We start from the raw sequence: 265079 nt of genomic DNA on the forward strand, positions 1-265079 counted from the left end.
TGCCTTCCAAAGAGTCGAGGGAATAGAAGCAGGAAAATTGTGTGTGTGTTTATTTCTTCTTTTTTAGAGATTCTTTCTATTTTTGTAAGGAACTGACGACTGGGTGAGTGCTAGTGTGGCTTGAGGTGAATTTACGGGCAGCTTCTTTGCAAACTTTTGCCAAACCAACTTGGAGCAGCACTGGGGTAGAGAGTCAGCCTTCCGCTGATGCCTGCCTAGGCGTGGCTGGGCTGGGGGCCTCAGCTGCTGTTACTGGCCCTGCTTCTTTCCTGGTCTTGTAGGCCGCCAGCCAGAGAAGGTAAGGGCTTCAACCAACATCGCCCTCTGCCTTCCAAAGAGTCGAGGAGACCGCAGCAGGAAAATTGTGTGTGTGTTTATTTCTTCTTTTTTTAGAGGTGCTTTCTATTTTTGTAAGGAACCGACGCCTGGGTGAGTGCTAGTGTGGCGTGAGTTACATTTACAGGCATCTTCTTTGCAAAATTTTGCCAAACCAACTTGGACCAGCACTGGGGTAGAGAGTCAGCCTTCAGCTGATGGCTGCCTGGGCTGGGCTGGGCTGGTCTGGGGGCCTCAGCTGCTGTTACTGGGCATGCTTCTTTCCTGGACTTGTAGGCCACCAGCCGGAGAAGGTAAGGGCCTCAACCAACATCGCCCTCTGCCTTTCAAAGAGTCGAGGAGACCCCAGCAGGAAAATTGTGTGTGTGTTTATTTCTTCTTTTTTAGAGGTGCTTTCTATTTTTGTAAGGAACCGACGCCTGGGTGAGTGCTAGTGTGGCGTGAGTTAAATTTACAGGCATCTTCTTTGCAAACTTTTGCCAAACCAATTTGGGGCAGCAGTGGGGTAGAGAGTCAGCCTTAAGCTGATGCCTGCCTGGGCTGGGCTGGGGGCCTCAGCTGCTGTTACTGGGCCTGCTTCTTTCCTGGACTTGTAGGCCGCCAGCCCGAGAAGGTAAGGCCTCAACCAACATCGCCCTCTGCCTTCCAAAGAGTCGAGGAGACCCCAGCAGGAAAATTGTGTGTGTGTTTATTTCCATCTTTCTTTCCGAGTTTTTTTTTAAAGTTTTGTAAGGAACGGATGCTTGGGTGAGTGAGTGCAAGTGTGGCTTGGCCTGAATTTACAGACACTTTCTTTGCAAACATGAGTAGGCAAGTGGGTATTTCAAAAGTGGGTGCATGGAGCCGCTCGTTGCTTTTCCAAGCTGGCAGCTGTGGCTCCTGAGCTTGAGGCAAAAAGAAGGGCAGAAGCACACTGCAGAGGACAGCGTTCAGCCTTGCAAGAGGGCAGTGGACGTCGGAGGAGCCGACACAGCACAAGAGGCTCGGAATCGGCGCACTCTTCGCCTACGGCCATACCACCCTGAATGCGCCCGATCTCGTCCGATCTCGGAAGCTAAGCAGGGTCGGGCCTGGTTAGTACTTGGATGGGAGACCGCCTGGGAATACCAGGTGCTGTAGGCATTTTGCTACTCTGTGCCCGATAGGCGGCGTTCGTCTTCCCCGTCTTGAACTACATTTTTCCTCCATTCCGCTTTTAATTTTAACAAACACGGCGCGTGAAAAAGGCACAGGGGCAGACAGCAGCCCTCGCTCCAATGCAGAGCCCCGTCAGAGGCGGACACGTTGTCGCCAAACTAACTTGGAGCAGCAGGAGACTGAAGCCAGGGCAGCAGCTCGCCGCCTCGGGTGGGTGGATGCAGCCAGAAAGGGCCACTCGTGTCCCTGGCAAAGCACCTCCAGCGTCTCCCCGTTTTCTCTCCAGTGGACGCGCAAGGCCCCCTACAGCTAGGGGAGGCAAGTGGATGGGCCTCATCTGCATATGTGGGCTCTAGAGGAAGAGTGCACCCTGGGAGACAAGGGGACACTTGGAGCGGGAAGTGCTCACGGGGGAGAAGTGCCTACAAGAGGCAGGAAGGGAGGGAGGCCACATCATGCCTCTCCATAGCCAGGCCTCTGGATGATGGGGCAGAAGCGGCCGTCACCCTAAGCTTCCTAGAAGTCCCAGCTGGGCCCCATGCTACCTAATATCTCGCCTGATCGAGCCTGGTCGAGCACTGGTCGAGCCTTCAGCCAAGGGACACAGGAGCCAAGGGGTCTGGCCTCGAGCCTTCAACCGAGGGACCCAGGAGCCCAGGGTCTGGCCTCAGTGCTTCCCAAGTCGGCCTTCAGCTGAAGCCTGCCTGGGCTGGGAGCCTCAGCTGCTGTTCCTGGGTGTGCTTCTTTCCTGCATGTGAAGGCCACCAGCGGCGAAGGTTGCCCTCCGCCTTCCAAGGAGTCGAGGGGATAGAAGCAGGAAAATTGTGTGTGTGTTTATTTCTTCTTTTTTAGAGATTCTTTCTATTTTTGTAAGGAACTGACGCCTGGGTGAGTGCTAGTGTGGCTTGAGGTGAATTTACGGGCAGCTTCTTTGCAAACTTTTGCCAAACCAACTTGGAGCAGCACTGGGGTAGAGAGTCAGCATTCCGCTGATGCCTGCCTAGGCGTGGCTGGGCTGGGGGCCTCAGCTGCTGTTACTGGGCCTGCTTCTTTCCTGGTCTTGTAGGCCGCCAGCCAGAGAAGGTAAGGGCTTCAACCAACATCGCCCTCTGCCTTCCAAAGAGTCGAGGAGACCGCAGCAGGAAAATTGTGTGTGTGTTTATTTCTTCTTTTTTAGAGGTGCTTTCTATTTTTGTAAGGAACCGACGCCTGGGTGAGTGCTAGTGTGGCGTGAGTTAAATTTACAGGCATCTTCTTTGCAAACTTTTGCCAAACCAATTTGGGGCAGCAGTGGGGTAGAGAGTCAGCCTTAAGCTGATGCCTGCCTAGGCGTGGCTGGGCTGGGGGCCTCAGCTGCTGTTACTGGGCCTGCTTCTTTCCTGGTCTTGTAGGCCGCCAGCCAGAGAAGGTAAGGGCTTCAACCAACATCGCCCTCTGCCTTCCAAAGAGTCGAGGAGACCGCAGCAGGAAAATTGTGTGTGTGTTTATTTCTTCTTTTTTTAGAGGTGCTTTCTATTTTTGTAAGGAACCGACGCCTGGGTGAGTGCTAGTGTGGCGTGAGTTACATTTACAGGCATCTTCTTTGCAAAATTTTGCCAAACCAACTTGGACCAGCACTGGGGTAGAGAGTCAGCCTTCAGCTGATGGCTGCCTGGGCTGGGCTGGGCTGGTCTGGGGGCCTCAGCTGCTGTTACTGGGCATGCTTCTTTCCTGGACTTGTAGGCCACCAGCCGGAGAAGGTAAGGGCCTCAACCAACATCGCCCTCTGCCTTTCAAAGAGTCGAGGAGACCCCAGCAGGAAAATTGTGTGTGTGTTTATTTCTTCTTTTTTAGAGGTGCTTTCTATTTTTGTAAGGAACCGACGCCTGGGTGAGTGCTAGTGTGGCGTGAGTTAAATTTACAGGCATCTTCTTTGCAAACTTTTGCCAAACCAATTTGGGGCAGCAGTGGGGTAGAGAGTCAGCCTTAAGCTGATGCCTGCCTGGGCTGGGCTGGGCTGGGGGCCTCAGCTGCTGTTACTGGGCCTGCTTCTTTCCTGGACTTGTAGGCCGCCAGCCCGAGAAGGTAAGGCCTCAACCAACATCGCCCTCTGCCTTCCAAAGAGTCGAGGGGATAGAAGCAGGAAAATTGTGTGTGTGTTTATTTCTTCTTTTTTAGAGATTCTTTCTATTTTTGTAAGGAACTGACGACTGGGTGAGTGCTAGTGTGGCTTGAGGTGAATTTACGGGCAGCTTCTTTGCAAACTTTTGCCAAACCAACTTGGAGCAGCACTGGGGTAGAGAGTCAGCCTTCCGCTGATGCCTGCCTAGGCGTGGCTGGGCTGGGGGCCTCAGCTGCTGTTACTGGGCCTGCTTCTTTCCTGGTCTTGTAGGCCGCCAGCCAGAGAAGGTAAGGGCTTCAACCAACATCGCCCTCTGCCTTCCAAAGAGTCGAGGAGACCGCAGCAGGAAAATTGTGTGTGTGTTTATTTCTTCTTTTTTAGAGGTGCTTTCTATTTTTGTAAGGAACCGACGCCTGGGTGAGTGCTAGTGTGGCGTGAGTTAAATTTACAGGCATCTTCTTTGCAAACTTTTGCCAAACCAATTTGGGGCAGCAGTGGGGTAGAGAGTCAGCCTTAAGCTGATGCCTGCCTGGGCTGGGCTGGGCTGGGGGCCTCAGCTGCTGTTACTGGGCCTGCTTCTTTCCTGGACTTGTAGGCCGCCAGCCCGAGAAGGTAAGGCCTCAACCAACATCGCCCTCTGCCTTCCAAAGAGTCGAGGGAATAGAAGCAGGAAAATTGTGTGTGTGTTTATTTCTTCTTTTTTAGAGATTCTTTCTATTTTTGTAAGGAACTGACGACTGGGTGAGTGCTAGTGTGGCTTGAGGTGAATTTACGGGCAGCTTCTTTGCAAACTTTTGCCAAACCAACTTGGAGCAGCACTGGGGTAGAGAGTCAGCCTTCCGCTGATGCCTGCCTAGGCGTGGCTGGGCTGGGGGCCTCAGCTGCTGTTACTGGCCCTGCTTCTTTCCTGGTCTTGTAGGCCGCCAGCCAGAGAAGGTAAGGGCTTCAACCAACATCGCCCTCTGCCTTCCAAAGAGTCGAGGAGACCGCAGCAGGAAAATTGTGTGTGTGTTTATTTCTTCTTTTTTTAGAGGTGCTTTCTATTTTTGTAAGGAACCGACGCCTGGGTGAGTGCTAGTGTGGCGTGAGTTACATTTACAGGCATCTTCTTTGCAAAATTTTGCCAAACCAACTTGGACCAGCACTGGGGTAGAGAGTCAGCCTTCAGCTGATGGCTGCCTGGGCTGGGCTGGGCTGGTCTGGGGGCCTCAGCTGCTGTTACTGGGCATGCTTCTTTCCTGGACTTGTAGGCCACCAGCCGGAGAAGGTAAGGGCCTCAACCAACATCGCCCTCTGCCTTTCAAAGAGTCGAGGAGACCCCAGCAGGAAAATTGTGTGTGTGTTTATTTCTTCTTTTTTAGAGGTGCTTTCTATTTTTGTAAGGAACCGACGCCTGGGTGAGTGCTAGTGTGGCGTGAGTTAAATTTACAGGCATCTTCTTTGCAAACTTTTGCCAAACCAATTTGGGGCAGCAGTGGGGTAGAGAGTCAGCCTTAAGCTGATGCCTGCCTGGGCTGGGCTGGGGGCCTCAGCTGCTGTTACTGGGCCTGCTTCTTTCCTGGACTTGTAGGCCGCCAGCCCGAGAAGGTAAGGCCTCAACCAACATCGCCCTCTGCCTTCCAAAGAGTCGAGGAGACCCCAGCAGGAAAATTGTGTGTGTGTTTATTTCCATCTTTCTTTCCGAGTTTTTTTTTAAAGTTTTGTAAGGAACGGATGCTTGGGTGAGTGAGTGCAAGTGTGGCTTGGCCTGAATTTACAGACACTTTCTTTGCAAACATGAGTAGGCAAGTGGGTATTTCAAAAGTGGGTGCATGGAGCCGCTCGTTGCTTTTCCAAGCTGGCAGCTGTGGCTCCTGAGCTTGAGGCAAAAAGAAGGGCAGAAGCACACTGCAGAGGACAGCGTTCAGCCTTGCAAGAGGGCAGTGGACGTCGGAGGAGCCGACACAGCACAAGAGGCTCGGAATCGGCGCACTCTTCGCCTACGGCCATACCACCCTGAATGCGCCCGATCTCGTCCGATCTCGGAAGCTAAGCAGGGTCGGGCCTGGTTAGTACTTGGATGGGAGACCGCCTGGGAATACCAGGTGCTGTAGGCATTTTGCTACTCTGTGCCCGATAGGCGGCGTTCGTCTTCCCCGTCTTGAACTACATTTTTCCTCCATTCCGCTTTTAATTTTAACAAACACGGCGCGTGAAAAAGGCACAGGGGCAGACAGCAGCCCTCGCTCCAATGCAGAGCCCCGTCAGAGGCGGACACGTTGTCGCCAAACTAACTTGGAGCAGCAGGAGACTGAAGCCAGGGCAGCAGCTCGCCGCCTCGGGTGGGTGGATGCAGCCAGAAAGGGCCACTCGTGTCCCTGGCAAAGCACCTCCAGCGTCTCCCCGTTTTCTCTCCAGTGGACGCGCAAGGCCCCCTACAGCTAGGGGAGGCAAGTGGATGGGCCTCATCTGCATATGTGGGCTCTAGAGGAAGAGTGCACCCTGGGAGACAAGGGGACACTTGGAGCGGGAAGTGCTCACGGGGGAGAAGTGCCTACAAGAGGCAGGAAGGGAGGGAGGCCACATCATGCCTCTCCATAGCCAGGCCTCTGGATGATGGGGCAGAAGCGGCCGTCACCCTAAGCTTCCTAGAAGTCCCAGCTGGGCCCCATGCTACCTAATATCTCGCCTGATCGAGCCTGGTCGAGCACTGGTCGAGCCTTCAGCCAAGGGACACAGGAGCCAAGGGGTCTGGCCTCGAGCCTTCAACCGAGGGACCCAGGAGCCCAGGGTCTGGCCTCAGTGCTTCCCAAGTCGGCCTTCAGCTGAAGCCTGCCTGGGCTGGGAGCCTCAGCTGCTGTTCCTGGGTGTGCTTCTTTCCTGCATGTGAAGGCCACCAGCGGCGAAGGTTGCCCTCCGCCTTCCAAGGAGTCGAGGGGATAGAAGCAGGAAAATTGTGTGTGTGTTTATTTCTTCTTTTTTAGAGATTCTTTCTATTTTTGTAAGGAACTGACGCCTGGGTGAGTGCTAGTGTGGCTTGAGGTGAATTTACGGGCAGCTTCTTTGCAAACTTTTGCCAAACCAACTTGGAGCAGCACTGGGATAGAGAGTCAGCCTTCCGCTGATGCCTGCCTAGGCGTGGCTGGGCTGGGGGCCTCAGCTGCTGTTACTGGGCCTGCTTCTTTCCTGGTCTTGTAGGCCGCCAGCCAGAGAAGGTAAGGGCTTCAACCAACATCGCCCTCTGCCTTCCAAAGAGTCGAGGAGACCGCAGCAGGAAAATTGTGTGTGTGTTTATTTCTTCTTTTTTAGAGGTGCTTTCTATTTTTGTAAGGAACCGACGCCTGGGTGAGTGCTAGTGTGGCGTGAGTTAAATTTACAGGCATCTTCTTTGCAAACTTTTGCCAAACCAATTTGGGGCAGCAGTGGGGTAGAGAGTCAGCCTTAAGCTGATGCCTGCCTAGGCGTGGCTGGGCTGGGGGCCTCAGCTGCTGTTACTGGGCCTGCTTCTTTCCTGGTCTTGTAGGCCGCCAGCCAGAGAAGGTAAGGGCTTCAACCAACATCGCCCTCTGCCTTCCAAAGAGTCGAGGAGACCGCAGCAGGAAAATTGTGTGTGTGTTTATTTCTTCTTTTTTTAGAGGTGCTTTCTATTTTTGTAAGGAACCGACGCCTGGGTGAGTGCTAGTGTGGCGTGAGTTACATTTACAGGCATCTTCTTTGCAAAATTTTGCCAAACCAACTTGGACCAGCACTGGGGTAGAGAGTCAGCCTTCAGCTGATGGCTGCCTGGGCTGGGCTGGGCTGGTCTGGGGGCCTCAGCTGCTGTTACTGGGCATGCTTCTTTCCTGGACTTGTAGGCCACCAGCCGGAGAAGGTAAGGGCCTCAACCAACATCGCCCTCTGCCTTTCAAAGAGTCGAGGAGACCCCAGCAGGAAAATTGTGTGTGTGTTTATTTCTTCTTTTTTAGAGGTGCTTTCTATTTTTGTAAGGAACCGACGCCTGGGTGAGTGCTAGTGTGGCGTGAGTTAAATTTACAGGCATCTTCTTTGCAAACTTTTGCCAAACCAATTTGGGGCAGCAGTGGGGTAGAGAGTCAGCCTTAAGCTGATGCCTGCCTGGGCTGGGCTGGGCTGGGGGCCTCAGCTGCTGTTACTGGGCCTGCTTCTTTCCTGGACTTGTAGGCCGCCAGCCCGAGAAGGTAAGGCCTCAACCAACATCGCCCTCTGCCTTCCAAAGAGTCGAGGGGATAGAAGCAGGAAAATTGTGTGTGTGTTTATTTCTTCTTTTTTAGAGATTCTTTCTATTTTTGTAAGGAACTGACGACTGGGTGAGTGCTAGTGTGGCTTGAGGTGAATTTACGGGCAGCTTCTTTGCAAACTTTTGCCAAACCAACTTGGAGCAGCACTGGGGTAGAGAGTCAGCCTTCCGCTGATGCCTGCCTAGGCGTGGCTGGGCTGGGGGCCTCAGCTGCTGTTACTGGGCCTGCTTCTTTCCTGGTCTTGTAGGCCGCCAGCCAGAGAAGGTAAGGGCTTCAACCAACATCGCCCTCTGCCTTCCAAAGAGTCGAGGAGACCGCAGCAGGAAAATTGTGTGTGTGTTTATTTCTTCTTTTTTAGAGGTGCTTTCTATTTTTGTAAGGAACCGACGCCTGGGTGAGTGCTAGTGTGGCGTGAGTTAAATTTACAGGCATCTTCTTTGCAAACTTTTGCCAAACCAATTTGGGGCAGCAGTGGGGTAGAGAGTCAGCCTTAAGCTGATGCCTGCCTGGGCTGGGCTGGGCTGGGGGCCTCAGCTGCTGTTACTGGGCCTGCTTCTTTCCTGGACTTGTAGGCCGCCAGCCCGAGAAGGTAAGGCCTCAACCAACATCGCCCTCTGCCTTCCAAAGAGTCGAGGGAATAGAAGCAGGAAAATTGTGTGTGTGTTTATTTCTTCTTTTTTAGAGATTCTTTCTATTTTTGTAAGGAACTGACGACTGGGTGAGTGCTAGTGTGGCTTGAGGTGAATTTACGGGCAGCTTCTTTGCAAACTTTTGCCAAACCAACTTGGAGCAGCACTGGGGTAGAGAGTCAGCCTTCCGCTGATGCCTGCCTAGGCGTGGCTGGGCTGGGGGCCTCAGCTGCTGTTACTGGCCCTGCTTCTTTCCTGGTCTTGTAGGCCGCCAGCCAGAGAAGGTAAGGGCTTCAACCAACATCGCCCTCTGCCTTCCAAAGAGTCGAGGAGACCGCAGCAGGAAAATTGTGTGTGTGTTTATTTCTTCTTTTTTTAGAGGTGCTTTCTATTTTTGTAAGGAACCGACGCCTGGGTGAGTGCTAGTGTGGCGTGAGTTACATTTACAGGCATCTTCTTTGCAAAATTTTGCCAAACCAACTTGGACCAGCACTGGGGTAGAGAGTCAGCCTTCAGCTGATGGCTGCCTGGGCTGGGCTGGGCTGGTCTGGGGGCCTCAGCTGCTGTTACTGGGCATGCTTCTTTCCTGGACTTGTAGGCCACCAGCCGGAGAAGGTAAGGGCCTCAACCAACATCGCCCTCTGCCTTTCAAAGAGTCGAGGAGACCCCAGCAGGAAAATTGTGTGTGTGTTTATTTCTTCTTTTTTAGAGGTGCTTTCTATTTTTGTAAGGAACCGACGCCTGGGTGAGTGCTAGTGTGGCGTGAGTTAAATTTACAGGCATCTTCTTTGCAAACTTTTGCCAAACCAATTTGGGGCAGCAGTGGGGTAGAGAGTCAGCCTTAAGCTGATGCCTGCCTGGGCTGGGCTGGGGGCCTCAGCTGCTGTTACTGGGCCTGCTTCTTTCCTGGACTTGTAGGCCGCCAGCCCGAGAAGGTAAGGCCTCAACCAACATCGCCCTCTGCCTTCCAAAGAGTCGAGGAGACCCCAGCAGGAAAATTGTGTGTGTGTTTATTTCCATCTTTCTTTCCGAGTTTTTTTTTAAAGTTTTGTAAGGAACGGATGCTTGGGTGAGTGAGTGCAAGTGTGGCTTGGCCTGAATTTACAGACACTTTCTTTGCAAACATGAGTAGGCAAGTGGGTATTTCAAAAGTGGGTGCATGGAGCCGCTCGTTGCTTTTCCAAGCTGGCAGCTGTGGCTCCTGAGCTTGAGGCAAAAAGAAGGGCAGAAGCACACTGCAGAGGACAGCGTTCAGCCTTGCAAGAGGGCAGTGGACGTCGGAGGAGCCGACACAGCACAAGAGGCTCGGAATCGGCGCACTCTTCGCCTACGGCCATACCACCCTGAATGCGCCCGATCTCGTCCGATCTCGGAAGCTAAGCAGGGTCGGGCCTGGTTAGTACTTGGATGGGAGACCGCCTGGGAATACCAGGTGCTGTAGGCATTTTGCTACTCTGTGCCCGATAGGCGGCGTTCGTCTTCCCCGTCTTGAACTACATTTTTCCTCCATTCCGCTTTTAATTTTAACAAACACGGCGCGTGAAAAAGGCACAGGGGCAGACAGCAGCCCTCGCTCCAATGCAGAGCCCCGTCAGAGGCGGACACGTTGTCGCCAAACTAACTTGGAGCAGCAGGAGACTGAAGCCAGGGCAGCAGCTCGCCGCCTCGGGTGGGTGGATGCAGCCAGAAAGGGCCACTCGTGTCCCTGGCAAAGCACCTCCAGCGTCTCCCCGTTTTCTCTCCAGTGGACGCGCAAGGCCCCCTACAGCTAGGGGAGGCAAGTGGATGGGCCTCATCTGCATATGTGGGCTCTAGAGGAAGAGTGCACCCTGGGAGACAAGGGGACACCTGGAGCGGGAAGTGCTCACGGGGGAGAAGTGCCTACAAGAGGCAGGAAGGGAGGGAGGCCACATCATGCCTCTCCATAGCCAGGCCTCTGGATGATGGGGCAGAAGCGGCCGTCACCCTAAGCTTCCTAGAAGTCCCAGCTGGGCCCCATGCTACCTAATATCTCGCCTGATCGAGCCTGGTCGAGCACTGGTCGAGCCTTCAGCCAAGGGACACAGGAGCCAAGGGGTCTGGCCTCGAGCCTTCAACCGAGGGACCCAGGAGCCCAGGGTCTGGCCTCAGTGCTTCCCAAGTCGGCCTTCAGCTGAAGCCTGCCTGGGCTGGGAGCCTCAGCTGCTGTTCCTGGGTGTGCTTCTTTCCTGCATGTGAAGGCCACCAGCGGCGAAGGTTGCCCTCCGCCTTCCAAGGAGTCGAGGGGATAGAAGCAGGAAAATTGTGTGTGTGTTTATTTCTTCTTTTTTAGAGATTCTTTCTATTTTTGTAAGGAACTGACGCCTGGGTGAGTGCTAGTGTGGCTTGAGGTGAATTTACGGGCAGCTTCTTTGCAAACTTTTGCCAAACCAACTTGGAGCAGCACTGGGGTAGAGAGTCAGCCTTCCGCTGATGCCTGCCTAGGCGTGGCTGGGCTGGGGGCCTCAGCTGCTGTTACTGGGCCTGCTTCTTTCCTGGTCTTGTAGGCCGCCAGCCAGAGAAGGTAAGGGCTTCAACCAACATCGCCCTCTGCCTTCCAAAGAGTCGAGGAGACCGCAGCAGGAAAATTGTGTGTGTGTTTATTTCTTCTTTTTTAGAGGTGCTTTCTATTTTTGTAAGGAACCGACGCCTGGGTGAGTGCTAGTGTGGCGTGAGTTAAATTTACAGGCATCTTCTTTGCAAACTTTTGCCAAACCAATTTGGGGCAGCAGTGGGGTAGAGAGTCAGCCTTAAGCTGATGCCTGCCTAGGCGTGGCTGGGCTGGGGGCCTCAGCTGCTGTTACTGGGCCTGCTTCTTTCCTGGTCTTGTAGGCCGCCAGCCAGAGAAGGTAAGGGCTTCAACCAACATCGCCCTCTGCCTTCCAAAGAGTCGAGGAGACCGCAGCAGGAAAATTGTGTGTGTGTTTATTTCTTCTTTTTTTAGAGGTGCTTTCTATTTTTGTAAGGAACCGACGCCTGGGTGAGTGCTAGTGTGGCGTGAGTTACATTTACAGGCATCTTCTTTGCAAAATTTTGCCAAACCAACTTGGACCAGCACTGGGGTAGAGAGTCAGCCTTCAGCTGATGGCTGCCTGGGCTGGGCTGGGCTGGTCTGGGGGCCTCAGCTGCTGTTACTGGGCATGCTTCTTTCCTGGACTTGTAGGCCACCAGCCGGAGAAGGTAAGGGCCTCAACCAACATCGCCCTCTGCCTTTCAAAGAGTCGAGGAGACCCCAGCAGGAAAATTGTGTGTGTGTTTATTTCTTCTTTTTTAGAGGTGCTTTCTATTTTTGTAAGGAACCGACGCCTGGGTGAGTGCTAGTGTGGCGTGAGTTAAATTTACAGGCATCTTCTTTGCAAACTTTTGCCAAACCAATTTGGGGCAGCAGTGGGGTAGAGAGTCAGCCTTAAGCTGATGCCTGCCTGGGCTGGGCTGGGCTGGGGGCCTCAGCTGCTGTTACTGGGCCTGCTTCTTTCCTGGACTTGTAGGCCGCCAGCCCGAGAAGGTAAGGCCTCAACCAACATCGCCCTCTGCCTTCCAAAGAGTCGAGGGGATAGAAGCAGGAAAATTGTGTGTGTGTTTATTTCTTCTTTTTTAGAGATTCTTTCTATTTTTGTAAGGAACTGACGACTGGGTGAGTGCTAGTGTGGCTTGAGGTGAATTTACGGGCAGCTTCTTTGCAAACTTTTGCCAAACCAACTTGGAGCAGCACTGGGGTAGAGAGTCAGCCTTCCGCTGATGCCTGCCTAGGCGTGGCTGGGCTGGGGGCCTCAGCTGCTGTTACTGGGCCTGCTTCTTTCCTGGTCTTGTAGGCCGCCAGCCAGAGAAGGTAAGGGCTTCAACCAACATCGCCCTCTGCCTTCCAAAGAGTCGAGGAGACCGCAGCAGGAAAATTGTGTGTGTGTTTATTTCTTCTTTTTTAGAGGTGCTTTCTATTTTTGTAAGGAACCGACGCCTGGGTGAGTGCTAGTGTGGCGTGAGTTAAATTTACAGGCATCTTCTTTGCAAACTTTTGCCAAACCAATTTGGGGCAGCAGTGGGGTAGAGAGTCAGCCTTAAGCTGATGCCTGCCTGGGCTGGGCTGGGCTGGGGGCCTCAGCTGCTGTTACTGGGCCTGCTTCTTTCCTGGACTTGTAGGCCGCCAGCCCGAGAAGGTAAGGCCTCAACCAACATCGCCCTCTGCCTTCCAAAGAGTCGAGGGAATAGAAGCAGGAAAATTGTGTGTGTGTTTATTTCTTCTTTTTTAGAGATTCTTTCTATTTTTGTAAGGAACTGACGACTGGGTGAGTGCTAGTGTGGCTTGAGGTGAATTTACGGGCAGCTTCTTTGCAAACTTTTGCCAAACCAACTTGGAGCAGCACTGGGGTAGAGAGTCAGCCTTCCGCTGATGCCTGCCTAGGCGTGGCTGGGCTGGGGGCCTCAGCTGCTGTTACTGGCCCTGCTTCTTTCCTGGTCTTGTAGGCCGCCAGCCAGAGAAGGTAAGGGCTTCAACCAACATCGCCCTCTGCCTTCCAAAGAGTCGAGGAGACCGCAGCAGGAAAATTGTGTGTGTGTTTATTTCTTCTTTTTTTAGAGGTGCTTTCTATTTTTGTAAGGAACCGACGCCTGGGTGAGTGCTAGTGTGGCGTGAGTTACATTTACAGGCATCTTCTTTGCAAAATTTTGCCAAACCAACTTGGACCAGCACTGGGGTAGAGAGTCAGCCTTCAGCTGATGGCTGCCTGGGCTGGGCTGGTCTGGGGGCCTCAGCTGCTGTTACTGGGCATGCTTCTTTCCTGGACTTGTAGGCCACCAGCCGGAGAAGGTAAGGGCCTCAACCAACATCGCCCTCTGCCTTTCAAAGAGTCGAGGAGACCCCAGCAGGAAAATTGTGTGTGTGTTTATTTCTTCTTTTTTAGAGGTGCTTTCTATTTTTGTAAGGAACCGACGCCTGGGTGAGTGCTAGTGTGGCGTGAGTTAAATTTACAGGCATCTTCTTTGCAAACTTTTGCCAAACCAATTTGGGGCAGCAGTGGGGTAGAGAGTCAGCCTTAAGCTGATGCCTGCCTGGGCTGGGCTGGGGGCCTCAGCTGCTGTTACTGGGCCTGCTTCTTTCCTGGACTTGTAGGCCGCCAGCCCGAGAAGGTAAGGCCTCAACCAACATCGCCCTCTGCCTTCCAAAGAGTCGAGGAGACCCCAGCAGGAAAATTGTGTGTGTGTTTATTTCCATCTTTCTTTCCGAGTTTTTTTTTAAAGTTTTGTAAGGAACGGATGCTTGGGTGAGTGAGTGCAAGTGTGGCTTGGCCTGAATTTACAGACACTTTCTTTGCAAACATGAGTAGGCAAGTGGGTATTTCAAAAGTGGGTGCATGGAGCCGCTCGTTGCTTTTCCAAGCTGGCAGCTGTGGCTCCTGAGCTTGAGGCAAAAAGAAGGGCAGAAGCACACTGCAGAGGACAGCGTTCAGCCTTGCAAGAGGGCAGTGGACGTCGGAGGAGCCGACACAGCACAAGAGGCTCGGAATCGGCGCACTCTTCGCCTACGGCCATACCACCCTGAATGCGCCCGATCTCGTCCGATCTCGGAAGCTAAGCAGGGTCGGGCCTGGTTAGTACTTGGATGGGAGACCGCCTGGGAATACCAGGTGCTGTAGGCATTTTGCTACTCTGTGCCCGATAGGCGGCGTTCGTCTTCCCCGTCTTGAACTACATTTTTCCTCCATTCCGCTTTTAATTTTAACAAACACGGCGCGTGAAAAAGGCACAGGGGCAGACAGCAGCCCTCGCTCCAATGCAGAGCCCCGTCAGAGGCGGACACGTTGTCGCCAAACTAACTTGGAGCAGCAGGAGACTGAAGCCAGGGCAGCAGCTCGCCGCCTCGGGTGGGTGGATGCAGCCAGAAAGGGCCACTCGTGTCCCTGGCAAAGCACCTCCAGCGTCTCCCCGTTTTCTCTCCAGTGGACGCGCAAGGCCCCCTACAGCTAGGGGAGGCAAGTGGATGGGCCTCATCTGCATATGTGGGCTCTAGAGGAAGAGTGCACCCTGGGAGACAAGGGGACACTTGGAGCGGGAAGTGCTCACGGGGGAGAAGTGCCTACAAGAGGCAGGAAGGGAGGGAGGCCACATCATGCCTCTCCATAGCCAGGCCTCTGGATGATGGGGCAGAAGCGGCCGTCACCCTAAGCTTCCTAGAAGTCCCAGCTGGGCCCCATGCTACCTAATATCTCGCCTGATCGAGCCTGGTCGAGCACTGGTCGAGCCTTCAGCCAAGGGACACAGGAGCCAAGGGGTCTGGCCTCGAGCCTTCAACCGAGGGACCCAGGAGCCCAGGGTCTGGCCTCAGTGCTTCCCAAGTCGGCCTTCAGCTGAAGCCTGCCTGGGCTGGGAGCCTCAGCTGCTGTTCCTGGGTGTGCTTCTTTCCTGCATGTGAAGGCCACCAGCGGCGAAGGTTGCCCTCCGCCTTCCAAGGAGTCGAGGGGATAGAAGCAGGAAAATTGTGTGTGTGTTTATTTCTTCTTTTTTAGAGATTCTTTCTATTTTTGTAAGGAACTGACGCCTGGGTGAGTGCTAGTGTGGCTTGAGGTGAATTTACGGGCAGCTTCTTTGCAAACTTTTGCCAAACCAACTTGGAGCAGCACTGGGGTAGAGAGTCAGCATTCCGCTGATGCCTGCCTAGGCGTGGCTGGGCTGGGGGCCTCAGCTGCTGTTACTGGGCCTGCTTCTTTCCTGGTCTTGTAGGCCGCCAGCCAGAGAAGGTAAGGGCTTCAACCAACATCGCCCTCTGCCTTCCAAAGAGTCGAGGAGACCGCAGCAGGAAAATTGTGTGTGTGTTTATTTCTTCTTTTTTAGAGGTGCTTTCTATTTTTGTAAGGAACCGACGCCTGGGTGAGTGCTAGTGTGGCGTGAGTTAAATTTACAGGCATCTTCTTTGCAAACTTTTGCCAAACCAATTTGGGGCAGCAGTGGGGTAGAGAGTCAGCCTTAAGCTGATGCCTGCCTAGGCGTGGCTGGGCTGGGGGCCTCAGCTGCTGTTACTGGGCCTGCTTCTTTCCTGGTCTTGTAGGCCGCCAGCCAGAGAAGGTAAGGGCTTCAACCAACATCGCCCTCTGCCTTCCAAAGAGTCGAGGAGACCGCAGCAGGAAAATTGTGTGTGTGTTTATTTCTTCTTTTTTTAGAGGTGCTTTCTATTTTTGTAAGGAACCGACGCCTGGGTGAGTGCTAGTGTGGCGTGAGTTACATTTACAGGCATCTTCTTTGCAAAATTTTGCCAAACCAACTTGGACCAGCACTGGGGTAGAGAGTCAGCCTTCAGCTGATGGCTGCCTGGGCTGGGCTGGGCTGGTCTGGGGGCCTCAGCTGCTGTTACTGGGCATGCTTCTTTCCTGGACTTGTAGGCCACCAGCCGGAGAAGGTAAGGGCCTCAACCAACATCGCCCTCTGCCTTTCAAAGAGTCGAGGAGACCCCAGCAGGAAAATTGTGTGTGTGTTTATTTCTTCTTTTTTAGAGGTGCTTTCTATTTTTGTAAGGAACCGACGCCTGGGTGAGTGCTAGTGTGGCGTGAGTTAAATTTACAGGCATCTTCTTTGCAAACTTTTGCCAAACCAATTTGGGGCAGCAGTGGGGTAGAGAGTCAGCCTTAAGCTGATGCCTGCCTGGGCTGGGCTGGGCTGGGGGCCTCAGCTGCTGTTACTGGGCCTGCTTCTTTCCTGGACTTGTAGGCCGCCAGCCCGAGAAGGTAAGGCCTCAACCAACATCGCCCTCTGCCTTCCAAAGAGTCGAGGGGATAGAAGCAGGAAAATTGTGTGTGTGTTTATTTCTTCTTTTTTAGAGATTCTTTCTATTTTTGTAAGGAACTGACGACTGGGTGAGTGCTAGTGTGGCTTGAGGTGAATTTACGGGCAGCTTCTTTGCAAACTTTTGCCAAACCAACTTGGAGCAGCACTGGGGTAGAGAGTCAGCCTTCCGCTGATGCCTGCCTAGGCGTGGCTGGGCTGGGGGCCTCAGCTGCTGTTACTGGGCCTGCTTCTTTCCTGGTCTTGTAGGCCGCCAGCCAGAGAAGGTAAGGGCTTCAACCAACATCGCCCTCTGCCTTCCAAAGAGTCGAGGAGACCGCAGCAGGAAAATTGTGTGTGTGTTTATTTCTTCTTTTTTAGAGGTGCTTTCTATTTTTGTAAGGAACCGACGCCTGGGTGAGTGCTAGTGTGGCGTGAGTTAAATTTACAGGCATCTTCTTTGCAAACTTTTGCCAAACCAATTTGGGGCAGCAGTGGGGTAGAGAGTCAGCCTTAAGCTGATGCCTGCCTGGGCTGGGCTGGGCTGGGGGCCTCAGCTGCTGTTACTGGGCCTGCTTCTTTCCTGGACTTGTAGGCCGCCAGCCCGAGAAGGTAAGGCCTCAACCAACATCGCCCTCTGCCTTCCAAAGAGTCGAGGGAATAGAAGCAGGAAAATTGTGTGTGTGTTTATTTCTTCTTTTTTAGAGATTCTTTCTATTTTTGTAAGGAACTGACGACTGGGTGAGTGCTAGTGTGGCTTGAGGTGAATTTACGGGCAGCTTCTTTGCAAACTTTTGCCAAACCAACTTGGAGCAGCACTGGGGTAGAGAGTCAGCCTTCCGCTGATGCCTGCCTAGGCGTGGCTGGGCTGGGGGCCTCAGCTGCTGTTACTGGCCCTGCTTCTTTCCTGGTCTTGTAGGCCGCCAGCCAGAGAAGGTAAGGGCTTCAACCAACATCGCCCTCTGCCTTCCAAAGAGTCGAGGAGACCGCAGCAGGAAAATTGTGTGTGTGTTTATTTCTTCTTTTTTTAGAGGTGCTTTCTATTTTTGTAAGGAACCGACGCCTGGGTGAGTGCTAGTGTGGCGTGAGTTACATTTACAGGCATCTTCTTTGCAAAATTTTGCCAAACCAACTTGGACCAGCACTGGGGTAGAGAGTCAGCCTTCAGCTGATGGCTGCCTGGGCTGGGCTGGGCTGGTCTGGGGGCCTCAGCTGCTGTTACTGGGCATGCTTCTTTCCTGGACTTGTAGGCCACCAGCCGGAGAAGGTAAGGGCCTCAACCAACATCGCCCTCTGCCTTTCAAAGAGTCGAGGAGACCCCAGCAGGAAAATTGTGTGTGTGTTTATTTCTTCTTTTTTAGAGGTGCTTTCTATTTTTGTAAGGAACCGACGCCTGGGTGAGTGCTAGTGTGGCGTGAGTTAAATTTACAGGCATCTTCTTTGCAAACTTTTGCCAAACCAATTTGGGGCAGCAGTGGGGTAGAGAGTCAGCCTTAAGCTGATGCCTGCCTGGGCTGGGCTGGGGGCCTCAGCTGCTGTTACTGGGCCTGCTTCTTTCCTGGACTTGTAGGCCGCCAGCCCGAGAAGGTAAGGCCTCAACCAACATCGCCCTCTGCCTTCCAAAGAGTCGAGGAGACCCCAGCAGGAAAATTGTGTGTGTGTTTATTTCCATCTTTCTTTCCGAGTTTTTTTTTAAAGTTTTGTAAGGAACGGATGCTTGGGTGAGTGAGTGCAAGTGTGGCTTGGCCTGAATTTACAGACACTTTCTTTGCAAACATGAGTAGGCAAGTGGGTATTTCAAAAGTGGGTGCATGGAGCCGCTCGTTGCTTTTCCAAGCTGGCAGCTGTGGCTCCTGAGCTTGAGGCAAAAAGAAGGGCAGAAGCACACTGCAGAGGACAGCGTTCAGCCTTGCAAGAGGGCAGTGGACGTCGGAGGAGCCGACACAGCACAAGAGGCTCGGAATCGGCGCACTCTTCGCCTACGGCCATACCACCCTGAATGCGCCCGATCTCGTCCGATCTCGGAAGCTAAGCAGGGTCGGGCCTGGTTAGTACTTGGATGGGAGACCGCCTGGGAATACCAGGTGCTGTAGGCATTTTGCTACTCTGTGCCCGATAGGCGGCGTTCGTCTTCCCCGTCTTGAACTACATTTTTCCTCCATTCCGCTTTTAATTTTAACAAACACGGCGCGTGAAAAAGGCACAGGGGCAGACAGCAGCCCTCGCTCCAATGCAGAGCCCCGTCAGAGGCGGACACGTTGTCGCCAAACTAACTTGGAGCAGCAGGAGACTGAAGCCAGGGCAGCAGCTCGCCGCCTCGGGTGGGTGGATGCAGCCAGAAAGGGCCACTCGTGTCCCTGGCAAAGCACCTCCAGCGTCTCCCCGTTTTCTCTCCAGTGGACGCGCAAGGCCCCCTACAGCTAGGGGAGGCAAGTGGATGGGCCTCATCTGCATATGTGGGCTCTAGAGGAAGAGTGCACCCTGGGAGACAAGGGGACACTTGGAGCGGGAAGTGCTCACGGGGGAGAAGTGCCTACAAGAGGCAGGAAGGGAGGGAGGCCACATCATGCCTCTCCATAGCCAGGCCTCTGGATGATGGGGCAGAAGCGGCCGTCACCCTAAGCTTCCTAGAAGTCCCAGCTGGGCCCCATGCTACCTAATATCTCGCCTGATCGAGCCTGGTCGAGCACTGGTCGAGCCTTCAGCCAAGGGACACAGGAGCCAAGGGGTCTGGCCTCGAGCCTTCAACCGAGGGACCCAGGAGCCCAGGGTCTGGCCTCAGTGCTTCCCAAGTCGGCCTTCAGCTGAAGCCTGCCTGGGCTGGGAGCCTCAGCTGCTGTTCCTGGGTGTGCTTCTTTCCTGCATGTGAAGGCCACCAGCGGCGAAGGTTGCCCTCCGCCTTCCAAGGAGTCGAGGGGATAGAAGCAGGAAAATTGTGTGTGTGTTTATTTCTTCTTTTTTAGAGATTCTTTCTATTTTTGTAAGGAACTGACGCCTGGGTGAGTGCTAGTGTGGCTTGAGGTGAATTTACGGGCAGCTTCTTTGCAAACTTTTGCCAAACCAACTTGGAGCAGCACTGGGGTAGAGAGTCAGCCTTCCGCTGATGCCTGCCTAGGCGTGGCTGGGCTGGGGGCCTCAGCTGCTGTTACTGGGCCTGCTTCTTTCCTGGTCTTGTAGGCCGCCAGCCAGAGAAGGTAAGGGCTTCAACCAACATCGCCCTCTGCCTTCCAAAGAGTCGAGGAGACCGCAGCAGGAAAATTGTGTGTGTGTTTATTTCTTCTTTTTTAGAGGTGCTTTCTATTTTTGTAAGGAACCGACGCCTGGGTGAGTGCTAGTGTGGCGTGAGTTAAATTTACAGGCATCTTCTTTGCAAACTTTTGCCAAACCAATTTGGGGCAGCAGTGGGGTAGAGAGTCAGCCTTAAGCTGATGCCTGCCTGGGCTGGGCTGGGCTGGGGGCCTCAGCTGCTGTTACTGGGCCTGCTTCTTTCCTGGACTTGTAGGCCGCCAGCCCGAGAAGGTAAGGCCTCAACCAACATCGCCCTCTGCCTTCCAAAGAGTCGAGGGAATAGAAGCAGGAAAATTGTGTGTGTGTTTATTTCTTCTTTTTTAGAGATTCTTTCTATTTTTGTAAGGAACTGACGACTGGGTGAGTGCTAGTGTGGCTTGAGGTGAATTTACGGGCAGCTTCTTTGCAAACTTTTGCCAAACCAACTTGGAGCAGCACTGGGGTAGAGAGTCAGCCTTCCGCTGATGCCTGCCTAGGCGTGGCTGGGCTGGGGGCCTCAGCTGCTGTTACTGGGCCTGCTTCTTTCCTGGTCTTGTAGGCCGCCAGCCAGAGAAGGTAAGGGCTTCAACCAACATCGCCCTCTGCCTTCCAAAGAGTCGAGGAGACCGCAGCAGGAAAATTGTGTGTGTGTTTATTTCTTCTTTTTTTAGAGGTGCTTTCTATTTTTGTAAGGAACCGACGCCTGGGTGAGTGCTAGTGTGGCGTGAGTTACATTTACAGGCATCTTCTTTGCAAAATTTTGCCAAACCAACTTGGACCAGCACTGGGGTAGAGAGTCAGCCTTCAGCTGATGGCTGCCTGGGCTGGGCTGGGCTGGTCTGGGGGCCTCAGCTGCTGTTACTGGGCATGCTTCTTTCCTGGACTTGTAGGCCACCAGCCGGAGAAGGTAAGGGCCTCAACCAACATCGCCCTCTGCCTTTCAAAGAGTCGAGGAGACCCCAGCAGGAAAATTGTGTGTGTGTTTATTTCTTCTTTTTTAGAGGTGCTTTCTATTTTTGTAAGGAACCGACGCCTGGGTGAGTGCTAGTGTGGCGTGAGTTAAATTTACAGGCATCTTCTTTGCAAACTTTTGCCAAACCAATTTGGGGCAGCAGTGGGGTAGAGAGTCAGCCTTAAGCTGATGCCTGCCTGGGCTGGGCTGGGGGCCTCAGCTGCTGTTACTGGGCCTGCTTCTTTCCTGGACTTGTAGGCCGCCAGCCCGAGAAGGTAAGGCCTCAACCAACATCGCCCTCTGCCTTCCAAAGAGTCGAGGAGACCCCAGCAGGAAAATTGTGTGTGTGTTTATTTCCATCTTTCTTTCCGAGTTTTTTTTTAAAGTTTTGTAAGGAACGGATGCTTGGGTGAGTGAGTGCAAGTGTGGCTTGGCCTGAATTTACAGACACTTTCTTTGCAAACATGAGTAGGCAAGTGGGTATTTCAAAAGTGGGTGCATGGAGCCGCTCGTTGCTTTTCCAAGCTGGCAGCTGTGGCTCCTGAGCTTGAGGCAAAAAGAAGGGCAGAAGCACACTGCAGAGGACAGCGTTCAGCCTTGCAAGAGGGCAGTGGACGTCGGAGGAGCCGACACAGCACAAGAGGCTCGGAATCGGCGCACTCTTCGCCTACGGCCATACCACCCTGAATGCGCCCGATCTCGTCCGATCTCGGAAGCTAAGCAGGGTCGGGCCTGGTTAGTACTTGGATGGGAGACCGCCTGGGAATACCAGGTGCTGTAGGCATTTTGCTACTCTGTGCCCGATAGGCGGCGTTCGTCTTCCCCGTCTTGAACTACATTTTTCCTCCATTCCGCTTTTAATTTTAACAAACACGGCGCGTGAAAAAGGCACAGGGGCAGACAGCAGCCCTCGCTCCAATGCAGAGCCCCGTCAGAGGCGGACACGTTGTCGCCAAACTAACTTGGAGCAGCAGGAGACTGAAGCCAGGGCAGCAGCTCGCCGCCTCGGGTGGGTGGATGCAGCCAGAAAGGGCCACTCGTGTCCCTGGCAAAGCACCTCCAGCGTCTCCCCGTTTTCTCTCCAGTGGACGCGCAAGGCCCCCTACAGCTAGGGGAGGCAAGTGGATGGGCCTCATCTGCATATGTGGGCTCTAGAGGAAGAGTGCACCCTGGGAGACAAGGGGACACTTGGAGCGGGAAGTGCTCACGGGGGAGAAGTGCCTACAAGAGGCAGGAAGGGAGGGAGGCCACATCATGCCTCTCCATAGCCAGGCCTCTGGATGATGGGGCAGAAGCGGCCGTCACCCTAAGCTTCCTAGAAGTCCCAGCTGGGCCCCATGCTACCTAATATCTCGCCTGATCGAGCCTGGTCGAGCACTGGTCGAGCCTTCAGCCAAGGGACACAGGAGCCAAGGGGTCTGGCCTCGAGCCTTCAACCGAGGGACCCAGGAGCCCAGGGTCTGGCCTCAGTGCTTCCCAAGTCGGCCTTCAGCTGAAGCCTGCCTGGGCTGGGAGCCTCAGCTGCTGTTCCTGGGTGTGCTTCTTTCCTGCATGTGAAGGCCACCAGCGGCGAAGGTTGCCCTCCGCCTTCCAAGGAGTCGAGGGGATAGAAGCAGGAAAATTGTGTGTGTGTTTATTTCTTCTTTTTTAGAGATTCTTTCTATTTTTGTAAGGAACTGACGCCTGGGTGAGTGCTAGTGTGGCTTGAGGTGAATTTACGGGCAGCTTCTTTGCAAACTTTTGCCAAACCAACTTGGAGCAGCACTGGGGTAGAGAGTCAGCCTTCCGCTGATGCCTGCCTAGGCGTGGCTGGGCTGGGGGCCTCAGCTGCTGTTACTGGGCCTGCTTCTTTCCTGGTCTTGTAGGCCGCCAGCCAGAGAAGGTAAGGGCTTCAACCAACATCGCCCTCTGCCTTCCAAAGAGTCGAGGAGACCGCAGCAGGAAAATTGTGTGTGTGTTTATTTCTTCTTTTTTAGAGGTGCTTTCTATTTTTGTAAGGAACCGACGCCTGGGTGAGTGCTAGTGTGGCGTGAGTTAAATTTACAGGCATCTTCTTTGCAAACTTTTGCCAAACCAATTTGGGGCAGCAGTGGGGTAGAGAGTCAGCCTTAAGCTGATGCCTGCCTGGGCTGGGCTGGGCTGGGGGCCTCAGCTGCTGTTACTGGGCCTGCTTCTTTCCTGGACTTGTAGGCCGCCAGCCCGAGAAGGTAAGGCCTCAACCAACATCGCCCTCTGCCTTCCAAAGAGTCGAGGGAATAGAAGCAGGAAAATTGTGTGTGTGTTTATTTCTTCTTTTTTAGAGATTCTTTCTATTTTTGTAAGGAACTGACGACTGGGTGAGTGCTAGTGTGGCTTGAGGTGAATTTACGGGCAGCTTCTTTGCAAACTTTTGCCAAACCAACTTGGAGCAGCACTGGGGTAGAGAGTCAGCCTTCCGCTGATGCCTGCCTAGGCGTGGCTGGGCTGGGGGCCTCAGCTGCTGTTACTGGGCCTGCTTCTTTCCTGGTCTTGTAGGCCGCCAGCCAGAGAAGGTAAGGGCTTCAACCAACATCGCCCTCTGCCTTCCAAAGAGTCGAGGAGACCGCAGCAGGAAAATTGTGTGTGTGTTTATTTCTTCTTTTTTTAGAGGTGCTTTCTATTTTTGTAAGGAACCGACGCCTGGGTGAGTGCTAGTGTGGCGTGAGTTACATTTACAGGCATCTTCTTTGCAAAATTTTGCCAAACCAACTTGGACCAGCACTGGGGTAGAGAGTCAGCCTTCAGCTGATGGCTGCCTGGGCTGGGCTGGGCTGGTCTGGGGGCCTCAGCTGCTGTTACTGGGCATGCTTCTTTCCTGGACTTGTAGGCCACCAGCCGGAGAAGGTAAGGGCCTCAACCAACATCGCCCTCTGCCTTTCAAAGAGTCGAGGAGACCCCAGCAGGAAAATTGTGTGTGTGTTTATTTCTTCTTTTTTAGAGGTGCTTTCTATTTTTGTAAGGAACCGACGCCTGGGTGAGTGCTAGTGTGGCGTGAGTTAAATTTACAGGCATCTTCTTTGCAAACTTTTGCCAAACCAATTTGGGGCAGCAGTGGGGTAGAGAGTCAGCCTTAAGCTGATGCCTGCCTGGGCTGGGCTGGGGGCCTCAGCTGCTGTTACTGGGCCTGCTTCTTTCCTGGACTTGTAGGCCGCCAGCCCGAGAAGGTAAGGCCTCAACCAACATCGCCCTCTGCCTTCCAAAGAGTCGAGGAGACCCCAGCAGGAAAATTGTGTGTGTGTTTATTTCCATCTTTCTTTCCGAGTTTTTTTTTAAAGTTTTGTAAGGAACGGATGCTTGGGTGAGTGAGTGCAAGTGTGGCTTGGCCTGAATTTACAGACACTTTCTTTGCAAACATGAGTAGGCAAGTGGGTATTTCAAAAGTGGGTGCATGGAGCCGCTCGTTGCTTTTCCAAGCTGGCAGCTGTGGCTCCTGAGCTTGAGGCAAAAAGAAGGGCAGAAGCACACTGCAGAGGACAGCGTTCAGCCTTGCAAGAGGGCAGTGGACGTCGGAGGAGCCGACACAGCACAAGAGGCTCGGAATCGGCGCACTCTTCGCCTACGGCCATACCACCCTGAATGCGCCCGATCTCGTCCGATCTCGGAAGCTAAGCAGGGTCGGGCCTGGTTAGTACTTGGATGGGAGACCGCCTGGGAATACCAGGTGCTGTAGGCATTTTGCTACTCTGTGCCCGATAGGCGGCGTTCGTCTTCCCCGTCTTGAACTACATTTTTCCTCCATTCCGCTTTTAATTTTAACAAACACGGCGCGTGAAAAAGGCACAGGGGCAGACAGCAGCCCTCGCTCCAATGCAGATCCCCGTCAGAGGCGGACACGTTGTCGCCAAACTAACTTGGAGCAGCAGGAGACTGAAGCCAGGGCAGCAGCTCGCCGCCTCGGGTGGGTGGATGCAGCCAGAAAGGGCCACTCGTGTCCCTGGCAAAGCACCTCCAGCGTCTCCCCGTTTTCTCTCCAGTGGACGCGCAAGGCCCCCTACAGCTAGGGGAGGCAAGTGGATGGGCCTCATCTGCATATGTGGGCTCTAGAGGAAGAGTGCACCCTGGGAGACAAGGGGACACTTGGAGCGGGAAGTGCTCACGGGGGAGAAGTGCCTACAAGAGGCAGGAAGGGAGGGAGGCCACATCATGCCTCTCCATAGCCAGGCCTCTGGATGATGGGGCAGAAGCGGCCGTCACCCTAAGCTTCCTAGAAGTCCCAGCTGGGCCCCATGCTACCTAATATCTCGCCTGATCGAGCCTGGTCGAGCACTGGTCGAGCCTTCAGCCAAGGGACACAGGAGCCAAGGGGTCTGGCCTCGAGCCTTCAACCGAGGGACCCAGGAGCCCAGGGTCTGGCCTCAGTGCTTCCCAAGTCGGCCTTCAGCTGAAGCCTGCCTGGGCTGGGAGCCTCAGCTGCTGTTCCTGGGTGTGCTTCTTTCCTGCATGTGAAGGCCACCAGCGGCGAAGGTTGCCCTCCGCCTTCCAAGGAGTCGAGGGGATAGAAGCAGGAAAATTGTGTGTGTGTTTATTTCTTCTTTTTTAGAGATTCTTTCTATTTTTGTAAGGAACTGACGCCTGGGTGAGTGCTAGTGTGGCTTGAGGTGAATTTACGGGCAGCTTCTTTGCAAACTTTTGCCAAACCAACTTGGAGCAGCACTGGGGTAGAGAGTCAGCCTTCCGCTGATGCCTGCCTAGGCGTGGCTGGGCTGGGGGCCTCAGCTGCTGTTACTGGGCCTGCTTCTTTCCTGGTCTTGTAGGCCGCCAGCCAGAGAAGGTAAGGGCTTCAACCAACATCGCCCTCTGCCTTCCAAAGAGTCGAGGAGACCGCAGCAGGAAAATTGTGTGTGTGTTTATTTCTTCTTTTTTAGAGGTGCTTTCTATTTTTGTAAGGAACCGACGCCTGGGTGAGTGCTAGTGTGGCGTGAGTTAAATTTACAGGCATCTTCTTTGCAAACTTTTGCCAAACCAATTTGGGGCAGCAGTGGGGTAGAGAGTCAGCCTTAAGCTGATGCCTGCCTGGGCTGGGCTGGGCTGGGGGCCTCAGCTGCTGTTACTGGGCCTGCTTCTTTCCTGGACTTGTAGGCCGCCAGCCCGAGAAGGTAAGGCCTCAACCAACATCGCCCTCTGCCTTCCAAAGAGTCGAGGGAATAGAAGCAGGAAAATTGTGTGTGTGTTTATTTCTTCTTTTTTAGAGATTCTTTCTATTTTTGTAAGGAACTGACGACTGGGTGAGTGCTAGTGTGGCTTGAGGTGAATTTACGGGCAGCTTCTTTGCAAACTTTTGCCAAACCAACTTGGAGCAGCACTGGGGTAGAGAGTCAGCCTTCCGCTGATGCCTGCCTAGGCGTGGCTGGGCTGGGGGCCTCAGCTGCTGTTACTGGCCCTGCTTCTTTCCTGGTCTTGTAGGCCGCCAGCCAGAGAAGGTAAGGGCTTCAACCAACATCGCCCTCTGCCTTCCAAAGAGTCGAGGAGACCGCAGCAGGAAAATTGTGTGTGTGTTTATTTCTTCTTTTTTTAGAGGTGCTTTCTATTTTTGTAAGGAACCGACGCCTGGGTGAGTGCTAGTGTGGCGTGAGTTACATTTACAGGCATCTTCTTTGCAAAATTTTGCCAAACCAACTTGGACCAGCACTGGGGTAGAGAGTCAGCCTTCAGCTGATGGCTGCCTGGGCTGGGCTGGGCTGGTCTGGGGGCCTCAGCTGCTGTTACTGGGCATGCTTCTTTCCTGGACTTGTAGGCCACCAGCCGGAGAAGGTAAGGGCCTCAACCAACATCGCCCTCTGCCTTTCAAAGAGTCGAGGAGACCCCAGCAGGAAAATTGTGTGTGTGTTTATTTCTTCTTTTTTAGAGGTGCTTTCTATTTTTGTAAGGAACCGACGCCTGGGTGAGTGCTAGTGTGGCGTGAGTTAAATTTACAGGCATCTTCTTTGCAAACTTTTGCCAAACCAATTTGGGGCAGCAGTGGGGTAGAGAGTCAGCCTTAAGCTGATGCCTGCCTGGGCTGGGCTGGGGGCCTCAGCTGCTGTTACTGGGCCTGCTTCTTTCCTGGACTTGTAGGCCGCCAGCCCGAGAAGGTAAGGCCTCAACCAACATCGCCCTCTGCCTTCCAAAGAGTCGAGGAGACCCCAGCAGGAAAATTGTGTGTGTGTTTATTTCCATCTTTCTTTCCGAGTTTTTTTTTAAAGTTTTGTAAGGAACGGATGCTTGGGTGAGTGAGTGCAAGTGTGGCTTGGCCTGAATTTACAGACACTTTCTTTGCAAACATGAGTAGGCAAGTGGGTATTTCAAAAGTGGGTGCATGGAGCCGCTCGTTGCTTTTCCAAGCTGGCAGCTGTGGCTCCTGAGCTTGAGGCAAAAAGAAGGGCAGAAGCACACTGCAGAGGACAGCGTTCAGCCTTGCAAGAGGGCAGTGGACGTCGGAGGAGCCGACACAGCACAAGAGGCTCGGAATCGGCGCACTCTTCGACTACGGCCATACCACCCTGAATGCGCCCGATCTCGTCCGATCTCGGAAGCTAAGCAGGGTCGGGCCTGGTTAGTACTTGGATGGGAGACCGCCTGGGAATACCAGGTGCTGTAGGCATTTTGCTACTCTGTGCCCGATAGGCGGCGTTCGTCTTCCCCGTCTTGAACTACATTTTTCCTCCATTCCGCTTTTAATTTTAACAAACACGGCGCGTGAAAAAGGCACAGGGGCAGACAGCAGCCCTCGCTCCAATGCAGAGCCCCGTCAGAGGCGGACACGTTGTCGCCAAACTAACTTGGAGCAGCAGGAGACTGAAGCCAGGGCAGCAGCTCGCCGCCTCGGGTGGGTGGATGCAGCCAGAAAGGGCCACTCGTGTCCCTGGCAAAGCACCTCCAGCGTCTCCCCGTTTTCTCTCCAGTGGACGCGCAAGGCCCCCTACAGCTAGGGGAGGCAAGTGGATGGGCCTCATCTGCATATGTGGGCTCTAGAGGAAGAGTGCACCCTGGGAGACAAGGGGACACTTGGAGCGGGAAGTGCTCACGGGGGAGAAGTGCCTACAAGAGGCAGGAAGGGAGGGAGGCCACATCATGCCTCTCCATAGCCAGGCCTCTGGATGATGGGGCAGAAGCGGCCGTCACCCTAAGCTTCCTAGAAGTCCCAGCTGGGCCCCATGCTACCTAATATCTCGCCTGATCGAGCCTGGTCGAGCACTGGTCGAGCCTTCAGCCAAGGGACACAGGAGCCAAGGGGTCTGGCCTCGAGCCTTCAACCGAGGGACCCAGGAGCCCAGGGTCTGGCCTCAGTGCTTCCCAAGTCGGCCTTCAGCTGAAGCCTGCCTGGGCTGGGAGCCTCAGCTGCTGTTCCTGGGTGTGCTTCTTTCCTGCATGTGAAGGCCACCAGCGGCGAAGGTTGCCCTCCGCCTTCCAAGGAGTCGAGGGGATAGAAGCAGGAAAATTGTGTGTGTGTTTATTTCTTCTTTTTTAGAGATTCTTTCTATTTTTGTAAGGAACTGACGCCTGGGTGAGTGCTAGTGTGGCTTGAGGTGAATTTACGGGCAGCTTCTTTGCAAACTTTTGCCAAACCAACTTGGAGCAGCACTGGGGTAGAGAGTCAGCCTTCCGCTGATGCCTGCCTAGGCGTGGCTGGGCTGGGGGCCTCAGCTGCTGTTACTGGGCCTGCTTCTTTCCTGGTCTTGTAGGCCGCCAGCCAGAGAAGGTAAGGGCTTCAACCAACATCGCCCTCTGCCTTCCAAAGAGTCGAGGAGACCGCAGCAGGAAAATTGTGTGTGTGTTTATTTCTTCTTTTTTAGAGGTGCTTTCTATTTTTGTAAGGAACCGACGCCTGGGTGAGTGCTAGTGTGGCGTGAGTTAAATTTACAGGCATCTTCTTTGCAAACTTTTGCCAAACCAATTTGGGGCAGCAGTGGGGTAGAGAGTCAGCCTTAAGCTGATGCCTGCCTAGGCGTGGCTGGGCTGGGGGCCTCAGCTGCTGTTACTGGGCCTGCTTCTTTCCTGGTCTTGTAGGCCGCCAGCCAGAGAAGGTAAGGGCTTCAACCAACATCGCCCTCTGCCTTCCAAAGAGTCGAGGAGACCGCAGCAGGAAAATTGTGTGTGTGTTTATTTCTTCTTTTTTTAGAGGTGCTTTCTATTTTTGTAAGGAACCGACGCCTGGGTGAGTGCTAGTGTGGCGTGAGTTACATTTACAGGCATCTTCTTTGCAAAATTTTGCCAAACCAACTTGGACCAGCACTGGGGTAGAGAGTCAGCCTTCAGCTGATGGCTGCCTGGGCTGGGCTGGGCTGGTCTGGGGGCCTCAGCTGCTGTTACTGGGCATGCTTCTTTCCTGGACTTGTAGGCCACCAGCCGGAGAAGGTAAGGGCCTCAACCAACATCGCCCTCTGCCTTTCAAAGAGTCGAGGAGACCCCAGCAGGAAAATTGTGTGTGTGTTTATTTCTTCTTTTTTAGAGGTGCTTTCTATTTTTGTAAGGAACCGACGCCTGGGTGAGTGCTAGTGTGGCGTGAGTTAAATTTACAGGCATCTTCTTTGCAAACTTTTGCCAAACCAATTTGGGGCAGCAGTGGGGTAGAGAGTCAGCCTTAAGCTGATGCCTGCCTGGGCTGGGCTGGGCTGGGGGCCTCAGCTGCTGTTACTGGGCCTGCTTCTTTCCTGGACTTGTAGGCCGCCAGCCCGAGAAGGTAAGGCCTCAACCAACATCGCCCTCTGCCTTCCAAAGAGTCGAGGGGATAGAAGCAGGAAAATTGTGTGTGTGTTTATTTCTTCTTTTTTAGAGATTCTTTCTATTTTTGTAAGGAACTGACGACTGGGTGAGTGCTAGTGTGGCTTGAGGTGAATTTACGGGCAGCTTCTTTGCAAACTTTTGCCAAACCAACTTGGAGCAGCACTGGGGTAGAGAGTCAGCCTTCCGCTGATGCCTGCCTAGGCGTGGCTGGGCTGGGGGCCTCAGCTGCTGTTACTGGGCCTGCTTCTTTCCTGGTCTTGTAGGCCGCCAGCCAGAGAAGGTAAGGGCTTCAACCAACATCGCCCTCTGCCTTCCAAAGAGTCGAGGAGACCGCAGCAGGAAAATTGTGTGTGTGTTTATTTCTTCTTTTTTAGAGGTGCTTTCTATTTTTGTAAGGAACCGACGCCTGGGTGAGTGCTAGTGTGGCGTGAGTTAAATTTACAGGCATCTTCTTTGCAAACTTTTGCCAAACCAATTTGGGGCAGCAGTGGGGTAGAGAGTCAGCCTTAAGCTGATGCCTGCCTGGGCTGGGCTGGGCTGGGGGCCTCAGCTGCTGTTACTGGGCCTGCTTCTTTCCTGGACTTGTAGGCCGCCAGCCCGAGAAGGTAAGGCCTCAACCAACATCGCCCTCTGCCTTCCAAAGAGTCGAGGGAATAGAAGCAGGAAAATTGTGTGTGTGTTTATTTCTTCTTTTTTAGAGATTCTTTCTATTTTTGTAAGGAACTGACGACTGGGTGAGTGCTAGTGTGGCTTGAGGTGAATTTACGGGCAGCTTCTTTGCAAACTTTTGCCAAACCAACTTGGAGCAGCACTGGGGTAGAGAGTCAGCCTTCCGCTGATGCCTGCCTAGGCGTGGCTGGGCTGGGGGCCTCAGCTGCTGTTACTGGCCCTGCTTCTTTCCTGGTCTTGTAGGCCGCCAGCCAGAGAAGGTAAGGGCTTCAACCAACATCGCCCTCTGCCTTCCAAAGAGTCGAGGAGACCGCAGCAGGAAAATTGTGTGTGTGTTTATTTCTTCTTTTTTTAGAGGTGCTTTCTATTTTTGTAAGGAACCGACGCCTGGGTGAGTGCTAGTGTGGCGTGAGTTACATTTACAGGCATCTTCTTTGCAAAATTTTGCCAAACCAACTTGGACCAGCACTGGGGTAGAGAGTCAGCCTTCAGCTGATGGCTGCCTGGGCTGGGCTGGGCTGGTCTGGGGGCCTCAGCTGCTGTTACTGGGCATGCTTCTTTCCTGGACTTGTAGGCCACCAGCCGGAGAAGGTAAGGGCCTCAACCAACATCGCCCTCTGCCTTTCAAAGAGTCGAGGAGACCCCAGCAGGAAAATTGTGTGTGTGTTTATTTCTTCTTTTTTAGAGGTGCTTTCTATTTTTGTAAGGAACCGACGCCTGGGTGAGTGCTAGTGTGGCGTGAGTTAAATTTACAGGCATCTTCTTTGCAAACTTTTGCCAAACCAATTTGGGGCAGCAGTGGGGTAGAGAGTCAGCCTTAAACTGATGCCTGCCTGGGCTGGGCTGGGGGCCTCAGCTGCTGTTACTGGGCCTGCTTCTTTCCTGGACTTGTAGGCCGCCAGCCCGAGAAGGTAAGGCCTCAACCAACATCGCCCTCTGCCTTCCAAAGAGTCGAGGAGACCCCAGCAGGAAAATTGTGTGTGTGTTTATTTCCATCTTTCTTTCCGAGTTTTTTTTTAAAGTTTTGTAAGGAACGGATGCTTGGGTGAGTGAGTGCAAGTGTGGCTTGGCCTGAATTTACAGACACTTTCTTTGCAAACATGAGTAGGCAAGTGGGTATTTCAAAAGTGGGTGCATGGAGCCGCTCGTTGCTTTTCCAAGCTGGCAGCTGTGGCTCCTGAGCTTGAGGCAAAAAGAAGGGCAGAAGCACACTGCAGAGGACAGCGTTCAGCCTTGCAAGAGGGCAGTGGACGTCGGAGGAGCCGACACAGCACAAGAGGCTCGGAATCGGCGCACTCTTCGCCTACGGCCATACCACCCTGAATGCGCCCGATCTCGTCCGATCTCGGAAGCTAAGCAGGGTCGGGCCTGGTTAGTACTTGGATGGGAGACCGCCTGGGAATACCAGGTGCTGTAGGCATTTTGCTACTCTGTGCCCGATAGGCGGCGTTCGTCTTCCCCGTCTTGAACTACATTTTTCCTCCATTCCGCTTTTAATTTTAACAAACACGGCGCGTGAAAAAGGCACAGGGGCAGACAGCAGCCCTCGCTCCAATGCAGAGCCCCGTCAGAGGCGGACACGTTGTCGCCAAACTAACTTGGAGCAGCAGGAGACTGAAGCCAGGGCAGCAGCTCGCCGCCTCGGGTGGGTGGATGCAGCCAGAAAGGGCCACTCGTGTCCCTGGCAAAGCACCTCCAGCGTCTCCCCGTTTTCTCTCCAGTGGACGCGCAAGGCCCCCTACAGCTAGGGGAGGCAAGTGGATGGGCCTCATCTGCATATGTGGGCTCTAGAGGAAGAGTGCACCCTGGGAGACAAGGGGACACCTGGAGCGGGAAGTGCTCACGGGGGAGAAGTGCCTACAAGAGGCAGGAAGGGAGGGAGGCCACATCATGCCTCTCCATAGCCAGGCCTCTGGATGATGGGGCAGAAGCGGCCGTCACCCTAAGCTTCCTAGAAGTCCCAGCTGGGCCCCATGCTACCTAATATCTCGCCTGATCGAGCCTGGTCGAGCACTGGTCGAGCCTTCAGCCAAGGGACACAGGAGCCAAGGGGTCTGGCCTCGAGCCTTCAACCGAGGGACCCAGGAGCCCAGGGTCTGGCCTCAGTGCTTCCCAAGTCGGCCTTCAGCTGAAGCCTGCCTGGGCTGGGAGCCTCAGCTGCTGTTCCTGGGTGTGCTTCTTTCCTGCATGTGAAGGCCACCAGCGGCGAAGGTTGCCCTCCGCCTTCCAAGGAGTCGAGGGGATAGAAGCAGGAAAATTGTGTGTGTGTTTATTTCTTCTTTTTTAGAGATTCTTTCTATTTTTGTAAGGAACTGACGCCTGGGTGAGTGCTAGTGTGGCTTGAGGTGAATTTACGGGCAGCTTCTTTGCAAACTTTTGCCAAACCAACTTGGAGCAGCACTGGGGTAGAGAGTCAGCCTTCCGCTGATGCCTGCCTAGGCGTGGCTGGGCTGGGGGCCTCAGCTGCTGTTACTGGGCCTGCTTCTTTCCTGGTCTTGTAGGCCGCCAGCCAGAGAAGGTAAGGGCTTCAACCAACATCGCCCTCTGCCTTCCAAAGAGTCGAGGAGACCGCAGCAGGAAAATTGTGTGTGTGTTTATTTCTTCTTTTTTAGAGGTGCTTTCTATTTTTGTAAGGAACCGACGCCTGGGTGAGTGCTAGTGTGGCGTGAGTTAAATTTACAGGCATCTTCTTTGCAAACTTTTGCCAAACCAATTTGGGGCAGCAGTGGGGTAGAGAGTCAGCCTTAAGCTGATGCCTGCCTAGGCGTGGCTGGGCTGGGGGCCTCAGCTGCTGTTACTGGGCCTGCTTCTTTCCTGGTCTTGTAGGCCGCCAGCCAGAGAAGGTAAGGGCTTCAACCAACATCGCCCTCTGCCTTCCAAAGAGTCGAGGAGACCGCAGCAGGAAAATTGTGTGTGTGTTTATTTCTTCTTTTTTTAGAGGTGCTTTCTATTTTTGTAAGGAACCGACGCCTGGGTGAGTGCTAGTGTGGCGTGAGTTACATTTACAGGCATCTTCTTTGCAAAATTTTGCCAAACCAACTTGGACCAGCACTGGGGTAGAGAGTCAGCCTTCAGCTGATGGCTGCCTGGGCTGGGCTGGGCTGGTCTGGGGGCCTCAGCTGCTGTTACTGGGCATGCTTCTTTCCTGGACTTGTAGGCCACCAGCCGGAGAAGGTAAGGGCCTCAACCAACATCGCCCTCTGCCTTTCAAAGAGTCGAGGAGACCCCAGCAGGAAAATTGTGTGTGTGTTTATTTCTTCTTTTTTAGAGGTGCTTTCTATTTTTGTAAGGAACCGACGCCTGGGTGAGTGCTAGTGTGGCGTGAGTTAAATTTACAGGCATCTTCTTTGCAAACTTTTGCCAAACCAATTTGGGGCAGCAGTGGGGTAGAGAGTCAGCCTTAAGCTGATGCCTGCCTGGGCTGGGCTGGGCTGGGGGCCTCAGCTGCTGTTACTGGGCCTGCTTCTTTCCTGGACTTGTAGGCCGCCAGCCCGAGAAGGTAAGGCCTCAACCAACATCGCCCTCTGCCTTCCAAAGAGTCGAGGGGATAGAAGCAGGAAAATTGTGTGTGTGTTTATTTCTTCTTTTTTAGAGATTCTTTCTATTTTTGTAAGGAACTGACGACTGGGTGAGTGCTAGTGTGGCTTGAGGTGAATTTACGGGCAGCTTCTTTGCAAACTTTTGCCAAACCAACTTGGAGCAGCACTGGGGTAGAGAGTCAGCCTTCCGCTGATGCCTGCCTAGGCGTGGCTGGGCTGGGGGCCTCAGCTGCTGTTACTGGGCCTGCTTCTTTCCTGGTCTTGTAGGCCGCCAGCCAGAGAAGGTAAGGGCTTCAACCAACATCGCCCTCTGCCTTCCAAAGAGTCGAGGAGACCGCAGCAGGAAAATTGTGTGTGTGTTTATTTCTTCTTTTTTAGAGGTGCTTTCTATTTTTGTAAGGAACCGACGCCTGGGTGAGTGCTAGTGTGGCGTGAGTTAAATTTACAGGCATCTTCTTTGCAAACTTTTGCCAAACCAATTTGGGGCAGCAGTGGGGTAGAGAGTCAGCCTTAAGCTGATGCCTGCCTGGGCTGGGCTGGGCTGGGGGCCTCAGCTGCTGTTACTGGGCCTGCTTCTTTCCTGGACTTGTAGGCCGCCAGCCCGAGAAGGTAAGGCCTCAACCAACATCGCCCTCTGCCTTCCAAAGAGTCGAGGGAATAGAAGCAGGAAAATTGTGTGTGTGTTTATTTCTTCTTTTTTAGAGATTCTTTCTATTTTTGTAAGGAACTGACGACTGGGTGAGTGCTAGTGTGGCTTGAGGTGAATTTACGGGCAGCTTCTTTGCAAACTTTTGCCAAACCAACTTGGAGCAGCACTGGGGTAGAGAGTCAGCCTTCCGCTGATGCCTGCCTAGGCGTGGCTGGGCTGGGGGCCTCAGCTGCTGTTACTGGCCCTGCTTCTTTCCTGGTCTTGTAGGCCGCCAGCCAGAGAAGGTAAGGGCTTCAACCAACATCGCCCTCTGCCTTCCAAAGAGTCGAGGAGACCGCAGCAGGAAAATTGTGTGTGTGTTTATTTCTTCTTTTTTTAGAGGTGCTTTCTATTTTTGTAAGGAACCGACGCCTGGGTGAGTGCTAGTGTGGCGTGAGTTACATTTACAGGCATCTTCTTTGCAAAATTTTGCCAAACCAACTTGGACCAGCACTGGGGTAGAGAGTCAGCCTTCAGCTGATGGCTGCCTGGGCTGGGCTGGGCTGGTCTGGGGGCCTCAGCTGCTGTTACTGGGCATGCTTCTTTCCTGGACTTGTAGGCCACCAGCCGGAGAAGGTAAGGGCCTCAACCAACATCGCCCTCTGCCTTTCAAAGAGTCGAGGAGACCCCAGCAGGAAAATTGTGTGTGTGTTTATTTCTTCTTTTTTAGAGGTGCTTTCTATTTTTGTAAGGAACCGACGCCTGGGTGAGTGCTAGTGTGGCGTGAGTTAAATTTACAGGCATCTTCTTTGCAAACTTTTGCCAAACCAATTTGGGGCAGCAGTGGGGTAGAGAGTCAGCCTTAAGCTGATGCCTGCCTGGGCTGGGCTGGGGGCCTCAGCTGCTGTTACTGGGCCTGCTTCTTTCCTGGACTTGTAGGCCGCCAGCCCGAGAAGGTAAGGCCTCAACCAACATCGCCCTCTGCCTTCCAAAGAGTCGAGGAGACCCCAGCAGGAAAATTGTGTGTGTGTTTATTTCCATCTTTCTTTCCGAGTTTTTTTTTAAAGTTTTGTAAGGAACGGATGCTTGGGTGAGTGAGTGCAAGTGTGGCTTGGCCTGAATTTACAGACACTTTCTTTGCAAACATGAGTAGGCAAGTGGGTATTTCAAAAGTGGGTGCATGGAGCCGCTCGTTGCTTTTCCAAGCTGGCAGCTGTGGCTCCTGAGCTTGAGGCAAAAAGAAGGGCAGAAGCACACTGCAGAGGACAGCGTTCAGCCTTGCAAGAGGGCAGTGGACGTCGGAGGAGCCGACACAGCACAAGAGGCTCGGAATCGGCGCACTCTTCGCCTACGGCCATACCACCCTGAATGCGCCCGATCTCGTCCGATCTCGGAAGCTAAGCAGGGTCGGGCCTGGTTAGTACTTGGATGGGAGACCGCCTGGGAATACCAGGTGCTGTAGGCATTTTGCTACTCTGTGCCCGATAGGCGGCGTTCGTCTTCCCCGTCTTGAACTACATTTTTCCTCCATTCCGCTTTTAATTTTAACAAACACGGCGCGTGAAAAAGGCACAGGGGCAGACAGCAGCCCTCGCTCCAATGCAGAGCCCCGTCAGAGGCGGACACGTTGTCGCCAAACTAACTTGGAGCAGCAGGAGACTGAAGCCAGGGCAGCAGCTCGCCGCCTCGGGTGGGTGGATGCAGCCAGAAAGGGCCACTCGTGTCCCTGGCAAAGCACCTCCAGCGTCTCCCCGTTTTCTCTCCAGTGGACGCGCAAGGCCCCCTACAGCTAGGGGAGGCAAGTGGATGGGCCTCATCTGCATATGTGGGCTCTAGAGGAAGAGTGCACCCTGGGAGACAAGGGGACACTTGGAGCGGGAAGTGCTCACGGGGGAGAAGTGCCTACAAGAGGCAGGAAGGGAGGGAGGCCACATCATGCCTCTCCATAGCCAGGCCTCTGGATGATGGGGCAGAAGCGGCCGTCACCCTAAGCTTCCTAGAAGTCCCAGCTGGGCCCCATGCTACCTAATATCTCGCCTGATCGAGCCTGGTCGAGCACTGGTCGAGCCTTCAGCCAAGGGACACAGGAGCCAAGGGGTCTGGCCTCGAGCCTTCAACCGAGGGACCCAGGAGCCCAGGGTCTGGCCTCAGTGCTTCCCAAGTCGGCCTTCAGCTGAAGCCTGCCTGGGCTGGGAGCCTCAGCTGCTGTTCCTGGGTGTGCTTCTTTCCTGCATGTGAAGGCCACCAGCGGCGAAGGTTGCCCTCCGCCTTCCAAGGAGTCGAGGGGATAGAAGCAGGAAAATTGTGTGTGTGTTTATTTCTTCTTTTTTAGAGATTCTTTCTATTTTTGTAAGGAACTGACGCCTGGGTGAGTGCTAGTGTGGCTTGAGGTGAATTTACGGGCAGCTTCTTTGCAAACTTTTGCCAAACCAACTTGGAGCAGCACTGGGGTAGAGAGTCAGCCTTCCGCTGATGCCTGCCTAGGCGTGGCTGGGCTGGGGGCCTCAGCTGCTGTTACTGGGCCTGCTTCTTTCCTGGTCTTGTAGGCCGCCAGCCAGAGAAGGTAAGGGCTTCAACCAACATCGCCCTCTGCCTTCCAAAGAGTCGAGGAGACCGCAGCAGGAAAATTGTGTGTGTGTTTATTTCTTCTTTTTTAGAGGTGCTTTCTATTTTTGTAAGGAACCGACGCCTGGGTGAGTGCTAGTGTGGCGTGAGTTAAATTTACAGGCATCTTCTTTGCAAACTTTTGCCAAACCAATTTGGGGCAGCAGTGGGGTAGAGAGTCAGCCTTAAGCTGATGCCTGCCTAGGCGTGGCTGGGCTGGGGGCCTCAGCTGCTGTTACTGGGCCTGCTTCTTTCCTGGTCTTGTAGGCCGCCAGCCAGAGAAGGTAAGGGCTTCAACCAACATCGCCCTCTGCCTTCCAAAGAGTCGAGGAGACCGCAGCAGGAAAATTGTGTGTGTGTTTATTTCTTCTTTTTTTAGAGGTGCTTTCTATTTTTGTAAGGAACCGACGCCTGGGTGAGTGCTAGTGTGGCGTGAGTTACATTTACAGGCATCTTCTTTGCAAAATTTTGCCAAACCAACTTGGACCAGCACTGGGGTAGAGAGTCAGCCTTCAGCTGATGGCTGCCTGGGCTGGGCTGGGCTGGTCTGGGGGCCTCAGCTGCTGTTACTGGGCATGCTTCTTTCCTGGACTTGTAGGCCACCAGCCGGAGAAGGTAAGGGCCTCAACCAACATCGCCCTCTGCCTTTCAAAGAGTCGAGGAGACCCCAGCAGGAAAATTGTGTGTGTGTTTATTTCTTCTTTTTTAGAGGTGCTTTCTATTTTTGTAAGGAACCGACGCCTGGGTGAGTGCTAGTGTGGCGTGAGTTAAATTTACAGGCATCTTCTTTGCAAACTTTTGCCAAACCAATTTGGGGCAGCAGTGGGGTAGAGAGTCAGCCTTAAGCTGATGCCTGCCTGGGCTGGGCTGGGGGCCTCAGCTGCTGTTACTGGGCCTGCTTCTTTCCTGGACTTGTAGGCCGCCAGCCCGAGAAGGTAAGGCCTCAACCAACATCGCCCTCTGCCTTCCAAAGAGTCGAGGAGACCCCAGCAGGAAAATTGTGTGTGTGTTTATTTCCATCTTTCTTTCCGAGTTTTTTTTTAAAGTTTTGTAAGGAACGGATGCTTGGGTGAGTGAGTGCAAGTGTGGCTTGGCCTGAATTTACAGACACTTTCTTTGCAAACATGAGTAGGCAAGTGGGTATTTCAAAAGTGGGTGCATGGAGCCGCTCGTTGCTTTTCCAAGCTGGCAGCTGTGGCTCCTGAGCTTGAGGCAAAAAGAAGGGCAGAAGCACACTGCAGAGGACAGCGTTCAGCCTTGCAAGAGGGCAGTGGACGTCGGAGGAGCCGACACAGCACAAGAGGCTCGGAATCGGCGCACTCTTCGCCTACGGCCATACCACCCTGAATGCGCCCGATCTCGTCCGATCTCGGAAGCTAAGCAGGGTCGGGCCTGGTTAGTACTTGGATGGGAGACCGCCTGGGAATACCAGGTGCTGTAGGCATTTTGCTACTCTGTGCCCGATAGGCGGCGTTCGTCTTCCCCGTCTTGAACTACATTTTTCCTCCATTCCGCTTTTAATTTTAACAAACACGGCGCGTGAAAAAGGCACAGGGGCAGACAGCAGCCCTCGCTCCAATGCAGAGCCCCGTCAGAGGCGGACACGTTGTCGCCAAACTAACTTGGAGCAGCAGGAGACTGAAGCCAGGGCAGCAGCTCGCCGCCTCGGGTGGGTGGATGCAGCCAGAAAGGGCCACTCGTGTCCCTGGCAAAGCACCTCCAGCGTCTCCCCGTTTTCTCTCCAGTGGACGCGCAAGGCCCCCTACAGCTAGGGGAGGCAAGTGGATGGGCCTCATCTGCATATGTGGGCTCTAGAGGAAGAGTGCACCCTGGGAGACAAGGGGACACCTGGAGCGGGAAGTGCTCACGGGGGAGAAGTGCCTACAAGAGGCAGGAAGGGAGGGAGGCCACATCATGCCTCTCCATAGCCAGGCCTCTGGATGATGGGGCAGAAGCGGCCGTCACCCTAAGCTTCCTAGAAGTCCCAGCTGGGCCCCATGCTACCTAATATCTCGCCTGATCGAGCCTGGTCGAGCACTGGTCGAGCCTTCAGCCAAGGGACACAGGAGCCAAGGGGTCTGGCCTCGAGCCTTCAACCGAGGGACCCAGGAGCCCAGGGTCTGGCCTCAGTGCTTCCCAAGTCGGCCTTCAGCTGAAGCCTGCCTGGGCTGGGAGCCTCAGCTGCTGTTCCTGGGTGTGCTTCTTTCCTGCATGTGAAGGCCACCAGCGGCGAAGGTTGCCCTCCGCCTTCCAAGGAGTCGAGGGGATAGAAGCAGGAAAATTGTGTGTGTGTTTATTTCTTCTTTTTTAGAGATTCTTTCTATTTTTGTAAGGAACTGACGCCTGGGTGAGTGCTAGTGTGGCTTGAGGTGAATTTACGGGCAGCTTCTTTGCAAACTTTTGCCAAACCAACTTGGAGCAGCACTGGGGTAGAGAGTCAGCCTTCCGCTGATGCCTGCCTAGGCGTGGCTGGGCTGGGGGCCTCAGCTGCTGTTACTGGGCCTGCTTCTTTCCTGGTCTTGTAGGCCGCCAGCCAGAGAAGGTAAGGGCTTCAACCAACATCGCCCTCTGCCTTCCAAAGAGTCGAGGAGACCGCAGCAGGAAAATTGTGTGTGTGTTTATTTCTTCTTTTTTAGAGGTGCTTTCTATTTTTGTAAGGAACCGACGCCTGGGTGAGTGCTAGTGTGGCGTGAGTTAAATTTACAGGCATCTTCTTTGCAAACTTTTGCCAAACCAATTTGGGGCAGCAGTGGGGTAGAGAGTCAGCCTTAAGCTGATGCCTGCCTAGGCGTGGCTGGGCTGGGGGCCTCAGCTGCTGTTACTGGGCCTGCTTCTTTCCTGGTCTTGTAGGCCGCCAGCCAGAGAAGGTAAGGGCTTCAACCAACATCGCCCTCTGCCTTCCAAAGAGTCGAGGAGACCGCAGCAGGAAAATTGTGTGTGTGTTTATTTCTTCTTTTTTTAGAGGTGCTTTCTATTTTTGTAAGGAACCGACGCCTGGGTGAGTGCTAGTGTGGCGTGAGTTACATTTACAGGCATCTTCTTTGCAAAATTTTGCCAAACCAACTTGGACCAGCACTGGGGTAGAGAGTCAGCCTTCAGCTGATGGCTGCCTGGGCTGGGCTGGGCTGGTCTGGGGGCCTCAGCTGCTGTTACTGGGCATGCTTCTTTCCTGGACTTGTAGGCCACCAGCCGGAGAAGGTAAGGGCCTCAACCAACATCGCCCTCTGCCTTTCAAAGAGTCGAGGAGACCCCAGCAGGAAAATTGTGTGTGTGTTTATTTCTTCTTTTTTAGAGGTGCTTTCTATTTTTGTAAGGAACCGACGCCTGGGTGAGTGCTAGTGTGGCGTGAGTTAAATTTACAGGCATCTTCTTTGCAAACTTTTGCCAAACCAATTTGGGGCAGCAGTGGGGTAGAGAGTCAGCCTTAAGCTGATGCCTGCCTGGGCTGGGCTGGGCTGGGGGCCTCAGCTGCTGTTACTGGGCCTGCTTCTTTCCTGGACTTGTAGGCCGCCAGCCCGAGAAGGTAAGGCCTCAACCAACATCGCCCTCTGCCTTCCAAAGAGTCGAGGGGATAGAAGCAGGAAAATTGTGTGTGTGTTTATTTCTTCTTTTTTAGAGATTCTTTCTATTTTTGTAAGGAACTGACGACTGGGTGAGTGCTAGTGTGGCTTGAGGTGAATTTACGGGCAGCTTCTTTGCAAACTTTTGCCAAACCAACTTGGAGCAGCACTGGGGTAGAGAGTCAGCCTTCCGCTGATGCCTGCCTAGGCGTGGCTGGGCTGGGGGCCTCAGCTGCTGTTACTGGGCCTGCTTCTTTCCTGGTCTTGTAGGCCGCCAGCCAGAGAAGGTAAGGGCTTCAACCAACATCGCCCTCTGCCTTCCAAAGAGTCGAGGAGACCGCAGCAGGAAAATTGTGTGTGTGTTTATTTCTTCTTTTTTAGAGGTGCTTTCTATTTTTGTAAGGAACCGACGCCTGGGTGAGTGCTAGTGTGGCGTGAGTTAAATTTACAGGCATCTTCTTTGCAAACTTTTGCCAAACCAATTTGGGGCAGCAGTGGGGTAGAGAGTCAGCCTTAAGCTGATGCCTGCCTGGGCTGGGCTGGGCTGGGGGCCTCAGCTGCTGTTACTGGGCCTGCTTCTTTCCTGGACTTGTAGGCCGCCAGCCCGAGAAGGTAAGGCCTCAACCAACATCGCCCTCTGCCTTCCAAAGAGTCGAGGGAATAGAAGCAGGAAAATTGTGTGTGTGTTTATTTCTTCTTTTTTAGAGATTCTTTCTATTTTTGTAAGGAACTGACGACTGGGTGAGTGCTAGTGTGGCTTGAGGTGAATTTACGGGCAGCTTCTTTGCAAACTTTTGCCAAACCAACTTGGAGCAGCACTGGGGTAGAGAGTCAGCCTTCCGCTGATGCCTGCCTAGGCGTGGCTGGGCTGGGGGCCTCAGCTGCTGTTACTGGCCCTGCTTCTTTCCTGGTCTTGTAGGCCGCCAGCCAGAGAAGGTAAGGGCTTCAACCAACATCGCCCTCTGCCTTCCAAAGAGTCGAGGAGACCGCAGCAGGAAAATTGTGTGTGTGTTTATTTCTTCTTTTTTTAGAGGTGCTTTCTATTTTTGTAAGGAACCGACGCCTGGGTGAGTGCTAGTGTGGCGTGAGTTACATTTACAGGCATCTTCTTTGCAAAATTTTGCCAAACCAACTTGGACCAGCACTGGGGTAGAGAGTCAGCCTTCAGCTGATGGCTGCCTGGGCTGGGCTGGGCTGGTCTGGGGGCCTCAGCTGCTGTTACTGGGCATGCTTCTTTCCTGGACTTGTAGGCCACCAGCCGGAGAAGGTAAGGGCCTCAACCAACATCGCCCTCTGCCTTTCAAAGAGTCGAGGAGACCCCAGCAGGAAAATTGTGTGTGTGTTTATTTCTTCTTTTTTAGAGGTGCTTTCTATTTTTGTAAGGAACCGACGCCTGGGTGAGTGCTAGTGTGGCGTGAGTTAAATTTACAGGCATCTTCTTTGCAAACTTTTGCCAAACCAATTTGGGGCAGCAGTGGGGTAGAGAGTCAGCCTTAAGCTGATGCCTGCCTGGGCTGGGCTGGGGGCCTCAGCTGCTGTTACTGGGCCTGCTTCTTTCCTGGACTTGTAGGCCGCCAGCCCGAGAAGGTAAGGCCTCAACCAACATCGCCCTCTGCCTTCCAAAGAGTCGAGGAGACCCCAGCAGGAAAATTGTGTGTGTGTTTATTTCCATCTTTCTTTCCGAGTTTTTTTTTAAAGTTTTGTAAGGAACGGATGCTTGGGTGAGTGAGTGCAAGTGTGGCTTGGCCTGAATTTACAGACACTTTCTTTGCAAACATGAGTAGGCAAGTGGGTATTTCAAAAGTGGGTGCATGGAGCCGCTCGTTGCTTTTCCAAGCTGGCAGCTGTGGCTCCTGAGCTTGAGGCAAAAAGAAGGGCAGAAGCACACTGCAGAGGACAGCGTTCAGCCTTGCAAGAGGGCAGTGGACGTCGGAGGAGCCGACACAGCACAAGAGGCTCGGAATCGGCGCACTCTTCGCCTACGGCCATACCACCCTGAATGCGCCCGATCTCGTCCGATCTCGGAAGCTAAGCAGGGTCGGGCCTGGTTAGTACTTGGATGGGAGACCGCCTGGGAATACCAGGTGCTGTAGGCATTTTGCTACTCTGTGCCCGATAGGCGGCGTTCGTCTTCCCCGTCTTGAACTACATTTTTCCTCCATTCCGCTTTTAATTTTAACAAACACGGCGCGTGAAAAAGGCACAGGGGCAGACAGCAGCCCTCGCTCCAATGCAGAGCCCCGTCAGAGGCGGACACGTTGTCGCCAAACTAACTTGGAGCAGCAGGAGACTGAAGCCAGGGCAGCAGCTCGCCGCCTCGGGTGGGTGGATGCAGCCAGAAAGGGCCACTCGTGTCCCTGGCAAAGCACCTCCAGCGTCTCCCCGTTTTCTCTCCAGTGGACGCGCAAGGCCCCCTACAGCTAGGGGAGGCAAGTGGATGGGCCTCATCTGCATATGTGGGCTCTAGAGGAAGAGTGCACCCTGGGAGACAAGGGGACACTTGGAGCGGGAAGTGCTCACGGGGGAGAAGTGCCTACAAGAGGCAGGAAGGGAGGGAGGCCACATCATGCCTCTCCATAGCCAGGCCTCTGGATGATGGGGCAGAAGCGGCCGTCACCCTAAGCTTCCTAGAAGTCCCAGCTGGGCCCCATGCTACCTAATATCTCGCCTGATCGAGCCTGGTCGAGCACTGGTCGAGCCTTCAGCCAAGGGACACAGGAGCCAAGGGGTCTGGCCTCGAGCCTTCAACCGAGGGACCCAGGAGCCCAGGGTCTGGCCTCAGTGCTTCCCAAGTCGGCCTTCAGCTGAAGCTGGGTGTGCTTCTTTCCTGCATGTGAAGGCCACCAGCGGCGAAGGTTGCCCTCCGCCTTCCAAGGAGTCGAGGGGATAGAAGCAGGAAAATTGTGTGTGTGTTTATTTCTTCTTTTTTAGAGATTCTTTCTATTTTTGTAAGGAACTGACGCCTGGGTGAGTGCTAGTGTGGCTTGAGGTGAATTTACGGGCAGCTTCTTTGCAAACTTTTGCCAAACCAACTTGGAGCAGCACTGGGGTAGAGAGTCAGCATTCCGCTGATGCCTGCCTAGGCGTGGCTGGGCTGGGGGCCTCAGCTGCTGTTACTGGGCCTGCTTCTTTCCTGGTCTTGTAGGCCGCCAGCCAGAGAAGGTAAGGGCTTCAACCAACATCGCCCTCTGCCTTCCAAAGAGTCGAGGAGACCGCAGCAGGAAAATTGTGTGTGTGTTTATTTCTTCTTTTTTAGAGGTGCTTTCTATTTTTGTAAGGAACCGACGCCTGGGTGAGTGCTAGTGTGGCGTGAGTTAAATTTACAGGCATCTTCTTTGCAAACTTTTGCCAAACCAATTTGGGGCAGCAGTGGGGTAGAGAGTCAGCCTTAAGCTGATGCCTGCCTAGGCGTGGCTGGGCTGGGGGCCTCAGCTGCTGTTACTGGGCCTGCTTCTTTCCTGGTCTTGTAGGCCGCCAGCCAGAGAAGGTAAGGGCTTCAACCAACATCGCCCTCTGCCTTCCAAAGAGTCGAGGAGACCGCAGCAGGAAAATTGTGTGTGTGTTTATTTCTTCTTTTTTTAGAGGTGCTTTCTATTTTTGTAAGGAACCGACGCCTGGGTGAGTGCTAGTGTGGCGTGAGTTACATTTACAGGCATCTTCTTTGCAAAATTTTGCCAAACCAACTTGGACCAGCACTGGGGTAGAGAGTCAGCCTTCAGCTGATGGCTGCCTGGGCTGGGCTGGGCTGGTCTGGGGGCCTCAGCTGCTGTTACTGGGCATGCTTCTTTCCTGGACTTGTAGGCCACCAGCCGGAGAAGGTAAGGGCCTCAACCAACATCGCCCTCTGCCTTTCAAAGAGTCGAGGAGACCCCAGCAGGAAAATTGTGTGTGTGTTTATTTCTTCTTTTTTAGAGGTGCTTTCTATTTTTGTAAGGAACCGACGCCTGGGTGAGTGCTAGTGTGGCGTGAGTTAAATTTACAGGCATCTTCTTTGCAAACTTTTGCCAAACCAATTTGGGGCAGCAGTGGGGTAGAGAGTCAGCCTTAAGCTGATGCCTGCCTGGGCTGGGCTGGGCTGGGGGCCTCAGCTGCTGTTACTGGGCCTGCTTCTTTCCTGGACTTGTAGGCCGCCAGCCCGAGAAGGTAAGGCCTCAACCAACATCGCCCTCTGCCTTCCAAAGAGTCGAGGGGATAGAAGCAGGAAAATTGTGTGTGTGTTTATTTCTTCTTTTTTAGAGATTCTTTCTATTTTTGTAAGGAACTGACGACTGGGTGAGTGCTAGTGTGGCTTGAGGTGAATTTACGGGCAGCTTCTTTGCAAACTTTTGCCAAACCAACTTGGAGCAGCACTGGGGTAGAGAGTCAGCCTTCCGCTGATGCCTGCCTAGGCGTGGCTGGGCTGGGGGCCTCAGCTGCTGTTACTGGGCCTGCTTCTTTCCTGGTCTTGTAGGCCGCCAGCCAGAGAAGGTAAGGGCTTCAACCAACATCGCCCTCTGCCTTCCAAAGAGTCGAGGAGACCGCAGCAGGAAAATTGTGTGTGTGTTTATTTCTTCTTTTTTAGAGGTGCTTTCTATTTTTGTAAGGAACCGACGCCTGGGTGAGTGCTAGTGTGGCGTGAGTTAAATTTACAGGCATCTTCTTTGCAAACTTTTGCCAAACCAATTTGGGGCAGCAGTGGGGTAGAGAGTCAGCCTTAAGCTGATGCCTGCCTGGGCTGGGCTGGGCTGGGGGCCTCAGCTGCTGTTACTGGGCCTGCTTCTTTCCTGGACTTGTAGGCCGCCAGCCCGAGAAGGTAAGGCCTCAACCAACATCGCCCTCTGCCTTCCAAAGAGTCGAGGGAATAGAAGCAGGAAAATTGTGTGTGTGTTTATTTCTTCTTTTTTAGAGATTCTTTCTATTTTTGTAAGGAACTGACGACTGGGTGAGTGCTAGTGTGGCTTGAGGTGAATTTACGGGCAGCTTCTTTGCAAACTTTTGCCAAACCAACTTGGAGCAGCACTGGGGTAGAGAGTCAGCCTTCCGCTGATGCCTGCCTAGGCGTGGCTGGGCTGGGGGCCTCAGCTGCTGTTACTGGCCCTGCTTCTTTCCTGGTCTTGTAGGCCGCCAGCCAGAGAAGGTAAGGGCTTCAACCAACATCGCCCTCTGCCTTCCAAAGAGTCGAGGAGACCGCAGCAGGAAAATTGTGTGTGTGTTTATTTCTTCTTTTTTTAGAGGTGCTTTCTATTTTTGTAAGGAACCGACGCCTGGGTGAGTGCTAGTGTGGCGTGAGTTACATTTACAGGCATCTTCTTTGCAAAATTTTGCCAAACCAACTTGGACCAGCACTGGGGTAGAGAGTCAGCCTTCAGCTGATGGCTGCCTGGGCTGGGCTGGGCTGGTCTGGGGGCCTCAGCTGCTGTTACTGGGCATGCTTCTTTCCTGGACTTGTAGGCCACCAGCCGGAGAAGGTAAGGGCCTCAACCAACATCGCCCTCTGCCTTTCAAAGAGTCGAGGAGACCCCAGCAGGAAAATTGTGTGTGTGTTTATTTCTTCTTTTTTAGAGGTGCTTTCTATTTTTGTAAGGAACCGACGCCTGGGTGAGTGCTAGTGTGGCGTGAGTTAAATTTACAGGCATCTTCTTTGCAAACTTTTGCCAAACCAATTTGGGGCAGCAGTGGGGTAGAGAGTCAGCCTTAAGCTGATGCCTGCCTGGGCTGGGCTGGGGGCCTCAGCTGCTGTTACTGGGCCTGCTTCTTTCCTGGACTTGTAGGCCGCCAGCCCGAGAAGGTAAGGCCTCAACCAACATCGCCCTCTGCCTTCCAAAGAGTCGAGGAGACCCCAGCAGGAAAATTGTGTGTGTGTTTATTTCCATCTTTCTTTCCGAGTTTTTTTTTAAAGTTTTGTAAGGAACGGATGCTTGGGTGAGTGAGTGCAAGTGTGGCTTGGCCTGAATTTACAGACACTTTCTTTGCAAACATGAGTAGGCAAGTGGGTATTTCAAAAGTGGGTGCATGGAGCCGCTCGTTGCTTTTCCAAGCTGGCAGCTGTGGCTCCTGAGCTTGAGGCAAAAAGAAGGGCAGAAGCACACTGCAGAGGACAGCGTTCAGCCTTGCAAGAGGGCAGTGGACGTCGGAGGAGCCGACACAGCACAAGAGGCTCGGAATCGGCGCACTCTTCGCCTACGGCCATACCACCCTGAATGCGCCCGATCTCGTCCGATCTCGGAAGCTAAGCAGGGTCGGGCCTGGTTAGTACTTGGATGGGAGACCGCCTGGGAATACCAGGTGCTGTAGGCATTTTGCTACTCTGTGCCCGATAGGCGGCGTTCGTCTTCCCCGTCTTGAACTACATTTTTCCTCCATTCCGCTTTTAATTTTAACAAACACGGCGCGTGAAAAAGGCACAGGGGCAGACAGCAGCCCTCGCTCCAATGCAGAGCCCCGTCAGAGGCGGACACGTTGTCGCCAAACTAACTTGGAGCAGCAGGAGACTGAAGCCAGGGCAGCAGCTCGCCGCCTCGGGTGGGTGGATGCAGCCAGAAAGGGCCACTCGTGTCCCTGGCAAAGCACCTCCAGCGTCTCCCCGTTTTCTCTCCAGTGGACGCGCAAGGCCCCCTACAGCTAGGGGAGGCAAGTGGATGGGCCTCATCTGCATATGTGGGCTCTAGAGGAAGAGTGCACCCTGGGAGACAAGGGGACACTTGGAGCGGGAAGTGCTCACGGGGGAGAAGTGCCTACAAGAGGCAGGAAGGGAGGGAGGCCACATCATGCCTCTCCATAGCCAGGCCTCTGGATGATGGGGCAGAAGCGGCCGTCACCCTAAGCTTCCTAGAAGTCCCAGCTGGGCCCCATGCTACCTAATATCTCGCCTGATCGAGCCTGGTCGAGCACTGGTCGAGCCTTCAGCCAAGGGACACAGGAGCCAAGGGGTCTGGCCTCGAGCCTTCAACCGAGGGACCCAGGAGCCCAGGGTCTGGCCTCAGTGCTTCCCAAGTCGGCCTTCAGCTGAAGCCTGCCTGGGCTGGGAGCCTCAGCTGCTGTTCCTGGGTGTGCTTCTTTCCTGCATGTGAAGGCCACCAGCGGCGAAGGTTGCCCTCCGCCTTCCAAGGAGTCGAGGGGATAGAAGCAGGAAAATTGTGTGTGTGTTTATTTCTTCTTTTTTAGAGATTCTTTCTATTTTTGTAAGGAACTGACGCCTGGGTGAGTGCTAGTGTGGCTTGAGGTGAATTTACGGGCAGCTTCTTTGCAAACTTTTGCCAAACCAACTTGGAGCAGCACTGGGGTAGAGAGTCAGCCTTCCGCTGATGCCTGCCTAGGCGTGGCTGGGCTGGGGGCCTCAGCTGCTGTTACTGGGCCTGCTTCTTTCCTGGTCTTGTAGGCCGCCAGCCAGAGAAGGTAAGGGCTTCAACCAACATCGCCCTCTGCCTTCCAAAGAGTCGAGGAGACCGCAGCAGGAAAATTGTGTGTGTGTTTATTTCTTCTTTTTTAGAGGTGCTTTCTATTTTTGTAAGGAACCGACGCCTGGGTGAGTGCTAGTGTGGCGTGAGTTAAATTTACAGGCATCTTCTTTGCAAACTTTTGCCAAACCAATTTGGGGCAGCAGTGGGGTAGAGAGTCAGCCTTAAGCTGATGCCTGCCTGGGCTGGGCTGGGCTGGGGGCCTCAGCTGCTGTTACTGGGCCTGCTTCTTTCCTGGACTTGTAGGCCGCCAGCCCGAGAAGGTAAGGCCTCAACCAACATCGCCCTCTGCCTTCCAAAGAGTCGAGGGAATAGAAGCAGGAAAATTGTGTGTGTGTTTATTTCTTCTTTTTTAGAGATTCTTTCTATTTTTGTAAGGAACTGACGACTGGGTGAGTGCTAGTGTGGCTTGAGGTGAATTTACGGGCAGCTTCTTTGCAAACTTTTGCCAAACCAACTTGGAGCAGCACTGGGGTAGAGAGTCAGCCTTCCGCTGATGCCTGCCTAGGCGTGGCTGGGCTGGGGGCCTCAGCTGCTGTTACTGGGCCTGCTTCTTTCCTGGTCTTGTAGGCCGCCAGCCAGAGAAGGTAAGGGCTTCAACCAACATCGCCCTCTGCCTTCCAAAGAGTCGAGGAGACCGCAGCAGGAAAATTGTGTGTGTGTTTATTTCTTCTTTTTTTAGAGGTGCTTTCTATTTTTGTAAGGAACCGACGCCTGGGTGAGTGCTAGTGTGGCGTGAGTTACATTTACAGGCATCTTCTTTGCAAAATTTTGCCAAACCAACTTGGACCAGCACTGGGGTAGAGAGTCAGCCTTCAGCTGATGGCTGCCTGGGCTGGGCTGGGCTGGTCTGGGGGCCTCAGCTGCTGTTACTGGGCATGCTTCTTTCCTGGACTTGTAGGCCACCAGCCGGAGAAGGTAAGGGCCTCAACCAACATCGCCCTCTGCCTTTCAAAGAGTCGAGGAGACCCCAGCAGGAAAATTGTGTGTGTGTTTATTTCTTCTTTTTTAGAGGTGCTTTCTATTTTTGTAAGGAACCGACGCCTGGGTGAGTGCTAGTGTGGCGTGAGTTAAATTTACAGGCATCTTCTTTGCAAACTTTTGCCAAACCAATTTGGGGCAGCAGTGGGGTAGAGAGTCAGCCTTAAGCTGATGCCTGCCTAGGCGTGGCTGGGCTGGGGGCCTCAGCTGCTGTTACTGGGCCTGCTTCTTTCCTGGTCTTGTAGGCCGCCAGCCAGAGAAGGTAAGGGCTTCAACCAACATCGCCCTCTGCCTTCCAAAGAGTCGAGGAGACCGCAGCAGGAAAATTGTGTGTGTGTTTATTTCTTCTTTTTTTAGAGGTGCTTTCTATTTTTGTAAGGAACCGACGCCTGGGTGAGTGCTAGTGTGGCGTGAGTTACATTTACAGGCATCTTCTTTGCAAAATTTTGCCAAACCAACTTGGACCAGCACTGGGGTAGAGAGTCAGCCTTCAGCTGATGGCTGCCTGGGCTGGGCTGGGCTGGTCTGGGGGCCTCAGCTGCTGTTACTGGGCATGCTTCTTTCCTGGACTTGTAGGCCACCAGCCGGAGAAGGTAAGGGCCTCAACCAACATCGCCCTCTGCCTTTCAAAGAGTCGAGGAGACCCCAGCAGGAAAATTGTGTGTGTGTTTATTTCTTCTTTTTTAGAGGTGCTTTCTATTTTTGTAAGGAACCGACGCCTGGGTGAGTGCTAGTGTGGCGTGAGTTAAATTTACAGGCATCTTCTTTGCAAACTTTTGCCAAACCAATTTGGGGCAGCAGTGGGGTAGAGAGTCAGCCTTAAGCTGATGCCTGCCTGGGCTGGGCTGGGCTGGGGGCCTCAGCTGCTGTTACTGGGCCTGCTTCTTTCCTGGACTTGTAGGCCGCCAGCCCGAGAAGGTAAGGCCTCAACCAACATCGCCCTCTGCCTTCCAAAGAGTCGAGGGGATAGAAGCAGGAAAATTGTGTGTGTGTTTATTTCTTCTTTTTTAGAGATTCTTTCTATTTTTGTAAGGAACTGACGACTGGGTGAGTGCTAGTGTGGCTTGAGGTGAATTTACGGGCAGCTTCTTTGCAAACTTTTGCCAAACCAACTTGGAGCAGCACTGGGGTAGAGAGTCAGCCTTCCGCTGATGCCTGCCTAGGCGTGGCTGGGCTGGGGGCCTCAGCTGCTGTTACTGGGCCTGCTTCTTTCCTGGTCTTGTAGGCCGCCAGCCAGAGAAGGTAAGGGCTTCAACCAACATCGCCCTCTGCCTTCCAAAGAGTCGAGGAGACCGCAGCAGGAAAATTGTGTGTGTGTTTATTTCTTCTTTTTTAGAGGTGCTTTCTATTTTTGTAAGGAACCGACGCCTGGGTGAGTGCTAGTGTGGCGTGAGTTAAATTTACAGGCATCTTCTTTGCAAACTTTTGCCAAACCAATTTGGGGCAGCAGTGGGGTAGAGAGTCAGCCTTAAGCTGATGCCTGCCTGGGCTGGGCTGGGCTGGGGGCCTCAGCTGCTGTTACTGGGCCTGCTTCTTTCCTGGACTTGTAGGCCGCCAGCCCGAGAAGGTAAGGCCTCAACCAACATCGCCCTCTGCCTTCCAAAGAGTCGAGGGAATAGAAGCAGGAAAATTGTGTGTGTGTTTATTTCTTCTTTTTTAGAGATTCTTTCTATTTTTGTAAGGAACTGACGACTGGGTGAGTGCTAGTGTGGCTTGAGGTGAATTTACGGGCAGCTTCTTTGCAAACTTTTGCCAAACCAACTTGGAGCAGCACTGGGGTAGAGAGTCAGCCTTCCGCTGATGCCTGCCTAGGCGTGGCTGGGCTGGGGGCCTCAGCTGCTGTTACTGGCCCTGCTTCTTTCCTGGTCTTGTAGGCCGCCAGCCAGAGAAGGTAAGGGCTTCAACCAACATCGCCCTCTGCCTTCCAAAGAGTCGAGGAGACCGCAGCAGGAAAATTGTGTGTGTGTTTATTTCTTCTTTTTTTAGAGGTGCTTTCTATTTTTGTAAGGAACCGACGCCTGGGTGAGTGCTAGTGTGGCGTGAGTTACATTTACAGGCATCTTCTTTGCAAAATTTTGCCAAACCAACTTGGACCAGCACTGGGGTAGAGAGTCAGCCTTCAGCTGATGGCTGCCTGGGCTGGGCTGGGCTGGTCTGGGGGCCTCAGCTGCTGTTACTGGGCATGCTTCTTTCCTGGACTTGTAGGCCACCAGCCGGAGAAGGTAAGGGCCTCAACCAACATCGCCCTCTGCCTTTCAAAGAGTCGAGGAGACCCCAGCAGGAAAATTGTGTGTGTGTTTATTTCTTCTTTTTTAGAGGTGCTTTCTATTTTTGTAAGGAACCGACGCCTGGGTGAGTGCTAGTGTGGCGTGAGTTAAATTTACAGGCATCTTCTTTGCAAACTTTTGCCAAACCAATTTGGGGCAGCAGTGGGGTAGAGAGTCAGCCTTAAGCTGATGCCTGCCTGGGCTGGGCTGGGGGCCTCAGCTGCTGTTACTGGGCCTGCTTCTTTCCTGGACTTGTAGGCCGCCAGCCCGAGAAGGTAAGGCCTCAACCAACATCGCCCTCTGCCTTCCAAAGAGTCGAGGAGACCCCAGCAGGAAAATTGTGTGTGTGTTTATTTCCATCTTTCTTTCCGAGTTTTTTTTTAAAGTTTTGTAAGGAACGGATGCTTGGGTGAGTGAGTGCAAGTGTGGCTTGGCCTGAATTTACAGACACTTTCTTTGCAAACATGAGTAGGCAAGTGGGTATTTCAAAAGTGGGTGCATGGAGCCGCTCGTTGCTTTTCCAAGCTGGCAGCTGTGGCTCCTGAGCTTGAGGCAAAAAGAAGGGCAGAAGCACACTGCAGAGGACAGCGTTCAGCCTTGCAAGAGGGCAGTGGACGTCGGAGGAGCCGACACAGCACAAGAGGCTCGGAATCGGCGCACTCTTCGCCTACGGCCATACCACCCTGAATGCGCCCGATCTCGTCCGATCTCGGAAGCTAAGCAGGGTCGGGCCTGGTTAGTACTTGGATGGGAGACCGCCTGGGAATACCAGGTGCTGTAGGCATTTTGCTACTCTGTGCCCGATAGGCGGCGTTCGTCTTCCCCGTCTTGAACTACATTTTTCCTCCATTCCGCTTTTAATTTTAACAAACACGGCGCGTGAAAAAGGCACAGGGGCAGACAGCAGCCCTCGCTCCAATGCAGAGCCCCGTCAGAGGCGGACACGTTGTCGCCAAACTAACTTGGAGCAGCAGGAGACTGAAGCCAGGGCAGCAGCTCGCCGCCTCGGGTGGGTGGATGCAGCCAGAAAGGGCCACTCGTGTCCCTGGCAAAGCACCTCCAGCGTCTCCCCGTTTTCTCTCCAGTGGACGCGCAAGGCCCCCTACAGCTAGGGGAGGCAAGTGGATGGGCCTCATCTGCATATGTGGGCTCTAGAGGAAGAGTGCACCCTGGGAGACAAGGGGACACTTGGAGCGGGAAGTGCTCACGGGGGAGAAGTGCCTACAAGAGGCAGGAAGGGAGGGAGGCCACATCATGCCTCTCCATAGCCAGGCCTCTGGATGATGGGGCAGAAGCGGCCGTCACCCTAAGCTTCCTAGAAGTCCCAGCTGGGCCCCATGCTACCTAATATCTCGCCTGATCGAGCCTGGTCGAGCACTGGTCGAGCCTTCAGCCAAGGGACACAGGAGCCAAGGGGTCTGGCCTCGAGCCTTCAACCGAGGGACCCAGGAGCCCAGGGTCTGGCCTCAGTGCTTCCCAAGTCGGCCTTCAGCTGAAGCCTGCCTGGGCTGGGAGCCTCAGCTGCTGTTCCTGGGTGTGCTTCTTTCCTGCATGTGAAGGCCACCAGCGGCGAAGGTTGCCCTCCGCCTTCCAAGGAGTCGAGGGGATAGAAGCAGGAAAATTGTGTGTGTGTTTATTTCTTCTTTTTTAGAGATTCTTTCTATTTTTGTAAGGAACTGACGCCTGGGTGAGTGCTAGTGTGGCTTGAGGTGAATTTACGGGCAGCTTCTTTGCAAACTTTTGCCAAACCAACTTGGAGCAGCACTGGGGTAGAGAGTCAGCATTCCGCTGATGCCTGCCTAGGCGTGGCTGGGCTGGGGGCCTCAGCTGCTGTTACTGGGCCTGCTTCTTTCCTGGTCTTGTAGGCCGCCAGCCAGAGAAGGTAAGGGCTTCAACCAACATCGCCCTCTGCCTTCCAAAGAGTCGAGGAGACCGCAGCAGGAAAATTGTGTGTGTGTTTATTTCTTCTTTTTTAGAGGTGCTTTCTATTTTTGTAAGGAACCGACGCCTGGGTGAGTGCTAGTGTGGCGTGAGTTAAATTTACAGGCATCTTCTTTGCAAACTTTTGCCAAACCAATTTGGGGCAGCAGTGGGGTAGAGAGTCAGCCTTAAGCTGATGCCTGCCTAGGCGTGGCTGGGCTGGGGGCCTCAGCTGCTGTTACTGGGCCTGCTTCTTTCCTGGTCTTGTAGGCCGCCAGCCAGAGAAGGTAAGGGCTTCAACCAACATCGCCCTCTGCCTTCCAAAGAGTCGAGGAGACCGCAGCAGGAAAATTGTGTGTGTGTTTATTTCTTCTTTTTTTAGAGGTGCTTTCTATTTTTGTAAGGAACCGACGCCTGGGTGAGTGCTAGTGTGGCGTGAGTTACATTTACAGGCATCTTCTTTGCAAAATTTTGCCAAACCAACTTGGACCAGCACTGGGGTAGAGAGTCAGCCTTCAGCTGATGGCTGCCTGGGCTGGGCTGGGCTGGTCTGGGGGCCTCAGCTGCTGTTACTGGGCATGCTTCTTTCCTGGACTTGTAGGCCACCAGCCGGAGAAGGTAAGGGCCTCAACCAACATCGCCCTCTGCCTTTCAAAGAGTCGAGGAGACCCCAGCAGGAAAATTGTGTGTGTGTTTATTTCTTCTTTTTTAGAGGTGCTTTCTATTTTTGTAAGGAACCGACGCCTGGGTGAGTGCTAGTGTGGCGTGAGTTAAATTTACAGGCATCTTCTTTGCAAACTTTTGCCAAACCAATTTGGGGCAGCAGTGGGGTAGAGAGTCAGCCTTAAGCTGATGCCTGCCTGGGCTGGGCTGGGCTGGGGGCCTCAGCTGCTGTTACTGGGCCTGCTTCTTTCCTGGACTTGTAGGCCGCCAGCCCGAGAAGGTAAGGCCTCAACCAACATCGCCCTCTGCCTTCCAAAGAGTCGAGGGGATAGAAGCAGGAAAATTGTGTGTGTGTTTATTTCTTCTTTTTTAGAGATTCTTTCTATTTTTGTAAGGAACTGACGACTGGGTGAGTGCTAGTGTGGCTTGAGGTGAATTTACGGGCAGCTTCTTTGCAAACTTTTGCCAAACCAACTTGGAGCAGCACTGGGGTAGAGAGTCAGCCTTCCGCTGATGCCTGCCTAGGCGTGGCTGGGCTGGGGGCCTCAGCTGCTGTTACTGGGCCTGCTTCTTTCCTGGTCTTGTAGGCCGCCAGCCAGAGAAGGTAAGGGCTTCAACCAACATCGCCCTCTGCCTTCCAAAGAGTCGAGGAGACCGCAGCAGGAAAATTGTGTGTGTGTTTATTTCTTCTTTTTTAGAGGTGCTTTCTATTTTTGTAAGGAACCGACGCCTGGGTGAGTGCTAGTGTGGCGTGAGTTAAATTTACAGGCATCTTCTTTGCAAACTTTTGCCAAACCAATTTGGGGCAGCAGTGGGGTAGAGAGTCAGCCTTAAGCTGATGCCTGCCTGGGCTGGGCTGGGCTGGGGGCCTCAGCTGCTGTTACTGGGCCTGCTTCTTTCCTGGACTTGTAGGCCGCCAGCCCGAGAAGGTAAGGCCTCAACCAACATCGCCCTCTGCCTTCCAAAGAGTCGAGGGAATAGAAGCAGGAAAATTGTGTGTGTGTTTATTTCTTCTTTTTTAGAGATTCTTTCTATTTTTGTAAGGAACTGACGACTGGGTGAGTGCTAGTGTGGCTTGAGGTGAATTTACGGGCAGCTTCTTTGCAAACTTTTGCCAAACCAACTTGGAGCAGCACTGGGGTAGAGAGTCAGCCTTCCGCTGATGCCTGCCTAGGCGTGGCTGGGCTGGGGGCCTCAGCTGCTGTTACTGGCCCTGCTTCTTTCCTGGTCTTGTAGGCCGCCAGCCAGAGAAGGTAAGGGCTTCAACCAACATCGCCCTCTGCCTTCCAAAGAGTCGAGGAGACCGCAGCAGGAAAATTGTGTGTGTGTTTATTTCTTCTTTTTTTAGAGGTGCTTTCTATTTTTGTAAGGAACCGACGCCTGGGTGAGTGCTAGTGTGGCGTGAGTTACATTTACAGGCATCTTCTTTGCAAAATTTTGCCAAACCAACTTGGACCAGCACTGGGGTAGAGAGTCAGCCTTCAGCTGATGGCTGCCTGGGCTGGGCTGGGCTGGTCTGGGGGCCTCAGCTGCTGTTACTGGGCATGCTTCTTTCCTGGACTTGTAGGCCACCAGCCGGAGAAGGTAAGGGCCTCAACCAACATCGCCCTCTGCCTTTCAAAGAGTCGAGGAGACCCCAGCAGGAAAATTGTGTGTGTGTTTATTTCTTCTTTTTTAGAGGTGCTTTCTATTTTTGTAAGGAACCGACGCCTGGGTGAGTGCTAGTGTGGCGTGAGTTAAATTTACAGGCATCTTCTTTGCAAACTTTTGCCAAACCAATTTGGGGCAGCAGTGGGGTAGAGAGTCAGCCTTAAGCTGATGCCTGCCTGGGCTGGGCTGGGGGCCTCAGCTGCTGTTACTGGGCCTGCTTCTTTCCTGGACTTGTAGGCCGCCAGCCCGAGAAGGTAAGGCCTCAACCAACATCGCCCTCTGCCTTCCAAAGAGTCGAGGAGACCCCAGCAGGAAAATTGTGTGTGTGTTTATTTCCATCTTTCTTTCCGAGTTTTTTTTTAAAGTTTTGTAAGGAACGGATGCTTGGGTGAGTGAGTGCAAGTGTGGCTTGGCCTGAATTTACAGACACTTTCTTTGCAAACATGAGTAGGCAAGTGGGTATTTCAAAAGTGGGTGCATGGAGCCGCTCGTTGCTTTTCCAAGCTGGCAGCTGTGGCTCCTGAGCTTGAGGCAAAAAGAAGGGCAGAAGCACACTGCAGAGGACAGCGTTCAGCCTTGCAAGAGGGCAGTGGACGTCGGAGGAGCCGACACAGCACAAGAGGCTCGGAATCGGCGCACTCTTCGCCTACGGCCATACCACCCTGAATGCGCCCGATCTCGTCCGATCTCGGAAGCTAAGCAGGGTCGGGCCTGGTTAGTACTTGGATGGGAGACCGCCTGGGAATACCAGGTGCTGTAGGCATTTTGCTACTCTGTGCCCGATAGGCGGCGTTCGTCTTCCCCGTCTTGAACTACATTTTTCCTCCATTCCGCTTTTAATTTTAACAAACACGGCGCGTGAAAAAGGCACAGGGGCAGACAGCAGCCCTCGCTCCAATGCAGAGCCCCGTCAGAGGCGGACACGTTGTCGCCAAACTAACTTGGAGCAGCAGGAGACTGAAGCCAGGGCAGCAGCTCGCCGCCTCGGGTGGGTGGATGCAGCCAGAAAGGGCCACTCGTGTCCCTGGCAAAGCACCTCCAGCGTCTCCCCGTTTTCTCTCCAGTGGACGCGCAAGGCCCCCTACAGCTAGGGGAGGCAAGTGGATGGGCCTCATCTGCATATGTGGGCTCTAGAGGAAGAGTGCACCCTGGGAGACAAGGGGACACTTGGAGCGGGAAGTGCTCACGGGGGAGAAGTGCCTACAAGAGGCAGGAAGGGAGGGAGGCCACATCATGCCTCTCCATAGCCAGGCCTCTGGATGATGGGGCAGAAGCGGCCGTCACCCTAAGCTTCCTAGAAGTCCCAGCTGGGCCCCATGCTACCTAATATCTCGCCTGATCGAGCCTGGTCGAGCACTGGTCGAGCCTTCAGCCAAGGGACACAGGAGCCAAGGGGTCTGGCCTCGAGCCTTCAACCGAGGGACCCAGGAGCCCAGGGTCTGGCCTCAGTGCTTCCCAAGTCGGCCTTCAGCTGAAGCCTGCCTGGGCTGGGAGCCTCAGCTGCTGTTCCTGGGTGTGCTTCTTTCCTGCATGTGAAGGCCACCAGCGGCGAAGGTTGCCCTCCGCCTTCCAAGGAGTCGAGGGGATAGAAGCAGGAAAATTGTGTGTGTGTTTATTTCTTCTTTTTTAGAGATTCTTTCTATTTTTGTAAGGAACTGACGCCTGGGTGAGTGCTAGTGTGGCTTGAGGTGAATTTACGGGCAGCTTCTTTGCAAACTTTTGCCAAACCAACTTGGAGCAGCACTGGGGTAGAGAGTCAGCCTTCCGCTGATGCCTGCCTAGGCGTGGCTGGGCTGGGGGCCTCAGCTGCTGTTACTGGGCCTGCTTCTTTCCTGGTCTTGTAGGCCGCCAGCCAGAGAAGGTAAGGGCTTCAACCAACATCGCCCTCTGCCTTCCAAAGAGTCGAGGAGACCGCAGCAGGAAAATTGTGTGTGTGTTTATTTCTTCTTTTTTAGAGGTGCTTTCTATTTTTGTAAGGAACCGACGCCTGGGTGAGTGCTAGTGTGGCGTGAGTTAAATTTACAGGCATCTTCTTTGCAAACTTTTGCCAAACCAATTTGGGGCAGCAGTGGGGTAGAGAGTCAGCCTTAAGCTGATGCCTGCCTGGGCTGGGCTGGGCTGGGGGCCTCAGCTGCTGTTACTGGGCCTGCTTCTTTCCTGGACTTGTAGGCCGCCAGCCCGAGAAGGTAAGGCCTCAACCAACATCGCCCTCTGCCTTCCAAAGAGTCGAGGGAATAGAAGCAGGAAAATTGTGTGTGTGTTTATTTCTTCTTTTTTAGAGATTCTTTCTATTTTTGTAAGGAACTGACGACTGGGTGAGTGCTAGTGTGGCTTGAGGTGAATTTACGGGCAGCTTCTTTGCAAACTTTTGCCAAACCAACTTGGAGCAGCACTGGGGTAGAGAGTCAGCCTTCCGCTGATGCCTGCCTAGGCGTGGCTGGGCTGGGGGCCTCAGCTGCTGTTACTGGGCCTGCTTCTTTCCTGGTCTTGTAGGCCGCCAGCCAGAGAAGGTAAGGGCTTCAACCAACATCGCCCTCTGCCTTCCAAAGAGTCGAGGAGACCGCAGCAGGAAAATTGTGTGTGTGTTTATTTCTTCTTTTTTTAGAGGTGCTTTCTATTTTTGTAAGGAACCGACGCCTGGGTGAGTGCTAGTGTGGCGTGAGTTACATTTACAGGCATCTTCTTTGCAAAATTTTGCCAAACCAACTTGGACCAGCACTGGGGTAGAGAGTCAGCCTTCAGCTGATGGCTGCCTGGGCTGGGCTGGGCTGGTCTGGGGGCCTCAGCTGCTGTTACTGGGCATGCTTCTTTCCTGGACTTGTAGGCCACCAGCCGGAGAAGGTAAGGGCCTCAACCAACATCGCCCTCTGCCTTTCAAAGAGTCGAGGAGACCCCAGCAGGAAAATTGTGTGTGTGTTTATTTCTTCTTTTTTAGAGGTGCTTTCTATTTTTGTAAGGAACCGACGCCTGGGTGAGTGCTAGTGTGGCGTGAGTTAAATTTACAGGCATCTTCTTTGCAAACTTTTGCCAAACCAATTTGGGGCAGCAGTGGGGTAGAGAGTCAGCCTTAAGCTGATGCCTGCCTGGGCTGGGCTGGGGGCCTCAGCTGCTGTTACTGGGCCTGCTTCTTTCCTGGACTTGTAGGCCGCCAGCCCGAGAAGGTAAGGCCTCAACCAACATCGCCCTCTGCCTTCCAAAGAGTCGAGGAGACCCCAGCAGGAAAATTGTGTGTGTGTTTATTTCCATCTTTCTTTCCGAGTTTTTTTTTAAAGTTTTGTAAGGAACGGATGCTTGGGTGAGTGAGTGCAAGTGTGGCTTGGCCTGAATTTACAGACACTTTCTTTGCAAACATGAGTAGGCAAGTGGGTATTTCAAAAGTGGGTGCATGGAGCCGCTCGTTGCTTTTCCAAGCTGGCAGCTGTGGCTCCTGAGCTTGAGGCAAAAAGAAGGGCAGAAGCACACTGCAGAGGACAGCGTTCAGCCTTGCAAGAGGGCAGTGGACGTCGGAGGAGCCGACACAGCACAAGAGGCTCGGAATCGGCGCACTCTTCGCCTACGGCCATACCACCCTGAATGCGCCCGATCTCGTCCGATCTCGGAAGCTAAGCAGGGTCGGGCCTGGTTAGTACTTGGATGGGAGACCGCCTGGGAATACCAGGTGCTGTAGGCATTTTGCTACTCTGTGCCCGATAGGCGGCGTTCGTCTTCCCCGTCTTGAACTACATTTTTCCTCCATTCCGCTTTTAATTTTAACAAACACGGCGCGTGAAAAAGGCACAGGGGCAGACAGCAGCCCTCGCTCCAATGCAGAGCCCCGTCAGAGGCGGACACGTTGTCGCCAAACTAACTTGGAGCAGCAGGAGACTGAAGCCAGGGCAGCAGCTCGCCGCCTCGGGTGGGTGGATGCAGCCAGAAAGGGCCACTCGTGTCCCTGGCAAAGCACCTCCAGCGTCTCCCCGTTTTCTCTCCAGTGGACGCGCAAGGCCCCCTACAGCTAGGGGAGGCAAGTGGATGGGCCTCATCTGCATATGTGGGCTCTAGAGGAAGAGTGCACCTTGGGAGACAAGGGGACACTTGGAGCGGGAAGTGCTCACGGGGGAGAAGTGCCTACAAGAGGCAGGAAGGGAGGGAGGCCACATCATGCCTCTCCATAGCCAGGCCTCTGGATGATGGGGCAGAAGCGGCCGTCACCCTAAGCTTCCTAGAAGTCCCAGCTGGGCCCCATGCTACCTAATATCTCGCCTGATCGAGCCTGGTCGAGCACTGGTCGAGCCTTCAGCCAAGGGACACAGGAGCCAAGGGGTCTGGCCTCGAGCCTTCAACCGAGGGACCCAGGAGCCCAGGGTCTGGCCTCAGTGCTTCCCAAGTCGGCCTTCAGCTGAAGCCTGCCTGGGCTGGGAGCCTCAGCTGCTGTTCCTGGGTGTGCTTCTTTACTGCATGTGAAGGCCACCAGCGGCGAAGGTTGCCCTCCGCCTTCCAAGGAGTCGAGGGGATAGAAGCAGGAAAATTGTGTGTGTGTTTATTTCTTCTTTTTTAGAGATTCTTTCTATTTTTGTAAGGAACTGACGCCTGGGTGAGTGCTAGTGTGGCTTGAGGTGAATTTACGGGCAGCTTCTTTGCAAACTTTTGCCAAACCAACTTGGAGCAGCACTGGGGTAGAGAGTCAGCCTTCCGCTGATGCCTGCCTAGGCGTGGCTGGGCTGGGGGCCTCAGCTGCTGTTACTGGGCCTGCTTCTTTCCTGGTCTTGTAGGCCGCCAGCCAGAGAAGGTAAGGGCTTCAACCAACATCGCCCTCTGCCTTCCAAAGAGTCGAGGAGACCGCAGCAGGAAAATTGTGTGTGTGTTTATTTCTTCTTTTTTAGAGGTGCTTTCTATTTTTGTAAGGAACCGACGCCTGGGTGAGTGCTAGTGTGGCGTGAGTTAAATTTACAGGCATCTTCTTTGCAAACTTTTGCCAAACCAATTTGGGGCAGCAGTGGGGTAGAGAGTCAGCCTTAAGCTGATGCCTGCCTAGGCGTGGCTGGGCTGGGGGCCTCAGCTGCTGTTACTGGGCCTGCTTCTTTCCTGGTCTTGTAGGCCGCCAGCCAGAGAAGGTAAGGGCTTCAACCAACATCGCCCTCTGCCTTCCAAAGAGTCGAGGAGACCGCAGCAGGAAAATTGTGTGTGTGTTTATTTCTTCTTTTTTTAGAGGTGCTTTCTATTTTTGTAAGGAACCGACGCCTGGGTGAGTGCTAGTGTGGCGTGAGTTACATTTACAGGCATCTTCTTTGCAAAATTTTGCCAAACCAACTTGGACCAGCACTGGGGTAGAGAGTCAGCCTTCAGCTGATGGCTGCCTGGGCTGGGCTGGGCTGGTCTGGGGGCCTCAGCTGCTGTTACTGGGCATGCTTCTTTCCTGGACTTGTAGGCCACCAGCCGGAGAAGGTAAGGGCCTCAACCAACATCGCCCTCTGCCTTTCAAAGAGTCGAGGAGACCCCAGCAGGAAAATTGTGTGTGTGTTTATTTCTTCTTTTTTAGAGGTGCTTTCTATTTTTGTAAGGAACCGACGCCTGGGTGAGTGCTAGTGTGGCGTGAGTTAAATTTACAGGCATCTTCTTTGCAAACTTTTGCCAAACCAATTTGGGGCAGCAGTGGGGTAGAGAGTCAGCCTTAAGCTGATGCCTGCCTGGGCTGGGCTGGGCTGGGGGCCTCAGCTGCTGTTACTGGGCCTGCTTCTTTCCTGGACTTGTAGGCCGCCAGCCCGAGAAGGTAAGGCCTCAACCAACATCGCCCTCTGCCTTCCAAAGAGTCGAGGGGATAGAAGCAGGAAAATTGTGTGTGTGTTTATTTCTTCTTTTTTAGAGATTCTTTCTATTTTTGTAAGGAACTGACGACTGGGTGAGTGCTAGTGTGGCTTGAGGTGAATTTACGGGCAGCTTCTTTGCAAACTTTTGCCAAACCAACTTGGAGCAGCACTGGGGTAGAGAGTCAGCCTTCCGCTGATGCCTGCCTAGGCGTGGCTGGGCTGGGGGCCTCAGCTGCTGTTACTGGGCCTGCTTCTTTCCTGGTCTTGTAGGCCGCCAGCCAGAGAAGGTAAGGGCTTCAACCAACATCGCCCTCTGCCTTCCAAAGAGTCGAGGAGACCGCAGCAGGAAAATTGTGTGTGTGTTTATTTCTTCTTTTTTAGAGGTGCTTTCTATTTTTGTAAGGAACCGACGCCTGGGTGAGTGCTAGTGTGGCGTGAGTTAAATTTACAGGCATCTTCTTTGCAAACTTTTGCCAAACCAATTTGGGGCAGCAGTGGGGTAGAGAGTCAGCCTTAAGCTGATGCCTGCCTGGGCTGGGCTGGGCTGGGGGCCTCAGCTGCTGTTACTGGGCCTGCTTCTTTCCTGGACTTGTAGGCCGCCAGCCCGAGAAGGTAAGGCCTCAACCAACATCGCCCTCTGCCTTCCAAAGAGTCGAGGGAATAGAAGCAGGAAAATTGTGTGTGTGTTTATTTCTTCTTTTTTAGAGATTCTTTCTATTTTTGTAAGGAACTGACGACTGGGTGAGTGCTAGTGTGGCTTGAGGTGAATTTACGGGCAGCTTCTTTGCAAACTTTTGCCAAACCAACTTGGAGCAGCACTGGGGTAGAGAGTCAGCCTTCCGCTGATGCCTGCCTAGGCGTGGCTGGGCTGGGGGCCTCAGCTGCTGTTACTGGCCCTGCTTCTTTCCTGGTCTTGTAGGCCGCCAGCCAGAGAAGGTAAGGGCTTCAACCAACATCGCCCTCTGCCTTCCAAAGAGTCGAGGAGACCGCAGCAGGAAAATTGTGTGTGTGTTTATTTCTTCTTTTTTTAGAGGTGCTTTCTATTTTTGTAAGGAACCGACGCCTGGGTGAGTGCTAGTGTGGCGTGAGTTACATTTACAGGCATCTTCTTTGCAAAATTTTGCCAAACCAACTTGGACCAGCACTGGGGTAGAGAGTCAGCCTTCAGCTGATGGCTGCCTGGGCTGGGCTGGGCTGGTCTGGGGGCCTCAGCTGCTGTTACTGGGCATGCTTCTTTCCTGGACTTGTAGGCCACCAGCCGGAGAAGGTAAGGGCCTCAACCAACATCGCCCTCTGCCTTTCAAAGAGTCGAGGAGACCCCAGCAGGAAAATTGTGTGTGTGTTTATTTCTTCTTTTTTAGAGGTGCTTTCTATTTTTGTAAGGAACCGACGCCTGGGTGAGTGCTAGTGTGGCGTGAGTTAAATTTACAGGCATCTTCTTTGCAAACTTTTGCCAAACCAATTTGGGGCAGCAGTGGGGTAGAGAGTCAGCCTTAAGCTGATGCCTGCCTGGGCTGGGCTGGGGGCCTCAGCTGCTGTTACTGGGCCTGCTTCTTTCCTGGACTTGTAGGCCGCCAGCCCGAGAAGGTAAGGCCTCAACCAACATCGCCCTCTGCCTTCCAAAGAGTCGAGGAGACCCCAGCAGGAAAATTGTGTGTGTGTTTATTTCCATCTTTCTTTCCGAGTTTTTTTTTAAAGTTTTGTAAGGAACGGATGCTTGGGTGAGTGAGTGCAAGTGTGGCTTGGCCTGAATTTACAGACACTTTCTTTGCAAACATGAGTAGGCAAGTGGGTATTTCAAAAGTGGGTGCATGGAGCCGCTCGTTGCTTTTCCAAGCTGGCAGCTGTGGCTCCTGAGCTTGAGGCAAAAAGAAGGGCAGAAGCACACTGCAGAGGACAGCGTTCAGCCTTGCAAGAGGGCAGTGGACGTCGGAGGAGCCGACACAGCACAAGAGGCTCGGAATCGGCGCACTCTTCGCCTACGGCCATACCACCCTGAATGCGCCCGATCTCGTCCGATCTCGGAAGCTAAGCAGGGTCGGGCCTGGTTAGTACTTGGATGGGAGACCGCCTGGGAATACCAGGTGCTGTAGGCATTTTGCTACTCTGTGCCCGATAGGCGGCGTTCGTCTTCCCCGTCTTGAACTACATTTTTCCTCCATTCCGCTTTTAATTTTAACAAACACGGCGCGTGAAAAAGGCACAGGGGCAGACAGCAGCCCTCGCTCCAATGCAGAGCCCCGTCAGAGGCGGACACGTTGTCGCCAAACTAACTTGGAGCAGCAGGAGACTGAAGCCAGGGCAGCAGCTCGCCGCCTCGGGTGGGTGGATGCAGCCAGAAAGGGCCACTCGTGTCCCTGGCAAAGCACCTCCAGCGTCTCCCCGTTTTCTCTCCAGTGGACGCGCAAGGCCCCCTACAGCTAGGGGAGGCAAGTGGATGGGCCTCATCTGCATATGTGGGCTCTAGAGGAAGAGTGCACCCTGGGAGACAAGGGGACACTTGGAGCGGGAAGTGCTCACGGGGGAGAAGTGCCTACAAGAGGCAGGAAGGGAGGGAGGCCACATCATGCCTCTCCATAGCCAGGCCTCTGGATGATGGGGCAGAAGCGGCCGTCACCCTAAGCTTCCTAGAAGTCCCAGCTGGGCCCCATGCTACCTAATATCTCGCCTGATCGAGCCTGGTCGAGCACTGGTCGAGCCTTCAGCCAAGGGACACAGGAGCCAAGGGGTCTGGCCTCGAGCCTTCAACCGAGGGACCCAGGAGCCCAGGGTCTGGCCTCAGTGCTTCCCAAGTCGGCCTTCAGCTGAAGCCTGCCTGGGCTGGGAGCCTCAGCTGCTGTTCCTGGGTGTGCTTCTTTCCTGCATGTGAAGGCCACCAGCGGCGAAGGTTGCCCTCCGCCTTCCAAGGAGTCGAGGGGATAGAAGCAGGAAAATTGTGTGTGTGTTTATTTCTTCTTTTTTAGAGATTCTTTCTATTTTTGTAAGGAACTGACGCCTGGGTGAGTGCTAGTGTGGCTTGAGGTGAATTTACGGGCAGCTTCTTTGCAAACTTTTGCCAAACCAACTTGGAGCAGCACTGGGGTAGAGAGTCAGCATTCCGCTGATGCCTGCCTAGGCGTGGCTGGGCTGGGGGCCTCAGCTGCTGTTACTGGGCCTGCTTCTTTCCTGGTCTTGTAGGCCGCCAGCCAGAGAAGGTAAGGGCTTCAACCAACATCGCCCTCTGCCTTCCAAAGAGTCGAGGAGACCGCAGCAGGAAAATTGTGTGTGTGTTTATTTCTTCTTTTTTAGAGGTGCTTTCTATTTTTGTAAGGAACCGACGCCTGGGTGAGTGCTAGTGTGGCGTGAGTTAAATTTACAGGCATCTTCTTTGCAAACTTTTGCCAAACCAATTTGGGGCAGCAGTGGGGTAGAGAGTCAGCCTTAAGCTGATGCCTGCCTAGGCGTGGCTGGGCTGGGGGCCTCAGCTGCTGTTACTGGGCCTGCTTCTTTCCTGGTCTTGTAGGCCGCCAGCCAGAGAAGGTAAGGGCTTCAACCAACATCGCCCTCTGCCTTCCAAAGAGTCGAGGAGACCGCAGCAGGAAAATTGTGTGTGTGTTTATTTCTTCTTTTTTTAGAGGTGCTTTCTATTTTTGTAAGGAACCGACGCCTGGGTGAGTGCTAGTGTGGCGTGAGTTACATTTACAGGCATCTTCTTTGCAAAATTTTGCCAAACCAACTTGGACCAGCACTGGGGTAGAGAGTCAGCCTTCAGCTGATGGCTGCCTGGGCTGGGCTGGGCTGGTCTGGGGGCCTCAGCTGCTGTTACTGGGCATGCTTCTTTCCTGGACTTGTAGGCCACCAGCCGGAGAAGGTAAGGGCCTCAACCAACATCGCCCTCTGCCTTTCAAAGAGTCGAGGAGACCCCAGCAGGAAAATTGTGTGTGTGTTTATTTCTTCTTTTTTAGAGGTGCTTTCTATTTTTGTAAGGAACCGACGCCTGGGTGAGTGCTAGTGTGGCGTGAGTTAAATTTACAGGCATCTTCTTTGCAAACTTTTGCCAAACCAATTTGGGGCAGCAGTGGGGTAGAGAGTCAGCCTTAAGCTGATGCCTGCCTGGGCTGGGCTGGGCTGGGGGCCTCAGCTGCTGTTACTGGGCCTGCTTCTTTCCTGGACTTGTAGGCCGCCAGCCCGAGAAGGTAAGGCCTCAACCAACATCGCCCTCTGCCTTCCAAAGAGTCGAGGGGATAGAAGCAGGAAAATTGTGTGTGTGTTTATTTCTTCTTTTTTAGAGATTCTTTCTATTTTTGTAAGGAACTGACGACTGGGTGAGTGCTAGTGTGGCTTGAGGTGAATTTACGGGCAGCTTCTTTGCAAACTTTTGCCAAACCAACTTGGAGCAGCACTGGGGTAGAGAGTCAGCCTTCCGCTGATGCCTGCCTAGGCGTGGCTGGGCTGGGGGCCTCAGCTGCTGTTACTGGGCCTGCTTCTTTCCTGGTCTTGTAGGCCGCCAGCCAGAGAAGGTAAGGGCTTCAACCAACATCGCCCTCTGCCTTCCAAAGAGTCGAGGAGACCGCAGCAGGAAAATTGTGTGTGTGTTTATTTCTTCTTTTTTTAGAGGTGCTTTCTATTTTTGTAAGGAACCGACGCCTGGGTGAGTGCTAGTGTGGCGTGAGTTACATTTACAGGCATCTTCTTTGCAAAATTTTGCCAAACCAACTTGGACCAGCACTGGGGTAGAGAGTCAGCCTTCAGCTGATGGCTGCCTGGGCTGGGCTGGGCTGGTCTGGGGGCCTCAGCTGCTGTTACTGGGCATGCTTCTTTCCTGGACTTGTAGGCCACCAGCCGGAGAAGGTAAGGGCCTCAACCAACATCGCCCTCTGCCTTTCAAAGAGTCGAGGAGACCCCAGCAGGAAAATTGTGTGTGTGTTTATTTCTTCTTTTTTAGAGGTGCTTTCTATTTTTGTAAGGAACCGACGCCTGGGTGAGTGCTAGTGTGGCGTGAGTTAAATTTACAGGCATCTTCTTTGCAAACTTTTGCCAAACCAATTTGGGGCAGCAGTGGGGTAGAGAGTCAGCCTTAAGCTGATGCCTGCCTGGGCTGGGCTGGGGGCCTCAGCTGCTGTTACTGGGCCTGCTTCTTTCCTGGACTTGTAGGCCGCCAGCCCGAGAAGGTAAGGCCTCAACCAACATCGCCCTCTGCCTTCCAAAGAGTCGAGGAGACCCCAGCAGGAAAATTGTGTGTGTGTTTATTTCCATCTTTCTTTCCGAGTTTTTTTTTAAAGTTTTGTAAGGAACGGATGCTTGGGTGAGTGAGTGCAAGTGTGGCTTGGCCTGAATTTACAGACACTTTCTTTGCAAACATGAGTAGGCAAGTGGGTATTTCAAAAGTGGGTGCATGGAGCCGCTCGTTGCTTTTCCAAGCTGGCAGCTGTGGCTCCTGAGCTTGAGGCAAAAAGAAGGGCAGAAGCACACTGCAGAGGACAGCGTTCAGCCTTGCAAGAGGGCAGTGGACGTCGGAGGAGCCGACACAGCACAAGAGGCTCGGAATCGGCGCACTCTTCGCCTACGGCCATACCACCCTGAATGCGCCCGATCTCGTCCGATCTCGGAAGCTAAGCAGGGTCGGGCCTGGTTAGTACTTGGATGGGAGACCGCCTGGGAATACCAGGTGCTGTAGGCATTTTGCTACTCTGTGCCCGATAGGCGGCGTTCGTCTTCCCCGTCTTGAACTACATTTTTCCTCCATTCCGCTTTTAATTTTAACAAACACGGCGCGTGAAAAAGGCACAGGGGCAGACAGCAGCCCTCGCTCCAATGCAGAGCCCCGTCAGAGGCGGACACGTTGTCGCCAAACTAACTTGGAGCAGCAGGAGACTGAAGCCAGGGCAGCAGCTCGCCGCCTCGGGTGGGTGGATGCAGCCAGAAAGGGCCACTCGTGTCCCTGGCAAAGCACCTCCAGCGTCTCCCCGTTTTCTCTCCAGTGGACGCGCAAGGCCCCCTACAGCTAGGGGAGGCAAGTGGATGGGCCTCATCTGCATATGTGGGCTCTAGAGGAAGAGTGCACCCTGGGAGACAAGGGGACACTTGGAGCGGGAAGTGCTCACGGGGGAGAAGTGCCTACAAGAGGCAGGAAGGGAGGGAGGCCACATCATGCCTCTCCATAGCCAGGCCTCTGGATGATGGGGCAGAAGCGGCCGTCACCCTAAGCTTCCTAGAAGTCCCAGCTGGGCCCCATGCTACCTAATATCTCGCCTGATCGAGCCTGGTCGAGCACTGGTCGAGCCTTCAGCCAAGGGACACAGGAGCCAAGGGGTCTGGCCTCGAGCCTTCAACCGAGGGACCCAGGAGCCCAGGGTCTGGCCTCAGTGCTTCCCAAGTCGGCCTTCAGCTGAAGCCTGCCTGGGCTGGGAGCCTCAGCTGCTGTTCCTGGGTGTGCTTCTTTCCTGCATGTGAAGGCCACCAGCGGCGAAGGTTGCCCTCCGCCTTCCAAGGAGTCGAGGGGATAGAAGCAGGAAAATTGTGTGTGTGTTTATTTCTTCTTTTTTAGAGATTCTTTCTATTTTTGTAAGGAACTGACGCCTGGGTGAGTGCTAGTGTGGCTTGAGGTGAATTTACGGGCAGCTTCTTTGCAAACTTTTGCCAAACCAACTTGGAGCAGCACTGGGGTAGAGAGTCAGCATTCCGCTGATGCCTGCCTAGGCGTGGCTGGGCTGGGGGCCTCAGCTGCTGTTACTGGGCCTGCTTCTTTCCTGGTCTTGTAGGCCGCCAGCCAGAGAAGGTAAGGGCTTCAACCAACATCGCCCTCTGCCTTCCAAAGAGTCGAGGAGACCGCAGCAGGAAAATTGTGTGTGTGTTTATTTCTTCTTTTTTAGAGGTGCTTTCTATTTTTGTAAGGAACCGACGCCTGGGTGAGTGCTAGTGTGGCGTGAGTTAAATTTACAGGCATCTTCTTTGCAAACTTTTGCCAAACCAATTTGGGGCAGCAGTGGGGTAGAGAGTCAGCCTTAAGCTGATGCCTGCCTAGGCGTGGCTGGGCTGGGGGCCTCAGCTGCTGTTACTGGGCCTGCTTCTTTCCTGGTCTTGTAGGCCGCCAGCCAGAGAAGGTAAGGGCTTCAACCAACATCGCCCTCTGCCTTCCAAAGAGTCGAGGAGACCGCAGCAGGAAAATTGTGTGTGTGTTTATTTCTTCTTTTTTAGAGGTGCTTTCTATTTTTGTAAGGAACCGACGCCTGGGTGAGTGCTAGTGTGGCGTGAGTTAAATTTACAGGCATCTTCTTTGCAAACTTTTGCCAAACCAATTTGGGGCAGCAGTGGGGTAGAGAGTCAGCCTTAAGCTGATGCCTGCCTGGGCTGGGCTGGGCTGGGGGCCTCAGCTGCTGTTACTGGGCCTGCTTCTTTCCTGGACTTGTAGGCCGCCAGCCCGAGAAGGTAAGGCCTCAACCAACATCGCCCTCTGCCTTCCAAAGAGTCGAGGGAATAGAAGCAGGAAAATTGTGTGTGTGTTTATTTCTTCTTTTTTAGAGATTCTTTCTATTTTTGTAAGGAACTGACGACTGGGTGAGTGCTAGTGTGGCTTGAGGTGAATTTACGGGCAGCTTCTTTGCAAACTTTTGCCAAACCAACTTGGAGCAGCACTGGGGTAGAGAGTCAGCCTTCCGCTGATGCCTGCCTAGGCGTGGCTGGGCTGGGGGCCTCAGCTGCTGTTACTGGCCCTGCTTCTTTCCTGGTCTTGTAGGCCGCCAGCCAGAGAAGGTAAGGGCTTCAACCAACATCGCCCTCTGCCTTCCAAAGAGTCGAGGAGACCGCAGCAGGAAAATTGTGTGTGTGTTTATTTCTTCTTTTTTTAGAGGTGCTTTCTATTTTTGTAAGGAACCGACGCCTGGGTGAGTGCTAGTGTGGCGTGAGTTACATTTACAGGCATCTTCTTTGCAAAATTTTGCCAAACCAACTTGGACCAGCACTGGGGTAGAGAGTCAGCCTTCAGCTGATGGCTGCCTGGGCTGGGCTGGGCTGGTCTGGGGGCCTCAGCTGCTGTTACTGGGCATGCTTCTTTCCTGGACTTGTAGGCCACCAGCCGGAGAAGGTAAGGGCCTCAACCAACATCGCCCTCTGCCTTTCAAAGAGTCGAGGAGACCCCAGCAGGAAAATTGTGTGTGTGTTTATTTCTTCTTTTTTAGAGGTGCTTTCTATTTTTGTAAGGAACCGACGCCTGGGTGAGTGCTAGTGTGGCGTGAGTTAAATTTACAGGCATCTTCTTTGCAAACTTTTGCCAAACCAATTTGGGGCAGCAGTGGGGTAGAGAGTCAGCCTTAAGCTGATGCCTGCCTGGGCTGGGCTGGGGGCCTCAGCTGCTGTTACTGGGCCTGCTTCTTTCCTGGACTTGTAGGCCGCCAGCCCGAGAAGGTAAGGCCTCAACCAACATCGCCCTCTGCCTTCCAAAGAGTCGAGGAGACCCCAGCAGGAAAATTGTGTGTGTGTTTATTTCCATCTTTCTTTCCGAGTTTTTTTTTAAAGTTTTGTAAGGAACGGATGCTTGGGTGAGTGAGTGCAAGTGTGGCTTGGCCTGAATTTACAGACACTTTCTTTGCAAACATGAGTAGGCAAGTGGGTATTTCAAAAGTGGGTGCATGGAGCCGCTCGTTGCTTTTCCAAGCTGGCAGCTGTGGCTCCTGAGCTTGAGGCAAAAAGAAGGGCAGAAGCACACTGCAGAGGACAGCGTTCAGCCTTGCAAGAGGGCAGTGGACGTTGGAGGAGCCGACACAGCACAAGAGGCTCGGAATCGGCGCACTCTTCGCCTACGGCCATACCACCCTGAATGCGCCCGATCTCGTCCGATCTCGGAAGCTAAGCAGGGTCGGGCCTGGTTAGTACTTGGATGGGAGACCGCCTGGGAATACCAGGTGCTGTAGGCATTTTGCTACTCTGTGCCCGATAGGCGGCGTTCGTCTTCCCCGTCTTGAACTACATTTTTCCTCCATTCCGCTTTTAATTTTAACAAACACGGCGCGTGAAAAAGGCACAGGGGCAGACAGCAGCCCTCGCTCCAATGCAGAGCCCCGTCAGAGGCGGACACGTTGTCGCCAAACTAACTTGGAGCAGCAGGAGACTGAAGCCAGGGCAGCAGCTCGCCGCCTCGGGTGGGTGGATGCAGCCAGAAAGGGCCACTCGTGTCCCTGGCAAAGCACCTCCAGCGTCTCCCCGTTTTCTCTCCAGTGGACGCGCAAGGCCCCCTACAGCTAGGGGAGGCAAGTGGATGGGCCTCATCTGCATATGTGGGCTCTAGAGGAAGAGTGCACCCTGGGAGACAAGGGGACACTTGGAGCGGGAAGTGCTCACGGGGGAGAAGTGCCTACAAGAGGCAGGAAGGGAGGGAGGCCACATCATGCCTCTCCATAGCCAGGCCTCTGGATGATGGGGCAGAAGCGGCCGTCACCCTAAGCTTCCTAGAAGTCCCAGCTGGGCCCCATGCTACCTAATATCTCGCCTGATCGAGCCTGGTCGAGCACTGGTCGAGCCTTCAGCCAAGGGACACAGGAGCCAAGGGGTCTGGCCTCGAGCCTTCAACCGAGGGACCCAGGAGCCCAGGGTCTGGCCTCAGTGCTTCCCAAGTCGGCCTTCAGCTGAAGCCTGCCTGGGCTGGGAGCCTCAGCTGCTGTTCCTGGGTGTGCTTCTTTCCTGCATGTGAAGGCCACCAGCGGCGAAGGTTGCCCTCCGCCTTCCAAGGAGTCGAGGGGATAGAAGCAGGAAAATTGTGTGTGTGTTTATTTCTTCTTTTTTAGAGATTCTTTCTATTTTTGTAAGGAACTGACGCCTGGGTGAGTGCTAGTGTGGCTTGAGGTGAATTTACGGGCAGCTTCTTTGCAAACTTTTGCCAAACCAACTTGGAGCAGCACTGGGGTAGAGAGTCAGCATTCCGCTGATGCCTGCCTAGGCGTGGCTGGGCTGGGGGCCTCAGCTGCTGTTACTGGGCCTGCTTCTTTCCTGGTCTTGTAGGCCGCCAGCCAGAGAAGGTAAGGGCTTCAACCAACATCGCCCTCTGCCTTCCAAAGAGTCGAGGAGACCGCAGCAGGAAAATTGTGTGTGTGTTTATTTCTTCTTTTTTAGAGGTGCTTTCTATTTTTGTAAGGAACCGACGCCTGGGTGAGTGCTAGTGTGGCGTGAGTTAAATTTACAGGCATCTTCTTTGCAAACTTTTGCCAAACCAATTTGGGGCAGCAGTGGGGTAGAGAGTCAGCCTTAAGCTGATGCCTGCCTAGGCGTGGCTGGGCTGGGGGCCTCAGCTGCTGTTACTGGGCCTGCTTCTTTCCTGGTCTTGTAGGCCGCCAGCCAGAGAAGGTAAGGGCTTCAACCAACATCGCCCTCTGCCTTCCAAAGAGTCGAGGAGACCGCAGCAGGAAAATTGTGTGTGTGTTTATTTCTTCTTTTTTTAGAGGTGCTTTCTATTTTTGTAAGGAACCGACGCCTGGGTGAGTGCTAGTGTGGCGTGAGTTACATTTACAGGCATCTTCTTTGCAAAATTTTGCCAAACCAACTTGGACCAGCACTGGGGTAGAGAGTCAGCCTTCAGCTGATGGCTGCCTGGGCTGGGCTGGGCTGGTCTGGGGGCCTCAGCTGCTGTTACTGGGCATGCTTCTTTCCTGGACTTGTAGGCCACCAGCCGGAGAAGGTAAGGGCCTCAACCAACATCGCCCTCTGCCTTTCAAAGAGTCGAGGAGACCCCAGCAGGAAAATTGTGTGTGTGTTTATTTCTTCTTTTTTAGAGGTGCTTTCTATTTTTGTAAGGAACCGACGCCTGGGTGAGTGCTAGTGTGGCGTGAGTTAAATTTACAGGCATCTTCTTTGCAAACTTTTGCCAAACCAATTTGGGGCAGCAGTGGGGTAGAGAGTCAGCCTTAAGCTGATGCCTGCCTGGGCTGGGCTGGGCTGGGGGCCTCAGCTGCTGTTACTGGGCCTGCTTCTTTCCTGGACTTGTAGGCCGCCAGCCCGAGAAGGTAAGGCCTCAACCAACATCGCCCTCTGCCTTCCAAAGAGTCGAGGGGATAGAAGCAGGAAAATTGTGTGTGTGTTTATTTCTTCTTTTTTAGAGATTCTTTCTATTTTTGTAAGGAACTGACGACTGGGTGAGTGCTAGTGTGGCTTGAGGTGAATTTACGGGCAGCTTCTTTGCAAACTTTTGCCAAACCAACTTGGAGCAGCACTGGGGTAGAGAGTCAGCCTTCCGCTGATGCCTGCCTAGGCGTGGCTGGGCTGGGGGCCTCAGCTGCTGTTACTGGGCCTGCTTCTTTCCTGGTCTTGTAGGCCGCCAGCCAGAGAAGGTAAGGGCTTCAACCAACATCGCCCTCTGCCTTCCAAAGAGTCGAGGAGACCGCAGCAGGAAAATTGTGTGTGTGTTTATTTCTTCTTTTTTAGAGGTGCTTTCTATTTTTGTAAGGAACCGACGCCTGGGTGAGTGCTAGTGTGGCGTGAGTTAAATTTACAGGCATCTTCTTTGCAAACTTTTGCCAAACCAATTTGGGGCAGCAGTGGGGTAGAGAGTCAGCCTTAAGCTGATGCCTGCCTGGGCTGGGCTGGGCTGGGGGCCTCAGCTGCTGTTACTGGGCCTGCTTCTTTCCTGGACTTGTAGGCCGCCAGCCCGAGAAGGTAAGGCCTCAACCAACATCGCCCTCTGCCTTCCAAAGAGTCGAGGGAATAGAAGCAGGAAAATTGTGTGTGTGTTTATTTCTTCTTTTTTAGAGATTCTTTCTATTTTTGTAAGGAACTGACGACTGGGTGAGTGCTAGTGTGGCTTGAGGTGAATTTACGGGCAGCTTCTTTGCAAACTTTTGCCAAACCAACTTGGAGCAGCACTGGGGTAGAGAGTCAGCCTTCCGCTGATGCCTGCCTAGGCGTGGCTGGGCTGGGGGCCTCAGCTGCTGTTACTGGCCCTGCTTCTTTCCTGGTCTTGTAGGCCGCCAGCCAGAGAAGGTAAGGGCTTCAACCAACATCGCCCTCTGCCTTCCAAAGAGTCGAGGAGACCGCAGCAGGAAAATTGTGTGTGTGTTTATTTCTTCTTTTTTTAGAGGTGCTTTCTATTTTTGTAAGGAACCGACGCCTGGGTGAGTGCTAGTGTGGCGTGAGTTACATTTACAGGCATCTTCTTTGCAAAATTTTGCCAAACCAACTTGGACCAGCACTGGGGTAGAGAGTCAGCCTTCAGCTGATGGCTGCCTGGGCTGGGCTGGGCTGGTCTGGGGGCCTCAGCTGCTGTTACTGGGCATGCTTCTTTCCTGGACTTGTAGGCCACCAGCCGGAGAAGGTAAGGGCCTCAACCAACATCGCCCTCTGCCTTTCAAAGAGTCGAGGAGACCCCAGCAGGAAAATTGTGTGTGTGTTTATTTCTTCTTTTTTAGAGGTGCTTTCTATTTTTGTAAGGAACCGACGCCTGGGTGAGTGCTAGTGTGGCGTGAGTTAAATTTACAGGCATCTTCTTTGCAAACTTTTGCCAAACCAATTTGGGGCAGCAGTGGGGTAGAGAGTCAGCCTTAAGCTGATGCCTGCCTGGGCTGGGCTGGGGGCCTCAGCTGCTGTTACTGGGCCTGCTTCTTTCCTGGACTTGTAGGCCGCCAGCCCGAGAAGGTAAGGCCTCAACCAACATCGCCCTCTGCCTTCCAAAGAGTCGAGGAGACCCCAGCAGGAAAATTGTGTGTGTGTTTATTTCCATCTTTCTTTCCGAGTTTTTTTTTAAAGTTTTGTAAGGAACGGATGCTTGGGTGAGTGAGTGCAAGTGTGGCTTGGCCTGAATTTACAGACACTTTCTTTGCAAACATGAGTAGGCAAGTGGGTATTTCAAAAGTGGGTGCATGGAGCCGCTCGTTGCTTTTCCAAGCTGGCAGCTGTGGCTCCTGAGCTTGAGGCAAAAAGAAGGGCAGAAGCACACTGCAGAGGACAGCGTTCAGCCTTGCAAGAGGGCAGTGGACGTCGGAGGAGCCGACACAGCACAAGAGGCTCGGAATCGGCGCACTCTTCGCCTACGGCCATACCACCCTGAATGCGCCCGATCTCGTCCGATCTCGGAAGCTAAGCAGGGTCGGGCCTGGTTAGTACTTGGATGGGAGACCGCCTGGGAATACCAGGTGCTGTAGGCATTTTGCTACTCTGTGCCCGATAGGCGGCGTTCGTCTTCCCCGTCTTGAACTACATTTTTCCTCCATTCCGCTTTTAATTTTAACAAACACGGCGCGTGAAAAAGGCACAGGGGCAGACAGCAGCCCTCGCTCCAATGCAGAGCCCCGTCAGAGGCGGACACGTTGTCGCCAAACTAACTTGGAGCAGCAGGAGACTGAAGCCAGGGCAGCAGCTCGCCGCCTCGGGTGGGTGGATGCAGCCAGAAAGGGCCACTCGTGTCCCTGGCAAAGCACCTCCAGCGTCTCCCCGTTTTCTCTCCAGTGGACGCGCAAGGCCCCCTACAGCTAGGGGAGGCAAGTGGATGGGCCTCATCTGCATATGTGGGCTCTAGAGGAAGAGTGCACCCTGGGAGACAAGGGGACACTTGGAGCGGGAAGTGCTCACGGGGGAGAAGTGCCTACAAGAGGCAGGAAGGGAGGGAGGCCACATCATGCCTCTCCATAGCCAGGCCTCTGGATGATGGGGCAGAAGCGGCCGTCACCCTAAGCTTCCTAGAAGTCCCAGCTGGGCCCCATGCTACCTAATATCTCGCCTGATCGAGCCTGGTCGAGCACTGGTCGAGCCTTCAGCCAAGGGACACAGGAGCCAAGGGGTCTGGCCTCGAGCCTTCAACCGAGGGACCCAGGAGCCCAGGGTCTGGCCTCAGTGCTTCCCAAGTCGGCCTTCAGCTGAAGCCTGCCTGGGCTGGGAGCCTCAGCTGCTGTTCCTGGGTGTGCTTCTTTCCTGCATGTGAAGGCCACCAGCGGCGAAGGTTGCCCTCCGCCTTCCAAGGAGTCGAGGGGATAGAAGCAGGAAAATTGTGTGTGTGTTTATTTCTTCTTTTTTAGAGATTCTTTCTATTTTTGTAAGGAACTGACGCCTGGGTGAGTGCTAGTGTGGCTTGAGGTGAATTTACGGGCAGCTTCTTTGCAAACTTTTGCCAAACCAACTTGGAGCAGCACTGGGGTAGAGAGTCAGCATTCCGCTGATGCCTGCCTAGGCGTGGCTGGGCTGGGGGCCTCAGCTGCTGTTACTGGGCCTGCTTCTTTCCTGGTCTTGTAGGCCGCCAGCCAGAGAAGGTAAGGGCTTCAACCAACATCGCCCTCTGCCTTCCAAAGAGTCGAGGAGACCGCAGCAGGAAAATTGTGTGTGTGTTTATTTCTTCTTTTTTAGAGGTGCTTTCTATTTTTGTAAGGAACCGACGCCTGGGTGAGTGCTAGTGTGGCGTGAGTTAAATTTACAGGCATCTTCTTTGCAAACTTTTGCCAAACCAATTTGGGGCAGCAGTGGGGTAGAGAGTCAGCCTTAAGCTGATGCCTGCCTAGGCGTGGCTGGGCTGGGGGCCTCAGCTGCTGTTACTGGGCCTGCTTCTTTCCTGGTCTTGTAGGCCGCCAGCCAGAGAAGGTAAGGGCTTCAACCAACATCGCCCTCTGCCTTCCAAAGAGTCGAGGAGACCGCAGCAGGAAAATTGTGTGTGTGTTTATTTCTTCTTTTTTTAGAGGTGCTTTCTATTTTTGTAAGGAACCGACGCCTGGGTGAGTGCTAGTGTGGCGTGAGTTACATTTACAGGCATCTTCTTTGCAAAATTTTGCCAAACCAACTTGGACCAGCACTGGGGTAGAGAGTCAGCCTTCAGCTGATGGCTGCCTGGGCTGGGCTGGGCTGGTCTGGGGGCCTCAGCTGCTGTTACTGGGCATGCTTCTTTCCTGGACTTGTAGGCCACCAGCCGGAGAAGGTAAGGGCCTCAACCAACATCGCCCTCTGCCTTTCAAAGAGTCGAGGAGACCCCAGCAGGAAAATTGTGTGTGTGTTTATTTCTTCTTTTTTAGAGGTGCTTTCTATTTTTGTAAGGAACCGACGCCTGGGTGAGTGCTAGTGTGGCGTGAGTTAAATTTACAGGCATCTTCTTTGCAAACTTTTGCCAAACCAATTTGGGGCAGCAGTGGGGTAGAGAGTCAGCCTTAAGCTGATGCCTGCCTGGGCTGGGCTGGGCTGGGGGCCTCAGCTGCTGTTACTGGGCCTGCTTCTTTCCTGGACTTGTAGGCCGCCAGCCCGAGAAGGTAAGGCCTCAACCAACATCGCCCTCTGCCTTCCAAAGAGTCGAGGGGATAGAAGCAGGAAAATTGTGTGTGTGTTTATTTCTTCTTTTTTAGAGATTCTTTCTATTTTTGTAAGGAACTGACGACTGGGTGAGTGCTAGTGTGGCTTGAGGTGAATTTACGGGCAGCTTCTTTGCAAACTTTTGCCAAACCAACTTGGAGCAGCACTGGGGTAGAGAGTCAGCCTTCCGCTGATGCCTGCCTAGGCGTGGCTGGGCTGGGGGCCTCAGCTGCTGTTACTGGGCCTGCTTCTTTCCTGGTCTTGTAGGCCGCCAGCCAGAGAAGGTAAGGGCTTCAACCAACATCGCCCTCTGCCTTCCAAAGAGTCGAGGAGACCGCAGCAGGAAAATTGTGTGTGTGTTTATTTCTTCTTTTTTAGAGGTGCTTTCTATTTTTGTAAGGAACCGACGCCTGGGTGAGTGCTAGTGTGGCGTGAGTTAAATTTACAGGCATCTTCTTTGCAAACTTTTGCCAAACCAATTTGGGGCAGCAGTGGGGTAGAGAGTCAGCCTTAAGCTGATGCCTGCCTGGGCTGGGCTGGGCTGGGGGCCTCAGCTGCTGTTACTGGGCCTGCTTCTTTCCTGGACTTGTAGGCCGCCAGCCCGAGAAGGTAAGGCCTCAACCAACATCGCCCTCTGCCTTCCAAAGAGTCGAGGGAATAGAAGCAGGAAAATTGTGTGTGTGTTTATTTCTTCTTTTTTAGAGATTCTTTCTATTTTTGTAAGGAACTGACGACTGGGTGAGTGCTAGTGTGGCTTGAGGTGAATTTACGGGCAGCTTCTTTGCAAACTTTTGCCAAACCAACTTGGAGCAGCACTGGGGTAGAGAGTCAGCCTTCCGCTGATGCCTGCCTAGGCGTGGCTGGGCTGGGGGCCTCAGCTGCTGTTACTGGCCCTGCTTCTTTCCTGGTCTTGTAGGCCGCCAGCCAGAGAAGGTAAGGGCTTCAACCAACATCGCCCTCTGCCTTCCAAAGAGTCGAGGAGACCGCAGCAGGAAAATTGTGTGTGTGTTTATTTCTTCTTTTTTTAGAGGTGCTTTCTATTTTTGTAAGGAACCGACGCCTGGGTGAGTGCTAGTGTGGCGTGAGTTACATTTACAGGCATCTTCTTTGCAAAATTTTGCCAAACCAACTTGGACCAGCACTGGGGTAGAGAGTCAGCCTTCAGCTGATGGCTGCCTGGGCTGGGCTGGGCTGGTCTGGGGGCCTCAGCTGCTGTTACTGGGCATGCTTCTTTCCTGGACTTGTAGGCCACCAGCCGGAGAAGGTAAGGGCCTCAACCAACATCGCCCTCTGCCTTTCAAAGAGTCGAGGAGACCCCAGCAGGAAAATTGTGTGTGTGTTTATTTCTTCTTTTTTAGAGGTGCTTTCTATTTTTGTAAGGAACCGACGCCTGGGTGAGTGCTAGTGTGGCGTGAGTTAAATTTACAGGCATCTTCTTTGCAAACTTTTGCCAAACCAATTTGGGGCAGCAGTGGGGTAGAGAGTCAGCCTTAAGCTGATGCCTGCCTGGGCTGGGCTGGGGGCCTCAGCTGCTGTTACTGGGCCTGCTTCTTTCCTGGACTTGTAGGCCGCCAGCCCGAGAAGGTAAGGCCTCAACCAACATCGCCCTCTGCCTTCCAAAGAGTCGAGGAGACCCCAGCAGGAAAATTGTGTGTGTGTTTATTTCCATCTTTCTTTCCGAGTTTTTTTTTAAAGTTTTGTAAGGAACGGATGCTTGGGTGAGTGAGTGCAAGTGTGGCTTGGCCTGAATTTACAGACACTTTCTTTGCAAACATGAGTAGGCAAGTGGGTATTTCAAAAGTGGGTGCATGGAGCCGCTCGTTGCTTTTCCAAGCTGGCAGCTGTGGCTCCTGAGCTTGAGGCAAAAAGAAGGGCAGAAGCACACTGCAGAGGACAGCGTTCAGCCTTGCAAGAGGGCAGTGGACGTCGGAGGAGCCGACACAGCACAAGAGGCTCGGAATCGGCGCACTCTTCGCCTACGGCCATACCACCCTGAATGCGCCCGATCTCGTCCGATCTCGGAAGCTAAGCAGGGTCGGGCCTGGTTAGTACTTGGATGGGAGACCGCCTGGGAATACCAGGTGCTGTAGGCATTTTGCTACTCTGTGCCCGATAGGCGGCGTTCGTCTTCCCCGTCTTGAACTACATTTTTCCTCCATTCCGCTTTTAATTTTAACAAACACGGCGCGTGAAAAAGGCACAGGGGCAGACAGCAGCCCTCGCTCCAATGCAGAGCCCCGTCAGAGGCGGACACGTTGTCGCCAAACTAACTTGGAGCAGCAGGAGACTGAAGCCAGGGCAGCAGCTCGCCGCCTCGGGTGGGTGGATGCAGCCAGAAAGGGCCACTCGTGTCCCTGGCAAAGCACCTCCAGCGTCTCCCCGTTTTCTCTCCAGTGGACGCGCAAGGCCCCCTACAGCTAGGGGAGGCAAGTGGATGGGCCTCATCTGCATATGTGGGCTCTAGAGGAAGAGTGCACCCTGGGAGACAAGGGGACACTTGGAGCGGGAAGTGCTCACGGGGGAGAAGTGCCTACAAGAGGCAGGAAGGGAGGGAGGCCACATCATGCCTCTCCATAGCCAGGCCTCTGGATGATGGGGCAGAAGCGGCCGTCACCCTAAGCTTCCTAGAAGTCCCAGCTGGGCCCCATGCTACCTAATATCTCGCCTGATCGAGCCTGGTCGAGCACTGGTCGAGCCTTCAGCCAAGGGACACAGGAGCCAAGGGGTCTGGCCTCGAGCCTTCAACCGAGGGACCCAGGAGCCCAGGGTCTGGCCTCAGTGCTTCCCAAGTCGGCCTTCAGCTGAAGCCTGCCTGGGCTGGGAGCCTCAGCTGCTGTTCCTGGGTGTGCTTCTTTCCTGCATGTGAAGGCCACCAGCGGCGAAGGTTGCCCTCCGCCTTCCAAGGAGTCGAGGGGATAGAAGCAGGAAAATTGTGTGTGTGTTTATTTCTTCTTTTTTAGAGATTCTTTCTATTTTTGTAAGGAACTGACGCCTGGGTGAGTGCTAGTGTGGCTTGAGGTGAATTTACGGGCAGCTTCTTTGCAAACTTTTGCCAAACCAACTTGGAGCAGCACTGGGGTAGAGAGTCAGCATTCCGCTGATGCCTGCCTAGGCGTGGCTGGGCTGGGGGCCTCAGCTGCTGTTACTGGGCCTGCTTCTTTCCTGGTCTTGTAGGCCGCCAGCCAGAGAAGGTAAGGGCTTCAACCAACATCGCCCTCTGCCTTCCAAAGAGTCGAGGAGACCGCAGCAGGAAAATTGTGTGTGTGTTTATTTCTTCTTTTTTAGAGGTGCTTTCTATTTTTGTAAGGAACCGACGCCTGGGTGAGTGCTAGTGTGGCGTGAGTTAAATTTACAGGCATCTTCTTTGCAAACTTTTGCCAAACCAATTTGGGGCAGCAGTGGGGTAGAGAGTCAGCCTTAAGCTGATGCCTGCCTAGGCGTGGCTGGGCTGGGGGCCTCAGCTGCTGTTACTGGGCCTGCTTCTTTCCTGGTCTTGTAGGCCGCCAGCCAGAGAAGGTAAGGGCTTCAACCAACATCGCCCTCTGCCTTCCAAAGAGTCGAGGAGACCGCAGCAGGAAAATTGTGTGTGTGTTTATTTCTTCTTTTTTAGAGGTGCTTTCTATTTTTGTAAGGAACCGACGCCTGGGTGAGTGCTAGTGTGGCGTGAGTTAAATTTACAGGCATCTTCTTTGCAAACTTTTGCCAAACCAATTTGGGGCAGCAGTGGGGTAGAGAGTCAGCCTTAAGCTGATGCCTGCCTGGGCTGGGCTGGGCTGGGGGCCTCAGCTGCTGTTACTGGGCCTGCTTCTTTCCTGGACTTGTAGGCCGCCAGCCCGAGAAGGTAAGGCCTCAACCAACATCGCCCTCTGCCTTCCAAAGAGTCGAGGGAATAGAAGCAGGAAAATTGTGTGTGTGTTTATTTCTTCTTTTTTAGAGATTCTTTCTATTTTTGTAAGGAACTGACGACTGGGTGAGTGCTAGTGTGGCTTGAGGTGAATTTACGGGCAGCTTCTTTGCAAACTTTTGCCAAACCAACTTGGAGCAGCACTGGGGTAGAGAGTCAGCCTTCCGCTGATGCCTGCCTAGGCGTGGCTGGGCTGGGGGCCTCAGCTGCTGTTACTGGCCCTGCTTCTTTCCTGGTCTTGTAGGCCGCCAGCCAGAGAAGGTAAGGGCTTCAACCAACATCGCCCTCTGCCTTCCAAAGAGTCGAGGAGACCGCAGCAGGAAAATTGTGTGTGTGTTTATTTCTTCTTTTTTTAGAGGTGCTTTCTATTTTTGTAAGGAACCGACGCCTGGGTGAGTGCTAGTGTGGCGTGAGTTACATTTACAGGCATCTTCTTTGCAAAATTTTGCCAAACCAACTTGGACCAGCACTGGGGTAGAGAGTCAGCCTTCAGCTGATGGCTGCCTGGGCTGGGCTGGGCTGGTCTGGGGGCCTCAGCTGCTGTTACTGGGCATGCTTCTTTCCTGGACTTGTAGGCCACCAGCCGGAGAAGGTAAGGGCCTCAACCAACATCGCCCTCTGCCTTTCAAAGAGTCGAGGAGACCCCAGCAGGAAAATTGTGTGTGTGTTTATTTCTTCTTTTTTAGAGGTGCTTTCTATTTTTGTAAGGAACCGACGCCTGGGTGAGTGCTAGTGTGGCGTGAGTTAAATTTACAGGCATCTTCTTTGCAAACTTTTGCCAAACCAATTTGGGGCAGCAGTGGGGTAGAGAGTCAGCCTTAAGCTGATGCCTGCCTGGGCTGGGCTGGGGGCCTCAGCTGCTGTTACTGGGCCTGCTTCTTTCCTGGACTTGTAGGCCGCCAGCCCGAGAAGGTAAGGCCTCAACCAACATCGCCCTCTGCCTTCCAAAGAGTCGAGGAGACCCCAGCAGGAAAATTGTGTGTGTGTTTATTTCCATCTTTCTTTCCGAGTTTTTTTTTAAAGTTTTGTAAGGAACGGATGCTTGGGTGAGTGAGTGCAAGTGTGGCTTGGCCTGAATTTACAGACACTTTCTTTGCAAACATGAGTAGGCAAGTGGGTATTTCAAAAGTGGGTGCATGGAGCCGCTCGTTGCTTTTCCAAGCTGGCAGCTGTGGCTCCTGAGCTTGAGGCAAAAAGAAGGGCAGAAGCACACTGCAGAGGACAGCGTTCAGCCTTGCAAGAGGGCAGTGGACGTTGGAGGAGCCGACACAGCACAAGAGGCTCGGAATCGGCGCACTCTTCGCCTACGGCCATACCACCCTGAATGCGCCCGATCTCGTCCGATCTCGGAAGCTAAGCAGGGTCGGGCCTGGTTAGTACTTGGATGGGAGACCGCCTGGGAATACCAGGTGCTGTAGGCATTTTGCTACTCTGTGCCCGATAGGCGGCGTTCGTCTTCCCCGTCTTGAACTACATTTTTCCTCCATTCCGCTTTTAATTTTAACAAACACGGCGCGTGAAAAAGGCACAGGGGCAGACAGCAGCCCTCGCTCCAATGCAGAGCCCCGTCAGAGGCGGACACGTTGTCGCCAAACTAACTTGGAGCAGCAGGAGACTGAAGCCAGGGCAGCAGCTCGCCGCCTCGGGTGGGTGGATGCAGCCAGAAAGGGCCACTCGTGTCCCTGGCAAAGCACCTCCAGCGTCTCCCCGTTTTCTCTCCAGTGGACGCGCAAGGCCCCCTACAGCTAGGGGAGGCAAGTGGATGGGCCTCATCTGCATATGTGGGCTCTAGAGGAAGAGTGCACCCTGGGAGACAAGGGGACACTTGGAGCGGGAAGTGCTCACGGGGGAGAAGTGCCTACAAGAGGCAGGAAGGGAGGGAGGCCACATCATGCCTCTCCATAGCCAGGCCTCTGGATGATGGGGCAGAAGCGGCCGTCACCCTAAGCTTCCTAGAAGTCCCAGCTGGGCCCCATGCTACCTAATATCTCGCCTGATCGAGCCTGGTCGAGCACTGGTCGAGCCTTCAGCCAAGGGACACAGGAGCCAAGGGGTCTGGCCTCGAGCCTTCAACCGAGGGACCCAGGAGCCCAGGGTCTGGCCTCAGTGCTTCCCAAGTCGGCCTTCAGCTGAAGCCTGCCTGGGCTGGGAGCCTCAGCTGCTGTTCCTGGGTGTGCTTCTTTCCTGCATGTGAAGGCCACCAGCGGCGAAGGTTGCCCTCCGCCTTCCAAGGAGTCGAGGGGATAGAAGCAGGAAAATTGTGTGTGTGTTTATTTCTTCTTTTTTAGAGATTCTTTCTATTTTTGTAAGGAACTGACGCCTGGGTGAGTGCTAGTGTGGCTTGAGGTGAATTTACGGGCAGCTTCTTTGCAAACTTTTGCCAAACCAACTTGGAGCAGCACTGGGGTAGAGAGTCAGCATTCCGCTGATGCCTGCCTAGGCGTGGCTGGGCTGGGGGCCTCAGCTGCTGTTACTGGGCCTGCTTCTTTCCTGGTCTTGTAGGCCGCCAGCCAGAGAAGGTAAGGGCTTCAACCAACATCGCCCTCTGCCTTCCAAAGAGTCGAGGAGACCGCAGCAGGAAAATTGTGTGTGTGTTTATTTCTTCTTTTTTAGAGGTGCTTTCTATTTTTGTAAGGAACCGACGCCTGGGTGAGTGCTAGTGTGGCGTGAGTTAAATTTACAGGCATCTTCTTTGCAAACTTTTGCCAAACCAATTTGGGGCAGCAGTGGGGTAGAGAGTCAGCCTTAAGCTGATGCCTGCCTAGGCGTGGCTGGGCTGGGGGCCTCAGCTGCTGTTACTGGGCCTGCTTCTTTCCTGGTCTTGTAGGCCGCCAGCCAGAGAAGGTAAGGGCTTCAACCAACATCGCCCTCTGCCTTCCAAAGAGTCGAGGAGACCGCAGCAGGAAAATTGTGTGTGTGTTTATTTCTTCTTTTTTTAGAGGTGCTTTCTATTTTTGTAAGGAACCGACGCCTGGGTGAGTGCTAGTGTGGCGTGAGTTACATTTACAGGCATCTTCTTTGCAAAATTTTGCCAAACCAACTTGGACCAGCACTGGGGTAGAGAGTCAGCCTTCAGCTGATGGCTGCCTGGGCTGGGCTGGGCTGGTCTGGGGGCCTCAGCTGCTGTTACTGGGCATGCTTCTTTCCTGGACTTGTAGGCCACCAGCCGGAGAAGGTAAGGGCCTCAACCAACATCGCCCTCTGCCTTTCAAAGAGTCGAGGAGACCCCAGCAGGAAAATTGTGTGTGTGTTTATTTCTTCTTTTTTAGAGGTGCTTTCTATTTTTGTAAGGAACCGACGCCTGGGTGAGTGCTAGTGTGGCGTGAGTTAAATTTACAGGCATCTTCTTTGCAAACTTTTGCCAAACCAATTTGGGGCAGCAGTGGGGTAGAGAGTCAGCCTTAAGCTGATGCCTGCCTGGGCTGGGCTGGGCTGGGGGCCTCAGCTGCTGTTACTGGGCCTGCTTCTTTCCTGGACTTGTAGGCCGCCAGCCCGAGAAGGTAAGGCCTCAACCAACATCGCCCTCTGCCTTCCAAAGAGTCGAGGGGATAGAAGCAGGAAAATTGTGTGTGTGTTTATTTCTTCTTTTTTAGAGATTCTTTCTATTTTTGTAAGGAACTGACGACTGGGTGAGTGCTAGTGTGGCTTGAGGTGAATTTACGGGCAGCTTCTTTGCAAACTTTTGCCAAACCAACTTGGAGCAGCACTGGGGTAGAGAGTCAGCCTTCCGCTGATGCCTGCCTAGGCGTGGCTGGGCTGGGGGCCTCAGCTGCTGTTACTGGGCCTGCTTCTTTCCTGGTCTTGTAGGCCGCCAGCCAGAGAAGGTAAGGGCTTCAACCAACATCGCCCTCTGCCTTCCAAAGAGTCGAGGAGACCGCAGCAGGAAAATTGTGTGTGTGTTTATTTCTTCTTTTTTAGAGGTGCTTTCTATTTTTGTAAGGAACCGACGCCTGGGTGAGTGCTAGTGTGGCGTGAGTTAAATTTACAGGCATCTTCTTTGCAAACTTTTGCCAAACCAATTTGGGGCAGCAGTGGGGTAGAGAGTCAGCCTTAAGCTGATGCCTGCCTGGGCTGGGCTGGGCTGGGGGCCTCAGCTGCTGTTACTGGGCCTGCTTCTTTCCTGGACTTGTAGGCCGCCAGCCCGAGAAGGTAAGGCCTCAACCAACATCGCCCTCTGCCTTCCAAAGAGTCGAGGGAATAGAAGCAGGAAAATTGTGTGTGTGTTTATTTCTTCTTTTTTAGAGATTCTTTCTATTTTTGTAAGGAACTGACGACTGGGTGAGTGCTAGTGTGGCTTGAGGTGAATTTACGGGCAGCTTCTTTGCAAACTTTTGCCAAACCAACTTGGAGCAGCACTGGGGTAGAGAGTCAGCCTTCCGCTGATGCCTGCCTAGGCGTGGCTGGGCTGGGGGCCTCAGCTGCTGTTACTGGCCCTGCTTCTTTCCTGGTCTTGTAGGCCGCCAGCCAGAGAAGGTAAGGGCTTCAACCAACATCGCCCTCTGCCTTCCAAAGAGTCGAGGAGACCGCAGCAGGAAAATTGTGTGTGTGTTTATTTCTTCTTTTTTTAGAGGTGCTTTCTATTTTTGTAAGGAACCGACGCCTGGGTGAGTGCTAGTGTGGCGTGAGTTACATTTACAGGCATCTTCTTTGCAAAATTTTGCCAAACCAACTTGGACCAGCACTGGGGTAGAGAGTCAGCCTTCAGCTGATGGCTGCCTGGGCTGGGCTGGGCTGGTCTGGGGGCCTCAGCTGCTGTTACTGGGCATGCTTCTTTCCTGGACTTGTAGGCCACCAGCCGGAGAAGGTAAGGGCCTCAACCAACATCGCCCTCTGCCTTTCAAAGAGTCGAGGAGACCCCAGCAGGAAAATTGTGTGTGTGTTTATTTCTTCTTTTTTAGAGGTGCTTTCTATTTTTGTAAGGAACCGACGCCTGGGTGAGTGCTAGTGTGGCGTGAGTTAAATTTACAGGCATCTTCTTTGCAAACTTTTGCCAAACCAATTTGGGGCAGCAGTGGGGTAGAGAGTCAGCCTTAAGCTGATGCCTGCCTGGGCTGGGCTGGGGGCCTCAGCTGCTGTTACTGGGCCTGCTTCTTTCCTGGACTTGTAGGCCGCCAGCCCGAGAAGGTAAGGCCTCAACCAACATCGCCCTCTGCCTTCCAAAGAGTCGAGGAGACCCCAGCAGGAAAATTGTGTGTGTGTTTATTTCCATCTTTCTTTCCGAGTTTTTTTTTAAAGTTTTGTAAGGAACGGATGCTTGGGTGAGTGAGTGCAAGTGTGGCTTGGCCTGAATTTACAGACACTTTCTTTGCAAACATGAGTAGGCAAGTGGGTATTTCAAAAGTGGGTGCATGGAGCCGCTCGTTGCTTTTCCAAGCTGGCAGCTGTGGCTCCTGAGCTTGAGGCAAAAAGAAGGGCAGAAGCACACTGCAGAGGACAGCGTTCAGCCTTGCAAGAGGGCAGTGGACGTCGGAGGAGCCGACACAGCACAAGAGGCTCGGAATCGGCGCACTCTTCGCCTACGGCCATACCACCCTGAATGCGCCCGATCTCGTCCGATCTCGGAAGCTAAGCAGGGTCGGGCCTGGTTAGTACTTGGATGGGAGACCGCCTGGGAATACCAGGTGCTGTAGGCATTTTGCTACTCTGTGCCCGATAGGCGGCGTTCGTCTTCCCCGTCTTGAACTACATTTTTCCTCCATTCCGCTTTTAATTTTAACAAACACGGCGCGTGAAAAAGGCACAGGGGCAGACAGCAGCCCTCGCTCCAATGCAGAGCCCCGTCAGAGGCGGACACGTTGTCGCCAAACTAACTTGGAGCAGCAGGAGACTGAAGCCAGGGCAGCAGCTCGCCGCCTCGGGTGGGTGGATGCAGCCAGAAAGGGCCACTCGTGTCCCTGGCAAAGCACCTCCAGCGTCTCCCCGTTTTCTCTCCAGTGGACGCGCAAGGCCCCCTACAGCTAGGGGAGGCAAGTGGATGGGCCTCATCTGCATATGTGGGCTCTAGAGGAAGAGTGCACCCTGGGAGACAAGGGGACACTTGGAGCGGGAAGTGCTCACGGGGGAGAAGTGCCTACAAGAGGCAGGAAGGGAGGGAGGCCACATCATGCCTCTCCATAGCCAGGCCTCTGGATGATGGGGCAGAAGCGGCCGTCACCCTAAGCTTCCTAGAAGTCCCAGCTGGGCCCCATGCTACCTAATATCTCGCCTGATCGAGCCTGGTCGAGCACTGGTCGAGCCTTCAGCCAAGGGACACAGGAGCCAAGGGGTCTGGCCTCGAGCCTTCAACCGAGGGACCCAGGAGCCCAAGGTCTGGCCTCAGTGCTTCCCAAGTCGGCCTTCAGCTGAAGCCTGCCTGGGCTGGGAGCCTCAGCTGCTGTTCCTGGGTGTGCTTCTTTCCTGCATGTGAAGGCCACCAGCGGCGAAGGTTGCCCTCCGCCTTCCAAGGAGTCGAGGGGATAGAAGCAGGAAAATTGTGTGTGTGTTTATTTCTTCTTTTTTAGAGATTCTTTCTATTTTTGTAAGGAACTGACGCCTGGGTGAGTGCTAGTGTGGCTTGAGGTGAATTTACGGGCAGCTTCTTTGCAAACTTTTGCCAAACCAACTTGGAGCAGCACTGGGGTAGAGAGTCAGCCTTCCGCTGATGCCTGCCTAGGCGTGGCTGGGCTGGGGGCCTCAGCTGCTGTTACTGGGCCTGCTTCTTTCCTGGTCTTGTAGGCCGCCAGCCAGAGAAGGTAAGGGCTTCAACCAACATCGCCCTCTGCCTTCCAAAGAGTCGAGGAGACCGCAGCAGGAAAATTGTGTGTGTGTTTATTTCTTCTTTTTTAGAGGTGCTTTCTATTTTTGTAAGGAACCGACGCCTGGGTGAGTGCTAGTGTGGCGTGAGTTAAATTTACAGGCATCTTCTTTGCAAACTTTTGCCAAACCAATTTGGGGCAGCAGTGGGGTAGAGAGTCAGCCTTAAGCTGATGCCTGCCTGGGCTGGGCTGGGCTGGGGGCCTCAGCTGCTGTTACTGGGCCTGCTTCTTTCCTGGACTTGTAGGCCGCCAGCCCGAGAAGGTAAGGCCTCAACCAACATCGCCCTCTGCCTTCCAAAGAGTCGAGGGAATAGAAGCAGGAAAATTGTGTGTGTGTTTATTTCTTCTTTTTTAGAGATTCTTTCTATTTTTGTAAGGAACTGACGACTGGGTGAGTGCTAGTGTGGCTTGAGGTGAATTTACGGGCAGCTTCTTTGCAAACTTTTGCCAAACCAACTTGGAGCAGCACTGGGGTAGAGAGTCAGCCTTCCGCTGATGCCTGCCTAGGCGTGGCTGGGCTGGGGGCCTCAGCTGCTGTTACTGGGCCTGCTTCTTTCCTGGTCTTGTAGGCCGCCAGCCAGAGAAGGTAAGGGCTTCAACCAACATCGCCCTCTGCCTTCCAAAGAGTCGAGGAGACCGCAGCAGGAAAATTGTGTGTGTGTTTATTTCTTCTTTTTTTAGAGGTGCTTTCTATTTTTGTAAGGAACCGACGCCTGGGTGAGTGCTAGTGTGGCGTGAGTTACATTTACAGGCATCTTCTTTGCAAAATTTTGCCAAACCAACTTGGACCAGCACTGGGGTAGAGAGTCAGCCTTCAGCTGATGGCTGCCTGGGCTGGGCTGGGCTGGTCTGGGGGCCTCAGCTGCTGTTACTGGGCATGCTTCTTTCCTGGACTTGTAGGCCACCAGCCGGAGAAGGTAAGGGCCTCAACCAACATCGCCCTCTGCCTTTCAAAGAGTCGAGGAGACCCCAGCAGGAAAATTGTGTGTGTGTTTATTTCTTCTTTTTTAGAGGTGCTTTCTATTTTTGTAAGGAACCGACGCCTGGGTGAGTGCTAGTGTGGCGTGAGTTAAATTTACAGGCATCTTCTTTGCAAACTTTTGCCAAACCAATTTGGGGCAGCAGTGGGGTAGAGAGTCAGCCTTAAGCTGATGCCTGCCTGGGCTGGGCTGGGGGCCTCAGCTGCTGTTACTGGGCCTGCTTCTTTCCTGGACTTGTAGGCCGCCAGCCCGAGAAGGTAAGGCCTCAACCAACATCGCCCTCTGCCTTCCAAAGAGTCGAGGAGACCCCAGCAGGAAAATTGTGTGTGTGTTTATTTCCATCTTTCTTTCCGAGTTTTTTTTTAAAGTTTTGTAAGGAACGGATGCTTGGGTGAGTGAGTGCAAGTGTGGCTTGGCCTGAATTTACAGACACTTTCTTTGCAAACATGAGTAGGCAAGTGGGTATTTCAAAAGTGGGTGCATGGAGCCGCTCGTTGCTTTTCCAAGCTGGCAGCTGTGGCTCCTGAGCTTGAGGCAAAAAGAAGGGCAGAAGCACACTGCAGAGGACAGCGTTCAGCCTTGCAAGAGGGCAGTGGACGTCGGAGGAGCCGACACAGCACAAGAGGCTCGGAATCGGCGCACTCTTCGCCTACGGCCATACCACCCTGAATGCGCCCGATCTCGTCCGATCTCGGAAGCTAAGCAGGGTCGGGCCTGGTTAGTACTTGGATGGGAGACCGCCTGGGAATACCAGGTGCTGTAGGCATTTTGCTACTCTGTGCCCGATAGGCGGCGTTCGTCTTCCCCGTCTTGAACTACATTTTTCCTCCATTCCGCTTTTAATTTTAACAAACACGGCGCGTGAAAAAGGCACAGGGGCAGACAGCAGCCCTCGCTCCAATGCAGAGCCCCGTCAGAGGCGGACACGTTGTCGCCAAACTAACTTGGAGCAGCAGGAGACTGAAGCCAGGGCAGCAGCTCGCCGCCTCGGGTGGGTGGATGCAGCCAGAAAGGGCCACTCGTGTCCCTGGCAAAGCACCTCCAGCGTCTCCCCGTTTTCTCTCCAGTGGACGCGCAAGGCCCCCTACAGCTAGGGGAGGCAAGTGGATGGGCCTCATCTGCATATGTGGGCTCTAGAGGAAGAGTGCACCCTGGGAGACAAGGGGACACTTGGAGCGGGAAGTGCTCACGGGGGAGAAGTGCCTACAAGAGGCAGGAAGGGAGGGAGGCCACATCATGCCTCTCCATAGCCAGGCCTCTGGATGATGGGGCAGAAGCGGCCGTCACCCTAAGCTTCCTAGAAGTCCCAGCTGGGCCCCATGCTACCTAATATCTCGCCTGATCGAGCCTGGTCGAGCACTGGTCGAGCCTTCAGCCAAGGGACACAGGAGCCAAGGGGTCTGGCCTCGAGCCTTCAACCGAGGGACCCAGGAGCCCAGGGTCTGGCCTCAGTGCTTCCCAAGTCGGCCTTCAGCTGAAGCCTGCCTGGGCTGGGAGCCTCAGCTGCTGTTCCTGGGTGTGCTTCTTTCCTGCATGTGAAGGCCACCAGCGGCGAAGGTTGCCCTCCGCCTTCCAAGGAGTCGAGGGGATAGAAGCAGGAAAATTGTGTGTGTGTTTATTTCTTCTTTTTTAGAGATTCTTTCTATTTTTCTAAGGAACTGACGCCTGGGTGAGTGCTAGTGTGGCTTGAGGTGAATTTACGGGCAGCTTCTTTGCAAACTTTTGCCAAACCAACTTGGAGCAGCACTGGGGTAGAGAGTCAGCCTTCCGCTGATGCCTGCCTAGGCGTGGCTGGGCTGGGGGCCTCAGCTGCTGTTACTGGGCCTGCTTCTTTCCTGGTCTTGTAGGCCGCCAGCCAGAGAAGGTAAGGGCTTCAACCAACATCGCCCTCTGCCTTCCAAAGAGTCGAGGAGACCGCAGCAGGAAAATTGTGTGTGTGTTTATTTCTTCTTTTTTAGAGGTGCTTTCTATTTTTGTAAGGAACCGACGCCTGGGTGAGTGCTAGTGTGGCGTGAGTTAAATTTACAGGCATCTTCTTTGCAAACTTTTGCCAAACCAATTTGGGGCAGCAGTGGGGTAGAGAGTCAGCCTTAAGCTGATGCCTGCCTAGGCGTGGCTGGGCTGGGGGCCTCAGCTGCTGTTACTGGGCCTGCTTCTTTCCTGGTCTTGTAGGCCGCCAGCCAGAGAAGGTAAGGGCTTCAACCAACATCGCCCTCTGCCTTCCAAAGAGTCGAGGAGACCGCAGCAGGAAAATTGTGTGTGTGTTTATTTCTTCTTTTTTTAGAGGTGCTTTCTATTTTTGTAAGGAACCGACGCCTGGGTGAGTGCTAGTGTGGCGTGAGTTACATTTACAGGCATCTTCTTTGCAAAATTTTGCCAAACCAACTTGGACCAGCACTGGGGTAGAGAGTCAGCCTTCAGCTGATGGCTGCCTGGGCTGGGCTGGGCTGGTCTGGGGGCCTCAGCTGCTGTTACTGGGCATGCTTCTTTCCTGGACTTGTAGGCCACCAGCCGGAGAAGGTAAGGGCCTCAACCAACATCGCCCTCTGCCTTTCAAAGAGTCGAGGAGACCCCAGCAGGAAAATTGTGTGTGTGTTTATTTCTTCTTTTTTAGAGGTGCTTTCTATTTTTGTAAGGAACCGACGCCTGGGTGAGTGCTAGTGTGGCGTGAGTTAAATTTACAGGCATCTTCTTTGCAAACTTTTGCCAAACCAATTTGGGGCAGCAGTGGGGTAGAGAGTCAGCCTTAAGCTGATGCCTGCCTGGGCTGGGCTGGGCTGGGGGCCTCAGCTGCTGTTACTGGGCCTGCTTCTTTCCTGGACTTGTAGGCCGCCAGCCCGAGAAGGTAAGGCCTCAACCAACATCGCCCTCTGCCTTCCAAAGAGTCGAGGGGATAGAAGCAGGAAAATTGTGTGTGTGTTTATTTCTTCTTTTTTAGAGATTCTTTCTATTTTTGTAAGGAACTGACGACTGGGTGAGTGCTAGTGTGGCTTGAGGTGAATTTACGGGCAGCTTCTTTGCAAACTTTTGCCAAACCAACTTGGAGCAGCACTGGGGTAGAGAGTCAGCCTTCCGCTGATGCCTGCCTAGGCGTGGCTGGGCTGGGGGCCTCAGCTGCTGTTACTGGGCCTGCTTCTTTCCTGGTCTTGTAGGCCGCCAGCCAGAGAAGGTAAGGGCTTCAACCAACATCGCCCTCTGCCTTCCAAAGAGTCGAGGAGACCGCAGCAGGAAAATTGTGTGTGTGTTTATTTCTTCTTTTTTAGAGGTGCTTTCTATTTTTGTAAGGAACCGACGCCTGGGTGAGTGCTAGTGTGGCGTGAGTTAAATTTACAGGCATCTTCTTTGCAAACTTTTGCCAAACCAATTTGGGGCAGCAGTGGGGTAGAGAGTCAGCCTTAAGCTGATGCCTGCCTGGGCTGGGCTGGGCTGGGGGCCTCAGCTGCTGTTACTGGCCCTGCTTCTTTCCTGGACTTGTAGGCCGCCAGCCCGAGAAGGTAAGGCCTCAACCAACATCGCCCTCTGCCTTCCAAAGAGTCGAGGGAATAGAAGCAGGAAAATTGTGTGTGTGTTTATTTCTTCTTTTTTAGAGATTCTTTCTATTTTTGTAAGGAACTGACGACTGGGTGAGTGCTAGTGTGGCTTGAGGTGAATTTACGGGCAGCTTCTTTGCAAACTTTTGCCAAACCAACTTGGAGCAGCACTGGGGTAGAGAGTCAGCCTTCCGCTGATGCCTGCCTAGGCGTGGCTGGGCTGGGGGCCTCAGCTGCTGTTACTGGCCCTGCTTCTTTCCTGGTCTTGTAGGCCGCCAGCCAGAGAAGGTAAGGGCTTCAACCAACATCGCCCTCTGCCTTCCAAAGAGTCGAGGAGACCGCAGCAGGAAAATTGTGTGTGTGTTTATTTCTTCTTTTTTTAGAGGTGCTTTCTATTTTTGTAAGGAACCGACGCCTGGGTGAGTGCTAGTGTGGCGTGAGTTACATTTACAGGCATCTTCTTTGCAAAATTTTGCCAAACCAACTTGGACCAGCACTGGGGTAGAGAGTCAGCCTTCAGCTGATGGCTGCCTGGGCTGGGCTGGGCTGGTCTGGGGGCCTCAGCTGCTGTTACTGGGCATGCTTCTTTCCTGGACTTGTAGGCCACCAGCCGGAGAAGGTAAGGGCCTCAACCAACATCGCCCTCTGCCTTTCAAAGAGTCGAGGAGACCCCAGCAGGAAAATTGTGTGTGTGTTTATTTCTTCTTTTTTAGAGGTGCTTTCTATTTTTGTAAGGAACCGACGCCTGGGTGAGTGCTAGTGTGGCGTGAGTTAAATTTACAGGCATCTTCTTTGCAAACTTTTGCCAAACCAATTTGGGGCAGCAGTGGGGTAGAGAGTCAGCCTTAAGCTGATGCCTGCCTGGGCTGGGCTGGGGGCCTCAGCTGCTGTTACTGGGCCTGCTTCTTTCCTGGACTTGTAGGCCGCCAGCCCGAGAAGGTAAGGCCTCAACCAACATCGCCCTCTGCCTTCCAAAGAGTCGAGGAGACCCCAGCAGGAAAATTGTGTGTGTGTTTATTTCCATCTTTCTTTCCGAGTTTTTTTTTAAAGTTTTGTAAGGAACGGATGCTTGGGTGAGTGAGTGCAAGTGTGGCTTGGCCTGAATTTACAGACACTTTCTTTGCAAACATGAGTAGGCAAGTGGGTATTTCAAAAGTGGGTGCATGGAGCCGCTCGTTGCTTTTCCAAGCTGGCAGCTGTGGCTCCTGAGCTTGAGGCAAAAAGAAGGGCAGAAGCACACTGCAGAGGACAGCGTTCAGCCTTGCAAGAGGGCAGTGGACGTCGGAGGAGCCGACACAGCACAAGAGGCTCGGAATCGGCGCACTCTTCGCCTACGGCCATACCACCCTGAATGCGCCCGATCTCGTCCGATCTCGGAAGCTAAGCAGGGTCGGGCCTGGTTAGTACTTGGATGGGAGACCGCCTGGGAATACCAGGTGCTGTAGGCATTTTGCTACTCTGTGCCCGATAGGCGGCGTTCGTCTTCCCCGTCTTGAACTACATTTTTCCTCCATTCCGCTTTTAATTTTAACAAACACGGCGCGTGAAAAAGGCACAGGGGCAGACAGCAGCCCTCGCTCCAATGCAGAGCCCCGTCAGAGGCGGACACGTTGTCGCCAAACTAACTTGGAGCAGCAGGAGACTGAAGCCAGGGCAGCAGCTCGCCGCCTCGGGTGGGTGGATGCAGCCAGAAAGGGCCACTCGTGTCCCTGGCAAAGCACCTCCAGCGTCTCCCCGTTTTCTCTCCAGTGGACGCGCAAGGCCCCCTACAGCTAGGGGAGGCAAGTGGATGGGCCTCATCTGCATATGTGGGCTCTAGAGGAAGAGTGCACCCTGGGAGACAAGGGGACACTTGGAGCGGGAAGTGCTCACGGGGGAGAAGTGCCTACAAGAGGCAGGAAGGGAGGGAGGCCACATCATGCCTCTCCATAGCCAGGCCTCTGGATGATGGGGCAGAAGCGGCCGTCACCCTAAGCTTCCTAGAAGTCCCAGCTGGGCCCCATGCTACCTAATATCTCGCCTGATCGAGCCTGGTCGAGCACTGGTCGAGCCTTCAGCCAAGGGACACAGGAGCCAAGGGGTCTGGCCTCGAGCCTTCAACCGAGGGACCCAGGAGCCCAGGGTCTGGCCTCAGTGCTTCCCAAGTCGGCCTTCAGCTGAAGCCTGCCTGGGCTGGGAGCCTCAGCTGCTGTTCCTGGGTGTGCTTCTTTCCTGCATGTGAAGGCCACCAGCGGCGAAGGTTGCCCTCCGCCTTCCAAGGAGTCGAGGGGATAGAAGCAGGAAAATTGTGTGTGTGTTTATTTCTTCTTTTTTAGAGATTCTTTCTATTTTTGTAAGGAACTGACGCCTGGGTGAGTGCTAGTGTGGCTTGAGGTGAATTTACGGGCAGCTTCTTTGCAAACTTTTGCCAAACCAACTTGGAGCAGCACTGGGGTAGAGAGTCAGCCTTCCGCTGATGCCTGCCTAGGCGTGGCTGGGCTGGGGGCCTCAGCTGCTGTTACTGGGCCTGCTTCTTTCCTGGTCTTGTAGGCCGCCAGCCAGAGAAGGTAAGGGCTTCAACCAACATCGCCCTCTGCCTTCCAAAGAGTCGAGGAGACCGCAGCAGGAAAATTGTGTGTGTGTTTATTTCTTCTTTTTTAGAGGTGCTTTCTATTTTTGTAAGGAACCGACGCCTGGGTGAGTGCTAGTGTGGCGTGAGTTAAATTTACAGGCATCTTCTTTGCAAACTTTTGCCAAACCAATTTGGGGCAGCAGTGGGGTAGAGAGTCAGCCTTAAGCTGATGCCTGCCTAGGCGTGGCTGGGCTGGGGGCCTCAGCTGCTGTTACTGGGCCTGCTTCTTTCCTGGTCTTGTAGGCCGCCAGCCAGAGAAGGTAAGGGCTTCAACCAACATCGCCCTCTGCCTTCCAAAGAGTCGAGGAGACCGCAGCAGGAAAATTGTGTGTGTGTTTATTTCTTCTTTTTTTAGAGGTGCTTTCTATTTTTGTAAGGAACCGACGCCTGGGTGAGTGCTAGTGTGGCGTGAGTTACATTTACAGGCATCTTCTTTGCAAAATTTTGCCAAACCAACTTGGACCAGCACTGGGGTAGAGAGTCAGCCTTCAGCTGATGGCTGCCTGGGCTGGGCTGGGCTGGTCTGGGGGCCTCAGCTGCTGTTACTGGGCATGCTTCTTTCCTGGACTTGTAGGCCACCAGCCGGAGAAGGTAAGGGCCTCAACCAACATCGCCCTCTGCCTTTCAAAGAGTCGAGGAGACCCCAGCAGGAAAATTGTGTGTGTGTTTATTTCTTCTTTTTTAGAGGTGCTTTCTATTTTTGTAAGGAACCGACGCCTGGGTGAGTGCTAGTGTGGCGTGAGTTAAATTTACAGGCATCTTCTTTGCAAACTTTTGCCAAACCAATTTGGGGCAGCAGTGGGGTAGAGAGTCAGCCTTAAGCTGATGCCTGCCTGGGCTGGGCTGGGCTGGGGGCCTCAGCTGCTGTTACTGGGCCTGCTTCTTTCCTGGACTTGTAGGCCGCCAGCCCGAGAAGGTAAGGCCTCAACCAACATCGCCCTCTGCCTTCCAAAGAGTCGAGGGGATAGAAGCAGGAAAATTGTGTGTGTGTTTATTTCTTCTTTTTTAGAGATTCTTTCTATTTTTGTAAGGAACTGACGACTGGGTGAGTGCTAGTGTGGCTTGAGGTGAATTTACGGGCAGCTTCTTTGCAAACTTTTGCCAAACCAACTTGGAGCAGCACTGGGGTAGAGAGTCAGCCTTCCGCTGATGCCTGCCTAGGCGTGGCTGGGCTGGGGGCCTCAGCTGCTGTTACTGGGCCTGCTTCTTTCCTGGTCTTGTAGGCCGCCAGCCAGAGAAGGTAAGGGCTTCAACCAACATCGCCCTCTGCCTTCCAAAGAGTCGAGGAGACCGCAGCAGGAAAATTGTGTGTGTGTTTATTTCTTCTTTTTTAGAGGTGCTTTCTATTTTTGTAAGGAACCGACGCCTGGGTGAGTGCTAGTGTGGCGTGAGTTAAATTTACAGGCATCTTCTTTGCAAACTTTTGCCAAACCAATTTGGGGCAGCAGTGGGGTAGAGAGTCAGCCTTAAGCTGATGCCTGCCTGGGCTGGGCTGGGCTGGGGGCCTCAGCTGCTGTTACTGGCCCTGCTTCTTTCCTGGACTTGTAGGCCGCCAGCCCGAGAAGGTAAGGCCTCAACCAACATCGCCCTCTGCCTTCCAAAGAGTCGAGGGAATAGAAGCAGGAAAATTGTGTGTGTGTTTATTTCTTCTTTTTTAGAGATTCTTTCTATTTTTGTAAGGAACTGACGACTGGGTGAGTGCTAGTGTGGCTTGAGGTGAATTTACGGGCAGCTTCTTTGCAAACTTTTGCCAAACCAACTTGGAGCAGCACTGGGGTAGAGAGTCAGCCTTCCGCTGATGCCTGCCTAGGCGTGGCTGGGCTGGGGGCCTCAGCTGCTGTTACTGGCCCTGCTTCTTTCCTGGTCTTGTAGGCCGCCAGCCAGAGAAGGTAAGGGCTTCAACCAACATCGCCCTCTGCCTTCCAAAGAGTCGAGGAGACCGCAGCAGGAAAATTGTGTGTGTGTTTATTTCTTCTTTTTTTAGAGGTGCTTTCTATTTTTGTAAGGAACCGACGCCTGGGTGAGTGCTAGTGTGGCGTGAGTTACATTTACAGGCATCTTCTTTGCAAAATTTTGCCAAACCAACTTGGACCAGCACTGGGGTAGAGAGTCAGCCTTCAGCTGATGGCTGCCTGGGCTGGGCTGGGCTGGTCTGGGGGCCTCAGCTGCTGTTACTGGGCATGCTTCTTTCCTGGACTTGTAGGCCACCAGCCGGAGAAGGTAAGGGCCTCAACCAACATCGCCCTCTGCCTTTCAAAGAGTCGAGGAGACCCCAGCAGGAAAATTGTGTGTGTGTTTATTTCTTCTTTTTTAGAGGTGCTTTCTATTTTTGTAAGGAACCGACGCCTGGGTGAGTGCTAGTGTGGCGTGAGTTAAATTTACAGGCATCTTCTTTGCAAACTTTTGCCAAACCAATTTGGGGCAGCAGTGGGGTAGAGAGTCAGCCTTAAGCTGATGCCTGCCTGGGCTGGGCTGGGGGCCTCAGCTGCTGTTACTGGGCCTGCTTCTTTCCTGGACTTGTAGGCCGCCAGCCCGAGAAGGTAAGGCCTCAACCAACATCGCCCTCTGCCTTCCAAAGAGTCGAGGAGACCCCAGCAGGAAAATTGTGTGTGTGTTTATTTCCATCTTTCTTTCCGAGTTTTTTTTTAAAGTTTTGTAAGGAACGGATGCTTGGGTGAGTGAGTGCAAGTGTGGCTTGGCCTGAATTTACAGACACTTTCTTTGCAAACATGAGTAGGCAAGTGGGTATTTCAAAAGTGGGTGCATGGAGCCGCTCGTTGCTTTTCCAAGCTGGCAGCTGTGGCTCCTGAGCTTGAGGCAAAAAGAAGGGCAGAAGCACACTGCAGAGGACAGCGTTCAGCCTTGCAAGAGGGCAGTGGACGTCGGAGGAGCCGACACAGCACAAGAGGCTCGGAATCGGCGCACTCTTCGCCTACGGCCATACCACCCTGAATGCGCCCGATCTCGTCCGATCTCGGAAGCTAAGCAGGGTCGGGCCTGGTTAGTACTTGGATGGGAGACCGCCTGGGAATACCAGGTGCTGTAGGCATTTTGCTACTCTGTGCCCGATAGGCGGCGTTCGTCTTCCCCGTCTTGAACTACATTTTTCCTCCATTCCGCTTTTAATTTTAACAAACACGGCGCGTGAAAAAGGCACAGGGGCAGACAGCAGCCCTCGCTCCAATGCAGAGCCCCGTCAGAGGCGGACACGTTGTCGCCAAACTAACTTGGAGCAGCAGGAGACTGAAGCCAGGGCAGCAGCTCGCCGCCTCGGGTGGGTGGATGCAGCCAGAAAGGGCCACTCGTGTCCCTGGCAAAGCACCTCCAGCGTCTCCCCGTTTTCTCTCCAGTGGACGCGCAAGGCCCCCTACAGCTAGGGGAGGCAAGTGGATGGGCCTCATCTGCATATGTGGGCTCTAGAGGAAGAGTGCACCCTGGGAGACAAGGGGACACTTGGAGCGGGAAGTGCTCACGGGGGAGAAGTGCCTACAAGAGGCAGGAAGGGAGGGAGGCCACATCATGCCTCTCCATAGCCAGGCCTCTGGATGATGGGGCAGAAGCGGCCGTCACCCTAAGCTTCCTAGAAGTCCCAGCTGGGCCCCATGCTACCTAATATCTCGCCTGATCGAGCCTGGTCGAGCACTGGTCGAGCCTTCAGCCAAGGGACACAGGAGCCAAGGGGTCTGGCCTCGAGCCTTCAACCGAGGGACCCAGGAGCCCAGGGTCTGGCCTCAGTGCTTCCCAAGTCGGCCTTCAGCTGAAGCCTGCCTGGGCTGGGAGCCTCAGCTGCTGTTCCTGGGTGTGCTTCTTTCCTGCATGTGAAGGCCACCAGCGGCGAAGGTTGCCCTCCGCCTTCCAAGGAGTCGAGGGGATAGAAGCAGGAAAATTGTGTGTGTGTTTATTTCTTCTTTTTTAGAGATTCTTTCTATTTTTGTAAGGAACTGACGCCTGGGTGAGTGCTAGTGTGGCTTGAGGTGAATTTACGGGCAGCTTCTTTGCAAACTTTTGCCAAACCAACTTGGAGCAGCACTGGGGTAGAGAGTCAGCATTCCGCTGATGCCTGCCTAGGCGTGGCTGGGCTGGGGGCCTCAGCTGCTGTTACTGGGCCTGCTTCTTTCCTGGTCTTGTAGGCCGCCAGCCAGAGAAGGTAAGGGCTTCAACCAACATCGCCCTCTGCCTTCCAAAGAGTCGAGGAGACCGCAGCAGGAAAATTGTGTGTGTGTTTATTTCTTCTTTTTTAGAGGTGCTTTCTATTTTTGTAAGGAACCGACGCCTGGGTGAGTGCTAGTGTGGCGTGAGTTAAATTTACAGGCATCTTCTTTGCAAACTTTTGCCAAACCAATTTGGGGCAGCAGTGGGGTAGAGAGTCAGCCTTAAGCTGATGCCTGCCTAGGCGTGGCTGGGCTGGGGGCCTCAGCTGCTGTTACTGGGCCTGCTTCTTTCCTGGTCTTGTAGGCCGCCAGCCAGAGAAGGTAAGGGCTTCAACCAACATCGCCCTCTGCCTTCCAAAGAGTCGAGGAGACCGCAGCAGGAAAATTGTGTGTGTGTTTATTTCTTCTTTTTTTAGAGGTGCTTTCTATTTTTGTAAGGAACCGACGCCTGGGTGAGTGCTAGTGTGGCGTGAGTTACATTTACAGGCATCTTCTTTGCAAAATTTTGCCAAACCAACTTGGACCAGCACTGGGGTAGAGAGTCAGCCTTCAGCTGATGGCTGCCTGGGCTGGGCTGGGCTGGTCTGGGGGCCTCAGCTGCTGTTACTGGGCATGCTTCTTTCCTGGACTTGTAGGCCACCAGCCGGAGAAGGTAAGGGCCTCAACCAACATCGCCCTCTGCCTTTCAAAGAGTCGAGGAGACCCCAGCAGGAAAATTGTGTGTGTGTTTATTTCTTCTTTTTTAGAGGTGCTTTCTATTTTTGTAAGGAACCGACGCCTGGGTGAGTGCTAGTGTGGCGTGAGTTAAATTTACAGGCATCTTCTTTGCAAACTTTTGCCAAACCAATTTGGGGCAGCAGTGGGGTAGAGAGTCAGCCTTAAGCTGATGCCTGCCTGGGCTGGGCTGGGCTGGGGGCCTCAGCTGCTGTTACTGGGCCTGCTTCTTTCCTGGACTTGTAGGCCGCCAGCCCGAGAAGGTACGGCCTCAACCAACATCGCCCTCTGCCTTCCAAAGAGTCGAGGGGATAGAAGCAGGAAAATTGTGTGTGTGTTTATTTCTTCTTTTTTAGAGATTCTTTCTATTTTTGTAAGGAACTGACGACTGGGTGAGTGCTAGTGTGGCTTGAGGTGAATTTACGGGCAGCTTCTTTGCAAACTTTTGCCAAACCAACTTGGAGCAGCACTGGGGTAGAGAGTCAGCCTTCCGCTGATGCCTGCCTAGGCGTGGCTGGGCTGGGGGCCTCAGCTGCTGTTACTGGGCCTGCTTCTTTCCTGGTCTTGTAGGCCGCCAGCCAGAGAAGGTAAGGGCTTCAACCAACATCGCCCTCTGCCTTCCAAAGAGTCGAGGAGACCGCAGCAGGAAAATTGTGTGTGTGTTTATTTCTTCTTTTTTAGAGGTGCTTTCTATTTTTGTAAGGAACCGACGCCTGGGTGAGTGCTAGTGTGGCGTGAGTTAAATTTACAGGCATCTTCTTTGCAAACTTTTGCCAAACCAATTTGGGGCAGCAGTGGGGTAGAGAGTCAGCCTTAAGCTGATGCCTGCCTGGGCTGGGCTGGGCTGGGGGCCTCAGCTGCTGTTACTGGGCCTGCTTCTTTCCTGGACTTGTAGGCCGCCAGCCCGAGAAGGTAAGGCCTCAACCAACATCGCCCTCTGCCTTCCAAAGAGTCGAGGGAATAGAAGCAGGAAAATTGTGTGTGTGTTTATTTCTTCTTTTTTAGAGATTCTTTCTATTTTTGTAAGGAACTGACGACTGGGTGAGTGCTAGTGTGGCTTGAGGTGAATTTACGGGCAGCTTCTTTGCAAACTTTTGCCAAACCAACTTGGAGCAGCACTGGGGTAGAGAGTCAGCCTTCCGCTGATGCCTGCCTAGGCGTGGCTGGGCTGGGGGCCTCAGCTGCTGTTACTGGCCCTGCTTCTTTCCTGGTCTTGTAGGCCGCCAGCCAGAGAAGGTAAGGGCTTCAACCAACATCGCCCTCTGCCTTCCAAAGAGTCGAGGAGACCGCAGCAGGAAAATTGTGTGTGTGTTTATTTCTTCTTTTTTTAGAGGTGCTTTCTATTTTTGTAAGGAACCGACGCCTGGGTGAGTGCTAGTGTGGCGTGAGTTACATTTACAGGCATCTTCTTTGCAAAATTTTGCCAAACCAACTTGGACCAGCACTGGGGTAGAGAGTCAGCCTTCAGCTGATGGCTGCCTGGGCTGGGCTGGGCTGGTCTGGGGGCCTCAGCTGCTGTTACTGGGCATGCTTCTTTCCTGGACTTGTAGGCCACCAGCCGGAGAAGGTAAGGGCCTCAACCAACATCGCCCTCTGCCTTTCAAAGAGTCGAGGAGACCCCAGCAGGAAAATTGTGTGTGTGTTTATTTCTTCTTTTTTAGAGGTGCTTTCTATTTTTGTAAGGAACCGACGCCTGGGTGAGTGCTAGTGTGGCGTGAGTTAAATTTACAGGCATCTTCTTTGCAAACTTTTGCCAAACCAATTTGGGGCAGCAGTGGGGTAGAGAGTCAGCCTTAAGCTGATGCCTGCCTGGGCTGGGCTGGGGGCCTCAGCTGCTGTTACTGGGCCTGCTTCTTTCCTGGACTTGTAGGCCGCCAGCCCGAGAAGGTAAGGCCTCAACCAACATCGCCCTCTGCCTTCCAAAGAGTCGAGGAGACCCCAGCAGGAAAATTGTGTGTGTGTTTATTTCCATCTTTCTTTCCGAGTTTTTTTTTAAAGTTTTGTAAGGAACGGATGCTTGGGTGAGTGAGTGCAAGTGTGGCTTGGCCTGAATTTACAGACACTTTCTTTGCAAACATGAGTAGGCAAGTGGGTATTTCAAAAGTGGGTGCATGGAGCCGCTCGTTGCTTTTCCAAGCTGGCAGCTGTGGCTCCTGAGCTTGAGGCAAAAAGAAGGGCAGAAGCACACTGCAGAGGACAGCGTTCAGCCTTGCAAGAGGGCAGTGGACGTCGGAGGAGCCGACACAGCACAAGAGGCTCGGAATCGGCGCACTCTTCGCCTACGGCCATACCACCCTGAATGCGCCCGATCTCGTCCGATCTCGGAAGCTAAGCAGGGTCGGGCCTGGTTAGTACTTGGATGGGAGACCGCCTGGGAATACCAGGTGCTGTAGGCATTTTGCTACTCTGTGCCCGATAGGCGGCGTTCGTCTTCCCCGTCTTGAACTACATTTTTCCTCCATTCCGCTTTTAATTTTAACAAACACGGCGCGTGAAAAAGGCACAGGGGCAGACAGCAGCCCTCGCTCCAATGCAGAGCCCCGTCAGAGGCGGACACGTTGTCGCCAAACTAACTTGGAGCAGCAGGAGACTGAAGCCAGGGCAGCAGCTCGCCGCCTCGGGTGGGTGGATGCAGCCAGAAAGGGCCACTCGTGTCCCTGGCAAAGCACCTCCAGCGTCTCCCCGTTTTCTCTCCAGTGGACGCGCAAGGCCCCCTACAGCTAGGGGAGGCAAGTGGATGGGCCTCATCTGCATATGTGGGCTCTAGAGGAAGAGTGCACCCTGGGAGACAAGGGGACACTTGGAGCGGGAAGTGCTCACGGGGGAGAAGTGCCTACAAGAGGCAGGAAGGGAGGGAGGCCACATCATGCCTCTCCATAGCCAGGCCTCTGGATGATGGGGCAGAAGCGGCCGTCACCCTAAGCTTCCTAGAAGTCCCAGCTGGGCCCCATGCTACCTAATATCTCGCCTGATCGAGCCTGGTCGAGCACTGGTCGAGCCTTCAGCCAAGGGACACAGGAGCCAAGGGGTCTGGCCTCGAGCCTTCAACCGAGGGACCCAGGAGCCCAGGGTCTGGCCTCAGTGCTTCCCAAGTCGGCCTTCAGCTGAAGCCTGCCTGGGCTGGGAGCCTCAGCTGCTGTTCCTGGGTGTGCTTCTTTCCTGCATGTGAAGGCCACCAGCGGCGAAGGTTGCCCTCCGCCTTCCAAGGAGTCGAGGGGATAGAAGCAGGAAAATTGTGTGTGTGTTTATTTCTTCTTTTTTAGAGATTCTTTCTATTTTTGTAAGGAACTGACGCCTGGGTGAGTGCTAGTGTGGCTTGAGGTGAATTTACGGGCAGCTTCTTTGCAAACTTTTGCCAAACCAACTTGGAGCAGCACTGGGGTAGAGAGTCAGCCTTCCGCTGATGCCTGCCTAGGCGTGGCTGGGCTGGGGGCCTCAGCTGCTGTTACTGGGCCTGCTTCTTTCCTGGTCTTGTAGGCCGCCAGCCAGAGAAGGTAAGGGCTTCAACCAACATCGCCCTCTGCCTTCCAAAGAGTCGAGGAGACCGCAGCAGGAAAATTGTGTGTGTGTTTATTTCTTCTTTTTTAGAGGTGCTTTCTATTTTTGTAAGGAACCGACGCCTGGGTGAGTGCTAGTGTGGCGTGAGTTAAATTTACAGGCATCTTCTTTGCAAACTTTTGCCAAACCAATTTGGGGCAGCAGTGGGGTAGAGAGTCAGCCTTAAGCTGATGCCTGCCTGGGCTGGGCTGGGCTGGGGGCCTCAGCTGCTGTTACTGGGCCTGCTTCTTTCCTGGACTTGTAGGCCGCCAGCCCGAGAAGGTAAGGCCTCAACCAACATCGCCCTCTGCCTTCCAAAGAGTCGAGGGAATAGAAGCAGGAAAATTGTGTGTGTGTTTATTTCTTCTTTTTTAGAGATTCTTTCTATTTTTGTAAGGAACTGACGACTGGGTGAGTGCTAGTGTGGCTTGAGGTGAATTTACGGGCAGCTTCTTTGCAAACTTTTGCCAAACCAACTTGGAGCAGCACTGGGGTAGAGAGTCAGCCTTCCGCTGATGCCTGCCTAGGCGTGGCTGGGCTGGGGGCCTCAGCTGCTGTTACTGGGCCTGCTTCTTTCCTGGTCTTGTAGGCCGCCAGCCAGAGAAGGTAAGGGCTTCAACCAACATCGCCCTCTGCCTTCCAAAGAGTCGAGGAGACCGCAGCAGGAAAATTGTGTGTGTGTTTATTTCTTCTTTTTTTAGAGGTGCTTTCTATTTTTGTAAGGAACCGACGCCTGGGTGAGTGCTAGTGTGGCGTGAGTTACATTTACAGGCATCTTCTTTGCAAAATTTTGCCAAACCAACTTGGACCAGCACTGGGGTAGAGAGTCAGCCTTCAGCTGATGGCTGCCTGGGCTGGGCTGGGCTGGTCTGGGGGCCTCAGCTGCTGTTACTGGGCATGCTTCTTTCCTGGACTTGTAGGCCACCAGCCGGAGAAGGTAAGGGCCTCAACCAACATCGCCCTCTGCCTTTCAAAGAGTCGAGGAGACCCCAGCAGGAAAATTGTGTGTGTGTTTATTTCTTCTTTTTTAGAGGTGCTTTCTATTTTTGTAAGGAACCGACGCCTGGGTGAGTGCTAGTGTGGCGTGAGTTAAATTTACAGGCATCTTCTTTGCAAACTTTTGCCAAACCAATTTGGGGCAGCAGTGGGGTAGAGAGTCAGCCTTAAGCTGATGCCTGCCTGGGCTGGGCTGGGCTGGGGGCCTCAGCTGCTGTTACTGGGCCTGCTTCTTTCCTGGACTTGTAGGCCGCCAGCCCGAGAAGGTAAGGCCTCAACCAACATCGCCCTCTGCCTTCCAAAGAGTCGAGGGGATAGAAGCAGGAAAATTGTGTGTGTGTTTATTTCTTCTTTTTTAGAGATTCTTTCTATTTTTGTAAGGAACTGACGACTGGGTGAGTGCTAGTGTGGCTTGAGGTGAATTTACGGGCAGCTTCTTTGCAAACTTTTGCCAAACCAACTTGGAGCAGCACTGGGGTAGAGAGTCAGCCTTCCGCTGATGCCTGCCTAGGCGTGGCTGGGCTGGGGGCCTCAGCTGCTGTTACTGGGCCTGCTTCTTTCCTGGTCTTGTAGGCCGCCAGCCAGAGAAGGTAAGGGCTTCAACCAACATCGCCCTCTGCCTTCCAAAGAGTCGAGGAGACCGCAGCAGGAAAATTGTGTGTGTGTTTATTTCTTCTTTTTTAGAGGTGCTTTCTATTTTTGTAAGGAACCGACGCCTGGGTGAGTGCTAGTGTGGCGTGAGTTAAATTTACAGGCATCTTCTTTGCAAACTTTTGCCAAACCAATTTGGGGCAGCAGTGGGGTAGAGAGTCAGCCTTAAGCTGATGCCTGCCTGGGCTGGGCTGGGCTGGGGGCCTCAGCTGCTGTTACTGGCCCTGCTTCTTTCCTGGACTTGTAGGCCGCCAGCCCGAGAAGGTAAGGCCTCAACCAACATCGCCCTCTGCCTTCCAAAGAGTCGAGGGAATAGAAGCAGGAAAATTGTGTGTGTGTTTATTTCTTCTTTTTTAGAGATTCTTTCTATTTTTGTAAGGAACTGACGACTGGGTGAGTGCTAGTGTGGCTTGAGGTGAATTTACGGGCAGCTTCTTTGCAAACTTTTGCCAAACCAACTTGGAGCAGCACTGGGGTAGAGAGTCAGCCTTCCGCTGATGCCTGCCTAGGCGTGGCTGGGCTGGGGGCCTCAGCTGCTGTTACTGGCCCTGCTTCTTTCCTGGTCTTGTAGGCCGCCAGCCAGAGAAGGTAAGGGCTTCAACCAACATCGCCCTCTGCCTTCCAAAGAGTCGAGGAGACCGCAGCAGGAAAATTGTGTGTGTGTTTATTTCTTCTTTTTTTAGAGGTGCTTTCTATTTTTGTAAGGAACCGACGCCTGGGTGAGTGCTAGTGTGGCGTGAGTTACATTTACAGGCATCTTCTTTGCAAAATTTTGCCAAACCAACTTGGACCAGCACTGGGGTAGAGAGTCAGCCTTCAGCTGATGGCTGCCTGGGCTGGGCTGGGCTGGTCTGGGGGCCTCAGCTGCTGTTACTGGGCATGCTTCTTTCCTGGACTTGTAGGCCACCAGCCGGAGAAGGTAAGGGCCTCAACCAACATCGCCCTCTGCCTTTCAAAGAGTCGAGGAGACCCCAGCAGGAAAATTGTGTGTGTGTTTATTTCTTCTTTTTTAGAGGTGCTTTCTATTTTTGTAAGGAACCGACGCCTGGGTGAGTGCTAGTGTGGCGTGAGTTAAATTTACAGGCATCTTCTTTGCAAACTTTTGCCAAACCAATTTGGGGCAGCAGTGGGGTAGAGAGTCAGCCTTAAGCTGATGCCTGCCTGGGCTGGGCTGGGGGCCTCAGCTGCTGTTACTGGGCCTGCTTCTTTCCTGGACTTGTAGGCCGCCAGCCCGAGAAGGTAAGGCCTCAACCAACATCGCCCTCTGCCTTCCAAAGAGTCGAGGAGACCCCAGCAGGAAAATTGTGTGTGTGTTTATTTCCATCTTTCTTTCCGAGTTTTTTTTTAAAGTTTTGTAAGGAACGGATGCTTGGGTGAGTGAGTGCAAGTGTGGCTTGGCCTGAATTTACAGACACTTTCTTTGCAAACATGAGTAGGCAAGTGGGTATTTCAAAAGTGGGTGCATGGAGCCGCTCGTTGCTTTTCCAAGCTGGCAGCTGTGGCTCCTGAGCTTGAGGCAAAAAGAAGGGCAGAAGCACACTGCAGAGGACAGCGTTCAGCCTTGCAAGAGGGCAGTGGACGTCGGAGGAGCCGACACAGCACAAGAGGCTCGGAATCGGCGCACTCTTCGCCTACGGCCATACCACCCTGAATGCGCCCGATCTCGTCCGATCTCGGAAGCTAAGCAGGGTCGGGCCTGGTTAGTACTTGGATGGGAGACCGCCTGGGAATACCAGGTGCTGTAGGCATTTTGCTACTCTGTGCCCGATAGGCGGCGTTCGTCTTCCCCGTCTTGAACTACATTTTTCCTCCATTCCGCTTTTAATTTTAACAAACACGGCGCGTGAAAAAGGCACAGGGGCAGACAGCAGCCCTCGCTCCAATGCAGAGCCCCGTCAGAGGCGGACACGTTGTCGCCAAACTAACTTGGAGCAGCAGGAGACTGAAGCCAGGGCAGCAGCTCGCCGCCTCGGGTGGGTGGATGCAGCCAGAAAGGGCCACTCGTGTCCCTGGCAAAGCACCTCCAGCGTCTCCCCGTTTTCTCTCCAGTGGACGCGCAAGGCCCCCTACAGCTAGGGGAGGCAAGTGGATGGGCCTCATCTGCATATGTGGGCTCTAGAGGAAGAGTGCACCCTGGGAGACAAGGGGACACTTGGAGCGGGAAGTGCTCACGGGGGAGAAGTGCCTACAAGAGGCAGGAAGGGAGGGAGGCCACATCATGCCTCTCCATAGCCAGGCCTCTGGATGATGGGGCAGAAGCGGCCGTCACCCTAAGCTTCCTAGAAGTCCCAGCTGGGCCCCATGCTACCTAATATCTCGCCTGATCGAGCCTGGTCGAGCACTGGTCGAGCCTTCAGCCAAGGGACACAGGAGCCAAGGGGTCTGGCCTCGAGCCTTCAACCGAGGGACCCAGGAGCCCAGGGTCTGGCCTCAGTGCTTCCCAAGTCGGCCTTCAGCTGAAGCCTGCCTGGGCTGGGAGCCTCAGCTGCTGTTCCTGGGTGTGCTTCTTTCCTGCATGTGAAGGCCACCAGCGGCGAAGGTTGCCCTCCGCCTTCCAAGGAGTCGAGGGGATAGAAGCAGGAAAATTGTGTGTGTGTTTATTTCTTCTTTTTTAGAGATTCTTTCTATTTTTGTAAGGAACTGACGCCTGGGTGAGTGCTAGTGTGGCTTGAGGTGAATTTACGGGCAGCTTCTTTGCAAACTTTTGCCAAACCAACTTGGAGCAGCACTGGGGTAGAGAGTCAGCCTTCCGCTGATGCCTGCCTAGGCGTGGCTGGGCTGGGGGCCTCAGCTGCTGTTACTGGGCCTGCTTCTTTCCTGGTCTTGTAGGCCGCCAGCCAGAGAAGGTAAGGGCTTCAACCAACATCGCCCTCTGCCTTCCAAAGAGTCGAGGAGACCGCAGCAGGAAAATTGTGTGTGTGTTTATTTCTTCTTTTTTAGAGGTGCTTTCTATTTTTGTAAGGAACCGACGCCTGGGTGAGTGCTAGTGTGGCGTGAGTTAAATTTACAGGCATCTTCTTTGCAAACTTTTGCCAAACCAATTTGGGGCAGCAGTGGGGTAGAGAGTCAGCCTTAAGCTGATGCCTGCCTAGGCGTGGCTGGGCTGGGGGCCTCAGCTGCTGTTACTGGGCCTGCTTCTTTCCTGGTCTTGTAGGCCGCCAGCCAGAGAAGGTAAGGGCTTCAACCAACATCGCCCTCTGCCTTCCAAAGAGTCGAGGAGACCGCAGCAGGAAAATTGTGTGTGTGTTTATTTCTTCTTTTTTTAGAGGTGCTTTCTATTTTTGTAAGGAACCGACGCCTGGGTGAGTGCTAGTGTGGCGTGAGTTACATTTACAGGCATCTTCTTTGCAAAATTTTGCCAAACCAACTTGGACCAGCACTGGGGTAGAGAGTCAGCCTTCAGCTGATGGCTGCCTGGGCTGGGCTGGGCTGGTCTGGGGGCCTCAGCTGCTGTTACTGGGCATGCTTCTTTCCTGGACTTGTAGGCCACCAGCCGGAGAAGGTAAGGGCCTCAACCAACATCGCCCTCTGCCTTTCAAAGAGTCGAGGAGACCCCAGCAGGAAAATTGTGTGTGTGTTTATTTCTTCTTTTTTAGAGGTGCTTTCTATTTTTGTAAGGAACCGACGCCTGGGTGAGTGCTAGTGTGGCGTGAGTTAAATTTACAGGCATCTTCTTTGCAAACTTTTGCCAAACCAATTTGGGGCAGCAGTGGGGTAGAGAGTCAGCCTTAAGCTGATGCCTGCCTGGGCTGGGCTGGGCTGGGGGCCTCAGCTGCTGTTACTGGGCCTGCTTCTTTCCTGGACTTGTAGGCCGCCAGCCCGAGAAGGTAAGGCCTCAACCAACATCGCCCTCTGCCTTCCAAAGAGTCGAGGGGATAGAAGCAGGAAAATTGTGTGTGTGTTTATTTCTTCTTTTTTAGAGATTCTTTCTATTTTTGTAAGGAACTGACGACTGGGTGAGTGCTAGTGTGGCTTGAGGTGAATTTACGGGCAGCTTCTTTGCAAACTTTTGCCAAACCAACTTGGAGCAGCACTGGGGTAGAGAGTCAGCCTTCCGCTGATGCCTGCCTAGGCGTGGCTGGGCTGGGGGCCTCAGCTGCTGTTACTGGGCCTGCTTCTTTCCTGGTCTTGTAGGCCGCCAGCCAGAGAAGGTAAGGGCTTCAACCAACATCGCCCTCTGCCTTCCAAAGAGTCGAGGAGACCGCAGCAGGAAAATTGTGTGTGTGTTTATTTCTTCTTTTTTAGAGGTGCTTTCTATTTTTGTAAGGAACCGACGCCTGGGTGAGTGCTAGTGTGGCGTGAGTTAAATTTACAGGCATCTTCTTTGCAAACTTTTGCCAAACCAATTTGGGGCAGCAGTGGGGTAGAGAGTCAGCCTTAAGCTGATGCCTGCCTGGGCTGGGCTGGGCTGGGGGCCTCAGCTGCTGTTACTGGCCCTGCTTCTTTCCTGGACTTGTAGGCCGCCAGCCCGAGAAGGTAAGGCCTCAACCAACATCGCCCTCTGCCTTCCAAAGAGTCGAGGGAATAGAAGCAGGAAAATTGTGTGTGTGTTTATTTCTTCTTTTTTAGAGATTCTTTCTATTTTTGTAAGGAACTGACGACTGGGTGAGTGCTAGTGTGGCTTGAGGTGAATTTACGGGCAGCTTCTTTGCAAACTTTTGCCAAACCAACTTGGAGCAGCACTGGGGTAGAGAGTCAGCCTTCCGCTGATGCCTGCCTAGGCGTGGCTGGGCTGGGGGCCTCAGCTGCTGTTACTGGCCCTGCTTCTTTCCTGGTCTTGTAGGCCGCCAGCCAGAGAAGGTAAGGGCTTCAACCAACATCGCCCTCTGCCTTCCAAAGAGTCGAGGAGACCGCAGCAGGAAAATTGTGTGTGTGTTTATTTCTTCTTTTTTTAGAGGTGCTTTCTATTTTTGTAAGGAACCGACGCCTGGGTGAGTGCTAGTGTGGCGTGAGTTACATTTACAGGCATCTTCTTTGCAAAATTTTGCCAAACCAACTTGGACCAGCACTGGGGTAGAGAGTCAGCCTTCAGCTGATGGCTGCCTGGGCTGGGCTGGGCTGGTCTGGGGGCCTCAGCTGCTGTTACTGGGCATGCTTCTTTCCTGGACTTGTAGGCCACCAGCCGGAGAAGGTAAGGGCCTCAACCAACATCGCCCTCTGCCTTTCAAAGAGTCGAGGAGACCCCAGCAGGAAAATTGTGTGTGTGTTTATTTCTTCTTTTTTAGAGGTGCTTTCTATTTTTGTAAGGAACCGACGCCTGGGTGAGTGCTAGTGTGGCGTGAGTTAAATTTACAGGCATCTTCTTTGCAAACTTTTGCCAAACCAATTTGGGGCAGCAGTGGGGTAGAGAGTCAGCCTTAAGCTGATGCCTGCCTGGGCTGGGCTGGGGGCCTCAGCTGCTGTTACTGGGCCTGCTTCTTTCCTGGACTTGTAGGCCGCCAGCCCGAGAAGGTAAGGCCTCAACCAACATCGCCCTCTGCCTTCCAAAGAGTCGAGGAGACCCCAGCAGGAAAATTGTGTGTGTGTTTATTTCCATCTTTCTTTCCGAGTTTTTTTTTAAAGTTTTGTAAGGAACGGATGCTTGGGTGAGTGAGTGCAAGTGTGGCTTGGCCTGAATTTACAGACACTTTCTTTGCAAACATGAGTAGGCAAGTGGGTATTTCAAAAGTGGGTGCATGGAGCCGCTCGTTGCTTTTCCAAGCTGGCAGCTGTGGCTCCTGAGCTTGAGGCAAAAAGAAGGGCAGAAGCACACTGCAGAGGACAGCGTTCAGCCTTGCAAGAGGGCAGTGGACGTCGGAGGAGCCGACACAGCACAAGAGGCTCGGAATCGGCGCACTCTTCGCCTACGGCCATACCACCCTGAATGCGCCCGATCTCGTCCGATCTCGGAAGCTAAGCAGGGTCGGGCCTGGTTAGTACTTGGATGGGAGACCGCCTGGGAATACCAGGTGCTGTAGGCATTTTGCTACTCTGTGCCCGATAGGCGGCGTTCGTCTTCCCCGTCTTGAACTACATTTTTCCTCCATTCCGCTTTTAATTTTAACAAACACGGCGCGTGAAAAAGGCACAGGGGCAGACAGCAGCCCTCGCTCCAATGCAGAGCCCCGTCAGAGGCGGACACGTTGTCGCCAAACTAACTTGGAGCAGCAGGAGACTGAAGCCAGGGCAGCAGCTCGCCGCCTCGGGTGGGTGGATGCAGCCAGAAAGGGCCACTCGTGTCCCTGGCAAAGCACCTCCAGCGTCTCCCCGTTTTCTCTCCAGTGGACGCGCAAGGCCCCCTACAGCTAGGGGAGGCAAGTGGATGGGCCTCATCTGCATATGTGGGCTCTAGAGGAAGAGTGCACCCTGGGAGACAAGGGGACACTTGGAGCGGGAAGTGCTCACGGGGGAGAAGTGCCTACAAGAGGCAGGAAGGGAGGGAGGCCACATCATGCCTCTCCATAGCCAGGCCTCTGGATGATGGGGCAGAAGCGGCCGTCACCCTAAGCTTCCTAGAAGTCCCAGCTGGGCCCCATGCTACCTAATATCTCGCCTGATCGAGCCTGGTCGAGCACTGGTCGAGCCTTCAGCCAAGGGACACAGGAGCCAAGGGGTCTGGCCTCGAGCCTTCAACCGAGGGACCCAGGAGCCCAGGGTCTGGCCTCAGTGCTTCCCAAGTCGGCCTTCAGCTGAAGCCTGCCTGGGCTGGGAGCCTCAGCTGCTGTTCCTGGGTGTGCTTCTTTCCTGCATGTGAAGGCCACCAGCGGCGAAGGTTGCCCTCCGCCTTCCAAGGAGTCGAGGGGATAGAAGCAGGAAAATTGTGTGTGTGTTTATTTCTTCTTTTTTAGAGATTCTTTCTATTTTTGTAAGGAACTGACGCCTGGGTGAGTGCTAGTGTGGCTTGAGGTGAATTTACGGGCAGCTTCTTTGCAAACTTTTGCCAAACCAACTTGGAGCAGCACTGGGGTAGAGAGTCAGCATTCCGCTGATGCCTGCCTAGGCGTGGCTGGGCTGGGGGCCTCAGCTGCTGTTACTGGGCCTGCTTCTTTCCTGGTCTTGTAGGCCGCCAGCCAGAGAAGGTAAGGGCTTCAACCAACATCGCCCTCTGCCTTCCAAAGAGTCGAGGAGACCGCAGCAGGAAAATTGTGTGTGTGTTTATTTCTTCTTTTTTAGAGGTGCTTTCTATTTTTGTAAGGAACCGACGCCTGGGTGAGTGCTAGTGTGGCGTGAGTTAAATTTACAGGCATCTTCTTTGCAAACTTTTGCCAAACCAATTTGGGGCAGCAGTGGGGTAGAGAGTCAGCCTTAAGCTGATGCCTGCCTAGGCGTGGCTGGGCTGGGGGCCTCAGCTGCTGTTACTGGGCCTGCTTCTTTCCTGGTCTTGTAGGCCGCCAGCCAGAGAAGGTAAGGGCTTCAACCAACATCGCCCTCTGCCTTCCAAAGAGTCGAGGAGACCGCAGCAGGAAAATTGTGTGTGTGTTTATTTCTTCTTTTTTTAGAGGTGCTTTCTATTTTTGTAAGGAACCGACGCCTGGGTGAGTGCTAGTGTGGCGTGAGTTACATTTACAGGCATCTTCTTTGCAAAATTTTGCCAAACCAACTTGGACCAGCACTGGGGTAGAGAGTCAGCCTTCAGCTGATGGCTGCCTGGGCTGGGCTGGGCTGGTCTGGGGGCCTCAGCTGCTGTTACTGGGCATGCTTCTTTCCTGGACTTGTAGGCCACCAGCCGGAGAAGGTAAGGGCCTCAACCAACATCGCCCTCTGCCTTTCAAAGAGTCGAGGAGACCCCAGCAGGAAAATTGTGTGTGTGTTTATTTCTTCTTTTTTAGAGGTGCTTTCTATTTTTGTAAGGAACCGACGCCTGGGTGAGTGCTAGTGTGGCGTGAGTTAAATTTACAGGCATCTTCTTTGCAAACTTTTGCCAAACCAATTTGGGGCAGCAGTGGGGTAGAGAGTCAGCCTTAAGCTGATGCCTGCCTGGGCTGGGCTGGGCTGGGGGCCTCAGCTGCTGTTACTGGGCCTGCTTCTTTCCTGGACTTGTAGGCCGCCAGCCCGAGAAGGTACGGCCTCAACCAACATCGCCCTCTGCCTTCCAAAGAGTCGAGGGGATAGAAGCAGGAAAATTGTGTGTGTGTTTATTTCTTCTTTTTTAGAGATTCTTTCTATTTTTGTAAGGAACTGACGACTGGGTGAGTGCTAGTGTGGCTTGAGGTGAATTTACGGGCAGCTTCTTTGCAAACTTTTGCCAAACCAACTTGGAGCAGCACTGGGGTAGAGAGTCAGCCTTCCGCTGATGCCTGCCTAGGCGTGGCTGGGCTGGGGGCCTCAGCTGCTGTTACTGGGCCTGCTTCTTTCCTGGTCTTGTAGGCCGCCAGCCAGAGAAGGTAAGGGCTTCAACCAACATCGCCCTCTGCCTTCCAAAGAGTCGAGGAGACCGCAGCAGGAAAATTGTGTGTGTGTTTATTTCTTCTTTTTTAGAGGTGCTTTCTATTTTTGTAAGGAACCGACGCCTGGGTGAGTGCTAGTGTGGCGTGAGTTAAATTTACAGGCATCTTCTTTGCAAACTTTTGCCAAACCAATTTGGGGCAGCAGTGGGGTAGAGAGTCAGCCTTAAGCTGATGCCTGCCTGGGCTGGGCTGGGCTGGGGGCCTCAGCTGCTGTTACTGGGCCTGCTTCTTTCCTGGACTTGTAGGCCGCCAGCCCGAGAAGGTAAGGCCTCAACCAACATCGCCCTCTGCCTTCCAAAGAGTCGAGGGAATAGAAGCAGGAAAATTGTGTGTGTGTTTATTTCTTCTTTTTTAGAGATTCTTTCTATTTTTGTAAGGAACTGACGACTGGGTGAGTGCTAGTGTGGCTTGAGGTGAATTTACGGGCAGCTTCTTTGCAAACTTTTGCCAAACCAACTTGGAGCAGCACTGGGGTAGAGAGTCAGCCTTCCGCTGATGCCTGCCTAGGCGTGGCTGGGCTGGGGGCCTCAGCTGCTGTTACTGGCCCTGCTTCTTTCCTGGTCTTGTAGGCCGCCAGCCAGAGAAGGTAAGGGCTTCAACCAACATCGCCCTCTGCCTTCCAAAGAGTCGAGGAGACCGCAGCAGGAAAATTGTGTGTGTGTTTATTTCTTCTTTTTTTAGAGGTGCTTTCTATTTTTGTAAGGAACCGACGCCTGGGTGAGTGCTAGTGTGGCGTGAGTTACATTTACAGGCATCTTCTTTGCAAAATTTTGCCAAACCAACTTGGACCAGCACTGGGGTAGAGAGTCAGCCTTCAGCTGATGGCTGCCTGGGCTGGGCTGGGCTGGTCTGGGGGCCTCAGCTGCTGTTACTGGGCATGCTTCTTTCCTGGACTTGTAGGCCACCAGCCGGAGAAGGTAAGGGCCTCAACCAACATCGCCCTCTGCCTTTCAAAGAGTCGAGGAGACCCCAGCAGGAAAATTGTGTGTGTGTTTATTTCTTCTTTTTTAGAGGTGCTTTCTATTTTTGTAAGGAACCGACGCCTGGGTGAGTGCTAGTGTGGCGTGAGTTAAATTTACAGGCATCTTCTTTGCAAACTTTTGCCAAACCAATTTGGGGCAGCAGTGGGGTAGAGAGTCAGCCTTAAGCTGATGCCTGCCTGGGCTGGGCTGGGGGCCTCAGCTGCTGTTACTGGGCCTGCTTCTTTCCTGGACTTGTAGGCCGCCAGCCCGAGAAGGTAAGGCCTCAACCAACATCGCCCTCTGCCTTCCAAAGAGTCGAGGAGACCCCAGCAGGAAAATTGTGTGTGTGTTTATTTCCATCTTTCTTTCCGAGTTTTTTTTTAAAGTTTTGTAAGGAACGGATGCTTGGGTGAGTGAGTGCAAGTGTGGCTTGGCCTGAATTTACAGACACTTTCTTTGCAAACATGAGTAGGCAAGTGGGTATTTCAAAAGTGGGTGCATGGAGCCGCTCGTTGCTTTTCCAAGCTGGCAGCTGTGGCTCCTGAGCTTGAGGCAAAAAGAAGGGCAGAAGCACACTGCAGAGGACAGCGTTCAGCCTTGCAAGAGGGCAGTGGACGTCGGAGGAGCCGACACAGCACAAGAGGCTCGGAATCGGCGCACTCTTCGCCTACGGCCATACCACCCTGAATGCGCCCGATCTCGTCCGATCTCGGAAGCTAAGCAGGGTCGGGCCTGGTTAGTACTTGGATGGGAGACCGCCTGGGAATACCAGGTGCTGTAGGCATTTTGCTACTCTGTGCCCGATAGGCGGCGTTCGTCTTCCCCGTCTTGAACTACATTTTTCCTCCATTCCGCTTTTAATTTTAACAAACACGGCGCGTGAAAAAGGCACAGGGGCAGACAGCAGCCCTCGCTCCAATGCAGAGCCCCGTCAGAGGCGGACACGTTGTCGCCAAACTAACTTGGAGCAGCAGGAGACTGAAGCCAGGGCAGCAGCTCGCCGCCTCGGGTGGGTGGATGCAGCCAGAAAGGGCCACTCGTGTCCCTGGCAAAGCACCTCCAGCGTCTCCCCGTTTTCTCTCCAGTGGACGCGCAAGGCCCCCTACAGCTAGGGGAGGCAAGTGGATGGGCCTCATCTGCATATGTGGGCTCTAGAGGAAGAGTGCACCCTGGGAGACAAGGGGACACTTGGAGCGGGAAGTGCTCACGGGGGAGAAGTGCCTACAAGAGGCAGGAAGGGAGGGAGGCCACATCATGCCTCTCCATAGCCAGGCCTCTGGATGATGGGGCAGAAGCGGCCGTCACCCTAAGCTTCCTAGAAGTCCCAGCTGGGCCCCATGCTACCTAATATCTCGCCTGATCGAGCCTGGTCGAGCACTGGTCGAGCCTTCAGCCAAGGGACACAGGAGCCAAGGGGTCTGGCCTCGAGCCTTCAACCGAGGGACCCAGGAGCCCAGGGTCTGGCCTCAGTGCTTCCCAAGTCGGCCTTCAGCTGAAGCCTGCCTGGGCTGGGAGCCTCAGCTGCTGTTCCTGGGTGTGCTTCTTTCCTGCATGTGAAGGCCACCAGCGGCGAAGGTTGCCCTCCGCCTTCCAAGGAGTCGAGGGGATAGAAGCAGGAAAATTGTGTGTGTGTTTATTTCTTCTTTTTTAGAGATTCTTTCTATTTTTGTAAGGAACTGACGCCTGGGTGAGTGCTAGTGTGGCTTGAGGTGAATTTACGGGCAGCTTCTTTGCAAACTTTTGCCAAACCAACTTGGAGCAGCACTGGGGTAGAGAGTCAGCCTTCCGCTGATGCCTGCCTAGGCGTGGCTGGGCTGGGGGCCTCAGCTGCTGTTACTGGGCCTGCTTCTTTCCTGGTCTTGTAGGCCGCCAGCCAGAGAAGGTAAGGGCTTCAACCAACATCGCCCTCTGCCTTCCAAAGAGTCGAGGAGACCGCAGCAGGAAAATTGTGTGTGTGTTTATTTCTTCTTTTTTAGAGGTGCTTTCTATTTTTGTAAGGAACCGACGCCTGGGTGAGTGCTAGTGTGGCGTGAGTTAAATTTACAGGCATCTTCTTTGCAAACTTTTGCCAAACCAATTTGGGGCAGCAGTGGGGTAGAGAGTCAGCCTTAAGCTGATGCCTGCCTGGGCTGGGCTGGGCTGGGGGCCTCAGCTGCTGTTACTGGGCCTGCTTCTTTCCTGGACTTGTAGGCCGCCAGCCCGAGAAGGTAAGGCCTCAACCAACATCGCCCTCTGCCTTCCAAAGAGTCGAGGGAATAGAAGCAGGAAAATTGTGTGTGTGTTTATTTCTTCTTTTTTAGAGATTCTTTCTATTTTTGTAAGGAACTGACGACTGGGTGAGTGCTAGTGTGGCTTGAGGTGAATTTACGGGCAGCTTCTTTGCAAACTTTTGCCAAACCAACTTGGAGCAGCACTGGGGTAGAGAGTCAGCCTTCCGCTGATGCCTGCCTAGGCGTGGCTGGGCTGGGGGCCTCAGCTGCTGTTACTGGGCCTGCTTCTTTCCTGGTCTTGTAGGCCGCCAGCCAGAGAAGGTAAGGGCTTCAACCAACATCGCCCTCTGCCTTCCAAAGAGTCGAGGAGACCGCAGCAGGAAAATTGTGTGTGTGTTTATTTCTTCTTTTTTTAGAGGTGCTTTCTATTTTTGTAAGGAACCGACGCCTGGGTGAGTGCTAGTGTGGCGTGAGTTACATTTACAGGCATCTTCTTTGCAAAATTTTGCCAAACCAACTTGGACCAGCACTGGGGTAGAGAGTCAGCCTTCAGCTGATGGCTGCCTGGGCTGGGCTGGGCTGGTCTGGGGGCCTCAGCTGCTGTTACTGGGCATGCTTCTTTCCTGGACTTGTAGGCCACCAGCCGGAGAAGGTAAGGGCCTCAACCAACATCGCCCTCTGCCTTTCAAAGAGTCGAGGAGACCCCAGCAGGAAAATTGTGTGTGTGTTTATTTCTTCTTTTTTAGAGGTGCTTTCTATTTTTGTAAGGAACCGACGCCTGGGTGAGTGCTAGTGTGGCGTGAGTTAAATTTACAGGCATCTTCTTTGCAAACTTTTGCCAAACCAATTTGGGGCAGCAGTGGGGTAGAGAGTCAGCCTTAAGCTGATGCCTGCCTGGGCTGGGCTGGGGGCCTCAGCTGCTGTTACTGGGCCTGCTTCTTTCCTGGACTTGTAGGCCGCCAGCCCGAGAAGGTAAGGCCTCAACCAACATCGCCCTCTGCCTTCCAAAGAGTCGAGGAGACCCCAGCAGGAAAATTGTGTGTGTGTTTATTTCCATCTTTCTTTCCGAGTTTTTTTTTAAAGTTTTGTAAGGAACGGATGCTTGGGTGAGTGAGTGCAAGTGTGGCTTGGCCTGAATTTACAGACACTTTCTTTGCAAACATGAGTAGGCAAGTGGGTATTTCAAAAGTGGGTGCATGGAGCCGCTCGTTGCTTTTCCAAGCTGGCAGCTGTGGCTCCTGAGCTTGAGGCAAAAAGAAGGGCAGAAGCACACTGCAGAGGACAGCGTTCAGCCTTGCAAGAGGGCAGTGGACGTCGGAGGAGCCGACACAGCACAAGAGGCTCGGAATCGGCGCACTCTTCGCCTACGGCCATACCACCCTGAATGCGCCCGATCTCGTCCGATCTCGGAAGCTAAGCAGGGTCGGGCCTGGTTAGTACTTGGATGGGAGACCGCCTGGGAATACCAGGTGCTGTAGGCATTTTGCTACTCTGTGCCCGATAGGCGGCGTTCGTCTTCCCCGTCTTGAACTACATTTTTCCTCCATTCCGCTTTTAATTTTAACAAACACGGCGCGTGAAAAAGGCACAGGGGCAGACAGCAGCCCTCGCTCCAATGCAGAGCCCCGTCAGAGGCGGACACGTTGTCGCCAAACTAACTTGGAGCAGCAGGAGACTGAAGCCAGGGCAGCAGCTCGCCGCCTCGGGTGGGTGGATGCAGCCAGAAAGGGCCACTCGTGTCCCTGGCAAAGCACCTCCAGCGTCTCCCCGTTTTCTCTCCAGTGGACGCGCAAGGCCCCCTACAGCTAGGGGAGGCAAGTGGATGGGCCTCATCTGCATATGTGGGCTCTAGAGGAAGAGTGCACCCTGGGAGACAAGGGGACACTTGGAGCGGGAAGTGCTCACGGGGGAGAAGTGCCTACAAGAGGCAGGAAGGGAGGGAGGCCACATCATGCCTCTCCATAGCCAGGCCTCTGGATGATGGGGCAGAAGCGGCCGTCACCCTAAGCTTCCTAGAAGTCCCAGCTGGGCCCCATGCTACCTAATATCTCGCCTGATCGAGCCTGGTCGAGCACTGGTCGAGCCTTCAGCCAAGGGACACAGGAGCCAAGGGGTCTGGCCTCGAGCCTTCAACCGAGGGACCCAGGAGCCCAGGGTCTGGCCTCAGTGCTTCCCAAGTCGGCCTTCAGCTGAAGCCTGCCTGGGCTGGGAGCCTCAGCTGCTGTTCCTGGGTGTGCTTCTTTCCTGCATGTGAAGGCCACCAGCGGCGAAGGTTGCCCTCCGCCTTCCAAGGAGTCGAGGGGATAGAAGCAGGAAAATTGTGTGTGTGTTTATTTCTTCTTTTTTAGAGATTCTTTCTATTTTTGTAAGGAACTGACGCCTGGGTGAGTGCTAGTGTGGCTTGAGGTGAATTTACGGGCAGCTTCTTTGCAAACTTTTGCCAAACCAACTTGGAGCAGCACTGGGGTAGAGAGTCAGCCTTCCGCTGATGCCTGCCTAGGCGTGGCTGGGCTGGGGGCCTCAGCTGCTGTTACTGGGCCTGCTTCTTTCCTGGTCTTGTAGGCCGCCAGCCAGAGAAGGTAAGGGCTTCAACCAACATCGCCCTCTGCCTTCCAAAGAGTCGAGGAGACCGCAGCAGGAAAATTGTGTGTGTGTTTATTTCTTCTTTTTTAGAGGTGCTTTCTATTTTTGTAAGGAACCGACGCCTGGGTGAGTGCTAGTGTGGCGTGAGTTAAATTTACAGGCATCTTCTTTGCAAACTTTTGCCAAACCAATTTGGGGCAGCAGTGGGGTAGAGAGTCAGCCTTAAGCTGATGCCTGCCTAGGCGTGGCTGGGCTGGGGGCCTCAGCTGCTGTTACTGGGCCTGCTTCTTTCCTGGTCTTGTAGGCCGCCAGCCAGAGAAGGTAAGGGCTTCAACCAACATCGCCCTCTGCCTTCCAAAGAGTCGAGGAGACCGCAGCAGGAAAATTGTGTGTGTGTTTATTTCTTCTTTTTTTAGAGGTGCTTTCTATTTTTGTAAGGAACCGACGCCTGGGTGAGTGCTAGTGTGGCGTGAGTTACATTTACAGGCATCTTCTTTGCAAAATTTTGCCAAACCAACTTGGACCAGCACTGGGGTAGAGAGTCAGCCTTCAGCTGATGGCTGCCTGGGCTGGGCTGGGCTGGTCTGGGGGCCTCAGCTGCTGTTACTGGGCATGCTTCTTTCCTGGACTTGTAGGCCACCAGCCGGAGAAGGTAAGGGCCTCAACCAACATCGCCCTCTGCCTTTCAAAGAGTCGAGGAGACCCCAGCAGGAAAATTGTGTGTGTGTTTATTTCTTCTTTTTTAGAGGTGCTTTCTATTTTTGTAAGGAACCGACGCCTGGGTGAGTGCTAGTGTGGCGTGAGTTAAATTTACAGGCATCTTCTTTGCAAACTTTTGCCAAACCAATTTGGGGCAGCAGTGGGGTAGAGAGTCAGCCTTAAGCTGATGCCTGCCTGGGCTGGGCTGGGCTGGGGGCCTCAGCTGCTGTTACTGGGCCTGCTTCTTTCCTGGACTTGTAGGCCGCCAGCCCGAGAAGGTAAGGCCTCAACCAACATCGCCCTCTGCCTTCCAAAGAGTCGAGGGGATAGAAGCAGGAAAATTGTGTGTGTGTTTATTTCTTCTTTTTTAGAGATTCTTTCTATTTTTGTAAGGAACTGACGACTGGGTGAGTGCTAGTGTGGCTTGAGGTGAATTTACGGGCAGCTTCTTTGCAAACTTTTGCCAAACCAACTTGGAGCAGCACTGGGGTAGAGAGTCAGCCTTCCGCTGATGCCTGCCTAGGCGTGGCTGGGCTGGGGGCCTCAGCTGCTGTTACTGGGCCTGCTTCTTTCCTGGTCTTGTAGGCCGCCAGCCAGAGAAGGTAAGGGCTTCAACCAACATCGCCCTCTGCCTTCCAAAGAGTCGAGGAGACCGCAGCAGGAAAATTGTGTGTGTGTTTATTTCTTCTTTTTTAGAGGTGCTTTCTATTTTTGTAAGGAACCGACGCCTGGGTGAGTGCTAGTGTGGCGTGAGTTAAATTTACAGGCATCTTCTTTGCAAACTTTTGCCAAACCAATTTGGGGCAGCAGTGGGGTAGAGAGTCAGCCTTAAGCTGATGCCTGCCTGGGCTGGGCTGGGCTGGGGGCCTCAGCTGCTGTTACTGGGCCTGCTTCTTTCCTGGACTTGTAGGCCGCCAGCCCGAGAAGGTAAGGCCTCAACCAACATCGCCCTCTGCCTTCCAAAGAGTCGAGGGAATAGAAGCAGGAAAATTGTGTGTGTGTTTATTTCTTCTTTTTTAGAGATTCTTTCTATTTTTGTAAGGAACTGACGACTGGGTGAGTGCTAGTGTGGCTTGAGGTGAATTTACGGGCAGCTTCTTTGCAAACTTTTGCCAAACCAACTTGGAGCAGCACTGGGGTAGAGAGTCAGCCTTCCGCTGATGCCTGCCTAGGCGTGGCTGGGCTGGGGGCCTCAGCTGCTGTTACTGGCCCTGCTTCTTTCCTGGTCTTGTAGGCCGCCAGCCAGAGAAGGTAAGGGCTTCAACCAACATCGCCCTCTGCCTTCCAAAGAGTCGAGGAGACCGCAGCAGGAAAATTGTGTGTGTGTTTATTTCTTCTTTTTTTAGAGGTGCTTTCTATTTTTGTAAGGAACCGACGCCTGGGTGAGTGCTAGTGTGGCGTGAGTTACATTTACAGGCATCTTCTTTGCAAAATTTTGCCAAACCAACTTGGACCAGCACTGGGGTAGAGAGTCAGCCTTCAGCTGATGGCTGCCTGGGCTGGGCTGGGCTGGTCTGGGGGCCTCAGCTGCTGTTACTGGGCATGCTTCTTTCCTGGACTTGTAGGCCACCAGCCGGAGAAGGTAAGGGCCTCAACCAACATCGCCCTCTGCCTTTCAAAGAGTCGAGGAGACCCCAGCAGGAAAATTGTGTGTGTGTTTATTTCTTCTTTTTTAGAGGTGCTTTCTATTTTTGTAAGGAACCGACGCCTGGGTGAGTGCTAGTGTGGCGTGAGTTAAATTTACAGGCATCTTCTTTGCAAACTTTTGCCAAACCAATTTGGGGCAGCAGTGGGGTAGAGAGTCAGCCTTAAGCTGATGCCTGCCTGGGCTGGGCTGGGGGCCTCAGCTGCTGTTACTGGGCCTGCTTCTTTCCTGGACTTGTAGGCCGCCAGCCCGAGAAGGTAAGGCCTCAACCAACATCGCCCTCTGCCTTCCAAAGAGTCGAGGAGACCCCAGCAGGAAAATTGTGTGTGTGTTTATTTCCATCTTTCTTTCCGAGTTTTTTTTTAAAGTTTTGTAAGGAACGGATGCTTGGGTGAGTGAGTGCAAGTGTGGCTTGGCCTGAATTTACAGACACTTTCTTTGCAAACATGAGTAGGCAAGTGGGTATTTCAAAAGTGGGTGCATGGAGCCGCTCGTTGCTTTTCCAAGCTGGCAGCTGTGGCTCCTGAGCTTGAGGCAAAAAGAAGGGCAGAAGCACACTGCAGAGGACAGCGTTCAGCCTTGCAAGAGGGCAGTGGACGTCGGAGGAGCCGACACAGCACAAGAGGCTCGGAATCGGCGCACTCTTCGCCTACGGCCATACCACCCTGAATGCGCCCGATCTCGTCCGATCTCGGAAGCTAAGCAGGGTCGGGCCTGGTTAGTACTTGGATGGGAGACCGCCTGGGAATACCAGGTGCTGTAGGCATTTTGCTACTCTGTGCCCGATAGGCGGCGTTCGTCTTCCCCGTCTTGAACTACATTTTTCCTCCATTCCGCTTTTAATTTTAACAAACACGGCGCGTGAAAAAGGCACAGGGGCAGACAGCAGCCCTCGCTCCAATGCAGAGCCCCGTCAGAGGCGGACACGTTGTCGCCAAACTAACTTGGAGCAGCAGGAGACTGAAGCCAGGGCAGCAGCTCGCCGCCTCGGGTGGGTGGATGCAGCCAGAAAGGGCCACTCGTGTCCCTGGCAAAGCACCTCCAGCGTCTCCCCGTTTTCTCTCCAGTGGACGCGCAAGGCCCCCTACAGCTAGGGGAGGCAAGTGGATGGGCCTCATCTGCATATGTGGGCTCTAGAGGAAGAGTGCACCCTGGGAGACAAGGGGACACTTGGAGCGGGAAGTGCTCACGGGGGAGAAGTGCCTACAAGAGGCAGGAAGGGAGGGAGGCCACATCATGCCTCTCCATAGCCAGGCCTCTGGATGATGGGGCAGAAGCGGCCGTCACCCTAAGCTTCCTAGAAGTCCCAGCTGGGCCCCATGCTACCTAATATCTCGCCTGATCGAGCCTGGTCGAGCACTGGTCGAGCCTTCAGCCAAGGGACACAGGAGCCAAGGGGTCTGGCCTCGAGCCTTCAACCGAGGGACCCAGGAGCCCAGGGTCTGGCCTCAGTGCTTCCCAAGTCGGCCTTCAGCTGAAGCCTGCCTGGGCTGGGAGCCTCAGCTGCTGTTCCTGGGTGTGCTTCTTTCCTGCATGTGAAGGCCACCAGCGGCGAAGGTTGCCCTCCGCCTTCCAAGGAGTCGAGGGGATAGAAGCAGGAAAATTGTGTGTGTGTTTATTTCTTCTTTTTTAGAGATTCTTTCTATTTTTGTAAGGAACTGACGCCTGGGTGAGTGCTAGTGTGGCTTGAGGTGAATTTACGGGCAGCTTCTTTGCAAACTTTTGCCAAACCAACTTGGAGCAGCACTGGGGTAGAGAGTCAGCATTCCGCTGATGCCTGCCTAGGCGTGGCTGGGCTGGGGGCCTCAGCTGCTGTTACTGGGCCTGCTTCTTTCCTGGTCTTGTAGGCCGCCAGCCAGAGAAGGTAAGGGCTTCAACCAACATCGCCCTCTGCCTTCCAAAGAGTCGAGGAGACCGCAGCAGGAAAATTGTGTGTGTGTTTATTTCTTCTTTTTTAGAGGTGCTTTCTATTTTTGTAAGGAACCGACGCCTGGGTGAGTGCTAGTGTGGCGTGAGTTAAATTTACAGGCATCTTCTTTGCAAACTTTTGCCAAACCAATTTGGGGCAGCAGTGGGGTAGAGAGTCAGCCTTAAGCTGATGCCTGCCTAGGCGTGGCTGGGCTGGGGGCCTCAGCTGCTGTTACTGGGCCTGCTTCTTTCCTGGTCTTGTAGGCCGCCAGCCAGAGAAGGTAAGGGCTTCAACCAACATCGCCCTCTGCCTTCCAAAGAGTCGAGGAGACCGCAGCAGGAAAATTGTGTGTGTGTTTATTTCTTCTTTTTTTAGAGGTGCTTTCTATTTTTGTAAGGAACCGACGCCTGGGTGAGTGCTAGTGTGGCGTGAGTTACATTTACAGGCATCTTCTTTGCAAAATTTTGCCAAACCAACTTGGACCAGCACTGGGGTAGAGAGTCAGCCTTCAGCTGATGGCTGCCTGGGCTGGGCTGGGCTGGTCTGGGGGCCTCAGCTGCTGTTACTGGGCATGCTTCTTTCCTGGACTTGTAGGCCACCAGCCGGAGAAGGTAAGGGCCTCAACCAACATCGCCCTCTGCCTTTCAAAGAGTCGAGGAGACCCCAGCAGGAAAATTGTGTGTGTGTTTATTTCTTCTTTTTTAGAGGTGCTTTCTATTTTTGTAAGGAACCGACGCCTGGGTGAGTGCTAGTGTGGCGTGAGTTAAATTTACAGGCATCTTCTTTGCAAACTTTTGCCAAACCAATTTGGGGCAGCAGTGGGGTAGAGAGTCAGCCTTAAGCTGATGCCTGCCTGGGCTGGGCTGGGCTGGGGGCCTCAGCTGCTGTTACTGGGCCTGCTTCTTTCCTGGACTTGTAGGCCGCCAGCCCGAGAAGGTAAGGCCTCAACCAACATCGCCCTCTGCCTTCCAAAGAGTCGAGGGGATAGAAGCAGGAAAATTGTGTGTGTGTTTATTTCTTCTTTTTTAGAGATTCTTTCTATTTTTGTAAGGAACTGACGACTGGGTGAGTGCTAGTGTGGCTTGAGGTGAATTTACGGGCAGCTTCTTTGCAAACTTTTGCCAAACCAACTTGGAGCAGCACTGGGGTAGAGAGTCAGCCTTCCGCTGATGCCTGCCTAGGCGTGGCTGGGCTGGGGGCCTCAGCTGCTGTTACTGGGCCTGCTTCTTTCCTGGTCTTGTAGGCCGCCAGCCAGAGAAGGTAAGGGCTTCAACCAACATCGCCCTCTGCCTTCCAAAGAGTCGAGGAGACCGCAGCAGGAAAATTGTGTGTGTGTTTATTTCTTCTTTTTTAGAGGTGCTTTCTATTTTTGTAAGGAACCGACGCCTGGGTGAGTGCTAGTGTGGCGTGAGTTAAATTTACAGGCATCTTCTTTGCAAACTTTTGCCAAACCAATTTGGGGCAGCAGTGGGGTAGAGAGTCAGCCTTAAGCTGATGCCTGCCTGGGCTGGGCTGGGCTGGGGGCCTCAGCTGCTGTTACTGGGCCTGCTTCTTTCCTGGACTTGTAGGCCGCCAGCCCGAGAAGGTAAGGCCTCAACCAACATCGCCCTCTGCCTTCCAAAGAGTCGAGGGAATAGAAGCAGGAAAATTGTGTGTGTGTTTATTTCTTCTTTTTTAGAGATTCTTTCTATTTTTGTAAGGAACTGACGACTGGGTGAGTGCTAGTGTGGCTTGAGGTGAATTTACGGGCAGCTTCTTTGCAAACTTTTGCCAAACCAACTTGGAGCAGCACTGGGGTAGAGAGTCAGCCTTCCGCTGATGCCTGCCTAGGCGTGGCTGGGCTGGGGGCCTCAGCTGCTGTTACTGGCCCTGCTTCTTTCCTGGTCTTGTAGGCCGCCAGCCAGAGAAGGTAAGGGCTTCAACCAACATCGCCCTCTGCCTTCCAAAGAGTCGAGGAGACCGCAGCAGGAAAATTGTGTGTGTGTTTATTTCTTCTTTTTTTAGAGGTGCTTTCTATTTTTGTAAGGAACCGACGCCTGGGTGAGTGCTAGTGTGGCGTGAGTTACATTTACAGGCATCTTCTTTGCAAAATTTTGCCAAACCAACTTGGACCAGCACTGGGGTAGAGAGTCAGCCTTCAGCTGATGGCTGCCTGGGCTGGGCTGGGCTGGTCTGGGGGCCTCAGCTGCTGTTACTGGGCATGCTTCTTTCCTGGACTTGTAGGCCACCAGCCGGAGAAGGTAAGGGCCTCAACCAACATCGCCCTCTGCCTTTCAAAGAGTCGAGGAGACCCCAGCAGGAAAATTGTGTGTGTGTTTATTTCTTCTTTTTTAGAGGTGCTTTCTATTTTTGTAAGGAACCGACGCCTGGGTGAGTGCTAGTGTGGCGTGAGTTAAATTTACAGGCATCTTCTTTGCAAACTTTTGCCAAACCAATTTGGGGCAGCAGTGGGGTAGAGAGTCAGCCTTAAGCTGATGCCTGCCTGGGCTGGGCTGGGGGCCTCAGCTGCTGTTACTGGGCCTGCTTCTTTCCTGGACTTGTAGGCCGCCAGCCCGAGAAGGTAAGGCCTCAACCAACATCGCCCTCTGCCTTCCAAAGAGTCGAGGAGACCCCAGCAGGAAAATTGTGTGTGTGTTTATTTCCATCTTTCTTTCCGAGTTTTTTTTTAAAGTTTTGTAAGGAACGGATGCTTGGGTGAGTGAGTGCAAGTGTGGCTTGGCCTGAATTTACAGACACTTTCTTTGCAAACATGAGTAGGCAAGTGGGTATTTCAAAAGTGGGTGCATGGAGCCGCTCGTTGCTTTTCCAAGCTGGCAGCTGTGGCTCCTGAGCTTGAGGCAAAAAGAAGGGCAGAAGCACACTGCAGAGGACAGCGTTCAGCCTTGCAAGAGGGCAGTGGACGTCGGAGGAGCCGACACAGCACAAGAGGCTCGGAATCGGCGCACTCTTCGCCTACGGCCATACCACCCTGAATGCGCCCGATCTCGTCCGATCTCGGAAGCTAAGCAGGGTCGGGCCTGGTTAGTACTTGGATGGGAGACCGCCTGGGAATACCAGGTGCTGTAGGCATTTTGCTACTCTGTGCCCGATAGGCGGCGTTCGTCTTCCCCGTCTTGAACTACATTTTTCCTCCATTCCGCTTTTAATTTTAACAAACACGGCGCGTGAAAAAGGCACAGGGGCAGACAGCAGCCCTCGCTCCAATGCAGAGCCCCGTCAGAGGCGGACACGTTGTCGCCAAACTAACTTGGAGCAGCAGGAGACTGAAGCCAGGGCAGCAGCTCGCCGCCTCGGGTGGGTGGATGCAGCCAGAAAGGGCCACTCGTGTCCCTGGCAAAGCACCTCCAGCGTCTCCCCGTTTTCTCTCCAGTGGACGCGCAAGGCCCCCTACAGCTAGGGGAGGCAAGTGGATGGGCCTCATCTGCATATGTGGGCTCTAGAGGAAGAGTGCACCCTGGGAGACAAGGGGACACTTGGAGCGGGAAGTGCTCACGGGGGAGAAGTGCCTACAAGAGGCAGGAAGGGAGGGAGGCCACATCATGCCTCTCCATAGCCAGGCCTCTGGATGATGGGGCAGAAGCGGCCGTCACCCTAAGCTTCCTAGAAGTCCCAGCTGGGCCCCATGCTACCTAATATCTCGCCTGATCGAGCCTGGTCGAGCACTGGTCGAGCCTTCAGCCAAGGGACACAGGAGCCAAGGGGTCTGGCCTCGAGCCTTCAACCGAGGGACCCAGGAGCCCAGGGTCTGGCCTCAGTGCTTCCCAAGTCGGCCTTCAGCTGAAGCCTGCCTGGGCTGGGAGCCTCAGCTGCTGTTCCTGGGTGTGCTTCTTTCCTGCATGTGAAGGCCACCAGCGGCGAAGGTTGCCCTCCGCCTTCCAAGGAGTCGAGGGGATAGAAGCAGGAAAATTGTGTGTGTGTTTATTTCTTCTTTTTTAGAGATTCTTTCTATTTTTGTAAGGAACTGACGCCTGGGTGAGTGCTAGTGTGGCTTGAGGTGAATTTACGGGCAGCTTCTTTGCAAACTTTTGCCAAACCAACTTGGAGCAGCACTGGGGTAGAGAGTCAGCATTCCGCTGATGCCTGCCTAGGCGTGGCTGGGCTGGGGGCCTCAGCTGCTGTTACTGGGCCTGCTTCTTTCCTGGTCTTGTAGGCCGCCAGCCAGAGAAGGTAAGGGCTTCAACCAACATCGCCCTCTGCCTTCCAAAGAGTCGAGGAGACCGCAGCAGGAAAATTGTGTGTGTGTTTATTTCTTCTTTTTTAGAGGTGCTTTCTATTTTTGTAAGGAACCGACGCCTGGGTGAGTGCTAGTGTGGCGTGAGTTAAATTTACAGGCATCTTCTTTGCAAACTTTTGCCAAACCAATTTGGGGCAGCAGTGGGGTAGAGAGTCAGCCTTAAGCTGATGCCTGCCTAGGCGTGGCTGGGCTGGGGGCCTCAGCTGCTGTTACTGGGCCTGCTTCTTTCCTGGTCTTGTAGGCCGCCAGCCAGAGAAGGTAAGGGCTTCAACCAACATCGCCCTCTGCCTTCCAAAGAGTCGAGGAGACCGCAGCAGGAAAATTGTGTGTGTGTTTATTTCTTCTTTTTTTAGAGGTGCTTTCTATTTTTGTAAGGAACCGACGCCTGGGTGAGTGCTAGTGTGGCGTGAGTTACATTTACAGGCATCTTCTTTGCAAAATTTTGCCAAACCAACTTGGACCAGCACTGGGGTAGAGAGTCAGCCTTCAGCTGATGGCTGCCTGGGCTGGGCTGGGCTGGTCTGGGGGCCTCAGCTGCTGTTACTGGGCATGCTTCTTTCCTGGACTTGTAGGCCACCAGCCGGAGAAGGTAAGGGCCTCAACCAACATCGCCCTCTGCCTTTCAAAGAGTCGAGGAGACCCCAGCAGGAAAATTGTGTGTGTGTTTATTTCTTCTTTTTTAGAGGTGCTTTCTATTTTTGTAAGGAACCGACGCCTGGGTGAGTGCTAGTGTGGCGTGAGTTAAATTTACAGGCATCTTCTTTGCAAACTTTTGCCAAACCAATTTGGGGCAGCAGTGGGGTAGAGAGTCAGCCTTAAGCTGATGCCTGCCTGGGCTGGGCTGGGCTGGGGGCCTCAGCTGCTGTTACTGGGCCTGCTTCTTTCCTGGACTTGTAGGCCGCCAGCCCGAGAAGGTAAGGCCTCAACCAACATCGCCCTCTGCCTTCCAAAGAGTCGAGGGGATAGAAGCAGGAAAATTGTGTGTGTGTTTATTTCTTCTTTTTTAGAGATTCTTTCTATTTTTGTAAGGAACTGACGACTGGGTGAGTGCTAGTGTGGCTTGAGGTGAATTTACGGGCAGCTTCTTTGCAAACTTTTGCCAAACCAACTTGGAGCAGCACTGGGGTAGAGAGTCAGCCTTCCGCTGATGCCTGCCTAGGCGTGGCTGGGCTGGGGGCCTCAGCTGCTGTTACTGGGCCTGCTTCTTTCCTGGTCTTGTAGGCCGCCAGCCAGAGAAGGTAAGGGCTTCAACCAACATCGCCCTCTGCCTTCCAAAGAGTCGAGGAGACCGCAGCAGGAAAATTGTGTGTGTGTTTATTTCTTCTTTTTTAGAGGTGCTTTCTATTTTTGTAAGGAACCGACGCCTGGGTGAGTGCTAGTGTGGCGTGAGTTAAATTTACAGGCATCTTCTTTGCAAACTTTTGCCAAACCAATTTGGGGCAGCAGTGGGGTAGAGAGTCAGCCTTAAGCTGATGCCTGCCTGGGCTGGGCTGGGCTGGGGGCCTCAGCTGCTGTTACTGGGCCTGCTTCTTTCCTGGACTTGTAGGCCGCCAGCCCGAGAAGGTAAGGCCTCAACCAACATCGCCCTCTGCCTTCCAAAGAGTCGAGGGAATAGAAGCAGGAAAATTGTGTGTGTGTTTATTTCTTCTTTTTTAGAGATTCTTTCTATTTTTGTAAGGAACTGACGACTGGGTGAGTGCTAGTGTGGCTTGAGGTGAATTTACGGGCAGCTTCTTTGCAAACTTTTGCCAAACCAACTTGGAGCAGCACTGGGGTAGAGAGTCAGCCTTCCGCTGATGCCTGCCTAGGCGTGGCTGGGCTGGGGGCCTCAGCTGCTGTTACTGGCCCTGCTTCTTTCCTGGTCTTGTAGGCCGCCAGCCAGAGAAGGTAAGGGCTTCAACCAACATCGCCCTCTGCCTTCCAAAGAGTCGAGGAGACCGCAGCAGGAAAATTGTGTGTGTGTTTATTTCTTCTTTTTTTAGAGGTGCTTTCTATTTTTGTAAGGAACCGACGCCTGGGTGAGTGCTAGTGTGGCGTGAGTTACATTTACAGGCATCTTCTTTGCAAAATTTTGCCAAACCAACTTGGACCAGCACTGGGGTAGAGAGTCAGCCTTCAGCTGATGGCTGCCTGGGCTGGGCTGGGCTGGTCTGGGGGCCTCAGCTGCTGTTACTGGGCATGCTTCTTTCCTGGACTTGTAGGCCACCAGCCGGAGAAGGTAAGGGCCTCAACCAACATCGCCCTCTGCCTTTCAAAGAGTCGAGGAGACCCCAGCAGGAAAATTGTGTGTGTGTTTATTTCTTCTTTTTTAGAGGTGCTTTCTATTTTTGTAAGGAACCGACGCCTGGGTGAGTGCTAGTGTGGCGTGAGTTAAATTTACAGGCATCTTCTTTGCAAACTTTTGCCAAACCAATTTGGGGCAGCAGTGGGGTAGAGAGTCAGCCTTAAGCTGATGCCTGCCTGGGCTGGGCTGGGGGCCTCAGCTGCTGTTACTGGGCCTGCTTCTTTCCTGGACTTGTAGGCCGCCAGCCCGAGAAGGTAAGGCCTCAACCAACATCGCCCTCTGCCTTCCAAAGAGTCGAGGAGACCCCAGCAGGAAAATTGTGTGTGTGTTTATTTCCATCTTTCTTTCCGAGTTTTTTTTTAAAGTTTTGTAAGGAACGGATGCTTGGGTGAGTGAGTGCAAGTGTGGCTTGGCCTGAATTTACAGACACTTTCTTTGCAAACATGAGTAGGCAAGTGGGTATTTCAAAAGTGGGTGCATGGAGCCGCTCGTTGCTTTTCCAAGCTGGCAGCTGTGGCTCCTGAGCTTGAGGCAAAAAGAAGGGCAGAAGCACACTGCAGAGGACAGCGTTCAGCCTTGCAAGAGGGCAGTGGACGTCGGAGGAGCCGACACAGCACAAGAGGCTCGGAATCGGCGCACTCTTCGCCTATGGCCATACCACCCTGAATGCGCCCGATCTCGTCCGATCTCGGAAGCTAAGCAGGGTCGGGCCTGGTTAGTACTTGGATGGGAGACCGCCTGGGAATACCAGGTGCTGTAGGCATTTTGCTACTCTGTGCCCGATAGGCGGCGTTCGTCTTCCCCGTCTTGAACTACATTTTTCCTCCATTCCGCTTTTAATTTTAACAAACACGGCGCGTGAAAAAGGCACAGGGGCAGACAGCAGCCCTCGCTCCAATGCAGAGCCCCGTCAGAGGCGGACACGTTGTCGCCAAACTAACTTGGAGCAGCAGGAGACTGAAGCCAGGGCAGCAGCTCGCCGCCTCGGGTGGGTGGATGCAGCCAGAAAGGGCCACTCGTGTCCCTGGCAAAGCACCTCCAGCGTCTCCCCGTTTTCTCTCCAGTGGACGCGCAAGGCCCCCTACAGCTAGGGGAGGCAAGTGGATGGGCCTCATCTGCATATGTGGGCTCTAGAGGAAGAGTGCACCCTGGGAGACAAGGGGACACTTGGAGCGGGAAGTGCTCACGGGGGAGAAGTGCCTACAAGAGGCAGGAAGGGAGGGAGGCCACATCATGCCTCTCCATAGCCAGGCCTCTGGATGATGGGGCAGAAGCGGCCGTCACCCTAAGCTTCCTAGAAGTCCCAGCTGGGCCCCATGCTACCTAATATCTCGCCTGATCGAGCCTGGTCGAGCACTGGTCGAGCCTTCAGCCAAGGGACACAGGAGCCAAGGGGTCTGGCCTCGAGCCTTCAACCGAGGGACCCAGGAGCCCAGGGTCTGGCCTCAGTGCTTCCCAAGTCGGCCTTCAGCTGAAGCCTGCCTGGGCTGGGAGCCTCAGCTGCTGTTCCTGGGTGTGCTTCTTTCCTGCATGTGAAGGCCACCAGCGGCGAAGGTTGCCCTCCGCCTTCCAAGGAGTCGAGGGGATAGAAGCAGGAAAATTGTGTGTGTGTTTATTTCTTCTTTTTTAGAGATTCTTTCTATTTTTGTAAGGAACTGACGCCTGGGTGAGTGCTAGTGTGGCTTGAGGTGAATTTACGGGCAGCTTCTTTGCAAACTTTTGCCAAACCAACTTGGAGCAGCACTGGGGTAGAGAGTCAGCCTTCCGCTGATGCCTGCCTAGGCGTGGCTGGGCTGGGGGCCTCAGCTGCTGTTACTGGGCCTGCTTCTTTCCTGGTCTTGTAGGCCGCCAGCCAGAGAAGGTAAGGGCTTCAACCAACATCGCCCTCTGCCTTCCAAAGAGTCGAGGAGACCGCAGCAGGAAAATTGTGTGTGTGTTTATTTCTTCTTTTTTAGAGGTGCTTTCTATTTTTGTAAGGAACCGACGCCTGGGTGAGTGCTAGTGTGGCGTGAGTTAAATTTACAGGCATCTTCTTTGCAAACTTTTGCCAAACCAATTTGGGGCAGCAGTGGGGTAGAGAGTCAGCCTTAAGCTGATGCCTGCCTAGGCGTGGCTGGGCTGGGGGCCTCAGCTGCTGTTACTGGGCCTGCTTCTTTCCTGGTCTTGTAGGCCGCCAGCCAGAGAAGGTAAGGGCTTCAACCAACATCGCCCTCTGCCTTCCAAAGAGTCGAGGAGACCGCAGCAGGAAAATTGTGTGTGTGTTTATTTCTTCTTTTTTTAGAGGTGCTTTCTATTTTTGTAAGGAACCGACGCCTGGGTGAGTGCTAGTGTGGCGTGAGTTACATTTACAGGCATCTTCTTTGCAAAATTTTGCCAAACCAACTTGGACCAGCACTGGGGTAGAGAGTCAGCCTTCAGCTGATGGCTGCCTGGGCTGGGCTGGGCTGGTCTGGGGGCCTCAGCTGCTGTTACTGGGCATGCTTCTTTCCTGGACTTGTAGGCCACCAGCCGGAGAAGGTAAGGGCCTCAACCAACATCGCCCTCTGCCTTTCAAAGAGTCGAGGAGACCCCAGCAGGAAAATTGTGTGTGTGTTTATTTCTTCTTTTTTAGAGGTGCTTTCTATTTTTGTAAGGAACCGACGCCTGGGTGAGTGCTAGTGTGGCGTGAGTTAAATTTACAGGCATCTTCTTTGCAAACTTTTGCCAAACCAATTTGGGGCAGCAGTGGGGTAGAGAGTCAGCCTTAAGCTGATGCCTGCCTGGGCTGGGCTGGGCTGGGGGCCTCAGCTGCTGTTACTGGGCCTGCTTCTTTCCTGGACTTGTAGGCCGCCAGCCAGAGAAGGTAAGGGCTTCAACCAACATCGCCCTCTGCCTTCCAAAGAGTCGAGGAGACCGCAGCAGGAAAATTGTGTGTGTGTTTATTTCTTCTTTTTTTAGAGGTGCTTTCTATTTTTGTAAGGAACCGACGCCTGGGTGAGTGCTAGTGTGGCGTGAGTTACATTTACAGGCATCTTCTTTGCAAAATTTTGCCAAACCAACTTGGACCAGCACTGGGGTAGAGAGTCAGCCTTCAGCTGATGGCTGCCTGGGCTGGGCTGGGCTGGTCTGGGGGCCTCAGCTGCTGTTACTGGGCATGCTTCTTTCCTGGACTTGTAGGCCACCAGCCGGAGAAGGTAAGGGCCTCAACCAACATCGCCCTCTGCCTTTCAAAGAGTCGAGGAGACCCCAGCAGGAAAATTGTGTGTGTGTTTATTTCTTCTTTTTTAGAGGTGCTTTCTATTTTTGTAAGGAACCGACGCCTGGGTGAGTGCTAGTGTGGCGTGAGTTAAATTTACAGGCATCTTCTTTGCAAACTTTTGCCAAACCAATTTGGGGCAGCAGTGGGGTAGAGAGTCAGCCTTAAGCTGATGCCTGCCTGGGCTGGGCTGGGCTGGGGGCCTCAGCTGCTGTTACTGGGCCTGCTTCTTTCCTGGACTTGTAGGCCGCCAGCCCGAGAAGGTAAGGCCTCAACCAACATCGCCCTCTGCCTTCCAAAGAGTCGAGGGGATAGAAGCAGGAAAATTGTGTGTGTGTTTATTTCTTCTTTTTTAGAGATTCTTTCTATTTTTGTAAGGAACTGACGACTGGGTGAGTGCTAGTGTGGCTTGAGGTGAATTTACGGGCAGCTTCTTTGCAAACTTTTGCCAAACCAACTTGGAGCAGCACTGGGGTAGAGAGTCAGCCTTCCGCTGATGCCTGCCTAGGCGTGGCTGGGCTGGGGGCCTCAGCTGCTGTTACTGGGCCTGCTTCTTTCCTGGTCTTGTAGGCCGCCAGCCAGAGAAGGTAAGGGCTTCAACCAACATCGCCCTCTGCCTTCCAAAGAGTCGAGGAGACCGCAGCAGGAAAATTGTGTGTGTGTTTATTTCTTCTTTTTTAGAGGTGCTTTCTATTTTTGTAAGGAACCGACGCCTGGGTGAGTGCTAGTGTGGCGTGAGTTAAATTTACAGGCATCTTCTTTGCAAACTTTTGCCAAACCAATTTGGGGCAGCAGTGGGGTAGAGAGTCAGCCTTAAGCTGATGCCTGCCTGGGCTGGGCTGGGCTGGGGGCCTCAGCTGCTGTTACTGGGCCTGCTTCTTTCCTGGACTTGTAGGCCGCCAGCCCGAGAAGGTAAGGCCTCAACCAACATCGCCCTCTGCCTTCCAAAGAGTCGAGGGAATAGAAGCAGGAAAATTGTGTGTGTGTTTATTTCTTCTTTTTTAGAGATTCTTTCTATTTTTGTAAGGAACTGACGACTGGGTGAGTGCTAGTGTGGCTTGAGGTGAATTTACGGGCAGCTTCTTTGCAAACTTTTGCCAAACCAACTTGGAGCAGCACTGGGGTAGAGAGTCAGCCTTCCGCTGATGCCTGCCTAGGCGTGGCTGGGCTGGGGGCCTCAGCTGCTGTTACTGGCCCTGCTTCTTTCCTGGTCTTGTAGGCCGCCAGCCAGAGAAGGTAAGGGCTTCAACCAACATCGCCCTCTGCCTTCCAAAGAGTCGAGGAGACCGCAGCAGGAAAATTGTGTGTGTGTTTATTTCTTCTTTTTTTAGAGGTGCTTTCTATTTTTGTAAGGAACCGACGCCTGGGTGAGTGCTAGTGTGGCGTGAGTTACATTTACAGGCATCTTCTTTGCAAAATTTTGCCAAACCAACTTGGACCAGCACTGGGGTAGAGAGTCAGCCTTCAGCTGATGGCTGCCTGGGCTGGGCTGGGCTGGTCTGGGGGCCTCAGCTGCTGTTACTGGGCATGCTTCTTTCCTGGACTTGTAGGCCACCAGCCGGAGAAGGTAAGGGCCTCAACCAACATCGCCCTCTGCCTTTCAAAGAGTCGAGGAGACCCCAGCAGGAAAATTGTGTGTGTGTTTATTTCTTCTTTTTTAGAGGTGCTTTCTATTTTTGTAAGGAACCGACGCCTGGGTGAGTGCTAGTGTGGCGTGAGTTAAATTTACAGGCATCTTCTTTGCAAACTTTTGCCAAACCAATTTGGGGCAGCAGTGGGGTAGAGAGTCAGCCTTAAGCTGATGCCTGCCTGGGCTGGGCTGGGGGCCTCAGCTGCTGTTACTGGGCCTGCTTCTTTCCTGGACTTGTAGGCCGCCAGCCCGAGAAGGTAAGGCCTCAACCAACATCGCCCTCTGCCTTCCAAAGAGTCGAGGAGACCCCAGCAGGAAAATTGTGTGTGTGTTTATTTCCATCTTTCTTTCCGAGTTTTTTTTTAAAGTTTTGTAAGGAACGGATGCTTGGGTGAGTGAGTGCAAGTGTGGCTTGGCCTGAATTTACAGACACTTTCTTTGCAAACATGAGTAGGCAAGTGGGTATTTCAAAAGTGGGTGCATGGAGCCGCTCGTTGCTTTTCCAAGCTGGCAGCTGTGGCTCCTGAGCTTGAGGCAAAAAGAAGGGCAGAAGCACACTGCAGAGGACAGCGTTCAGCCTTGCAAGAGGGCAGTGGACGTCGGAGGAGCCGACACAGCACAAGAGGCTCGGAATCGGCGCACTCTTCGCCTACGGCCATACCACCCTGAATGCGCCCGATCTCGTCCGATCTCGGAAGCTAAGCAGGGTCGGGCCTGGTTAGTACTTGGATGGGAGACCGCCTGGGAATACCAGGTGCTGTAGGCATTTTGCTACTCTGTGCCCGATAGGCGGCGTTCGTCTTCCCCGTCTTGAACTACATTTTTCCTCCATTCCGCTTTTAATTTTAACAAACACGGCGCGTGAAAAAGGCACAGGGGCAGACAGCAGCCCTCGCTCCAATGCAGAGCCCCGTCAGAGGCGGACACGTTGTCGCCAAACTAACTTGGAGCAGCAGGAGACTGAAGCCAGGGCAGCAGCTCGCCGCCTCGGGTGGGTGGATGCAGCCAGAAAGGGCCACTCGTGTCCCTGGCAAAGCACCTCCAGCGTCTCCCCGTTTTCTCTCCAGTGGACGCGCAAGGCCCCCTACAGCTAGGGGAGGCAAGTGGATGGGCCTCATCTGCATATGTGGGCTCTAGAGGAAGAGTGCACCCTGGGAGACAAGGGGACACTTGGAGCGGGAAGTGCTCACGGGGGAGAAGTGCCTACAAGAGGCAGGAAGGGAGGGAGGCCACATCATGCCTCTCCATAGCCAGGCCTCTGGATGATGGGGCAGAAGCGGCCGTCACCCTAAGCTTCCTAGAAGTCCCAGCTGGGCCCCATGCTACCTAATATCTCGCCTGATCGAGCCTGGTCGAGCACTGGTCGAGCCTTCAGCCAAGGGACACAGGAGCCAAGGGGTCTGGCCTCGAGCCTTCAACCGAGGGACCCAGGAGCCCAGGGTCTGGCCTCAGTGCTTCCCAAGTCGGCCTTCAGCTGAAGCCTGCCTGGGCTGGGAGCCTCAGCTGCTGTTCCTGGGTGTGCTTCTTTCCTGCATGTGAAGGCCACCAGCGGCGAAGGTTGCCCTCCGCCTTCCAAGGAGTCGAGGGGATAGAAGCAGGAAAATTGTGTGTGTGTTTATTTCTTCTTTTTTAGAGATTCTTTCTATTTTTGTAAGGAACTGACGCCTGGGTGAGTGCTAGTGTGGCTTGAGGTGAATTTACGGGCAGCTTCTTTGCAAACTTTTGCCAAACCAACTTGGAGCAGCACTGGGGTAGAGAGTCAGCCTTCCGCTGATGCCTGCCTAGGCGTGGCTGGGCTGGGGGCCTCAGCTGCTGTTACTGGGCCTGCTTCTTTCCTGGTCTTGTAGGCCGCCAGCCAGAGAAGGTAAGGGCTTCAACCAACATCGCCCTCTGCCTTCCAAAGAGTCGAGGAGACCGCAGCAGGAAAATTGTGTGTGTGTTTATTTCTTCTTTTTTAGAGGTGCTTTCTATTTTTGTAAGGAACCGACGCCTGGGTGAGTGCTAGTGTGGCGTGAGTTAAATTTACAGGCATCTTCTTTGCAAACTTTTGCCAAACCAATTTGGGGCAGCAGTGGGGTAGAGAGTCAGCCTTAAGCTGATGCCTGCCTGGGCTGGGCTGGGCTGGGGGCCTCAGCTGCTGTTACTGGGCCTGCTTCTTTCCTGGACTTGTAGGCCGCCAGCCCGAGAAGGTAAGGCCTCAACCAACATCGCCCTCTGCCTTCCAAAGAGTCGAGGGAATAGAAGCAGGAAAATTGTGTGTGTGTTTATTTCTTCTTTTTTAGAGATTCTTTCTATTTTTGTAAGGAACTGACGACTGGGTGAGTGCTAGTGTGGCTTGAGGTGAATTTACGGGCAGCTTCTTTGCAAACTTTTGCCAAACCAACTTGGAGCAGCACTGGGGTAGAGAGTCAGCCTTCCGCTGATGCCTGCCTAGGCGTGGCTGGGCTGGGGGCCTCAGCTGCTGTTACTGGGCCTGCTTCTTTCCTGGTCTTGTAGGCCGCCAGCCAGAGAAGGTAAGGGCTTCAACCAACATCGCCCTCTGCCTTCCAAAGAGTCGAGGAGACCGCAGCAGGAAAATTGTGTGTGTGTTTATTTCTTCTTTTTTTAGAGGTGCTTTCTATTTTTGTAAGGAACCGACGCCTGGGTGAGTGCTAGTGTGGCGTGAGTTACATTTACAGGCATCTTCTTTGCAAAATTTTGCCAAACCAACTTGGACCAGCACTGGGGTAGAGAGTCAGCCTTCAGCTGATGGCTGCCTGGGCTGGGCTGGGCTGGTCTGGGGGCCTCAGCTGCTGTTACTGGGCATGCTTCTTTCCTGGACTTGTAGGCCACCAGCCGGAGAAGGTAAGGGCCTCAACCAACATCGCCCTCTGCCTTTCAAAGAGTCGAGGAGACCCCAGCAGGAAAATTGTGTGTGTGTTTATTTCTTCTTTTTTAGAGGTGCTTTCTATTTTTGTAAGGAACCGACGCCTGGGTGAGTGCTAGTGTGGCGTGAGTTAAATTTACAGGCATCTTCTTTGCAAACTTTTGCCAAACCAATTTGGGGCAGCAGTGGGGTAGAGAGTCAGCCTTAAGCTGATGCCTGCCTGGGCTGGGCTGGGGGCCTCAGCTGCTGTTACTGGGCCTGCTTCTTTCCTGGACTTGTAGGCCGCCAGCCCGAGAAGGTAAGGCCTCAACCAACATCGCCCTCTGCCTTCCAAAGAGTCGAGGAGACCCCAGCAGGAAAATTGTGTGTGTGTTTATTTCCATCTTTCTTTCCGAGTTTTTTTTTAAAGTTTTGTAAGGAACGGATGCTTGGGTGAGTGAGTGCAAGTGTGGCTTGGCCTGAATTTACAGACACTTTCTTTGCAAACATGAGTAGGCAAGTGGGTATTTCAAAAGTGGGTGCATGGAGCCGCTCGTTGCTTTTCCAAGCTGGCAGCTGTGGCTCCTGAGCTTGAGGCAAAAAGAAGGGCAGAAGCACACTGCAGAGGACAGCGTTCAGCCTTGCAAGAGGGCAGTGGACGTCGGAGGAGCCGACACAGCACAAGAGGCTCGGAATCGGCGCACTCTTCGCCTACGGCCATACCACCCTGAATGCGCCCGATCTCGTCCGATCTCGGAAGCTAAGCAGGGTCGGGCCTGGTTAGTACTTGGATGGGAGACCGCCTGGGAATACCAGGTGCTGTAGGCATTTTGCTACTCTGTGCCCGATAGGCGGCGTTCGTCTTCCCCGTCTTGAACTACATTTTTCCTCCATTCCGCTTTTAATTTTAACAAACACGGCGCGTGAAAAAGGCACAGGGGCAGACAGCAGCCCTCGCTCCAATGCAGAGCCCCGTCAGAGGCGGACACGTTGTCGCCAAACTAACTTGGAGCAGCAGGAGACTGAAGCCAGGGCAGCAGCTCGCCGCCTCGGGTGGGTGGATGCAGCCAGAAAGGGCCACTCGTGTCCCTGGCAAAGCACCTCCAGCGTCTCCCCGTTTTCTCTCCAGTGGACGCGCAAGGCCCCCTACAGCTAGGGGAGGCAAGTGGATGGGCCTCATCTGCATATGTGGGCTCTAGAGGAAGAGTGCACCCTGGGAGACAAGGGGACACTTGGAGCGGGAAGTGCTCACGGGGGAGAAGTGCCTACAAGAGGCAGGAAGGGAGGGAGGCCACATCATGCCTCTCCATAGCCAGGCCTCTGGATGATGGGGCAGAAGCGGCCGTCACCCTAAGCTTCCTAGAAGTCCCAGCTGGGCCCCATGCTACCTAATATCTCGCCTGATCGAGCCTGGTCGAGCACTGGTCGAGCCTTCAGCCAAGGGACACAGGAGCCAAGGGGTCTGGCCTCGAGCCTTCAACCGAGGGACCCAGGAGCCCAGGGTCTGGCCTCAGTGCTTCCCAAGTCGGCCTTCAGCTGAAGCCTGCCTGGGCTGGGAGCCTCAGCTGCTGTTCCTGGGTGTGCTTCTTTCCTGCATGTGAAGGCCACCAGCGGCGAAGGTTGCCCTCCGCCTTCCAAGGAGTCGAGGGGATAGAAGCAGGAAAATTGTGTGTGTGTTTATTTCTTCTTTTTTAGAGATTCTTTCTATTTTTGTAAGGAACTGACGCCTGGGTGAGTGCTAGTGTGGCTTGAGGTGAATTTACGGGCAGCTTCTTTGCAAACTTTTGCCAAACCAACTTGGAGCAGCACTGGGGTAGAGAGTCAGCATTCCGCTGATGCCTGCCTAGGCGTGGCTGGGCTGGGGGCCTCAGCTGCTGTTACTGGGCCTGCTTCTTTCCTGGTCTTGTAGGCCGCCAGCCAGAGAAGGTAAGGGCTTCAACCAACATCGCCCTCTGCCTTCCAAAGAGTCGAGGAGACCGCAGCAGGAAAATTGTGTGTGTGTTTATTTCTTCTTTTTTAGAGGTGCTTTCTATTTTTGTAAGGAACCGACGCCTGGGTGAGTGCTAGTGTGGCGTGAGTTAAATTTACAGGCATCTTCTTTGCAAACTTTTGCCAAACCAATTTGGGGCAGCAGTGGGGTAGAGAGTCAGCCTTAAGCTGATGCCTGCCTAGGCGTGGCTGGGCTGGGGGCCTCAGCTGCTGTTACTGGGCCTGCTTCTTTCCTGGTCTTGTAGGCCGCCAGCCAGAGAAGGTAAGGGCTTCAACCAACATCGCCCTCTGCCTTCCAAAGAGTCGAGGAGACCGCAGCAGGAAAATTGTGTGTGTGTTTATTTCTTCTTTTTTTAGAGGTGCTTTCTATTTTTGTAAGGAACCGACGCCTGGGTGAGTGCTAGTGTGGCGTGAGTTACATTTACAGGCATCTTCTTTGCAAAATTTTGCCAAACCAACTTGGACCAGCACTGGGGTAGAGAGTCAGCCTTCAGCTGATGGCTGCCTGGGCTGGGCTGGGCTGGTCTGGGGGCCTCAGCTGCTGTTACTGGGCATGCTTCTTTCCTGGACTTGTAGGCCACCAGCCGGAGAAGGTAAGGGCCTCAACCAACATCGCCCTCTGCCTTTCAAAGAGTCGAGGAGACCCCAGCAGGAAAATTGTGTGTGTGTTTATTTCTTCTTTTTTAGAGGTGCTTTCTATTTTTGTAAGGAACCGACGCCTGGGTGAGTGCTAGTGTGGCGTGAGTTAAATTTACAGGCATCTTCTTTGCAAACTTTTGCCAAACCAATTTGGGGCAGCAGTGGGGTAGAGAGTCAGCCTTAAGCTGATGCCTGCCTGGGCTGGGCTGGGCTGGGGGCCTCAGCTGCTGTTACTGGGCCTGCTTCTTTCCTGGACTTGTAGGCCGCCAGCCCGAGAAGGTAAGGCCTCAACCAACATCGCCCTCTGCCTTCCAAAGAGTCGAGGGGATAGAAGCAGGAAAATTGTGTGTGTGTTTATTTCTTCTTTTTTAGAGATTCTTTCTATTTTTGTAAGGAACTGACGCCTGGGTGAGTGCTAGTGTGGCTTGAGGTGAATTTACGGGCAGCTTCTTTGCAAACTTTTGCCAAACCAACTTGGAGCAGCACTGGGGTAGAGAGTCAGCCTTCCGCTGATGCCTGCCTAGGCGTGGCTGGGCTGGGGGCCTCAGCTGCTGTTACTGGGCCTGCTTCTTTCCTGGTCTTGTAGGCCGCCAGCCAGAGAAGGTAAGGGCTTCAACCAACATCGCCCTCTGCCTTCCAAAGAGTCGAGGAGACCGCAGCAGGAAAATTGTGTGTGTGTTTATTTCTTCTTTTTTAGAGGTGCTTTCTATTTTTGTAAGGAACCGACGCCTGGGTGAGTGCTAGTGTGGCGTGAGTTAAATTTACAGGCATCTTCTTTGCAAACTTTTGCCAAACCAATTTGGGGCAGCAGTGGGGTAGAGAGTCAGCCTTAAGCTGATGCCTGCCTGGGCTGGGCTGGGCTGGGGGCCTCAGCTGCTGTTACTGGGCCTGCTTCTTTCCTGGACTTGTAGGCCGCCAGCCCGAGAAGGTAAGGCCTCAACCAACATCGCCCTCTGCCTTCCAAAGAGTCGAGGGAATAGAAGCAGGAAAATTGTGTGTGTGTTTATTTCTTCTTTTTTAGAGATTCTTTCTATTTTTGTAAGGAACTGACGACTGGGTGAGTGCTAGTGTGGCTTGAGGTGAATTTACGGGCAGCTTCTTTGCAAACTTTTGCCAAACCAACTTGGAGCAGCACTGGGGTAGAGAGTCAGCCTTCCGCTGATGCCTGCCTAGGCGTGGCTGGGCTGGGGGCCTCAGCTGCTGTTACTGGGCCTGCTTCTTTCCTGGTCTTGTAGGCCGCCAGCCAGAGAAGGTAAGGGCTTCAACCAACATCGCCCTCTGCCTTCCAAAGAGTCGAGGAGACCGCAGCAGGAAAATTGTGTGTGTGTTTATTTCTTCTTTTTTAGAGGTGCTTTCTATTTTTGTAAGGAACCGACGCCTGGGTGAGTGCTAGTGTGGCGTGAGTTAAATTTACAGGCATCTTCTTTGCAAACTTTTGCCAAACCAATTTGGGGCAGCAGTGGGGTAGAGAGTCAGCCTTAAGCTGATGCCTGCCTGGGCTGGGCTGGGCTGGGGGCCTCAGCTGCTGTTACTGGGCCTGCTTCTTTCCTGGACTTGTAGGCCGCCAGCCCGAGAAGGTAAGGCCTCAACCAACATCGCCCTCTGCCTTCCAAAGAGTCGAGGGAATAGAAGCAGGAAAATTGTGTGTGTGTTTATTTCTTCTTTTTTAGAGATTCTTTCTATTTTTGTAAGGAACTGACGACTGGGTGAGTGCTAGTGTGGCTTGAGGTGAATTTACGGGCAGCTTCTTTGCAAACTTTTGCCAAACCAACTTGGAGCAGCACTGGGGTAGAGAGTCAGCCTTCCGCTGATGCCTGCCTAGGCGTGGCTGGGCTGGGGGCCTCAGCTGCTGTTACTGGGCCTGCTTCTTTCCTGGTCTTGTAGGCCGCCAGCCAGAGAAGGTAAGGGCTTCAACCAACATCGCCCTCTGCCTTCCAAAGAGTCGAGGAGACCGCAGCAGGAAAATTGTGTGTGTGTTTATTTCTTCTTTTTTTAGAGGTGCTTTCTATTTTTGTAAGGAACCGACGCCTGGGTGAGTGCTAGTGTGGCGTGAGTTACATTTACAGGCATCTTCTTTGCAAAATTTTGCCAAACCAACTTGGACCAGCACTGGGGTAGAGAGTCAGCCTTCAGCTGATGGCTGCCTGGGCTGGGCTGGGCTGGTCTGGGGGCCTCAGCTGCTGTTACTGGGCATGCTTCTTTCCTGGACTTGTAGGCCACCAGCCGGAGAAGGTAAGGGCCTCAACCAACATCGCCCTCTGCCTTTCAAAGAGTCGAGGAGACCCCAGCAGGAAAATTGTGTGTGTGTTTATTTCTTCTTTTTTAGAGGTGCTTTCTATTTTTGTAAGGAACCGACGCCTGGGTGAGTGCTAGTGTGGCGTGAGTTAAATTTACAGGCATCTTCTTTGCAAACTTTTGCCAAACCAATTTGGGGCAGCAGTGGGGTAGAGAGTCAGCCTTAAGCTGATGCCTGCCTGGGCTGGGCTGGGCTGGGGGCCTCAGCTGCTGTTACTGGGCCTGCTTCTTTCCTGGACTTGTAGGCCGCCAGCCCGAGAAGGTAAGGCCTCAACCAACATCGCCCTCTGCCTTCCAAAGAGTCGAGGGGATAGAAGCAGGAAAATTGTGTGTGTGTTTATTTCTTCTTTTTTAGAGATTCTTTCTATTTTTGTAAGGAACTGACGACTGGGTGAGTGCTAGTGTGGCTTGAGGTGAATTTACGGGCAGCTTCTTTGCAAACTTTTGCCAAACCAACTTGGAGCAGCACTGGGGTAGAGAGTCAGCCTTCCGCTGATGCCTGCCTAGGCGTGGCTGGGCTGGGGGCCTCAGCTGCTGTTACTGGGCCTGCTTCTTTCCTGGTCTTGTAGGCCGCCAGCCAGAGAAGGTAAGGGCTTCAACCAACATCGCCCTCTGCCTTCCAAAGAGTCGAGGAGACCGCAGCAGGAAAATTGTGTGTGTGTTTATTTCTTCTTTTTTAGAGGTGCTTTCTATTTTTGTAAGGAACCGACGCCTGGGTGAGTGCTAGTGTGGCGTGAGTTAAATTTACAGGCATCTTCTTTGCAAACTTTTGCCAAACCAATTTGGGGCAGCAGTGGGGTAGAGAGTCAGCCTTAAGCTGATGCCTGCCTAGGCGTGGCTGGGCTGGGGGCCTCAGCTGCTGTTACTGGGCCTGCTTCTTTCCTGGTCTTGTAGGCCGCCAGCCAGAGAAGGTAAGGGCTTCAACCAACATCGCCCTCTGCCTTCCAAAGAGTCGAGGAGACCGCAGCAGGAAAATTGTGTGTGTGTTTATTTCTTCTTTTTTTAGAGGTGCTTTCTATTTTTGTAAGGAACCGACGCCTGGGTGAGTGCTAGTGTGGCGTGAGTTACATTTACAGGCATCTTCTTTGCAAAATTTTGCCAAACCAACTTGGACCAGCACTGGGGTAGAGAGTCAGCCTTCAGCTGATGGCTGCCTGGGCTGGGCTGGGCTGGTCTGGGGGCCTCAGCTGCTGTTACTGGGCATGCTTCTTTCCTGGACTTGTAGGCCACCAGCCGGAGAAGGTAAGGGCCTCAACCAACATCGCCCTCTGCCTTTCAAAGAGTCGAGGAGACCCCAGCAGGAAAATTGTGTGTGTGTTTATTTCTTCTTTTTTAGAGGTGCTTTCTATTTTTGTAAGGAACCGACGCCTGGGTGAGTGCTAGTGTGGCGTGAGTTAAATTTACAGGCATCTTCTTTGCAAACTTTTGCCAAACCAATTTGGGGCAGCAGTGGGGTAGAGAGTCAGCCTTAAGCTGATGCCTGCCTGGGCTGGGCTGGGCTGGGGGCCTCAGCTGCTGTTACTGGGCCTGCTTCTTTCCTGGACTTGTAGGCCGCCAGCCCGAGAAGGTAAGGCCTCAACCAACATCGCCCTCTGCCTTCCAAAGAGTCGAGGGGATAGAAGCAGGAAAATTGTGTGTGTGTTTATTTCTTCTTTTTTAGAGATTCTTTCTATTTTTGTAAGGAACTGACGCCTGGGTGAGTGCTAGTGTGGCTTGAGGTGAATTTACGGGCAGCTTCTTTGCAAACTTTTGCCAAACCAACTTGGAGCAGCACTGGGGTAGAGAGTCAGCCTTCCGCTGATGCCTGCCTAGGCGTGGCTGGGCTGGGGGCCTCAGCTGCTGTTACTGGGCCTGCTTCTTTCCTGGTCTTGTAGGCCGCCAGCCAGAGAAGGTAAGGGCTTCAACCAACATCGCCCTCTGCCTTCCAAAGAGTCGAGGAGACCGCAGCAGGAAAATTGTGTGTGTGTTTATTTCTTCTTTTTTAGAGGTGCTTTCTATTTTTGTAAGGAACCGACGCCTGGGTGAGTGCTAGTGTGGCGTGAGTTAAATTTACAGGCATCTTCTTTGCAAACTTTTGCCAAACCAATTTGGGGCAGCAGTGGGGTAGAGAGTCAGCCTTAAGCTGATGCCTGCCTGGGCTGGGCTGGGCTGGGGGCCTCAGCTGCTGTTACTGGGCCTGCTTCTTTCCTGGACTTGTAGGCCGCCAGCCCGAGAAGGTAAGGCCTCAACCAACATCGCCCTCTGCCTTCCAAAGAGTCGAGGGAATAGAAGCAGGAAAATTGTGTGTGTGTTTATTTCTTCTTTTTTAGAGATTCTTTCTATTTTTGTAAGGAACTGACGACTGGGTGAGTGCTAGTGTGGCTTGAGGTGAATTTACGGGCAGCTTCTTTGCAAACTTTTGCCAAACCAACTTGGAGCAGCACTGGGGTAGAGAGTCAGCCTTCCGCTGATGCCTGCCTAGGCGTGGCTGGGCTGGGGGCCTCAGCTGCTGTTACTGGGCCTGCTTCTTTCCTGGTCTTGTAGGCCGCCAGCCAGAGAAGGTAAGGGCTTCAACCAACATCGCCCTCTGCCTTCCAAAGAGTCGAGGAGACCGCAGCAGGAAAATTGTGTGTGTGTTTATTTCTTCTTTTTTAGAGGTGCTTTCTATTTTTGTAAGGAACCGACGCCTGGGTGAGTGCTAGTGTGGCGTGAGTTAAATTTACAGGCATCTTCTTTGCAAACTTTTGCCAAACCAATTTGGGGCAGCAGTGGGGTAGAGAGTCAGCCTTAAGCTGATGCCTGCCTGGGCTGGGCTGGGCTGGGGGCCTCAGCTGCTGTTACTGGGCCTGCTTCTTTCCTGGACTTGTAGGCCGCCAGCCCGAGAAGGTAAGGCCTCAACCAACATCGCCCTCTGCCTTCCAAAGAGTCGAGGGAATAGAAGCAGGAAAATTGTGTGTGTGTTTATTTCTTCTTTTTTAGAGATTCTTTCTATTTTTGTAAGGAACTGACGACTGGGTGAGTGCTAGTGTGGCTTGAGGTGAATTTACGGGCAGCTTCTTTGCAAACTTTTGCCAAACCAACTTGGAGCAGCACTGGGGTAGAGAGTCAGCCTTCCGCTGATGCCTGCCTAGGCGTGGCTGGGCTGGGGGCCTCAGCTGCTGTTACTGGGCCTGCTTCTTTCCTGGTCTTGTAGGCCGCCAGCCAGAGAAGGTAAGGGCTTCAACCAACATCGCCCTCTGCCTTCCAAAGAGTCGAGGAGACCGCAGCAGGAAAATTGTGTGTGTGTTTATTTCTTCTTTTTTTAGAGGTGCTTTCTATTTTTGTAAGGAACCGACGCCTGGGTGAGTGCTAGTGTGGCGTGAGTTACATTTACAGGCATCTTCTTTGCAAAATTTTGCCAAACCAACTTGGACCAGCACTGGGGTAGAGAGTCAGCCTTCAGCTGATGGCTGCCTGGGCTGGGCTGGGCTGGTCTGGGGGCCTCAGCTGCTGTTACTGGGCATGCTTCTTTCCTGGACTTGTAGGCCACCAGCCGGAGAAGGTAAGGGCCTCAACCAACATCGCCCTCTGCCTTTCAAAGAGTCGAGGAGACCCCAGCAGGAAAATTGTGTGTGTGTTTATTTCTTCTTTTTTAGAGGTGCTTTCTATTTTTGTAAGGAACCGACGCCTGGGTGAGTGCTAGTGTGGCGTGAGTTAAATTTACAGGCATCTTCTTTGCAAACTTTTGCCAAACCAATTTGGGGCAGCAGTGGGGTAGAGAGTCAGCCTTAAGCTGATGCCTGCCTGGGCTGGGCTGGGGGCCTCAGCTGCTGTTACTGGGCCTGCTTCTTTCCTGGACTTGTAGGCCGCCAGCCCGAGAAGGTAAGGCCTCAACCAACATCGCCCTCTGCCTTCCAAAGAGTCGAGGAGACCCCAGCAGGAAAATTGTGTGTGTGTTTATTTCCATCTTTCTTTCCGAGTTTTTTTTTAAAGTTTTGTAAGGAACGGATGCTTGGGTGAGTGAGTGCAAGTGTGGCTTGGCCTGAATTTACAGACACTTTCTTTGCAAACATGAGTAGGCAAGTGGGTATTTCAAAAGTGGGTGCATGGAGCCGCTCGTTGCTTTTCCAAGCTGGCAGCTGTGGCTCCTGAGCTTGAGGCAAAAAGAAGGGCAGAAGCACACTGCAGAGGACAGCGTTCAGCCTTGCAAGAGGGCAGTGGACGTCGGAGGAGCCGACACAGCACAAGAGGCTCGGAATCGGCGCACTCTTCGCCTACGGCCATACCACCCTGAATGCGCCCGATCTCGTCCGATCTCGGAAGCTAAGCAGGGTCGGGCCTGGTTAGTACTTGGATGGGAGACCGCCTGGGAATACCAGGTGCTGTAGGCATTTTGCTACTCTGTGCCCGATAGGCGGCGTTCGTCTTCCCCGTCTTGAACTACATTTTTCCTCCATTCCGCTTTTAATTTTAACAAACACGGCGCGTGAAAAAGGCACAGGGGCAGACAGCAGCCCTCGCTCCAATGCAGAGCCCCGTCAGAGGCGGACACGTTGTCGCCAAACTAACTTGGAGCAGCAGGAGACTGAAGCCAGGGCAGCAGCTCGCCGCCTCGGGTGGGTGGATGCAGCCAGAAAGGGCCACTCGTGTCCCTGGCAAAGCACCTCCAGCGTCTCCCCGTTTTCTCTCCAGTGGACGCGCAAGGCCCCCTACAGCTAGGGGAGGCAAGTGGATGGGCCTCATCTGCATATGTGGGCTCTAGAGGAAGAGTGCACCCTGGGAGACAAGGGGACACTTGGAGCGGGAAGTGCTCACGGGGGAGAAGTGCCTACAAGAGGCAGGAAGGGAGGGAGGCCACATCATGCCTCTCCATAGCCAGGCCTCTGGATGATGGGGCAGAAGCGGCCGTCACCCTAAGCTTCCTAGAAGTCCCAGCTGGGCCCCATGCTACCTAATATCTCGCCTGATCGAGCCTGGTCGAGCACTGGTCGAGCCTTCAGCCAAGGGACACAGGAGCCAAGGGGTCTGGCCTCGAGCCTTCAACCGAGGGACCCAGGAGCCCAGGGTCTGGCCTCAGTGCTTCCCAAGTCGGCCTTCAGCTGAAGCCTGCCTGGGCTGGGAGCCTCAGCTGCTGTTCCTGGGTGTGCTTCTTTCCTGCATGTGAAGGCCACCAGCGGCGAAGGTTGCCCTCCGCCTTCCAAGGAGTCGAGGGGATAGAAGCAGGAAAATTGTGTGTGTGTTTATTTCTTCTTTTTTAGAGATTCTTTCTATTTTTGTAAGGAACTGACGCCTGGGTGAGTGCTAGTGTGGCTTGAGGTGAATTTACGGGCAGCTTCTTTGCAAACTTTTGCCAAACCAACTTGGAGCAGCACTGGGGTAGAGAGTCAGCCTTCCGCTGATGCCTGCCTAGGCGTGGCTGGGCTGGGGGCCTCAGCTGCTGTTACTGGGCCTGCTTCTTTCCTGGTCTTGTAGGCCGCCAGCCAGAGAAGGTAAGGGCTTCAACCAACATCGCCCTCTGCCTTCCAAAGAGTCGAGGAGACCGCAGCAGGAAAATTGTGTGTGTGTTTATTTCTTCTTTTTTAGAGGTGCTTTCTATTTTTGTAAGGAACCGACGCCTGGGTGAGTGCTAGTGTGGCGTGAGTTAAATTTACAGGCATCTTCTTTGCAAACTTTTGCCAAACCAATTTGGGGCAGCAGTGGGGTAGAGAGTCAGCCTTAAGCTGATGCCTGCCTAGGCGTGGCTGGGCTGGGGGCCTCAGCTGCTGTTACTGGGCCTGCTTCTTTCCTGGTCTTGTAGGCCGCCAGCCAGAGAAGGTAAGGGCTTCAACCAACATCGCCCTCTGCCTTCCAAAGAGTCGAGGAGACCGCAGCAGGAAAATTGTGTGTGTGTTTATTTCTTCTTTTTTTAGAGGTGCTTTCTATTTTTGTAAGGAACCGACGCCTGGGTGAGTGCTAGTGTGGCGTGAGTTACATTTACAGGCATCTTCTTTGCAAAATTTTGCCAAACCAACTTGGACCAGCACTGGGGTAGAGAGTCAGCCTTCAGCTGATGGCTGCCTGGGCTGGGCTGGGCTGGTCTGGGGGCCTCAGCTGCTGTTACTGGGCATGCTTCTTTCCTGGACTTGTAGGCCACCAGCCGGAGAAGGTAAGGGCCTCAACCAACATCGCCCTCTGCCTTTCAAAGAGTCGAGGAGACCCCAGCAGGAAAATTGTGTGTGTGTTTATTTCTTCTTTTTTAGAGGTGCTTTCTATTTTTGTAAGGAACCGACGCCTGGGTGAGTGCTAGTGTGGCGTGAGTTAAATTTACAGGCATCTTCTTTGCAAACTTTTGCCAAACCAATTTGGGGCAGCAGTGGGGTAGAGAGTCAGCCTTAAGCTGATGCCTGCCTGGGCTGGGCTGGGCTGGGGGCCTCAGCTGCTGTTACTGGGCCTGCTTCTTTCCTGGACTTGTAGGCCGCCAGCCCGAGAAGGTAAGGCCTCAACCAACATCGCCCTCTGCCTTCCAAAGAGTCGAGGGGATAGAAGCAGGAAAATTGTGTGTGTGTTTATTTCTTCTTTTTTAGAGATTCTTTCTATTTTTGTAAGGAACTGACGACTGGGTGAGTGCTAGTGTGGCTTGAGGTGAATTTACGGGCAGCTTCTTTGCAAACTTTTGCCAAACCAACTTGGAGCAGCACTGGGGTAGAGAGTCAGCCTTCCGCTGATGCCTGCCTAGGCGTGGCTGGGCTGGGGGCCTCAGCTGCTGTTACTGGGCCTGCTTCTTTCCTGGTCTTGTAGGCCGCCAGCCAGAGAAGGTAAGGGCTTCAACCAACATCGCCCTCTGCCTTCCAAAGAGTCGAGGAGACCGCAGCAGGAAAATTGTGTGTGTGTTTATTTCTTCTTTTTTAGAGGTGCTTTCTATTTTTGTAAGGAACCGACGCCTGGGTGAGTGCTAGTGTGGCGTGAGTTAAATTTACAGGCATCTTCTTTGCAAACTTTTGCCAAACCAATTTGGGGCAGCAGTGGGGTAGAGAGTCAGCCTTAAGCTGATGCCTGCCTGGGCTGGGCTGGGCTGGGGGCCTCAGCTGCTGTTACTGGGCCTGCTTCTTTCCTGGACTTGTAGGCCGCCAGCCCGAGAAGGTAAGGCCTCAACCAACATCGCCCTCTGCCTTCCAAAGAGTCGAGGGAATAGAAGCAGGAAAATTGTGTGTGTGTTTATTTCTTCTTTTTTAGAGATTCTTTCTATTTTTGTAAGGAACTGACGACTGGGTGAGTGCTAGTGTGGCTTGAGGTGAATTTACGGGCAGCTTCTTTGCAAACTTTTGCCAAACCAACTTGGAGCAGCACTGGGGTAGAGAGTCAGCCTTCCGCTGATGCCTGCCTAGGCGTGGCTGGGCTGGGGGCCTCAGCTGCTGTTACTGGCCCTGCTTCTTTCCTGGTCTTGTAGGCCGCCAGCCAGAGAAGGTAAGGGCTTCAACCAACATCGCCCTCTGCCTTCCAAAGAGTCGAGGAGACCGCAGCAGGAAAATTGTGTGTGTGTTTATTTCTTCTTTTTTTAGAGGTGCTTTCTATTTTTGTAAGGAACCGACGCCTGGGTGAGTGCTAGTGTGGCGTGAGTTACATTTACAGGCATCTTCTTTGCAAAATTTTGCCAAACCAACTTGGACCAGCACTGGGGTAGAGAGTCAGCCTTCAGCTGATGGCTGCCTGGGCTGGGCTGGGCTGGTCTGGGGGCCTCAGCTGCTGTTACTGGGCATGCTTCTTTCCTGGACTTGTAGGCCACCAGCCGGAGAAGGTAAGGGCCTCAACCAACATCGCCCTCTGCCTTTCAAAGAGTCGAGGAGACCCCAGCAGGAAAATTGTGTGTGTGTTTATTTCTTCTTTTTTAGAGGTGCTTTCTATTTTTGTAAGGAACCGACGCCTGGGTGAGTGCTAGTGTGGCGTGAGTTAAATTTACAGGCATCTTCTTTGCAAACTTTTGCCAAACCAATTTGGGGCAGCAGTGGGGTAGAGAGTCAGCCTTAAGCTGATGCCTGCCTGGGCTGGGCTGGGGGCCTCAGCTGCTGTTACTGGGCCTGCTTCTTTCCTGGACTTGTAGGCCGCCAGCCCGAGAAGGTAAGGCCTCAACCAACATCGCCCTCTGCCTTCCAAAGAGTCGAGGAGACCCCAGCAGGAAAATTGTGTGTGTGTTTATTTCCATCTTTCTTTCCGAGTTTTTTTTTAAAGTTTTGTAAGGAACGGATGCTTGGGTGAGTGAGTGCAAGTGTGGCTTGGCCTGAATTTACAGACACTTTCTTTGCAAACATGAGTAGGCAAGTGGGTATTTCAAAAGTGGGTGCATGGAGCCGCTCGTTGCTTTTCCAAGCTGGCAGCTGTGGCTCCTGAGCTTGAGGCAAAAAGAAGGGCAGAAGCACACTGCAGAGGACAGCGTTCAGCCTTGCAAGAGGGCAGTGGACGTCGGAGGAGCCGACACAGCACAAGAGGCTCGGAATCGGCGCACTCTTCGCCTACGGCCATACCACCCTGAATGCGCCCGATCTCGTCCGATCTCGGAAGCTAAGCAGGGTCGGGCCTGGTTAGTACTTGGATGGGAGACCGCCTGGGAATACCAGGTGCTGTAGGCATTTTGCTACTCTGTGCCCGATAGGCGGCGTTCGTCTTCCCCGTCTTGAACTACATTTTTCCTCCATTCCGCTTTTAATTTTAACAAACACGGCGCGTGAAAAAGGCACAGGGGCAGACAGCAGCCCTCGCTCCAATGCAGAGCCCCGTCAGAGGCGGACACGTTGTCGCCAAACTAACTTGGAGCAGCAGGAGACTGAAGCCAGGGCAGCAGCTCGCCGCCTCGGGTGGGTGGATGCAGCCAGAAAGGGCCACTCGTGTCCCTGGCAAAGCACCTCCAGCGTCTCCCCGTTTTCTCTCCAGTGGACGCGCAAGGCCCCCTACAGCTAGGGGAGGCAAGTGGATGGGCCTCATCTGCATATGTGGGCTCTAGAGGAAGAGTGCACCCTGGGAGACAAGGGGACACTTGGAGCGGGAAGTGCTCACGGGGGAGAAGTGCCTACAAGAGGCAGGAAGGGAGGGAGGCCACATCATGCCTCTCCATAGCCAGGCCTCTGGATGATGGGGCAGAAGCGGCCGTCACCCTAAGCTTCCTAGAAGTCCCAGCTGGGCCCCATGCTACCTAATATCTCGCCTGATCGAGCCTGGTCGAGCACTGGTCGAGCCTTCAGCCAAGGGACACAGGAGCCAAGGGGTCTGGCCTCGAGCCTTCAACCGAGGGACCCAGGAGCCCAGGGTCTGGCCTCAGTGCTTCCCAAGTCGGCCTTCAGCTGAAGCCTGCCTGGGCTGGGAGCCTCAGCTGCTGTTCCTGGGTGTGCTTCTTTCCTGCATGTGAAGGCCACCAGCGGCGAAGGTTGCCCTCCGCCTTCCAAGGAGTCGAGGGGATAGAAGCAGGAAAATTGTGTGTGTGTTTATTTCTTCTTTTTTAGAGATTCTTTCTATTTTTGTAAGGAACTGACGCCTGGGTGAGTGCTAGTGTGGCTTGAGGTGAATTTACGGGCAGCTTCTTTGCAAACTTTTGCCAAACCAACTTGGAGCAGCACTGGGGTAGAGAGTCAGCCTTCCGCTGATGCCTGCCTAGGCGTGGCTGGGCTGGGGGCCTCAGCTGCTGTTACTGGGCCTGCTTCTTTCCTGGTCTTGTAGGCCGCCAGCCAGAGAAGGTAAGGGCTTCAACCAACATCGCCCTCTGCCTTCCAAAGAGTCGAGGAGACCGCAGCAGGAAAATTGTGTGTGTGTTTATTTCTTCTTTTTTAGAGGTGCTTTCTATTTTTGTAAGGAACCGACGCCTGGGTGAGTGCTAGTGTGGCGTGAGTTAAATTTACAGGCATCTTCTTTGCAAACTTTTGCCAAACCAATTTGGGGCAGCAGTGGGGTAGAGAGTCAGCCTTAAGCTGATGCCTGCCTAGGCGTGGCTGGGCTGGGGGCCTCAGCTGCTGTTACTGGGCCTGCTTCTTTCCTGGTCTTGTAGGCCGCCAGCCAGAGAAGGTAAGGGCTTCAACCAACATCGCCCTCTGCCTTCCAAAGAGTCGAGGAGACCGCAGCAGGAAAATTGTGTGTGTGTTTATTTCTTCTTTTTTTAGAGGTGCTTTCTATTTTTGTAAGGAACCGACGCCTGGGTGAGTGCTAGTGTGGCGTGAGTTACATTTACAGGCATCTTCTTTGCAAAATTTTGCCAAACCAACTTGGACCAGCACTGGGGTAGAGAGTCAGCCTTCAGCTGATGGCTGCCTGGGCTGGGCTGGGCTGGTCTGGGGGCCTCAGCTGCTGTTACTGGGCATGCTTCTTTCCTGGACTTGTAGGCCACCAGCCGGAGAAGGTAAGGGCCTCAACCAACATCGCCCTCTGCCTTTCAAAGAGTCGAGGAGACCCCAGCAGGAAAATTGTGTGTGTGTTTATTTCTTCTTTTTTAGAGGTGCTTTCTATTTTTGTAAGGAACCGACGCCTGGGTGAGTGCTAGTGTGGCGTGAGTTAAATTTACAGGCATCTTCTTTGCAAACTTTTGCCAAACCAATTTGGGGCAGCAGTGGGGTAGAGAGTCAGCCTTAAGCTGATGCCTGCCTGGGCTGGGCTGGGCTGGGCTGGGGGCCTCAGCTGCTGTTACTGGGCCTGCTTCTTTCCTGGACTTGTAGGCCGCCAGCCCGAGAAGGTAAGGCCTCAACCAACATCGCCCTCTGCCTTCCAAAGAGTCGAGGGGATAGAAGCAGGAAAATTGTGTGTGTGTTTATTTCTTCTTTTTTAGAGATTCTTTCTATTTTTGTAAGGAACTGACGACTGGGTGAGTGCTAGTGTGGCTTGAGGTGAATTTACGGGCAGCTTCTTTGCAAACTTTTGCCAAACCAACTTGGAGCAGCACTGGGGTAGAGAGTCAGCCTTCCGCTGATGCCTGCCTAGGCGTGGCTGGGCTGGGGGCCTCAGCTGCTGTTACTGGGCCTGCTTCTTTCCTGGTCTTGTAGGCCGCCAGCCAGAGAAGGTAAGGGCTTCAACCAACATCGCCCTCTGCCTTCCAAAGAGTCGAGGAGACCGCAGCAGGAAAATTGTGTGTGTGTTTATTTCTTCTTTTTTAGAGGTGCTTTCTATTTTTGTAAGGAACCGACGCCTGGGTGAGTGCTAGTGTGGCGTGAGTTAAATTTACAGGCATCTTCTTTGCAAACTTTTGCCAAACCAATTTGGGGCAGCAGTGGGGTAGAGAGTCAGCCTTAAGCTGATGCCTGCCTGGGCTGGGCTGGGCTGGGGGCCTCAGCTGCTGTTACTGGGCCTGCTTCTTTCCTGGACTTGTAGGCCGCCAGCCCGAGAAGGTAAGGCCTCAACCAACATCGCCCTCTGCCTTCCAAAGAGTCGAGGGAATAGAAGCAGGAAAATTGTGTGTGTGTTTATTTCTTCTTTTTTAGAGATTCTTTCTATTTTTGTAAGGAACTGACGACTGGGTGAGTGCTAGTGTGGCTTGAGGTGAATTTACGGGCAGCTTCTTTGCAAACTTTTGCCAAACCAACTTGGAGCAGCACTGGGGTAGAGAGTCAGCCTTCCGCTGATGCCTGCCTAGGCGTGGCTGGGCTGGGGGCCTCAGCTGCTGTTACTGGCCCTGCTTCTTTCCTGGTCTTGTAGGCCGCCAGCCAGAGAAGGTAAGGGCTTCAACCAACATCGCCCTCTGCCTTCCAAAGAGTCGAGGAGACCGCAGCAGGAAAATTGTGTGTGTGTTTATTTCTTCTTTTTTTAGAGGTGCTTTCTATTTTTGTAAGGAACCGACGCCTGGGTGAGTGCTAGTGTGGCGTGAGTTACATTTACAGGCATCTTCTTTGCAAAATTTTGCCAAACCAACTTGGACCAGCACTGGGGTAGAGAGTCAGCCTTCAGCTGATGGCTGCCTGGGCTGGGCTGGGCTGGTCTGGGGGCCTCAGCTGCTGTTACTGGGCATGCTTCTTTCCTGGACTTGTAGGCCACCAGCCGGAGAAGGTAAGGGCCTCAACCAACATCGCCCTCTGCCTTTCAAAGAGTCGAGGAGACCCCAGCAGGAAAATTGTGTGTGTGTTTATTTCTTCTTTTTTAGAGGTGCTTTCTATTTTTGTAAGGAACCGACGCCTGGGTGAGTGCTAGTGTGGCGTGAGTTAAATTTACAGGCATCTTCTTTGCAAACTTTTGCCAAACCAATTTGGGGCAGCAGTGGGGTAGAGAGTCAGCCTTAAGCTGATGCCTGCCTGGGCTGGGCTGGGGGCCTCAGCTGCTGTTACTGGGCCTGCTTCTTTCCTGGACTTGTAGGCCGCCAGCCCGAGAAGGTAAGGCCTCAACCAACATCGCCCTCTGCCTTCCAAAGAGTCGAGGAGACCCCAGCAGGAAAATTGTGTGTGTGTTTATTTCCATCTTTCTTTCCGAGTTTTTTTTTAAAGTTTTGTAAGGAACGGATGCTTGGGTGAGTGAGTGCAAGTGTGGCTTGGCCTGAATTTACAGACACTTTCTTTGCAAACATGAGTAGGCAAGTGGGTATTTCAAAAGTGGGTGCATGGAGCCGCTCGTTGCTTTTCCAAGCTGGCAGCTGTGGCTCCTGAGCTTGAGGCAAAAAGAAGGGCAGAAGCACACTGCAGAGGACAGCGTTCAGCCTTGCAAGAGGGCAGTGGACGTCGGAGGAGCCGACACAGCACAAGAGGCTCGGAATCGGCGCACTCTTCGCCTACGGCCATACCACCCTGAATGCGCCCGATCTCGTCCGATCTCGGAAGCTAAGCAGGGTCGGGCCTGGTTAGTACTTGGATGGGAGACCGCCTGGGAATACCAGGTGCTGTAGGCATTTTGCTACTCTGTGCCCGATAGGCGGCGTTCGTCTTCCCCGTCTTGAACTACATTTTTCCTCCATTCCGCTTTTAATTTTAACAAACACGGCGCGTGAAAAAGGCACAGGGGCAGACAGCAGCCCTCGCTCCAATGCAGAGCCCCGTCAGAGGCGGACACGTTGTCGCCAAACTAACTTGGAGCAGCAGGAGACTGAAGCCAGGGCAGCAGCTCGCCGCCTCGGGTGGGTGGATGCAGCCAGAAAGGGCCACTCGTGTCCCTGGCAAAGCACCTCCAGCGTCTCCCCGTTTTCTCTCCAGTGGACGCGCAAGGCCCCCTACAGCTAGGGGAGGCAAGTGGATGGGCCTCATCTGCATATGTGGGCTCTAGAGGAAGAGTGCACCCTGGGAGACAAGGGGACACTTGGAGCGGGAAGTGCTCACGGGGGAGAAGTGCCTACAAGAGGCAGGAAGGGAGGGAGGCCACATCATGCCTCTCCATAGCCAGGCCTCTGGATGATGGGGCAGAAGCGGCCGTCACCCTAAGCTTCCTAGAAGTCCCAGCTGGGCCCCATGCTACCTAATATCTCGCCTGATCGAGCCTGGTCGAGCCTTCAGCCAAGGGACACAGGAGCCAAGGGGTCTGGCCTCGAGCCTTCAACCGAGGGACCCAGGAGCCCAGGGTCTGGCCTCAGTGCTTCCCAAGTCGGCCTTCAGCTGAAGCCTGCCTGGGCTGGGAGCCTCAGCTGCTGTTCCTGGGTGTGCTTCTTTCCTGCATGTGAAGGCCACCAGCGGCGAAGGTTGCCCTCCGCCTTCCAAGGAGTCGAGGGGATAGAAGCAGGAAAATTGTGTGTGTGTTTATTTCTTCTTTTTTAGAGATTCTTTCTATTTTTGTAAGGAACTGACGCCTGGGTGAGTGCTAGTGTGGCTTGAGGTGAATTTACGGGCAGCTTCTTTGCAAACTTTTGCCAAACCAACTTGGAGCAGCACTGGGGTAGAGAGTCAGCCTTCCGCTGATGCCTGCCTAGGCGTGGCTGGGCTGGGGGCCTCAGCTGCTGTTACTGGGCCTGCTTCTTTCCTGGTCTTGTAGGCCGCCAGCCAGAGAAGGTAAGGGCTTCAACCAACATCGCCCTCTGCCTTCCAAAGAGTCGAGGAGACCGCAGCAGGAAAATTGTGTGTGTGTTTATTTCTTCTTTTTTTAGAGGTGCTTTCTATTTTTGTAAGGAACCGACGCCTGGGTGAGTGCTAGTGTGGCGTGAGTTACATTTACAGGCATCTTCTTTGCAAAATTTTGCCAAACCAACTTGGACCAGCACTGGGGTAGAGAGTCAGCCTTCAGCTGATGGCTGCCTGGGCTGGGCTGGGCTGGTCTGGGGGCCTCAGCTGCTGTTACTGGGCATGCTTCTTTCCTGGACTTGTAGGCCACCAGCCGGAGAAGGTAAGGGCCTCAACCAACATCGCCCTCTGCCTTTCAAAGAGTCGAGGAGACCCCAGCAGGAAAATTGTGTGTGTGTTTATTTCTTCTTTTTTAGAGGTGCTTTCTATTTTTGTAAGGAACCGACGCCTGGGTGAGTGCTAGTGTGGCGTGAGTTAAATTTACAGGCATCTTCTTTGCAAACTTTTGCCAAACCAATTTGGGGCAGCAGTGGGGTAGAGAGTCAGCCTTAAGCTGATGCCTGCCTGGGCTGGGCTGGGCTGGGGGCCTCAGCTGCTGTTACTGGGCCTGCTTCTTTCCTGGACTTGTAGGCCGCCAGCCCGAGAAGGTAAGGCCTCAACCAACATCGCCCTCTGCCTTCCAAAGAGTCGAGGGGATAGAAGCAGGAAAATTGTGTGTGTGTTTATTTCTTCTTTTTTAGAGATTCTTTCTATTTTTGTAAGGAACTGACGACTGGGTGAGTGCTAGTGTGGCTTGAGGTGAATTTACGGGCAGCTTCTTTGCAAACTTTTGCCAAACCAACTTGGAGCAGCACTGGGGTAGAGAGTCAGCCTTCCGCTGATGCCTGCCTAGGCGTGGCTGGGCTGGGGGCCTCAGCTGCTGTTACTGGGCCTGCTTCTTTCCTGGTCTTGTAGGCCGCCAGCCAGAGAAGGTAAGGGCTTCAACCAACATCGCCCTCTGCCTTCCAAAGAGTCGAGGAGACCGCAGCAGGAAAATTGTGTGTGTGTTTATTTCTTCTTTTTTAGAGGTGCTTTCTATTTTTGTAAGGAACCGACGCCTGGGTGAGTGCTAGTGTGGCGTGAGTTAAATTTACAGGCATCTTCTTTGCAAACTTTTGCCAAACCAATTTGGGGCAGCAGTGGGGTAGAGAGTCAGCCTTAAGCTGATGCCTGCCTGGGCTGGGCTGGGCTGGGGGCCTCAGCTGCTGTTACTGGGCCTGCTTCTTTCCTGGACTTGTAGGCCGCCAGCCCGAGAAGGTAAGGCCTCAACCAACATCGCCCTCTGCCTTCCAAAGAGTCGAGGGAATAGAAGCAGGAAAATTGTGTGTGTGTTTATTTCTTCTTTTTTAGAGATTCTTTCTATTTTTGTAAGGAACTGACGACTGGGTGAGTGCTAGTGTGGCTTGAGGTGAATTTACGGGCAGCTTCTTTGCAAACTTTTGCCAAACCAACTTGGAGCAGCACTGGGGTAGAGAGTCAGCCTTCCGCTGATGCCTGCCTAGGCGTGGCTGGGCTGGGGGCCTCAGCTGCTGTTACTGGCCCTGCTTCTTTCCTGGTCTTGTAGGCCGCCAGCCAGAGAAGGTAAGGGCTTCAACCAACATCGCCCTCTGCCTTCCAAAGAGTCGAGGAGACCGCAGCAGGAAAATTGTGTGTGTGTTTATTTCTTCTTTTTTTAGAGGTGCTTTCTATTTTTGTAAGGAACCGACGCCTGGGTGAGTGCTAGTGTGGCGTGAGTTACATTTACAGGCATCTTCTTTGCAAAATTTTGCCAAACCAACTTGGACCAGCACTGGGGTAGAGAGTCAGCCTTCAGCTGATGGCTGCCTGGGCTGGGCTGGGCTGGTCTGGGGGCCTCAGCTGCTGTTACTGGGCATGCTTCTTTCCTGGACTTGTAGGCCACCAGCCGGAGAAGGTAAGGGCCTCAACCAACATCGCCCTCTGCCTTTCAAAGAGTCGAGGAGACCCCAGCAGGAAAATTGTGTGTGTGTTTATTTCTTCTTTTTTAGAGGTGCTTTCTATTTTTGTAAGGAACCGACGCCTGGGTGAGTGCTAGTGTGGCGTGAGTTAAATTTACAGGCATCTTCTTTGCAAACTTTTGCCAAACCAATTTGGGGCAGCAGTGGGGTAGAGAGTCAGCCTTAAGCTGATGCCTGCCTGGGCTGGGCTGGGGGCCTCAGCTGCTGTTACTGGGCCTGCTTCTTTCCTGGACTTGTAGGCCGCCAGCCCGAGAAGGTAAGGCCTCAACCAACATCGCCCTCTGCCTTCCAAAGAGTCGAGGAGACCCCAGCAGGAAAATTGTGTGTGTGTTTATTTCCATCTTTCTTTCCGAGTTTTTTTTTAAAGTTTTGTAAGGAACGGATGCTTGGGTGAGTGAGTGCAAGTGTGGCTTGGCCTGAATTTACAGACACTTTCTTTGCAAACATGAGTAGGCAAGTGGGTATTTCAAAAGTGGGTGCATGGAGCCGCTCGTTGCTTTTCCAAGCTGGCAGCTGTGGCTCCTGAGCTTGAGGCAAAAAGAAGGGCAGAAGCACACTGCAGAGGACAGCGTTCAGCCTTGCAAGAGGGCAGTGGACGTCGGAGGAGCCGACACAGCACAAGAGGCTCGGAATCGGCGCACTCTTCGCCTACGGCCATACCACCCTGAATGCGCCCGATCTCGTCCGATCTCGGAAGCTAAGCAGGGTCGGGCCTGGTTAGTACTTGGATGGGAGACCGCCTGGGAATACCAGGTGCTGTAGGCATTTTGCTACTCTGTGCCCGATAGGCGGCGTTCGTCTTCCCCGTCTTGAACTACATTTTTCCTCCATTCCGCTTTTAATTTTAACAAACACGGCGCGTGAAAAAGGCACAGGGGCAGACAGCAGCCCTCGCTCCAATGCAGAGCCCCGTCAGAGGCGGACACGTTGTCGCCAAACTAACTTGGAGCAGCAGGAGACTGAAGCCAGGGCAGCAGCTCGCCGCCTCGGGTGGGTGGATGCAGCCAGAAAGGGCCACTCGTGTCCCTGGCAAAGCACCTCCAGCGTCTCCCCGTTTTCTCTCCAGTGGACGCGCAAGGCCCCCTACAGCTAGGGGAGGCAAGTGGATGGGCCTCATCTGCATATGTGGGCTCTAGAGGAAGAGTGCACCCTGGGAGACAAGGGGACACTTGGAGCGGGAAGTGCTCACGGGGGAGAAGTGCCTACAAGAGGCAGGAAGGGAGGGAGGCCACATCATGCCTCTCCATAGCCAGGCCTCTGGATGATGGGGCAGAAGCGGCCGTCACCCTAAGCTTCCTAGAAGTCCCAGCTGGGCCCCATGCTACCTAATATCTCGCCTGATCGAGCCTGGTCGAGCACTGGTCGAGCCTTCAGCCAAGGGACACAGGAGCCAAGGGGTCTGGCCTCGAGCCTTCAACCGAGGGACCCAGGAGCCCAGGGTCTGGCCTCAGTGCTTCCCAAGTCGGCCTTCAGCTGAAGCCTGCCTGGGCTGGGAGCCTCAGCTGCTGTTCCTGGGTGTGCTTCTTTCCTGCATGTGAAGGCCACCAGCGGCGAAGGTTGCCCTCCGCCTTCCAAGGAGTCGAGGGGATAGAAGCAGGAAAATTGTGTGTGTGTTTATTTCTTCTTTTTTAGAGATTCTTTCTATTTTTGTAAGGAACTGACGCCTGGGTGAGTGCTAGTGTGGCTTGAGGTGAATTTACGGGCAGCTTCTTTGCAAACTTTTGCCAAACCAACTTGGAGCAGCACTGGGGTAGAGAGTCAGCATTCCGCTGATGCCTGCCTAGGCGTGGCTGGGCTGGGGGCCTCAGCTGCTGTTACTGGGCCTGCTTCTTTCCTGGTCTTGTAGGCCGCCAGCCAGAGAAGGTAAGGGCTTCAACCAACATCGCCCTCTGCCTTCCAAAGAGTCGAGGAGACCGCAGCAGGAAAATTGTGTGTGTGTTTATTTCTTCTTTTTTAGAGGTGCTTTCTATTTTTGTAAGGAACCGACGCCTGGGTGAGTGCTAGTGTGGCGTGAGTTAAATTTACAGGCATCTTCTTTGCAAACTTTTGCCAAACCAATTTGGGGCAGCAGTGGGGTAGAGAGTCAGCCTTAAGCTGATGCCTGCCTAGGCGTGGCTGGGCTGGGGGCCTCAGCTGCTGTTACTGGGCCTGCTTCTTTCCTGGTCTTGTAGGCCGCCAGCCAGAGAAGGTAAGGGCTTCAACCAACATCGCCCTCTGCCTTCCAAAGAGTCGAGGAGACCGCAGCAGGAAAATTGTGTGTGTGTTTATTTCTTCTTTTTTTAGAGGTGCTTTCTATTTTTGTAAGGAACCGACGCCTGGGTGAGTGCTAGTGTGGCGTGAGTTACATTTACAGGCATCTTCTTTGCAAAATTTTGCCAAACCAACTTGGACCAGCACTGGGGTAGAGAGTCAGCCTTCAGCTGATGGCTGCCTGGGCTGGGCTGGGCTGGTCTGGGGGCCTCAGCTGCTGTTACTGGGCATGCTTCTTTCCTGGACTTGTAGGCCACCAGCCGGAGAAGGTAAGGGCCTCAACCAACATCGCCCTCTGCCTTTCAAAGAGTCGAGGAGACCCCAGCAGGAAAATTGTGTGTGTGTTTATTTCTTCTTTTTTAGAGGTGCTTTCTATTTTTGTAAGGAACCGACGCCTGGGTGAGTGCTAGTGTGGCGTGAGTTAAATTTACAGGCATCTTCTTTGCAAACTTTTGCCAAACCAATTTGGGGCAGCAGTGGGGTAGAGAGTCAGCCTTAAGCTGATGCCTGCCTGGGCTGGGCTGGGCTGGGGGCCTCAGCTGCTGTTACTGGGCCTGCTTCTTTCCTGGACTTGTAGGCCGCCAGCCCGAGAAGGTAAGGCCTCAACCAACATCGCCCTCTGCCTTCCAAAGAGTCGAGGGGATAGAAGCAGGAAAATTGTGTGTGTGTTTATTTCTTCTTTTTTAGAGATTCTTTCTATTTTTGTAAGGAACTGACGACTGGGTGAGTGCTAGTGTGGCTTGAGGTGAATTTACGGGCAGCTTCTTTGCAAACTTTTGCCAAACCAACTTGGAGCAGCACTGGGGTAGAGAGTCAGCCTTCCGCTGATGCCTGCCTAGGCGTGGCTGGGCTGGGGGCCTCAGCTGCTGTTACTGGGCCTGCTTCTTTCCTGGTCTTGTAGGCCGCCAGCCAGAGAAGGTAAGGGCTTCAACCAACATCGCCCTCTGCCTTCCAAAGAGTCGAGGAGACCGCAGCAGGAAAATTGTGTGTGTGTTTATTTCTTCTTTTTTAGAGGTGCTTTCTATTTTTGTAAGGAACCGACGCCTGGGTGAGTGCTAGTGTGGCGTGAGTTAAATTTACAGGCATCTTCTTTGCAAACTTTTGCCAAACCAATTTGGGGCAGCAGTGGGGTAGAGAGTCAGCCTTAAGCTGATGCCTGCCTGGGCTGGGCTGGGCTGGGGGCCTCAGCTGCTGTTACTGGGCCTGCTTCTTTCCTGGACTTGTAGGCCGCCAGCCCGAGAAGGTAAGGCCTCAACCAACATCGCCCTCTGCCTTCCAAAGAGTCGAGGGAATAGAAGCAGGAAAATTGTGTGTGTGTTTATTTCTTCTTTTTTAGAGATTCTTTCTATTTTTGTAAGGAACTGACGACTGGGTGAGTGCTAGTGTGGCTTGAGGTGAATTTACGGGCAGCTTCTTTGCAAACTTTTGCCAAACCAACTTGGAGCAGCACTGGGGTAGAGAGTCAGCCTTCCGCTGATGCCTGCCTAGGCGTGGCTGGGCTGGGGGCCTCAGCTGCTGTTACTGGCCCTGCTTCTTTCCTGGTCTTGTAGGCCGCCAGCCAGAGAAGGTAAGGGCTTCAACCAACATCGCCCTCTGCCTTCCAAAGAGTCGAGGAGACCGCAGCAGGAAAATTGTGTGTGTGTTTATTTCTTCTTTTTTTAGAGGTGCTTTCTATTTTTGTAAGGAACCGACGCCTGGGTGAGTGCTAGTGTGGCGTGAGTTACATTTACAGGCATCTTCTTTGCAAAATTTTGCCAAACCAACTTGGACCAGCACTGGGGTAGAGAGTCAGCCTTCAGCTGATGGCTGCCTGGGCTGGGCTGGGCTGGTCTGGGGGCCTCAGCTGCTGTTACTGGGCATGCTTCTTTCCTGGACTTGTAGGCCACCAGCCGGAGAAGGTAAGGGCCTCAACCAACATCGCCCTCTGCCTTTCAAAGAGTCGAGGAGACCCCAGCAGGAAAATTGTGTGTGTGTTTATTTCTTCTTTTTTAGAGGTGCTTTCTATTTTTGTAAGGAACCGACGCCTGGGTGAGTGCTAGTGTGGCGTGAGTTAAATTTACAGGCATCTTCTTTGCAAACTTTTGCCAAACCAATTTGGGGCAGCAGTGGGGTAGAGAGTCAGCCTTAAGCTGATGCCTGCCTGGGCTGGGCTGGGGGCCTCAGCTGCTGTTACTGGGCCTGCTTCTTTCCTGGACTTGTAGGCCGCCAGCCCGAGAAGGTAAGGCCTCAACCAACATCGCCCTCTGCCTTCCAAAGAGTCGAGGAGACCCCAGCAGGAAAATTGTGTGTGTGTTTATTTCCATCTTTCTTTCCGAGTTTTTTTTTAAAGTTTTGTAAGGAACGGATGCTTGGGTGAGTGAGTGCAAGTGTGGCTTGGCCTGAATTTACAGACACTTTCTTTGCAAACATGAGTAGGCAAGTGGGTATTTCAAAAGTGGGTGCATGGAGCCGCTCGTTGCTTTTCCAAGCTGGCAGCTGTGGCTCCTGAGCTTGAGGCAAAAAGAAGGGCAGAAGCACACTGCAGAGGACAGCGTTCAGCCTTGCAAGAGGGCAGTGGACGTCGGAGGAGCCGACACAGCACAAGAGGCTCGGAATCGGCGCACTCTTCGCCTACGGCCATACCACCCTGAATGCGCCCGATCTCGTCCGATCTCGGAAGCTAAGCAGGGTCGGGCCTGGTTAGTACTTGGATGGGAGACCGCCTGGGAATACCAGGTGCTGTAGGCATTTTGCTACTCTGTGCCCGATAGGCGGCGTTCGTCTTCCCCGTCTTGAACTACATTTTTCCTCCATTCCGCTTTTAATTTTAACAAACACGGCGCGTGAAAAAGGCACAGGGGCAGACAGCAGCCCTCGCTCCAATGCAGAGCCCCGTCAGAGGCGGACACGTTGTCGCCAAACTAACTTGGAGCAGCAGGAGACTGAAGCCAGGGCAGCAGCTCGCCGCCTCGGGTGGGTGGATGCAGCCAGAAAGGGCCACTCGTGTCCCTGGCAAAGCACCTCCAGCGTCTCCCCGTTTTCTCTCCAGTGGACGCGCAAGGCCCCCTACAGCTAGGGGAGGCAAGTGGATGGGCCTCATCTGCATATGTGGGCTCTAGAGGAAGAGTGCACCCTGGGAGACAAGGGGACACTTGGAGCGGGAAGTGCTCACGGGGGAGAAGTGCCTACAAGAGGCAGGAAGGGAGGGAGGCCACATCATGCCTCTCCATAGCCAGGCCTCTGGATGATGGGGCAGAAGCGGCCGTCACCCTAAGCTTCCTAGAAGTCCCAGCTGGGCCCCATGCTACCTAATATCTCGCCTGATCGAGCCTGGTCGAGCACTGGTCGAGCCTTCAGCCAAGGGACACAGGAGCCAAGGGGTCTGGCCTCGAGCCTTCAACCGAGGGACCCAGGAGCCCAGGGTCTGGCCTCAGTGCTTCCCAAGTCGGCCTTCAGCTGAAGCCTGCCTGGGCTGGGAGCCTCAGCTGCTGTTCCTGGGTGTGCTTCTTTCCTGCATGTGAAGGCCACCAGCGGCGAAGGTTGCCCTCCGCCTTCCAAGGAGTCGAGGGGATAGAAGCAGGAAAATTGTGTGTGTGTTTATTTCTTCTTTTTTAGAGATTCTTTCTATTTTTGTAAGGAACTGACGCCTGGGTGAGTGCTAGTGTGGCTTGAGGTGAATTTACGGGCAGCTTCTTTGCAAACTTTTGCCAAACCAACTTGGAGCAGCACTGGGGTAGAGAGTCAGCATTCCGCTGATGCCTGCCTAGGCGTGGCTGGGCTGGGGGCCTCAGCTGCTGTTACTGGGCCTGCTTCTTTCCTGGTCTTGTAGGCCGCCAGCCAGAGAAGGTAAGGGCTTCAACCAACATCGCCCTCTGCCTTCCAAAGAGTCGAGGAGACCGCAGCAGGAAAATTGTGTGTGTGTTTATTTCTTCTTTTTTAGAGGTGCTTTCTATTTTTGTAAGGAACCGACGCCTGGGTGAGTGCTAGTGTGGCGTGAGTTAAATTTACAGGCATCTTCTTTGCAAACTTTTGCCAAACCAATTTGGGGCAGCAGTGGGGTAGAGAGTCAGCCTTAAGCTGATGCCTGCCTAGGCGTGGCTGGGCTGGGGGCCTCAGCTGCTGTTACTGGGCCTGCTTCTTTCCTGGTCTTGTAGGCCGCCAGCCAGAGAAGGTAAGGGCTTCAACCAACATCGCCCTCTGCCTTCCAAAGAGTCGAGGAGACCGCAGCAGGAAAATTGTGTGTGTGTTTATTTCTTCTTTTTTTAGAGGTGCTTTCTATTTTTGTAAGGAACCGACGCCTGGGTGAGTGCTAGTGTGGCGTGAGTTACATTTACAGGCATCTTCTTTGCAAAATTTTGCCAAACCAACTTGGACCAGCACTGGGGTAGAGAGTCAGCCTTCAGCTGATGGCTGCCTGGGCTGGGCTGGGCTGGTCTGGGGGCCTCAGCTGCTGTTACTGGGCATGCTTCTTTCCTGGACTTGTAGGCCACCAGCCGGAGAAGGTAAGGGCCTCAACCAACATCGCCCTCTGCCTTTCAAAGAGTCGAGGAGACCCCAGCAGGAAAATTGTGTGTGTGTTTATTTCTTCTTTTTTAGAGGTGCTTTCTATTTTTGTAAGGAACCGACGCCTGGGTGAGTGCTAGTGTGGCGTGAGTTAAATTTACAGGCATCTTCTTTGCAAACTTTTGCCAAACCAATTTGGGGCAGCAGTGGGGTAGAGAGTCAGCCTTAAGCTGATGCCTGCCTGGGCTGGGCTGGGCTGGGGGCCTCAGCTGCTGTTACTGGGCCTGCTTCTTTCCTGGACTTGTAGGCCGCCAGCCCGAGAAGGTAAGGCCTCAACCAACATCGCCCTCTGCCTTCCAAAGAGTCGAGGGGATAGAAGCAGGAAAATTGTGTGTGTGTTTATTTCTTCTTTTTTAGAGATTCTTTCTATTTTTGTAAGGAACTGACGACTGGGTGAGTGCTAGTGTGGCTTGAGGTGAATTTACGGGCAGCTTCTTTGCAAACTTTTGCCAAACCAACTTGGAGCAGCACTGGGGTAGAGAGTCAGCCTTCCGCTGATGCCTGCCTAGGCGTGGCTGGGCTGGGGGCCTCAGCTGCTGTTACTGGGCCTGCTTCTTTCCTGGTCTTGTAGGCCGCCAGCCAGAGAAGGTAAGGGCTTCAACCAACATCGCCCTCTGCCTTCCAAAGAGTCGAGGAGACCGCAGCAGGAAAATTGTGTGTGTGTTTATTTCTTCTTTTTTAGAGGTGCTTTCTATTTTTGTAAGGAACCGACGCCTGGGTGAGTGCTAGTGTGGCGTGAGTTAAATTTACAGGCATCTTCTTTGCAAACTTTTGCCAAACCAATTTGGGGCAGCAGTGGGGTAGAGAGTCAGCCTTAAGCTGATGCCTGCCTGGGCTGGGCTGGGCTGGGGGCCTCAGCTGCTGTTACTGGGCCTGCTTCTTTCCTGGACTTGTAGGCCGCCAGCCCGAGAAGGTAAGGCCTCAACCAACATCGCCCTCTGCCTTCCAAAGAGTCGAGGGAATAGAAGCAGGAAAATTGTGTGTGTGTTTATTTCTTCTTTTTTAGAGATTCTTTCTATTTTTGTAAGGAACTGACGACTGGGTGAGTGCTAGTGTGGCTTGAGGTGAATTTACGGGCAGCTTCTTTGCAAACTTTTGCCAAACCAACTTGGAGCAGCACTGGGGTAGAGAGTCAGCCTTCCGCTGATGCCTGCCTAGGCGTGGCTGGGCTGGGGGCCTCAGCTGCTGTTACTGGCCCTGCTTCTTTCCTGGTCTTGTAGGCCGCCAGCCAGAGAAGGTAAGGGCTTCAACCAACATCGCCCTCTGCCTTCCAAAGAGTCGAGGAGACCGCAGCAGGAAAATTGTGTGTGTGTTTATTTCTTCTTTTTTTAGAGGTGCTTTCTATTTTTGTAAGGAACCGACGCCTGGGTGAGTGCTAGTGTGGCGTGAGTTACATTTACAGGCATCTTCTTTGCAAAATTTTGCCAAACCAACTTGGACCAGCACTGGGGTAGAGAGTCAGCCTTCAGCTGATGGCTGCCTGGGCTGGGCTGGGCTGGTCTGGGGGCCTCAGCTGCTGTTACTGGGCATGCTTCTTTCCTGGACTTGTAGGCCACCAGCCGGAGAAGGTAAGGGCCTCAACCAACATCGCCCTCTGCCTTTCAAAGAGTCGAGGAGACCCCAGCAGGAAAATTGTGTGTGTGTTTATTTCTTCTTTTTTAGAGGTGCTTTCTATTTTTGTAAGGAACCGACGCCTGGGTGAGTGCTAGTGTGGCGTGAGTTAAATTTACAGGCATCTTCTTTGCAAACTTTTGCCAAACCAATTTGGGGCAGCAGTGGGGTAGAGAGTCAGCCTTAAGCTGATGCCTGCCTGGGCTGGGCTGGGGGCCTCAGCTGCTGTTACTGGGCCTGCTTCTTTCCTGGACTTGTAGGCCGCCAGCCCGAGAAGGTAAGGCCTCAACCAACATCGCCCTCTGCCTTCCAAAGAGTCGAGGAGACCCCAGCAGGAAAATTGTGTGTGTGTTTATTTCCATCTTTCTTTCCGAGTTTTTTTTTAAAGTTTTGTAAGGAACGGATGCTTGGGTGAGTGAGTGCAAGTGTGGCTTGGCCTGAATTTACAGACACTTTCTTTGCAAACATGAGTAGGCAAGTGGGTATTTCAAAAGTGGGTGCATGGAGCCGCTCGTTGCTTTTCCAAGCTGGCAGCTGTGGCTCCTGAGCTTGAGGCAAAAAGAAGGGCAGAAGCACACTGCAGAGGACAGCGTTCAGCCTTGCAAGAGGGCAGTGGACGTCGGAGGAGCCGACACAGCACAAGAGGCTCGGAATCGGCGCACTCTTCGCCTACGGCCATACCACCCTGAATGCGCCCGATCTCGTCCGATCTCGGAAGCTAAGCAGGGTCGGGCCTGGTTAGTACTTGGATGGGAGACCGCCTGGGAATACCAGGTGCTGTAGGCATTTTGCTACTCTGTGCCCGATAGGCGGCGTTCGTCTTCCCCGTCTTGAACTACATTTTTCCTCCATTCCGCTTTTAATTTTAACAAACACGGCGCGTGAAAAAGGCACAGGGGCAGACAGCAGCCCTCGCTCCAATGCAGAGCCCCGTCAGAGGCGGACACGTTGTCGCCAAACTAACTTGGAGCAGCAGGAGACTGAAGCCAGGGCAGCAGCTCGCCGCCTCGGGTGGGTGGATGCAGCCAGAAAGGGCCACTCGTGTCCCTGGCAAAGCACCTCCAGCGTCTCCCCGTTTTCTCTCCAGTGGACGCGCAAGGCCCCCTACAGCTAGGGGAGGCAAGTGGATGGGCCTCATCTGCATATGTGGGCTCTAGAGGAAGAGTGCACCCTGGGAGACAAGGGGACACTTGGAGCGGGAAGTGCTCACGGGGGAGAAGTGCCTACAAGAGGCAGGAAGGGAGGGAGGCCACATCATGCCTCTCCATAGCCAGGCCTCTGGATGATGGGGCAGAAGCGGCCGTCACCCTAAGCTTCCTAGAAGTCCCAGCTGGGCCCCATGCTACCTAATATCTCGCCTGATCGAGCTGGTCGAGCACTGGTCGAGCCTTCAGCCAAGGGACACAGGAGCCAAGGGGTCTGGCCTCGAGCCTTCAACCGAGGGACCCAGGAGCCCAGGGTCTGGCCTCAGTGCTTCCCAAGTCGGCCTTCAGCTGAAGCCTGCCTGGGCTGGGAGCCTCAGCTGCTGTTCCTGGGTGTGCTTCTTTCCTGCATGTGAAGGCCACCAGCGGCGAAGGTTGCCCTCCGCCTTCCAAGGAGTCGAGGGGATAGAAGCAGGAAAATTGTGTGTGTGTTTATTTCTTCTTTTTTAGAGATTCTTTCTATTTTTGTAAGGAACTGACGCCTGGGTGAGTGCTAGTGTGGCTTGAGGTGAATTTACGGGCAGCTTCTTTGCAAACTTTTGCCAAACCAACTTGGAGCAGCACTGGGGTAGAGAGTCAGCCTTCCGCTGATGCCTGCCTAGGCGTGGCTGGGCTGGGGGCCTCAGCTGCTGTTACTGGGCCTGCTTCTTTCCTGGTCTTGTAGGCCGCCAGCCAGAGAAGGTAAGGGCTTCAACCAACATCGCCCTCTGCCTTCCAAAGAGTCGAGGAGACCGCAGCAGGAAAATTGTGTGTGTGTTTATTTCTTCTTTTTTAGAGGTGCTTTCTATTTTTGTAAGGAACCGACGCCTGGGTGAGTGCTAGTGTGGCGTGAGTTAAATTTACAGGCATCTTCTTTGCAAACTTTTGCCAAACCAATTTGGGGCAGCAGTGGGGTAGAGAGTCAGCCTTAAGCTGATGCCTGCCTGGGCTGGGCTGGGCTGGGGGCCTCAGCTGCTGTTACTGGGCCTGCTTCTTTCCTGGACTTGTAGGCCGCCAGCCCGAGAAGGTAAGGCCTCAACCAACATCGCCCTCTGCCTTCCAAAGAGTCGAGGGAATAGAAGCAGGAAAATTGTGTGTGTGTTTATTTCTTCTTTTTTAGAGATTCTTTCTATTTTTGTAAGGAACTGACGACTGGGTGAGTGCTAGTGTGGCTTGAGGTGAATTTACGGGCAGCTTCTTTGCAAACTTTTGCCAAACCAACTTGGAGCAGCACTGGGGTAGAGAGTCAGCCTTCCGCTGATGCCTGCCTAGGCGTGGCTGGGCTGGGGGCCTCAGCTGCTGTTACTGGGCCTGCTTCTTTCCTGGTCTTGTAGGCCGCCAGCCAGAGAAGGTAAGGGCTTCAACCAACATCGCCCTCTGCCTTCCAAAGAGTCGAGGAGACCGCAGCAGGAAAATTGTGTGTGTGTTTATTTCTTCTTTTTTTAGAGGTGCTTTCTATTTTTGTAAGGAACCGACGCCTGGGTGAGTGCTAGTGTGGCGTGAGTTACATTTACAGGCATCTTCTTTGCAAAATTTTGCCAAACCAACTTGGACCAGCACTGGGGTAGAGAGTCAGCCTTCAGCTGATGGCTGCCTGGGCTGGGCTGGGCTGGTCTGGGGGCCTCAGCTGCTGTTACTGGGCATGCTTCTTTCCTGGACTTGTAGGCCACCAGCCGGAGAAGGTAAGGGCCTCAACCAACATCGCCCTCTGCCTTTCAAAGAGTCGAGGAGACCCCAGCAGGAAAATTGTGTGTGTGTTTATTTCTTCTTTTTTAGAGGTGCTTTCTATTTTTGTAAGGAACCGACGCCTGGGTGAGTGCTAGTGTGGCGTGAGTTAAATTTACAGGCATCTTCTTTGCAAACTTTTGCCAAACCAATTTGGGGCAGCAGTGGGGTAGAGAGTCAGCCTTAAGCTGATGCCTGCCTGGGCTGGGCTGGGCTGGGGGCCTCAGCTGCTGTTACTGGGCCTGCTTCTTTCCTGGACTTGTAGGCCGCCAGCCCGAGAAGGTAAGGCCTCAACCAACATCGCCCTCTGCCTTCCAAAGAGTCGAGGGGATAGAAGCAGGAAAATTGTGTGTGTGTTTATTTCTTCTTTTTTAGAGATTCTTTCTATTTTTGTAAGGAACTGACGACTGGGTGAGTGCTAGTGTGGCTTGAGGTGAATTTACGGGCAGCTTCTTTGCAAACTTTTGCCAAACCAACTTGGAGCAGCACTGGGGTAGAGAGTCAGCCTTCCGCTGATGCCTGCCTAGGCGTGGCTGGGCTGGGGGCCTCAGCTGCTGTTACTGGGCCTGCTTCTTTCCTGGTCTTGTAGGCCGCCAGCCAGAGAAGGTAAGGGCTTCAACCAACATCGCCCTCTGCCTTCCAAAGAGTCGAGGAGACCGCAGCAGGAAAATTGTGTGTGTGTTTATTTCTTCTTTTTTAGAGGTGCTTTCTATTTTTGTAAGGAACCGACGCCTGGGTGAGTGCTAGTGTGGCGTGAGTTAAATTTACAGGCATCTTCTTTGCAAACTTTTGCCAAACCAATTTGGGGCAGCAGTGGGGTAGAGAGTCAGCCTTAAGCTGATGCCTGCCTGGGCTGGGCTGGGGGCCTCAGCTGCTGTTACTGGGCCTGCTTCTTTCCTGGACTTGTAGGCCGCCAGCCCGAGAAGGTAAGGCCTCAACCAACATCGCCCTCTGCCTTCCAAAGAGTCGAGGGAATAGAAGCAGGAAAATTGTGTGTGTGTTTATTTCTTCTTTTTTTAGAGGTGCTTTCTATTTTTGTAAGGAACCGACGCCTGGGTGAGTGCTAGTGTGGCGTGAGTTACATTTACAGGCATCTTCTTTGCAAAATTTTGCCAAACCAACTTGGACCAGCACTGGGGTAGAGAGTCAGCCTTCAGCTGATGGCTGCCTGGGCTGGGCTGGGCTGGTCTGGGGGCCTCAGCTGCTGTTACTGGGCATGCTTCTTTCCTGGACTTGTAGGCCACCAGCCGGAGAAGGTAAGGGCCTCAACCAACATCGCCCTCTGCCTTTCAAAGAGTCGAGGAGACCCCAGCAGGAAAATTGTGTGTGTGTTTATTTCTTCTTTTTTAGAGGTGCTTTCTATTTTTGTAAGGAACCGACGCCTGGGTGAGTGCTAGTGTGGCGTGAGTTAAATTTACAGGCATCTTCTTTGCAAACTTTTGCCAAACCAATTTGGGGCAGCAGTGGGGTAGAGAGTCAGCCTTAAGCTGATGCCTGCCTGGGCTGGGCTGGGGGCCTCAGCTGCTGTTACTGGGCCTGCTTCTTTCCTGGACTTGTAGGCCGCCAGCCCGAGAAGGTAAGGCCTCAACCAACATCGCCCTCTGCCTTCCAAAGAGTCGAGGAGACCCCAGCAGGAAAATTGTGTGTGTGTTTATTTCCATCTTTCTTTCCGAGTTTTTTTTTAAAGTTTTGTAAGGAACGGATGCTTGGGTGAGTGAGTGCAAGTGTGGCTTGGCCTGAATTTACAGACACTTTCTTTGCAAACATGAGTAGGCAAGTGGGTATTTCAAAAGTGGGTGCATGGAGCCGCTCGTTGCTTTTCCAAGCTGGCAGCTGTGGCTCCTGAGCTTGAGGCAAAAAGAAGGGCAGAAGCACACTGCAGAGGACAGCGTTCAGCCTTGCAAGAGGGCAGTGGACGTCGGAGGAGCCGACACAGCACAAGAGGCTCGGAATCGGCGCACTCTTCGCCTACGGCCATACCACCCTGAATGCGCCCGATCTCGTCCGATCTCGGAAGCTAAGCAGGGTCGGGCCTGGTTAGTACTTGGATGGGAGACCGCCTGGGAATACCAGGTGCTGTAGGCATTTTGCTACTCTGTGCCCGATAGGCGGCGTTCGTCTTCCCCGTCTTGAACTACATTTTTCCTCCATTCCGCTTTTAATTTTAACAAACACGGCGCGTGAAAAAGGCACAGGGGCAGACAGCAGCCCTCGCTCCAATGCAGAGCCCCGTCAGAGGCGGACACGTTGTCGCCAAACTAACTTGGAGCAGCAGGAGACTGAAGCCAGGGCAGCAGCTCGCCGCCTCGGGTGGGTGGATGCAGCCAGAAAGGGCCACTCGTGTCCCTGGCAAAGCACCTCCAGCGTCTCCCCGTTTTCTCTCCAGTGGACGCGCAAGGCCCCCTACAGCTAGGGGAGGCAAGTGGATGGGCCTCATCTGCATATGTGGGCTCTAGAGGAAGAGTGCACCCTGGGAGACAAGGGGACACTTGGAGCGGGAAGTGCTCACGGGGGAGAAGTGCCTACAAGAGGCAGGAAGGGAGGGAGGCCACATCATGCCTCTCCATAGCCAGGCCTCTGGATGATGGGGCAGAAGCGGCCGTCACCCTAAGCTTCCTAGAAGTCCCAGCTGGGCCCCATGCTACCTAATATCTCGCCTGATCGAGCCTGGTCGAGCACTGGTCGAGCCTTCAGCCAAGGGACACAGGAGCCAAGGGGTCTGGCCTCGAGCCTTCAACCGAGGGACCCAGGAGCCCAGGGTCTGGCCTCAGTGCTTCCCAAGTCGGCCTTCAGCTGAAGCCTGCCTGGGCTGGGAGCCTCAGCTGCTGTTCCTGGGTGTGCTTCTTTCCTGCATGTGAAGGCCACCAGCGGCGAAGGTTGCCCTCCGCCTTCCAAGGAGTCGAGGGGATAGAAGCAGGAAAATTGTGTGTGTGTTTATTTCTTCTTTTTTAGAGATTCTTTCTATTTTTGTAAGGAACTGACGCCTGGGTGAGTGCTAGTGTGGCTTGAGGTGAATTTACGGGCAGCTTCTTTGCAAACTTTTGCCAAACCAACTTGGAGCAGCACTGGGGTAGAGAGTCAGCCTTCCGCTGATGCCTGCCTAGGCGTGGCTGGGCTGGGGGCCTCAGCTGCTGTTACTGGGCCTGCTTCTTTCCTGGTCTTGTAGGCCGCCAGCCAGAGAAGGTAAGGGCTTCAACCAACATCGCCCTCTGCCTTCCAAAGAGTCGAGGAGACCGCAGCAGGAAAATTGTGTGTGTGTTTATTTCTTCTTTTTTAGAGGTGCTTTCTATTTTTGTAAGGAACCGACGCCTGGGTGAGTGCTAGTGTGGCGTGAGTTAAATTTACAGGCATCTTCTTTGCAAACTTTTGCCAAACCAATTTGGGGCAGCAGTGGGGTAGAGAGTCAGCCTTAAGCTGATGCCTGCCTGGGCTGGGCTGGGCTGGGGGCCTCAGCTGCTGTTACTGGGCCTGCTTCTTTCCTGGACTTGTAGGCCGCCAGCCCGAGAAGGTAAGGCCTCAACCAACATCGCCCTCTGCCTTCCAAAGAGTCGAGGGAATAGAAGCAGGAAAATTGTGTGTGTGTTTATTTCTTCTTTTTTAGAGATTCTTTCTATTTTTGTAAGGAACTGACGACTGGGTGAGTGCTAGTGTGGCTTGAGGTGAATTTACGGGCAGCTTCTTTGCAAACTTTTGCCAAACCAACTTGGAGCAGCACTGGGGTAGAGAGTCAGCCTTCCGCTGATGCCTGCCTAGGCGTGGCTGGGCTGGGGGCCTCAGCTGCTGTTACTGGGCCTGCTTCTTTCCTGGTCTTGTAGGCCGCCAGCCAGAGAAGGTAAGGGCTTCAACCAACATCGCCCTCTGCCTTCCAAAGAGTCGAGGAGACCGCAGCAGGAAAATTGTGTGTGTGTTTATTTCTTCTTTTTTTAGAGGTGCTTTCTATTTTTGTAAGGAACCGACGCCTGGGTGAGTGCTAGTGTGGCGTGAGTTACATTTACAGGCATCTTCTTTGCAAAATTTTGCCAAACCAACTTGGACCAGCACTGGGGTAGAGAGTCAGCCTTCAGCTGATGGCTGCCTGGGCTGGGCTGGGCTGGTCTGGGGGCCTCAGCTGCTGTTACTGGGCATGCTTCTTTCCTGGACTTGTAGGCCACCAGCCGGAGAAGGTAAGGGCCTCAACCAACATCGCCCTCTGCCTTTCAAAGAGTCGAGGAGACCCCAGCAGGAAAATTGTGTGTGTGTTTATTTCTTCTTTTTTAGAGGTGCTTTCTATTTTTGTAAGGAACCGACGCCTGGGTGAGTGCTAGTGTGGCGTGAGTTAAATTTACAGGCATCTTCTTTGCAAACTTTTGCCAAACCAATTTGGGGCAGCAGTGGGGTAGAGAGTCAGCCTTAAGCTGATGCCTGCCTGGGCTGGGCTGGGCTGGGGGCCTCAGCTGCTGTTACTGGGCCTGCTTCTTTCCTGGACTTGTAGGCCGCCAGCCCGAGAAGGTAAGGCCTCAACCAACATCGCCCTCTGCCTTCCAAAGAGTCGAGGGGATAGAAGCAGGAAAATTGTGTGTGTGTTTATTTCTTCTTTTTTAGAGATTCTTTCTATTTTTGTAAGGAACTGACGACTGGGTGAGTGCTAGTGTGGCTTGAGGTGAATTTACGGGCAGCTTCTTTGCAAACTTTTGCCAAACCAACTTGGAGCAGCACTGGGGTAGAGAGTCAGCCTTCCGCTGATGCCTGCCTAGGCGTGGCTGGGCTGGGGGCCTCAGCTGCTGTTACTGGGCCTGCTTCTTTCCTGGTCTTGTAGGCCGCCAGCCAGAGAAGGTAAGGGCTTCAACCAACATCGCCCTCTGCCTTCCAAAGAGTCGAGGAGACCGCAGCAGGAAAATTGTGTGTGTGTTTATTTCTTCTTTTTTAGAGGTGCTTTCTATTTTTGTAAGGAACCGACGCCTGGGTGAGTGCTAGTGTGGCGTGAGTTAAATTTACAGGCATCTTCTTTGCAAACTTTTGCCAAACCAATTTGGGGCAGCAGTGGGGTAGAGAGTCAGCCTTAAGCTGATGCCTGCCTGGGCTGGGCTGGGGGCCTCAGCTGCTGTTACTGGGCCTGCTTCTTTCCTGGACTTGTAGGCCGCCAGCCCGAGAAGGTAAGGCCTCAACCAACATCGCCCTCTGCCTTCCAAAGAGTCGAGGGAATAGAAGCAGGAAAATTGTGTGTGTGTTTATTTCTTCTTTTTTTAGAGGTGCTTTCTATTTTTGTAAGGAACCGACGCCTGGGTGAGTGCTAGTGTGGCGTGAGTTACATTTACAGGCATCTTCTTTGCAAAATTTTGCCAAACCAACTTGGACCAGCACTGGGGTAGAGAGTCAGCCTTCAGCTGATGGCTGCCTGGGCTGGGCTGGGCTGGTCTGGGGGCCTCAGCTGCTGTTACTGGGCATGCTTCTTTCCTGGACTTGTAGGCCACCAGCCGGAGAAGGTAAGGGCCTCAACCAACATCGCCCTCTGCCTTTCAAAGAGTCGAGGAGACCCCAGCAGGAAAATTGTGTGTGTGTTTATTTCTTCTTTTTTAGAGGTGCTTTCTATTTTTGTAAGGAACCGACGCCTGGGTGAGTGCTAGTGTGGCGTGAGTTAAATTTACAGGCATCTTCTTTGCAAACTTTTGCCAAACCAATTTGGGGCAGCAGTGGGGTAGAGAGTCAGCCTTAAGCTGATGCCTGCCTGGGCTGGGCTGGGCTGGGGGCCTCAGCTGCTGTTACTGGGCCTGCTTCTTTCCTGGACTTGTAGGCCGCCAGCCCGAGAAGGTAAGGCCTCAACCAACATCGCCCTCTGCCTTCCAAAGAGTCGAGGGGATAGAAGCAGGAAAATTGTGTGTGTGTTTATTTCTTCTTTTTTAGAGATTCTTTCTATTTTTGTAAGGAACTGACGACTGGGTGAGTGCTAGTGTGGCTTGAGGTGAATTTACGGGCAGCTTCTTTGCAAACTTTTGCCAAACCAACTTGGAGCAGCACTGGGGTAGAGAGTCAGCCTTCCGCTGATGCCTGCCTAGGCGTGGCTGGGCTGGGGGCCTCAGCTGCTGTTACTGGGCCTGCTTCTTTCCTGGTCTTGTAGGCCGCCAGCCAGAGAAGGTAAGGGCTTCAACCAACATCGCCCTCTGCCTTCCAAAGAGTCGAGGAGACCGCAGCAGGAAAATTGTGTGTGTGTTTATTTCTTCTTTTTTAGAGGTGCTTTCTATTTTTGTAAGGAACCGACGCCTGGGTGAGTGCTAGTGTGGCGTGAGTTAAATTTACAGGCATCTTCTTTGCAAACTTTTGCCAAACCAATTTGGGGCAGCAGTGGGGTAGAGAGTCAGCCTTAAGCTGATGCCTGCCTGGGCTGGGCTGGGGGCCTCAGCTGCTGTTACTGGGCCTGCTTCTTTCCTGGACTTGTAGGCCGCCAGCCCGAGAAGGTAAGGCCTCAACCAACATCGCCCTCTGCCTTCCAAAGAGTCGAGGGAATAGAAGCAGGAAAATTGTGTGTGTGTTTATTTCTTCTTTTTTTAGAGGTGCTTTCTATTTTTGTAAGGAACCGACGCCTGGGTGAGTGCTAGTGTGGCGTGAGTTACATTTACAGGCATCTTCTTTGCAAAATTTTGCCAAACCAACTTGGACCAGCACTGGGGTAGAGAGTCAGCCTTCAGCTGATGGCTGCCTGGGCTGGGCTGGGCTGGTCTGGGGGCCTCAGCTGCTGTTACTGGGCATGCTTCTTTCCTGGACTTGTAGGCCACCAGCCGGAGAAGGTAAGGGCCTCAACCAACATCGCCCTCTGCCTTTCAAAGAGTCGAGGAGACCCCAGCAGGAAAATTGTGTGTGTGTTTATTTCTTCTTTTTTAGAGGTGCTTTCTATTTTTGTAAGGAACCGACGCCTGGGTGAGTGCTAGTGTGGCGTGAGTTAAATTTACAGGCATCTTCTTTGCAAACTTTTGCCAAACCAATTTGGGGCAGCAGTGGGGTAGAGAGTCAGCCTTAAGCTGATGCCTGCCTGGGCTGGGCTGGGCTGGGGGCCTCAGCTGCTGTTACTGGGCCTGCTTCTTTCCTGGACTTGTAGGCCGCCAGCCCGAGAAGGTAAGGCCTCAACCAACATCGCCCTCTGCCTTCCAAAGAGTCGAGGGGATAGAAGCAGGAAAATTGTGTGTGTGTTTATTTCTTCTTTTTTAGAGATTCTTTCTATTTTTGTAAGGAACTGACGACTGGGTGAGTGCTAGTGTGGCTTGAGGTGAATTTACGGGCAGCTTCTTTGCAAACTTTTGCCAAACCAACTTGGAGCAGCACTGGGGTAGAGAGTCAGCCTTCCGCTGATGCCTGCCTAGGCGTGGCTGGGCTGGGGGCCTCAGCTGCTGTTACTGGGCCTGCTTCTTTCCTGGTCTTGTAGGCCGCCAGCCCGAGAAGGTAAGGCCTCAACCAACATCGCCCTCTGCCTTCCAAAGAGTCGAGGGAATAGAAGCAGGAAAATTGTGTGTGTGTTTATTTCTTCTTTTTTAGAGATTCTTTCTATTTTTGTAAGGAACTGACGACTGGGTGAGTGCTAGTGTGGCTTGAGGTGAATTTACGGGCAGCTTCTTTGCAAACTTTTGCCAAACCAACTTGGAGCAGCACTGGGGTAGAGAGTCAGCCTTCCGCTGATGCCTGCCTAGGCGTGGCTGGGCTGGGGGCCTCAGCTGCTGTTACTGGCCCTGCTTCTTTCCTGGTCTTGTAGGCCGCCAGCCAGAGAAGGTAAGGGCTTCAACCAACATCGCCCTCTGCCTTCCAAAGAGTCGAGGAGACCGCAGCAGGAAAATTGTGTGTGTGTTTATTTCTTCTTTTTTTAGAGGTGCTTTCTATTTTTGTAAGGAACCGACGCCTGGGTGAGTGCTAGTGTGGCGTGAGTTACATTTACAGGCATCTTCTTTGCAAAATTTTGCCAAACCAACTTGGACCAGCACTGGGGTAGAGAGTCAGCCTTCAGCTGATGGCTGCCTGGGCTGGGCTGGGCTGGTCTGGGGGCCTCAGCTGCTGTTACTGGGCATGCTTCTTTCCTGGACTTGTAGGCCACCAGCCGGAGAAGGTAAGGGCCTCAACCAACATCGCCCTCTGCCTTTCAAAGAGTCGAGGAGACCCCAGCAGGAAAATTGTGTGTGTGTTTATTTCTTCTTTTTTAGAGGTGCTTTCTATTTTTGTAAGGAACCTACGCCTGGGTGAGTGCTAGTGTGGCGTGAGTTAAATTTACAGGCATCTTCTTTGCAAACTTTTGCCAAACCAATTTGGGGCAGCAGTGGGGTAGAGAGTCAGCCTTAAGCTGATGCCTGCCTGGGCTGGGCTGGGGGCCTCAGCTGCTGTTACTGGGCCTGCTTCTTTCCTGGACTTGTAGGCCGCCAGCCCGAGAAGGTAAGGCCTCAACCAACATCGCCCTCTGCCTTCCAAAGAGTCGAGGAGACCCCAGCAGGAAAATTGTGTGTGTGTTTATTTCCATCTTTCTTTCCGAGTTTTTTTTTAAAGTTTTGTAAGGAACGGATGCTTGGGTGAGTGAGTGCAAGTGTGGCTTGGCCTGAATTTACAGACACTTTCTTTGCAAACATGAGTAGGCAAGTGGGTATTTCAAAAGTGGGTGCATGGAGCCGCTCGTTGCTTTTCCAAGCTGGCAGCTGTGGCTCCTGAGCTTGAGGCAAAAAGAAGGGCAGAAGCACACTGCAGAGGACAGCGTTCAGCCTTGCAAGAGGGCAGTGGACGTCGGAGGAGCCGACACAGCACAAGAGGCTCGGAATCGGCGCACTCTTCGCCTACGGCCATACCACCCTGAATGCGCCCGATCTCGTCCGATCTCGGAAGCTAAGCAGGGTCGGGCCTGGTTAGTACTTGGATGGGAGACCGCCTGGGAATACCAGGTGCTGTAGGCATTTTGCTACTCTGTGCCCGATAGGCGGCGTTCGTCTTCCCCGTCTTGAACTACATTTTTCCTCCATTCCGCTTTTAATTTTAACAAACACGGCGCGTGAAAAAGGCACAGGGGCAGACAGCAGCCCTCGCTCCAATGCAGAGCCCCGTCAGAGGCGGACACGTTGTCGCCAAACTAACTTGGAGCAGCAGGAGACTGAAGCCAGGGCAGCAGCTCGCCGCCTCGGGTGGGTGGATGCAGCCAGAAAGGGCCACTCGTGTCCCTGGCAAAGCACCTCCAGCGTCTCCCCGTTTTCTCTCCAGTGGACGCGCAAGGCCCCCTACAGCTAGGGGAGGCAAGTGGATGGGCCTCATCTGCATATGTGGGCTCTAGAGGAAGAGTGCACCCTGGGAGACAAGGGGACACTTGGAGCGGGAAGTGCTCACGGGGGAGAAGTGCCTACAAGAGGCAGGAAGGGAGGGAGGCCACATCATGCCTCTCCATAGCCAGGCCTCTGGATGATGGGGCAGAAGCGGCCGTCACCCTAAGCTTCCTAGAAGTCCCAGCTGGGCCCCATGCTACCTAATATCTCGCCTGATCGAGCCTGGTCGAGCACTGGTCGAGCCTTCAGCCAAGGGACACAGGAGCCAAGGGGTCTGGCCTCGAGCCTTCAACCGAGGGACCCAGGAGCCCAGGGTCTGGCCTCAGTGCTTCCCAAGTCGGCCTTCAGCTGAAGCCTGCCTGGGCTGGGAGCCTCAGCTGCTGTTCCTGGGTGTGCTTCTTTCCTGCATGTGAAGGCCACCAGCGGCGAAGGTTGCCCTCCGCCTTCCAAGGAGTCGAGGGGATAGAAGCAGGAAAATTGTGTGTGTGTTTATTTCTTCTTTTTTAGAGATTCTTTCTATTTTTGTAAGGAACTGACGCCTGGGTGAGTGCTAGTGTGGCTTGAGGTGAATTTACGGGCAGCTTCTTTGCAAACTTTTGCCAAACCAACTTGGAGCAGCACTGGGGTAGAGAGTCAGCCTTCCGCTGATGCCTGCCTAGGCGTGGCTGGGCTGGGGGCCTCAGCTGCTGTTACTGGGCCTGCTTCTTTCCTGGTCTTGTAGGCCGCCAGCCAGAGAAGGTAAGGGCTTCAACCAACATCGCCCTCTGCCTTCCAAAGAGTCGAGGAGACCGCAGCAGGAAAATTGTGTGTGTGTTTATTTCTTCTTTTTTAGAGGTGCTTTCTATTTTTGTAAGGAACCGACGCCTGGGTGAGTGCTAGTGTGGCGTGAGTTAAATTTACAGGCATCTTCTTTGCAAACTTTTGCCAAACCAATTTGGGGCAGCAGTGGGGTAGAGAGTCAGCCTTAAGCTGATGCCTGCCTGGGCTGGGCTGGGCTGGGGGCCTCAGCTGCTGTTACTGGGCCTGCTTCTTTCCTGGACTTGTAGGCCGCCAGCCCGAGAAGGTAAGGCCTCAACCAACATCGCCCTCTGCCTTCCAAAGAGTCGAGGGAATAGAAGCAGGAAAATTGTGTGTGTGTTTATTTCTTCTTTTTTAGAGATTCTTTCTATTTTTGTAAGGAACTGACGACTGGGTGAGTGCTAGTGTGGCTTGAGGTGAATTTACGGGCAGCTTCTTTGCAAACTTTTGCCAAACCAACTTGGAGCAGCACTGGGGTAGAGAGTCAGCCTTCCGCTGATGCCTGCCTAGGCGTGGCTGGGCTGGGGGCCTCAGCTGCTGTTACTGGGCCTGCTTCTTTCCTGGTCTTGTAGGCCGCCAGCCAGAGAAGGTAAGGGCTTCAACCAACATCGCCCTCTGCCTTCCAAAGAGTCGAGGAGACCGCAGCAGGAAAATTGTGTGTGTGTTTATTTCTTCTTTTTTTAGAGGTGCTTTCTATTTTTGTAAGGAACCGACGCCTGGGTGAGTGCTAGTGTGGCGTGAGTTACATTTACAGGCATCTTCTTTGCAAAATTTTGCCAAACCAACTTGGACCAGCACTGGGGTAGAGAGTCAGCCTTCAGCTGATGGCTGCCTGGGCTGGGCTGGGCTGGTCTGGGGGCCTCAGCTGCTGTTACTGGGCATGCTTCTTTCCTGGACTTGTAGGCCACCAGCCGGAGAAGGTAAGGGCCTCAACCAACATCGCCCTCTGCCTTTCAAAGAGTCGAGGAGACCCCAGCAGGAAAATTGTGTGTGTGTTTATTTCTTCTTTTTTAGAGGTGCTTTCTATTTTTGTAAGGAACCGACGCCTGGGTGAGTGCTAGTGTGGCGTGAGTTAAATTTACAGGCATCTTCTTTGCAAACTTTTGCCAAACCAATTTGGGGCAGCAGTGGGGTAGAGAGTCAGCCTTAAGCTGATGCCTGCCTGGGCTGGGCTGGGCTGGGGGCCTCAGCTGCTGTTACTGGGCCTGCTTCTTTCCTGGACTTGTAGGCCGCCAGCCCGAGAAGGTAAGGCCTCAACCAACATCGCCCTCTGCCTTCCAAAGAGTCGAGGGGATAGAAGCAGGAAAATTGTGTGTGTGTTTATTTCTTCTTTTTTAGAGATTCTTTCTATTTTTGTAAGGAACTGACGACTGGGTGAGTGCTAGTGTGGCTTGAGGTGAATTTACGGGCAGCTTCTTTGCAAACTTTTGCCAAACCAACTTGGAGCAGCACTGGGGTAGAGAGTCAGCCTTCCGCTGATGCCTGCCTAGGCGTGGCTGGGCTGGGGGCCTCAGCTGCTGTTACTGGGCCTGCTTCTTTCCTGGTCTTGTAGGCCGCCAGCCAGAGAAGGTAAGGGCTTCAACCAACATCGCCCTCTGCCTTCCAAAGAGTCGAGGAGACCGCAGCAGGAAAATTGTGTGTGTGTTTATTTCTTCTTTTTTAGAGGTGCTTTCTATTTTTGTAAGGAACCGACGCCTGGGTGAGTGCTAGTGTGGCGTGAGTTAAATTTACAGGCATCTTCTTTGCAAACTTTTGCCAAACCAATTTGGGGCAGCAGTGGGGTAGAGAGTCAGCCTTAAGCTGATGCCTGCCTGGGCTGGGCTGGGGGCCTCAGCTGCTGTTACTGGGCCTGCTTCTTTCCTGGACTTGTAGGCCGCCAGCCCGAGAAGGTAAGGCCTCAACCAACATCGCCCTCTGCCTTCCAAAGAGTCGAGGGAATAGAAGCAGGAAAATTGTGTGTGTGTTTATTTCTTCTTTTTTTAGAGGTGCTTTCTATTTTTGTAAGGAACCGACGCCTGGGTGAGTGCTAGTGTGGCGTGAGTTACATTTACAGGCATCTTCTTTGCAAAATTTTGCCAAACCAACTTGGACCAGCACTGGGGTAGAGAGTCAGCCTTCAGCTGATGGCTGCCTGGGCTGGGCTGGGCTGGTCTGGGGGCCTCAGCTGCTGTTACTGGGCATGCTTCTTTCCTGGACTTGTAGGCCACCAGCCGGAGAAGGTAAGGGCCTCAACCAACATCGCCCTCTGCCTTTCAAAGAGTCGAGGAGACCCCAGCAGGAAAATTGTGTGTGTGTTTATTTCTTCTTTTTTAGAGGTGCTTTCTATTTTTGTAAGGAACCGACGCCTGGGTGAGTGCTAGTGTGGCGTGAGTTAAATTTACAGGCATCTTCTTTGCAAACTTTTGCCAAACCAATTTGGGGCAGCAGTGGGGTAGAGAGTCAGCCTTAAGCTGATGCCTGCCTGGGCTGGGCTGGGCTGGGGGCCTCAGCTGCTGTTACTGGGCCTGCTTCTTTCCTGGACTTGTAGGCCGCCAGCCCGAGAAGGTAAGGCCTCAACCAACATCGCCCTCTGCCTTCCAAAGAGTCGAGGGGATAGAAGCAGGAAAATTGTGTGTGTGTTTATTTCTTCTTTTTTAGAGATTCTTTCTATTTTTGTAAGGAACTGACGACTGGGTGAGTGCTAGTGTGGCTTGAGGTGAATTTACGGGCAGCTTCTTTGCAAACTTTTGCCAAACCAACTTGGAGCAGCACTGGGGTAGAGAGTCAGCCTTCCGCTGATGCCTGCCTAGGCGTGGCTGGGCTGGGGGCCTCAGCTGCTGTTACTGGGCCTGCTTCTTTCCTGGTCTTGTAGGCCGCCAGCCAGAGAAGGTAAGGGCTTCAACCAACATCGCCCTCTGCCTTCCAAAGAGTCGAGGAGACCGCAGCAGGAAAATTGTGTGTGTGTTTATTTCTTCTTTTTTAGAGGTGCTTTCTATTTTTGTAAGGAACCGACGCCTGGGTGAGTGCTAGTGTGGCGTGAGTTAAATTTACAGGCATCTTCTTTGCAAACTTTTGCCAAACCAATTTGGGGCAGCAGTGGGGTAGAGAGTCAGCCTTAAGCTGATGCCTGCCTGGGCTGGGCTGGGCTGGGGGCCTCAGCTGCTGTTACTGGGCCTGCTTCTTTCCTGGACTTGTAGGCCGCCAGCCCGAGAAGGTAAGGCCTCAACCAACATCGCCCTCTGCCTTCCAAAGAGTCGAGGGGATAGAAGCAGGAAAATTGTGTGTGTGTTTATTTCTTCTTTTTTAGAGATTCTTTCTATTTTTGTAAGGAACTGACGACTGGGTGAGTGCTAGTGTGGCTTGAGGTGAATTTACGGGCAGCTTCTTTGCAAACTTTTGCCAAACCAACTTGGAGCAGCACTGGGGTAGAGAGTCAGCCTTCCGCTGATGCCTGCCTAGGCGTGGCTGGGCTGGGGGCCTCAGCTGCTGTTACTGGGCCTGCTTCTTTCCTGGTCTTGTAGGCCGCCAGCCAGAGAAGGTAAGGGCTTCAACCAACATCGCCCTCTGCCTTCCAAAGAGTCGAGGAGACCGCAGCAGGAAAATTGTGTGTGTGTTTATTTCTTCTTTTTTAGAGGTGCTTTCTATTTTTGTAAGGAACCGACGCCTGGGTGAGTGCTAGTGTGGCGTGAGTTAAATTTACAGGCATCTTCTTTGCAAACTTTTGCCAAACCAATTTGGGGCAGCAGTGGGGTAGAGAGTCAGCCTTAAGCTGATGCCTGCCTGGGCTGGGCTGGGGGCCTCAGCTGCTGTTACTGGGCCTGCTTCTTTCCTGGACTTGTAGGCCGCCAGCCCGAGAAGGTAAGGCCTCAACCAACATCGCCCTCTGCCTTCCAAAGAGTCGAGGGAATAGAAGCAGGAAAATTGTGTGTGTGTTTATTTCTTCTTTTTTTAGAGGTGCTTTCTATTTTTGTAAGGAACCGACGCCTGGGTGAGTGCTAGTGTGGCGTGAGTTACATTTACAGGCATCTTCTTTGCAAAATTTTGCCAAACCAACTTGGACCAGCACTGGGGTAGAGAGTCAGCCTTCAGCTGATGGCTGCCTGGGCTGGGCTGGGCTGGTCTGGGGGCCTCAGCTGCTGTTACTGGGCATGCTTCTTTCCTGGACTTGTAGGCCACCAGCCGGAGAAGGTAAGGGCCTCAACCAACATCGCCCTCTGCCTTTCAAAGAGTCGAGGAGACCCCAGCAGGAAAATTGTGTGTGTGTTTATTTCTTCTTTTTTAGAGGTGCTTTCTATTTTTGTAAGGAACCGACGCCTGGGTGAGTGCTAGTGTGGCGTGAGTTAAATTTACAGGCATCTTCTTTGCAAACTTTTGCCAAACCAATTTGGGGCAGCAGTGGGGTAGAGAGTCAGCCTTAAGCTGATGCCTGCCTGGGCTGGGCTGGGCTGGGGGCCTCAGCTGCTGTTACTGGGCCTGCTTCTTTCCTGGACTTGTAGGCCGCCAGCCCGAGAAGGTAAGGCCTCAACCAACATCGCCCTCTGCCTTCCAAAGAGTCGAGGGGATAGAAGCAGGAAAATTGTGTGTGTGTTTATTTCTTCTTTTTTAGAGATTCTTTCTATTTTTGTAAGGAACTGACGACTGGGTGAGTGCTAGTGTGGCTTGAGGTGAATTTACGGGCAGCTTCTTTGCAAACTTTTGCCAAACCAACTTGGAGCAGCACTGGGGTAGAGAGTCAGCCTTCCGCTGATGCCTGCCTAGGCGTGGCTGGGCTGGGGGCCTCAGCTGCTGTTACTGGGCCTGCTTCTTTCCTGGTCTTGTAGGCCGCCAGCCAGAGAAGGTAAGGGCTTCAACCAACATCGCCCTCTGCCTTCCAAAGAGTCGAGGAGACCGCAGCAGGAAAATTGTGTGTGTGTTTATTTCTTCTTTTTTAGAGGTGCTTTCTATTTTTGTAAGGAACCGACGCCTGGGTGAGTGCTAGTGTGGCGTGAGTTAAATTTACAGGCATCTTCTTTGCAAACTTTTGCCAAACCAATTTGGGGCAGCAGTGGGGTAGAGAGTCAGCCTTAAGCTGATGCCTGCCTGGGCTGGGCTGGGCTGGGGGCCTCAGCTGCTGTTACTGGGCCTGCTTCTTTCCTGGACTTGTAGGCCGCCAGCCCGAGAAGGTAAGGCCTCAACCAACATCGCCCTCTGCCTTCCAAAGAGTCGAGGGGATAGAAGCAGGAAAATTGTGTGTGTGTTTATTTCTTCTTTTTTAGAGATTCTTTCTATTTTTGTAAGGAACTGACGACTGGGTGAGTGCTAGTGTGGCTTGAGGTGAATTTACGGGCAGCTTCTTTGCAAACTTTTGCCAAACCAACTTGGAGCAGCACTGGGGTAGAGAGTCAGCCTTCCGCTGATGCCTGCCTAGGCGTGGCTGGGCTGGGGGCCTCAGCTGCTGTTACTGGGCCTGCTTCTTTCCTGGTCTTGTAGGCCGCCAGCCAGAGAAGGTAAGGGCTTCAACCAACATCGCCCTCTGCCTTCCAAAGAGTCGAGGAGACCGCAGCAGGAAAATTGTGTGTGTGTTTATTTCTTCTTTTTTAGAGGTGCTTTCTATTTTTGTAAGGAACCGACGCCTGGGTGAGTGCTAGTGTGGCGTGAGTTAAATTTACAGGCATCTTCTTTGCAAACTTTTGCCAAACCAATTTGGGGCAGCAGTGGGGTAGAGAGTCAGCCTTAAGCTGATGCCTGCCTGGGCTGGGCTGGGGGCCTCAGCTGCTGTTACTGGGCCTGCTTCTTTCCTGGACTTGTAGGCCGCCAGCCCGAGAAGGTAAGGCCTCAACCAACATCGCCCTCTGCCTTCCAAAGAGTCGAGGGAATAGAAGCAGGAAAATTGTGTGTGTGTTTATTTCTTCTTTTTTTAGAGGTGCTTTCTATTTTTGTAAGGAACCGACGCCTGGGTGAGTGCTAGTGTGGCGTGAGTTACATTTACAGGCATCTTCTTTGCAAAATTTTGCCAAACCAACTTGGACCAGCACTGGGGTAGAGAGTCAGCCTTCAGCTGATGGCTGCCTGGGCTGGGCTGGGCTGGTCTGGGGGCCTCAGCTGCTGTTACTGGGCATGCTTCTTTCCTGGACTTGTAGGCCACCAGCCGGAGAAGGTAAGGGCCTCAACCAACATCGCCCTCTGCCTTTCAAAGAGTCGAGGAGACCCCAGCAGGAAAATTGTGTGTGTGTTTATTTCTTCTTTTTTAGAGGTGCTTTCTATTTTTGTAAGGAACCGACGCCTGGGTGAGTGCTAGTGTGGCGTGAGTTAAATTTACAGGCATCTTCTTTGCAAACTTTTGCCAAACCAATTTGGGGCAGCAGTGGGGTAGAGAGTCAGCCTTAAGCTGATGCCTGCCTGGGCTGGGCTGGGCTGGGGGCCTCAGCTGCTGTTACTGGGCCTGCTTCTTTCCTGGACTTGTAGGCCGCCAGCCCGAGAAGGTAAGGCCTCAACCAACATCGCCCTCTGCCTTCCAAAGAGTCGAGGGGATAGAAGCAGGAAAATTGTGTGTGTGTTTATTTCTTCTTTTTTAGAGATTCTTTCTATTTTTGTAAGGAACTGACGACTGGGTGAGTGCTAGTGTGGCTTGAGGTGAATTTACGGGCAGCTTCTTTGCAAACTTTTGCCAAACCAACTTGGAGCAGCACTGGGGTAGAGAGTCAGCCTTCCGCTGATGCCTGCCTAGGCGTGGCTGGGCTGGGGGCCTCAGCTGCTGTTACTGGGCCTGCTTCTTTCCTGGTCTTGTAGGCCGCCAGCCAGAGAAGGTAAGGGCTTCAACCAACATCGCCCTCTGCCTTCCAAAGAGTCGAGGAGACCGCAGCAGGAAAATTGTGTGTGTGTTTATTTCTTCTTTTTTAGAGGTGCTTTCTATTTTTGTAAGGAACCGACGCCTGGGTGAGTGCTAGTGTGGCGTGAGTTAAATTTACAGGCATCTTCTTTGCAAACTTTTGCCAAACCAATTTGGGGCAGCAGTGGGGTAGAGAGTCAGCCTTAAGCTGATGCCTGCCTGGGCTGGGCTGGGCTGGGGGCCTCAGCTGCTGTTACTGGGCCTGCTTCTTTCCTGGACTTGTAGGCCGCCAGCCCGAGAAGGTAAGGCCTCAACCAACATCGCCCTCTGCCTTCCAAAGAGTCGAGGGAATAGAAGCAGGAAAATTGTGTGTGTGTTTATTTCTTCTTTTTTAGAGATTCTTTCTATTTTTGTAAGGAACTGACGACTGGGTGAGTGCTAGTGTGGCTTGAGGTGAATTTACGGGCAGCTTCTTTGCAAACTTTTGCCAAACCAACTTGGAGCAGCACTGGGGTAGAGAGTCAGCCTTCCGCTGATGCCTGCCTAGGCGTGGCTGGGCTGGGGGCCTCAGCTGCTGTTACTGGGCCTGCTTCTTTCCTGGTCTTGTAGGCCGCCAGCCAGAGAAGGTAAGGGCTTCAACCAACATCGCCCTCTGCCTTCCAAAGAGTCGAGGAGACCGCAGCAGGAAAATTGTGTGTGTGTTTATTTCTTCTTTTTTTAGAGGTGCTTTCTATTTTTGTAAGGAACCGACGCCTGGGTGAGTGCTAGTGTGGCGTGAGTTACATTTACAGGCATCTTCTTTGCAAAATTTTGCCAAACCAACTTGGACCAGCACTGGGGTAGAGAGTCAGCCTTCAGCTGATGGCTGCCTGGGCTGGGCTGGGCTGGTCTGGGGGCCTCAGCTGCTGTTACTGGGCATGCTTCTTTCCTGGACTTGTAGGCCACCAGCCGGAGAAGGTAAGGGCCTCAACCAACATCGCCCTCTGCCTTTCAAAGAGTCGAGGAGACCCCAGCAGGAAAATTGTGTGTGTGTTTATTTCTTCTTTTTTAGAGGTGCTTTCTATTTTTGTAAGGAACCGACGCCTGGGTGAGTGCTAGTGTGGCGTGAGTTAAATTTACAGGCATCTTCTTTGCAAACTTTTGCCAAACCAATTTGGGGCAGCAGTGGGGTAGAGAGTCAGCCTTAAGCTGATGCCTGCCTGGGCTGGGCTGGGCTGGGGGCCTCAGCTGCTGTTACTGGGCCTGCTTCTTTCCTGGACTTGTAGGCCGCCAGCCCGAGAAGGTAAGGCCTCAACCAACATCGCCCTCTGCCTTCCAAAGAGTCGAGGGGATAGAAGCAGGAAAATTGTGTGTGTGTTTATTTCTTCTTTTTTAGAGATTCTTTCTATTTTTGTAAGGAACTGACGACTGGGTGAGTGCTAGTGTGGCTTGAGGTGAATTTACGGGCAGCTTCTTTGCAAACTTTTGCCAAACCAACTTGGAGCAGCACTGGGGTAGAGAGTCAGCCTTCCGCTGATGCCTGCCTAGGCGTGGCTGGGCTGGGGGCCTCAGCTGCTGTTACTGGGCCTGCTTCTTTCCTGGTCTTGTAGGCCGCCAGCCAGAGAAGGTAAGGGCTTCAACCAACATCGCCCTCTGCCTTCCAAAGAGTCGAGGAGACCGCAGCAGGAAAATTGTGTGTGTGTTTATTTCTTCTTTTTTAGAGGTGCTTTCTATTTTTGTAAGGAACCGACGCCTGGGTGAGTGCTAGTGTGGCGTGAGTTAAATTTACAGGCATCTTCTTTGCAAACTTTTGCCAAACCAATTTGGGGCAGCAGTGGGGTAGAGAGTCAGCCTTAAGCTGATGCCTGCCTGGGCTGGGCTGGGCTGGGGGCCTCAGCTGCTGTTACTGGGCCTGCTTCTTTCCTGGACTTGTAGGCCGCCAGCCCGAGAAGGTAAGGCCTCAACCAACATCGCCCTCTGCCTTCCAAAGAGTCGAGGGAATAGAAGCAGGAAAATTGTGTGTGTGTTTATTTCTTCTTTTTTAGAGATTCTTTCTATTTTTGTAAGGAACTGACGACTGGGTGAGTGCTAGTGTGGCTTGAGGTGAATTTACGGGCAGCTTCTTTGCAAACTTTTGCCAAACCAACTTGGAGCAGCACTGGGGTAGAGAGTCAGCCTTCCGCTGATGCCTGCCTAGGCGTGGCTGGGCTGGGGGCCTCAGCTGCTGTTACTGGCCCTGCTTCTTTCCTGGTCTTGTAGGCCGCCAGCCAGAGAAGGTAAGGGCTTCAACCAACATCGCCCTCTGCCTTCCAAAGAGTCGAGGAGACCGCAGCAGGAAAATTGTGTGTGTGTTTATTTCTTCTTTTTTTAGAGGTGCTTTCTATTTTTGTAAGGAACCGACGCCTGGGTGAGTGCTAGTGTGGCGTGAGTTACATTTACAGGCATCTTCTTTGCAAAATTTTGCCAAACCAACTTGGACCAGCACTGGGGTAGAGAGTCAGCCTTCAGCTGATGGCTGCCTGGGCTGGGCTGGGCTGGTCTGGGGGCCTCAGCTGCTGTTACTGGGCATGCTTCTTTCCTGGACTTGTAGGCCACCAGCCGGAGAAGGTAAGGGCCTCAACCAACATCGCCCTCTGCCTTTCAAAGAGTCGAGGAGACCCCAGCAGGAAAATTGTGTGTGTGTTTATTTCTTCTTTTTTAGAGGTGCTTTCTATTTTTGTAAGGAACCGACGCCTGGGTGAGTGCTAGTGTGGCGTGAGTTAAATTTACAGGCATCTTCTTTGCAAACTTTTGCCAAACCAATTTGGGGCAGCAGTGGGGTAGAGAGTCAGCCTTAAGCTGATGCCTGCCTGGGCTGGGCTGGGGGCCTCAGCTGCTGTTACTGGGCCTGCTTCTTTCCTGGACTTGTAGGCCGCCAGCCCGAGAAGGTAAGGCCTCAACCAACATCGCCCTCTGCCTTCCAAAGAGTCGAGGAGACCCCAGCAGGAAAATTGTGTGTGTGTTTATTTCCATCTTTCTTTCCGAGTTTTTTTTTAAAGTTTTGTAAGGAACGGATGCTTGGGTGAGTGAGTGCAAGTGTGGCTTGGCCTGAATTTACAGACACTTTCTTTGCAAACATGAGTAGGCAAGTGGGTATTTCAAAAGTGGGTGCATGGAGCCGCTCGTTGCTTTTCCAAGCTGGCAGCTGTGGCTCCTGAGCTTGAGGCAAAAAGAAGGGCAGAAGCACACTGCAGAGGACAGCGTTCAGCCTTGCAAGAGGGCAGTGGACGTCGGAGGAGCCGACACAGCACAAGAGGCTCGGAATCGGCGCACTCTTCGCCTACGGCCATACCACCCTGAATGCGCCCGATCTCGTCCGATCTCGGAAGCTAAGCAGGGTCGGGCCTGGTTAGTACTTGGATGGGAGACCGCCTGGGAATACCAGGTGCTGTAGGCATTTTGCTACTCTGTGCCCGATAGGCGGCGTTCGTCTTCCCCGTCTTGAACTACATTTTTCCTCCATTCCGCTTTTAATTTTAACAAACACGGCGCGTGAAAAAGGCACAGGGGCAGACAGCAGCCCTCGCTCCAATGCAGAGCCCCGTCAGAGGCGGACACGTTGTCGCCAAACTAACTTGGAGCAGCAGGAGACTGAAGCCAGGGCAGCAGCTCGCCGCCTCGGGTGGGTGGATGCAGCCAGAAAGGGCCACTCGTGTCCCTGGCAAAGCACCTCCAGCGTCTCCCCGTTTTCTCTCCAGTGGACGCGCAAGGCCCCCTACAGCTAGGGGAGGCAAGTGGATGGGCCTCATCTGCATATGTGGGCTCTAGAGGAAGAGTGCACCCTGGGAGACAAGGGGACACTTGGAGCGGGAAGTGCTCACGGGGGAGAAGTGCCTACAAGAGGCAGGAAGGGAGGGAGGCCACATCATGCCTCTCCATAGCCAGGCCTCTGGATGATGGGGCAGAAGCGGCCGTCACCCTAAGCTTCCTAGAAGTCCCAGCTGGGCCCCATGCTACCTAATATCTCGCCTGATCGAGCCTGGTCGAGCACTGGTCGAGCCTTCAGCCAAGGGACACAGGAGCCAAGGGGTCTGGCCTCGAGCCTTCAACCGAGGGACCCAGGAGCCCAGGGTCTGGCCTCAGTGCTTCCCAAGTCGGCCTTCAGCTGAAGCCTGCCTGGGCTGGGAGCCTCAGCTGCTGTTCCTGGGTGTGCTTCTTTCCTGCATGTGAAGGCCACCAGCGGCGAAGGTTGCCCTCCGCCTTCCAAGGAGTCGAGGGGATAGAAGCAGGAAAATTGTGTGTGTGTTTATTTCTTCTTTTTTAGAGATTCTTTCTATTTTTGTAAGGAACTGACGCCTGGGTGAGTGCTAGTGTGGCTTGAGGTGAATTTACGGGCAGCTTCTTTGCAAACTTTTGCCAAACCAACTTGGAGCAGCACTGGGGTAGAGAGTCAGCCTTCCGCTGATGCCTGCCTAGGCGTGGCTGGGCTGGGGGCCTCAGCTGCTGTTACTGGGCCTGCTTCTTTCCTGGTCTTGTAGGCCGCCAGCCAGAGAAGGTAAGGGCTTCAACCAACATCGCCCTCTGCCTTCCAAAGAGTCGAGGAGACCGCAGCAGGAAAATTGTGTGTGTGTTTATTTCTTCTTTTTTAGAGGTGCTTTCTATTTTTGTAAGGAACCGACGCCTGGGTGAGTGCTAGTGTGGCGTGAGTTAAATTTACAGGCATCTTCTTTGCAAACTTTTGCCAAACCAATTTGGGGCAGCAGTGGGGTAGAGAGTCAGCCTTAAGCTGATGCCTGCCTAGGCGTGGCTGGGCTGGGGGCCTCAGCTGCTGTTACTGGGCCTGCTTCTTTCCTGGTCTTGTAGGCCGCCAGCCAGAGAAGGTAAGGGCTTCAACCAACATCGCCCTCTGCCTTCCAAAGAGTCGAGGAGACCGCAGCAGGAAAATTGTGTGTGTGTTTATTTCTTCTTTTTTTAGAGGTGCTTTCTATTTTTGTAAGGAACCGACGCCTGGGTGAGTGCTAGTGTGGCGTGAGTTACATTTACAGGCATCTTCTTTGCAAAATTTTGCCAAACCAACTTGGACCAGCACTGGGGTAGAGAGTCAGCCTTCAGCTGATGGCTGCCTGGGCTGGGCTGGGCTGGTCTGGGGGCCTCAGCTGCTGTTACTGGGCATGCTTCTTTCCTGGACTTGTAGGCCACCAGCCGGAGAAGGTAAGGGCCTCAACCAACATCGCCCTCTGCCTTTCAAAGAGTCGAGGAGACCCCAGCAGGAAAATTGTGTGTGTGTTTATTTCTTCTTTTTTAGAGGTGCTTTCTATTTTTGTAAGGAACCGACGCCTGGGTGAGTGCTAGTGTGGCGTGAGTTAAATTTACAGGCATCTTCTTTGCAAACTTTTGCCAAACCAATTTGGGGCAGCAGTGGGGTAGAGAGTCAGCCTTAAGCTGATGCCTGCCTGGGCTGGGCTGGGCTGGGGGCCTCAGCTGCTGTTACTGGGCCTGCTTCTTTCCTGGACTTGTAGGCCGCCAGCCCGAGAAGGTAAGGCCTCAACCAACATCGCCCTCTGCCTTCCAAAGAGTCGAGGGGATAGAAGCAGGAAAATTGTGTGTGTGTTTATTTCTTCTTTTTTAGAGATTCTTTCTATTTTTGTAAGGAACTGACGACTGGGTGAGTGCTAGTGTGGCTTGAGGTGAATTTACGGGCAGCTTCTTTGCAAACTTTTGCCAAACCAACTTGGAGCAGCACTGGGGTAGAGAGTCAGCCTTCCGCTGATGCCTGCCTAGGCGTGGCTGGGCTGGGGGCCTCAGCTGCTGTTACTGGGCCTGCTTCTTTCCTGGTCTTGTAGGCCGCCAGCCAGAGAAGGTAAGGGCTTCAACCAACATCGCCCTCTGCCTTCCAAAGAGTCGAGGAGACCGCAGCAGGAAAATTGTGTGTGTGTTTATTTCTTCTTTTTTAGAGGTGCTTTCTATTTTTGTAAGGAACCGACGCCTGGGTGAGTGCTAGTGTGGCGTGAGTTAAATTTACAGGCATCTTCTTTGCAAACTTTTGCCAAACCAATTTGGGGCAGCAGTGGGGTAGAGAGTCAGCCTTAAGCTGATGCCTGCCTGGGCTGGGCTGGGCTGGGGGCCTCAGCTGCTGTTACTGGGCCTGCTTCTTTCCTGGACTTGTAGGCCGCCAGCCCGAGAAGGTAAGGCCTCAACCAACATCGCCCTCTGCCTTCCAAAGAGTCGAGGGAATAGAAGCAGGAAAATTGTGTGTGTGTTTATTTCTTCTTTTTTAGAGATTCTTTCTATTTTTGTAAGGAACTGACGACTGGGTGAGTGCTAGTGTGGCTTGAGGTGAATTTACGGGCAGCTTCTTTGCAAACTTTTGCCAAACCAACTTGGAGCAGCACTGGGGTAGAGAGTCAGCCTTCCGCTGATGCCTGCCTAGGCGTGGCTGGGCTGGGGGCCTCAGCTGCTGTTACTGGGCCTGCTTCTTTCCTGGTCTTGTAGGCCGCCAGCCAGAGAAGGTAAGGGCTTCAACCAACATCGCCCTCTGCCTTCCAAAGAGTCGAGGAGACCGCAGCAGGAAAATTGTGTGTGTGTTTATTTCTTCTTTTTTTAGAGGTGCTTTCTATTTTTGTAAGGAACCGACGCCTGGGTGAGTGCTAGTGTGGCGTGAGTTACATTTACAGGCATCTTCTTTGCAAAATTTTGCCAAACCAACTTGGACCAGCACTGGGGTAGAGAGTCAGCCTTCAGCTGATGGCTGCCTGGGCTGGGCTGGGCTGGTCTGGGGGCCTCAGCTGCTGTTACTGGGCATGCTTCTTTCCTGGACTTGTAGGCCACCAGCCGGAGAAGGTAAGGGCCTCAACCAACATCGCCCTCTGCCTTTCAAAGAGTCGAGGAGACCCCAGCAGGAAAATTGTGTGTGTGTTTATTTCTTCTTTTTTAGAGGTGCTTTCTATTTTTGTAAGGAACCGACGCCTGGGTGAGTGCTAGTGTGGCGTGAGTTAAATTTACAGGCATCTTCTTTGCAAACTTTTGCCAAACCAATTTGGGGCAGCAGTGGGGTAGAGAGTCAGCCTTAAGCTGATGCCTGCCTGGGCTGGGCTGGGGGCCTCAGCTGCTGTTACTGGGCCTGCTTCTTTCCTGGACTTGTAGGCCGCCAGCCCGAGAAGGTAAGGCCTCAACCAACATCGCCCTCTGCCTTCCAAAGAGTCGAGGAGACCCCAGCAGGAAAATTGTGTGTGTGTTTATTTCCATCTTTCTTTCCGAGTTTTTTTTTAAAGTTTTGTAAGGAACGGATGCTTGGGTGAGTGAGTGCAAGTGTGGCTTGGCCTGAATTTACAGACACTTTCTTTGCAAACATGAGTAGGCAAGTGGGTATTTCAAAAGTGGGTGCATGGAGCCGCTCGTTGCTTTTCCAAGCTGGCAGCTGTGGCTCCTGAGCTTGAGGCAAAAAGAAGGGCAGAAGCACACTGCAGAGGACAGCGTTCAGCCTTGCAAGAGGGCAGTGGACGTCGGAGGAGCCGACACAGCACAAGAGGCTCGGAATCGGCGCACTCTTCGCCTACGGCCATACCACCCTGAATGCGCCCGATCTCGTCCGATCTCGGAAGCTAAGCAGGGTCGGGCCTGGTTAGTACTTGGATGGGAGACCGCCTGGGAATACCAGGTGCTGTAGGCATTTTGCTACTCTGTGCCCGATAGGCGGCGTTCGTCTTCCCCGTCTTGAACTACATTTTTCCTCCATTCCGCTTTTAATTTTAACAAACACGGCGCGTGAAAAAGGCACAGGGGCAGACAGCAGCCCTCGCTCCAATGCAGAGCCCCGTCAGAGGCGGACACGTTGTCGCCAAACTAACTTGGAGCAGCAGGAGACTGAAGCCAGGGCAGCAGCTCGCCGCCTCGGGTGGGTGGATGCAGCCAGAAAGGGCCACTCGTGTCCCTGGCAAAGCACCTCCAGCGTCTCCCCGTTTTCTCTCCAGTGGACGCGCAAGGCCCCCTACAGCTAGGGGAGGCAAGTGGATGGGCCTCATCTGCATATGTGGGCTCTAGAGGAAGAGTGCACCCTGGGAGACAAGGGGACACTTGGAGCGGGAAGTGCTCACGGGGGAGAAGTGCCTACAAGAGGCAGGAAGGGAGGGAGGCCACATCATGCCTCTCCATAGCCAGGCCTCTGGATGATGGGGCAGAAGCGGCCGTCACCCTAAGCTTCCTAGAAGTCCCAGCTGGGCCCCATGCTACCTAATATCTCGCCTGATCGAGCCTGGTCGAGCACTGGTCGAGCCTTCAGCCAAGGGACACAGGAGCCAAGGGGTCTGGCCTCGAGCCTTCAACCGAGGGACCCAGGAGCCCAGGGTCTGGCCTCAGTGCTTCCCAAGTCGGCCTTCAGCTGAAGCCTGCCTGGGCTGGGAGCCTCAGCTGCTGTTCCTGGGTGTGCTTCTTTCCTGCATGTGAAGGCCACCAGCGGCGAAGGTTGCCCTCCGCCTTCCAACGAGTCGAGGGGATAGAAGCAGGAAAATTGTGTGTGTGTTTATTTCTTCTTTTTTAGAGATTCTTTCTATTTTTGTAAGGAACTGACGCCTGGGTGAGTGCTAGTGTGGCTTGAGGTGAATTTACGGGCAGCTTCTTTGCAAACTTTTGCCAAACCAACTTGGAGCAGCACTGGGGTAGAGAGTCAGCCTTCCGCTGATGCCTGCCTAGGCGTGGCTGGGCTGGGGGCCTCAGCTGCTGTTACTGGGCCTGCTTCTTTCCTGGTCTTGTAGGCCGCCAGCCAGAGAAGGTAAGGGCTTCAACCAACATCGCCCTCTGCCTTCCAAAGAGTCGAGGAGACCGCAGCAGGAAAATTGTGTGTGTGTTTATTTCTTCTTTTTTAGAGGTGCTTTCTATTTTTGTAAGGAACCGACGCCTGGGTGAGTGCTAGTGTGGCGTGAGTTAAATTTACAGGCATCTTCTTTGCAAACTTTTGCCAAACCAATTTGGGGCAGCAGTGGGGTAGAGAGTCAGCCTTAAGCTGATGCCTGCCTGGGCTGGGCTGGGCTGGGGGCCTCAGCTGCTGTTACTGGGCCTGCTTCTTTCCTGGACTTGTAGGCCGCCAGCCCGAGAAGGTAAGGCCTCAACCAACATCGCCCTCTGCCTTCCAAAGAGTCGAGGGAATAGAAGCAGGAAAATTGTGTGTGTGTTTATTTCTTCTTTTTTTAGAGGTGCTTTCTATTTTTGTAAGGAACCGACGCCTGGGTGAGTGCTAGTGTGGCGTGAGTTACATTTACAGGCATCTTCTTTGCAAAATTTTGCCAAACCAACTTGGACCAGCACTGGGGTAGAGAGTCAGCCTTCAGCTGATGGCTGCCTGGGCTGGGCTGGGCTGGTCTGGGGGCCTCAGCTGCTGTTACTGGGCATGCTTCTTTCCTGGACTTGTAGGCCACCAGCCGGAGAAGGTAAGGGCCTCAACCAACATCGCCCTCTGCCTTTCAAAGAGTCGAGGAGACCCCAGCAGGAAAATTGTGTGTGTGTTTATTTCTTCTTTTTTAGAGGTGCTTTCTATTTTTGTAAGGAACCGACGCCTGGGTGAGTGCTAGTGTGGCGTGAGTTAAATTTACAGGCATCTTCTTTGCAAACTTTTGCCAAACCAATTTGGGGCAGCAGTGGGGTAGAGAGTCAGCCTTAAGCTGATGCCTGCCTGGGCTGGGCTGGGCTGGGGGCCTCAGCTGCTGTTACTGGGCCTGCTTCTTTCCTGGACTTGTAGGCCGCCAGCCCGAGAAGGTAAGGCCTCAACCAACATCGCCCTCTGCCTTCCAAAGAGTCGAGGGGATAGAAGCAGGAAAATTGTGTGTGTGTTTATTTCTTCTTTTTTAGAGATTCTTTCTATTTTTGTAAGGAACTGACGACTGGGTGAGTGCTAGTGTGGCTTGAGGTGAATTTACGGGCAGCTTCTTTGCAAACTTTTGCCAAACCAACTTGGAGCAGCACTGGGGTAGAGAGTCAGCCTTCCGCTGATGCCTGCCTAGGCGTGGCTGGGCTGGGGGCCTCAGCTGCTGTTACTGGGCCTGCTTCTTTCCTGGTCTTGTAGGCCGCCAGCCAGAGAAGGTAAGGGCTTCAACCAACATCGCCCTCTGCCTTCCAAAGAGTCGAGGAGACCGCAGCAGGAAAATTGTGTGTGTGTTTATTTCTTCTTTTTTAGAGGTGCTTTCTATTTTTGTAAGGAACCGACGCCTGGGTGAGTGCTAGTGTGGCGTGAGTTAAATTTACAGGCATCTTCTTTGCAAACTTTTGCCAAACCAATTTGGGGCAGCAGTGGGGTAGAGAGTCAGCCTTAAGCTGATGCCTGCCTGGGCTGGGCTGGGCTGGGGGCCTCAGCTGCTGTTACTGGGCCTGCTTCTTTCCTGGACTTGTAGGCCGCCAGCCCGAGAAGGTAAGGCCTCAACCAACATCGCCCTCTGCCTTCCAAAGAGTCGAGGGAATAGAAGCAGGAAAATTGTGTGTGTGTTTATTTCTTCTTTTTTAGAGATTCTTTCTATTTTTGTAAGGAACTGACGACTGGGTGAGTGCTAGTGTGGCTTGAGGTGAATTTACGGGCAGCTTCTTTGCAAACTTTTGCCAAACCAACTTGGAGCAGCACTGGGGTAGAGAGTCAGCCTTCCGCTGATGCCTGCCTAGGCGTGGCTGGGCTGGGGGCCTCAGCTGCTGTTACTGGGCCTGCTTCTTTCCTGGTCTTGTAGGCCGCCAGCCAGAGAAGGTAAGGGCTTCAACCAACATCGCCCTCTGCCTTCCAAAGAGTCGAGGAGACCGCAGCAGGAAAATTGTGTGTGTGTTTATTTCTTCTTTTTTTAGAGGTGCTTTCTATTTTTGTAAGGAACCGACGCCTGGGTGAGTGCTAGTGTGGCGTGAGTTACATTTACAGGCATCTTCTTTGCAAACTTTTGCCAAACCAACTTGGACCAGCACTGGGGTAGAGAGTCAGCCTTCAGCTGATGGCTGCCTGGGCTGGGCTGGGCTGGTCTGGGGGCCTCAGCTGCTGTTACTGGGCATGCTTCTTTCCTGGACTTGTAGGCCACCAGCCGGAGAAGGTAAGGGCCTCAACCAACATCGCCCTCTGCCTTTCAAAGAGTCGAGGAGACCCCAGCAGGAAAATTGTGTGTGTGTTTATTTCTTCTTTTTTAGAGGTGCTTTCTATTTTTGTAAGGAACCGACGCCTGGGTGAGTGCTAGTGTGGCGTGAGTTAAATTTACAGGCATCTTCTTTGCAAACTTTTGCCAAACCAATTTGGGGCAGCAGTGGGGTAGAGAGTCAGCCTTAAGCTGATGCCTGCCTGGGCTGGGCTGGGCTGGGGGCCTCAGCTGCTGTTACTGGGCCTGCTTCTTTCCTGGACTTGTAGGCCGCCAGCCCGAGAAGGTAAGGCCTCAACCAACATCGCCCTCTGCCTTCCAAAGAGTCGAGGAGACCCCAGCAGGAAAATTGTGTGTGTGTTTATTTCCATCTTTCTTTCCGAGTTTTTTTTTAAAGTTTTGTAAGGAACGGATGCTTGGGTGAGTGAGTGCAAGTGTGGCTTGGCCTGAATTTACAGACACTTTCTTTGCAAACATGAGTAGGCAAGTGGGTATTTCAAAAGTGGGTGCATGGAGCCGCTCGTTGCTTTTCCAAGCTGGCAGCTGTGGCTCCTGAGCTTGAGGCAAAAAGAAGGGCAGAAGCACACTGCAGAGGACAGCGTTCAGCCTTGCAAGAGGGCAGTGGACGTCGGAGGAGCCGACACAGCACAAGAGGCTCGGAATCGGCGCACTCTTCACCCTCGGCCATACCACCCTGAATGCGCCCGATCTCGTCCGATCTCGGAAGCTAAGCAGGGTCGGGCCTGGTTAGTACTTGGATGGGAGACCGCCTGGGAATACCAGGTGCTGTCGGCATTTTGCTACTCTGTGCCCGATAGGCGGCGTTCGTCTTCCCCGTCTTGAACTACATTTTTCCTCCATTCCGCTTTTAATTTTAACAAACACGGCGCGTGAAAAAGGCACAGGGGCAGACAGCAGCCCTCGCTCCAATGCAGAGCCCCGTCAGAGGCGGACACGTTGTCGCCAAACTAACTTGGAGCAGCAGGAGACTGAAGCCAGGGCAGCAGCTCGCCGCCTCGGGTGGGTGGATGCAGCCAGAAAGGGCCACTCGTGTCCCTGGCAAAGCACCCCCAGCGTCTCCCCGTTTTCTCTCCAGTGGACGCGCAAGGCCCCCTACAGCTAGGGGAGGCAAGTGGATGGGCCTCATCTGCATATGTGGGCTCTAGAGGAAGAGTGCACCCTGGGAGACAAGGGGACACTTGGAGCGGGAAGTGCTCACGGGGGAGAAGTGCCTACAAGAGGCAGGAAGGGAGGGAGGCCACATCATGCCTCTCCATAGCCAGGCCTCTGGATGATGGGGCAGAAGCGGCCGTCACCCTAAGCTTCCTAGAAGTCCCAGCTGGGCCCCATGCTACCTAATATCTCGCCTGATCGAGCCTGGTCGAGCACTGGTCGAGCCTTCAGCCAAGGGACACAGGAGCCAAGGGGTCTGGCCTCGAGCCTTCAACCGAGGGACCCAGGAGCCCAGGGTCTGGCCTCAGTGCTTCCCAAGTCGGCCTTCAGCTGAAGCCTGCCTGGGCTGGGAGCCTCAGCTGCTGTTCCTGGGTGTGCTTCTTTCCTGCATGTGAAGGCCACCAGCGGCGAAGGTTGCCCTCCGCCTTCCAAGGAGTCGAGGGGATAGAAGCAGGAAAATTGTGTGTGTGTTTATTTCTTCTTTTTTAGAGATTCTTTCTATTTTTGTAAGGAACTGACGCCTGGGTGAGTGCTAGTGTGGCTTGAGGTGAATTTACGGGCAGCTTCTTTGCAAACTTTTGCCAAACCAACTTGGAGCAGCACTGGGGTAGAGAGTCAGCCTTCCGCTGATGCCTGCCTAGGCGTGGCTGGGCTGGGGGCCTCAGCTGCTGTTACTGGGCCTGCTTCTTTCCTGGTCTTGTAGGCCGCCAGCCAGAGAAGGTAAGGGCTTCAACCAACATCGCCCTCTGCCTTCCAAAGAGTCGAGGAGACCGCAGCAGGAAAATTGTGTGTGTGTTTATTTCTTCTTTTTTAGAGGTGCTTTCTATTTTTGTAAGGAACCGACGCCTGGGTGAGTGCTAGTGTGGCGTGAGTTAAATTTACAGGCATCTTCTTTGCAAACTTTTGCCAAACCAATTTGGGGCAGCAGTGGGGTAGAGAGTCAGCCTTAAGCTGATGCCTGCCTAGGCGTGGCTGGGCTGGGGGCCTCAGCTGCTGTTACTGGGCCTGCTTCTTTCCTGGTCTTGTAGGCCGCCAGCCAGAGAAGGTAAGGGCTTCAACCAACATCGCCCTCTGCCTTCCAAAGAGTCGAGGAGACCGCAGCAGGAAAATTGTGTGTGTGTTTATTTCTTCTTTTTTTAGAGGTGCTTTCTATTTTTGTAAGGAACCGACGCCTGGGTGAGTGCTAGTGTGGCGTGAGTTACATTTACAGGCATCTTCTTTGCAAAATTTTGACAAACCAACTTGGACCAGCACTGGGGTAGAGAGTCAGCCTTCAGCTGATGGCTGCCTGGGCTGGGCTGGGCTGGTCTGGGGGCCTCAGCTGCTGTTACTGGGCATGCTTCTTTCCTGGACTTGTAGGCCACCAGCCGGAGAAGGTAAGGGCCTCAACCAACATCGCCCTCTGCCTTTCAAAGAGTCGAGGAGACCCCAGCAGGAAAATTGTGTGTGTGTTTATTTCTTCTTTTTTAGAGGTGCTTTCTATTTTTGTAAGGAACCGACGCCTGGGTGAGTGCTAGTGTGGCGTGAGTTAAATTTACAGGCATCTTCTTTGCAAACTTTTGCCAAACCAATTTGGGGCAGCAGTGGGGTAGAGAGTCAGCCTTAAGCTGATGCCTGCCTGGGCTGGGCTGGGCTGGGGGCCTCAGCTGCTGTTACTGGGCCTGCTTCTTTCCTGGACTTGTAGGCCGCCAGCCCGAGAAGGTAAGGCCTCAACCAACATCGCCCTCTGCCTTCCAAAGAGTCGAGGGGATAGAAGCAGGAAAATTGTGTGTGTGTTTATTTCTTCTTTTTTAGAGATTCTTTCTATTTTTGTAAGGAACTGACGACTGGGTGAGTGCTAGTGTGGCTTGAGGTGAATTTACGGGCAGCTTCTTTGCAAACTTTTGCCAAACCAACTTGGAGCAGCACTGGGGTAGAGAGTCAGCCTTCCGCTGATGCCTGCCTAGGCGTGGCTGGGCTGGGGGCCTCAGCTGCTGTTACTGGGCCTGCTTCTTTCCTGGTCTTGTAGGCCGCCAGCCAGAGAAGGTAAGGGCTTCAACCAACATCGCCCTCTGCCTTCCAAAGAGTCGAGGAGACCGCAGCAGGAAAATTGTGTGTGTGTTTATTTCTTCTTTTTTAGAGGTGCTTTCTATTTTTGTAAGGAACCGACGCCTGGGTGAGTGCTAGTGTGGCGTGAGTTAAATTTACAGGCATCTTCTTTGCAAACTTTTGCCAAACCAATTTGGGGCAGCAGTGGGGTAGAGAGTCAGCCTTAAGCTGATGCCTGCCTGGGCTGGGCTGGGCTGGGGGCCTCAGCTGCTGTTACTGGGCCTGCTTCTTTCCTGGACTTGTAGGCCGCCAGCCCGAGAAGGTAAGGCCTCAACCAACATCGCCCTCTGCCTTCCAAAGAGTCGAGGGAATAGAAGCAGGAAAATTGTGTGTGTGTTTATTTCTTCTTTTTTAGAGATTCTTTCTATTTTTGTAAGGAACTGACGACTGGGTGAGTGCTAGTGTGGCTTGAGGTGAATTTACGGGCAGCTTCTTTGCAAACTTTTGCCAAACCAACTTGGAGCAGCACTGGGGTAGAGAGTCAGCCTTCCGCTGATGCCTGCCTAGGCGTGGCTGGGCTGGGGGCCTCAGCTGCTGTTACTGGGCCTGCTTCTTTCCTGGTCTTGTAGGCCGCCAGCCAGAGAAGGTAAGGGCTTCAACCAACATCGCCCTCTGCCTTCCAAAGAGTCGAGGAGACCGCAGCAGGAAAATTGTGTGTGTGTTTATTTCTTCTTTTTTTAGAGGTGCTTTCTATTTTTGTAAGGAACCGACGCCTGGGTGAGTGCTAGTGTGGCGTGAGTTACATTTACAGGCATCTTCTTTGCAAAATTTTGCCAAACCAACTTGGACCAGCACTGGGGTAGAGAGTCAGCCTTCAGCTGATGGCTGCCTGGGCTGGGCTGGGCTGGTCTGGGGGCCTCAGCTGCTGTTACTGGGCATGCTTCTTTCCTGGACTTGTAGGCCACCAGCCGGAGAAGGTAAGGGCCTCAACCAACATCGCCCTCTGCCTTTCAAAGAGTCGAGGAGACCCCAGCAGGAAAATTGTGTGTGTGTTTATTTCTTCTTTTTTAGAGGTGCTTTCTATTTTTGTAAGGAACCGACGCCTGGGTGAGTGCTAGTGTGGCGTGAGTTAAATTTACAGGCATCTTCTTTGCAAACTTTTGCCAAACCAATTTGGGGCAGCAGTGGGGTAGAGAGTCAGCCTTAAGCTGATGCCTGCCTGGGCTGGGCTGGGGGCCTCAGCTGCTGTTACTGGGCCTGCTTCTTTCCTGGACTTGTAGGCCGCCAGCCCGAGAAGGTAAGGCCTCAACCAACATCGCCCTCTGCCTTCCAAAGAGTCGAGGAGACCCCAGCAGGAAAATTGTGTGTGTGTTTATTTCCATCTTTCTTTCCGAGTTTTTTTTTAAAGTTTTGTAAGGAACGGATGCTTGGGTGAGTGAGTGCAAGTGTGGCTTGGCCTGAATTTACAGACACTTTCTTTGCAAACATGAGTAGGCAAGTGGGTATTTCAAAAGTGGGTGCATGGAGCCGCTCGTTGCTTTTCCAAGCTGGCAGCTGTGGCTCCTGAGCTTGAGGCAAAAAGAAGGGCAGAAGCACACTGCAGAGGACAGCGTTCAGCCTTGCAAGAGGGCAGTGGACGTCGGAGGAGCCGACACAGCACAAGAGGCTCGGAATCGGCGCACTCTTCACCTACGGCCATACCACCCTGAATGCGCCCGATCTCGTCCGATCTCGGAAGCTAAGCAGGGTCGGGCCTGGTTAGTACTTGGATGGGAGACCGCCTGGGAATACCAGGTGCTGTAGGCATTTTGCTACTCTGTGCCCGATAGGCGGCGTTCGTCTTCCCCGTCTTGAACTACATTTTTCCTCCATTCCGCTTTTAATTTTAACAAACACGGCGCGTGAAAAAGGCACAGGGGCAGACAGCAGCCCTCGCTCCAATGCAGAGCCCCGTCAGAGGCGGACACGTTGTCGCCAAACTAACTTGGAGCAGCAGGAGACTGAAGCCAGGGCAGCAGCTCGCCGCCTCGGGTGGGTGGATGCAGCCAGAAAGGGCCACTCGTGTCCCTGGCAAAGCACCTCCAGCGTCTCCCCGTTTTCTCTCCAGTGGACGCGCAAGGCCCCCTACAGCTAGGGGAGGCAAGTGGATGGGCCTCATCTGCATATGTGGGCTCTAGAGGAAGAGTGCACCCTGGGAGACAAGGGGACACTTGGAGCGGGAAGTGCTCACGGGGGAGAAGTGCCTACAAGAGGCAGGAAGGGAGGGAGGCCACATCATGCCTCTCCATAGCCAGGCCTCTGGATGATGGGGCAGAAGCGGCCGTCACCCTAAGCTTCCTAGAAGTCCCAGCTGGGCCCCATGCTACCTAATATCTCGCCTGATCGAGCCTGGTCGAGCACTGGTCGAGCCTTCAGCCAAGGGACACAGGAGCCAAGGGGTCTGGCCTCGAGCCTTCAACCGAGGGACCCAGGAGCCCAGGGTCTGGCCTCAGTGCTTCCCAAGTCGGCCTTCAGCTGAAGCCTGCCTGGGCTGGGAGCCTCAGCTGCTGTTCCTGGGTGTGCTTCTTTCCTGCATGTGAAGGCCACCAGCGGCGAAGGTTGCCCTCCGCCTTCCAAGGAGTCGAGGGGATAGAAGCAGGAAAATTGTGTGTGTGTTTATTTCTTCTTTTTTAGAGATTCTTTCTATTTTTGTAAGGAACTGACGCCTGGGTGAGTGCTAGTGTGGCTTGAGGTGAATTTACGGGCAGCTTCTTTGCAAACTTTTGCCAAACCAACTTGGAGCAGCACTGGGGTAGAGAGTCAGCCTTCCGCTGATGCCTGCCTAGGCGTGGCTGGGCTGGGGGCCTCAGCTGCTGTTACTGGGCCTGCTTCTTTCCTGGTCTTGTAGGCCGCCAGCCAGAGAAGGTAAGGGCTTCAACCAACATCGCCCTCTGCCTTCCAAAGAGTCGAGGAGACCGCAGCAGGAAAATTGTGTGTGTGTTTATTTCTTCTTTTTTAGAGGTGCTTTCTATTTTTGTAAGGAACCGACGCCTGGGTGAGTGCTAGTGTGGCGTGAGTTAAATTTACAGGCATCTTCTTTGCAAACTTTTGCCAAACCAATTTGGGGCAGCAGTGGGGTAGAGAGTCAGCCTTAAGCTGATGCCTGCCTGGGCTGGGCTGGGCTGGGGGCCTCAGCTGCTGTTACTGGGCCTGCTTCTTTCCTGGACTTGTAGGCCGCCAGCCCGAGAAGGTAAGGCCTCAACCAACATCGCCCTCTGCCTTCCAAAGAGTCGAGGGAATAGAAGCAGGAAAATTGTGTGTGTGTTTATTTCTTCTTTTTTTAGAGGTGCTTTCTATTTTTGTAAGGAACCGACGCCTGGGTGAGTGCTAGTGTGGCGTGAGTTACATTTACAGGCATCTTCTTTGCAAAATTTTGCCAAACCAACTTGGACCAGCACTGGGGTAGAGAGTCAGCCTTCAGCTGATGGCTGCCTGGGCTGGGCTGGGCTGGTCTGGGGGCCTCAGCTGCTGTTACTGGGCATGCTTCTTTCCTGGACTTGTAGGCCACCAGCCGGAGAAGGTAAGGGCCTCAACCAACATCGCCCTCTGCCTTTCAAAGAGTCGAGGAGACCCCAGCAGGAAAATTGTGTGTGTGTTTATTTCTTCTTTTTTAGAGGTGCTTTCTATTTTTGTAAGGAACCGACGCCTGGGTGAGTGCTAGTGTGGCGTGAGTTAAATTTACAGGCATCTTCTTTGCAAACTTTTGCCAAACCAATTTGGGGCAGCAGTGGGGTAGAGAGTCAGCCTTAAGCTGATGCCTGCCTGGGCTGGGCTGGGCTGGGGGCCTCAGCTGCTGTTACTGGGCCTGCTTCTTTCCTGGACTTGTAGGCCGCCAGCCCGAGAAGGTAAGGCCTCAACCAACATCGCCCTCTGCCTTCCAAAGAGTCGAGGGGATAGAAGCAGGAAAATTGTGTGTGTGTTTATTTCTTCTTTTTTAGAGATTCTTTCTATTTTTGTAAGGAACTGACGACTGGGTGAGTGCTAGTGTGGCTTGAGGTGAATTTACGGGCAGCTTCTTTGCAAACTTTTGCCAAACCAACTTGGAGCAGCACTGGGGTAGAGAGTCAGCCTTCCGCTGATGCCTGCCTAGGCGTGGCTGGGCTGGGGGCCTCAGCTGCTGTTACTGGGCCTGCTTCTTTCCTGGTCTTGTAGGCCGCCAGCCAGAGAAGGTAAGGGCTTCAACCAACATCGCCCTCTGCCTTCCAAAGAGTCGAGGAGACCGCAGCAGGAAAATTGTGTGTGTGTTTATTTCTTCTTTTTTAGAGGTGCTTTCTATTTTTGTAAGGAACCGACGCCTGGGTGAGTGCTAGTGTGGCGTGAGTTAAATTTACAGGCATCTTCTTTGCAAACTTTTGCCAAACCAATTTGGGGCAGCAGTGGGGTAGAGAGTCAGCCTTAAGCTGATGCCTGCCTGGGCTGGGCTGGGCTGGGGGCCTCAGCTGCTGTTACTGGGCCTGCTTCTTTCCTGGACTTGTAGGCCGCCAGCCCGAGAAGGTAAGGCCTCAACCAACATCGCCCTCTGCCTTCCAAAGAGTCGAGGGAATAGAAGCAGGAAAATTGTGTGTGTGTTTATTTCTTCTTTTTTAGAGATTCTTTCTATTTTTGTAAGGAACTGACGACTGGGTGAGTGCTAGTGTGGCTTGAGGTGAATTTACGGGCAGCTTCTTTGCAAACTTTTGCCAAACCAACTTGGAGCAGCACTGGGGTAGAGAGTCAGCCTTCCGCTGATGCCTGCCTAGGCGTGGCTGGGCTGGGGGCCTCAGCTGCTGTTACTGGGCCTGCTTCTTTCCTGGTCTTGTAGGCCGCCAGCCAGAGAAGGTAAGGGCTTCAACCAACATCGCCCTCTGCCTTCCAAAGAGTCGAGGAGACCGCAGCAGGAAAATTGTGTGTGTGTTTATTTCTTCTTTTTTTAGAGGTGCTTTCTATTTTTGTAAGGAACCGACGCCTGGGTGAGTGCTAGTGTGGCGTGAGTTACATTTACAGGCATCTTCTTTGCAAACTTTTGCCAAACCAACTTGGACCAGCACTGGGGTAGAGAGTCAGCCTTCAGCTGATGGCTGCCTGGGCTGGGCTGGGCTGGTCTGGGGGCCTCAGCTGCTGTTACTGGGCATGCTTCTTTCCTGGACTTGTAGGCCACCAGCCGGAGAAGGTAAGGGCCTCAACCAACATCGCCCTCTGCCTTTCAAAGAGTCGAGGAGACCCCAGCAGGAAAATTGTGTGTGTGTTTATTTCTTCTTTTTTAGAGGTGCTTTCTATTTTTGTAAGGAACCGACGCCTGGGTGAGTGCTAGTGTGGCGTGAGTTAAATTTACAGGCATCTTCTTTGCAAACTTTTGCCAAACCAATTTGGGGCAGCAGTGGGGTAGAGAGTCAGCCTTAAGCTGATGCCTGCCTGGGCTGGGCTGGGCTGGGGGCCTCAGCTGCTGTTACTGGGCCTGCTTCTTTCCTGGACTTGTAGGCCGCCAGCCCGAGAAGGTAAGGCCTCAACCAACATCGCCCTCTGCCTTCCAAAGAGTCGAGGAGACCCCAGCAGGAAAATTGTGTGTGTGTTTATTTCCATCTTTCTTTCCGAGTTTTTTTTTAAAGTTTTGTAAGGAACGGATGCTTGGGTGAGTGAGTGCAAGTGTGGCTTGGCCTGAATTTACAGACACTTTCTTTGCAAACATGAGTAGGCAAGTGGGTATTTCAAAAGTGGGTGCATGGAGCCGCTCGTTGCTTTTCCAAGCTGGCAGCTGTGGCTCCTGAGCTTGAGGCAAAAAGAAGGGCAGAAGCACACTGCAGAGGACAGCGTTCAGCCTTGCAAGAGGGCAGTGGACGTCGGAGGAGCCGACACAGCACAAGAGGCTCGGAATCGGCGCACTCTTCACCCTCGGCCATACCACCCTGAATGCGCCCGATCTCGTCCGATCTCGGAAGCTAAGCAGGGTCGGGCCTGGTTAGTACTTGGATGGGAGACCGCCTGGGAATACCAGGTGCTGTCGGCATTTTGCTACTCTGTGCCCGATAGGCGGCGTTCGTCTTCCCCGTCTTGAACTACATTTTTCCTCCATTCCGCTTTTAATTTTAACAAACACGGCGCGTGAAAAAGGCACAGGGGCAGACAGCAGCCCTCGCTCCAATGCAGAGCCCCGTCAGAGGCGGACACGTTGTCGCCAAACTAACTTGGAGCAGCAGGAGACTGAAGCCAGGGCAGCAGCTCGCCGCCTCGGGTGGGTGGATGCAGCCAGAAAGGGCCACTCGTGTCCCTGGCAAAGCACCCCCAGCGTCTCCCCGTTTTCTCTCCAGTGGACGCGCAAGGCCCCCTACAGCTAGGGGAGGCAAGTGGATGGGCCTCATCTGCATATGTGGGCTCTAGAGGAAGAGTGCACCCTGGGAGACAAGGGGACACTTGGAGCGGGAAGTGCTCACGGGGGAGAAGTGCCTACAAGAGGCAGGAAGGGAGGGAGGCCACATCATGCCTCTCCATAGCCAGGCCTCTGGATGATGGGGCAGAAGCGGCCGTCACCCTAAGCTTCCTAGAAGTCCCAGCTGGGCCCCATGCTACCTAATATCTCGCCTGATCGAGCCTGGTCGAGCACTGGTCGAGCCTTCAGCCAAGGGACACAGGAGCCAAGGGGTCTGGCCTCGAGCCTTCAACCGAGGGACCCAGGAGCCCAGGGTCTGGCCTCAGTGCTTCCCAAGTCGGCCTTCAGCTGAAGCCTGCCTGGGCTGGGAGCCTCAGCTGCTGTTCCTGGGTGTGCTTCTTTCCTGCATGTGAAGGCCACCAGCGGCGAAGGTTGCCCTCCGCCTTCCAAGGAGTCGAGGGGATAGAAGCAGGAAAATTGTGTGTGTGTTTATTTCTTCTTTTTTAGAGATTCTTTCTATTTTTGTAAGGAACTGACGCCTGGGTGAGTGCTAGTGTGGCTTGAGGTGAATTTACGGGCAGCTTCTTTGCAAACTTTTGCCAAACCAACTTGGAGCAGCACTGGGGTAGAGAGTCAGCCTTCCGCTGATGCCTGCCTAGGCGTGGCTGGGCTGGGGGCCTCAGCTGCTGTTACTGGGCCTGCTTCTTTCCTGGTCTTGTAGGCCGCCAGCCAGAGAAGGTAAGGGCTTCAACCAACATCGCCCTCTGCCTTCCAAAGAGTCGAGGAGACCGCAGCAGGAAAATTGTGTGTGTGTTTATTTCTTCTTTTTTAGAGGTGCTTTCTATTTTTGTAAGGAACCGACGCCTGGGTGAGTGCTAGTGTGGCGTGAGTTAAATTTACAGGCATCTTCTTTGCAAACTTTTGCCAAACCAATTTGGGGCAGCAGTGGGGTAGAGAGTCAGCCTTAAGCTGATGCCTGCCTAGGCGTGGCTGGGCTGGGGGCCTCAGCTGCTGTTACTGGGCCTGCTTCTTTCCTGGTCTTGTAGGCCGCCAGCCAGAGAAGGTAAGGGCTTCAACCAACATCGCCCTCTGCCTTCCAAAGAGTCGAGGAGACCGCAGCAGGAAAATTGTGTGTGTGTTTATTTCTTCTTTTTTTAGAGGTGCTTTCTATTTTTGTAAGGAACCGACGCCTGGGTGAGTGCTAGTGTGGCGTGAGTTACATTTACAGGCATCTTCTTTGCAAAATTTTGCCAAACCAACTTGGACCAGCACTGGGGTAGAGAGTCAGCCTTCAGCTGATGGCTGCCTGGGCTGGGCTGGGCTGGTCTGGGGGCCTCAGCTGCTGTTACTGGGCATGCTTCTTTCCTGGACTTGTAGGCCACCAGCCGGAGAAGGTAAGGGCCTCAACCAACATCGCCCTCTGCCTTTCAAAGAGTCGAGGAGACCCCAGCAGGAAAATTGTGTGTGTGTTTATTTCTTCTTTTTTAGAGGTGCTTTCTATTTTTGTAAGGAACCGACGCCTGGGTGAGTGCTAGTGTGGCGTGAGTTAAATTTACAGGCATCTTCTTTGCAAACTTTTGCCAAACCAATTTGGGGCAGCAGTGGGGTAGAGAGTCAGCCTTAAGCTGATGCCTGCCTGGGCTGGGCTGGGCTGGGGGCCTCAGCTGCTGTTACTGGGCCTGCTTCTTTCCTGGACTTGTAGGCCGCCAGCCCGAGAAGGTAAGGCCTCAACCAACATCGCCCTCTGCCTTCCAAAGAGTCGAGGGGATAGAAGCAGGAAAATTGTGTGTGTGTTTATTTCTTCTTTTTTAGAGATTCTTTCTATTTTTGTAAGGAACTGACGACTGGGTGAGTGCTAGTGTGGCTTGAGGTGAATTTACGGGCAGCTTCTTTGCAAACTTTTGCCAAACCAACTTGGAGCAGCACTGGGGTAGAGAGTCAGCCTTCCGCTGATGCCTGCCTAGGCGTGGCTGGGCTGGGGGCCTCAGCTGCTGTTACTGGGCCTGCTTCTTTCCTGGTCTTGTAGGCCGCCAGCCAGAGAAGGTAAGGGCTTCAACCAACATCGCCCTCTGCCTTCCAAAGAGTCGAGGAGACCGCAGCAGGAAAATTGTGTGTGTGTTTATTTCTTCTTTTTTAGAGGTGCTTTCTATTTTTGTAAGGAACCGACGCCTGGGTGAGTGCTAGTGTGGCGTGAGTTAAATTTACAGGCATCTTCTTTGCAAACTTTTGCCAAACCAATTTGGGGCAGCAGTGGGGTAGAGAGTCAGCCTTAAGCTGATGCCTGCCTGGGCTGGGCTGGGCTGGGGGCCTCAGCTGCTGTTACTGGGCCTGCTTCTTTCCTGGACTTGTAGGCCGCCAGCCCGAGAAGGTAAGGCCTCAACCAACATCGCCCTCTGCCTTCCAAAGAGTCGAGGGAATAGAAGCAGGAAAATTGTGTGTGTGTTTATTTCTTCTTTTTTAGAGATTCTTTCTATTTTTGTAAGGAACTGACGACTGGGTGAGTGCTAGTGTGGCTTGAGGTGAATTTACGGGCAGCTTCTTTGCAAACTTTTGCCAAACCAACTTGGAGCAGCACTGGGGTAGAGAGTCAGCCTTCCGCTGATGCCTGCCTAGGCGTGGCTGGGCTGGGGGCCTCAGCTGCTGTTACTGGCCCTGCTTCTTTCCTGGTCTTGTAGGCCGCCAGCCAGAGAAGGTAAGGGCTTCAACCAACATCGCCCTCTGCCTTCCAAAGAGTCGAGGAGACCGCAGCAGGAAAATTGTGTGTGTGTTTATTTCTTCTTTTTTTAGAGGTGCTTTCTATTTTTGTAAGGAACCGACGCCTGGGTGAGTGCTAGTGTGGCGTGAGTTACATTTACAGGCATCTTCTTTGCAAAATTTTGCCAAACCAACTTGGACCAGCACTGGGGTAGAGAGTCAGCCTTCAGCTGATGGCTGCCTGGGCTGGGCTGGGCTGGTCTGGGGGCCTCAGCTGCTGTTACTGGGCATGCTTCTTTCCTGGACTTGTAGGCCACCAGCCGGAGAAGGTAAGGGCCTCAACCAACATCGCCCTCTGCCTTTCAAAGAGTCGAGGAGACCCCAGCAGGAAAATTGTGTGTGTGTTTATTTCTTCTTTTTTAGAGGTGCTTTCTATTTTTGTAAGGAACCGACGCCTGGGTGAGTGCTAGTGTGGCGTGAGTTAAATTTACAGGCATCTTCTTTGCAAACTTTTGCCAAACCAATTTGGGGCAGCAGTGGGGTAGAGAGTCAGCCTTAAGCTGATGCCTGCCTGGGCTGGGCTGGGGGCCTCAGCTGCTGTTACTGGGCCTGCTTCTTTCCTGGACTTGTAGGCCGCCAGCCCGAGAAGGTAAGGCCTCAACCAACATCGCCCTCTGCCTTCCAAAGAGTCGAGGAGACCCCAGCAGGAAAATTGTGTGTGTGTTTATTTCCATCTTTCTTTCCGAGTTTTTTTTTAAAGTTTTGTAAGGAACGGATGCTTGGGTGAGTGAGTGCAAGTGTGGCTTGGCCTGAATTTACAGACACTTTCTTTGCAAACATGAGTAGGCAAGTGGGTATTTCAAAAGTGGGTGCATGGAGCCGCTCGTTGCTTTTCCAAGCTGGCAGCTGTGGCTCCTGAGCTTGAGGCAAAAAGAAGGGCAGAAGCACACTGCAGAGGACAGCGTTCAGCCTTGCAAGAGGGCAGTGGACGTCGGAGGAGCCGACACAGCACAAGAGGCTCGGAATCGGCGCACTCTTCGCCTACGGCCATACCACCCTGAATGCGCCCGATCTCGTCCGATCTCGGAAGCTAAGCAGGGTCGGGCCTGGTTAGTACTTGGATGGGAGACCGCCTGGGAATACCAGGTGCTGTAGGCATTTTGCTACTCTGTGCCCGATAGGCGGCGTTCGTCTTCCCCGTCTTGAACTACATTTTTCCTCCATTCCGCTTTTAATTTTAACAAACACGGCGCGTGAAAAAGGCACAGGGGCAGACAGCAGCCCTCGCTCCAATGCAGAGCCCCGTCAGAGGCGGACACGTTGTCGCCAAACTAACTTGGAGCAGCAGGAGACTGAAGCCAGGGCAGCAGCTCGCCGCCTCGGGTGGGTGGATGCAGCCAGAAAGGGCCACTCGTGTCCCTGGCAAAGCACCTCCAGCGTCTCCCCGTTTTCTCTCCAGTGGACGCGCAAGGCCCCCTACAGCTAGGGGAGGCAAGTGGATGGGCCTCATCTGCATATGTGGGCTCTAGAGGAAGAGTGCACCCTGGGAGACAAGGGGACACTTGGAGCGGGAAGTGCTCACGGGGGAGAAGTGCCTACAAGAGGCAGGAAGGGAGGGAGGCCACATCATGCCTCTCCATAGCCAGGCCTCTGGATGATGGGGCAGAAGCGGCCGTCACCCTAAGCTTCCTAGAAGTCCCAGCTGGGCCCCATGCTACCTAATATCTCGCCTGATCGAGCCTGGTCGAGCACTGGTCGAGCCTTCAGCCAAGGGACACAGGAGCCAAGGGGTCTGGCCTCGAGCCTTCAACCGAGGGACCCAGGAGCCCAGGGTCTGGCCTCAGTGCTTCCCAAGTCGGCCTTCAGCTGAAGCCTGCCTGGGCTGGGAGCCTCAGCTGCTGTTCCTGGGTGTGCTTCTTTCCTGCATGTGAAGGCCACCAGCGGCGAAGGTTGCCCTCCGCCTTCCAAGGAGTCGAGGGGATAGAAGCAGGAAAATTGTGTGTGTGTTTATTTCTTCTTTTTTAGAGATTCTTTCTATTTTTGTAAGGAACTGACGCCTGGGTGAGTGCTAGTGTGGCTTGAGGTGAATTTACGGGCAGCTTCTTTGCAAACTTTTGCCAAACCAACTTGGAGCAGCACTGGGGTAGAGAGTCAGCCTTCCGCTGATGCCTGCCTAGGCGTGGCTGGGCTGGGGGCCTCAGCTGCTGTTACTGGGCCTGCTTCTTTCCTGGTCTTGTAGGCCGCCAGCCAGAGAAGGTAAGGGCTTCAACCAACATCGCCCTCTGCCTTCCAAAGAGTCGAGGAGACCGCAGCAGGAAAATTGTGTGTGTGTTTATTTCTTCTTTTTTAGAGGTGCTTTCTATTTTTGTAAGGAACCGACGCCTGGGTGAGTGCTAGTGTGGCGTGAGTTAAATTTACAGGCATCTTCTTTGCAAACTTTTGCCAAACCAATTTGGGGCAGCAGTGGGGTAGAGAGTCAGCCTTAAGCTGATGCCTGCCTAGGCGTGGCTGGGCTGGGGGCCTCAGCTGCTGTTACTGGGCCTGCTTCTTTCCTGGTCTTGTAGGCCGCCAGCCAGAGAAGGTAAGGGCTTCAACCAACATCGCCCTCTGCCTTCCAAAGAGTCGAGGAGACCGCAGCAGGAAAATTGTGTGTGTGTTTATTTCTTCTTTTTTTAGAGGTGCTTTCTATTTTTGTAAGGAACCGACGCCTGGGTGAGTGCTAGTGTGGCGTGAGTTACATTTACAGGCATCTTCTTTGCAATATTTTGCCAAACCAACTTGGACCAGCACTGGGGTAGAGAGTCAGCCTTCAGCTGATGGCTGCCTGGGCTGGGCTGGGCTGGTCTGGGGGCCTCAGCTGCTGTTACTGGGCATGCTTCTTTCCTGGACTTGTAGGCCACCAGCCGGAGAAGGTAAGGGCCTCAACCAACATCGCCCTCTGCCTTTCAAAGAGTCGAGGAGACCCCAGCAGGAAAATTGTGTGTGTGTTTATTTCTTCTTTTTTAGAGGTGCTTTCTATTTTTGTAAGGAACCGACGCCTGGGTGAGTGCTAGTGTGGCGTGAGTTAAATTTACAGGCATCTTCTTTGCAAACTTTTGCCAAACCAATTTGGGGCAGCAGTGGGGTAGAGAGTCAGCCTTAAGCTGATGCCTGCCTGGGCTGGGCTGGGCTGGGGGCCTCAGCTGCTGTTACTGGGCCTGCTTCTTTCCTGGACTTGTAGGCCGCCAGCCCGAGAAGGTAAGGCCTCAACCAACATCGCCCTCTGCCTTCCAAAGAGTCGAGGGGATAGAAGCAGGAAAATTGTGTGTGTGTTTATTTCTTCTTTTTTAGAGATTCTTTCTATTTTTGTAAGGAACTGACGACTGGGTGAGTGCTAGTGTGGCTTGAGGTGAATTTACGGGCAGCTTCTTTGCAAACTTTTGCCAAACCAACTTGGAGCAGCACTGGGGTAGAGAGTCAGCCTTCCGCTGATGCCTGCCTAGGCGTGGCTGGGCTGGGGGCCTCAGCTGCTGTTACTGGGCCTGCTTCTTTCCTGGTCTTGTAGGCCGCCAGCCAGAGAAGGTAAGGGCTTCAACCAACATCGCCCTCTGCCTTCCAAAGAGTCGAGGAGACCGCAGCAGGAAAATTGTGTGTGTGTTTATTTCTTCTTTTTTAGAGGTGCTTTCTATTTTTGTAAGGAACCGACGCCTGGGTGAGTGCTAGTGTGGCGTGAGTTAAATTTACAGGCATCTTCTTTGCAAACTTTTGCCAAACCAATTTGGGGCAGCAGTGGGGTAGAGAGTCAGCCTTAAGCTGATGCCTGCCTGGGCTGGGCTGGGCTGGGGGCCTCAGCTGCTGTTACTGGGCCTGCTTCTTTCCTGGACTTGTAGGCCGCCAGCCCGAGAAGGTAAGGCCTCAACCAACATCGCCCTCTGCCTTCCAAAGAGTCGAGGGAATAGAAGCAGGAAAATTGTGTGTGTGTTTATTTCTTCTTTTTTAGAGATTCTTTCTATTTTTGTAAGGAACTGACGACTGGGTGAGTGCTAGTGTGGCTTGAGGTGAATTTACGGGCAGCTTCTTTGCAAACTTTTGCCAAACCAACTTGGAGCAGCACTGGGGTAGAGAGTCAGCCTTCCGCTGATGCCTGCCTAGGCGTGGCTGGGCTGGGGGCCTCAGCTGCTGTTACTGGGCCTGCTTCTTTCCTGGTCTTGTAGGCCGCCAGCCAGAGAAGGTAAGGGCTTCAACCAACATCGCCCTCTGCCTTCCAAAGAGTCGAGGAGACCGCAGCAGGAAAATTGTGTGTGTGTTTATTTCTTCTTTTTTTAGAGGTGCTTTCTATTTTTGTAAGGAACCGACGCCTGGGTGAGTGCTAGTGTGGCGTGAGTTACATTTACAGGCATCTTCTTTGCAAAATTTTGCCAAACCAACTTGGACCAGCACTGGGGTAGAGAGTCAGCCTTCAGCTGATGGCTGCCTGGGCTGGGCTGGGCTGGTCTGGGGGCCTCAGCTGCTGTTACTGGGCATGCTTCTTTCCTGGACTTGTAGGCCACCAGCCGGAGAAGGTAAGGGCCTCAACCAACATCGCCCTCTGCCTTTCAAAGAGTCGAGGAGACCCCAGCAGGAAAATTGTGTGTGTGTTTATTTCTTCTTTTTTAGAGGTGCTTTCTATTTTTGTAAGGAACCGACGCCTGGGTGAGTGCTAGTGTGGCGTGAGTTAAATTTACAGGCATCTTCTTTGCAAACTTTTGCCAAACCAATTTGGGGCAGCAGTGGGGTAGAGAGTCAGCCTTAAGCTGATGCCTGCCTGGGCTGGGCTGGGGGCCTCAGCTGCTGTTACTGGGCCTGCTTCTTTCCTGGACTTGTAGGCCGCCAGCCCGAGAAGGTAAGGCCTCAACCAACATCGCCCTCTGCCTTCCAAAGAGTCGAGGAGACCCCAGCAGGAAAATTGTGTGTGTGTTTATTTCCATCTTTCTTTCCGAGTTTTTTTTTAAAGTTTTGTAAGGAACGGATGCTTGGGTGAGTGAGTGCAAGTGTGGCTTGGCCTGAATTTACAGACACTTTCTTTGCAAACATGAGTAGGCAAGTGGGTATTTCAAAAGTGGGTGCATGGAGCCGCTCGTTGCTTTTCCAAGCTGGCAGCTGTGGCTCCTGAGCTTGAGGCAAAAAGAAGGGCAGAAGCACACTGCAGAGGACAGCGTTCAGCCTTGCAAGAGGGCAGTGGACGTCGGAGGAGCCGACACAGCACAAGAGGCTCGGAATCGGCGCACTCTTCGCCTACGGCCATACCACCCTGAATGCGCCCGATCTCGTCCGATCTCGGAAGCTAAGCAGGGTCGGGCCTGGTTAGTACTTGGATGGGAGACCGCCTGGGAATACCAGGTGCTGTAGGCATTTTGCTACTCTGTGCCCGATAGGCGGCGTTCGTCTTCCCCGTCTTGAACTACATTTTTCCTCCATTCCGCTTTTAATTTTAACAAACACGGCGCGTGAAAAAGGCACAGGGGCAGACAGCAGCCCTCGCTCCAATGCAGAGCCCCGTCAGAGGCGGACACGTTGTCGCCAAACTAACTTGGAGCAGCAGGAGACTGAAGCCAGGGCAGCAGCTCGCCGCCTCGGGTGGGTGGATGCAGCCAGAAAGGGCCACTCGTGTCCCTGGCAAAGCACCTCCAGCGTCTCCCCGTTTTCTCTCCAGTGGACGCGCAAGGCCCCCTACAGCTAGGGGAGGCAAGTGGATGGGCCTCATCTGCATATGTGGGCTCTAGAGGAAGAGTGCACCCTGGGAGACAAGGGGACACTTGGAGCGGGAAGTGCTCACGGGGGAGAAGTGCCTACAAGAGGCAGGAAGGGAGGGAGGCCACATCATGCCTCTCCATAGCCAGGCCTCTGGATGATGGGGCAGAAGCGGCCGTCACCCTAAGCTTCCTAGAAGTCCCAGCTGGGCCCCATGCTACCTAATATCTCGCCTGATCGAGCCTGGTCGAGCACTGGTCGAGCCTTCAGCCAAGGGACACAGGAGCCAAGGGGTCTGGCCTCGAGCCTTCAACCGAGGGACCCAGGAGCCCAGGGTCTGGCCTCAGTGCTTCCCAAGTCGGCCTTCAGCTGAAGCCTGCCTGGGCTGGGAGCCTCAGCTGCTGTTCCTGGGTGTGCTTCTTTCCTGCATGTGAAGGCCACCAGCGGCGAAGGTTGCCCTCCGCCTTCCAAGGAGTCGAGGGGATAGAAGCAGGAAAATTGTGTGTGTGTTTATTTCTTCTTTTTTAGAGATTCTTTCTATTTTTGTAAGGAACTGACGCCTGGGTGAGTGCTAGTGTGGCTTGAGGTGAATTTACGGGCAGCTTCTTTGCAAACTTTTGCCAAACCAACTTGGAGCAGCACTGGGGTAGAGAGTCAGCCTTCCGCTGATGCCTGCCTAGGCGTGGCTGGGCTGGGGGCCTCAGCTGCTGTTACTGGGCCTGCTTCTTTCCTGGTCTTGTAGGCCGCCAGCCAGAGAAGGTAAGGGCTTCAACCAACATCGCCCTCTGCCTTCCAAAGAGTCGAGGAGACCGCAGCAGGAAAATTGTGTGTGTGTTTATTTCTTCTTTTTTTAGAGGTGCTTTCTATTTTTGTAAGGAACCGACGCCTGGGTGAGTGCTAGTGTGGCGTGAGTTACATTTACAGGCATCTTCTTTGCAAAATTTTGCCAAACCAACTTGGACCAGCACTGGGGTAGAGAGTCAGCCTTCAGCTGATGGCTGCCTGGGCTGGGCTGGGCTGGGGGCCTCAGCTGCTGTTACTGGGCCTGCTTCTTTCCTGGACTTGTAGGCCGCCAGCCCGAGAAGGTAAGGCCTCAACCAACATCGCCCTCTGCCTTCCAAAGAGTCGAGGGAATAGAAGCAGGAAAATTGTGTGTGTGTTTATTTCTTCTTTTTTAGAGATTCTTTCTATTTTTGTAAGGAACTGACGACTGGGTGAGTGCTAGTGTGGCTTGAGGTGAATTTACGGGCAGCTTCTTTGCAAACTTTTGCCAAACCAACTTGGAGCAGCACTGGGGTAGAGAGTCAGCCTTCCGCTGATGCCTGCCTAGGCGTGGCTGGGCTGGGGGCCTCAGCTGCTGTTACTGGGCCTGCTTCTTTCCTGGTCTTGTAGGCCGCCAGCCAGAGAAGGTAAGGGCTTCAACCAACATCGCCCTCTGCCTTCCAAAGAGTCGAGGAGACCGCAGCAGGAAAATTGTGTGTGTGTTTATTTCTTCTTTTTTTAGAGGTGCTTTCTATTTTTGTAAGGAACCGACGCCTGGGTGAGTGCTAGTGTGGCGTGAGTTACATTTACAGGCATCTTCTTTGCAAACTTTTGCCAAACCAACTTGGACCAGCACTGGGGTAGAGAGTCAGCCTTCAGCTGATGGCTGCCTGGGCTGGGCTGGGCTGGTCTGGGGGCCTCAGCTGCTGTTACTGGGCATGCTTCTTTCCTGGACTTGTAGGCCACCAGCCGGAGAAGGTAAGGGCCTCAACCAACATCGCCCTCTGCCTTTCAAAGAGTCGAGGAGACCCCAGCAGGAAAATTGTGTGTGTGTTTATTTCTTCTTTTTTAGAGGTGCTTTCTATTTTTGTAAGGAACCGACGCCTGGGTGAGTGCTAGTGTGGCGTGAGTTAAATTTACAGGCATCTTCTTTGCAAACTTTTGCCAAACCAATTTGGGGCAGCAGTGGGGTAGAGAGTCAGCCTTAAGCTGATGCCTGCCTGGGCTGGGCTGGGCTGGGCTGGGGGCCTCAGCTGCTGTTACTGGGCCTGCTTCTTTCCTGGACTTGTAGGCCGCCAGCCCGAGAAGGTAAGGCCTCAACCAACATCGCCCTCTGCCTTCCAAAGAGTCGAGGAGACCCCAGCAGGAAAATTGTGTGTGTGTTTATTTCCATCTTTCTTTCCGAGTTTTTTTTTAAAGTTTTGTAAGGAACGGATGCTTGGGTGAGTGAGTGCAAGTGTGGCTTGGCCTGAATTTACAGACACTTTCTTTGCAAACATGAGTAGGCAAGTGGGTATTTCAAAAGTGGGTGCATGGAGCCGCTCGTTGCTTTTCCAAGCTGGCAGCTGTGGCTCCTGAGCTTGAGGCAAAAAGAAGGGCAGAAGCACACTGCAGAGGACAGCGTTCAGCCTTGCAAGAGGGCAGTGGACGTCGGAGGAGCCGACACAGCACAAGAGGCTCGGAATCGGCGCACTCTTCGCCTACGGCCATACCACCCTGAATGCGCCCGATCTCGTCCGATCTCGGAAGCTAAGCAGGGTCGGGCCTGGTTAGTACTTGGATGGGAGACCGCCTGGGAATACCAGGTGCTGTAGGCATTTTGCTACTCTGTGCCCGATAGGCGGCGTTCGTCTTCCCCGTCTTGAACTACATTTTTCCTCCATTCCGCTTTTAATTTTAACAAACACGGCGCGTGAAAAAGGCACAGGGGCAGACAGCAGCCCTCGCTCCAATGCAGAGCCCCGTCAGAGGCGGACACGTTGTCGCCAAACTAACTTGGAGCAGCAGGAGACTGAAGCCAGGGCAGCAGCTCGCCGCCTCGGGTGGGTGGATGCAGCCAGAAAGGGCCACTCGTGTCCCTGGCAAAGCACCTCCAGCGTCTCCCCGTTTTCTCTCCAGTGGACGCGCAAGGCCCCCTACAGCTAGGGGAGGCAAGTGGATGGGCCTCATCTGCATATGTGGGCTCTAGAGGAAGAGTGCACCCTGGGAGACAAGGGGACACTTGGAGCGGGAAGTGCTCACGGGGGAGAAGTGCCTACAAGAGGCAGGAAGGGAGGGAGGCCACATCATGCCTCTCCATAGCCAGGCCTCTGGATGATGGGGCAGAAGCGGCCGTCACCCTAAGCTTCCTAGAAGTCCCAGCTGGGCCCCATGCTACCTAATATCTCGCCTGATCGAGCCTGGTCGAGCACTGGTCGAGCCTTCAGCCAAGGGACACAGGAGCCAAGGGGTCTGGCCTCGAGCCTTCAACCGAGGGACCCAGGAGCCCAGGGTCTGGCCTCAGTGCTTCCCAAGTCGGCCTTCAGCTGAAGCCTGCCTGGGCTGGGAGCCTCAGCTGCTGTTCCTGGGTGTGCTTCTTTCCTGCATGTGAAGGCCACCAGCGGCGAAGGTTGCCCTCCGCCTTCCAAGGAGTCGAGGGGATAGAAGCAGGAAAATTGTGTGTGTGTTTATTTCTTCTTTTTTAGAGATTCTTTCTATTTTTGTAAGGAACCGACGCCTGGGTGAGTGCTAGTGTGGCTTGAGGTGAATTTACGGGCAGCTTCTTTGCAAACTTTTGCCAAACCAACTTGGAGCAGCACTGGGGTAGAGAGTCAGCCTTCCGCTGATGCCTGCCTAGGCGTGGCTGGGCTGGGGGCCTCAGCTGCTGTTACTGGGCCTGCTTCTTTCCTGGTCTTGTAGGCCGCCAGCCAGAGAAGGTAAGGGCTTCAACCAACATCGCCCTCTGCCTTCCAAAGAGTCGAGGAGACCGCAGCAGGAAAATTGTGTGTGTGTTTATTTCTTCTTTTTTTAGAGGTGCTTTCTATTTTTGTAAGGAACCGACGCCTGGGTGAGTGCTAGTGTGGCGTGAGTTACATTTACAGGCATCTTCTTTGCAAAATTTTGCCAAACCAACTTGGACCAGCACTGGGGTAGAGAGTCAGCCTTCAGCTGATGGCTGCCTGGGCTGGGCTGGGCTGGGGGCCTCAGCTGCTGTTACTGGGCCTGCTTCTTTCCTGGACTTGTAGGCCGCCAGCCCGAGAAGGTAAGGCCTCAACCAACATCGCCCTCTGCCTTCCAAAGAGTCGAGGGAATAGAAGCAGGAAAATTGTGTGTGTGTTTATTTCTTCTTTTTTAGAGATTCTTTCTATTTTTGTAAGGAACTGACGCCTGGGTGAGTGCTAGTGTGGCTTGAGGTGAATTTACGGGCAGCTTCTTTGCAAACTTTTGCCAAACCAACTTGGAGCAGCACTGGGGTAGAGAGTCAGCCTTCCGCTGATGCCTGCCTAGGCGTGGCTGGGCTGGGGGCCTCAGCTGCTGTTACTGGGCCTGCTTCTTTCCTGGTCTTGTAGGCCGCCAGCCAGAGAAGGTAAGGGCTTCAACCAACATCGCCCTCTGCCTTCCAAAGAGTCGAGGAGACCGCAGCAGGAAAATTGTGTGTGTGTTTATTTCTTCTTTTTTTAGAGGTGCTTTCTATTTTTGTAAGGAACCGACGCCTGGGTGAGTGCTAGTGTGGCGTGAGTTACATTTACAGGCATCTTCTTTGCAAAATTTTGCCAAACCAACTTGGACCAGCACTGGGGTAGAGAGTCAGCCTTCAGCTGATGGCTGCCTGGGCTGGGCTGGGCTGGGGGCCTCAGCTGCTGTTACTGGGCCTGCTTCTTTCCTGGACTTGTAGGCCGCCAGCCCGAGAAGGTAAGGGCTTCAACCAACATCGCCCTCTGCCTTCCAAAGAGTCGAGGAGACCGCAGCAGGAAAATTGTGTGTGTGTTTATTTCTTCTTTTTTTAGAGGTGCTTTCTATTTTTGTAAGGAACCGACGCCTGGGTGAGTGCTAGTGTGGCGTGAGTTAAATTTACAGGCATCTTCTTTGCAAACTTTTGCCAAACCAATTTGGGGCAGCAGTGGGGTAGAGAGTCAGCCTTAAGCTGATGCCTGCCTAGGCGTGGCTGGGCTGGGGGCCTCAGCTGCTGTTACTGGGCCTGCTTCTTTCCTGGTCTTGTAGGCCGCCAGCCAGAGAAGGTAAGGGCTTCAACCAACATCGCCCTCTGCCTTCCAAAGAGTCGAGGAGACCGCAGCAGGAAAATTGTGTGTGTGTTTATTTCTTCTTTTTTTAGAGGTGCTTTCTATTTTTGTAAGGAACCGACGCCTGGGTGAGTGCTAGTGTGGCGTGAGTTACATTTACAGGCATCTTCTTTGCAAAATTTTGCCAAACCAACTTGGACCAGCACTGGGGTAGAGAGTCAGCCTTCAGCTGATGGCTGCCTGGGCTGGGCTGGGCTGGTCTGGGGGCCTCAGCTGCTGTTACTGGGCATGCTTCTTTCCTGGACTTGTAGGCCACCAGCCGGAGAAGGTAAGGGCCTCAACCAACATCGCCCTCTGCCTTTCAAAGAGTCGAGGAGACCCCAGCAGGAAAATTGTGTGTGTGTTTATTTCTTCTTTTTTAGAGGTGCTTTCTATTTTTGTAAGGAACCGACGCCTGGGTGAGTGCTAGTGTGGCGTGAGTTAAATTTACAGGCATCTTCTTTGCAAACTTTTGCCAAACCAATTTGGGGCAGCAGTGGGGTAGAGAGTCAGCCTTAAGCTGATGCCTGCCTGGGCTGGGCTGGGCTGGGGGCCTCAGCTGCTGTTACTGGGCCTGCTTCTTTCCTGGACTTGTAGGCCGCCAGCCCGAGAAGGTAAGGCCTCAACCAACATCGCCCTCTGCCTTCCAAAGAGTCGAGGGGATAGAAGCAGGAAAATTGTGTGTGTGTTTATTTCTTCTTTTTTAGAGATTCTTTCTATTTTTGTAAGGAACTGACGACTGGGTGAGTGCTAGTGTGGCTTGAGGTGAATTTACGGGCAGCTTCTTTGCAAACTTTTGCCAAACCAACTTGGAGCAGCACTGGGGTAGAGAGTCAGCCTTCCGCTGATGCCTGCCTAGGCGTGGCTGGGCTGGGGGCCTCAGCTGCTGTTACTGGGCCTGCTTCTTTCCTGGTCTTGTAGGCCGCCAGCCAGAGAAGGTAAGGGCTTCAACCAACATCGCCCTCTGCCTTCCAAAGAGTCGAGGAGACCGCAGCAGGAAAATTGTGTGTGTGTTTATTTCTTCTTTTTTAGAGGTGCTTTCTATTTTTGTAAGGAACCGACGCCTGGGTGAGTGCTAGTGTGGCGTGAGTTAAATTTACAGGCATCTTCTTTGCAAACTTTTGCCAAACCAATTTGGGGCAGCAGTGGGGTAGAGAGTCAGCCTTAAGCTGATGCCTGCCTGGGCTGGGCTGGGCTGGGGGCCTCAGCTGCTGTTACTGGGCCTGCTTCTTTCCTGGACTTGTAGGCCGCCAGCCCGAGAAGGTAAGGCCTCAACCAACATCGCCCTCTGCCTTCCAAAGAGTCGAGGGAATAGAAGCAGGAAAATTGTGTGTGTGTTTATTTCTTCTTTTTTAGAGATTCTTTCTATTTTTGTAAGGAACTGACGACTGGGTGAGTGCTAGTGTGGCTTGAGGTGAATTTACGGGCAGCTTCTTTGCAAACTTTTGCCAAACCAACTTGGAGCAGCACTGGGGTAGAGAGTCAGCCTTCCGCTGATGCCTGCCTAGGCGTGGCTGGGCTGGGGGCCTCAGCTGCTGTTACTGGGCCTGCTTCTTTCCTGGTCTTGTAGGCCGCCAGCCAGAGAAGGTAAGGGCTTCAACCAACATCGCCCTCTGCCTTCCAAAGAGTCGAGGAGACCGCAGCAGGAAAATTGTGTGTGTGTTTATTTCTTCTTTTTTTAGAGGTGCTTTCTATTTTTGTAAGGAACCGACGCCTGGGTGAGTGCTAGTGTGGCGTGAGTTACATTTACAGGCATCTTCTTTGCAAAATTTTGCCAAACCAACTTGGACCAGCACTGGGGTAGAGAGTCAGCCTTCAGCTGATGGCTGCCTGGGCTGGGCTGGGCTGGTCTGGGGGCCTCAGCTGCTGTTACTGGGCATGCTTCTTTCCTGGACTTGTAGGCCACCAGCCGGAGAAGGTAAGGGCCTCAACCAACATCGCCCTCTGCCTTTCAAAGAGTCGAGGAGACCCCAGCAGGAAAATTGTGTGTGTGTTTATTTCTTCTTTTTTAGAGGTGCTTTCTATTTTTGTAAGGAACCGACGCCTGGGTGAGTGCTAGTGTGGCGTGAGTTAAATTTACAGGCATCTTCTTTGCAAACTTTTGCCAAACCAATTTGGGGCAGCAGTGGGGTAGAGAGTCAGCCTTAAGCTGATGCCTGCCTGGGCTGGGCTGGGCTGGGGGCCTCAGCTGCTGTTACTGGGCCTGCTTCTTTCCTGGACTTGTAGGCCGCCAGCCCGAGAAGGTAAGGCCTCAACCAACATCGCCCTCTGCCTTCCAAAGAGTCGAGGGGATAGAAGCAGGAAAATTGTGTGTGTGTTTATTTCTTCTTTTTTAGAGATTCTTTCTATTTTTGTAAGGAACTGACGACTGGGTGAGTGCTAGTGTGGCTTGAGGTGAATTTACGGGCAGCTTCTTTGCAAACTTTTGCCAAACCAACTTGGAGCAGCACTGGGGTAGAGAGTCAGCCTTCCGCTGATGCCTGCCTAGGCGTGGCTGGGCTGGGGGCCTCAGCTGCTGTTACTGGGCCTGCTTCTTTCCTGGTCTTGTAGGCCGCCAGCCAGAGAAGGTAAGGGCTTCAACCAACATCGCCCTCTGCCTTCCAAAGAGTCGAGGAGACCGCAGCAGGAAAATTGTGTGTGTGTTTATTTCTTCTTTTTTAGAGGTGCTTTCTATTTTTGTAAGGAACCGACGCCTGGGTGAGTGCTAGTGTGGCGTGAGTTAAATTTACAGGCATCTTCTTTGCAAACTTTTGCCAAACCAATTTGGGGCAGCAGTGGGGTAGAGAGTCAGCCTTAAGCTGATGCCTGCCTGGGCTGGGCTGGGGGCCTCAGCTGCTGTTACTGGGCCTGCTTCTTTCCTGGACTTGTAGGCCGCCAGCCCGAGAAGGTAAGGCCTCAACCAACATCGCCCTCTGCCTTCCAAAGAGTCGAGGGAATAGAAGCAGGAAAATTGTGTGTGTGTTTATTTCTTCTTTTTTTAGAGGTGCTTTCTATTTTTGTAAGGAACCGACGCCTGGGTGAGTGCTAGTGTGGCGTGAGTTACATTTACAGGCATCTTCTTTGCAAAATTTTGCCAAACCAACTTGGACCAGCACTGGGGTAGAGAGTCAGCCTTCAGCTGATGGCTGCCTGGGCTGGGCTGGGCTGGTCTGGGGGCCTCAGCTGCTGTTACTGGGCATGCTTCTTTCCTGGACTTGTAGGCCACCAGCCGGAGAAGGTAAGGGCCTCAACCAACATCGCCCTCTGCCTTTCAAAGAGTCGAGGAGACCCCAGCAGGAAAATTGTGTGTGTGTTTATTTCTTCTTTTTTAGAGGTGCTTTCTATTTTTGTAAGGAACCGACGCCTGGGTGAGTGCTAGTGTGGCGTGAGTTAAATTTACAGGCATCTTCTTTGCAAACTTTTGCCAAACCAATTTGGGGCAGCAGTGGGGTAGAGAGTCAGCCTTAAACTGATGCCTGCCTGGGCTGGGCTGGGCTGGGGGCCTCAGCTGCTGTTACTGGGCCTGCTTCTTTCCTGGACTTGTAGGCCGCCAGCCCGAGAAGGTAAGGCCTCAACCAACATCGCCCTCTGCCTTCCAAAGAGTCGAGGGGATAGAAGCAGGAAAATTGTGTGTGTGTTTATTTCTTCTTTTTTAGAGATTCTTTCTATTTTTGTAAGGAACTGACGACTGGGTGAGTGCTAGTGTGGCTTGAGGTGAATTTACGGGCAGCTTCTTTGCAAACTTTTGCCAAACCAACTTGGAGCAGCACTGGGGTAGAGAGTCAGCCTTCCGCTGATGCCTGCCTAGGCGTGGCTGGGCTGGGGGCCTCAGCTGCTGTTACTGGGCCTGCTTCTTTCCTGGTCTTGTAGGCCGCCAGCCAGAGAAGGTAAGGGCTTCAACCAACATCGCCCTCTGCCTTCCAAAGAGTCGAGGAGACCGCAGCAGGAAAATTGTGTGTGTGTTTATTTCTTCTTTTTTAGAGGTGCTTTCTATTTTTGTAAGGAACCGACGCCTGGGTGAGTGCTAGTGTGGCGTGAGTTAAATTTACAGGCATCTTCTTTGCAAACTTTTGCCAAACCAATTTGGGGCAGCAGTGGGGTAGAGAGTCAGCCTTAAGCTGATGCCTGCCTGGGCTGGGCTGGGCTGGGGGCCTCAGCTGCTGTTACTGGGCCTGCTTCTTTCCTGGACTTGTAGGCCGCCAGCCCGAGAAGGTAAGGCCTCAACCAACATCGCCCTCTGCCTTCCAAAGAGTCGAGGGAATAGAAGCAGGAAAATTGTGTGTGTGTTTATTTCTTCTTTTTTAGAGATTCTTTCTATTTTTGTAAGGAACTGACGACTGGGTGAGTGCTAGTGTGGCTTGAGGTGAATTTACGGGCAGCTTCTTTGCAAACTTTTGCCAAACCAACTTGGAGCAGCACTGGGGTAGAGAGTCAGCCTTCCGCTGATGCCTGCCTAGGCGTGGCTGGGCTGGGGGCCTCAGCTGCTGTTACTGGGCCTGCTTCTTTCCTGGTCTTGTAGGCCGCCAGCCAGAGAAGGTAAGGGCTTCAACCAACATCGCCCTCTGCCTTCCAAAGAGTCGAGGAGACCGCAGCAGGAAAATTGTGTGTGTGTTTATTTCTTCTTTTTTTAGAGGTGCTTTCTATTTTTGTAAGGAACCGACGCCTGGGTGAGTGCTAGTGTGGCGTGAGTTACATTTACAGGCATCTTCTTTGCAAAATTTTGCCAAACCAACTTGGACCAGCACTGGGGTAGAGAGTCAGCCTTCAGCTGATGGCTGCCTGGGCTGGGCTGGGCTGGTCTGGGGGCCTCAGCTGCTGTTACTGGGCATGCTTCTTTCCTGGACTTGTAGGCCACCAGCCGGAGAAGGTAAGGGCCTCAACCAACATCGCCCTCTGCCTTTCAAAGAGTCGAGGAGACCCCAGCAGGAAAATTGTGTGTGTGTTTATTTCTTCTTTTTTAGAGGTGCTTTCTATTTTTGTAAGGAACCGACGCCTGGGTGAGTGCTAGTGTGGCGTGAGTTAAATTTACAGGCATCTTCTTTGCAAACTTTTGCCAAACCAATTTGGGGCAGCAGTGGGGTAGAGAGTCAGCCTTAAGCTGATGCCTGCCTGGGCTGGGCTGGGCTGGGCTGGGGGCCTCAGCTGCTGTTACTGGGCCTGCTTCTTTCCTGGACTTGTAGGCCGCCAGCCCGAGAAGGTAAGGCCTCAACCAACATCGCCCTCTGCCTTCCAAAGAGTCGAGGAGACCCCAGCAGGAAAATTGTGTGTGTGTTTATTTCCATCTTTCTTTCCGAGTTTTTTTTTAAAGTTTTGTAAGGAACGGATGCTTGGGTGAGTGAGTGCAAGTGTGGCTTGGCCTGAATTTACAGACACTTTCTTTGCAAACATGAGTAGGCAAGTGGGTATTTCAAAAGTGGGTGCATGGAGCCGCTCGTTGCTTTTCCAAGCTGGCAGCTGTGGCTCCTGAGCTTGAGGCAAAAAGAAGGGCAGAAGCACACTGCAGAGGACAGCGTTCAGCCTTGCAAGAGGGCAGTGGACGTCGGAGGAGCCGACACAGCACAAGAGGCTCGGAATCGGCGCACTCTTCACCTACGGCCATACCACCCTGAATGCGCCCGATCTCGTCCGATCTCGGAAGCTAAGCAGGGTCGGGCCTGGTTAGTACTTGGATGGGAGACCGCCTGGGAATACCAGGTGCTGTAGGCATTTTGCTACTCTGTGCCCGATAGGCGGCGTTCGTCTTCCCCGTCTTGAACTACATTTTTCCTCCATTCCGCTTTTAATTTTAACAAACACGGCGCGTGAAAAAGGCACAGGGGCAGACAGCAGCCCTCGCTCCAATGCAGAGCCCCGTCAGAGGCGGACACGTTGTCGCCAAACTAACTTGGAGCAGCAGGAGACTGAAGCCAGGGCAGCAGCTCGCCGCCTCGGGTGGGTGGATGCAGCCAGAAAGGGCCACTCGTGTCCCTGGCAAAGCACCTCCAGCGTCTCCCCGTTTTCTCTCCAGTGGACGCGCAAGGCCCCCTACAGCTAGGGGAGGCAAGTGGATGGGCCTCATCTGCATATGTGGGCTCTAGAGGAAGAGTGCACCCTGGGAGACAAGGGGACACTTGGAGCGGGAAGTGCTCACGGGGGAGAAGTGCCTACAAGAGGCAGGAAGGGAGGGAGGCCACATCATGCCTCTCCATAGCCAGGCCTCTGGATGATGGGGCAGAAGCGGCCGTCACCCTAAGCTTCCTAGAAGTCCCAGCTGGGCCCCATGCTACCTAATATCTCGCCTGATCGAGCCTGGTCGAGCACTGGTCGAGCCTTCAGCCAAGGGACACAGGAGCCAAGGGGTCTGGCCTCGAGCCTTCAACCGAGGGACCCAGGAGCCCAGGGTCTGGCCTCAGTGCTTCCCAAGTCGGCCTTCAGCTGAAGCCTGCCTGGGCTGGGAGCCTCAGCTGCTGTTCCTGGGTGTGCTTCTTTCCTGCATGTGAAGGCCACCAGCGGCGAAGGTTGCCCTCCGCCTTCCAAGGAGTCGAGGGGATAGAAGCAGGAAAATTGTGTGTGTGTTTATTTCTTCTTTTTTAGAGATTCTTTCTATTTTTGTAAGGAACTGACGCCTGGGTGAGTGCTAGTGTGGCTTGAGGTGAATTTACGGGCAGCTTCTTTGCAAACTTTTGCCAAACCAACTTGGAGCAGCACTGGGGTAGAGAGTCAGCCTTCCGCTGATGCCTGCCTAGGCGTGGCTGGGCTGGGGGCCTCAGCTGCTGTTACTGGGCCTGCTTCTTTCCTGGTCTTGTAGGCCGCCAGCCAGAGAAGGTAAGGGCTTCAACCAACATCGCCCTCTGCCTTCCAAAGAGTCGAGGAGACCGCAGCAGGAAAATTGTGTGTGTGTTTATTTCTTCTTTTTTTAGAGGTGCTTTCTATTTTTGTAAGGAACCGACGCCTGGGTGAGTGCTAGTGTGGCGTGAGTTACATTTACAGGCATCTTCTTTGCAAAATTTTGCCAAACCAACTTGGACCAGCACTGGGGTAGAGAGTCAGCCTTCAGCTGATGGCTGCCTGGGCTGGGCTGGGCTGGTCTGGGGGCCTCAGCTGCTGTTACTGGGCATGCTTCTTTCCTGGACTTGTAGGCCACCAGCCGGAGAAGGTAAGGGCCTCAACCAACATCGCCCTCTGCCTTTCAAAGAGTCGAGGAGACCCCAGCAGGAAAATTGTGTGTGTGTTTATTTCTTCTTTTTTAGAGGTGCTTTCTATTTTTGTAAGGAACCGACGCCTGGGTGAGTGCTAGTGTGGCGTGAGTTAAATTTACAGGCATCTTCTTTGCAAACTTTTGCCAAACCAATTTGGGGCAGCAGTGGGGTAGAGAGTCAGCCTTAAGCTGATGCCTGCCTGGGCTGGGCTGGGGGCCTCAGCTGCTGTTACTGGGCCTGCTTCTTTCCTGGACTTGTAGGCCGCCAGCCCGAGAAGGTAAGGCCTCAACCAACATCGCCCTCTGCCTTCCAAAGAGTCGAGGAGACCCCAGCAGGAAAATTGTGTGTGTGTTTATTTCCATCTTTCTTTCCGAGTTTTTTTTTAAAGTTTTGTAAGGAACGGATGCTTGGGTGAGTGAGTGCAAGTGTGGCTTGGCCTGAATTTACAGACACTTTCTTTGCAAACATGAGTAGGCAAGTGGGTATTTCAAAAGTGGGTGCATGGAGCCGCTCGTTGCTTTTCCAAGCTGGCAGCTGTGGCTCCTGAGCTTGAGGCAAAAAGAAGGGCAGAAGCACACTGCAGAGGACAGCGTTCAGCCTTGCAAGAGGGCAGTGGACGTCGGAGGAGCCGACACAGCACAAGAGGCTCGGAATCGGCGCACTCCTCGCCTACGGCCATACCACGCTGAATGCGCCCGATCTCGTCCGATCTCGGAAGCTAAGCAGGGTCGGGCCTGGTTAGTACTTGGATGGGAGACCGCCTGGGAATACCAGGTGCTGTAGGCATTTTGCTACTCTGTGCCCGATAGGCGGCGTTCGTCTTCCCCGTCTTGAACTACATTTTTCCTCCATTCCGCTTTTAATTTTAACAAACACGGCGCGTGAAAAAGGCACAGGGGCAGACAGCAGCCCTCGCTCCAATGCAGAGCCCCGTCAGAGGCGGACACGTTGTCGCCAAACTAACTTGGAGCAGCAGGAGACTGAAGCCAGGGCAGCAGCTCGCCGCCTCGGGTGGGTGGATGCAGCCAGAAAGGGCCACTCGTGTCCCTGGCAAAGCACCTCCAGCGTCTCCCCGTTTTCTCTCCAGTGGACGCGCAAGGCCCCCTACAGCTAGGGGAGGCAAGTGGATGGGCCTCATCTGCATATGTGGGCTCTAGAGGAAGAGTGCACCCTGGGAGACAAGGGGACACTTGGAGCGGGAAGTGCTCACGGGGGAGAAGTGCCTACAAGAGGCAGGAAGGGAGGGAGGCCACATCATGCCTCTCCATAGCCAGGCCTCTGGATGATGGGGCAGAAGCGGCCGTCACCCTAAGCTTCCTAGAAGTCCCAGCTGGGCCCCATGCTACCTAATATCTCGCCTGATCGAGCCTGGTCGAGCACTGGTCGAGCCTTCAGCCAAGGGACACAGGAGCCAAGGGGTCTGGCCTCGAGCCTTCAACCGAGGGACCCAGGAGCCCAGGGTCTGGCCTCAGTGCTTCCCAAGTCGGCCTTCAGCTGAAGCCTGCCTGGGCTGGGAGCCTCAGCTGCTGTTCCTGGGTGTGCTTCTTTCCTGCATGTGAAGGCCACCAGCGGCGAAGGTTGCCCTCCGCCTTCCAAGGAGTCGAGGGGATAGAAGCAGGAAAATTGTGTGTGTGTTTATTTCTTCTTTTTTAGAGATTCTTTCTATTTTTGTAAGGAACTGACGCCTGGGTGAGTGCTAGTGTGGCTTGAGGTGAATTTACGGGCAGCTTCTTTGCAAACTTTTGCCAAACCAACTTGGAGCAGCACTGGGGTAGAGAGTCAGCCTTCCGCTGATGCCTGCCTAGGCGTGGCTGGGCTGGGGGCCTCAGCTGCTGTTACTGGGCCTGCTTCTTTCCTGGTCTTGTAGGCCGCCAGCCAGAGAAGGTAAGGGCTTCAACCAACATCGCCCTCTGCCTTCCAAAGAGTCGAGGAGACCGCAGCAGGAAAATTGTGTGTGTGTTTATTTCTTCTTTTTTAGAGGTGCTTTCTATTTTTGTAAGGAACCGACGCCTGGGTGAGTGCTAGTGTGGCGTGAGTTAAATTTACAGGCATCTTCTTTGCAAACTTTTGCCAAACCAATTTGGGGCAGCAGTGGGGTAGAGAGTCAGCCTTAAGCTGATGCCTGCCTGGGCTGGGCTGGGCTGGGGGCCTCAGCTGCTGTTACTGGGCCTGCTTCTTTCCTGGACTTGTAGGCCGCCAGCCCGAGAAGGTAAGGCCTCAACCAACATCGCCCTCTGCCTTCCAAAGAGTCGAGGGAATAGAAGCAGGAAAATTGTGTGTGTGTTTATTTCTTCTTTTTTAGAGATTCTTTCTATTTTTGTAAGGAACTGACGACTGGGTGAGTGCTAGTGTGGCTTGAGGTGAATTTACGGGCAGCTTCTTTGCAAACTTTTGCCAAACCAACTTGGAGCAGCACTGGGGTAGAGAGTCAGCCTTCCGCTGATGCCTGCCTAGGCGTGGCTGGGCTGGGGGCCTCAGCTGCTGTTACTGGGCCTGCTTCTTTCCTGGTCTTGTAGGCCGCCAGCCAGAGAAGGTAAGGGCTTCAACCAACATCGCCCTCTGCCTTCCAAAGAGTCGAGGAGACCGCAGCAGGAAAATTGTGTGTGTGTTTATTTCTTCTTTTTTTAGAGGTGCTTTCTATTTTTGTAAGGAACCGACGCCTGGGTGAGTGCTAGTGTGGCGTGAGTTACATTTACAGGCATCTTCTTTGCAAAATTTTGCCAAACCAACTTGGACCAGCACTGGGGTAGAGAGTCAGCCTTCAGCTGATGGCTGCCTGGGCTGGGCTGGGCTGGTCTGGGGGCCTCAGCTGCTGTTACTGGGCATGCTTCTTTCCTGGACTTGTAGGCCACCAGCCGGAGAAGGTAAGGGCCTCAACCAACATCGCCCTCTGCCTTTCAAAGAGTCGAGGAGACCCCAGCAGGAAAATTGTGTGTGTGTTTATTTCTTCTTTTTTAGAGGTGCTTTCTATTTTTGTAAGGAACCGACGCCTGGGTGAGTGCTAGTGTGGCGTGAGTTAAATTTACAGGCATCTTCTTTGCAAACTTTTGCCAAACCAATTTGGGGCAGCAGTGGGGTAGAGAGTCAGCCTTAAGCTGATGCCTGCCTGGGCTGGGCTGGGCTGGGGGCCTCAGCTGCTGTTACTGGGCCTGCTTCTTTCCTGGACTTGTAGGCCGCCAGCCCGAGAAGGTAAGGCCTCAACCAACATCGCCCTCTGCCTTCCAAAGAGTCGAGGGGATAGAAGCAGGAAAATTGTGTGTGTGTTTATTTCTTCTTTTTTAGAGATTCTTTCTATTTTTGTAAGGAACTGACGACTGGGTGAGTGCTAGTGTGGCTTGAGGTGAATTTACGGGCAGCTTCTTTGCAAACTTTTGCCAAACCAACTTGGAGCAGCACTGGGGTAGAGAGTCAGCCTTCCGCTGATGCCTGCCTAGGCGTGGCTGGGCTGGGGGCCTCAGCTGCTGTTACTGGGCCTGCTTCTTTCCTGGTCTTGTAGGCCGCCAGCCAGAGAAGGTAAGGGCTTCAACCAACATCGCCCTCTGCCTTCCAAAGAGTCGAGGAGACCGCAGCAGGAAAATTGTGTGTGTGTTTATTTCTTCTTTTTTAGAGGTGCTTTCTATTTTTGTAAGGAACCGACGCCTGGGTGAGTGCTAGTGTGGCGTGAGTTAAATTTACAGGCATCTTCTTTGCAAACTTTTGCCAAACCAATTTGGGGCAGCAGTGGGGTAGAGAGTCAGCCTTAAGCTGATGCCTGCCTGGGCTGGGCTGGGGGCCTCAGCTGCTGTTACTGGGCCTGCTTCTTTCCTGGACTTGTAGGCCGCCAGCCCGAGAAGGTAAGGCCTCAACCAACATCGCCCTCTGCCTTCCAAAGAGTCGAAGGAATAGAAGCAGGAAAATTGTGTGTGTGTTTATTTCTTCTTTTTTTAGAGGTGCTTTCTATTTTTGTAAGGAACCGACGCCTGGGTGAGTGCTAGTGTGGCGTGAGTTACATTTACAGGCATCTTCTTTGCAAAATTTTGCCAAACCAACTTGGACCAGCACTGGGGTAGAGAGTCAGCCTTCAGCTGATGGCTGCCTGGGCTGGGCTGGGCTGGTCTGGGGGCCTCAGCTGCTGTTACTGGGCATGCTTCTTTCCTGGACTTGTAGGCCACCAGCCGGAGAAGGTAAGGGCCTCAACCAACATCGCCCTCTGCCTTTCAAAGAGTCGAGGAGACCCCAGCAGGAAAATTGTGTGTGTGTTTATTTCTTCTTTTTTAGAGGTGCTTTCTATTTTTGTAAGGAACCGACGCCTGGGTGAGTGCTAGTGTGGCGTGAGTTAAATTTACAGGCATCTTCTTTGCAAACTTTTGCCAAACCAATTTGGGGCAGCAGTGGGGTAGAGAGTCAGCCTTAAGCTGATGCCTGCCTGGGCTGGGCTGGGCTGGGGGCCTCAGCTGCTGTTACTGGGCCTGCTTCTTTCCTGGACTTGTAGGCCGCCAGCCCGAGAAGGTAAGGCCTCAACCAACATCGCCCTCTGCCTTCCAAAGAGTCGAGGGGATAGAAGCAGGAAAATTGTGTGTGTGTTTATTTCTTCTTTTTTAGAGATTCTTTCTATTTTTGTAAGGAACTGACGACTGGGTGAGTGCTAGTGTGGCTTGAGGTGAATTTACGGGCAGCTTCTTTGCAAACTTTTGCCAAACCAACTTGGAGCAGCACTGGGGTAGAGAGTCAGCCTTCCGCTGATGCCTGCCTAGGCGTGGCTGGGCTGGGGGCCTCAGCTGCTGTTACTGGGCCTGCTTCTTTCCTGGTCTTGTAGGCCGCCAGCCAGAGAAGGTAAGGGCTTCAACCAACATCGCCCTCTGCCTTCCAAAGAGTCGAGGAGACCGCAGCAGGAAAATTGTGTGTGTGTTTATTTCTTCTTTTTTAGAGGTGCTTTCTATTTTTGTAAGGAACCGACGCCTGGGTGAGTGCTAGTGTGGCGTGAGTTAAATTTACAGGCATCTTCTTTGCAAACTTTTGCCAAACCAATTTGGGGCAGCAGTGGGGTAGAGAGTCAGCCTTAAGCTGATGCCTGCCTGGGCTGGGCTGGGCTGGGGGCCTCAGCTGCTGTTACTGGGCCTGCTTCTTTCCTGGACTTGTAGGCCGCCAGCCCGAGAAGGTAAGGCCTCAACCAACATCGCCCTCTGCCTTCCAAAGAGTCGAGGGGATAGAAGCAGGAAAATTGTGTGTGTGTTTATTTCTTCTTTTTTAGAGATTCTTTCTATTTTTGTAAGGAACTGACGACTGGGTGAGTGCTAGTGTGGCTTGAGGTGAATTTACGGGCAGCTTCTTTGCAAACTTTTGCCAAACCAACTTGGAGCAGCACTGGGGTAGAGAGTCAGCCTTCCGCTGATGCCTGCCTAGGCGTGGCTGGGCTGGGGGCCTCAGCTGCTGTTACTGGGCCTGCTTCTTTCCTGGTCTTGTAGGCCGCCAGCCAGAGAAGGTAAGGGCTTCAACCAACATCGCCCTCTGCCTTCCAAAGAGTCGAGGAGACCGCAGCAGGAAAATTGTGTGTGTGTTTATTTCTTCTTTTTTAGAGGTGCTTTCTATTTTTGTAAGGAACCGACGCCTGGGTGAGTGCTAGTGTGGCGTGAGTTAAATTTACAGGCATCTTCTTTGCAAACTTTTGCCAAACCAATTTGGGGCAGCAGTGGGGTAGAGAGTCAGCCTTAAGCTGATGCCTGCCTGGGCTGGGCTGGGGGCCTCAGCTGCTGTTACTGGGCCTGCTTCTTTCCTGGACTTGTAGGCCGCCAGCCCGAGAAGGTAAGGCCTCAACCAACATCGCCCTCTGCCTTCCAAAGAGTCGAGGGAATAGAAGCAGGAAAATTGTGTGTGTGTTTATTTCTTCTTTTTTTAGAGGTGCTTTCTATTTTTGTAAGGAACCGACGCCTGGGTGAGTGCTAGTGTGGCGTGAGTTACATTTACAGGCATCTTCTTTGCAAAATTTTGCCAAACCAACTTGGACCAGCACTGGGGTAGAGAGTCAGCCTTCAGCTGATGGCTGCCTGGGCTGGGCTGGGCTGGTCTGGGGGCCTCAGCTGCTGTTACTGGGCATGCTTCTTTCCTGGACTTGTAGGCCACCAGCCGGAGAAGGTAAGGGCCTCAACCAACATCGCCCTCTGCCTTTCAAAGAGTCGAGGAGACCCCAGCAGGAAAATTGTGTGTGTGTTTATTTCTTCTTTTTTAGAGGTGCTTTCTATTTTTGTAAGGAACCGACGCCTGGGTGAGTGCTAGTGTGGCGTGAGTTAAATTTACAGGCATCTTCTTTGCAAACTTTTGCCAAACCAATTTGGGGCAGCAGTGGGGTAGAGAGTCAGCCTTAAGCTGATGCCTGCCTGGGCTGGGCTGGGCTGGGGGCCTCAGCTGCTGTTACTGGGCCTGCTTCTTTCCTGGACTTGTAGGCCGCCAGCCCGAGAAGGTAAGGCCTCAACCAACATCGCCCTCTGCCTTCCAAAGAGTCGAGGGGATAGAAGCAGGAAAATTGTGTGTGTGTTTATTTCTTCTTTTTTAGAGATTCTTTCTATTTTTGTAAGGAACTGACGACTGGGTGAGTGCTAGTGTGGCTTGAGGTGAATTTACGGGCAGCTTCTTTGCAAACTTTTGCCAAACCAACTTGGAGCAGCACTGGGGTAGAGAGTCAGCCTTCCGCTGATGCCTGCCTAGGCGTGGCTGGGCTGGGGGCCTCAGCTGCTGTTACTGGGCCTGCTTCTTTCCTGGTCTTGTAGGCCGCCAGCCAGAGAAGGTAAGGGCTTCAACCAACATCGCCCTCTGCCTTCCAAAGAGTCGAGGAGACCGCAGCAGGAAAATTGTGTGTGTGTTTATTTCTTCTTTTTTAGAGGTGCTTTCTATTTTTGTAAGGAACCGACGCCTGGGTGAGTGCTAGTGTGGCGTGAGTTAAATTTACAGGCATCTTCTTTGCAAACTTTTGCCAAACCAATTTGGGGCAGCAGTGGGGTAGAGAGTCAGCCTTAAGCTGATGCCTGCCTGGGCTGGGCTGGGCTGGGGGCCTCAGCTGCTGTTACTGGGCCTGCTTCTTTCCTGGACTTGTAGGCCGCCAGCCCGAGAAGGTAAGGCCTCAACCAACATCGCCCTCTGCCTTCCAAAGAGTCGAGGGAATAGAAGCAGGAAAATTGTGTGTGTGTTTATTTCTTCTTTTTTAGAGATTCTTTCTATTTTTGTAAGGAACTGACGACTGGGTGAGTGCTAGTGTGGCTTGAGGTGAATTTACGGGCAGCTTCTTTGCAAACTTTTGCCAAACCAACTTGGAGCAGCACTGGGGTAGAGAGTCAGCCTTCCGCTGATGCCTGCCTAGGCGTGGCTGGGCTGGGGGCCTCAGCTGCTGTTACTGGGCCTGCTTCTTTCCTGGTCTTGTAGGCCGCCAGCCAGAGAAGGTAAGGGCTTCAACCAACATCGCCCTCTGCCTTCCAAAGAGTCGAGGAGACCGCAGCAGGAAAATTGTGTGTGTGTTTATTTCTTCTTTTTTTAGAGGTGCTTTCTATTTTTGTAAGGAACCGACGCCTGGGTGAGTGCTAGTGTGGCGTGAGTTACATTTACAGGCATCTTCTTTGCAAAATTTTGCCAAACCAACTTGGACCAGCACTGGGGTAGAGAGTCAGCCTTCAGCTGATGGCTGCCTGGGCTGGGCTGGGCTGGTCTGGGGGCCTCAGCTGCTGTTACTGGGCATGCTTCTTTCCTGGACTTGTAGGCCACCAGCCGGAGAAGGTAAGGGCCTCAACCAACATCGCCCTCTGCCTTTCAAAGAGTCGAGGAGACCCCAGCAGGAAAATTGTGTGTGTGTTTATTTCTTCTTTTTTAGAGGTGCTTTCTATTTTTGTAAGGAACCGACGCCTGGGTGAGTGCTAGTGTGGCGTGAGTTAAATTTACAGGCATCTTCTTTGCAAACTTTTGCCAAACCAATTTGGGGCAGCAGTGGGGTAGAGAGTCAGCCTTAAGCTGATGCCTGCCTGGGCTGGGCTGGGCTGGGCTGGGGGCCTCAGCTGCTGTTACTGGGCCTGCTTCTTTCCTGGACTTGTAGGCCGCCAGCCCGAGAAGGTAAGGCCTCAACCAACATCGCCCTCTGCCTTCCAAAGAGTCGAGGAGACCCCAGCAGGAAAATTGTGTGTGTGTTTATTTCCATCTTTCTTTCCGAGTTTTTTTTTAAAGTTTTGTAAGGAACGGATGCTTGGGTGAGTGAGTGCAAGTGTGGCTTGGCCTGAATTTACAGACACTTTCTTTGCAAACATGAGTAGGCAAGTGGGTATTTCAAAAGTGGGTGCATGGAGCCGCTCGTTGCTTTTCCAAGCTGGCAGCTGTGGCTCCTGAGCTTGAGGCAAAAAGAAGGGCAGAAGCACACTGCAGAGGACAGCGTTCAGCCTTGCAAGAGGGCAGTGGACGTCGGAGGAGCCGACACAGCACAAGAGGCTCGGAATCGGCGCACTCTTCGCCTACGGCCATACCACCCTGAATGCGCCCGATCTCGTCCGATCTCGGAAGCTAAGCAGGGTCGGGCCTGGTTAGTACTTGGATGGGAGACCGCCTGGGAATACCAGGTGCTGTAGGCATTTTGCTACTCTGTGCCCGATAGGCGGCGTTCGTCTTCCCCGTCTTGAACTACATTTTTCCTCCATTCCGCTTTTAATTTTAACAAACACGGCGCGTGAAAAAGGCACAGGGGCAGACAGCAGCCCTCGCTCCAATGCAGAGCCCCGTCAGAGGCGGACACGTTGTCGCCAAACTAACTTGGAGCAGCAGGAGACTGAAGCCAGGGCAGCAGCTCGCCGCCTCGGGTGGGTGGATGCAGCCAGAAAGGGCCACTCGTGTCCCTGGCAAAGCACCTCCAGCGTCTCCCCGTTTTCTCTCCAGTGGACGCGCAAGGCCCCCTACAGCTAGGGGAGGCAAGTGGATGGGCCTCATCTGCATATGTGGGCTCTAGAGGAAGAGTGCACCCTGGGAGACAAGGGGACACTTGGAGCGGGAAGTGCTCACGGGGGAGAAGTGCCTACAAGAGGCAGGAAGGGAGGGAGGCCACATCATGCCTCTCCATAGCCAGGCCTCTGGATGATGGGGCAGAAGCGGCCGTCACCCTAAGCTTCCTAGAAGTCCCAGCTGGGCCCCATGCTACCTAATATCTCGCCTGATCGAGCCTGGTCGAGCACTGGTCGAGCCTTCAGCCAAGGGACACAGGAGCCAAGGGGTCTGGCCTCGAGCCTTCAACCGAGGGACCCAGGAGCCCAGGGTCTGGCCTCAGTGCTTCCCAAGTCGGCCTTCAGCTGAAGCCTGCCTGGGCTGGGAGCCTCAGCTGCTGTTCCTGGGTGTGCTTCTTTCCTGCATGTGAAGGCCACCAGCGGCGAAGGTTGCCCTCCGCCTTCCAAGGAGTCGAGGGGATAGAAGCAGGAAAATTGTGTGTGTGTTTATTTCTTCTTTTTTAGAGATTCTTTCTATTTTTGTAAGGAACTGACGCCTGGGTGAGTGCTAATGTGGCTTGAGGTGAATTTACGGGCAGCTTCTTTGCAAACTTTTGCCAAACCAACTTGGAGCAGCACTGGGGTAGAGAGTCAGCCTTCCGCTGATGCCTGCCTAGGCGTGGCTGGGCTGGGGGCCTCAGCTGCTGTTACTGGGCCTGCTTCTTTCCTGGTCTTGTAGGCCGCCAGCCAGAGAAGGTAAGGGCTTCAACCAACATCGCCCTCTGCCTTCCAAAGAGTCGAGGAGACCGCAGCAGGAAAATTGTGTGTGTGTTTATTTCTTCTTTTTTTAGAGGTGCTTTCTATTTTTGTAAGGAACCGACGCCTGGGTGAGTGCTAGTGTGGCGTGAGTTACATTTACAGGCATCTTCTTTGCAAAATTTTGCCAAACCAACTTGGACCAGCACTGGGGTAGAGAGTCAGCCTTCAGCTGATGGCTGCCTGGGCTGGGCTGGGCTGGGGGCCTCAGCTGCTGTTACTGGGCCTGCTTCTTTCCTGGACTTGTAGGCCGCCAGCCCGAGAAGGTAAGGCCTCAACCAACATCGCCCTCTGCCTTCCAAAGAGTCGAGGGAATAGAAGCAGGAAAATTGTGTGTGTGTTTATTTCTTCTTTTTTAGAGATTCTTTCTATTTTTGTAAGGAACTGACGCCTGGGTGAGTGCTAGTGTGGCTTGAGGTGAATTTACGGGCAGCTTCTTTGCAAACTTTTGCCAAACCAACTTGGAGCAGCACTGGGGTAGAGAGTCAGCCTTCCGCTGATGCCTGCCTAGGCGTGGCTGGGCTGGGGGCCTCAGCTGCTGTTACTGGGCCTGCTTCTTTCCTGGTCTTGTAGGCCGCCAGCCAGAGAAGGTAAGGGCTTCAACCAACATCGCCCTCTGCCTTCCAAAGAGTCGAGGAGACCGCAGCAGGAAAATTGTGTGTGTGTTTATTTCTTCTTTTTTTAGAGGTGCTTTCTATTTTTGTAAGGAACCGACGCCTGGGTGAGTGCTAGTGTGGCGTGAGTTACATTTACAGGCATCTTCTTTGCAAAATTTTGCCAAACCAACTTGGACCAGCACTGGGGTAGAGAGTCAGCCTTCAGCTGATGGCTGCCTGGGCTGGGCTGGGCTGGGGGCCTCAGCTGCTGTTACTGGGCCTGCTTCTTTCCTGGACTTGTAGGCCGCCAGCCCGAGAAGGTAAGGGCTTCAACCAACATCGCCCTCTGCCTTCCAAAGAGTCGAGGAGACCGCAGCAGGAAAATTGTGTGTGTGTTTATTTCTTCTTTTTTTAGAGGTGCTTTCTATTTTTGTAAGGAACCGACGCCTGGGTGAGTGCTAGTGTGGCGTGAGTTAAATTTACAGGCATCTTCTTTGCAAACTTTTGCCAAACCAATTTGGGGCAGCAGTGGGGTAGAGAGTCAGCCTTAAGCTGATGCCTGCCTAGGCGTGGCTGGGCTGGGGGCCTCAGCTGCTGTTACTGGGCCTGCTTCTTTCCTGGTCTTGTAGGCCGCCAGCCAGAGAAGGTAAGGGCTTCAACCAACATCGCCCTCTGCCTTCCAAAGAGTCGAGGAGACCGCAGCAGGAAAATTGTGTGTGTGTTTATTTCTTCTTTTTTTAGAGGTGCTTTCTATTTTTGTAAGGAACCGACGCCTGGGTGAGTGCTAGTGTGGCGTGAGTTACATTTACAGGCATCTTCTTTGCAAAATTTTGCCAAACCAACTTGGACCAGCACTGGGGTAGAGAGTCAGCCTTCAGCTGATGGCTGCCTGGGCTGGGCTGGGCTGGTCTGGGGGCCTCAGCTGCTGTTACTGGGCATGCTTCTTTCCTGGACTTGTAGGCCACCAGCCGGAGAAGGTAAGGGCCTCAACCAACATCGCCCTCTGCCTTTCAAAGAGTCGAGGAGACCCCAGCAGGAAAATTGTGTGTGTGTTTATTTCTTCTTTTTTAGAGGTGCTTTCTATTTTTGTAAGGAACCGACGCCTGGGTGAGTGCTAGTGTGGCGTGAGTTAAATTTACAGGCATCTTCTTTGCAAACTTTTGCCAAACCAATTTGGGGCAGCAGTGGGGTAGAGAGTCAGCCTTAAGCTGATGCCTGCCTGGGCTGGGCTGGGCTGGGGGCCTCAGCTGCTGTTACTGGGCCTGCTTCTTTCCTGGACTTGTAGGCCGCCAGCCCGAGAAGGTAAGGCCTCAACCAACATCGCCCTCTGCCTTCCAAAGAGTCGAGGGGATAGAAGCAGGAAAATTGTGTGTGTGTTTATTTCTTCTTTTTTAGAGATTCTTTCTATTTTTGTAAGGAACTGACGACTGGGTGAGTGCTAGTGTGGCTTGAGGTGAATTTACGGGCAGCTTCTTTGCAAACTTTTGCCAAACCAACTTGGAGCAGCACTGGGGTAGAGAGTCAGCCTTCCGCTGATGCCTGCCTAGGCGTGGCTGGGCTGGGGGCCTCAGCTGCTGTTACTGGGCCTGCTTCTTTCCTGGTCTTGTAGGCCGCCAGCCAGAGAAGGTAAGGGCTTCAACCAACATCGCCCTCTGCCTTCCAAAGAGTCGAGGAGACCGCAGCAGGAAAATTGTGTGTGTGTTTATTTCTTCTTTTTTAGAGGTGCTTTCTATTTTTGTAAGGAACCGACGCCTGGGTGAGTGCTAGTGTGGCGTGAGTTAAATTTACAGGCATCTTCTTTGCAAACTTTTGCCAAACCAATTTGGGGCAGCAGTGGGGTAGAGAGTCAGCCTTAAGCTGATGCCTGCCTGGGCTGGGCTGGGCTGGGGGCCTCAGCTGCTGTTACTGGGCCTGCTTCTTTCCTGGACTTGTAGGCCGCCAGCCCGAGAAGGTAAGGCCTCAACCAACATCGCCCTCTGCCTTCCAAAGAGTCGAGGGAATAGAAGCAGGAAAATTGTGTGTGTGTTTATTTCTTCTTTTTTAGAGATTCTTTCTATTTTTGTAAGGAACTGACGACTGGGTGAGTGCTAGTGTGGCTTGAGGTGAATTTACGGGCAGCTTCTTTGCAAACTTTTGCCAAACCAACTTGGAGCAGCACTGGGGTAGAGAGTCAGCCTTCCGCTGATGCCTGCCTAGGCGTGGCTGGGCTGGGGGCCTCAGCTGCTGTTACTGGGCCTGCTTCTTTCCTGGTCTTGTAGGCCGCCAGCCAGAGAAGGTAAGGGCTTCAACCAACATCGCCCTCTGCCTTCCAAAGAGTCGAGGAGACCGCAGCAGGAAAATTGTGTGTGTGTTTATTTCTTCTTTTTTTAGAGGTGCTTTCTATTTTTGTAAGGAACCGACGCCTGGGTGAGTGCTAGTGTGGCGTGAGTTACATTTACAGGCATCTTCTTTGCAAAATTTTGCCAAACCAACTTGGACCAGCACTGGGGTAGAGAGTCAGCCTTCAGCTGATGGCTGCCTGGGCTGGGCTGGGCTGGTCTGGGGGCCTCAGCTGCTGTTACTGGGCATGCTTCTTTCCTGGACTTGTAGGCCACCAGCCGGAGAAGGTAAGGGCCTCAACCAACATCGCCCTCTGCCTTTCAAAGAGTCGAGGAGACCCCAGCAGGAAAATTGTGTGTGTGTTTATTTCTTCTTTTTTAGAGGTGCTTTCTATTTTTGTAAGGAACCGACGCCTGGGTGAGTGCTAGTGTGGCGTGAGTTAAATTTACAGGCATCTTCTTTGCAAACTTTTGCCAAACCAATTTGGGGCAGCAGTGGGGTAGAGAGTCAGCCTTAAGCTGATGCCTGCCTGGGCTGGGCTGGGGGCCTCAGCTGCTGTTACTGGGCCTGCTTCTTTCCTGGACTTGTAGGCCGCCAGCCCGAGAAGGTAAGGCCTCAACCAACATCGCCCTCTGCCTTCCAAAGAGTCGAGGAGACCCCAGCAGGAAAATTGTGTGTGTGTTTATTTCCATCTTTCTTTCCGAGTTTTTTTTTAAAGTTTTGTAAGGAACGGATGCTTGGGTGAGTGAGTGCAAGTGTGGCTTGGCCTGAATTTACAGACACTTTCTTTGCAAACATGAGTAGGCAAGTGGGTATTTCAAAAGTGGGTGCATGGAGCCGCTCGTTGCTTTTCCAAGCTGGCAGCTGTGGCTCCTGAGCTTGAGGCAAAAAGAAGGGCAGAAGCACACTGCAGAGGACAGCGTTCAGCCTTGCAAGAGGGCAGTGGACGTCGGAGGAGCCGACACAGCACAAGAGGCTCGGAATCGGCGCACTCTTCGCCTACGGCCATACCACCCTGAATGCGCCCGATCTCGTCCGATCTCGGAAGCTAAGCAGGGTCGGGCCTGGTTAGTACTTGGATGGGAGACCGCCTGGGAATACCAGGTGCTGTAGGCATTTTGCTACTCTGTGCCCGATAGGCGGCGTTCGTCTTCCCCGTCTTGAACTACATTTTTCCTCCATTCCGCTTTTAATTTTAACAAACACGGCGCGTGAAAAAGGCACAGGGGCAGACAGCAGCCCTCGCTCCAATGCAGAGCCCCGTCAGAGGCGGACACGTTGTCGCCAAACTAACTTGGAGCAGCAGGAGACTGAAGCCAGGGCAGCAGCTCGCCGCCTCGGGTGGGTGGATGCAGCCAGAAAGGGCCACTCGTGTCCCTGGCAAAGCACCTCCAGCGTCTCCCCGTTTTCTCTCCAGTGGACGCGCAAGGCCCCCTACAGCTAGGGGAGGCAAGTGGATGGGCCTCATCTGCATATGTGGGCTCTAGAGGAAGAGTGCACCCTGGGAGACAAGGGGACACTTGGAGCGGGAAGTGCTCACGGGGGAGAAGTGCCTACAAGAGGCAGGAAGGGAGGGAGGCCACATCATGCCTCTCCATAGCCAGGCCTCTGGATGATGGGGCAGAAGCGGCCGTCACCCTAAGCTTCCTAGAAGTCCCAGCTGGGCCCCATGCTACCTAATATCTCGCCTGATCGAGCCTGGTCGAGCACTGGTCGAGCCTTCAGCCAAGGGACACAGGAGCCAAGGGGTCTGGCCTCGAGCCTTCAACCGAGGGACCCAGGAGCCCAGGGTCTGGCCTCAGTGCTTCCCAAGTCGGCCTTCAGCTGAAGCCTGCCTGGGCTGGGAGCCTCAGCTGCTGTTCCTGGGTGTGCTTCTTTCCTGCATGTGAAGGCCACCAGCGGCGAAGGTTGCCCTCCGCCTTCCAAGGAGTCGAGGGGATAGAAGCAGGAAAATTGTGTGTGTGTTTATTTCTTCTTTTTTAGAGATTCTTTCTATTTTTGTAAGGAACTGACGCCTGGGTGAGTGCTAGTGTGGCTTGAGGTGAATTTACGGGCAGCTTCTTTGCAAACTTTTGCCAAACCAACTTGGAGCAGCACTGGGGTAGAGAGTCAGCCTTCCGCTGATGCCTGCCTAGGCGTGGCTGGGCTGGGGGCCTCAGCTGCTGTTACTGGGCCTGCTTCTTTCCTGGTCTTGTAGGCCGCCAGCCAGAGAAGGTAAGGGCTTCAACCAACATCGCCCTCTGCCTTCCAAAGAGTCGAGGAGACCGCAGCAGGAAAATTGTGTGTGTGTTTATTTCTTCTTTTTTAGAGGTGCTTTCTATTTTTGTAAGGAACCGACGCCTGGGTGAGTGCTAGTGTGGCGTGAGTTAAATTTACAGGCATCTTCTTTGCAAACTTTTGCCAAACCAATTTGGGGCAGCAGTGGGGTAGAGAGTCAGCCTTAAGCTGATGCCTGCCTAGGCGTGGCTGGGCTGGGGGCCTCAGCTGCTGTTACTGGGCCTGCTTCTTTCCTGGTCTTGTAGGCCGCCAGCCAGAGAAGGTAAGGGCTTCAACCAACATCGCCCTCTGCCTTCCAAAGAGTCGAGGAGACCGCAGCAGGAAAATTGTGTGTGTGTTTATTTCTTCTTTTTTTAGAGGTGCTTTCTATTTTTGTAAGGAACCGACGCCTGGGTGAGTGCTAGTGTGGCGTGAGTTACATTTACAGGCATCTTCTTTGCAAAATTTTGCCAAACCAACTTGGACCAGCACTGGGGTAGAGAGTCAGCCTTCAGCTGATGGCTGCCTGGGCTGGGCTGGGCTGGTCTGGGGGCCTCAGCTGCTGTTACTGGGCATGCTTCTTTCCTGGACTTGTAGGCCACCAGCCGGAGAAGGTAAGGGCCTCAACCAACATCGCCCTCTGCCTTTCAAAGAGTCGAGGAGACCCCAGCAGGAAAATTGTGTGTGTGTTTATTTCTTCTTTTTTAGAGGTGCTTTCTATTTTTGTAAGGAACCGACGCCTGGGTGAGTGCTAGTGTGGCGTGAGTTAAATTTACAGGCATCTTCTTTGCAAACTTTTGCCAAACCAATTTGGGGCAGCAGTGGGGTAGAGAGTCAGCCTTAAGCTGATGCCTGCCTGGGCTGGGCTGGGGGCCTCAGCTGCTGTTACTGGGCCTGCTTCTTTCCTGGACTTGTAGGCCGCCAGCCCGAGAAGGTAAGGCCTCAACCAACATCGCCCTCTGCCTTCCAAAGAGTCGAGGAGACCCCAGCAGGAAAATTGTGTGTGTGTTTATTTCCATCTTTCTTTCCGAGTTTTTTTTTAAAGTTTTGTAAGGAACGGATGCTTGGGTGAGTGAGTGCAAGTGTGGCTTGGCCTGAATTTACAGACACTTTCTTTGCAAACATGAGTAGGCAAGTGGGTATTTCAAAAGTGGGTGCATGGAGCCGCTCGTTGCTTTTCCAAGCTGGCAGCTGTGGCTCCTGAGCTTGAGGCAAAAAGAAGGGCAGAAGCACACTGCAGAGGACAGCGTTCAGCCTTGCAAGAGGGCAGTGGACGTCGGAGGAGCCGACACAGCACAAGAGGCTCGGAATCGGCGCACTCTTCGCCTACGGCCATACCACCCTGAATGCGCCCGATCTCGTCCGATCTCGGAAGCTAAGCAGGGTCGGGCCTGGTTAGTACTTGGATGGGAGACCGCCTGGGAATACCAGGTGCTGTAGGCATTTTGCTACTCTGTGCCCGATAGGCGGCGTTCGTCTTCCCCGTCTTGAACTACATTTTTCCTCCATTCCGCTTTTAATTTTAACAAACACGGCGCGTGAAAAAGGCACAGGGGCAGACAGCAGCCCTCGCTCCAATGCAGAGCCCCGTCAGAGGCGGACACGTTGTCGCCAAACTAACTTGGAGCAGCAGGAGACTGAAGCCAGGGCAGCAGCTCGCCGCCTCGGGTGGGTGGATGCAGCCAGAAAGGGCCACTCGTGTCCCTGGCAAAGCACCTCCAGCGTCTCCCCGTTTTCTCTCCAGTGGACGCGCAAGGCCCCCTACAGCTAGGGGAGGCAAGTGGATGGGCCTCATCTGCATATGTGGGCTCTAGAGGAAGAGTGCACCCTGGGAGACAAGGGGACACTTGGAGCGGGAAGTGCTCACGGGGGAGAAGTGCCTACAAGAGGCAGGAAGGGAGGGAGGCCACATCATGCCTCTCCATAGCCAGGCCTCTGGATGATGGGGCAGAAGCGGCCGTCACCCTAAGCTTCCTAGAAGTCCCAGCTGGGCCCCATGCTACCTAATATCTCGCCTGATCGAGCCTGGTCGAGCACTGGTCGAGCCTTCAGCCAAGGGACACAGGAGCCAAGGGGTCTGGCCTCGAGCCTTCAACCGAGGGACCCAGGAGCCCAGGGTCTGGCCTCAGTGCTTCCCAAGTCGGCCTTCAGCTGAAGCCTGCCTGGGCTGGGAGCCTCAGCTGCTGTTCCTGGGTGTGCTTCTTTCCTGCATGTGAAGGCCACCAGCGGCGAAGGTTGCCCTCCGCCTTCCAAGGAGTCGAGGGGATAGAAGCAGGAAAATTGTGTGTGTGTTTATTTCTTCTTTTTTAGAGATTCTTTCTATTTTTGTAAGGAACTGACGCCTGGGTGAGTGCTAGTGTGGCTTGAGGTGAATTTACGGGCAGCTTCTTTGCAAACTTTTGCCAAACCAACTTGGAGCAGCACTGGGGTAGAGAGTCAGCCTTCCGCTGATGCCTGCCTAGGCGTGGCTGGGCTGGGGGCCTCAGCTGCTGTTACTGGGCCTGCTTCTTTCCTGGTCTTGTAGGCCGCCAGCCAGAGAAGGTAAGGGCTTCAACCAACATCGCCCTCTGCCTTCCAAAGAGTCGAGGAGACAGCAGCAGGAAAATTGTGTGTGTGTTTATTTCTTCTTTTTTTAGAGGTGCTTTCTATTTTTGTAAGGAACCGACGCCTGGGTGAGTGCTAGTGTGGCGTGAGTTACATTTACAGGCATCTTCTTTGCAAAATTTTGCCAAACCAACTTGGACCAGCACTGGGGTAGAGAGTCAGCCTTCAGCTGATGGCTGCCTGGGCTGGGCTGGGCTGGGGGCCTCAGCTGCTGTTACTGGGCCTGCTTCTTTCCTGGACTTGTAGGCCGCCAGCCCGAGAAGGTAAGGCCTCAACCAACATCGCCCTCTGCCTTCCAAAGAGTCGAGGGAATAGAAGCAGGAAAATTGTGTGTGTGTTTATTTCTTCTTTTTTAGAGATTCTTTCTATTTTTGTAAGGAACTGACGACTGGGTGAGTGCTAGTGTGGCTTGAGGTGAATTTACGGGCAGCTTCTTTGCAAACTTTTGCCAAACCAACTTGGAGCAGCACTGGGGTAGAGAGTCAGCCTTCCGCTGATGCCTGCCTAGGCGTGGCTGGGCTGGGGGCCTCAGCTGCTGTTACTGGGCCTGCTTCTTTCCTGGTCTTGTAGGCCGCCAGCCAGAGAAGGTAAGGGCTTCAACCAACATCGCCCTCTGCCTTCCAAAGAGTCGAGGAGACCGCAGCAGGAAAATTGTGTGTGTGTTTATTTCTTCTTTTTTTAGAGGTGCTTTCTATTTTTGTAAGGAACCGACGCCTGGGTGAGTGCTAGTGTGGCGTGAGTTACATTTACAGGCATCTTCTTTGCAAACTTTTGCCAAACCAACTTGGACCAGCACTGGGGTAGAGAGTCAGCCTTCAGCTGATGGCTGCCTGGGCTGGGCTGGGCTGGTCTGGGGGCCTCAGCTGCTGTTACTGGGCATGCTTCTTTCCTGGACTTGTAGGCCACCAGCCGGAGAAGGTAAGGGCCTCAACCAACATCGCCCTCTGCCTTTCAAAGAGTCGAGGAGACCCCAGCAGGAAAATTGTGTGTGTGTTTATTTCTTCTTTTTTAGAGGTGCTTTCTATTTTTGTAAGGAACCGACGCCTGGGTGAGTGCTAGTGTGGCGTGAGTTAAATTTACAGGCATCTTCTTTGCAAACTTTTGCCAAACCAATTTGGGGCAGCAGTGGGGTAGAGAGTCAGCCTTAAGCTGATGCCTGCCTGGGCTGGGCTGGGCTGGGCTGGGGGCCTCAGCTGCTGTTACTGGGCCTGCTTCTTTCCTGGACTTGTAGGCCGCCAGCCCGAGAAGGTAAGGCCTCAACCAACATCGCCCTCTGCCTTCCAAAGAGTCGAGGAGACCCCAGCAGGAAAATTGTGTGTGTGTTTATTTCCATCTTTCTTTCCGAGTTTTTTTTTAAAGTTTTGTAAGGAACGGATGCTTGGGTGAGTGAGTGCAAGTGTGGCTTGGCCTGAATTTACAGACACTTTCTTTGCAAACATGAGTAGGCAAGTGGGTATTTCAAAAGTGGGTGCATGGAGCCGCTCGTTGCTTTTCCAAGCTGGCAGCTGTGGCTCCTGAGCTTGAGGCAAAAAGAAGGGCAGAAGCACACTGCAGAGGACAGCGTTCAGCCTTGCAAGAGGGCAGTGGACGTCGGAGGAGCCGACACAGCACAAGAGGCTCGGAATCGGCGCACTCTTCGCCTACGGCCATACCACCCTGAATGCGCCCGATCTCGTCCGATCTCGGAAGCTAAGCAGGGTCGGGCCTGGTTAGTACTTGGATGGGAGACCGCCTGGGAATACCAGGTGCTGTAGGCATTTTGCTACTCTGTGCCCGATAGGCGGCGTTCGTCTTCCCCGTCTTGAACTACATTTTTCCTCCATTCCGCTTTTAATTTTAACAAACACGGCGCGTGAAAAAGGCACAGGGGCAGACAGCAGCCCTCGCTCCAATGCAGAGCCCCGTCAGAGGCGGACACGTTGTCGCCAAACTAACTTGGAGCAGCAGGAGACTGAAGCCAGGGCAGCAGCTCGCCGCCTCGGGTGGGTGGATGCAGCCAGAAAGGGCCACTCGTGTCCCTGGCAAAGCACCTCCAGCGTCTCCCCGTTTTCTCTCCAGTGGACGCGCAAGGCCCCCTACAGCTAGGGGAGGCAAGTGGATGGGCCTCATCTGCATATGTGGGCTCTAGAGGAAGAGTGCACCCTGGGAGACAAGGGGACACTTGGAGCGGGAAGTGCTCACGGGGGAGAAGTGCCTACAAGAGGCAGGAAGGGAGGGAGGCCACATCATGCCTCTCCATAGCCAGGCCTCTGGATGATGGGGCAGAAGCGGCCGTCACCCTAAGCTTCCTAGAAGTCCCAGCTGGGCCCCATGCTACCTAATATCTCGCCTGATCGAGCCTGGTCGAGCACTGGTCGAGCCTTCAGCCAAGGGACACAGGAGCCAAGGGGTCTGGCCTCGAGCCTTCAACCGAGGGACCCAGGAGCCCAGGGTCTGGCCTCAGTGCTTCCCAAGTCGGCCTTCAGCTGAAGCCTGCCTGGGCTGGGAGCCTCAGCTGCTGTTCCTGGGTGTGCTTCTTTCCTGCATGTGAAGGCCACCAGCGGCGAAGGTTGCCCTCCGCCTTCCAAGGAGTCGAGGGGATAGAAGCAGGAAAATTGTGTGTGTGTTTATTTCTTCTTTTTTAGAGATTCTTTCTATTTTTGTAAGGAACTGACGCCTGGGTGAGTGCTAGTGTGGCTTGAGGTGAATTTACGGGCAGCTTCTTTGCAAACTTTTGCCAAACCAACTTGGAGCAGCACTGGGGTAGAGAGTCAGCCTTCCGCTGATGCCTGCCTAGGCGTGGCTGGGCTGGGGGCCTCAGCTGCTGTTACTGGGCCTGCTTCTTTCCTGGTCTTGTAGGCCGCCAGCCAGAGAAGGTAAGGGCTTCAACCAACATCGCCCTCTGCCTTCCAAAGAGTCGAGGAGACCGCAGCAGGAAAATTGTGTGTGTGTTTATTTCTTCTTTTTTAGAGGTGCTTTCTATTTTTGTAAGGAACCGACGCCTGGGTGAGTGCTAGTGTGGCGTGAGTTAAATTTACAGGCATCTTCTTTGCAAACTTTTGCCAAACCAATTTGGGGCAGCAGTGGGGTAGAGAGTCAGCCTTAAGCTGATGCCTGCCTGGGCTGGGCTGGGCTGGGGGCCTCAGCTGCTGTTACTGGGCCTGCTTCTTTCCTGGACTTGTAGGCCGCCAGCCCGAGAAGGTAAGGCCTCAACCAACATCGCCCTCTGCCTTCCAAAGAGTCGAGGGAATAGAAGCAGGAAAATTGTGTGTGTGTTTATTTCTTCTTTTTTAGAGATTCTTTCTATTTTTGTAAGGAACTGACGACTGGGTGAGTGCTAGTGTGGCTTGAGGTGAATTTACGGGCAGCTTCTTTGCAAACTTTTGCCAAACCAACTTGGAGCAGCACTGGGGTAGAGAGTCAGCCTTCCGCTGATGCCTGCCTAGGCGTGGCTGGGCTGGGGGCCTCAGCTGCTGTTACTGGGCCTGCTTCTTTCCTGGTCTTGTAGGCCGCCAGCCAGAGAAGGTAAGGGCTTCAACCAACATCGCCCTCTGCCTTCCAAAGAGTCGAGGAGACCGCAGCAGGAAAATTGTGTGTGTGTTTATTTCTTCTTTTTTTAGAGGTGCTTTCTATTTTTGTAAGGAACCGACGCCTGGGTGAGTGCTAGTGTGGCGTGAGTTACATTTACAGGCATCTTCTTTGCAAAATTTTGCCAAACCAACTTGGACCAGCACTGGGGTAGAGAGTCAGCCTTCAGCTGATGGCTGCCTGGGCTGGGCTGGGCTGGTCTGGGGGCCTCAGCTGCTGTTACTGGGCATGCTTCTTTCCTGGACTTGTAGGCCACCAGCCGGAGAAGGTAAGGGCCTCAACCAACATCGCCCTCTGCCTTTCAAAGAGTCGAGGAGACCCCAGCAGGAAAATTGTGTGTGTGTTTATTTCTTCTTTTTTAGAGGTGCTTTCTATTTTTGTAAGGAACCGACGCCTGGGTGAGTGCTAGTGTGGCGTGAGTTAAATTTACAGGCATCTTCTTTGCAAACTTTTGCCAAACCAATTTGGGGCAGCAGTGGGGTAGAGAGTCAGCCTTAAGCTGATGCCTGCCTGGGCTGGGCTGGGGGCCTCAGCTGCTGTTACTGGGCCTGCTTCTTTCCTGGACTTGTAGGCCGCCAGCCCGAGAAGGTAAGGCCTCAACCAACATCGCCCTCTGCCTTCCAAAGAGTCGAGGAGACCCCAGCAGGAAAATTGTGTGTGTGTTTATTTCCATCTTTCTTTCCGAGTTTTTTTTTAAAGTTTTGTAAGGAACGGATGCTTGGGTGAGTGAGTGCAAGTGTGGCTTGGCCTGAATTTACAGACACTTTCTTTGCAAACATGAGTAGGCAAGTGGGTATTTCAAAAGTGGGTGCATGGAGCCGCTCGTTGCTTTTCCAAGCTGGCAGCTGTGGCTCCTGAGCTTGAGGCAAAAAGAAGGGCAGAAGCACACTGCAGAGGACAGCGTTCAGCCTTGCAAGAGGGCAGTGGACGTCGGAGGAGCCGACACAGCACAAGAGGCTCGGAATCGGCGCACTCTTCGCCTACGGCCATACCACCCTGAATGCGCCCGATCTCGTCCGATCTCGGAAGCTAAGCAGGGTCGGGCCTGGTTAGTACTTGGATGGGAGACCGCCTGGGAATACCAGGTGCTGTAGGCATTTTGCTACTCTGTGCCCGATAGGCGGCGTTCGTCTTCCCCGTCTTGAACTACATTTTTCCTCCATTCCGCTTTTAATTTTAACAAACACGGCGCGTGAAAAAGGCACAGGGGCAGACAGCAGCCCTCGCTCCAATGCAGAGCCCCGTCAGAGGCGGACACGTTGTCGCCAAACTAACTTGGAGCAGCAGGAGACTGAAGCCAGGGCAGCAGCTCGCCGCCTCGGGTGGGTGGATGCAGCCAGAAAGGGCCACTCGTGTCCCTGGCAAAGCACCTCCAGCGTCTCCCCGTTTTCTCTCCAGTGGACGCGCAAGGCCCCCTACAGCTAGGGGAGGCAAGTGGATGGGCCTCATCTGCATATGTGGGCTCTAGAGGAAGAGTGCACCCTGGGAGACAAGGGGACACTTGGAGCGGGAAGTGCTCACGGGGGAGAAGTGCCTACAAGAGGCAGGAAGGGAGGGAGGCCACATCATGCCTCTCCATAGCCAGGCCTCTGGATGATGGGGCAGAAGCGGCCGTCACCCTAAGCTTCCTAGAAGTCCCAGCTGGGCCCCATGCTACCTAATATCTCGCCTGATCGAGCCTGGTCGAGCACTGGTCGAGCCTTCAGCCAAGGGACACAGGAGCCAAGGGGTCTGGCCTCGAGCCTTCAACCGAGGGACCCAGGAGCCCAGGGTCTGGCCTCAGTGCTTCCCAAGTCGGCCTTCAGCTGAAGCCTGCCTGGGCTGGGAGCCTCAGCTGCTGTTCCTGGGTGTGCTTCTTTCCTGCATGTGAAGGCCACCAGCGGCGAAGGTTGCCCTCCGCCTTCCAAGGAGTCGAGGGGATAGAAGCAGGAAAATTGTGTGTGTGTTTATTTCTTCTTTTTTAGAGATTCTTTCTATTTTTGTAAGGAACTGACGCCTGGGTGAGTGCTAGTGTGGCTTGAGGTGAATTTACGGGCAGCTTCTTTGCAAACTTTTGCCAAACCAACTTGGAGCAGCACTGGGGTAGAGAGTCAGCCTTCCGCTGATGCCTGCCTAGGCGTGGCTGGGCTGGGGGCCTCAGCTGCTGTTACTGGGCCTGCTTCTTTCCTGGTCTTGTAGGCCGCCAGCCAGAGAAGGTAAGGGCTTCAACCAACATCGCCCTCTGCCTTCCAAAGAGTCGAGGAGACCGCAGCAGGAAAATTGTGTGTGTGTTTATTTCTTCTTTTTTAGAGGTGCTTTCTATTTTTGTAAGGAACCGACGCCTGGGTGAGTGCTAGTGTGGCGTGAGTTAAATTTACAGGCATCTTCTTTGCAAACTTTTGCCAAACCAATTTGGGGCAGCAGTGGGGTAGAGAGTCAGCCTTAAGCTGATGCCTGCCTAGGCGTGGCTGGGCTGGGGGCCTCAGCTGCTGTTACTGGGCCTGCTTCTTTCCTGGTCTTGTAGGCCGCCAGCCAGAGAAGGTAAGGGCTTCAACCAACATCGCCCTCTGCCTTCCAAAGAGTCGAGGAGACCGCAGCAGGAAAATTGTGTGTGTGTTTATTTCTTCTTTTTTTAGAGGTGCTTTCTATTTTTGTAAGGAACCGACGCCTGGGTGAGTGCTAGTGTGGCGTGAGTTACATTTACAGGCATCTTCTTTGCAAAATTTTGCCAAACCAACTTGGACCAGCACTGGGGTAGAGAGTCAGCCTTCAGCTGATGGCTGCCTGGGCTGGGCTGGGCTGGTCTGGGGGCCTCAGCTGCTGTTACTGGGCATGCTTCTTTCCTGGACTTGTAGGCCACCAGCCGGAGAAGGTAAGGGCCTCAACCAACATCGCCCTCTGCCTTTCAAAGAGTCGAGGAGACCCCAGCAGGAAAATTGTGTGTGTGTTTATTTCTTCTTTTTTAGAGGTGCTTTCTATTTTTGTAAGGAACCGACGCCTGGGTGAGTGCTAGTGTGGCGTGAGTTAAATTTACAGGCATCTTCTTTGCAAACTTTTGCCAAACCAATTTGGGGCAGCAGTGGGGTAGAGAGTCAGCCTTAAGCTGATGCCTGCCTGGGCTGGGCTGGGGGCCTCAGCTGCTGTTACTGGGCCTGCTTCTTTCCTGGACTTGTAGGCCGCCAGCCCGAGAAGGTAAGGCCTCAACCAACATCGCCCTCTGCCTTCCAAAGAGTCGAGGAGACCCCAGCAGGAAAATTGTGTGTGTGTTTATTTCCATCTTTCTTTCCGAGTTTTTTTTTAAAGTTTTGTAAGGAACGGATGCTTGGGTGAGTGAGTGCAAGTGTGGCTTGGCCTGAATTTACAGACACTTTCTTTGCAAACATGAGTAGGCAAGTGGGTATTTCAAAAGTGGGTGCATGGAGCCGCTCGTTGCTTTTCCAAGCTGGCAGCTGTGGCTCCTGAGCTTGAGGCAAAAAGAAGGGCAGAAGCACACTGCAGAGGACAGCGTTCAGCCTTGCAAGAGGGCAGTGGACGTCGGAGGAGCCGACACAGCACAAGAGGCTCGGAATCGGCGCACTCTTCGCCTACGGCCATACCACCCTGAATGCGCCCGATCTCGTCCGATCTCGGAAGCTAAGCAGGGTCGGGCCTGGTTAGTACTTGGATGGGAGACCGCCTGGGAATACCAGGTGCTGTAGGCATTTTGCTACTCTGTGCCCGATAGGCGGCGTTCGTCTTCCCCGTCTTGAACTACATTTTTCCTCCATTCCGCTTTTAATTTTAACAAACACGGCGCGTGAAAAAGGCACAGGGGCAGACAGCAGCCCTCGCTCCAATGCAGAGCCCCGTCAGAGGCGGACACGTTGTCGCCAAACTAACTTGGAGCAGCAGGAGACTGAAGCCAGGGCAGCAGCTCGCCGCCTCGGGTGGGTGGATGCAGCCAGAAAGGGCCACTCGTGTCCCTGGCAAAGCACCTCCAGCGTCTCCCCGTTTTCTCTCCAGTGGACGCGCAAGGCCCCCTACAGCTAGGGGAGGCAAGTGGATGGGCCTCATCTGCATATGTGGGCTCTAGAGGAAGAGTGCACCCTGGGAGACAAGGGGACACTTGGAGCGGGAAGTGCTCACGGGGGAGAAGTGCCTACAAGAGGCAGGAAGGGAGGGAGGCCACATCATGCCTCTCCATAGCCAGGCCTCTGGATGATGGGGCAGAAGCGGCCGTCACCCTAAGCTTCCTAGAAGTCCCAGCTGGGCCCCATGCTACCTAATATCTCGCCTGATCGAGCCTGGTCGAGCACTGGTCGAGCCTTCAGCCAAGGGACACAGGAGCCAAGGGGTCTGGCCTCGAGCCTTCAACCGAGGGACCCAGGAGCCCAGGGTCTGGCCTCAGTGCTTCCCAAGTCGGCCTTCAGCTGAAGCCTGCCTGGGCTGGGAGCCTCAGCTGCTGTTCCTGGGTGTGCTTCTTTCCTGCATGTGAAGGCCACCAGCGGCGAAAGTTGCCCTCCGCCTTCCAAGGAGTCGAGGGGATAGAAGCAGGAAAATTGTGTGTGTGTTTATTTCTTCTTTTTTAGAGATTCTTTCTATTTTTGTAAGGAACTGACGCCTGGGTGAGTGCTAGTGTGGCTTGAGGTGAATTTACGGGCAGCTTCTTTGCAAACTTTTGCCAAACCAACTTGGAGCAGCACTGGGGTAGAGAGTCAGCCTTCCGCTGATGCCTGCCTAGGCGTGGCTGGGCTGGGGGCCTCAGCTGCTGTTACTGGGCCTGCTTCTTTCCTGGTCTTGTAGGCCGCCAGCCAGAGAAGGTAAGGGCTTCAACCAACATCGCCCTCTGCCTTCCAAAGAGTCGAGGAGACCGCAGCAGGAAAATTGTGTGTGTGTTTATTTCTTCTTTTTTTAGAGGTGCTTTCTATTTTTGTAAGGAACCGACGCCTGGGTGAGTGCTAGTGTGGCGTGAGTTACATTTACAGGCATCTTCTTTGCAAAATTTTGCCAAACCAACTTGGACCAGCACTGGGGTAGAGAGTCAGCCTTCAGCTGATGGCTGCCTGGGCTGGGCTGGGCTGGGGGCCTCAGCTGCTGTTACTGGGCCTGCTTCTTTCCTGGACTTGTAGGCCGCCAGCCCGAGAAGGTAAGGCCTCAACCAACATCGCCCTCTGCCTTCCAAAGAGTCGAGGGAATAGAAGCAGGAAAATTGTGTGTGTGTTTATTTCTTCTTTTTTAGAGATTCTTTCTATTTTTGTAAGGAACTGACGACTGGGTGAGTGCTAGTGTGGCTTGAGGTGAATTTACGGGCAGCTTCTTTGCAAACTTTTGCCAAACCAACTTGGAGCAGCACTGGGGTAGAGAGTCAGCCTTCCGCTGATGCCTGCCTAGGCGTGGCTGGGCTGGGGGCCTCAGCTGCTGTTACTGGGCCTGCTTCTTTCCTGGTCTTGTAGGCCGCCAGCCAGAGAAGGTAAGGGCTTCAACCAACATCGCCCTCTGCCTTCCAAAGAGTCGAGGAGACCGCAGCAGGAAAATTGTGTGTGTGTTTATTTCTTCTTTTTTTAGAGGTGCTTTCTATTTTTGTAAGGAACCGACGCCTGGGTGAGTGCTAGTGTGGCGTGAGTTACATTTACAGGCATCTTCTTTGCAAACTTTTGCCAAACCAACTTGGACCAGCACTGGGGTAGAGAGTCAGCCTTCAGCTGATGGCTGCCTGGGCTGGGCTGGGCTGGTCTGGGGGCCTCAGCTGCTGTTACTGGGCATGCTTCTTTCCTGGACTTGTAGGCCACCAGCCGGAGAAGGTAAGGGCCTCAACCAACATCGCCCTCTGCCTTTCAAAGAGTCGAGGAGACCCCAGCAGGAAAATTGTGTGTGTGTTTATTTCTTCTTTTTTAGAGGTGCTTTCTATTTTTGTAAGGAACCGACGCCTGGGTGAGTGCTAGTGTGGCGTGAGTTAAATTTACAGGCATCTTCTTTGCAAACTTTTGCCAAACCAATTTGGGGCAGCAGTGGGGTAGAGAGTCAGCCTTAAGCTGATGCCTGCCTGGGCTGGGCTGGGCTGGGCTGGGGGCCTCAGCTGCTGTTACTGGGCCTGCTTCTTTCCTGGACTTGTAGGCCGCCAGCCCGAGAAGGTAAGGCCTCAACCAACATCGCCCTCTGCCTTCCAAAGAGTCGAGGAGACCCCAGCAGGAAAATTGTGTGTGTGTTTATTTCCATCTTTCTTTCCGAGTTTTTTTTTAAAGTTTTGTAAGGAACGGATGCTTGGGTGAGTGAGTGCAAGTGTGGCTTGGCCTGAATTTACAGACACTTTCTTTGCAAACATGAGTAGGCAAGTGGGTATTTCAAAAGTGGGTGCATGGAGCCGCTCGTTGCTTTTCCAAGCTGGCAGCTGTGGCTCCTGAGCTTGAGGCAAAAAGAAGGGCAGAAGCACACTGCAGAGGACAGCGTTCAGCCTTGCAAGAGGGCAGTGGACGTCGGAGGAGCCGACACAGCACAAGAGGCTCGGAATCGGCGCACTCTTCGCCTACGGCCATACCACCCTGAATGCGCCCGATCTCGTCCGATCTCGGAAGCTAAGCAGGGTCGGGCCTGGTTAGTACTTGGATGGGAGACCGCCTGGGAATACCAGGTGCTGTAGGCATTTTGCTACTCTGTGCCCGATAGGCGGCGTTCGTCTTCCCCGTCTTGAACTACATTTTTCCTCCATTCCGCTTTTAATTTTAACAAACACGGCGCGTGAAAAAGGCACAGGGGCAGACAGCAGCCCTCGCTCCAATGCAGAGCCCCGTCAGAGGCGGACACGTTGTCGCCAAACTAACTTGGAGCAGCAGGAGACTGAAGCCAGGGCAGCAGCTCGCCGCCTCGGGTGGGTGGATGCAGCCAGAAAGGGCCACTCGTGTCCCTGGCAAAGCACCTCCAGCGTCTCCCCGTTTTCTCTCCAGTGGACGCGCAAGGCCCCCTACAGCTAGGGGAGGCAAGTGGATGGGCCTCATCTGCATATGTGGGCTCTAGAGGAAGAGTGCACCCTGGGAGACAAGGGGACACTTGGAGCGGGAAGTGCTCACGGGGGAGAAGTGCCTACAAGAGGCAGGAAGGGAGGGAGGCCACATCATGCCTCTCCATAGCCAGGCCTCTGGATGATGGGGCAGAAGCGGCCGTCACCCTAAGCTTCCTAGAAGTCCCAGCTGGGCCCCATGCTACCTAATATCTCGCCTGATCGAGCCTGGTCGAGCACTGGTCGAGCCTTCAGCCAAGGGACACAGGAGCCAAGGGGTCTGGCCTCGAGCCTTCAACCGAGGGACCCAGGAGCCCAGGGTCTGGCCTCAGTGCTTCCCAAGTCGGCCTTCAGCTGAAGCCTGCCTGGGCTGGGAGCCTCAGCTGCTGTTCCTGGGTGTGCTTCTTTCCTGCATGTGAAGGCCACCAGCGGCGAAGGTTGCCCTCCGCCTTCCAAGGAGTCGAGGGGATAGAAGCAGGAAAATTGTGTGTGTGTTTATTTCTTCTTTTTTAGAGATTCTTTCTATTTTTGTAAGGAACTGACGCCTGGGTGAGTGCTAGTGTGGCTTGAGGTGAATTTACGGGCAGCTTCTTTGCAAACTTTTGCCAAACCAACTTGGAGCAGCACTGGGGTAGAGAGTCAGCCTTCCGCTGATGCCTGCCTAGGCGTGGCTGGGCTGGGGGCCTCAGCTGCTGTTACTGGGCCTGCTTCTTTCCTGGTCTTGTAGGCCGCCAGCCAGAGAAGGTAAGGGCTTCAACCAACATCGCCCTCTGCCTTCCAAAGAGTCGAGGAGACCGCAGCAGGAAAATTGTGTGTGTGTTTATTCTTCTTTTTTTAGAGGTGCTTTCTATTTTTGTAAGGAACCGACGCCTGGGTGAGTGCTAGTGTGGCGTGAGTTACATTTACAGGCATCTTCTTTGCAAAATTTTGCCAAACCAACTTGGACCAGCACTGGGGTAGAGAGTCAGCCTTCAGCTGATGGCTGCCTGGGCTGGGCTGGGCTGGGGGCCTCAGCTGCTGTTACTGGGCCTGCTTCTTTCCTGGACTTGTAGGCCGCCAGCCCGAGAAGGTAAGGCCTCAACCAACATCGCCCTCTGCCTTCCAAAGAGTCGAGGGAATAGAAGCAGGAAAATTGTGTGTGTGTTTATTTCTTCTTTTTTAGAGATTCTTTCTATTTTTGTAAGGAACTGACGCCTGGGTGAGTGCTAGTGTGGCTTGAGGTGAATTTACGGGCAGCTTCTTTGCAAACTTTTGCCAAACCAACTTGGAGCAGCACTGGGGTAGAGAGTCAGCCTTCCGCTGATGCCTGCCTAGGCGTGGCTGGGCTGGGGGCCTCAGCTGCTGTTACTGGGCCTGCTTCTTTCCTGGTCTTGTAGGCCGCCAGCCAGAGAAGGTAAGGGCTTCAACCAACATCGCCCTCTGCCTTCCAAAGAGTCGAGGAGACCGCAGCAGGAAAATTGTGTGTGTGTTTATTTCTTCTTTTTTTAGAGGTGCTTTCTATTTTTGTAAGGAACCGACGCCTGGGTGAGTGCTAGTGTGGCGTGAGTTACATTTACAGGCATCTTCTTTGCAAAATTTTGCCAAACCAACTTGGACCAGCACTGGGGTAGAGAGTCAGCCTTCAGCTGATGGCTGCCTGGGCTGGGCTGGGCTGGGGGCCTCAGCTGCTGTTACTGGGCCTGCTTCTTTCCTGGACTTGTAGGCCGCCAGCCCGAGAAGGTAAGGGCTTCAACCAACATCGCCCTCTGCCTTCCAAAGAGTCGAGGAGACCGCAGCAGGAAAATTGTGTGTGTGTTTATTTCTTCTTTTTTTAGAGGTGCTTTCTATTTTTGTAAGGAACCGACGCCTGGGTGAGTGCTAGTGTGGCGTGAGTTAAATTTACAGGCATCTTCTTTGCAAACTTTTGCCAAACCAATTTGGGGCAGCAGTGGGGTAGAGAGTCAGCCTTAAGCTGATGCCTGCCTAGGCGTGGCTGGGCTGGGGGCCTCAGCTGCTGTTACTGGGCCTGCTTCTTTCCTGGTCTTGTAGGCCGCCAGCCAGAGAAGGTAAGGGCTTCAACCAACATCGCCCTCTGCCTTCCAAAGAGTCGAGGAGACCGCAGCAGGAAAATTGTGTGTGTGTTTATTTCTTCTTTTTTTAGAGGTGCTTTCTATTTTTGTAAGGAACCGACGCCTGGGTGAGTGCTAGTGTGGCGTGAGTTACATTTACAGGCATCTTCTTTGCAAAATTTTGCCAAACCAACTTGGACCAGCACTGGGGTAGAGAGTCAGCCTTCAGCTGATGGCTGCCTGGGCTGGGCTGGGCTGGTCTGGGGGCCTCAGCTGCTGTTACTGGGCATGCTTCTTTCCTGGACTTGTAGGCCACCAGCCGGAGAAGGTAAGGGCCTCAACCAACATCGCCCTCTGCCTTTCAAAGAGTCGAGGAGACCCCAGCAGGAAAATTGTGTGTGTGTTTATTTCTTCTTTTTTAGAGGTGCTTTCTATTTTTGTAAGGAACCGACGCCTGGGTGAGTGCTAGTGTGGCGTGAGTTAAATTTACAGGCATCTTCTTTGCAAACTTTTGCCAAACCAATTTGGGGCAGCAGTGGGGTAGAGAGTCAGCCTTAAGCTGATGCCTGCCTGGGCTGGGCTGGGCTGGGGGCCTCAGCTGCTGTTACTGGGCCTGCTTCTTTCCTGGACTTGTAGGCCGCCAGCCCGAGAAGGTAAGGCCTCAACCAACATCGCCCTCTGCCTTCCAAAGAGTCGAGGGGATAGAAGCAGGAAAATTGTGTGTGTGTTTATTTCTTCTTTTTTAGAGATTCTTTCTATTTTTGTAAGGAACTGACGACTGGGTGAGTGCTAGTGTGGCTTGAGGTGAATTTACGGGCAGCTTCTTTGCAAACTTTTGCCAAACCAACTTGGAGCAGCACTGGGGTAGAGAGTCAGCCTTCCGCTGATGCCTGCCTAGGCGTGGCTGGGCTGGGGGCCTCAGCTGCTGTTACTGGGCCTGCTTCTTTCCTGGTCTTGTAGGCCGCCAGCCAGAGAAGGTAAGGGCTTCAACCAACATCGCCCTCTGCCTTCCAAAGAGTCGAGGAGACCGCAGCAGGAAAATTGTGTGTGTGTTTATTTCTTCTTTTTTAGAGGTGCTTTCTATTTTTGTAAGGAACCGACGCCTGGGTGAGTGCTAGTGTGGCGTGAGTTAAATTTACAGGCATCTTCTTTGCAAACTTTTGCCAAACCAATTTGGGGCAGCAGTGGGGTAGAGAGTCAGCCTTAAGCTGATGCCTGCCTGGGCTGGGCTGGGCTGGGGGCCTCAGCTGCTGTTACTGGGCCTGCTTCTTTCCTGGACTTGTAGGCCGCCAGCCCGAGAAGGTAAGGCCTCAACCAACATCGCCCTCTGCCTTCCAAAGAGTCGAGGGAATAGAAGCAGGAAAATTGTGTGTGTGTTTATTTCTTCTTTTTTAGAGATTCTTTCTATTTTTGTAAGGAACTGACGACTGGGTGAGTGCTAGTGTGGCTTGAGGTGAATTTACGGGCAGCTTCTTTGCAAACTTTTGCCAAACCAACTTGGAGCAGCACTGGGGTAGAGAGTCAGCCTTCCGCTGATGCCTGCCTAGGCGTGGCTGGGCTGGGGGCCTCAGCTGCTGTTACTGGGCCTGCTTCTTTCCTGGTCTTGTAGGCCGCCAGCCAGAGAAGGTAAGGGCTTCAACCAACATCGCCCTCTGCCTTCCAAAGAGTCGAGGAGACCGCAGCAGGAAAATTGTGTGTGTGTTTATTTCTTCTTTTTTTAGAGGTGCTTTCTATTTTTGTAAGGAACCGACGCCTGGGTGAGTGCTAGTGTGGCGTGAGTTACATTTACAGGCATCTTCTTTGCAAAATTTTGCCAAACCAACTTGGACCAGCACTGGGGTAGAGAGTCAGCCTTCAGCTGATGGCTGCCTGGGCTGGGCTGGGCTGGTCTGGGGGCCTCAGCTGCTGTTACTGGGCATGCTTCTTTCCTGGACTTGTAGGCCACCAGCCGGAGAAGGTAAGGGCCTCAACCAACATCGCCCTCTGCCTTTCAAAGAGTCGAGGAGACCCCAGCAGGAAAATTGTGTGTGTGTTTATTTCTTCTTTTTTAGAGGTGCTTTCTATTTTTGTAAGGAACCGACGCCTGGGTGAGTGCTAGTGTGGCGTGAGTTAAATTTACAGGCATCTTCTTTGCAAACTTTTGCCAAACCAATTTGGGGCAGCAGTGGGGTAGAGAGTCAGCCTTAAGCTGATGCCTGCCTGGGCTGGGCTGGGGGCCTCAGCTGCTGTTACTGGGCCTGCTTCTTTCCTGGACTTGTAGGCCGCCAGCCCGAGAAGGTAAGGCCTCAACCAACATCGCCCTCTGCCTTCCAAAGAGTCGAGGAGACCCCAGCAGGAAAATTGTGTGTGTGTTTATTTCCATCTTTCTTTCCGAGTTTTTTTTTAAAGTTTTGTAAGGAACGGATGCTTGGGTGAGTGAGTGCAAGTGTGGCTTGGCCTGAATTTACAGACACTTTCTTTGCAAACATGAGTAGGCAAGTGGGTATTTCAAAAGTGGGTGCATGGAGCCGCTCGTTGCTTTTCCAAGCTGGCAGCTGTGGCTCCTGAGCTTGAGGCAAAAAGAAGGGCAGAAGCACACTGCAGAGGACAGCGTTCAGCCTTGCAAGAGGGCAGTGGACGTCGGAGGAGCCGACACAGCACAAGAGGCTCGGAATCGGCGCACTCTTCGCCTACGGCCATACCACCCTGAATGCGCCCGATCTCGTCCGATCTCGGAAGCTAAGCAGGGTCGGGCCTGGTTAGTACTTGGATGGGAGACCGCCTGGGAATACCAGGTGCTGTAGGCATTTTGCTACTCTGTGCCCGATAGGCGGCGTTCGTCTTCCCCGTCTTGAACTACATTTTTCCTCCATTCCGCTTTTAATTTTAACAAACACGGCGCGTGAAAAAGGCACAGGGGCAGACAGCAGCCCTCGCTCCAATGCAGAGCCCCGTCAGAGGCGGACACGTTGTCGCCAAACTAACTTGGAGCAGCAGGAGACTGAAGCCAGGGCAGCAGCTCGCCGCCTCGGGTGGGTGGATGCAGCCAGAAAGGGCCACTCGTGTCCCTGGCAAAGCACCTCCAGCGTCTCCCCGTTTTCTCTCCAGTGGACGCGCAAGGCCCCCTACAGCTAGGGGAGGCAAGTGGATGGGCCTCATCTGCATATGTGGGCTCTAGAGGAAGAGTGCACCCTGGGAGACAAGGGGACACTTGGAGCGGGAAGTGCTCACGGGGGAGAAGTGCCTACAAGAGGCAGGAAGGGAGGGAGGCCACATCATGCCTCTCCATAGCCAGGCCTCTGGATGATGGGGCAGAAGCGGCCGTCACCCTAAGCTTCCTAGAAGTCCCAGCTGGGCCCCATGCTACCTAATATCTCGCCTGATCGAGCCTGGTCGAGCACTGGTCGAGCCTTCAGCCAAGGGACACAGGAGCCAAGGGGTCTGGCCTCGAGCCTTCAACCGAGGGACCCAGGAGCCCAGGGTCTGGCCTCAGTGCTTCCCAAGTCGGCCTTCAGCTGAAGCCTGCCTGGGCTGGGAGCCTCAGCTGCTGTTCCTGGGTGTGCTTCTTTCCTGCATGTGAAGGCCACCAGCGGCGAAGGTTGCCCTCCGCCTTCCAAGGAGTCGAGGGGATAGAAGCAGGAAAATTGTGTGTGTGTTTATTTCTTCTTTTTTAGAGATTCTTTCTATTTTTGTAAGGAACTGACGCCTGGGTGAGTGCTAGTGTGGCTTGAGGTGAATTTACGGGCAGCTTCTTTGCAAACTTTTGCCAAACCAACTTGGAGCAGCACTGGGGTAGAGAGTCAGCCTTCCGCTGATGCCTGCCTAGGCGTGGCTGGGCTGGGGGCCTCAGCTGCTGTTACTGGGCCTGCTTCTTTCCTGGTCTTGTAGGCCGCCAGCCAGAGAAGGTAAGGGCTTCAACCAACATCGCCCTCTGCCTTCCAAAGAGTCGAGGAGACCGCAGCAGGAAAATTGTGTGTGTGTTTATTTCTTCTTTTTTTAGAGGTGCTTTCTATTTTTGTAAGGAACCGACGCCTGGGTGAGTGCTAGTGTGGCGTGAGTTACATTTACAGGCATCTTCTTTGCAAAATTTTGCCAAACCAACTTGGACCAGCACTGGGGTAGAGAGTCAGCCTTCAGCTGATGGCTGCCTGGGCTGGGCTGGGCTGGGGGCCTCAGCTGCTGTTACTGGGCCTGCTTCTTTCCTGGACTTGTAGGCCGCCAGCCCGAGAAGGTAAGGCCTCAACCAACATCGCCCTCTGCCTTCCAAAGAGTCGAGGAGACCGCAGCAGGAAAATTGTGTGTGTGTTTATTTCTTCTTTTTTTAGAGGTGCTTTCTATTTTTGTAAGGAACCGACGCCTGGGTGAGTGCTAGTGTGGCGTGAGTTAAATTTACAGGCATCTTCTTTGCAAACTTTTGCCAAACCAATTTGGGGCAGCAGTGGGGTAGAGAGTCAGCCTTAAGCTGATGCCTGCCTAGGCGTGGCTGGGCTGGGGGCCTCAGCTGCTGTTACTGGGCCTGCTTCTTTCCTGGTCTTGTAGGCCGCCAGCCAGAGAAGGTAAGGGCTTCAACCAACATCGCCCTCTGCCTTCCAAAGAGTCGAGGAGACCGCAGCAGGAAAATTGTGTGTGTGTTTATTTCTTCTTTTTTTAGAGGTGCTTTCTATTTTTGTAAGGAACCGACGCCTGGGTGAGTGCTAGTGTGGCGTGAGTTACATTTACAGGCATCTTCTTTGCAAAATTTTGCCAAACCAACTTGGACCAGCACTGGGGTAGAGAGTCAGCCTTCAGCTGATGGCTGCCTGGGCTGGGCTGGGCTGGTCTGGGGGCCTCAGCTGCTGTTACTGGGCATGCTTCTTTCCTGGACTTGTAGGCCACCAGCCGGAGAAGGTAAGGGCCTCAACCAACATCGCCCTCTGCCTTTCAAAGAGTCGAGGAGACCCCAGCAGGAAAATTGTGTGTGTGTTTATTTCTTCTTTTTTAGAGGTGCTTTCTATTTTTGTAAGGAACCGACGCCTGGGTGAGTGCTAGTGTGGCGTGAGTTAAATTTACAGGCATCTTCTTTGCAAACTTTTGCCAAACCAATTTGGGGCAGCAGTGGGGTAGAGAGTCAGCCTTAAGCTGATGCCTGCCTGGGCTGGGCTGGGCTGGGGGCCTCAGCTGCTGTTACTGGGCCTGCTTCTTTCCTGGACTTGTAGGCCGCCAGCCCGAGAAGGTAAGGCCTCAACCAACATCGCCCTCTGCCTTCCAAAGAGTCGAGGGGATAGAAGCAGGAAAATTGTGTGTGTGTTTATTTCTTCTTTTTTAGAGATTCTTTCTATTTTTGTAAGGAACTGACGACTGGGTGAGTGCTAGTGTGGCTTGAGGTGAATTTACGGGCAGCTTCTTTGCAAACTTTTGCCAAACCAACTTGGAGCAGCACTGGGGTAGAGAGTCAGCCTTCCGCTGATGCCTGCCTAGGCGTGGCTGGGCTGGGGGCCTCAGCTGCTGTTACTGGGCCTGCTTCTTTCCTGGTCTTGTAGGCCGCCAGCCAGAGAAGGTAAGGGCTTCAACCAACATCGCCCTCTGCCTTCCAAAGAGTCGAGGAGACCGCAGCAGGAAAATTGTGTGTGTGTTTATTTCTTCTTTTTTAGAGGTGCTTTCTATTTTTGTAAGGAACCGACGCCTGGGTGAGTGCTAGTGTGGCGTGAGTTAAATTTACAGGCATCTTCTTTGCAAACTTTTGCCAAACCAATTTGGGGCAGCAGTGGGGTAGAGAGTCAGCCTTAAGCTGATGCCTGCCTGGGCTGGGCTGGGCTGGGGGCCTCAGCTGCTGTTACTGGGCCTGCTTCTTTCCTGGACTTGTAGGCCGCCAGCCCGAGAAGGTAAGGCCTCAACCAACATCGCCCTCTGCCTTCCAAAGAGTCGAGGGAATAGAAGCAGGAAAATTGTGTGTGTGTTTATTTCTTCTTTTTTAGAGATTCTTTCTATTTTTGTAAGGAACTGACGACTGGGTGAGTGCTAGTGTGGCTTGAGGTGAATTTACGGGCAGCTTCTTTGCAAACTTTTGCCAAACCAACTTGGAGCAGCACTGGGGTAGAGAGTCAGCCTTCCGCTGATGCCTGCCTAGGCGTGGCTGGGCTGGGGGCCTCAGCTGCTGTTACTGGGCCTGCTTCTTTCCTGGTCTTGTAGGCCGCCAGCCAGAGAAGGTAAGGGCTTCAACCAACATCGCCCTCTGCCTTCCAAAGAGTCGAGGAGACCGCAGCAGGAAAATTGTGTGTGTGTTTATTTCTTCTTTTTTTAGAGGTGCTTTCTATTTTTGTAAGGAACCGACGCCTGGGTGAGTGCTAGTGTGGCGTGAGTTACATTTACAGGCATCTTCTTTGCAAAATTTTGCCAAACCAACTTGGACCAGCACTGGGGTAGAGAGTCAGCCTTCAGCTGATGGCTGCCTGGGCTGGGCTGGGCTGGTCTGGGGGCCTCAGCTGCTGTTACTGGGCATGCTTCTTTCCTGGACTTGTAGGCCACCAGCCGGAGAAGGTAAGGGCCTCAACCAACATCGCCCTCTGCCTTTCAAAGAGTCGAGGAGACCCCAGCAGGAAAATTGTGTGTGTGTTTATTTCTTCTTTTTTAGAGGTGCTTTCTATTTTTGTAAGGAACCGACGCCTGGGTGAGTGCTAGTGTGGCGTGAGTTAAATTTACAGGCATCTTCTTTGCAAACTTTTGCCAAACCAATTTGGGGCAGCAGTGGGGTAGAGAGTCAGCCTTAAGCTGATGCCTGCCTGGGCTGGGCTGGGGGCCTCAGCTGCTGTTACTGGGCCTGCTTCTTTCCTGGACTTGTAGGCCGCCAGCCCGAGAAGGTAAGGCCTCAACCAACATCGCCCTCTGCCTTCCAAAGAGTCGAGGAGACCCCAGCAGGAAAATTGTGTGTGTGTTTATTTCCATCTTTCTTTCCGAGTTTTTTTTTAAAGTTTTGTAAGGAACGGATGCTTGGGTGAGTGAGTGCAAGTGTGGCTTGGCCTGAATTTACAGACACTTTCTTTGCAAACATGAGTAGGCAAGTGGGTATTTCAAAAGTGGGTGCATGGAGCCGCTCGTTGCTTTTCCAAGCTGGCAGCTGTGGCTCCTGAGCTTGAGGCAAAAAGAAGGGCAGAAGCACACTGCAGAGGACAGCGTTCAGCCTTGCAAGAGGGCAGTGGACGTCGGAGGAGCCGACACAGCACAAGAGGCTCGGAATCGGCGCACTCTTCGCCTACGGCCATACCACCCTGAATGCGCCCGATCTCGTCCGATCTCGGAAGCTAAGCAGGGTCGGGCCTGGTTAGTACTTGGATGGGAGACCGCCTGGGAATACCAGGTGCTGTAGGCATTTTGCTACTCTGTGCCCGATAGGCGGCGTTCGTCTTCCCCGTCTTGAACTACATTTTTCCTCCATTCCGCTTTTAATTTTAACAAACACGGCGCGTGAAAAAGGCACAGGGGCAGACAGCAGCCCTCGCTCCAATGCAGAGCCCCGTCAGAGGCGGACACGTTGTCGCCAAACTAACTTGGAGCAGCAGGAGACTGAAGCCAGGGCAGCAGCTCGCCGCCTCGGGTGGGTGGATGCAGCCAGAAAGGGCCACTCGTGTCCCTGGCAAAGCACCTCCAGCGTCTCCCCGTTTTCTCTCCAGTGGACGCGCAAGGCCCCCTACAGCTAGGGGAGGCAAGTGGATGGGCCTCATCTGCATATGTGGGCTCTAGAGGAAGAGTGCACCCTGGGAGACAAGGGGACACTTGGAGCGGGAAGTGCTCACGGGGGAGAAGTGCCTACAAGAGGCAGGAAGGGAGGGAGGCCACATCATGCCTCTCCATAGCCAGGCCTCTGGATGATGGGGCAGAAGCGGCCGTCACCCTAAGCTTCCTAGAAGTCCCAGCTGGGCCCCATGCTACCTAATATCTCGCCTGATCGAGCCTGGTCGAGCACTGGTCGAGCCTTCAGCCAAGGGACACAGGAGCCAAGGGGTCTGGCCTCGAGCCTTCAACCGAGGGACCCAGGAGCCCAGGGTCTGGCCTCAGTGCTTCCCAAGTCGGCCTTCAGCTGAAGCCTGCCTGGGCTGGGAGCCTCAGCTGCTGTTCCTGGGTGTGCTTCTTTCCTGCATGTGAAGGCCACCAGCGGCGAAGGTTGCCCTCCGCCTTCCAAGGAGTCGAGGGGATAGAAGCAGGAAAATTGTGTGTGTGTTTATTTCTTCTTTTTTAGAGATTCTTTCTATTTTTGTAAGGAACTGACGCCTGGG

The 265079-nt window shown here is 53.4% G+C and overlaps 63 non-coding genes across 63 annotated transcripts; all 63 read left to right on the forward strand.

Annotated features, from left to right (window-relative positions):
- Window positions 1-1339: 1339 nt before the first annotated feature.
- On the forward strand, window positions 1340-1458 carry LOC138553871 (5S ribosomal RNA). The gene has a single exon (XR_011297174.1). It is a non-coding gene; the product is annotated as a 5S ribosomal RNA (ribosomal RNA).
- Window positions 1459-5551: 4093 nt separating this feature from the next.
- Window positions 5552-5670, forward strand: LOC138553914 (5S ribosomal RNA). The gene has a single exon (XR_011297217.1). It is a non-coding gene; the product is annotated as a 5S ribosomal RNA (ribosomal RNA).
- Window positions 5671-9763: 4093 nt separating this feature from the next.
- LOC138553925 (5S ribosomal RNA) lies at window positions 9764-9882 on the forward strand. The gene has a single exon (XR_011297228.1). It is a non-coding gene; the product is annotated as a 5S ribosomal RNA (ribosomal RNA).
- Window positions 9883-13970: 4088 nt separating this feature from the next.
- On the forward strand, window positions 13971-14089 carry LOC138553936 (5S ribosomal RNA). The gene has a single exon (XR_011297239.1). It is a non-coding gene; the product is annotated as a 5S ribosomal RNA (ribosomal RNA).
- A 4093-nt stretch (window positions 14090-18182) lies between these two features.
- LOC138553947 (5S ribosomal RNA) lies at window positions 18183-18301 on the forward strand. The gene has a single exon (XR_011297250.1). It is a non-coding gene; the product is annotated as a 5S ribosomal RNA (ribosomal RNA).
- A 2788-nt stretch (window positions 18302-21089) lies between these two features.
- Window positions 21090-21208, forward strand: LOC138553877 (5S ribosomal RNA). The gene has a single exon (XR_011297180.1). It is a non-coding gene; the product is annotated as a 5S ribosomal RNA (ribosomal RNA).
- Window positions 21209-23996: 2788 nt separating this feature from the next.
- LOC138553888 (5S ribosomal RNA) lies at window positions 23997-24115 on the forward strand. The gene has a single exon (XR_011297191.1). It is a non-coding gene; the product is annotated as a 5S ribosomal RNA (ribosomal RNA).
- A 2788-nt stretch (window positions 24116-26903) lies between these two features.
- Window positions 26904-27022, forward strand: LOC138553903 (5S ribosomal RNA). Its single transcript, XR_011297206.1, has one exon. It is a non-coding gene; the product is annotated as a 5S ribosomal RNA (ribosomal RNA).
- Window positions 27023-31115: 4093 nt separating this feature from the next.
- LOC138553899 (5S ribosomal RNA) lies at window positions 31116-31234 on the forward strand. Its single transcript, XR_011297202.1, has one exon. It is a non-coding gene; the product is annotated as a 5S ribosomal RNA (ribosomal RNA).
- A 4093-nt stretch (window positions 31235-35327) lies between these two features.
- On the forward strand, window positions 35328-35446 carry LOC138553907 (5S ribosomal RNA). The gene has a single exon (XR_011297210.1). It is a non-coding gene; the product is annotated as a 5S ribosomal RNA (ribosomal RNA).
- Window positions 35447-37910: 2464 nt separating this feature from the next.
- On the forward strand, window positions 37911-38029 carry LOC138553908 (5S ribosomal RNA). Its single transcript, XR_011297211.1, has one exon. It is a non-coding gene; the product is annotated as a 5S ribosomal RNA (ribosomal RNA).
- A 4093-nt stretch (window positions 38030-42122) lies between these two features.
- Window positions 42123-42241, forward strand: LOC138553909 (5S ribosomal RNA). Its single transcript, XR_011297212.1, has one exon. It is a non-coding gene; the product is annotated as a 5S ribosomal RNA (ribosomal RNA).
- Window positions 42242-46302: 4061 nt separating this feature from the next.
- On the forward strand, window positions 46303-46421 carry LOC138553910 (5S ribosomal RNA). The gene has a single exon (XR_011297213.1). It is a non-coding gene; the product is annotated as a 5S ribosomal RNA (ribosomal RNA).
- A 5073-nt stretch (window positions 46422-51494) lies between these two features.
- LOC138553911 (5S ribosomal RNA) lies at window positions 51495-51613 on the forward strand. The gene has a single exon (XR_011297214.1). It is a non-coding gene; the product is annotated as a 5S ribosomal RNA (ribosomal RNA).
- A 4093-nt stretch (window positions 51614-55706) lies between these two features.
- LOC138553912 (5S ribosomal RNA) lies at window positions 55707-55825 on the forward strand. The gene has a single exon (XR_011297215.1). It is a non-coding gene; the product is annotated as a 5S ribosomal RNA (ribosomal RNA).
- A 2788-nt stretch (window positions 55826-58613) lies between these two features.
- LOC138553913 (5S ribosomal RNA) lies at window positions 58614-58732 on the forward strand. The gene has a single exon (XR_011297216.1). It is a non-coding gene; the product is annotated as a 5S ribosomal RNA (ribosomal RNA).
- A 4093-nt stretch (window positions 58733-62825) lies between these two features.
- LOC138553915 (5S ribosomal RNA) lies at window positions 62826-62944 on the forward strand. Its single transcript, XR_011297218.1, has one exon. It is a non-coding gene; the product is annotated as a 5S ribosomal RNA (ribosomal RNA).
- A 3444-nt stretch (window positions 62945-66388) lies between these two features.
- LOC138553916 (5S ribosomal RNA) lies at window positions 66389-66507 on the forward strand. Its single transcript, XR_011297219.1, has one exon. It is a non-coding gene; the product is annotated as a 5S ribosomal RNA (ribosomal RNA).
- A 3113-nt stretch (window positions 66508-69620) lies between these two features.
- On the forward strand, window positions 69621-69739 carry LOC138553917 (5S ribosomal RNA). Its single transcript, XR_011297220.1, has one exon. It is a non-coding gene; the product is annotated as a 5S ribosomal RNA (ribosomal RNA).
- A 4093-nt stretch (window positions 69740-73832) lies between these two features.
- LOC138553918 (5S ribosomal RNA) lies at window positions 73833-73951 on the forward strand. Its single transcript, XR_011297221.1, has one exon. It is a non-coding gene; the product is annotated as a 5S ribosomal RNA (ribosomal RNA).
- A 4093-nt stretch (window positions 73952-78044) lies between these two features.
- On the forward strand, window positions 78045-78163 carry LOC138553919 (5S ribosomal RNA). The gene has a single exon (XR_011297222.1). It is a non-coding gene; the product is annotated as a 5S ribosomal RNA (ribosomal RNA).
- A 3113-nt stretch (window positions 78164-81276) lies between these two features.
- Window positions 81277-81395, forward strand: LOC138553920 (5S ribosomal RNA). The gene has a single exon (XR_011297223.1). It is a non-coding gene; the product is annotated as a 5S ribosomal RNA (ribosomal RNA).
- Window positions 81396-85488: 4093 nt separating this feature from the next.
- On the forward strand, window positions 85489-85607 carry LOC138553921 (5S ribosomal RNA). The gene has a single exon (XR_011297224.1). It is a non-coding gene; the product is annotated as a 5S ribosomal RNA (ribosomal RNA).
- A 2788-nt stretch (window positions 85608-88395) lies between these two features.
- Window positions 88396-88514, forward strand: LOC138553922 (5S ribosomal RNA). The gene has a single exon (XR_011297225.1). It is a non-coding gene; the product is annotated as a 5S ribosomal RNA (ribosomal RNA).
- Window positions 88515-92607: 4093 nt separating this feature from the next.
- Window positions 92608-92726, forward strand: LOC138553923 (5S ribosomal RNA). The gene has a single exon (XR_011297226.1). It is a non-coding gene; the product is annotated as a 5S ribosomal RNA (ribosomal RNA).
- A 4093-nt stretch (window positions 92727-96819) lies between these two features.
- LOC138553924 (5S ribosomal RNA) lies at window positions 96820-96938 on the forward strand. Its single transcript, XR_011297227.1, has one exon. It is a non-coding gene; the product is annotated as a 5S ribosomal RNA (ribosomal RNA).
- A 4093-nt stretch (window positions 96939-101031) lies between these two features.
- LOC138553926 (5S ribosomal RNA) lies at window positions 101032-101150 on the forward strand. The gene has a single exon (XR_011297229.1). It is a non-coding gene; the product is annotated as a 5S ribosomal RNA (ribosomal RNA).
- Window positions 101151-105567: 4417 nt separating this feature from the next.
- On the forward strand, window positions 105568-105686 carry LOC138553927 (5S ribosomal RNA). The gene has a single exon (XR_011297230.1). It is a non-coding gene; the product is annotated as a 5S ribosomal RNA (ribosomal RNA).
- Window positions 105687-109779: 4093 nt separating this feature from the next.
- LOC138553928 (5S ribosomal RNA) lies at window positions 109780-109898 on the forward strand. The gene has a single exon (XR_011297231.1). It is a non-coding gene; the product is annotated as a 5S ribosomal RNA (ribosomal RNA).
- A 4093-nt stretch (window positions 109899-113991) lies between these two features.
- Window positions 113992-114110, forward strand: LOC138553929 (5S ribosomal RNA). Its single transcript, XR_011297232.1, has one exon. It is a non-coding gene; the product is annotated as a 5S ribosomal RNA (ribosomal RNA).
- A 2788-nt stretch (window positions 114111-116898) lies between these two features.
- Window positions 116899-117017, forward strand: LOC138553930 (5S ribosomal RNA). Its single transcript, XR_011297233.1, has one exon. It is a non-coding gene; the product is annotated as a 5S ribosomal RNA (ribosomal RNA).
- Window positions 117018-121110: 4093 nt separating this feature from the next.
- On the forward strand, window positions 121111-121229 carry LOC138553931 (5S ribosomal RNA). The gene has a single exon (XR_011297234.1). It is a non-coding gene; the product is annotated as a 5S ribosomal RNA (ribosomal RNA).
- A 4093-nt stretch (window positions 121230-125322) lies between these two features.
- On the forward strand, window positions 125323-125441 carry LOC138553932 (5S ribosomal RNA). Its single transcript, XR_011297235.1, has one exon. It is a non-coding gene; the product is annotated as a 5S ribosomal RNA (ribosomal RNA).
- Window positions 125442-129534: 4093 nt separating this feature from the next.
- On the forward strand, window positions 129535-129653 carry LOC138553900 (5S ribosomal RNA). The gene has a single exon (XR_011297203.1). It is a non-coding gene; the product is annotated as a 5S ribosomal RNA (ribosomal RNA).
- A 4749-nt stretch (window positions 129654-134402) lies between these two features.
- LOC138553933 (5S ribosomal RNA) lies at window positions 134403-134521 on the forward strand. Its single transcript, XR_011297236.1, has one exon. It is a non-coding gene; the product is annotated as a 5S ribosomal RNA (ribosomal RNA).
- A 2788-nt stretch (window positions 134522-137309) lies between these two features.
- LOC138553934 (5S ribosomal RNA) lies at window positions 137310-137428 on the forward strand. Its single transcript, XR_011297237.1, has one exon. It is a non-coding gene; the product is annotated as a 5S ribosomal RNA (ribosomal RNA).
- An 8325-nt stretch (window positions 137429-145753) lies between these two features.
- On the forward strand, window positions 145754-145872 carry LOC138553935 (5S ribosomal RNA). Its single transcript, XR_011297238.1, has one exon. It is a non-coding gene; the product is annotated as a 5S ribosomal RNA (ribosomal RNA).
- Window positions 145873-149965: 4093 nt separating this feature from the next.
- LOC138553937 (5S ribosomal RNA) lies at window positions 149966-150084 on the forward strand. The gene has a single exon (XR_011297240.1). It is a non-coding gene; the product is annotated as a 5S ribosomal RNA (ribosomal RNA).
- A 4098-nt stretch (window positions 150085-154182) lies between these two features.
- LOC138553938 (5S ribosomal RNA) lies at window positions 154183-154301 on the forward strand. Its single transcript, XR_011297241.1, has one exon. It is a non-coding gene; the product is annotated as a 5S ribosomal RNA (ribosomal RNA).
- Window positions 154302-158058: 3757 nt separating this feature from the next.
- On the forward strand, window positions 158059-158177 carry LOC138553939 (5S ribosomal RNA). The gene has a single exon (XR_011297242.1). It is a non-coding gene; the product is annotated as a 5S ribosomal RNA (ribosomal RNA).
- A 4093-nt stretch (window positions 158178-162270) lies between these two features.
- LOC138553940 (5S ribosomal RNA) lies at window positions 162271-162389 on the forward strand. Its single transcript, XR_011297243.1, has one exon. It is a non-coding gene; the product is annotated as a 5S ribosomal RNA (ribosomal RNA).
- Window positions 162390-166482: 4093 nt separating this feature from the next.
- Window positions 166483-166601, forward strand: LOC138553941 (5S ribosomal RNA). Its single transcript, XR_011297244.1, has one exon. It is a non-coding gene; the product is annotated as a 5S ribosomal RNA (ribosomal RNA).
- A 4086-nt stretch (window positions 166602-170687) lies between these two features.
- LOC138553942 (5S ribosomal RNA) lies at window positions 170688-170806 on the forward strand. Its single transcript, XR_011297245.1, has one exon. It is a non-coding gene; the product is annotated as a 5S ribosomal RNA (ribosomal RNA).
- Window positions 170807-177496: 6690 nt separating this feature from the next.
- LOC138553943 (5S ribosomal RNA) lies at window positions 177497-177615 on the forward strand. Its single transcript, XR_011297246.1, has one exon. It is a non-coding gene; the product is annotated as a 5S ribosomal RNA (ribosomal RNA).
- An 11241-nt stretch (window positions 177616-188856) lies between these two features.
- On the forward strand, window positions 188857-188975 carry LOC138553944 (5S ribosomal RNA). The gene has a single exon (XR_011297247.1). It is a non-coding gene; the product is annotated as a 5S ribosomal RNA (ribosomal RNA).
- Window positions 188976-193068: 4093 nt separating this feature from the next.
- On the forward strand, window positions 193069-193187 carry LOC138553945 (5S ribosomal RNA). The gene has a single exon (XR_011297248.1). It is a non-coding gene; the product is annotated as a 5S ribosomal RNA (ribosomal RNA).
- A 4097-nt stretch (window positions 193188-197284) lies between these two features.
- LOC138553905 (5S ribosomal RNA) lies at window positions 197285-197403 on the forward strand. The gene has a single exon (XR_011297208.1). It is a non-coding gene; the product is annotated as a 5S ribosomal RNA (ribosomal RNA).
- Window positions 197404-201496: 4093 nt separating this feature from the next.
- Window positions 201497-201615, forward strand: LOC138553901 (5S ribosomal RNA). Its single transcript, XR_011297204.1, has one exon. It is a non-coding gene; the product is annotated as a 5S ribosomal RNA (ribosomal RNA).
- A 4097-nt stretch (window positions 201616-205712) lies between these two features.
- Window positions 205713-205831, forward strand: LOC138553906 (5S ribosomal RNA). Its single transcript, XR_011297209.1, has one exon. It is a non-coding gene; the product is annotated as a 5S ribosomal RNA (ribosomal RNA).
- A 4093-nt stretch (window positions 205832-209924) lies between these two features.
- LOC138553946 (5S ribosomal RNA) lies at window positions 209925-210043 on the forward strand. The gene has a single exon (XR_011297249.1). It is a non-coding gene; the product is annotated as a 5S ribosomal RNA (ribosomal RNA).
- Window positions 210044-214136: 4093 nt separating this feature from the next.
- On the forward strand, window positions 214137-214255 carry LOC138553948 (5S ribosomal RNA). The gene has a single exon (XR_011297251.1). It is a non-coding gene; the product is annotated as a 5S ribosomal RNA (ribosomal RNA).
- A 2799-nt stretch (window positions 214256-217054) lies between these two features.
- LOC138553949 (5S ribosomal RNA) lies at window positions 217055-217173 on the forward strand. Its single transcript, XR_011297252.1, has one exon. It is a non-coding gene; the product is annotated as a 5S ribosomal RNA (ribosomal RNA).
- An 8008-nt stretch (window positions 217174-225181) lies between these two features.
- LOC138553902 (5S ribosomal RNA) lies at window positions 225182-225300 on the forward strand. Its single transcript, XR_011297205.1, has one exon. It is a non-coding gene; the product is annotated as a 5S ribosomal RNA (ribosomal RNA).
- Window positions 225301-227439: 2139 nt separating this feature from the next.
- Window positions 227440-227558, forward strand: LOC138553904 (5S ribosomal RNA). The gene has a single exon (XR_011297207.1). It is a non-coding gene; the product is annotated as a 5S ribosomal RNA (ribosomal RNA).
- A 7674-nt stretch (window positions 227559-235232) lies between these two features.
- LOC138553950 (5S ribosomal RNA) lies at window positions 235233-235351 on the forward strand. Its single transcript, XR_011297253.1, has one exon. It is a non-coding gene; the product is annotated as a 5S ribosomal RNA (ribosomal RNA).
- A 5070-nt stretch (window positions 235352-240421) lies between these two features.
- Window positions 240422-240540, forward strand: LOC138553951 (5S ribosomal RNA). Its single transcript, XR_011297254.1, has one exon. It is a non-coding gene; the product is annotated as a 5S ribosomal RNA (ribosomal RNA).
- A 2464-nt stretch (window positions 240541-243004) lies between these two features.
- Window positions 243005-243123, forward strand: LOC138553952 (5S ribosomal RNA). The gene has a single exon (XR_011297255.1). It is a non-coding gene; the product is annotated as a 5S ribosomal RNA (ribosomal RNA).
- A 2799-nt stretch (window positions 243124-245922) lies between these two features.
- Window positions 245923-246041, forward strand: LOC138553872 (5S ribosomal RNA). Its single transcript, XR_011297175.1, has one exon. It is a non-coding gene; the product is annotated as a 5S ribosomal RNA (ribosomal RNA).
- A 2788-nt stretch (window positions 246042-248829) lies between these two features.
- LOC138553873 (5S ribosomal RNA) lies at window positions 248830-248948 on the forward strand. Its single transcript, XR_011297176.1, has one exon. It is a non-coding gene; the product is annotated as a 5S ribosomal RNA (ribosomal RNA).
- Window positions 248949-251412: 2464 nt separating this feature from the next.
- Window positions 251413-251531, forward strand: LOC138553874 (5S ribosomal RNA). The gene has a single exon (XR_011297177.1). It is a non-coding gene; the product is annotated as a 5S ribosomal RNA (ribosomal RNA).
- Window positions 251532-254330: 2799 nt separating this feature from the next.
- Window positions 254331-254449, forward strand: LOC138553875 (5S ribosomal RNA). Its single transcript, XR_011297178.1, has one exon. It is a non-coding gene; the product is annotated as a 5S ribosomal RNA (ribosomal RNA).
- Window positions 254450-259518: 5069 nt separating this feature from the next.
- Window positions 259519-259637, forward strand: LOC138553876 (5S ribosomal RNA). Its single transcript, XR_011297179.1, has one exon. It is a non-coding gene; the product is annotated as a 5S ribosomal RNA (ribosomal RNA).
- A 4419-nt stretch (window positions 259638-264056) lies between these two features.
- On the forward strand, window positions 264057-264175 carry LOC138553878 (5S ribosomal RNA). Its single transcript, XR_011297181.1, has one exon. It is a non-coding gene; the product is annotated as a 5S ribosomal RNA (ribosomal RNA).
- The last annotated feature ends 904 nt before the right edge of the window (window positions 264176-265079 follow it).

Source organism: Ambystoma mexicanum, unplaced genomic scaffold, assembly GCF_040938575.1.
Source record: "Ambystoma mexicanum isolate Mex_15411 unplaced genomic scaffold, UKY_AmexF1_1 Mex_scaf141, whole genome shotgun sequence".
In the NCBI taxonomy this organism is placed as follows: domain Eukaryota; kingdom Metazoa; phylum Chordata; class Amphibia; order Caudata; family Ambystomatidae; genus Ambystoma; species Ambystoma mexicanum.